The sequence below is a fragment of the Myotis nattereri genome (assembly GCF_964212035.1).
Source record: "Myotis nattereri genome assembly, chromosome: 1".
In the NCBI taxonomy this organism is placed as follows: domain Eukaryota; kingdom Metazoa; phylum Chordata; class Mammalia; order Chiroptera; family Vespertilionidae; genus Myotis; species Myotis nattereri.
The window spans coordinates 215,986,685-216,275,042 of NC_138075.1; the positions used below are offsets into that span (position 1 = coordinate 215,986,685).

General features: G+C 46.3%; 3 protein-coding genes across 5 annotated transcripts; 1 reads left to right on the plus strand and 2 right to left on the minus strand.

Annotated features, from left to right (window-relative positions):
• Positions 1 to 5,742: 5,742 nt before the first annotated feature.
• Positions 5,743 to 19,187, minus strand: SMIM20 (small integral membrane protein 20; the record flags this gene model as incomplete). Of its 3 annotated transcripts, none has more annotated exons than XM_081100002.1 (3): positions 5,743 to 6,418; positions 7,179 to 7,235; positions 18,966 to 19,187. In XM_081100002.1, 3 exons carry the CDS (start codon positions 19,072 to 19,074, stop codon positions 6,381 to 6,383), a joined length of 204 nt encoding a protein of 67 aa, XP_080956128.1. In that variant the 3' UTR covers positions 5,743 to 6,380. The 3 variants fall into 3 exon arrangements, with proteins under 3 accessions (XP_080956128.1, XP_080956127.1, XP_080956129.1); XM_081100001.1 differs by having other exon boundaries at positions 5,743 to 6,387; positions 18,966 to 19,183; XM_081100003.1 differs by lacking the exon at positions 7,179 to 7,235 and having other exon boundaries at positions 5,743 to 6,387; positions 18,966 to 19,074.
• A 48,143-nt stretch (positions 19,188 to 67,330) lies between these two features.
• On the plus strand, positions 67,331 to 174,971 carry SEL1L3 (SEL1L family member 3). The gene is made up of 24 exons (XM_081083121.1): positions 67,331 to 67,625; positions 81,034 to 81,604; positions 92,955 to 93,099; positions 95,259 to 95,380; positions 96,113 to 96,228; positions 99,867 to 99,925; positions 107,079 to 107,211; positions 109,464 to 109,596; positions 111,366 to 111,506; positions 124,163 to 124,374; positions 125,814 to 125,993; positions 132,523 to 132,642; positions 134,396 to 134,536; positions 138,135 to 138,197; positions 141,519 to 141,695; positions 144,703 to 144,830; positions 149,454 to 149,537; positions 156,971 to 157,061; positions 157,192 to 157,276; positions 158,270 to 158,379; positions 161,600 to 161,727; positions 162,351 to 162,453; positions 162,535 to 162,607; positions 173,800 to 174,971. The coding sequence occupies exons 1-24, from the start codon at positions 67,461 to 67,463 to the stop codon at positions 173,937 to 173,939; spliced, it is 3,420 nt and encodes a 1,139-aa protein (XP_080939247.1). The 5' UTR covers positions 67,331 to 67,460; the 3' UTR covers positions 173,940 to 174,971.
• Positions 174,972 to 193,005: 18,034 nt separating this feature from the next.
• Positions 193,006 to 207,810, minus strand: SLC34A2 (solute carrier family 34 member 2; the record flags this gene model as incomplete). The annotated part of the gene is made up of 13 exons (XM_081082539.1): positions 193,006 to 194,850; positions 196,114 to 196,238; positions 196,330 to 196,446; positions 196,791 to 196,958; positions 197,132 to 197,252; positions 197,598 to 197,693; positions 198,418 to 198,613; positions 199,701 to 199,812; positions 200,729 to 200,872; positions 202,125 to 202,253; positions 203,253 to 203,387; positions 203,490 to 203,604; positions 207,685 to 207,810. The coding sequence occupies 13 exons, from the start codon at positions 207,808 to 207,810 to the stop codon at positions 194,227 to 194,229; spliced, it is 2,208 nt and encodes a 735-aa protein (XP_080938665.1). The 3' UTR covers positions 193,006 to 194,226.
• Between the last annotated feature and the right edge of the window lie 80,548 nt (positions 207,811 to 288,358).

The window sequence follows — 288,358 nt, forward strand, 5'->3', positions numbered from 1 at the left end:
CTTGCAGTGAATGTATCCATTCCAGAGCCTCCAACTCCACACGAAGGGGGTTACTTTCATTTGATGCCAGATTCCAGATTTTTGGCTGATTTCCCATCTCACTGTGGACTAGAAGCAGCAAACCTGAGATGAAGCCAGAGCCTGCGCCTTACAGCTGTGAGGCAGGGCAGAGATAAGGAAAACAGAAAAGTCAGAAATCTCACAAGCACAGCAGGTAAACGTCTGACCCAACCCAACAGCCCTGAGACACAACCGCACAGTAACAATAAACCGAACCCATAAAGAAAGGCTGGGTTATGTTTAACCTCTTTTATCAAGGGGGAAATGACATGCGGAATACATTTTAGGAAAATGATTAAAATGTGAAATTGAGATGCGTGGTCAAGACCCTTTGGGTTGCATGTGACAAAAACTCAACCCAAAATGGTGCAAAAAGGGAATTTATTCACATTATGTGTTGATTCAGAGATAGCCTTGCTTCAGACACAGGGAATCTAGGTGTGAGCGGTGCCTTCAGGACCTGCCTTCCATTTCCTGTTGTTTCCTTCTATGACGGTATTAGTCTCTGGCCAGCTCCACCCTCTTGGTGGCAAGACAGCCACCCATAGCTCCAAATCTGGTGAAAAGGAGACCCTTCCCTAGTCTGACCACACAGGCCAACAGGCAATGTTAACGCTAGCATAGACATGATTAGCTTGGTTTGGGCACATCATCCCAGATCCAATCCCTGTGGCCAGGAGTTTGCACAACAATCGGATTGGTCAAAATCAGACCACATGACTACTCCTGGAGCAGAGGGTATGTCTGCTCCACCCAAAGCAGGGAGAGAGTGGGAGAGGGATGAGCAAAATTGGGGGTGGGAGGTTGAAGTAAATGTTCCCATGAGAGAGGGAGTAAGAAGTGGACAGAGAGAGCAGCTACTGTCTACCAGGAGAGGCAACGCCTGTAACCATAGGCCAAGCATGTCAAACTCGAGGCTGCTGGGCCGCATGCCTCATTTCTTTGGCCCATAGTTAGCCTTTGAGTTTGACATGCTTGATATAGGCTATCCAGCAGGGCTCTTTCTTGAGGACTCTGGGTATAATTACTTTATATATTCACAAACGATTGTGACCTATAGCTTGTATTTTTAAAAAACTGATCGTGCTAATATAAAATGATGGTGTTGCTGGAGTTTTCAATTGTGTAACTGACTTTTCGTATTGCACCATTTTGGGTTTTTAAATCCTCAACTGTGGAAATGTTGAGAGAGAGAAAGAGAAAGAGAGAGAGAGAGAGAGAGAGAGAGAGAGAGAGAGATCAGTTACTTTCCATATTTCCATATGCTCCCCAACCAGGGACCAAACCTTCAAACCAGCAACCTGACTGGGAATCAAACCAGCAACCCCTCGGTGCACAGGCTAAAGCTCCACCAACTGAGCCACTTGGGAAAGGCACCATTTGGGGTTTGGTTTTCTGTCGCTGGCAACCAAGAGTCTGGACAAAGCATCCCGTTTTTATTTTTTGCACTTTCTTTTAATCAGGTATGGCCACGGAAAGGGAACACCAGGAAGAGGAGCCTGCTGTGGACCGTTTCCCAACTCCTGCAAAGAGCAAAATTCTCATCTCCCCCAGCGTGTTCAGATGACCCGTTTGGGAAACACCAGTTAGCAGAATGGAAGTAGAGGAATGATGGGCACCCTGCTGCTTCCAATTAGGGGGCAGAACCTGGGGAGGGGACCTGGCTGACACTGCCTGGCTCAGCACCCCGCTCCAGGGAAGAGAGCAGCAGAGTCACTCCCTCAGGCACTGCTGCCTTCCCGCACACAGGGGTTGCCAATGAGCTGTGTATTTTGTTACCAACAGGCAGAATCAACTGCAGAAGGCCTCCGGCACTCAGCAGGTGTGGGTGAATCGGGGAGAGTGAAATCACCTGTCCATGGAGTCCCATCCGGGCTGCGGACGCAACAGAGCCCGGGAGGCACAGGCGGGCAGGGAGGCAGGCAGCTTGCTGACCACACAGGACCGTTGAGCCCCGTCTGGCGTGGACCCGTGAACATCCTCCCAGGTTCACCCTCCAGGTCAGTGCCCAGTTGTTTCTCATGACCAGTCCATCGTCACACTTCCCCTTCCGAAGTGAGAGTAGCCACTACCTGGACTTGTAACCGCATGGCCTAGTTTACAGTTTTTGTTCTTTATCTAAATGGAATCTCAAAAGTAATACTCTGGCAACTGGCTCCATTCATTCAGCATTGTTCCGGAGATTGTGTTGTTGGTTCTCATAGCTATGCCGTATTCCGTCCGTGTGACCACCACCATTCATTTATTCATTGTTCCGTTGCTGGGCATTGGAGTAGCTTCCACGGCTGCTGTGGGCATTCTAGCGTGTCTTCTGGCAAACCGGTGAATGCGTTTCTGCTGCCTGAATAACTAGAAATGCGGGACACAGGGTTTGCAGGTGTCCAGAGTCAGGACATACACTAAACCTTTTTAAAGGCACTTTTCATATTCCATATTATTTTAATCTTTGTTGTGAATTTACTTCATTTCCCCTTATTAGATTAGAAGTGGTTTTCAATGGAATAAATCCTGTTTAAGCCCTGCCTCACTTTCAAACGAAGGGTCTCCCATACAATATGAGATAGAAAACTGGAGTGAGAAAGCAGAAAGGAAAACAAGCTCAGGGGAAAAAGGCTGAAGTGAATGTAATGACCCACAGGTCTCGAGAGGTGCTTTTTAAGAAGCTGACTGCAAGTGTGGGTGAGCTTCTTATCAGCCAATACAAAGAGGAAAACAAGTGACACAAATCAATGCTCACTGGACAGATGTACCAACTGTTCAGCAGCATGGCTACTTTTGGTTCTGAGATTTAAGAAAGGTCACCCCACCTGGCCAGTGTGGCTCAGTTGGCTGAGTATTATGCTGTGCACCAAGGGTCAAAGGTTTGACTCCTGATCGGGGGCACTTGCCCAGTTGCAGCCTCTATTCCCAGTGTGGGGCATACATGAGGCAGTCAATCAGTTTCTCTCCCTCTCTTTCTCCCTTTTCTCCTCTCTCTAAAAATCAATAAAAACATTAGTAATAAAAACAAAATGTCACCCCAAGGCTTTCTAAAGAGGATATTGTTGGCCCGGCTGGTATGGCTCAGTGGTTGAGCTTTGACCCATGAACCAGGAGGTCAGGGTTCAATTCCCAGTCAGGGCACATCGCCTGGGTTTCAGGCTACATCTCCAGTAGGGGGTGTGCAGGAGGCAGCTGATGAATGATTCTCTCACCATTGATGTTTCTAGCCCTCTCTCCCTGTCTCTTCCTCTCTGAAATCAATAAAAACATAAAAAAAGAGGATATTGTTGGATCAAAAATATAGGACCAACTTCCTTTCAGTAATAACAGTAAAATATTGTCAGTGTCTCCCCTTCCTTTATACTCTCCCTCAACATGGGCATGCCAAAGCACAGTTCACCATCAGCAACAATTGGGGAACTAATGCAACCAGATACACAATTCTCAAAAGCTCTGACTATATCCACAGGGGACCAGAGTAGGGGTAGAATCGAAGAGTGGTCCAGGGACCTCTGAGGGTCTCCGAGAGCTTTGTAGAGGCTCTGTATGTCCAACACTATTGGTATAAGGCTACGAAAGTGTTCACCCTCTTTTACGCTCATCTTATGAGTGTGCACAGTGGGGTTTCCGGAGGCCACAAGACATGTGATATAGCAACAAATCGAATGCAGAAGACAATTTGAGAATCTAGCTGTCTTCTATTAAGCTGGACATTAATTAAGCAAATTATTGTCTTGGGATATACATTTTTTACACAAATGTATGTCATACTAACCTAATGAGTTTGTTGTTGATATTTTCAAATGAATTAATATTTAAAATTTGTTTTACTTTCTAATACGGTATCTATTGACATAACCCATATAAAGAGAAACACTTGGGAGTTCTCAAAAATTTTTAAGAGTGTTAAAGGGTCCTGAGACCAAAAAGTTGGAGAAGCACCAGTCTAGAGGAAGACTTCCCTAAAAGGATGTTGATGGTCACTAATCCCAGAAGATGTTCTGTGATCAAATACATCTGGGAAATGTTATGCCTCTCTTGGAAACCATCAAATTAGAAGTAGTTAATTAACTTTAACTGTCTCCTAGTGTATTTGACTAAGATCCCCTCTTTCCAGTGCTTTCCTCAGCAGCCAGGAGGCACACCTGGGATGAATGAGCTGCAAATCCCTCGGTCAGTCCTCCTGAGTAGCGTCTCTTACAACCAGCCTTTTGTCAAGTGTGGGCAGCAAAGTGTTATATTACGTTACCCCTCTGACAACAGGAAGAGTGATCCTTTTATAAACATCAAGGCAGCTGAGGAGAACAAGAGAGCCCCCTTTATCTCGGGGAAGAGGTGAACCAAGGGCAGGGTCAAGGCCAGGACAAAGATCCCACTCAGGAGACTAAACTGAGTCTGTTTCATCTGACAAACTGGCAGCGCAGGCCCCAAAGTTCTCCGAGACAGGCATCTCAGCCTGGAGAGCATCCAAAGCAGGTGCTACACGCGCTTGCCTCGGTCATGAAGAAATGTCAATTAAGCACCCACAGAACATGGGACTTTAAGTTACACAACTTCCTGGTGGCCCCTCCAAGGAAGAGTGGTCAAATTGTACCCGGAATGAGCCAACTTCTTTTATTGTGTTGTTAACGATAAGTCAATTAAATGTTAGGAGAATCCTATCAAAAATGATGACTGGTTTTGGAATAATCCTATTTCTTTTTCCCCCCCTAATCTTTATTGTTTAAAGTGTTACATATGTCCCCCTTTGACCTCTTCTAGCCCAATCCCCACCCCCACCCCAGGCCTTCACCACCCTGTCTGTGTCCATGGGTTATGTATGCAAGTCCTTTGGTTGATCTCCTCCCACCTTCCCTCTGAGGCTCAACAGTCTGTTCCATGCTTCCATGTCTCTGGATCTATTTTGTTCATCAGTTTATTTTGTTCATCAGATTCCACATGAGTGAGATCATGGGATACTTTCTCTGATTGTCTTATTTCGCTTAGCATAATTCTCTCCAGGTCCATCCATGCAATCCTATTTCTTTTTGACAGTAATTACAGAATCCAGCCAGTTGTCTGTTAAGCAAACTCCCAGTTCACAATAATAAAATTATGTCATCAGGCAGCTCATTTAAAGAGAGACTACAGAGCCCTGACAGGTTTGGCTCAGTGGATAGAGCATCGGCCTGCGGACTGAAAGGTCCCAGGTTCAATTCCAGTCAAGGGCATGTACCTTGGTTGCGGGCACATCCCAGTGGGCGTTGTGCAGGAGGCAGCTGATCGATGTTTCTCTCTCAGCAATGTTTCTAACTCTCTATCCCTCTCCCTTCCTCTCTGTAAAAAATCAATAAAATTTTTAAAAAATATAAAAGAGAGACTACAGTAATATGCAAGGCACTCTGGGAAATCTACAGCTGGAAAAGATGTGTCTTTTCAAAAGCACATATAATCTAGTAGGGGCCAGAATGAGCACCAGAGAGAGAAGTGAGTATTCTCACGCTCCTTTAGCAGCACCTGGTGAGACACCTGTCAGAGAATCGCATTCAGTGAGTATTTGTCTCAACAAATTTGCTATTTGCCTTTAAAATGTTTACTTGTATACAAACTGACAAACACCACCCACTCAAATATCTAGTCAAATATAATTTTGTCAAATAGCACTTCACTGTTGTAATTTAGTGCATTTATAAGAAAGGATTTACAAAGGAACCTAGACCGTTGTCAAGTAAAAAGAAATTATTTTAATATGCCCAGTTTCACTTCTATTAATTCAACACTGATGCCGACTATGCATGCATTCCCATTGAGTCTGACTTGATTCCTATGCATTTATTTCCCAACACGCAGCCACCTTTGGCGAGTTAGTTCATCTGAACTGTTTGTTCTTAAAGAGGACAATGAAGGTTGTCCTTAAAGAGTTTTATCAACTTTAACGCTCTCAGCGAGACCTCTGAGGCTCCTCGGCATGGTGGGTTTTCACTGAAATCTTCTACGTGGAAGATGGCAAAACAGACTCGGATCCTCCCCGTCTCCTGGTTGCTTGTATTCATATCACAGCCCACGGTTGGGTAAGAAGTAGAGACTGAATAATAAGTAGCTCTCCAAACACAGCTGGGCGAGGCAGCTTCATTTGTAGAAAGTAAAGCGAATCACGAAAACCTTCCTAATGGTGTGATTTGTTCCAGGGTTCTCTGGGTATTAAGAAGGGAAGTATTAGTCCTTGTGCACGGTAATGTTTACGGCATTACAGTTTTCTTCTCCAGCCGTCGTCCTATATGAAGTGATTTATCGCACTTGCTGCAGAATGGAGAGCATGAAGATGTCTAATTTCATAATCAGAGCTGGTGACAGCCTTCTCATTTCCTGCCAAATGGATCAGACCACACTTTTAACCCTATAGGAGGAAACGTGAATAAAAAGAGGGTTCGTTTTTAAACTTCCTATCACTTCCCTCAACCCCCAACAAACAAAATGACATCAGAATTGGGTTGTGCAATTGACATGCAGTCTGAGAAGGCGGCAAGCTGCCGGAGCCCTGGAATGAACGGCTGGGAAGCCATGGCAGCCGCGAGAGCCTTTTAAATGGCTCAGAAAAGGCCCCAAACAGGAAGGTATGCCTCTGGCCTACTTAAAAACGAAATAAAAAAGAATGTTGCCGCAGATTATAAGAGTTTGGGTTAATAGGCTGGAAACCTCTCATTCTCAGCCAACTTGGATCATCTTAAAGTAACTAACCATCCAGCCATAAAGGGAACTTTTGAGCTTTTGTACAAAGCAGAATCCCGCCTCAATTAAAACAGCTCACGAGTAAACAGTGAGGGTAGTGTTTAAATAGGTGCTTGGTAAATAAGTCTGCGAAACAGCTATTCTCCCTCCGTATTTAATTGTACATGTTACACTTTTACGCCTACTTATCAAAGGCTAAAGAGGAGAGTGCAAACTTGCAAAGAATATTCTGGAGGGAAATATTAAAATGAAATCTCAAAGAGGCACCTATGAGGTGGCAACTGTTGTGAAATATGCAGCAAATCACAATCCAGCCTCTAACTGGAATTTCTCCCGCTGCAAAGCAAACACACACACACACACACACACACACACACACACACAACACAACAGTACAACTAAGACTTTGTTTTGATTTTTAAGTTTACCTGGTGGCTGCACGTCTTCTTGAACAATGCCAGCCCGGTTTATAGCTTGTTCCTTCTCTGAGAAACACAACAGAAAAATTACTTTTTAGCAAGAAGGGGAGACCGTGGTGGTGGAAAGACTTGTATTTCCATGGGACGACAGGACAACTAGAAACCACTTTATATGAGTGCTTTTAATTCAGAGATGCCATTACTAAAAGTTTTCATGTTATGGCAGACAGATCCTATAGCAAAAAGCCTGTTTTTTTTTTGTTTTTTTTTGTTTTTTTTTTCAGGAAAAGCAAGCAAGCCATATTTCAAGAGAAAAGCTCCCAACTAACATCTCTTCTCTGTGTGCTCAGCATTTTTGGAAAGGCAACAAAACAACCGAAAAAACAATTTTGAAAGAACTGGTGGGCGTGATATTATGAGGGGAAGGCTGCTGAATTGAAGGAACAAGTACAATTAACAGAAAACGATGTAGTTTATATGTCTAAAATGTACTCCACTGAAGGAGTAGGCCCAGCGCTAAATATGCTATGTTTTTGATAGGAAATAGAGCAGAAAATTAATCTTTGGGTGGGTGGCTTTGGTTTGGGTAATTGAAGCTTCCCTAATTGATTGCAGGTGCTGTGCCAATTAGACAGTGCGTGTTAGCTACAGCGGCTTGGCGGATCTCTTTGGCGATGTCCGACAGGCAAGGGCCATGAGAAATTGGGCGTTTTATAACTGTGGGCTTCAAGCACCCCGACACGTCTTTCTGAGTGGTTTAGAATAAACCCAAGGCCTGTGAAGACAAAGACTTATTATTCTAAGTATCGTGAAAAACAAATGGTGGCTTTTCAGGGGAAAGGCTTGGAGCCAAAGGATGTTTACTACTAAATTACAGTAATTAAGTGCTGTAATCAGACCTTCGCTGTAATCAGGCTGACAGTGTTTCTTTAAATCCACATTTAGCTCTTATTTAATATTAGGCATTTTCTTTATTCTGGCCTCTGAATTCTCCTGAAGTTACACAAGCATAAAGGTATAGGAAACAGGGTTTTGCCCAAGCCAATAGTCATTGAATTTGCTTCTCCGGCGATGTGGCAGAAAGTCAATCCTAAGTGACCTGCCTGATAGTTTTATCAATGCTAAGTTTTGCTTTGGCCAATATACAACTGGGAGCTAGGGATGACGTGAATCTTGATATCCGATTCTAAGAGGGACACAGAGAAGACAGAGCATAATGAGGCCCATTACAGACAATGGCCGGCCGTGGTCTCACTGGGCCTCCGTGAAAAGAACGGCAACCAAGACCCTCTGCACCAAGATGTGCCAAAGACTTCTTCTACCGGGAGGGGATGACGATGGGGCCTCTAAGGCAGGGGTGGGGAATGTCTGGCCTGAGGGCCCTATAAGGCCTCCGAAATCATTGGGTCTGGCCCTGCCAAGGCATTAAGGGTGAGTTAGACGTTTGACCAAATATAGCAGGATAATTTTTAAGCTGATAATTTTGTATGGCCCGAGAATGATGTTATAAATACCCAAATGGCCCTTGACAGAAAAAAGGTTCCCCACCCCTGCTCTAAGGCATAAGTCTTTCTAATATAACTCAACAGGTGATCTCATTTCCTAGGAGGTTAAAGTCCTAAAAGACTGGGCCCTACCCTAGTGTCAACATAGAAGTCTCGAAGTATGGATGTGTCTCAAACATGCTCTTAGGAAATGCTAGTGAGTTAAAGACTATACTGTCCTTGATTGTGCCAGAAACTAAAATATGTAATTTTCACCCTAGCCAGCTTGGCTCAGTGGCCTGGGGACCAAAGGGTCCTGGGTTTGATTCCGGTCAAGGGCACATACCTTGGTTGCAGGCTCCTCCCCAGCCTGGGCCCTGGTTGGGGCTCTTGCAGGAGGCAGCCAATTGATGTGTTTCTCTCACATCAATGTTTCTCTCTGTCTTTCCCTCTCTATTCCACTCTCCCTAAAATCAATGGAAAATATCTTTGGGTGAGGATTAATGAAAACAAACAAACAAAAAAGATACATTTTTCCACACCTAAAAGGTCTATTCTCTAGTATTAGGGAAGAGGGAAGTGAGTTTTTTAAAAAACTGATTGCCAGATCAATTGATTGCTAGACCTACGGCTGTAAGGATATCAGACATCCTGGTGTACCGAACACATTCTCTGAGAGAGAGGTACTGCAAAGCCAAAGCAGCGGCCGGACTGCCAAGCATCACAGGAAGTTGACTTTTGAGGCAAGGACAGAATGCCTAACTGTGTCTAAGCTCTTATAATGCGATGGAGAACCGAGTAAAGAGAAAGGAATCCCTGTCCTCATACATTCTTGCTAATTGCTAATGAGGTTGGAGAGGCTGAGGATTTAATTTAAATAGACCATAATCACTTTATAATCCTTGTCCTTATGCAACCACTTCTTCTTCTTCTTCTTTTTTTTTTTTTAATGGCTTGGACAGGCAATTTAAACCGATTTGCTGAACCAGTTCCTAACAACTGATAACCGGAATTAGCAACCCATCTACATGCTTGGTTCTTCAATCCATTAATGTTTTATAAATACTCTTAAGGCCAGAGCAGTCTTATATAAATTCATGATAGGACACAAAGACACTGTTTGTGAATGCAGAATGCGCTAAAGGAAAACAAACTGGTCCCTCAGGATTTAGCAAGTACCTCTTGATGAGGCTGACAGTTAGGTTTCTATTGTGTTATCATTAGAGAAATAGCAGATGTCTATAAACCGCAGGAAAAGGGCAACGCAGAAGTCAGGGGGTTTAACTGTGGGAACAGATCAGGATAAGCTAATGACTGACTTTTCAGCAATGAGTGTGTGCTTCTACCTTGAGTGAAATGATTAAAACGCAAATATGTGATCCTGGGCCTGGGGCTCTGCAATGCCAGTTGGAAAAGGCCCCGTTCAGAGTCTCAGCAAGCCCGACTCTGCCCCCTGGTGTTAAGGCAGTGGTTTGATTTGTAGTTTTAATTGAGGATCCTTACCTCGTAGTCGCAGGGCCAAGGTGCATTATTAAGCTGGTAATGCATGCAGACCAGGAGGTTTTTGTATGGTAGTAAAAGATATCACCTAATAATTTTTAAGTCTTTGAAAATGAAAACATATCCTTATATTTAATGGCCATATTGTCCAGGTGTAGACTATGACCTCAGGACCTTCCAACCCCATCTCCTCCTGCCAATAAGCAGCTAAAATAAAAGCAACGCACAACCTAAGTAATGGGACAAATGGCAACATTTGGTTGTCGGCTAAATATTAGATAATAGCATTGTATTGATATTAAATTACCTGGATTGGGTAACTGTACTGTGATTATGTAAGAGAACGTCCTTGTTCGTAGGAAATACATGCTGGTGTTTAGGAATGAGAACTCGTGTACTTAACTTATTCTCAAATGGTTCAGCAAAACAACAGTAATAATTCTACTAATCATAGATATAATTATATATGTATATGTGTCTCTATGTATATGTAGGTATAGATTTGTTATATTTTACATATGGGGGAGAAAGCAAATGTAGCTAAATGTTAACTGATGCCCTGGCCAGGGGGCTAGGTCGGTTAGAAGTGTCGACCTGTATACCAAAAGGCTGCGTGTTTGATTCCCAGTCAGGTCACATACCTAGGTTGTGGGTTTAATCCCTGGTCAGGGATGTTCTCTCTCACATCGATGTTTCTCTCACACACTCTCCCTTCCTTTCCCTTTAAAAATCAATTTTAAAAAAATCCATGAGTGAGGATTTTTTAAAAAAAAGGTAACTGGTAAATCTAGGTGAAAGACAGACAGGAATTTATTGCACAATTCCTGGGTCTTTTCTGTTGTTTTTTTTCTCTTCTTTTTTTAATAACAAAAATACACAACTGCAAAACAAGTGTAAGGAAGTCAACAACACTGTGACTGTTCCATGATGATTACTTCAAAGTAGCTTTTTTCAAATAGCAAATATAAATTTTAAAAACTACTTTCCCAGGCTCCCATCTGCTGCTGTTGCCTGGACACGCTCATCATCCAGATGTACACGGGGTGATCCAGAACTAGACGGGCTCTGGCGGCGAGTGTGAGTGTGAGCCAGCAGCCAACGGGACCAAATGGCCACTGGAGGCACTGGCTCCTCCCAACCCCGTAAACACTTTTGTGTCCTCACCAGAGTCTAGCGAATCCAGAGAGCTCTGTAATGCTGGTTAGAAAGTGAGACTTGTCTGTCTGTGCATCTCACTGGACTCCACGGTGGAAGGAATAAAAAGCATATTCTAAGCATCTCGCATGTGACAGGGAAAAAGCCCTTCCGGTATGATTTGCGCACCATGTGATTTCGTGTAACCGTATCCGGACTCTGTACAATATACTGCTGGTTGGGAGCAGCGAGGTGCAGCAAACACAACCGAGAGGTAGGAGAACTGAGAACCGTGGCTCTTACATGTAATCCGCGCTCTGCTGTTAAACACTCCTCACTGTCAGGTGAGAAGCGCAGCAGTAAGCAGCAGACAAGGTTGGGGAGTTAGGGGCGTGTCCACCCAGCAATATGCCACGTGACCTTGGACAAGTCCCCTACGTAAATGAGAGGACAAGGAGCACAGGGTCTCTGCAAAACTATGATTTTATGCTTCTGCAGATCTAATAAATTTCAAAATGAGCAGGACCGCAGAAAAGGATCTGACTCTGTCTCATTTCACAGGCTGGCCTAAAATGCCACAGACAGGTTGCTTGAAAGGCCTTATTCAGAATCACTGTCTAGTTCTGCTATATGAAGACAGATTAGGCTTCAAGCTGCAGCATCTGTTCTCGGCCCTGAACATGGGCAATTCAGACAAGCCACGCTTTGCCAACAGGACGAAAGCTAAAGGCACGTCTGGGATTCCCTCAGAAGCACAATGGTCTCCATACTTCTTGTCTGGGATCACTGACCATGAAGGCCAACTGCATCGTCCCAGTGCTCACTTCCGAACCGATGTAGCACGTGCAGAACTGACCTGCCCTTCACATCACGCTGAGTCAAGTCTGGCCGAGTCAGTGAAAGAGCTGAAGATCACAGTGAATGTGGACGTGAAATCCCATGAGGCAGTCTTGTGACAGACTTGCCTGATTGTATGGAAGATCTCCTGGGCTTGACTTTACCTCAGCAGCCTTCTCCTCTTTTCTGCTACGCTGTGTCTTATTGCAGCAGAGGCCCTGGAACCTCCCTGACCCCGCACTCCCCGGACCCGAGCTGGCCAGCATCAGTCAGGCTAGCCCAGCTGAATGGCCCACGCCGACTTCACACCTGAGCCCTACATGGCCTCGGCCCCTCCCTTTCCACCGTTGGCAATTCTCAAGGACTGGATGTCTGCCCTGCCCTTCCAAGAACTGTGGGTTTCTCCTAGGTCTGCCCGGAATCGCGAGGAATGTAAACGTCTGAGGGGCAGTCAGAGAGGAAGACCTAAGAGGAGAGGCTAAGAGGAGTGGCTGAAAGGCAGGAGCAAAAGAGCAAAACCAAGAGGACTGGCGGGGCGGGCAGGCACAGAAGCCCCGAGACAGGAGGGTTCCAAGGAAGGAGTGAATGGCTGGTGTCTGTGCCTCCCACGGACAGACGACCCGACCTCCTGTATTACAAAGCGGACAGAAGTCATCACCTGAAGTGCCCGCGGCTTCCCAACACCAAACCTAATATAGCTGCGTCCACACCTGCCCCTCCTCTTGAGCTCACAGAAGGGTCCTGCCTCCTGTCCAAGGCTCTCTCCTCCATCTGGTCTCACGACCCCGTGCCCCCTCCCACGCTATGGCTTGTCTTCTCTCTCCAGCACCTTTCTTTGTCCAGAGATTCTTTTGGCTCTCCCTTCCCTCCCAGACCCCTGGACCTGCTGCAGATACACTTTGTCATGCTCTTCCCCGTGCAGCCAAACACCTTTAGTCAACTCAATACACTATTTACTCTTCAATCCACTGCACTCTGCTTTCTGCCCACCACCGAACCGCTAAAGCATTCTCAACAAAATGATCCATGACCTTTACCTTTTTTAAAAAATAAAAATAGCCAAAACCGGTTTGGCTCAGTGGATAGAGCGTCGGCCTGCGGACTGAAAGGTCCCAGGTTCGATTCCGGTCAAGGGCATGTACCTGGGTTGCGGGCACATCCCCAGTGGGAGATGTGCAGGAGGCAGCTGATCGATGTTTCTCTCTCATCGATGTTTCTAACTCTCTATCTCTCTCCCTTCCTCTCTGTAAAAAATCAATAAAATATATTTAAAAAAAATAAAAAAATAAAAAATTAAATAAATAAATAAATAAAAATAATGGCTATTTTCACTTATCTTCCTGTCTCCAAAAAGCCTGACCCTGCTGACCACACCCCTTTTCATGAGGAGCTGTCTTCATGGGGCTTGTGACTACAGCCTCTCCTGGTTTAAATGCTCTCGTTCTGGGGCACCCCTTTTTGGTGCCCTCTGAGGGCCCCCTTCTCCTGACAGCTTGCTCTTCAGTGTCCACCAGCACTCTGGTCCTCGCCAGCTTGTCCCTCTCAATCTCTGGATGCTGCCTGGGAGCTCTTACCTCAGTGACTCTGACCCCATCCGCTGCTGCCGACACTGCATGTCTAGCTCTTGCTGGGACCCAGGACCTCAGCTCCAGACTGGCACTTCCCGCTTCCTCTGGGAAATCTCCAAGAGCACATCCTGGCACCTAAATCTCAACACACCCCAAATGCAACTGGCTCGTCCTCACCCCCAAAACTGATTCCTTCTTGGGTTTCTGACTAAATGACCTGCACCACCATCTTCTCAGAGGCTGGAGCCAGAAAGCTGGGTGCCATTCTCCTTCCTCTCCCTCCCTTTCCCTGTGGCTACTCAGTCACAAATCCATGTAGCGTGTACTTCTTAACTACAGTTCCTAAAATCAATACTTCCTCCCAGTCCCAGAGCCACCACCCTGGTTCAGGCTCCAGTCACCTCTCCCTGCTCTCCTGTGCCCACAGGATGTACAGCCTTCCTATGCCTGGCCTTCCTACCTCCAGCCCTGACCCTTCCAGCCCTCCTTCCCATTACAGAGCAACACCTGTAAAGAGTGAATCTCATCACCTCGTTCTGAGGATTCAAATGCTTCAGTGATCCTCCCCTGGCTGGACCCTGAAGACGGCAGAGGGTTACTGAAGTATTGGAATCAAGCGAGAAGATCAAATTCAAAGAACAAATGGCATGACAACAACCACAGCAGAAGACCTGGTTCTCTATACTCTCTGACAAACAGGAACGAATTTTTCCAGGTACAAAGTCTCACCGAAGGAATATTAAGATGTATTTCAGAATGAAGAAAGCTGAAACTCAAAAGGAGTGAGATGCATGAAGGACTGATGCCTAAAGAATGTGGGTGAAGAGAAACGATCAGCGACTGTAGACACACCATGATTTAGGGAGCATCAAGCACATGGTAGGACTGAGGCTATACATAAGACTAGGATGGGGCTCAGGCGTGCTAAGGTCTTTGTATATTTCACAGGCTGGTAAAGATACTGACTTCTATAATAATAAAAGCATATTATGCTAATTAGGCCGGACAGCTTAACGACCTTCCGGATGAAGCTGGGTCTGCGAGGGCCGAGCCACTTATATGAATTTCGTGCATCAGGCCTCTAGTTAAACAATAATCATAAAATAATAGAAATAAAATGTAAAACTTTCAAACTACATAGTACAGGAGAGAAAAAATAAAGCCTTAAAAGGCAGAAAAGGAGAAAAAAGGAAGTATAGAGATAGAATAGAAAACACAAAATAAGATGGAGAAAATAAAAGTAAACATAGCGAAAATGAATTTAATGCAACAGTTAAAGATATAATCAGATTGGATTACAAATCCAGTTTAGCCCTGGCCAGTGTGGCTCAGTGGTTGAGCTTCAGTCCACACACCAAAGGGTCTCAGGTTCAATTTCTGGGACAAGGGCACCTGGGTTACAGGTTGGATCCCTGGCCCAGGTCAAGGCACATGCGGGAAACAACTTTTCGATGTATCTCTCTCACACTGACGTTTCTCTCTCTCTGTCTCTGTCTCTCCCTTTCTCTCTCCCTCCCTATCTCCCTTCCACTGTCTCTAAAAATCAATGGAAAAAATATCCTCGGATGAGTATTAACAACAACAAAAAAATAAAGGCTGACTATAAGAAGATAGATATACCATGAAAATATTAACCTAAAGAAAGTTGATTATAATATCAGATAAACTAGAGTGGGGGAGGAATATCTTGGGATAAAGAAGACCCTTATATAATGACAACTGAAAACAATTCTCCAGAATATTCTAGATTATGTGCACCCAATAACATGGCCTCAAGATATCTAAGAGTTAAGAAGCTTGATCTGTAACCAACATATGTAGAACCTGTATCCGACAATCAGAGACTAGACAGCATTCCAAGCACACAGAGAACATCAGTAAAAATTGATCTGTGCTAAGCCACAAGGCAAATCTTCACCAATATCAAAGAATCAAAGTCACAGTCCACATTTCTTGACTACAGGTGAAAATAAGGCAGAAATCAGCAATAAAAAGTAAGCAGACAGACCACGTGGCTACTGGTAGAGAATGGGTAGTTGGGGCCTGGTGGAAGCAGGGAGACCAGCTCAGAGCCCAAGCAGTGGGTAGAGGAGGTGGATGGGACGAAGGTGAAGTGAGACAGAGAAGTGCTCTGGCTGTCTTGTTCCATCAGGTACACCCAGCACCTATCAGTGACAGGTGCACAGGAAATATGAAAATCCAGGGTTTGGGGTTTGGGTTTTTTTCATCCTCACCTAAGCGTATGTTTTTATTTCATTTCATTTTATTTTATTGATTTTAGAGAGGAAGGGAGAGAGAGATATCGATATAAGAGATAAAAACATTGATCAGTTGCTTCCTGTGGGCCCCCCCACCAGGGATGGAACCCGAAACCTAGTGTATGTGCCCTGACTAGGAATGGAATCCCAAACCTTTTGGTGTACGGAATGATGCTCCAACCAATTGAGCCTCCCAGCCAGAGCTAAAATCCAGGTTTAAAAAAAGCTATTTTTAAAAGCTAAATAAATGCTAGTTGAATGTGCTGAAATTAACATAAACTCTGTCCTCCCGATGGTTTCCCAACCATCACCAATGCCTCACCTGCCTGGATCCTAGTTTCCTGCCAGTCCAGCCAGCGCTGGGTGTGTCGACCTGCCGAAATCTCCTTGTCTCACATCTCTGCCCTCTGTCATCCCTTATTTTTCAAACATTTGTATGGGGTGGGTAATATAAGACTGTACTAAGTGTTTCCACACCTGTTATCTCATTAAAAACACCCCAAAACCTGTAAAGTCAGTCTGGAAGCTCCACTGCTACAGATGAGGAAACAGGCTGAGCTCAGAGAGGTTAAGGACTTACCTTAAGGGCCCTCATCCTATAGACGCTCATCTGCCTTACACCCTTTCCTCACTCCCTTAGAGGCAGTATTGTGCCCTGGTGCACCGATCTATGACTCATCAACTGTGGGTCCTTGTACAAATACTTAACTGTTCCCAGACCTCAGTTTGCCCACATATAAAATGGGGATGATGCTCCCATAGCAGCTACCCAAAGGGCTGCTATGAGATCTAATTGAGTTACTATACAGGAAGGGCGTGGAAGGTTGCCACACATAGTATGTAAAAGGAACTTTCAGTAAATACTAGTTGTTTAGTATTATTTACCTGTTTTAAAAAAAATCAGTTGTGACTCTCAAGAGTTGGGCGAATGAATTAAAACTGAGCCATAAAAGTGGGCAGGCGTAGACTGCCTTCCAATTAAAATGCAGATACTGGGGCCACTCACAAAATGGGCACCTAAAAGGCCTGATTTGCCTGTTTCAAGTGACTCAGACAGCCACGGATTCTAGAGTATCCCTTTAAGACTGCTGTTGGGACACAGGGCACAAACCCACACCCTGATCATCAGATCTGGACAGGATTTCTCAGCCTTGCCACCACTCACATTTGAGGCTGGGTGATCGTGAGCATCTGTCCCAGGGACTGCAGAAAGATCAGCAGCATCCCTGGCCTCTATCCACTAGAGCAGCGGTTCTCAACCTGTGGCATGTGACCCCTTTGGGGGTCGAACAACCCTTTCACAGGGGTCGCCTAAGACCATCGGAAAACACATATATAATTACATATTGTTTTTGTGATTAATCACTATGCTTTAATTATGTTCAATTTGTAACAATGAAAATACATCCTGCATATCAGATAATTACATTACGATTCATAACAGTAGCAAAATTACAGTTATGAAGTAGCAACAAAAATAATTTTATGGTTGGGGGTCACCACAACATGAGGAACTGTATTAAAGGGTCACGGCATTAGGAAGGTTGAGAACCACTGCACTAGAGCCAGTAGCACACTCACCCCACCCCACCCCCCACCCCAGTTCTGACAAGCAAAATGTCTCTAGATAAAACCAAACGTCCCCTGGGGGACAATGTCATCCCCAGTTCAAGTGCAATGCTCTAGTCTTCAAAACTGAAACTTTTCTAGTGGGACCCAAAGCAGACACCCTTGTCCCATGTTCAATTCTAGAGGCTGCATCGAGCAGCCAGTGACTCGAATCCAATAAGGAAGGATGATGGAAATAGACTATGCTGGGCTTCACACAGTCCTACATTCCCCCACCCCCACCCCTCCAGGCACGGTACCTAGCTGGAAGGCAGAAAGCAGAGGCCATTTTAATCTTGGCTGATGAATAGAAGCTACAAGGGAATTTAAATGTGTATTTAAAATGCTCTGCCTCCATAAACCAAAGGTTGTAGCATTTGTAATGGGCAGAGCATTTATACGGAGCTTTTGCCTTCAAATCGCCAAGCTATCAGCTTCTGCTAATATTCTCCAGGGGCACGGTTGGCCCTCTTCCATCTTCAAGATGATTCAGGTTTCCTGGAGAACAAAATGAGCCTCTAATGCCTAATATTTTTTCTCTGACAGATGGTTTCAGATGTATCAAAGTGCTAATCCTTGCTGAGGTATAGGTCTCAAGGAAGGAGAGTTTGGCTTTTAGTATGATAGGACTTGAATGATTAAGGAGGAAAATTACTCCCAGGATATATTCACCATTGTCATGTGAGCAACCAGCTTAAAATGAAGACAGCAGAATCTGAGAAAAGATCTGAGGAAAGAGAGGAAAAACTAAAAAACCCAGGTTAGCAGTTTAGGTCTGGAACATTTCCGCCCAAAGACATCTCTGGGAGTGGAAATGAAGTTGCCAATAAAATCATCTTCAAGCTCAGGAAGATTAGGGTTCAATCTGTCACCCCCCAAAATCATCATTTCAGCTGCAGTGTGTGCAAGCTCTGGAGACAGAGGCCTGGGTCTGAATATCTGCCTTGCCACTTAGGAGCTGTGTGACCTTGGGCATGTTAGACAACCTCTCTGAGCCTCAGTTTCCCCACCTGTATGACGGGTAACAATACCTACCTTAAAATGAGGTTACAATTTAATGATCCAGCGTATGCCTAACCGGACACATGATAAGCATTCAGTTAATGTTAACTGTCAGTATGAACTAGTATTTAGTATCGACCTACTAGGTGCAGGCTGCTTTCATGACCACCTCTGAGTCTCAGGGGAGGTGAGGGTTTGATTTTAGGTATCATAGAAATAGTTATTTGCTCAGGATCCGAAAGACTGAGTCATGCATCTACGGTCACAAAGCTGCACACAGCAGAATTCAGACCCAGGTCAGCCTGACTCGGGAGCCGAGATCCGCCCGCGGCGCCACGTGGAGAAGACGGGACAGGGAGTTACTGGGAGTTACTAGGTCACCACACGCGGTCAGAGGTCACTCACTGTATTCCTCCGGCCGCATTAGGGGCCGGAAGTAGATGGGGTAGAAGGCGGCGCCGATCAAGGAGATGAAGCCGCCGAAAATGAGCGCGGTCCGAAGGTTCTGGGACATGGCGCCCGCGGGAACTGGCCCGGCCGGCTCTGAACCCCGCAACGCGGAATCCCGCTCGCGCTGCCGGGTCCTGACCCGGCTCGGAAGAGGCAGAGCCGCTTTCGCTTCCGGGCCTGGGGGCGTGGCCAGGAGACGGGGCGGGGCGGGGCGAGGCCCGGGTGGGTGGGGCCAGAGGCGGGCTCTGGGGGCGGGGCTTGATTGGGCGGGGCCTCGGACCAGCGCTCCGCCTCCTGCGCTCCCTGGCGGTGTAAGGCACCTGTGGTCACTAGAGGAGGTTTGGGAGTGGAGGCTCATTGCTCTCCAAGACGCGGACCCTGTTCTGCTCCCTGCCTTGCCCCTCCCCCAGCCTGGCTCCCACTCAGCCGCCCCACCCACCACTCTTCTGACCTCTTTTGCCCCACCCTCCTTCACCAAGCACCTCTCCTGTCCTTCCCTTGTTGATTCGATTTTAGCAACTATCTACCGTGAGCCGTGTGCTCTCTGTGGCTCGCTGGCTCAGTCCTCATTTTACCGGTGAGGGAACCACGGTTTGCCTGCCTGGCGTTGGACAAGTCCCTTGGCCTCCCTGAGGGTGATTTGAGGAGATTAGAGACAAAGGGGAAAATCGCCTGCCCCAGCATGACCTGCAGGTGGATTCTGAAACCCGAGCCATAGGACCTTCTGGACCAAGACCATCCTGGGAGGAATGTTTTTTCTAACATCCATGCCCCAAGAAGACTTTTTTTTTTTTAAATATATTTTATTGATTTTTTACAGAGAGGAAGGGAGAGAGATAGAAAGTCAGAAACATCGATGAGAGAGAAACATCGATCAGCCGCCTCTTGCACATTCCCCGCTGGGGATATGCCCGCAACCCAGGTACATGCCCTTGACCGGAATCGAACCCGGGACACTTCAGTCCGCAGGCTGACGCTCTATCCACTGAGCCAAACCGGTTTCGGCAAGAAGACTTTTAATGATTCTGTTTTCCATCCCTCCCGTCTCTCTGTTCCCTTACCAGTGAGGATGGGAAGTAAATGGGACTCAGCACAGGGCAGTGAGCCAGCAGCCAGCCCCACAGATGGGACCTTGGGACTCTGACTTATTGCTGGGGTGGGAGGCGACTGAGGACAGACATCTGCTTTCTCTTTCTGTGATGGCCACCCTCTATCCTTCTGGGTGGGCTATGCCTGCATGTGACCTGCCCAGGAGTACACTGGGCGGATGAGACTAAGATTCCTCGGACCGGACCGTCACTCAGTCTTTTACAACTAAGAATGATACCTGCAGCTGGGAGCTGGGGAGCAAAGAGGATATTTATCTTGACCCCAGCAGCATTATTTAGTCCAGAGAAGATCTATGATCTTTCAAAAATGGTGTGCTGTCAGAGCACAGGTTCCTCTTTCTTTGTAGTTTTGTCATTGAATCAAGCTACTGTCTACCTCTGTGGTTCCAGAAGAATATAAATCAGATGTTTGATCTGTCAGCAGATTTATGAACTATCAGCCATGCCCCAAACACCAGGCAAAGTGCTACAGGAGACACGAAGATGAGTAAGAGGTGACCCTTGCTCTCCAGGATCTCGCCATGTGCATGGAGAGACAGGACATATACATAAAAAGAAAACAAATGGCCCGATGTTGCTGGTGAGTGATATGGTCCTGCGGGCTACAGAGGTTCAGAGGAGGAAGATGGATGACTGTGCGGTCAGGCAGTCGCTCCTCAGGCCCTTGCAGGAGCTTGTTAGGGTGAGGACAGAAGACTTCAGAGCAAAGAGGGAATGAAGTGATGCATGCTTCACATCACGTGATATGAAAATCCCCAGGTATAGTGCATATTTGTCATTTTAGCAGCATCCACTTCGCTCCCAGTTAATAGTACCTTGAATATCTTTTGGCAAATCACTCCTCTCCCATTCTCAGTCCATGAAGCAAGCTGGGGCTTCTTGCCCCCACTCAAACCCAGCTCCAAGAGTTAAGCATATAACCAAGCCTGACCAAGCTCCCTCACCAGAGCGGTTGATCCTCTAATAGTACTGCATGACCCATGTTGAGCCAACCATAGCCTGTCCCAGCTGCTGGAAAGCTGACTTTGAACTTGAGAGGATGAGATCGGAGCTGCTGGGGACCACCATTTAGCGACTGAGAATGAGGACAATACAGCAGAGGGAGGCCTGAGAGATAGAAGGAAATCAGATGCCGACGTTACATTTGAACGCCTGAAGCCAGCTGTGCCTAAAGTGGGATCTGTCCCTGACCTTCTCAGTAACACAAAGTCCCTCCTTCACTGGAGCCAGTTTGAATTTCTGTCTTTGAAAACAGAAGGAGCCCCAGATGAAATCACCATGGGTGTGATTTCATTTGCTTAACATCTCCCTGAGCGGGGAGGCAAGAATTGCCCTGTTTTATAGACCATCCATGCCATTTGTATAAGCTTATTAGCATCATCACACCAAAAACAGCACTTGCTTGCCACTGAGTCCTACCAAATATAAGCCCATCTCTTGGATCCCAGTGTTCTCCCTGTTTCTGAGAATCCCACTGACCTATAAATTAAATCAGCAAAGTCTTACAGTGTGCCTACTCAGGGCCAAGCACTGAACTAGTTGGCAGGGAACACAGAAAGGAAGCAGACAGCATTTGTGTATTCAACAAAGTTCACTGAGCCAGGAGCACTGTGCCGGGCACTTTGCAGGTGCTGGTGGAGGCAGTAGTGATTTAACAGGAGAGTCCGCTGTCCTCATGGTGTCCACAGTCTGGTGGAGGAATGAGATGTGGCAACACATAGTAATTGCTGCTTGGCCTCCGAGCCTTCCCTAGTAATAGCTCCTGATGCCTCTCATCTTGGCATTCTTGGTTGGACTGTGAATCTAGGCGCCCTGTACATCCCTATCAATTCCAATATCAAGGTGTAGAACACTTCCCCTGCACCAGTCACGACCACAGGTTTATCCATGCGGTACTCCCCAACCCCCGTGACTAGGTGTCTCCATTGGCAGACCGGGGAGCTGGGGCATAGCAAGAATGGCTAGCTCAAGGTAACGCAGCTAGTAAGAGGCAGATCTGGGATTCAAGTTCAGGCTGTTTGTCTCCAGAGACCTGCTCTTGCCATTACACTGCTCTGCTCTGTCAGTGAGCTCATGTCCGAGTGTGGGTTCAATGCTAACCTGGTCCCATTGTCCTTTCTCAGAGAAATCAGATTTGTAGGGATGGGAACACAAAGACAGATGGCACAGATGCAGTGGATTTTTTTCCTTTGGTAACATTATTATGAGCTTTTTGCATATCTTCCACTTGCCCGAAACCCTGGAGCTTCTGTCGTCCGTCCTTGCAGTCTGATGCTCTACTGTTCATTGTATTTTGCGGGTTGCTCAATGTGCTTCTAGTAACTCCCCCTGACCAACAACTTACTTAGGCCCTCTTTCAATGTTGTTGTTGTTGTTTTAATGTTAATCTTCACCTGAAGATATTTTTCCATTGATTTTTAGAGAGAGTGCAAGGGAGGGGGAGAGACAGAGAGAGAAACATCGATGTGAAAGAGACATATGGATTGGTTGCCTCCGATACATGGCCTAGGGCATCCAGACCTGGGCCTGGAACTGAGCCTGCAACTGAGGTACATGCCCTTGACCAGAATCAAATCTGGGACCTTTCAGTCCAAAGGCCAACACTCTATCCACTGAGCCAAACTGACTAGGGCCAGTAGCTCCTTTTGGACGTTAGTTAGAGTCAGTTTTGGTTGCATGGCACCAAGAGCCCTTACAGAAACAGACATTTCCGCATGGCATGGACAGAGGGCTTGGGCTTCCTCTGGACCCGTGCTTCTGAGACAATGCAGGGGAAATCCTCCCTGTGTTCAGCGAGCACTCTGGTTTTCTGAGTGCCTACTCAGCTGAATAAATATTTCCGATTTCGATCGTTTGTCAACTTTTTCTTCTTTGATCTGCTCTTTACACCTGAGAGTTCCCCATATCTCTTGCCATACTATGTGCGCCCACAGTTATAACTATTATCTTTATGACTTCCAGAGCGAGGTGTCCAGAACCAGCATTTGAGGGTCTGAGGAGCCTAGCTTAAGAAGCTAAGATCTTCTCATCTCAGGACTCCATAGACTTCATAAATGTCTGTGAAAGCCAGAGGGAGTGTGGGCCTGGAGGAAGGTGTTTGTGCAAAGAGAGAGAGAGAGCTCAGGGATGTAGGGAGACAGGATGATGCAAGTCAAATATGTCAGGAGTCCTAGGGTGCGTATTTTCATCTCAATCAGTGAGAAAAAAAATTGGTTTGGGCTGCTACCAAGCGCTTTCTGCTTCTTTCCTTGGATGTGAAGATTGAATGCTTGCAGGGAGCAGACCACCAGTGGTGTCTTGCACGGGTTTCAGACAGACATCAAAGTTAATCCACTCTCTGATCTAAGCAAAATGGTGATGAGGGTTTCATGGGACAGCAGCTACACTAATTGTGGCACTGCAGCGCAGCTGATGTATTTTTAGAATGTTGTGGGTTCCCAAGAAGTATCAGTACTTTCTGTAGGAAAACAGTCAGGCTGGAAGGTTGGGGTTTGGAACAGAGCAGGATCTAATGCAGGGCCCTCTGGACCTGTGCTTTTGAGACAATGCAGGGGAAATCCTCCCTGTGTTCAGCGAGCACTCTGGTTTTCTGAGTGCCTACTCAGCTGAATAAATATTTCCAATTTCGATCGTTTGTCAACATTTTCTTCTTTGGTCTGCTCTTTACACCTGAGAGTTCCCCATATCTCTTGCCATACTATGTGCACCCACAGTTATAACTAGTATCTTTATGACTTCCAGAGCGAGGTGTCCAGAACCAGCCTTCCTGCTGAACTCTAGCCTCATGTACCTGGTGGACATCTTTGGGTTCGAGATGCACTTGCTCCTACTCCCTCTGCTGGGGTTCTTGTTCCAGCATTAAGAAGGGTTTAGCAATCTGGAAAAGGGGCTGGTGTAACTTAAGTAAGAGTCCAGAGATGAAGCATAATTTTGAAAGACATTTGGGTGTCAGAGGAGCCTAGCTTAAGAAACTAAGATCTCCTCATCTCAGGACCCCATGCTTTTTATTAACACAAATTGTCCTGAGGTGAGGCAGAGATATACACTTCAAAGGGTCAGGTTTCCTATACAGAGTCCATTGTCAGATTGGAAGAATTAGCCTATGGCTGTTTAGGTGTTTGGCCAGTAGGAGGCAATAATATGTAGATTAAGATGCCCTGAGCTGTCTGGCAACCAAGCAGTCATCCCTTTTCAAGTTTGGGGAAATGCCTTCAGCCATTCCCAACAGGTGACAACATATGTGACTCAGCCCTTATTGAGTCCCCAAGTTCCATCAACCTTTTGATGAAACTCTTGCAATTATGACATGCTGGAATTGGCTTCCAGCACCCTCCTCTTCACTCTCCTTGGCACTGGCTTGGTTTGAGGCTACATCAACTCTCCCTGGTCATGGCTTCCTAACTCATCTTACATATGCCATCTTCTTCGTCATACACTGTCTCATTCATGGGGTAACCAAAGCTGTCTTCTGAAAACATAGATCTGGTCAATCACTGCCCTTCATAAAAGCTGCAGTATCTCCCTAAATTATGAATTACTCAGCCTTATTTACTCAGGCTTTGGCCAACAGATCATTAAAGGCCACTGCTGCCATCTAGGTGCCTCTGCCAAGTGAAGTAATAGGTTGTCATGCTCTGTGCCTATGCCATAGCTGACTGCATCAGCATGGACATATGATCCCGAACAAAGTCAAAGGTCCAAAATCTCTGCCTAATGGGGGATGGGTTGACCCAGTGAGATTCTCTGCCTCTGGAATTCTAGCTGTAAAGCCAGGGAGCATTGGGAGGTTAGCAGAGAAAGCACAAGTTGGGCAGACGCACAGGGAGAGGCAGTGAGTAAGCAGGGAGCTGTGAGTAAGCCACGGTGATGAGTCAGTGAAGCTGTGAGAGAAAAACTCGGGCGAGTAGATGGGGAGAGGATTGCCTGGGAATAGCAGGAAGAGAGAAGGATGGAGGAGAATTAAAATGAAGATCCAGAAAGCCCTGCTGCTGAGATGTAATAAGATACCTTAAGCCCTAGGACTGTCAGGGATTTATTTATTCATTCATTTGTTTTCTACCATTTTTATTGAGCAGCCACTACATGCCAGAAACTATTGTAAACATTGGCCAAAGTCCTCACCCACATGGAGCTTACATTCTAGTTGGGGAGGGAGAGAATAAATAGATTTCAAAAATAAACCAAGCTCACAGAGACAGTGCAAAAGTGCTAAGCCCACAATGTGCTTGCTCTTCAAAAAACAGCAAGGAGGCCAGTGTTGCCTGAGAGGAGTGAGTGAAGAAGACAGTGAGTGGAAACAAGATGAGCGAGGTCGCCGGGGCAAGAGCACCTCATAAGCCATGAAGGACTTAGGATGTTACTGTGTTTGTGATGGAGAGACAGTGGGGGATCCCAAGCAACCTTCTAATTCTAATTTCTTCTGGGAAGTCCAGCTACTCTATGGTTTTCATTCTTCCTACAGATTCCTGTCTTTCTTACGCATAGAGCCCCATTGTTTCTCATAAAGCCATTCACTCGGAAGAGCAGACATGAGTTTCCTGCCTAGCAACAAAGTAAGCTTGTCCTCCAAGCCACCATGATTTGACCCTGAACATCCCTCTCAGCGTTGCTCTCTTCCTCTCACTCCTCTTCTCCCAGCAGCCCTGATCCATTTGCCAGGTGCTAAATGCAGCCTGCCCCTGGGTCTTTGTTCTAACGTGTCCCTCTCTCCAGAATGGCTTTTTCCCAAGAGCCTCCTGTCACCATCCTTCCCTCCAAGGGCATTCTCAAATGCTACGTCTTCTACAGAACCTTCCCTGGTGACTTGAATTGGACTCTTCTAAAGTCCTGTTTGGATTATTTGCAGCTGCATAACTAACTACCCAAAACTTAGTGCTTATAAAACTTAAAACAACAATTTCCTATCCCTTGAAACACTATGAGTTCACTAGGTGTTCTTCTGCACCACAGGTGTGCTGGGCACTGGTACAGCTGAAGTCACCTGGGGGGGCCTCGCTGGACCTGACCAGGTGGGACAGCTCACTCCCATGACTGACAGGTGATGCTCATCTGGGGCTATTGGTAGGTACACCCAGAGGTGACACCTCCCAGCATGGTGGCTCAGTTCCAAGAGAGGACATCCCAGGAAAGTCAGGAGGAAGCCACAGGCTTCTGATGGTTTAGCCTTGGTAGGCACCCTGAGTCACTTCAGCTACTCTGTTGGTCAAAGACCAGGTCACGGGCCAGACCAGCTTCCAGGGCAGGGGTGGGAGTGGAACTAGACCCTGGCTCTCAGTGGAGGCAGTGTGGAGGCATTTGCCGTTATCTTTAATCCTCCACAGCTTTTTCCACATATCGATTAGAGTGTTTGTCATCTTTTGCCTATACTACAATTATTTCAGTGTATTTTACCTCACATACTAGATTTCAAGCCCTGATGAGGCAATACCTCTTATGTAACCCAATTCTTTCAATGTAATAACCACAATAACACCAAAACACATGCACTAAATGCCTGATCTGTGCCTGACCTCATCTAATGAAACACATGATCTCATCTAGTCTCTATCCCGACAAGATAGACATTATCCCCATTTTACAGATTGTGAAACGGAGGCCGATGGAGATTCAGCCTTGCCCCAAGCCACATAACTGGCAAATGGGAGGGCCGGGATTGTAACCCATTAAAGAGCCTGTGTTCTCATTCTCTCTTCTATTGCATCTCACAATCTTGGCACCAAGAAAATGCATTCAAGTTAGTCTGTATTGGTGTCGCTGAAGAGTCTCTGGGCAGATGAACATAAGGGAAAGAAGAAAGAATGTAGTACAGAGAGTGAGTGCTGGCATGGGGTCACCTCAGAGCTCCATGTGGCTCCAGTGGGCCATGGGCCGGAGGTTCAGTGCTGAGCATCCTTTACAGCCTGCTAGACGGAGTGCAGCGTCCGGGATCTCCACAAGGAGTCGGAGTCTTTATTGGGACTGAGTGCCTGATGGGAAAGTTTCCTCCAAAATTCCAATTTTCTCTCTGCCAAGATAAGTGATAGAACTTTATGGTTCACGTTCTAGCCCATCTGCCCGGGCCGGAGACCTACAACACTGACTTTCTGGTCTGCTTCCTCCCAGCTAGAAATGAATCCAGATTTACTTCTCATCAGTAACGAGCGCCATCTCCCTGATCAGAGAGATCCTAGTTTTAGAAGACTCTGCTTTTATCCTGGAAATATCAATTTATGTGCACAAGGTCCCACTCTGTGGAGGAGGAGACACAAATCTAAAATAAGTGGAAACTTCATATCCAGATTTCAATATTTTTTTACATTAAACAACCTCTTATACCTCTGTTGTTTTTTTTTTTTTTTTTTCATGAAGATAAAGGCATCAATGGGTCAAAAGTCTGAAAAACAGCCTCAGCTCCTGTCTTGGTCCATTCAGGGTGTTCCAACAAAACACCACAGACTGAATAATTTATAAACAACACACATTTCTTTCTCACAGTTCTGGAGGCTGGAAATAAGATCAGGGTGCCGGCAGAGCTGGGTAGGGGCCCTCTTGCTGGCTCACAGCCAGTGCCTTCTCACTGTGTCCTCCCAAGGTGGAAGGGGTGAGGGATCTCTCTAGAACCCCCTTTTAAGGCACTAATTACATTCCTGAAGGCCCCACCCGCATGATGTAAGCACCTCCCAAAGATCCAAACTCTTTATACCCTCACTTTGAGGGTTAGGATTTCAACATATGAATTTCAGGGGGACACACATTCAGACCATGGCAGTTCCTCAATGAGAATGTGAAGAGTTGATGCAAGAAATGGAGCCAGATTTTTTTTAGCCTTTCTCCCCTGTAGCACCTACATTCCTAGGGCCGACGGTCCATGGCCTACATGCTCACCATTCCCTGAAGGACATCACCTTGGAATGAATGGTGGCTACATTCTTGGACGTTACAGAGCAGGGGTGTCTTCAGTACTTCAAAGACACAATTACACCGCCTCTATGCACTTTGAGAATGACAAAACTATCCAACTGGTCATCCTGGTCAACGTATGTTCTTAACGCTTTATAGTCAACTCTCCTTGTTCCTGGTCCACTCCTGAGTTCCTAGAAAGATAAAAGGTAGATAAGCCTATAAAAATACTGCCTTAAGCACACCATATGTCTTCCTTGGCTAGGTGTCTGTTGAGATTTTATCCGGTTTTTATTGGGGTTGTTTGTTTTATAGTCCTTGGTGTATTTTGAGCAGAAATCTTGTTTCAGAGATATATTTTGCAAAGATCTTCTCCCAGGGTGTGACTTGTCTTATTATTCTTTGAACGAGTTCTTTTACGGAATATTTTTTTAAGTTTATAAAGTCCACACGATTAGGTTATTTCTTCATTAAACTTCATGCCCACAACTAAAAATAAAATAAAATAATAAAATAAAAAATACTGCCTTAAGACCCCAGAAAGTCTGAAATGACAGAACTCTGCAAACAATGGAGAAATCTATTTTGAAAATACTAATTACTAGTGTAGTAAAGTCAGTAAAAAATGTCATTGGGCTGCATCAGAGAAGTAGTATCTAATGTGGACTGTTAGTCCTGCTGAATATATGTGTCCCTTCTACTCCCTGCCACCCACCCCCATAACCATTCTACACATAGCAGCCAGGGCTAACTTTCAGAAACTGAAATCGGATTGTATGACACCTTGCCTAAGTATCCCAAAGTCTTCCCAATCATTTCAAACAAGATCCAAACATCTTCCCATGTCCTGAGAAGGTTCTAGAGCATTTGTCCCTTTCTATCTCCTTCACCTCATCTCCCTCCTTCCTCTCACAGTAATGGGTCCCATTATTGCACAAGTTTCCTGTCTGTTCTAGAACACATCAAGTCTGACCCGGCCTCTGGGCCTTTGCACCTGCAGTGCCCTCTGTCGGAAATGCCCTGGTCCCAGCTCTTGGCCTGGCTTTGTTATTTTAAGTATCTGTTCAAGTGGCATGGCCTCAGAGTGCTGCCCCTGACCACACAGTCTAAGGTAGTCCTCGCCCCCTCCACTCTCCATCCATCCCCTGGCTTTCTCTCCTATAGCACCCTCAACCCACCTGTTCACATGTTACTCATTGTCCCTCACTCTAATCCAGGGGTGGGCAAACTTTTTGACTCGAGGGCCACAGTGGGTTCTTAAACTGGACCGGAGGGCTGGAACAAAAGCATGGATGGAGTGTTTGTGGGAACTAATATAAATTCAAAGTAAACATCATTACATAAAAGGGTACGGTCTTTTTTTTTTTTTTTTTTTTTTAGTTTTATTCATTTCAAACGGGCCGGATCCGGCCCGCGGGCCGTAGTTTGCCCACAGCTGCTCTAGACTGTAAGCACCACGAGTGTACAGACTTACCTACCTCCCCATTGTGTCTCCAGCAACTTCCAAAATATTTGGTGCATAGTAGATGCTCAATAAATATCCATCGCATGGCTGAAGATATTCTTTGTTTATGTTCTCCAGGCGCTTTAGAGGCACTATTGCATGGAAAAGACTCTTGGAAATTTAACCTGTCTTGGAAAGGCAGGGAAAGCCTTGCTTCTCATTAATTATTTCATTTCCTTCAAAGCTAAGGATTTCAGGAGGATTAAAAAAAATCTTCCTTATTCTGCTTGTCACAGTTACATGCTCTCAGGCCTAATCATAGCACCTGTGACTCTTGCACTGATGGCTGGTGTCTGGTCTCCTGATAGGATTAGCAGAGCTAGAAAGCATCTGCAGGCTGTTACCATTGGCACCTTTTGAGATTTTAATTAATGGAGTATATTTTTTTCTTTCTCATCCAGGGTCAGGATTTTGATTAACTTGTAAAAGTGGGAGCTTTGTCATTTAGAGGAGGTTGGTGAGAGATGCCAGGACTGCCCTTAGCTGCCGGGGAAGGAACTGGCCGTGGACCAGCTGCCTCCCCGCATATCCACATCAGTCCACACCCCATGTCGGCTGCAGTGGGGAGTCGGACCTGCTGGGACCGCTCTGCTGACCAGACATTTCTTTCTGTCTATAGCATCCTTATGGACGTAGGGGATCCCAAGTTTTCAGTGGGTGAGGCCGGCAGGCAGCTGTTCACTCTGGTATTCTGTCATTTGGGCACCTTCTTTTCTGCATTCGGGCTCCTGTCCAGGTTGCCTCAGAACTTCTGAATGCCCAAGGTCTAAAATAGCTCGTCCACAGAGCCAGCTTGGCAGGCGGAGGCTTTTCAGCCCAGTGGTGGGTGGACCTGACCTCAGCCCATGCAGTGACCTGAGGGGAAGCCCTATTTCCCACCTCCCCCACCTGGTGAGGCATGTTCCCAGCCAGGTGAGGCCTGCATTTGGACGCAGATTTGCAGTGAGATAGATCTGGGTTTGAATCTTTGCCAATGCATTGAACCCTCTGAGCCTCAATTTCTTTATCTGTAGATGGACGTATGAGAGCCGTAACCCACCTCATAAGTTTTTAAAGAGGATTAAATGAGACCCTGCATGCCAAGTGTTTAGAACAGTAAAGTTCAGCTGTTATTATGTGGGTTCAAGTCTATGTGTGGCAACTTAGCAAGCTAATTCACCTCTCTGAGACTCAGTTTTCTCCTCTATAAAATGGGGATAATGCCTCTTGTGGCTATGTGATGATAAAATGAGAGTGCAAGATTAATTGTCAAACACTTTCCAAATGTCAGCTAATTTCATTACTGAGTCATTTCATTTGCACCTACCCCTGGTCATCAAGTTACACTGAATTTTCACAAAACCCTAAACATGGACATGTCATCTGTCTTACTCACTTTTTAAAAATGTGGAGCCCTGGCTCATGTGGCTTGGCTGCTTGGGAGTCGTCTTGTGCACAGAAGGGTTGCCAGTTTGATTCTCGGTCAGGGCACATGCCCAGTAAGGGGCGTGCAGAACATAGCCAATCAATGTTTCCCTCTCTCCCTCTCCCTTACTCTCTATTTAAAAATCAATACAATCTTTTTTTTTTTTAAGTAGAAATATAGAATGGGGAGGGCTACATGCAAACACTGTTAGGAAATTTTAAAAGAAAAGAAGCAAATAGCATTAAAATGATTATTGTATGAGTGACCGAACTGTCGTCCCTCAGGGGAAAATATTTCCCAGTTTGCTTAGAGTAGCAAAAAGAGGGGAAAAAAGATTTGATGGTTGTTTCACATCTGTCTTCCCTTGGGAAATTAAACCTGAGTTATGGGGTATTTTCATAAAGCCAGAGTCTAGTATAAAACTAACATTAGAAAAAAAAAACCAAGAAACAACACACACACACACACACACACACACACACACACAGACACTGTGAGGCAAACCCACATGGGTTCAGACAGGGTTGTCCTTAGCACAGAAACGGGTGGGCACACTGTTTTTCCTGCCACAAAACTTCCTCTGTGCCCTACCCTACTCCACTTCCTTACCTGGTGGGACCAGTTAAAGCCATAAGGAGTCACCTCATCAGGCCATGTTCCAGTCTCCCTTGCTGGCAGGGACATCCCAGTAACAACAGCTGATACACTGATAGGCCCCTCAGCCTGTCACTTCCATCAGCCCTCCTCATCCCTAGCAATAATCAATGCCACTCCATTGAAGCAACAAGTTATCCTACGTAAGCTATGGTGTTCATTCTTATTTTTTCAAAAATTACACTGAGTACCTTTGCAGAAACCTGATGGTTTTTAGCCTCATCTTCGGTCTTTCTGTCCTCTGGGCAGTGTCCAGGGCCAGGGGCATTTCTTACTTAAATCTCTCCAGCACCCCTTTCTAAAACAGAACCTTCTTGCCCAGCCAGTGTGGTTCAGTGGTTGAGCATTAACTCATGAACCAGGAGGTCACGGTTCGATTCCTGGTCAGGGTACGTGCCTGGGTTGTGAGCTCAATCCCCAGTTGGGGGCCTGCAGGAGGCAGCCCAGCCAATTGATGATTCTCATCACTGATGTTTCTATCTTTCTCTCCCTCTCCCTTCCTCTCTCTGAAATCAATAAAAACATTTTAAAAAATACAACAGAACCTTCTTTTCTGAAGGGCACCCATTCCAAAGGAGGTTCACTCTGCTCTTCCCCATTCACATGACCCAGAACTGGCCAATCCACAGCCCCTACGCTCTTGGCCATGGTGACAGGTTCTGACAGGCACACCATCCAAGTAAATCAAATTAGGATCTTCCTTAGCTCTTTTCTGATATTGCAGAGAAAGGCCATGTCTTTCTCGGGGGTTGTTAGGCTGGAAGATTTCAGTCTGAGGCTGCTGGCAGCCACTGGAGGAGGGCCTGCTTGAGTGACAGGAGGTCCCTGATAGTGGTTTGCACTCTAGATCAAGCCCCACCTAAAGCCATGACAGTAGGGCATTATAGCTAACTAGAGGCCTGGTGCACGGATTCGTGCACATTGAAAGAAAATTAATTAGAAGAAATATTTTAGAGGCAAGGGAGGGACCATGGGAGATTGGCTCTAGGGCGTGTCCAGCCCATCTTACCCAGTCCTGATCGGCCTGACCCCAGCAGCAAACTAATCTTCCAGTCAGAGCATCTGCACCCTGGTAGTCAGTGCACATCATAGTGACTGGTCAAACGGTCGAACGAACAGTCAGCTACTTAGCATATTAGGCTTTTATTATATAGGATACCCTCCACCCACTTGCTTTTTACAACTGTGGTTTGAATGAAGAATCTGTCACTGTCAACTGAAAGCATCGTGATCAATACACTTATATTAGCTTGTGTGTTAGGTTTTTGAAAATCTTGAAGAATTGATATGGAATGAGCATGAAGTAAGGAAATGTGAAATAGAGGCAAGAATGTAGGGTTAAGTTTGGATTTGCCTTTAAAAACAATGCCACCCATTTACTGGGCACCTACTACCATAGACTCTGTCTTCTTGGCTTCTTACTGCCATCCTGCATGTTCTGTGATATTCATTTTAGAGAGGAGAAAGTTGAGGCCCAGAGGAACTAGGAGACTTGCCAAAGACCACTCAGGAGAGAAGTAATAGAGCCAGGCTTTTGCACTCAGATTTTTTTGCCAAATAATTCTGATCATACTGATCTGGCTAAAGCTATCACTTATTCATTCACTCAGCACTTACCGGACATTGGCTTTTTGCCAGCCTTGGTGCTTGGCACTGGGGATGTGGAATGAATCAGATGGTGCCCATCCCTCAACTGCTCACAGTCCAGAGAGGGAGAGCCCGTTAGGGTCATTATTATGGGGAGAATTGTATCCCTTCAAAAGGTATCTTGAAGCCCTAACCCCTGGCATTTGTGGATGTGACCTTCTTTAGGAATAGGCTTTATGCAGATGTAATCAGGTCAAGATGAGATCATTAGGGCAGATCCTAATCCAATACAATTGACGTCCTCATAAGAAGGAAATTTAGACACAGATGCTCAGGGAAGGCACTGCATACAGATGGAGGCAGAGATTGGTGTGATGCATCTACAAACCAAAAACAACAAGCGTTGCCCACTGTCCCCGGGAGCTGGGAGGGAGGCATGGAGCAGATTTTCCCTATGAGCTCTAGGAAGGAGCCAACCGTGCTAACACCTTGATTTAGGACTTCGTGCCTCCGGACCTGCCAGGCGAGAAATTTCTGTGGTTTTGAGCCACTCAGTTTTTTATTTTTGGTACTTTGTTATGGCAGCCAAAGGAAATTGATGCAGTCATCTGGGGTTCCACTTCTGGGAACCAATGTTTTTCTGAATCTTGCCTAAGATTGCTTGTGGCCCAACCAGCTAGGACAAACCTCAGCAGCCCGACAGCCCTACCCTCCCCGTCCATCACACCTCACAGGTGGGCTCCCCTGTGCTTCCGCGCACCTGACACCGGGACCCACCCTGTATGACAACTTTACCTGCCCTCTGAACACATCCTGGCCACAATATCTGCCTGGGGCCCCACTGTTTGCTTTGGACAGGCAAGTGCCTGAAGGCAGCGGACAGCTAATACCTGGGCGTTGGCCTTCCTTTATGTTCTAAGGCTGTTCTGTTTCCAGGATACGGGTCTCATGATTTCTCCTTTGTGATTAATGTTGGAGCCACTGTCTTAATAACACAGTGAAGGCACACAGCCCATGGTTGCCGGCTGGGATAGCACTGTTATTTGACCAGCCTTCAACCCTGCCCATTCCTGTGAGTCAGGTAGGCAGCACAGATGTGGGAGAAGACTCAAGATGAGAGGAAATAAAGTCGGAATTAATCAGCGCTTTGCCTAGGGTAGTGATTAGCAACCATTTGGACCTGCTGCCTAGCATTTTAAGCATTGGCTCAACTTCTTTATGTTTTCAGCACTGACAGAATTCTTCTAATAAAATGCATTCACCTGCTGATGTGTTTGGAGAGCAAAATGCCAATGCATTAGAGATGGCAAAGCCCCCTAATAGCTAAAGTGTCCCCTGTGGATGAACTTAAACTTTCCATACTCCCAGAGAAAGAAAGAAAAGGGAGATGTCAGTCATAATTATCTCCCAAATGGGTGCCTTCCTGTCAATTAGACCATCAACACCTCAAGGCCAAGGCCTCAATCTTACCTTTTTTTGTTGACTTTAAAACATCTAACAGAGTGGGTATTTCTGGCCCAAGATACCTAGTTGGCCTGATTGAGTACAGAGCTTAATTTGGGCTTTGGTGTCCCTAGGTTTTTTGTGTGTTTGTTTGTTTGTTTGTGGGGGTTTTTTCAGAGTATGGTGGTGAAGAATTTGGGCTTTGGGTTTAGGGAGTCAGACTTCCTAGATTAGAATGCTAGTTAGCTGTATGATTTGGGGAAGGTTGGTTAACTCTCTGAACTTCAGTCTCTCATCTGTAAAATGGTTGTTAGAATGAGTAAATGAGATATTGTACCTGAAGTGCTCAGTATTCTATAAAAAGAAAGCCATTATTATTAAACTAGAGGCCCAGTGCACATGCACCGGTAGGGTCCCTCCACCTGGCCTATGCCCTCTCGCAATCTAGGACCCCTCGGGGGATGTTGGAGAGCCAGTTTTAGCCTGATCCCTGCAGGCCTCTAGTATGCATATAATATCTTTGGCTAATCTCTTCCCACCCTCTCCCCTCTCCCCTCCCCTCTGAGATTCATCAGTCTGTTCCATGTTTCCGTGCCTGTGGTTTCCACGCCTGTGGTTTCCACTCCTGCATTGAGCATCTGCCCCCTAGTGGTCAGTGCACGTCATAGCTACTGGCCAGTCAGCTAGTTGCTTAGGCTTTTATATATATAGATAGATGGTTACGGACCTCCCTAGAAAAGGAGGGTATTCTACCTGAAAACTACCTTTGGATAAGTCCTGAAATCCTTTCCTTGATTTTCCAGCCTATTATGGAAGATTTTGGACTGGTCAAGTCTCTATAATCATGCGAGGCAATTGCCTAAAATAAATTTTCTTTCTTTTCCCCCTCTTCTCTAAATAGATAGATATCTCTTTATATATGTATATATAGATGTATATGCATCTACATATGTGTATATAGACAGATGTAGGTATTCTATACCTATATTCTATTTCCATATATCAGTATCTGTATTCTACGTTATATACATGTCTATATACATGTATATGGACATACATGTAATTATATGCATACATATAAAAAGAGATCTGTATGTATACAGATGGATACATATTTATCTATATAAAGAGAGTTGGTTCTGTTTTTCCTCTAGCTCTATTTCCCTGGAGAACCCTGACTGATGCACCATCCAGGGCACCCTGTCCCAGCGGCCTTGCCCTTGGCCCCCGGGTCTTAGCAATGGTGCTGCTGTTGTGGCAGGGTTGGCGAGGCCTCACCCTGGAGCTGGCCTGGAGCTGACTTTCAACCCACCTCTCTGTAAACGAACTACCAGTCAACCATTAAATAAGCATTTCTGAGCCTTCAATTTTCATTATTTCCTTGGCAAAGGAAAGTTGAACAGTTCAGTCTCAGTGTGCATTTCTGTAAGAGATGATGGGAAAGAAGTGAGAAGAAATTCCTTAGCTTCACAAATCAACAAGGTTCTGGGAGCTGCTGCTCTGTATGAGGAGTTGTAGAAGAATCCCTCTTTTAAAATAATGCACAAAATATTAAAGCCTGTCACATTGTCATTGTCTGGTCACCTGGTGCCATGTAACAAACTGCTTTAAAATTTAGCTGCTTAAAATAGTAACTATTTTATTTGTTCATGCTTTCGAGGGTCGGCAGTGTGCTGGGTTCAACAGGATGGCCCTCCTGCCAAATCTCTCCTGGAGTCCCCCGATAGCCTGGCTCAGTGTCTTACTCAGTTCAGGCTCAAACCTTGTGGCTCAAACAACAGAAATGGATTCCTCGCAGGTCTAAGGGCTGGGAAGTCCAAGATTAAGGTTCCAGCTGATTTAGTGAGGAACTCTTCTTCCCAATGTGTGGATGGATGGATCCCTTCTCCCTGTGTCTTCTCATAGCAGTGACAGATCACCTCTCTTGTATGTCTCCTTGTAAGAGCACTAATCTCATTCATGAGGGCTCCATATTCATGACCGTATTCATTACTTCCCAAAGGTCCTACCCCCAAATACCATCACAACAGGCTGGTATGACTCAGTGGTTGAGCATCAACTTATGAACCAGGAGGTCACAGTTCAATTCTGGCCAGGGCATATGCTGGGTTGAGGGCTCAATCCCCAGTAGGGGGTGTGCAGGAGGCAGCCGATCAATGATTCTCTCTCAATCATTGATGTTTCTATCTCTCTCTCTCCCTCTCCCTTCCTCTCTGAAATCAATAAAAATATTTAAACAAACAAACTAAAAAACCAAATACCATCACATGGGGATTAGGGATTCAACATGTAGATTTTAGGAGAACACAGAATTCAGTCTATAGCATTGGGACTAGATAGTCTAAGATGGCCACACACACACACACACACACACACACACACACACACACACACATACATCTGGCAGTTGGTACTAGCTGTTGGCTGGGCTTTTCTCTCCATTTGAGTTCTCATCTTCAAGATGGCTAGCCCAGGCTTCCTTACCTGGTAGCCCTGTGTTCTAAAAATAGAAACTGCAAGGTCCCTTAAGACCTAAGTTCAGAAATCGCCAAAACATCTTTTCCATTGCATTCCTTTGGTCAAGGCACATTGCAAAGCCTTCCCGTGTTCAAAGCCGGGAGGAATAGGCTCTACCCCTTGACAGGAGGCAGTGCAAAGTGACATTGCAGAGAGATGTGCATGCACGGATGTGAGGATTTATGATGGCCAACTTTGCAAACAATCTACTCGGTTCACTAAGCAAACTTAACTAGTGAATGCAAAGGGTGAGTTATGTCTGGATACATCAGCGGAGGTGACAACATGATACTGATCAGAGCCAAAATCAGAGGGACATCTGGGACGTGTGAAGACATTGTCATTTATTGTGCTGTTTGATTGAGAACCCAGCAGGGAAGGTTTTTGGACTCTGCCTGGCTCAGTCTAGTCTATAAATTTTTTCCCTGTGAAATTAGATATTTGCCTCATCTCTGTTACAGCACAGCCAGAGGCATCTGGCTGGGCCTGCGAACGTATGTTCTTAGATTTTCCTTGGCAGAAATTAATTGTTTTTTTCTTAGGAATTTTTCTCTCTCTCTCTCCAAGGCTGAGTCTTTGGGTTAATACTGAGGATCCACAATTCATAAATTTGTTCCTCTTAGTTCATTGTTTCAAAATGAGACTTTTAATAGATTCCAAAGACTTAATAAGAGTACCTACTGCTTAGTCTCATAATGAAGTTACTGTGCCTGTGGCTGACAGGTAGTAATTTGTTTTTATCCTTGCCCCTGATAAGAGTCATGCCATGCACAGTGGGTGCCTAATAAATATTAGCTATAATAACATAAGCAATGGAAGAAAGTTTGTCTCTTTGTGTCTCAACCAACCACTCATAATGCATTCTTCTATTACGACTGTGTCTATTTTCTGTCAGTTTTATCAATTATATGTAGAGGGGAACTATAGCTGTGCCTTTATTATCGTTAGTGCAAATGCCCTAATTTATCCTACCTCGGTGTTTCGCTTAGCTTAGCAAGTCAAAACATTTTTCTGTCCCTGCAGTGAAAGTAGGTTGATCTTGCTAACAAGAGATAATTATTAGCTTCCTTAAGAATGTTACCACATGTGCTAATGTTATGACATAGTCCATTGCTAAACATTCCAGGAGGATTAATATTTCTATGAATTTTGGACAAGACAAGGTAGCGGCAAAGAGAGATAGGGCTGTTTTAATATTTGTTCTTATTCCATTTGCATATCCATCACTGGTAATTTGCTAATGCGTCGGTGTTTCAGTCTGTGTTGATGTCGGGAATTAATGCACCTCTCCTGACTGATACACCCAGTTCCAAAGTGAGAGGCAGGCAAGTCGGGGCATGGGGGATTCTGACAGACACTGGGTTTGCACTGAAGAGCGACTTCTTCGCAGGGTGATGCTTTTCTGAAAAGCCGGCTGTGAAGTGGCAGGTTTTAAAGCATGGTTCACTGCTGCTCACGGGTTTCTTCCTCAAGATGAGCAGAGCAGCTCTGGCACTTGGGATTGCACAGTTGGTTTGGTTGTTTTGTTTTGTTTCTTATTTGTTTGTTTTATTGTTGTTGGGAGCAGGCAAGGGGATTTAAAATTCAGCAAGGGATTGGTGAGAGAGTCAGAGGTTGGTGGGGCTGGAAAGTCTTTGATTGCCAACCAAAGGGACCAAAGGAAATAGAAACCTCCTGAGACACCGGGCCCATTCACACATTGATTATACTAGACACCCTGGCCAGATTGCATATAGGCATGTATTGAACACATTGAATTCTTTTAATACATTTCAGGTGAGGTCTTCTATTTGGAAATCTTTAGATAAACCACAAGTAGGCAAATGTTGACCTGTTACGTTAACTTGAAGTTAGAGTTTGGATGTCATTACTAAACATTTATGAAATATCTAGTTCAATCGTTCATTGGTTCATGTCATCAATCACCAAATAATTATTGACAGTCTCATATGGGCCAGATGCCTGGTGGGCTTTGGGAATACCAGAGGACTTTGCAATCTAGAGGGGGAGAAAGACAAGCAGGCAGGCAGTTCCAATATGATGGAAGCTACAGTAGGGTCAGTACAGAGGGTTATGGGCACACACACAGATGCCCCAGGCCCAACAAAGGGGTGGAGGTGGGGGGCCTGGGTGAGCCTCTGGAAAAAGTGCCCTCTCAGGTGAGGCAGAAGGTGTAATGAGAGGTGAGGCAGCAGGGGTAAGCAGTGCCAGGCCTGTGGAGTTTGGCCAGTGGGAGGAATAGAAGGCCCTAAGAAAGAAAGGGACATGATCAGGGCGAGGTTTTAAAGACGATTCTGCCTGCAGTGGGAAGGGTGGTATAGAGGTGTCTTAGGTTGGGTTGCTAAGAAGCTGAGCCTGAGACTGACTTCTTGGGCAAGCAGTTTTTTCAGGGAGTGCTCTCAGGTACAACCTGGAAAGGTGTGAAGGAGGCATGAAAAGGGCAGGTGGAGACGTGGTCTGGCCTCAGCCTCATCCCCTCGGGAGCTCTTGGGCATTGGGGGCCAGACTTGTGCCTCATTACCAGGCAGTCCCCAGAGGGAAGGCAGAGCCTCCCAGGCACCTCCAGGTGAAAATGCCCGGTGCTTTCCTCCCAGGGCAAGTCTCAGAAAGGGAGCAGCTCTGAGCTGTTAGCGGCCCCCAGTCAGGGGGACTTGGGCAAGGGGTACCAGGAACATCTGCTTACAGAGGAAGGAAGAGCAGTGTAGGGGGGGCTCACAACTTCCTCCATGTGGGGGAGATTGGGCATGCCACTTCTGGAAAGGAAAGGAAAATGCATTAGGCTTTTGAGAAAGAGCTGCTAAGCAAGGGGTGAGAACAAGAGGACATTTCGAGGCCGTTTGGCTGAGGGCAAGCCCTAAGAGATGCAGCGATCACCATCAGCCACGAAGAAAAGAGGTCCTCAATTCACAATTAATCAGAGGTAAAGGGGGTGGAATTGGAGGAACATTGAGGTATATGCCAGGCAAGGCAGAGACGGGCTATGCCAGCATTCTAAAAATAAATAATTCTCTCCGGTTTCCATCAGAGGCACTCAAGGTAATTTGCAAACATTTGCAGGCAAGTTTTCACGGGGCTGAACTGCAGGCAAAGCTCCCACTGACTTCACAGGGAGCTCCCAGGGGACAGGCAGCAAGGTGAGGCTTTGGTTCTGGCTAATTAAGACTTACAGCACCCTTGTTAGCAAAGAAATGCCTGCACACATCATTGGGATGCAGCGAGCTCTGCAGCTCGGCAGCCCCGCAGCCCCTCGGCTGTCTGTGGCCATTAGGAGCCCACTTGAGCCATCATTAATTTTGCTATCCTTCACTTTCCGAAATCAGAGGATGACATCACTTTGATTAAGAGGGGCAGTGATGTTACAGACAATCAGTGGAATCAGCCTGTATTGATCAGTGTCCTCCAAGCTGCTCACTGATGGTGGGGTTGGTGCCCCCAGCAGGCAATAGGACTTCTCCAAGATAGACTCAAATTCCACTGTGGCTATAGGAGCAGATGAAATTCTCCCCAGACACCCCACCTGCACTCCTCTCTTACATTACTCTCGTTTCTGCTTCCCTTCCTTCCCCCTTCTCTAACACACACAAAGGTGCTCATTGGTGGTCAGGCCTAGACAGGAGGAAATCTCTCTAGAAGATTCTTTGGACCCCTCCTATGGACCAGGGTAGGGAAGCGATGAGCAAATGAGTTAGCAAATATGCACTGAGCCTTGCCAAGGCAGTGTTGTGCTGGTAGCTAGGGAGCGGACAAAGAATTCTGTAGCACATTCCTGACCCTCAACGAGCCTAAAATCTTGCAGAAGAGGCACATCTCTACCCAGAGTGAGTTGTCTACTAACTGGAGTTAGCATCACAGCTTTGAATCTGGGCTCTTCCACATGGGCTGTGTGACCTTAGACAAGTTATACAACCTTGTTGTGCCTTAATTTTCTCGTCTGTAAGATGAGGATAACAATAGTATCTACCTGGTAGGGCCATTGTGAAGATTAAACATATGAATGAAGGGGCTTCAATCATGGTCATTACTCAATAAATGTGAGCAAAGCAATAGAGCAGTCATTGTGCTGGGTGCTTCATAGGCGTTATCTCATCTAATATGCAAGCAACATATGAGGTGGGTATCGTTATTATCCTCTTTTTACCAACAAGGAAGTGGGGCTCAGAGAAGTTAAGTAACTTGTATAAACCCACAAGGCTAGGCAGTAATGAAGCTGGGATTTGTACCCAGAGCCAAGGCACTAAGCCATTATTCTAGAATGTATCTCTTTCAGGAAAATCGATGAGGGCCAAATGCTTTAGGTACTCAGAGAATGAAGAGCTCCCTAGGAACGGGGACAATCAAGGAAGGGATCTGCTGAGTCTTTGGTCCGCATGTAGGAAGTTCATTTATTTATTCAGCTAATATTTACTGAGCACATAGTATGATCCGGCACAGCACTGCGACATCATGAGTAATGAATGCATAGTTTCCAGTCATAATTTAAAGAGAAGGAAACTAATGATCAAATGTTACAGCAGAAAGATGGGCCTCTGTAAAGGGTCATGTTGAGCAGGACCACAGGGGGGTACGGACAAATCCCTCAGGAACGGGAAGAGATGGAAGGAGAGATAAGGGCAGGAAAGGGTGCTTAAGGAGATAAAGGCACAGCCTTTGCTCAGAGGGATGAAACGCTTCAAGAAAACCCTAAGCATTCACATGACGGAAGCCAAGGGTGACAGTAGGTAGGACGGTAAGAAGTCGTTACAATAACCAACATCCTTTGTACATTCATGGCGTGTTAAGTACTTTGTACCGTCTTGTACTCTTTCCCCGGAGTGGGCAAACTATGGCCTGTGGGCCAAATCCAGCTCACCCCCTATTTTTATGTTTAGCCCAGGAGCTAAGAATGGTTTTCACAGATGAACATTTGCGATAGATTTTGATGATGGGGAACACTAGCTTTGAACCTTAATTAAGCAAAATGTTATCCTTCCCCCAAAGAAAATTCCATTGTTCTCATTAGCAGACATGTGTTAAAGATAAAATTGGCCTCCATTATTGTTATAATACTAGAGGCCCGGTGCACGAAATTCATGCACTTGTCAGGGGAGGTCCCCTCAGCTCAGCCTGCATCTCTCACAGTCCGGGAGCCCAGCAATCGATCGCCCCACAGAGGGAGGCCCCGCCCACCTGCCACAGCTACACCAGCCAAGTAGCCTGGGCCTCCCTCTTTGGAGCGATTGATCATGGAGCCTCCTCCCCCTCCAGATTGACCCCCCTGCAGAGGGTGGCCTGGGCCTCCCTCTTTGGGGAGATCATGGAGCCCCCAATTGATTGCGCTGCCGGCCAGTGGGGCAATCATGGGGCAATTGCGGGCCCCACCGACCAATTGCATTGCACCTGCCTTGGCTGGCCTGGCACCAGTGCGTGTCATAGCATGGTCACCTGGATGGTCGTTCTGCTGTTCAGCTATTCGGTCAATTTGCGTATTATGTTTTTATTATTATAGATTTTGAACTTTGTCGATAAAATATGTTGTGAATATGTGTTCTCTCTCTAGTTATATAAGCGCCTATAGAATAGCCTTAATGTTGTATCTTGACTTACAAAACCTGGAACATTTACTACCTGTTTTTTTTTTGTTTGTTTTTAAAGAAAAGCCTGTCAACCCCTGTCCTTTCTAAATGCCCCGAGAGCATCATTCTTATTTAGGGGGAGGGGGACTGTGGCGCGGGGCATTAACTGGTGCGACTCAGATTGCAGAGCTGAAAGGATGGGGTGGAGGTAGACTCTGACCCAGTGGTCTGGTCCTGGGCTCTGCTCTGAACCACACTTCCACCCACATTTGGGGAGGTCTAGGAAAGAAGCTGGGAGCCTGAACTAGGGCAAGGGGAGAGGGAATGGAGGGGGGAAAACTACCTGGATGTGGAGACAAGCAAGGTGATGGCTTCTCAGCAGAGCAAGGCTCCCCTGGCTGATGTGTGTGGACCTGTGCTCGGCCATGGACACAGCGGGAATGAGTCTTGCTTCCCAGGAAAGACTTGCTGACCAGGGGCATTGGATTCCTGGCTCAGGAGACTGGGTATAACCATGGTGCTGTTAGAAGAGCAGGTCTGAGGGTGGGACAGGGGATGCTTGGCTTGGACAAGTGGAGCTGCTGATGCCTGAGGGATCAATATGTGGAGACATCCAGGAGGAGGGCAGATGGAAGTTTGGGCTCAGAAGTCAAGAGCAGAGTTGGGAGTCATGAGCAATGGGGAGCTGAAGCCTCGGAGGTCAGAAGTCATATGCTAAGGGAAGAACGATTCCCTCTGCGAAGAGAAGCTAAAAGGTTTACCTTCTTACAATGGGGGTGGGACAGAGCCCTTTCGCATCTTTTTAAAAAATATATATTTTTATTGATTTCAGATAGGAAGGGAGAGGGAGAGAGAGAAGCATCAATGATGAGAAAGAATCATTAATTGGCTTTGACCTGCACGCCCCACACTGGGGATCGAGAATCCTGACCAGAATCAAACCTTGACCTGGTTCATAGGTCAATGCTCTACCACTGAGCAACACCAGCCAGGCCCATTTGTGTCTTTGAAGCTCTAGGGTGAAGGGGTATTGAGGCCATGTTCCTGGGCTCAGTGGGTCCAGGAGAGGGAAACAAGGCTATTTTTGAAGGGGTTATCCATGTTATCCTATATCTCTTCAACACACACACACACACACACACACACACACACACTTCAAAGCATCATAAAGGATATATATTTCTAACACTCCAGTGTGTATTAGTTTACACAGAATGATCTGATTAGCTTCAGCGGCTGTTGACTTGAGCGTGAAGACTTCCACGTCAAAGCAGAGGGGAGACGCTCCATGTAATTGAGATGCAAGGAGAATTTTCTTCCAGTGAAGTTTCCAAATAACAAAGGAAGTAGCAGCCTCTGATAACATAATTCTTACCTGGGGAAGTAAAGATCTTTGATTATCTATTTATGCCCTGCCGTCCTCAGGCCCCAAGGAAATCAGAGGAGCCTAAAAGAAACGAATTCCCACCACTTCTCCTCCACTCTCTTGTTTTGTGGCCTCCGTAGCCTTGAGGCGCTGGCCTGCACATCGGGCTGCCTGGATCCTATTAGGTTCTCCCTGCAGAGCCGCACTGCCAGCCCCAGGGGATGGGATACAGGGAGAGAGGTGACGTCAGGCCTAAGCGGGGGCTGGACTGAGTCAGCCTTACCAGCTGCGGGAATTCATATACATCTAATGCTTTCCCAAGAATTCTTGAGGCAAATAAGGAGAAAAATATGAGGCTGTCTGAAGCTTTAGAGGAAGTAAGGCTTTTACTGAGGCTTTGCATGTGTCCAGTCTTTGGAATTTTTGCCTTGTGTTTCCTGGGGACCAGTCGTGTCTATAAGGTGCCTATGTGTAGAGTTATAAAAAGGTGACCCTTCTCACTGGCCCCCCATTCCAGACAAGCCCGAGGCAAGGACTAGTGGGGGAGCATGGGAGCAGAGAACAACTGTAATCTGCCCCCCTCCCCCACCCCAGTCAGTCCAACTCACTAATTTGCAGAAAGAGCAGCATCTGGAAAGTGGGTGCTACGGAAGCCCTGATGATGGGGCAGAGTTCAATTACCAATTAATGCGTGTCCGTCCCAAACACCGATTTGTTCTTCTCCTTGGACATCTGTCATTTCATGAGTCCCTTCTCCCCCCCTGGATTTAACCCCATGATGGATCCTCCAGGAGTCCCTTTAAGAAATTGCAGCCACCTTTTGAGCTTGCTAGAGTTCCACTGAACCAATGATCATGCCGGTGTTCAAAATGGAACCGGAGATCAAATCAACAAGATCTAAGCAAAGAAAGGATGCAACACGGTCCCAAATCTAATATGAGGAAGAAATTTTCATGAGATGCCTTTCGAAGAGAAAATGCATGTTCATAAATACACAGCGGCTGGAGAAACTAAAACGATCATTTCTTTCTGGTTTGCAGGGAGCATGTAGTGCAGGTGGAGGAGAGATTTGTATATTTACCTCTGAACCTGATTTGATTTTAATATCATTCCGTCCTTTATGAACAGTTCCCCAGAGCCTTGTCAGGAAGAGTCGCTTACTAAGCCACTGCAACTGTCTTGTAAAAATAGCAGACAATCTAAACTGTGAATCATTCCCAGAACCCCAGTGGCCCAGCACAACGAGATTCTGCACCGAGGTAAACAGTTGTGCAAACATGTGCTCAGCATTCTTACCATGGCAGATGCAGTGCTAACCTCAGGCCAAAGGCAGATTCATAAGGTATAGCCTGGTCTGTAAGGAGTTCACAACCCAGTAGGGAAAAAGCCAACAGATCTTTTTTTTATTTTTTTAAATATATTTTATTGATTTTTTACAGAGAGAAAGGGAGAGGGATAGAGAGTTAGAAACATTGATGAGAGAGAAACATCGATCAGCTGCTTCCTGCACACTCCCTACTGTGTATGTGCCCGCAACCAAGGTACATGCCTTGACCGGAATCGAACCTGCGACCCTTGAGTCCACAGGCCGACGCTCTATCCACAGAGCCAAACCGGTTAGGGCACCAACAGATTTTTAAAAATATATATATATCTTTTATTGATTTCAGAGAGGAAGAGAAAGGGAAAGAGAGATAAAAAAAAAAATCAATGATGAGAGAGAATCACTGATTGGCTGCCTCCTGCATACACCACACTGGGGATCGAGCCCACAACCCTGAACGGGAATCCAACTGTGACTTCCTAGTTCACAGGTTGATGCTCAACCACTGAGCCACACCAGCCAGGTATGCCAATAGATTTAAAAAAATTCTGTATAAGGTAAGGTTTAACTTAACTACTAATTAGAAGGGATTGCTCTGAAGTTGTATCGATGAAGTATAAGCCTGTATAGAGTGTGGTGGGAACAGAAAAGAGGGGAATTTAACCCAACTTACGGATTCAGGGGAAACATCAAGACAGAGGCGTTTGAACAATGTCTCAGACAATAAATAAGAGTTTGAAAGTGGCAAGGGGAGTCTTCTCAGCAGAGGAGCAGCACCAGCAAAGGTGTGGGGACATGACTCTGCAAAGCTAATAAGGAAACAGTTGAGAGCTCTGCATGGCTGGACAGCACAGGGTATGTGACAGTGACAAAGGATGAGGCTGGGAAAGAAGATGGGGTGACTGGGCCAGATCCATGCGAATGTGAGCCCTGAAGGGCTTCCGGCTGAGAAAGGCATGAGCAGATCAGTGTTGTAGGTAGATTCTTCTGGTGGCCTCTGATCTACAGACCACATGAGTTTGACCGGAAGTAGGATACATGGTTTTGCCGTCATTTTTCTCACCGACTCAGAAAGTTAACGTAATTCCTGAACTTATTTGCTTCATCTCAGGGAGAATTTATACACTAGAACAGGAACTATGGCCCAGGAGCCATATCCGGCCCACCACTTATTTTTGTAAATAAAGTTTCATTGGGACACACCCACCACATTCCACTCAGTGTTGCCTATAGCTGCTTTCCCACTTTGGTTGATCTCAAAGCAGAGTTAAGTAGTAAAGACTGAATAACCCTCAAAGTCTACAATATTTATGATTTAGTGCTTTCCAGAAAAAGTTTACTGACCCTTGCACTTTGGTTCTCCAAAGTCACTGCCACCTTTCCCATTAAAACTAGAAGCTTCAGCGATAGCCTCAAGGTTGGCCTTGTTACCTTTAATACTGCTCACCCCTGCCTTTATTAAGTAGCCAAATTCAATTGCACTTTTCAAACCAGTAGTGGAATCAGAGTGGAGATTCATCAGAAGAGGCAGTAAGACAGTGAGTGCCAAGAACAAGGCCAATCCCAGTGTGTGACCAGACTTGACACTCCATTTCTTCTCTGCAGGAGTTCCCAACTATTAGAGCAGCAGCCTACCACGAACACCACATACACTGATTACAAGAGTTCAAGAACCATTCACCATGTCCCTATGTGTAGATCAGAACTGTCTAGGTGGTTGAGTTGATGGTCAAACAATAGGCCCCAAAATGTGTAGATTCATGGGCTGACATCCATCTTGGGGAGATCTTTAATCTTTTTGCAAAACTCTGCACATGCTTCTGTCCTGCTCAGCATTTTTAGTGGCACGAATAATTCAGATGCCATGTTTATCAATGTGGCATTTGTCCATAGCTGGGGGATGGGAAACAGCTAATCACTGGCATTGGTATGTCAGAATCAGAGTTCCAAAAAAAATCTTCATAAGCTAGAGCAGTGACTAAAATGTGCTCTGGCCAGAGAGGCAGTTCCTCCTAATTGAGGAATCTGAGGCTCTAGCAGTTTCCCTCCTACCATTCATGGGCCCTGGGGCAAGAGTACAAATGGAGGCCAGCTCATATGTTCAAATATTTAAAAGTTGATCAATCAAGCTAGCAAAGTGCTAGGCAAAAAGTGTTCTCTCCTCCTACCTTGACAAATATACCTTCGTCACCACCTAGAAGCCCCGATTTGAACTCAGAATTTTCTGAGTCCTTGGAATCTTTTTTTCTTAAATATATTTTTCATTTATTTCAGAGAGAAAGGGAGAGGGAGAGAGAGAGAGAGAGAAATATCAATGATGAGAGAGAATCATTGATCGGCTGCCTCCTGCACACCCACACTGGTGATTGAACCTGCAACCCGGGCATGTGCCCTGACAGGGAATCAAACCGTGACCTCCTCGTTCATAGGTTGCTGCTCAACCACTGAGCCACACTGGCCAGGCTGAGTCCTTGGGATCTTAATGATGGAATGTGGCAGCAGATGAGAGTCAGCCCTAGTCCCCAGCTCTGGACTCATCTTTCTACTTTCTGACTTGCTCTTGGACGCCAAGGCAACTGCTCTCAAGTTGCTTCCCCTTTACTGCCTCACCCGTTAGTTATATCTGTCATTTGGTGCCATTTATCTGGCTCTGCCCTCTGGCTGCTGTAGTTAAACCCAATTTCTGCTTCTACTGCTGATTAATCTGTTTCCAGTTGCTTCAGATAATCTGGGTCTAATGCTTATATTTGGCACAGTCCCCAGGCCATGGCAACCCCATTGGATTCCCCCGAGGGCTAGGAATCAGCACCTGGCCAGCTCCCACCTACCTTCTAGCTCCCAGGTCTTATATGATAACCCCTCTCCCCCACCCCACCCACACCACTGCCTCAAATTGAATCACAAACGATGAGCACATACTTAAACAAATTTGGGGTAGACAGAGGTGGGAAGTAGCCCCACCCACAAGCGGTATATTTTTTTGAACGCCGATATTTTTATTTTTAAAGGGTCGCACACTTTAAGAAAAAGTTTTAATCATGTGATTCACGTATAACATGGATTCCAAAAAGTATACAAAATACGAACAACTTAATAAATTGTAAGGCATATGACTACCAGGTGAACAAATGTCCCAGAAGCTCCCCTGCCGTTGTGTCTCACTATCTTCTCCCAAAAGATACTATCATCTGGTTTTCTTCTTTTTGGATTTTATGCAAATGGAATCAAGCACTATTAATTCCTTTATGAATGGCTTCTTTCACTCAACATGTTGGTGAGATTCACCTCTGATGCATGTGTAGCTCTAGTCCACCCGTTTTCATTGCCATATATCTATTATTTGAGTGCACCATAATTTATTCATACATTTTATTATTGGTAGGCACTGAGGTTGTATCCAGTGTTGGCTATTATGACTGATTCTGTGGTGAACATTCTTGTAAATATATGTTGGTATACCTGAGCAAGAATTTGGGACTGTATGTGTCTGGGAGTGAATTGGTGAATCGTGGGTTTTGCATGTTTTAACTTAGTCAATACTCCTAAACCATTTTCCAGAGTGGTTGAACCAATCTTTACTCCAGTTTTCAGGCTATGAGAGTTCTGGTGTTTCCACATTTTCATATGGTTTTCATTGTAAATTCTTCTCCATGATCTAGCCATGTTTGTGGGTTATTTTTAATTTTTTTGTTGTTAATCCTCACCCGAGGATTTTTCCATTGATTTTTAGAGAGAGTGGAAGGGAGGGGGAGAGACAGACAGAGACAAACATTGATGTAAGAAAGACACAGTGATTGGTTGCCTCCTGCATATGCTCAACTAGGGCCGGGGATCGAGCCTGCAACCCAGGTACATGCCCTTGACCGGAATCGAAACCAGGGCCCTTTAGTCCACGGGCCAAGACTCTATCCACTGAACCAAACTGGTAAGGGCCAATATAACCATGTTTGTTTCCGTGTTGAAAACTATTACAGCATTTACTTGGGAGAAAAAAAAAACAAACTATTACACTTTTTTTTTTTTTTCAAAAAGGAGGAAATGATGTTTCTGGAAGATGCAGTGAGTTTATCCTGACTTTACCTGTCCCACATATGAGGAGCTCAGGTGCATATTAACTGAGCTGACCTCTCAGTGGTTCTTCACTCAGAATCATGATCACCTAACCTTCCACCAAACTGTTTCTTATTCATGGGACAGCTTCCCTCCTCTGCCCAACACAACATCTGCATCATATTGACAGAATGTAAGGAGAATCCACTGCTGAACTTCGATCCATTTTGTCAGGACAGTATTTATCTGAATAATCTTATTGTGATTACAGGTTCACCTATTTGTCACTTAGATTATTCTCTAAGTCCTTTCAAGGAAATGGACCATATACTTCTTTAATATATACCTCCATCACCTGCAAGAATTCTTGGGACCCCATGGGGAGCAATCAGTATTTGCAAACTGACTGACTGGCTCAGTGTAGCTTAAAATCCATCTTTATTTTTATATGATCGTTTAAGTGATTTAATGAGTGGCTGTCACTGACAAGGCGGTGGGGGACTGTGCATAAAATGACACAATAATATAAAAATAAAGCTTTGCTCAGACACTAACACACAGAACTGCCTCCGTGTACACATTGCTCTTTAGACTCGAGAAAACAATTCTTCCTTTGGTCAAGGGAAGTTGTTTTCATTGATAAAAATAAGTAAATCTACATCCTCTTCTACTGCCTGATTTGAATGCTTACCAAACCAAGAATCATATATAATATTCATTTCAGCAATGAATATGCAGAGAGTGCTGCATCTCTTTATTTAGCGATTTTAAACATTGCAGTCATGTTCATCATGGTGACTGTAGGCTTTTATATCTAAGACAGACTCATTTCTCAAAGTCATATTTAAATATCTCAAACGGTAGTGTTGGCCTCTTGGGTATTGCACAACATACAACAGAAGAAGGAAGGTTAACCTTGCCAAAAAAAGTAAAGAAACGGAGCAGCTGTAGTTATTTTACGTTAGGAAGTGGTGGGACCAGGAAAAAGAAGAACAGAGAATTCTAGCGGAGCCAAGTTTGCAACAAGGATCTGAATGTTGGCTTCGTCTTGCAGCAGAGTGTGGGAGTTGTTCTAACGCACTGATGCACTAAGTGAGGTATACAATTTTTTTCTCAGTTGCATGCTTTGTAGGCAAGTTTCTCTTCTGTTCCCTTCCAAAATCTAAATACCGAATTCTGACAACCCAGATGGTTACCTGGTCTTAAACACACACACAGTCTCATACCTACGGTTTTGCTCCTGATTTTAGATTTAGGATAGTTTCATTCATTTATCCATTCATTCATTTGCTTAATTAAATGATCAGGCAACCAATACCCAGCCCCTACTACATGCCAAGTGTTGTGGTTGGTGCTCAGAATACACGGATGCATCCTAGCCAGATATTATTCAAATAATCACACAAATAATCAGCGTGAGTTCTCTGAAGGAAGAACATGTTTCGATGGAAGTGTGTATTAGAAGGATCTGACTTCGGGAGGCCTGGGAATGTCCTTGAAGAAGTGAGAATGGGTTGATGTCTGTTAAATGAGCAGGTGAGTTAACTAGGTGACATGGGGGGAGGGAAGGGGAGTTCCAGGAAATGGGAACCGCTCATGCAAGGGCCCTGTGGTGGGAGAGAATATCATTTACATGAGGACTCAATGAAGGTCAGAGTGGCAGGAATGGAGAGAGCAAAGATGTGGGCAGGATCTTGGGGACCCTCAAGGGCTTTGTCCTTATCTTAAGAGCAAAGATGACACACAGGGAAGAACAGGTGGAGGACAGGAAGGAATCCGGTTTCACAGCATGGGTTGTGAAGGAAGAAGGCTTTAGAACAGTGGTTGGCAAACTCATTAGTCAACAGAGCCAAATATCAACAGTACAACGATTGAAATTTCTTTTGAGAGCCAAATTTTTTAAACTTAAACTATATAGGTAGGTACATTGTTATTAACTTAATTAGGGTACTCCTAAGCTGGCCTTTGCTAAAAACATCCTCAATCTGATTGAGGTACATTCACTGAGGTCGACCCCTTCCAACTCTCCCATCCACACTCGTCTTGTATACTTGTTTCGGCTATCTCCTTTCCGAAAACCGACGTCTGCGCATGGGCCACGAAGTTTCAATCATACTGTACGTGCACCCCTGCACGTGGTATTTTGTGGAAGAGCCACACTCAAGGGGCCAAAGAGCCGCATGTGGCTAGTGAGCCGTGTTTTGCTGATCACTGCTTTAGAACTTCTTATTCTTGAGAAACACAGCCCCTGGTCCACAGCTTGACTCAGTCATGGGTGTCCCCCGACAGCTGTTAGCAGCTGGGCAGGCTGGTCTCCCAGGCCTGAGTGGATAATAGGGAGGATGCTCAGGGGCAGCAGAGGGACACGCTCCAGCGGTCCAGATCTGCTGTCTCCTCTGTGCACAACGAGCCATTTGGGCAGGAAGCCGGTGCTCGCTGCTCGCAGATCCAAATGTGTTGTGCTATAACGGCCTGACAGGGAGGCCCGGTTTCAACGTTAATAGAACACAAAGCGCCCAACCAACTGGCATAATCTCTCCCTTGAAAGGTGATGTGGGGCCTTGTTGTGCCTGGCCTTCAATTTACAGCTGAGATTAAATGGAGACAAGTTCAAAACATGGACATTCTGGACTCTATTTATAATGCTAATATCAAAATACACCATAATAGTGCTTCTCATACTCCAAGTATTCAACATTCAGAGATTCAAAAGATCTGAACAAGTATTTTCAGTTCAAGCTGTTATAGGGCTTAGCATGCTAAGTCCACAATAAACAGCAGAGGGGCAGGATTCTCGGTGGGGGTGGGGGGGGGGAGGTGGAGGAAGAGAAAAGGCAGCTAATTCCTGGATTGGCTGAGATTGCATAGAGCAGGGTTCCTCAGCCTTGGCGCTATGGCCTTTTGGGGCTGGGTCATTCTTTGATCTGGGAGACTGTCCTGTGTGCCCTATCATGTCTATCAGCATCACTCTGCTCGACCCATTAGATGCCCCCAGCTGTGACAACCAAGCATTTCTCCAAGCATTGCCAAGTGTCCTCTGGGGCACCCCCCTCCCCCCCACACACACACCTTTGGAACCACTGTAATTGATCCATAATTAATAAACCCAGTGTGCTTGTTTTGTGAAATAAAAACAAGGATTGTCAGTCATTTGCAGAATGTTTTATATCAATTTTTTTTTAATCCGTGGAATGTGGCTAGAGGTTTTTCAAACGAAAATCAGTTTTACTTCTCAAACTATTTAGACACATAGCCTTCCTTGAAACTTCCAAGCCTGGGGCAGGCCCCTGTCTATTCGCGGAGGAAAATTGAGCTTATGGTTTTGCAAGTCAGCTTTGGAACTTTGAGGTTTGAAATGCAAAAGCGGCTTGGCCATATTTTTTCCTTTGCAGAGGAACAAAAAAAGGAACTGGCTGTTGGCTTTTTCTGTGCTCTGGAGTCTTTAAATATTTCTCCCCATCTCAGCCTCAGTGGGCAATAGGATGGTAAAATGGAAAAGTTCTGTAAAATTTCCCCAGGGAGCGGAGGGCTCTGACAGGGTCCCATGTCCCCTCGCCTCCTCTCCCGGGACAGACAGTGCCGTCCTGCTGCGGCTGCAGCAGCGGGCAGACCAGCAGTGTTAGACTTTCGGCCTCTTTACCATGCTGTACGCGAGCGACCTTGAAAACTGGCAAAACCTCCTTGCATCTCCACTCTCCTTTTTCTGAAACGTAAACGAAAAGCAGCGACTGCAGTCTTGTCTGAGTGTTGTGGAGTTTAATGAAATCACTTTTCAGAGTCTGGCATTGTCATTTGAGGGGTGTTGCTTGTCACCTCCACGAGCCCAGGGCTTTCCCACTATTTTGCCTAATTCTTATTGTTAAATTGGTTAGGTAAGCAGATGTTTCTTTCATTCTTTTTTCTCTTTTTTTAAAAAATCCTCACTGGAGGATATGTTCACTGATTTTAAAGACAGAGGAAGGGGGGAGAGAGAGAGAAACAGAAACATCGATCGGTTGCCTCCTGTACATACCCCAACCAGGGACCGAACCTACAACCTAGGTATGTGCCCTGACTGGGAATTGAATGCACAACCTTTTGGTGTGCAGGAGGATGCTCCAACCAGCTGAGCCACAGGGCTGGGGCCAAATGTTTCTTTTTTGTAGTCGGAGATTCAGGATTTAGAATGTCATGGAAGCACCTGTTAAGCACCTTAAATTGAAATCTGGTGAGTTGAGGTTAGATATAGATAAGTTTAAACTTATGTGTATATAAAATATATAAATTGTATAAACTTATGTGTACATAAAATATATAATTATATAAACGTATTTTGTATATGCAAAATAAGTTTAAGCTCATCTCTAATATATAGTTGTTTGATCTCTAGATGTAATATATAAAATAGATTCAAATTATATATGTATATATTCCAGCAAAAGCAAATAGCCTATGATAGATTCATAATGTGACTAATAATAAAATACCAGCTAAGAATAGTAATATACCATGGCTTACATGATTTGAAAAAGGTTTTGATCTTTTAGATTTAGAAGGTATAAGCCACATCTACTAAACATGTGAATGGAGTTAGAAAACTTAGTTGGTGTAAATATCAGAAAGCCCTAGAACAGCGGTTCTCAACCTGTGGGTCGCGACCCCTTTGGGTGTCAAACGACCCTTTCACAGGGGTCACCTAAGACCATCGGAAAATACATATATAATTACATATTGTTTTTGTGATGAATCACTATGCTTTAATTATGTTCTATTTCTAACAATGAAATTGGGGGTCACTACAACATGAGGAACTGTATTAAAGGGTCCCGGCATTAGGAAGGTTGAGAACCACTGCCCTAGAAGGAAGTCACTCCGGGCAGCCTGCATGTTTACTTGGGGGGAAAAGAATTTATCTACAGCCCCTGAAGGAACATGAAGAGAGGAGGGCTTGCTTTGTTTTGTGGTCTGTGCTGCTGCTGGAAGCAGGATTGGGCAGGAACATATTGGTGAGTTTATATTAAGGCTAAAAGACTAATCCCTGGTTAATGTTGAAATTTGCCAGCTACACTTGAGTTAGTCCAGGGGAGAAGGAAGTAAGAACATGAGACCAACATCTTTGAAAAAGGAGCATGATTTCGGAACATTCAGTGGCAGGAGGACGAGATGTTTGCCTTACGAAAGAGGGTGGGTGGAAGAGATCTGTGAGTTTTCAGATCCTGACACTCTGAAGTATGTGCCATGAACAGTAAAGGCTCCCAATCCTGTTAGAAATGACACTAATAACCCCACATTCAGGTAGTTTGCAAAGCACTTCCCCCGCCACCATTTCGTGTAATCCTCAGAACAATCCTGAAAGTGACTATCATTATGTTCACGGAGAAAGCAGCTCAGAAGGGTCAAACAACTTTCTCAAAGGCCTTGATTGAGAATCAGTGGAGAACCAAATTCTATCCCACACACCAAGGTGCTTTTTCTTAAAAAAAAAAAAAAAAAGTAAGTAAATAAATAACTGAAAAACTGAAAGCAGTCAGGATTCCAGGTGGAGTTGGAAATCAATTAGAGTGGTTTTATTTGCTTTGTAAAAAAGTTTCTTCCCTTTCAACTCATCACCCTTCCCTTTTTAATTTAATTTCCTGCTAGTGGTTTGAGTAAGGTCGTTTTTCATTTTAAAAAGGTAAGAAAACCTGTCTTCTTGTTAATCGTCCTCTCTCTCCCACACTGAAACTCTCTGTAGGCTCGCTGGCCACGTCTCAACATTAGCTGCTGCTGATGTGTGGCTGGGTGATATGTACACGAACAAATACATGTTGTGGTTTTAATTACCGGGATCTCTCCAAGGACCGTCCTGTCCTACGTGTGTGGATTCCAATTTGCCAGGTTTGAGATGCACCAAACAGGAGTCTGTTCCTGTCACCGACAAGAGGTCTTAGCCCAGGAGGCCAGAATCTTCTGATGACAATGTGGCCGCCCTACTCACTCTGCATCTAAACAGCTGCCACTTTCACTTCTGCTTTTTAATAACTTCTTAAGTTTTTTATGTGTTTGTTTTTGTACTCCACTGACTTGGACACGTTTATACTTTCCGGAGAGAAGTTTAAACCACTTGTGTTACAGGTTTGTTTGTTTGTTTCTCATGGTGTCCTGTCAACAGGACAGTGAGGATAACATTTTAGAAACTCAGAACATGTTTATACACAACCTAGTACACACTATTGCTCATCATTTGGCGTTCGACCTTTGCAGTTTCATTGTATTTAATGCCACATTCGACACCCTTGCTTTGAAATACTTCCTAAGTTTTGTTTTTGTCTTGAAGGTGGTATTTTTTTAAAATATATTTTATTGATATTTTACAGAGAGGAAGGGAGAGAGATAGAGAGTTAGAAACATCGATGAGAGAGAAACATCGATCAGCTGCCTCCTGCACATCCCCCACTGGGGATGTGCCTGAAACCAAAGTACATGCCCTTGACCAGAATCGAACCTGGGACTCTTGAGTCCACAGGCTGACGCTCTATCCACTGAGCCAAACTGGTTAGGGCGAAGGTGGTATTTTTTTTAAATGTACCCCATTCAACTGCCTTCTAATAACACCCTCCCTCAAAATGTGGTGGGTTCCTATAATAATTCATATCTATTTATTTCTGTCTATCTATCTATCTATCTACCATTATATATATATATATATATACTAAAACTGCTTGCTCGGGAAGGTGGTCTTTTGCCATATGGCCCCTAGTAGGTATCACATGGGATTACCTCGCCAAAGTGACATCCAATCGTCACACGCTAACACGACTGGCCTTTTATGGAGTTATTTTGCTGCCTTTCCACTTCACTCAGACTTGCGAGAGTTAATTATTTAATATGTTTGCAAAGAACATTGAGTTCCCTAGGGAAAGTGTGCCACATAAACATATATAAATGAATCATGAAAGTCGAGGCAGATTAGTTGGTGAGTTCCTCCTTTTTGCTAATGAGGCCACAGGCTAGTTTTGTGAACTGCCCCCTCCTCCTTTCTGGCGCCTTCTCCTACTTCCTCTTCTTAATTTCCTCCTGTGTAATTCTTTTTTCCCTGCTGTCAATTGTATCAGTGCCTGCCACACTGCGGGCACTGGGTCAATCACAATGATTTAGCGCCAGATCTATAGGTAAAAGTCTTCATTAACTTCGACGGGCATCATAAGCTCCTCGGAACTCTGGGGTGAGATTAATAATTGGATAATGATTCTCACGAGCGGTGAGAAGGAGACGCCAGGCTCGTGAAATGCTGAGCACGGCATGGTGATCAGTAGTCGGGAAAGCCCTTGTTAACTGACCCCTTTTCCCTGATCTGTTTCAAGTAAAACACGAGCTCCCGATGCTCTAAAAATTAATATAAATGAAATCAGACTCCTCCTACAGCCTCCCCCCCCCCCCCCCTCGAGGGCTAGAACAAAACAAGGAGATTGCCGCTGTCTTTCAGGGAACAGCAGACGGATTTAGATCGCGTTGGAAGGAGCAACATACAGTAATTGTTTATTGAATGTTGACATCCCAATCCCAGTTATTCCTTTACTAGAGATTAGGAGGAATTAGGGAGCAGTTCACGTCCATCCTGCTGAACCTGACCCAGTTTATTTACCCTGTAATCTTACTTCCAAGCGCGAGGGGTAAAACGAGCTGCTCTTATCAATTAATAGCTGAAGAAAAATGTAGATTTCAAGTTCAATGGAAGAGCTGTTTATTCCAGGGCACTACAGAAATGAAGAGCCGCTCCCTGCTATGCTGGGGAATGGGGCTGAGGGTTCGGGGGTGGGGGAGGAGAAGAGGGGTGTTGAAGATAGTTTTTTTTTCTTTTTCTTAAGAGTTTGAATTACTGTGCAATCTTGGATTTTCTAGCGACCTGTGTTAAAGCCCCGAGGCTACAACAGACCTATAATGGATCTATTTCTGTATTGTGTGGAAGTATCGGAGTTTAAAACGGCAGCCGTGGTAGATGCATATAATGAGACCAGTGCTTCCTTCTCAATCCCGAGGTCACAACCCCGCTCGGCCTCTCAAAGCTCTTCCTCAGCTCCCTTCTAGAATCCTCCAAGGTTTCTGTCCTGTCCTGAGCAGACACAGAAGTTGCTTTAGGGATATGAGATGAGGTGAGGAAAACACTCTGCCCTCACCCCCCAAACCTCCCTGCCCTGCTTTGCCCACCCCCACCCCCATCCCACTTCCCACTTCCCACTATCAGAAACCGAGCTCTCTGGGTTAAGGTATTGTTCCGTGTTCAAACACCTGGGGGAGGTATAACACATTCTCTTCACCAGTCATTAATAATGTAGTGTTCATTCCACAAACATTTGATATTTGTTGAATTTATTCATAACATGAATGAATGAGAGTCAGGGGGCGAGAAGACATGTTGGAGTCCAGTGCTGCCTTGCCGCTGGGAGCGTCCCTCCTCAGGAGATCTCCCAAGTCGCTGCCAGTCCCAGCACTGTCTGCCTCTAAGGCAGCTGCAGGCATGGGCACAGCCAGGCGGTGATGATGGGTGGGCGATGCCTGGGAGAGCCGGAGACACAACGGAATGAGCGTGGAAATTCATCCAAAGGCTCAGGGTCTTTGATCTGTTTTGTATCAACCTGAAGCCTTGGGTCCAGTTTCCAGCATTCAGCACAGAGCCTGGCACACAGTAGGTGCCCTGTAACATTGGAGTTAAAAAGTAGAGGGGAAATGACAACACCTGTCTCGTGTTCCAGGGCTGCTGGAACAGAGTCCTCCAAACTGGGTGGCTGGAAACAACAGGAATGTATTGTCCTGCAGCTCTGGAAGGCGGAAGTCCCAAAACAGGGTGCTGGCCAAGCCGTGCTCCCCCAAAAGCCTCTAGACAAGGATCTCTCCTCATCTCTTCCAGCTGCTGATAGCCCAGGCGTCCCTTGGCTTGTGGCAGCAAACCTCCAATCTCTGCCTCCGTCTTCACATGGCCGTCTTCCCTGTGTTCACAGGCTGTCCTTCTGTGCATGTCCATGTCCACATTTACATCCTCCCATAAGGCCGTCAGTCCTATTGGATTACGGCCCATCCTAGGATCTCAACCAAACTTGGTTACATCTGCAAAGGCCCTATTTCCAAATAAGCTCATATTCACAAGTACCAGGAGTTAGAATACAATTCAACCCCCAATTTACAATGAACTGAAACATGGGTGTGGAAGCTCTTAGTGATTAAGAAGTGTTTATGCAAATGTAGGCCAAGGAACTCAGCCTTGCCTTTCCTCCCAACCATTAGGCTACCCACAAAGATTTTTAGAACAAGGACTGTGAAGTCCAATTTAGGGTTGTGAAGACAAATGAAGGGGAAGATGATAGACAATGAGGTCAAGGGCACAAAAAGACAAAAGTTTACTACCTTCATGGGGTTGCCTGGGCCTTGTTCAGGTCTCGAGTGAGTGAGGTGACCTCAAATACTCATGTGCAAATACGCAGACCTCCCAGAATGAGACTGGCAGGCAGGTGACACCATTCACCAAGGCCACACTGGAGAGAATGGAAATCACTGGTTCACAGTCGTCTGTATGTCTCTTCTTATCATGGATTCAGAAGGTCATTTATTGAAGAAAGGCTTTAGTAAGCACCAGGAAGGTGTAAAGCATCACATTACTCAGAGGACAGACATGGTCCCTGACCTCCCGGGCCTGGGTTCTAAGGAGCACAGGACAGCCATGTATATATTTTATGTCTTTTCTTTCCCTTTCCTTTTTTGGGGGTTAGCACCAGGGAAGTATTGCATTCCAGTTGATTAGGAACCACGAATCTAAATTTTAGTTCCAGGCTGAATAGTAATTTTTTTTCCTGAAGGTTTGAATAAATCATCGAATCTGCTTAAGTTTCAACTATTTTCAGCATTTCTATGCAAGGGGCATTTTCTTGTTTGTGATGACTGCAATTCCTGGGTTTGCAAAACTGTAATTTTGATAAAGATAGGAGAGGTTTTCATGGAAGAAAGATGGTTTAATTTTCACACTGATTTGACTGCAAAGGAGATAAGTCAGATGAACTATCCATTCAGGTAAACCAGTGGTCGGCAAACTGTGGCTCGTGAGCCACATGCGGCTCTTTGGCCCCTTGAATGTGGCTCTTCCACAAAATACCGACTTCTGCACATGGGCCACGAAGTTTCAACCGCACTGTATGTGCACGCCCACACGTGGTATTTTGTGGAAGAGCCACACTCAAGGGGCCAAAGAGCCGCATGTGGCTTGCGAGCCGCGGTTTGCCGACCACTGAGGTAAACCATTGAACCGCAAGATAATAAGTGCATATAATCCATCCTGTTCCCCTTTTTGCTTTAAATGCCAGGAAGCTCAAAGCTAACTATACCATTCAGTTAAAATACTAATATTAGTCTAGGGCCCTGTTTCCGTTCTCTATTGCTGTGAACAAACTTACACCCAAACTCAGTGGCTCAAAACAACCTTTTATTTTTATCTTTCATGGTCCTGTGAGTTAACAGGACTCGGCTGAGCAGTTCTTGCCTGGGGAGTCACGTGCAGCTTCTGCTGGATGGTGGCTGGGGTTGGAATCCTTTAAAGGTCCAACGATGCTTCATGTTCAGCATGGTTTGCTCATTCACATGTCTGGTACCTGGGCTGAGGTGGCTGGCTGAGCACCTCTCTCTCTCCCTCCACATGGCTAGCTTGAGCTTTCTCAGAGTTCACACATGGCAGCTGGCTTCCCCCGGGAGAAATACCACCCTACGTGTTATAATGGGAGCTGTGGTTCATGGCGGGTCCACTTTGGAGACATGCTACCGCAGATATTTGTAACCTTCTATTCTTTATAGTCTTATCAGAGATGTATCTTTCATTGTGAGCCTTTGTTGGAAGCAGGCAAGTGTGAATAATACACAAACAATGCTTCACTCTTGTCTAGGGCTTGATCATTTACCACGCACCCACCTATGCTACCTTACCTAGTTTTCACGACACCATGGAAAAGGGCTGATCAGCAACTTTATCCCCATTTTTATAGACTTGGAAACTGGGCTTAGAAAAGTATTAGTGACCTGCCTGTGGTAATACAGCTAGGAAGTGATGGGCTAGGCCCTGACTGTCGTGTCTCTGACATGACAATCTATGTTCTCAAGCACCTGGCAAAGCACTGATGGAGACCTAAGTCTAAAACCCAGGTGTGACTCCTCCACATGCTGCACAACACCTGCTTGCCTCTCCATCACCCCCTTCCACAGCAGGGGTTTAAGGGCTGTGATGTGCGCTTGAGTCCTTGAGCCAAATGCCTAATCTAAACCTGCTCTGCCATTTCCTGGATTGGGTCTTTCCAATGACTCAGTTTCTTCATCTGTAAAATGGGGCTGCTGCTGATGTCATAAGGATTAAATGAATTAATTCATTAAAGTAATACTTGATAAGAACTTTAAAAAGAAATCTCTTCCCAGCTGGTATGGCTCAGTGGTCAAGTGTCGACCTATGAACCAAGAGATCATGGTTCGATTCCCAGTCAGGGCGCATGCCCGGGTTTCAGGCCTGATCCCCAGTGTGGGGCATGCAGGAGGCAGCCGACCAATGATTCTCTCTCATCATTGGTGTTTCTATCTCTCTCTCCCTATCCCTTCCTCTTTGAAATCTATCTATATGTACATATATATATACACACACACATATATATACATACACACACACACACATATATACTAATATATATATGAAGAAATCTCTCAGGACAAGCTGTAGAGAAAAGTAGCTTCTAAGAGCTACTTCTGTGTGCTTTTCTTGATTTTACCTGGACCTTGCTAAGCACCCATACAGGTACAGATGATCTTGACGTTTCGTTCGACTTGACATTGTATATTACCGATAGCCTGAAAGCTGAGTCGCTGTGAACGTTTGCCTGCGCATCGTGATTCCGGCAGCAGGATGCGGTTATAAAACACTGTCAGGACTTGTAGACACAGCCCGCGTTCCCACGCCGTCATGTGCACGCACTCTCTCTCCTCCATTATTGACAGTGACAGTCCCTCCCTCGGCGCCCAGGCGCTCTCTCCTCTCACTTCTCCGTCCCAGGTGGATCTGCACATTCACACTCAGCTTCTCTCCACTCCACTCCTTTTCACACGCAGGTTCTTCTCAACATGCTCACCCCAAGATCGCGCCCTTGACCTTCTGCCTTCCAGTGTACCAGTAACTTCCTTCCTCAGATCCTCAGTATACAGATATTTCTGTGCTCATTGAGCCTGAAATGTCCTCTTCCCATCCCAGGTCCCCCAGGGATGGCAGGAGAAGTGTCTGCAGCCATGCCCAGCTGGGCAGGTTGCAGACCTAGGTTTGAGTGAGGCGGCTACGGACACCTGGCCGCACCTGCCCAGCAGGGTTCAGCTCACAAAGCTCTTTATTAATGACCAGAGAATGGATTGCCCCCCACCCCGCCCAGCCTGCCCACCTGGACACAGCAAAACAGCCCGTGTGCAGCCCAGAGAACATCTGGCAGCAGCTGCTTAAGAGGCGAGTGCTCCTGACAGGAGACAAGGCTTGGCTAAGGGAAGCTGCCTGGTTTTTCCCAGCTCAGGGTGGGGAGGAATCCAGCTGAATATGCACCTCTTCAAAAGGGCAAAGACCCAAAAATAACCAAGAGCAACAGCATTTCATCTGACAGGTCCAGAAATACAGCTCGGAGCACACCGGGGCTACAGCGTGCGTGATTCGCAGACCTTCAGCATTCCCATAGAAATACCGGGAAAACTCTTAGGTTACCCACCGAAGAGCTCCCATCCCCTCTTCACTACAGCATCTCAATCAAGGGCTCTGTGGCCCATAGGGAGAGAGGGGGCGGAGTCACGGACTTGAGGCTCAGAAGAAGGGGTGTGGGGACCAGGATGTGAGGATGGTTTCTGGTAGACTCTTCTAAGGAAGAAAGAAATGGGAAGTACTTGGTTAATATGGAGGCTGCAAAGCAGACAGGAAATGGACTTAGGGAAGGTAAAGCCTAAGTGTCACAGGAAACCTGGGAGCACCAACGCTCCACGTGGCACGCAGGAGTGAGCTAGACGCTGACCGTCACCCTCGGCAGGAAAAAGGGCCCGGCTTTCCCATCGAGGGGGGAAGTGTGCTGTCTGACAGCAGTCTTCTATTTTTGTTTTATTCTCTCCTATTTTGATGTAAAAGCAAATGTCACAGTTCATTCATCTTTATTCTGAATATCTGCAATTGCAGAAAGAGAGAAGGGGGCGGGGGTGAGGAGAAGGCTCCAGGATTCCTGAGAACCTGACTGCAGGAAGAGCACAGAGGAGCCAACCACAAGTCAAAAAGGAAAAGAAGGAGGGTGGTAAGGAGGGAGGCAGACAGGAAGGGAGGATGGAAGAAAAAAATGAGAAAGGAAGAGGATGGGTTCAGTTTTATTTAGTGAACTAGAGGCCCAGTGCATGAAAATTCGTGCACTAGGAGCCCCCTCAGCCCAGCCTGTGCTCTCTCACAGTCCGGGAGTCCTCAGGGGATATTCTACTGATGGCTCTGCAGGAGGCGACCAGGCCAGCTGATCAGGGGACGGCACCGCCCCCATCACCCCGCCATTGCCGCCTGGACTCCCTCTGTGGGAGGCGACCGGACACAGGCTGATCAGGGGACAGTGCCAGCCCCCCCCCCCATTGCCCCTCCACCACTGCTGGTCGCCACGCCCTCCCCCCATCGTTGTTCCCTCCCTCTGCCTGCTGGCACATGCCTTGGCTGGCCTGGTGCCCCTTGCTCACTGGCCCCACCCGCTGCCAACTGGTCTTTCTGCCATTAGGTCGATTTGCATATTATGCTTTTATTATATAGGATAAGAACTTTCTAGGCATGAAAGGAATACCCGAAGCTGGTTAAGAAACAACCTCTGCTTTGAAGTCTACTTGGAGGAGGAGACGAGGCCAACAAAGTGATAGAGATAAGAAACAGGATTGGGCAGTTGCCACATGGGGCTACAGGCAATGCTCAGTGGGGCAGAGACATGGCCAACTGAGTTTGAACCTGAGGTCATGAGGGAAGGCTCCCTAGAGCCAGTGGCATTTGGGCCCAGGGGTTTACGTAGGAGGGAAGTGGGGAAAATGAGCGTTCCTTACTCACAAGTAGTGCCCTCTGCTCCCCTCCTGTAACCCACAGGTCAGGTGTCTCTGTAGGGGCCGATCTCTGTACCCTACGCGCCCTCAGTCGCTAGAAATGTGGTTTCCAAGTATCAGCATGGACAGTGACGGTCCAAAGGGACGTTCCCACTGGTGCAGAGCAAAATGAGACAAAGACCAGTTAGGAGTTTCTCACAAACAAATTAGATTCCATTCCAAGGACTGCCTTCTATTATGTTCTAGGGCAGTGGTTCTCAACCTTCGTAATGCCACGACCCTTTAATACAGTTCCTCATGTTGTGGTGACCCCCAATTTCATTGTTGCAAATTGAACATAATTAAAGCATAGTGATTCATCACAAAAACAATATGTAATTATATATGTGTTTTCTGATGGTCTTAGGTGACCCCTGTGAAAGGGTCGTTCGACCCCCAAAGGGGTCGCGACCCACAGGTTGAGAACCGCTGTTCTAGGGCCTTCCTCATTTAGGATGGTAAAAATGCCCCAGCTTTCCAATGAAATAATGTTGATAGAAGATATTGTAAGTGTATCTGGGGGCTGTTTTTGCTTGTTTGAGATATTTTTACTTGGCAAGTTGACAGTTGGCCAAGGGTATTGGTCCTGGAGATTTTACTGATCTCAAACCATTTCAGCACCTGAGAACTACGGGCCTAGGATGTCATTCCGTGCCCACAGAGGCAAGCAGATTCAGTGAAGGTTCTGCCTGGTTTTAACGCCCCTGATGCTTCTCCCCTGAGCTTCCGTAAGGGACCCTGTTGCCTTCATCCTCGTCCATGCTGAGTTCGAGGGGGTGTGATAACGGACTCACGTAGGCAGCAATGAGAGATACCAGATTAATACAGTCTCCGGGGCCTGCACATTGTGGTGGAGTATTAAAACTTAATTCAAACCGATGAATTATAATGGTGGGGTTTTAAACCCAGTGGGAAAGCATGGTATCTTTAAAATAAAGGGCATTCTCCTGAAATCAGACCACACCCTTCAGATTACTGACACAAAGGGCTAGAGAGGCAAGGGCAGTCACGATCTGTCTTCTGGATCAAAATGTCACACTGCTCTGTGAACAGAAATCCTGCCCTTCTCTTCTCTGCCCCCTCCAGTACAGAACTCATCAGTCATCACTGCCACCCCCGCTCCGGGCCCTTTTAGGGAACCCCATTGTGTCTTGGTCAGTTCTCTTCATTCTTGCCGCTCCTCAATCCCTTGGAAAGGGATTGTCCTGCCACCTCTGGATTTCTGGGGCCTCGGGTGGTGCCTGATGCACAATAGGAGGACAGTGGAAGATGAGAAAGTGAGAGACTGGATATGCCTGATTAAAAATAGCCCAGTCTCTCCCCCCCCCCCCCCGCCGCCCCCCGACTGGTGTTGCAAAGTGGTTAGAGCGTCCACCCATACACTGAAAAGTCTCAGGTTCAATTCCCAGTCAAGGGCACGTACCTGGGTTGCAGGTTAGATCCCTGGCCCTGGTCAGGGTTGTGCGGGAGGCAACCTATCAATGTGTCTCACCTTGACGGTTCTCTCTCTCCATCCCCAGCCCCCTCTCCCTGCCTCACTCCCTCCTGGTCTCTAAAAAGCAATGGAAAAAAAATATTCCGGGGTGAGGATTTAAAAGAAATAGCCCAGTCCCCTACAGGGGGGCTTCCACATTGATGACAATTAGGTAAATTCAAACCCTTAAGGCTCACAGGCTTTGAAAGCTCTAATTCCATGAATCCTGATAACAAACAACCTGAGGGAACCATTCGGTTCCCCCCAAGACCAACCAAGTCCTCGTGCAATGAAGGAGAGAAACTCTGCAGAGGCCCAGGAAGACAGGCGGAAACCCCGCGATACTGAGAAGCCCCCGTTCTTCCGAAATGGCCAATTTCCTTCCACAGACATTAAAAAGTAGACCGTATAGTTCAGCCCGACAGGATCTGGGTTGGAGTCACCAAATCCTTTATCCTCGTGGGCACCTGTGGCATGAGTGGTTCTCCAATCACGCAGGACCATGCGAATCTCTGTGGGACTGTGGAGGTGGGACAGGGCGGTGGTGACATCTGTCAGACACAGAAACCCTTCAGTGCTCTCCTGTGGTGACTGCTGGATGTGAGAGGAGCGGCGCGAACCTTCCTGCAAGCCAGCCAGCCGTTCTGGACACGGGGTCTCTGGACCAGCGGCGTCAGCAGTAGCAGGGAGCTTGCTAGGCAGACAGCTCCTCAGGCCCACCCAGGACGCACTGGCTCGGAAAATCCAGCGCATTTGTCCAGCCACATGTTGTGTTCACAAGCCCTGGGGGTGATTCGGATGCAGGCTTATATCTGAGAACCACTGATATAAGGCATTGTCTTTCAGCCAGTGAGTGACTCTGGGCCAAGAGCCTGCCCCAGGGCCACAGCCCTCAGGTGACCTATAAAAGGTAAGGGATGACTCCCTGAGGAGCTGAGGGTGGCAGGCCTGGAGTAAGATGGCTGAGGGCATATCCAGGTCCAAGGGATTCCAAACCCCGGGCATCCCCTAGGTACCACCAGCCTCTTCTGAGGCCTTCTGTGACTTGACCTACCTTCTGTGACTTGACCCTACCATGGGAGCCGCCCCACAGGGAAGGGCTGTGACCTTCCACACTCCCAATCTATTATCAGTTCCAACCCGCACAAATCCACCAGGGCCCACGGGAAGCTTTTGCTAACTTTGAAGATGGGCTGTTTCCGAGCAGCAGCCCAGGGGCCCAACCAATTGTCTGCACCGCTCCACATAGCCAGTGCCCTGCCCAGAGCGCCAGGGCGGGGGGGGGGGGGGCCTGGAGACAGGGGTCCCGCTTTGGGCCCCGCGGCCTGGCGACCCAACCTGCGTCCCCAAGGCCAAGATATGCCTGGATTTTTTTTTTTTTTAAAGCTGTTTGTTCACGTCAAGAGCCTCACGCCTCTCATTTGGGGCTTGAGTACAATTGCCTTGGCCTAATTAATTCATTTTCTTTTCCCTCCAAAGTGGAAGCCGGGGCACGTGGATACAAATTAAATACAAACCCCCTTTGGGCGCGGATACTCTGGGCAATTAAAACAAAGAGCGCGGCGGCGGGAGCGGCGGCGGCGGCACCGCACAAAACCCTCGGGGACCGCGCGGAGCCGGCCGCGAGCCAGCCGGCAGGGCGGGGCGCAACCCGGGCTCGTACCGTACCCGCAGGGAGCTGCCCCACCCCTGCAGGTGGACAGGTGGAGGTTGGCCAGGGTCAAAATCCACCCCGAAGGGCTGGAAGCTGGGCCGCTGCGTGGCGCAACTCCAGGGGGCAGGCGCGCCCGGCGCCCAGCGGGAATGGCGCCCTCGCCAAAAAAGCAGCCGAACAAAACCCATTGCACCGGCGGGAACGGGGCGGCGCGCCCCGCAAAAGGAGTGGGGAGGGGGGTAGGGAAAATGCGCGAGGGAGGAAGAGAATGAGAAGGAGAGAGAGAAAAGGAGAAAGTGAAAAAAAAGAGAGATGGGATTACGAAGATAGAGGAGAGAGAGAAGAGGGAAGAGGGGAGAGGGAAACGGAGGGAGGGGAGAGGATCTCGAAAAGGAAGAGCGGGTAAGGGGGGCGGGGGAGGACGGGAAAGAAAGGGGAAGGGGGGCGGGCGGGAGCGGAGCCACCGGGCGGGGGTCGGCGGCCGAGGGGGCGGGACCGGGGTCTGTCCCCACCTGCGTGGGCGCCGGCTGCCGGGAGGGGTGGGAGCCCGGCGGTCGGAGGGAGCGGCCGGGAGGCGGGCTGGCCGGGAGCAGGGGGGAGGGAGGGAGGGGACGGGGACTAGGAGGCTGGGAGGAGCCGGCGCTCGGCTGGGGCTGCGGGGGAGGCGACGGCGGGAGCAGCATTGGCGGCGGCGGGTCCGGCAGTGGCGGCGGCGGCAGGTGGCCCCGCGCGCGGCGGCCGGCCTGGCCGGGGGCGGGCGCGAAGGTGGCGCCTCGGGCGGGGGCCGGTCCCTGCACCAGGTGACCTGTTCCGGCCGGGATCCGGGCGCCCTCGCCATGCAGCGGCGCTGCGCGGGGCTCGGGCGGCCACGGCAGCAGCAGCAACACCCCCCGCCGCCCGCGATCGGTCCCCGGGCCGCAGCCATGGTCCCCCCGAGCGGCGGCGGCCCCCCAGACCTCGGCGGCCGTCCAGCCTGCGCGCTGCTCCTGCTCTGCTACCTGGTGAGCGCCGGACCCTGCCCGGGTCCTCCCCTCCGCGCGGAGCCCGGGGGACGCGGGTGGAAGGGCCGGGGACCTCGCCACGCGGAGTGGGTGCGGTGTTGCTAGTTTTCTCTTTTCCTGGCCGCTGCGCCCCGGGCACTCCCGGCACCTGGGATGGGCACCCGGTTGCGGAGAGCGGTGCGTGGACCAGACTTGCTCTGTGCTCTCGCTCCTGTCCTTCTCCCTGCCAGACTCGCGCCAGACCCGGGTCAGGTTCCCCCGGAGACCCGGCCTGCCCCCCACTCCACCTGGGATCTTCGGTCACCCTCGTTCCGTCCCCACTCCGCTGCGCACGGCTCTCCAGCCCCTTCCCTATCCGTCCTGAGCTTCCCTTACAATCTTCTCGCAGCTCCTTTTCTTCTCGCGCCTAACTTCGCCTCTTTCTCTCCGCGAATGCCACCCGGCTCGACCCTTCTTTTAGTTCCCACCCTGTCCTCAGGGCCCCGACCGCCTTCTGCCAATGCGCCGGGCAAGGCACCTCGGGTTTCCAGCTATCTTCAACTCCTCCATGGTCATTCCGGCCAAGTTGCGGATGCCAGAAAGAAATCTAGTTCTTTGTAACACGCTCACTGCCAGAGTGGTGACTTTAGCTGCGTCTCGAACATTGGCATTTCTGAGAACACGTCTGGCTTATGCATGTCAGTTACGTTGTGCACACTTCTTGGCTCCTGTCTTCGTCATCAACTAAATGGCAGGAGCCTGTTTTTCAAAACCAACGCCTTTACAATACCAGAGTAACTTAGACCCTCATTAAAAGGTGGGAGAAACACCCTCACTTCCCTTGCTGGCTTCTCTTTCTTCTGCTTTGAGTTCTAAACAATAGTAAATATACCGAAGGTGACACCCTTCCTGGCCGACCTACCTTATGTCCCAGGATCCTGCAGAGTCCTTGGGTTATCTCGCCGTATATTACTCTAAATAAATGAAATGGAAAATGCTGAATCATGAAACTGATGTAATAGGAAATTCACAGAATGTGAAAAAAAAATTTTTGAGCAGTGTCATTGTCCAGAATTTTTTTCATTTATGTGATGATCATTATTCAGAGTCTCTCTTCTCAGAAGCTAAAAACTGCTTAGGAGACACTTGCGGGAATTAGAATTTGATTCCGAGGAAATTTGCCACCCAGCCCAAGTTTCTTTCAGCATTCTTTACTTCTTGGATGTTTCATTTCTTGAAGCAAGGGGGTGTAAAAATGCAGATCGTGCTTCTGCACTTGCATCTACCTGTTGAGCAATCCATGCTTTTCTTCATATTTTAAAATTAGCCGGTACCAAACTTTGTGGTTGGATTTACTTCGTATTTTCCTAAGAAGTTGTCAGTTAACATGATTTTTCTTTCACCCAGGAGATATTATTATTTAATATTTATGCCACAGGGTTACAGCACACAGGCTCATAAATAAAAATGCCTTAACAAATGACAGGGTTTCGGGTTTAAACAGATGGTCCCCGTCCACAAGTCACTGGTTACCCACAGAGGCAGAAATGATGTAGTGGAGTATTGGGTGAAACATTAATGTACAGATGGTCTGGAAGTGTTAACACCCTGCGAAGAGAGACCACTTCTTGACAATTCCAAGAAATCAGAGTGACTATTGGAAAGCCTAGAGGCCTCTTGGTCTGTGGGAACACAGACAGACGGAAGACCAGATAAGAAAGTTCTGTACGGACCGAGGTGGTTTAAGAGAACATCACAGACGAGGGAAGATGACGCTGTAGGTAGACTAGAGTAAGGTAGTGAAGTGGTGAGGTGGGGCTCTGAAAAGGGAGGTTAGACAATGCTGTCATGTGAGAAGTAACTAGAGCATGGCTGAATGTCTTGGCAGGCAGGGACCGAATGGGTTTGGAACTATGGGGTGGGAAATGTCAGTGCCTCCTGACTCTGCCTTTTCCCGTCAGATGGGCCTCAGGGATGTGCTACTGTAAAAGCAAGGCTTTTTGCAAAAGCCAAGGAAGCAAGAGTGTGAGTTGGAAGATGGCTTTCCCTTTTGTTCAGAAGGTCTATAGCCACTTGCAAGGGATTTTGCTCTAGAGCAGTGGTTCTCAACCTTCCTAATGCCGCGACCCTTTAATACAGTTCTTCATGTTGTGGTGACCCCCAGCCATAAAATTATTTTCGTTGCTACTTCATCACTGCAATATTGCTACTGTTATGAATCATAATGGAAATATCTGATGTGCAGGATGTATTTTCATTGTGACAAATTGAACATAATTAAAGCATAGTGATGAATCACAAAAACAACATGTACTTATATATGTGTTTTCCGATGGTCTTAGGTGACCCCTGTGAAAGGGTCGTTCGACCCCCAAAGGGGTCGCGACCCACAGGTTGAGAACCGCTGCTCTAGAGGTATGTGCTGAGATATCGACAACAGGTGAGGCTTCTTGACCTTGGAGAGGGTTAGCCTGCAAATTGGGGGAAATGTAAACATCTGCATGAAAAACATGAAGCAATCAAGAAAAAAATTCTTGAGTTACATGCATTCTGCTCATCAAGGAAGACTTCCTAGAAGTGATCCGTCTGGGGAGGGAGGGTAGGCAGGTGGAGGGTAGAGGATGAGCAGAATAGCTAGGTAGGATCTCAGGAATATGTAGACACCAGAGGGAGAAAGCTATCTCATAATTTTGAAGCCTAACTAGTAATAATAGCAATAACAATAATGCGTAGTTGTTTATATGCCTTATCTAATATTAACCTTAGCAATGACCCGCCAAGGGAAGAGTTATGATCCCCATTCAGATGAGGTAACTGAGGTTCAGAAAGGGTAAGTTGCCCTGGGCCACACAGGCAGTCCATGATTGAAACCCAAATCTACTTCCAGAGCCCCAGTTCTTAGCCATGTTAACTGATTGCCTTTTGGATTTTGCTGCTTATAACCCATTCCCCTCATGTATAGAGATGTATGGGCCATTAGCAAAGCATTTGCAATTAGCAGCTACCGTACAATTGGCCAGGATGTGAGGTCATGTCTAAAGTAGCCTAAAATATACAAGGATGTGCAGGAAGCACAGGCCACAGAATAGAAGCAGGATGTTAAATAGGAAAAAATAAAAAATTAAAAGAGGTAAAAGCAGAAGATATTTGCCATCCGTGATGGAGAGGTAAGAGAGTGGGTCTTTATACAGTCCAGAGGCAGCTGGTTGTCGAAGTTTAGCATTTGAGTTGGTATAAATGTGTGTCCAAGTATAGAGCCGAGTGTGCCTAGGAATCCATTCCAAAGCAATTTTCTGTGATGTGGGGACCAATTCCCAATTTGTGTTTTCCCTACCAATTTTCTTGTTCACAAGAGCTGGAGGTTGAGCGTGGCTTTCTGAACAGGTGCCTTCAAGGCCCTGCCCTCCTGGGAAGCATGCTTCCTGCAACCAGGGTCCAGAGGCGATGCCCGCCCCCCCCCCCCCCCGCCCCCTCCCGTCTCCATTGCCTGGGACAGAGTAACCTTCAGTAGCAGCCTAAGAATGGAACTGTGACTGTAGCTAGGATACTGCCGAAGCATGAATAATTGTGACGAGGCCTGAAAGATAAGTTACGGAATGATGCCAAACAGATTTCTGAAAAGATGATCCCTGGTCCTAGCAGCTGCCAGAAAGTGCTGAGGTCACTAAAGGTCAAGATGCAGAGAGCCTCCCCAGAGAGGGTGAGAGCCTCAAAAGCAAAAGGTAATGAGATCAAGTCCCCTGAGGGCGCCGGTGCTGAGTGGTGTCGTCCACACATGACTTGCTCTGCCCAACAGACCCCTTGCCATTCTCTCTCATCATTAACTCTTACCTTTCTCCAGACTTGGCTAGGACATCCCGAGGCTGCCCCAGCCCCATCTGTGACAGTGGCACTTGTAGAAGACAATCTTGTCCATTCTGAACTTTGGTCTCAAAGTTGTAATTTCTTTCTTAAATGAGAAAACAAATCTCACAATGGCTAGTATTATTGACGGTCAGCGGTAGATATTTGCACTTGTTAGACAACCGGAGGACAAGGAAATAAGAGGACATCAACAATGCAGGCATATGGGAGGGTCATTAGCCGATGGTGGCTGTGTCAGTTTTGTACAGGATTTTCTGTGAGTGACCACTCGTTATCCCTCTAGCAGTAATGTGTGTGATGCAGAACCTGGAAAAGCAAAACAGTGAAGAAGCTTCAATTGTCCAGCTTGTGTGAGGGTGATTATGAATATTTGAAGTCTAGAGATCTCCCTCAAGCTTCACATCAGCCAGTCGCTTCCCCATTCATCCTGACCAGAGCTGCTCAAATCTCCCAAGTGATGGTATTTGCCTCTTGCTTTCTAGCCCTTCTGTTCTTGTTGGTAAATGGGTAGGAGCCATGACTTGGCTGACCCGAAGCAGCTAGGAGAAAGCTAGAAGAGAAGACATAAAGAACCCCGGTATTTCACAGAGAAGACGGACTGACGCACATACCCCATAAATAGCCTAGAGTGGATTCAGTTACCTTGTTTTTTGGCTCATCCCAGTCCCCTGAGAAAGGAACTAAAGGGACAGAAGAGCTGTGCAGCGTGCAAGCAATGGAGGAGATGCTGACTTGGCAGCTCTTGTCTCCCATCCTCACCCTAAAAAGGGCCGGCGAGGTGGCTCAGTGCAGTGTGTGTGTTAGTGGATAAGATAACATCTACCCTCTCCAGATACAAGGGGTAATAACCCCATAGATGGGAGTGAGGAAAGTCCTGAGACTCCCTCACCTATAGCCAGAAAGCGGTGAAGGTGTAGAGGTAAGTGGGTCAGTTGAGGGTGTCATTGGGGTGTTTCTGGAGGGCAAGAGGCACACCCTCCCTGACTTTGGAGTTAGCAGCTATGGATTTGAATTTTTTATTCTGCTGGTTGACCTTGGGAAAGTTACTTATCCTCTCTGAATCCATTTCATTTCCTCAGCTGGAATTCTCTGTCCCTCACAGGGCTCTTGTGAGGATTAGGTTTGAAGGGAGAAATTCTATGAAGTTCTGTGTGAAAGGACGAGATTAAATCCGAGTGGGAAAGTCTTACTGCACCTGCCTGGCACACAGGAGCTGCTCAAAGAAACCAACCCAAACCATGGTTCCCCTCGTATGATTTGAATTACTATGACTAGCCAATCAAGTCATATCAGAGAGGAGAGCACTCCTTCTCCAGCACAGTAGGAGTATTGATCGTCATTGCGATGGCATGTCCCTAGCCAGCTCTCAGGTTTGGGAAGGCGCACTGAGCAACTGGGAAATGTTTCCCAAGGCATATCTTGATTTTGAAGTCCATATTGACATCACCGCCCATTCTGCTTAATTGCATGCTTCGTTGACATAAACAGAATTTTTGCTTATTTCTAGTCAGCAGAAATTGGAAAAGTAGGCCTTTTAAGCCAATACAATTACCCTTTGACCTGTGGAAAGTTTGATCCAGCTAGTTTGTAGAGAAAGCCCTCATGAGCCAAGATTTTCCTAGATGACTGATGGGGCAGAATGGACAGGAATGAGAGAAACAGACAATCCATTGTAGTTTGCATATCGGACATACCCACATACACCTGTAAGTGTAAATGAACTTCCCCTGGTGAGATGTGAATGATTTAAGATTTTCCGATCTCTGTCCCTTCCTTAAATAACAAGTGGATCATGTAGAGAAAAGAGCCACGCTTTCTCAGTGCTTTAGAATAAGGGAGGGTCATTTGAATAGAGTTTCTTCTTATTGATTTTTTTAAAGGAATCAGATGCAGTCATCCTGAAAGAAGTTTAGGTGGTATTGATAGATTTTCCCCCCCTCTCCATCTAGAAGATGCATAAATTCATCTGTTTCTCGATTCCCAGGCTGAACTGAATGCATTTAGATCTTCAATTTGGGGTCTTTTATCAAGAACACACATTAGCTGATCCCTTTCTTTCTTTTACAAAAAAATTTCAATACCTATACAATTACACAAAGACAAAGGAGTCTGTGCTTTGTGACTGTGTGTGATACTGTCAAGCTTGACTTTGATTAGGGCTTACTTCTGGTCGAAACAGATGTTTGAGGGCTCAGACACCTCTCAGAGCTCAGTTCCATTGTGTGCAGAGCAGATCAGTAGCTTCTGAGGTGGAACATCCATGTGGCGGCCTAGATGGCATCATGGGAGAGGCACAGAAATGTCCCCCTGGCCCCCAGATATCTTGCTTACAGCTGCAGTGCCTTTGGCCTTTGCTGTTCAGGCATTATTTCCACCAGGCTGGCACAGAAATGCAGATATGTGACATTACTGCAGTATTTTGTCATTATCACATTAACATGGATAAACTTGCCAGATGAACAGGAGCCTGATGAGGGTGGAGGGATATGCATCTTAAAATTTTACTTTGTGCTTTTGGCATGGATACATAAAAAAGTTCTAGAATATAGGGTGGTTGCCTGAGGGTCTGGAGGGACTGGACAGCTGGGAGTAAGACCACTCCACGTGGGGATGGTGGGTGCCAGCGTGCCACCTTCCCTGACCTCACTCACAGTCCTCAGCTCTGACCCCCAGGGACCACTGAGATGCCAGAGGGAAAGGGCTCTTCGGAAGGAGGTTGATGAGGCTGGATGGAAAATAGAGAATAGTTGAGAACTTGTGAATGTCAGGAAAGGGTGGTGCGGGACTCAAGGTTGGATCAAGTCCTTTGGTTTATTTTATTGTTTTACAAATATATTTTATTATTTTTTTACAGAGAGGAAGGGAGAGGGATAGAATTAGAAACATCGGTGAGAGAGAAACATCGATCAGCTGCCTCCTGCACACTCCCTACTGGGGATGTGCCTGCTACCAAGGTACATGCCCTTGACCAGATTCGAACCTGGGACCCTTGAGTCCGCAGGCCGACGTTCTGTCCACTGAGCCAAACTGGTTAGGGCAATTCCTTTGGTTTATATGCAGGTGCCCTCAGAGCTGTGGAGCAGTGACGTGGGACGGACCACCAGGGCACCTGGTAGAAATGCCCACGCCCAGGACTTTATTTCAGCAAGAAGCACTTACCAAAATCCTATGTGCCAAGCCAGAGAAGTAACAATGAATATGACATGGACTCTGACCTCGTAATTTCTAAACAAAGGAATGTTTGGGTAATTTTTAGCTCGTGCTAATGCAACCTGGCATGTGAAAATACCTATGAAGGTTGTACACGTGTCATGCCTGTAGCTGAAACTCTTCAAGTTAATTGCCTTGTTTTCCTGGCAGGAAACAGCTCATAACCACACACATGACTTGAGCCAGGAAATCAGCTTCAGCTTAATCAATATTTAGAGTGTGATGTGTTGATAATCAGTGTTGGTTTAGTACATAGCAGAGGTAGCCACAGCTCATGGTGTAGCAGCTGCCCGCTGGGTCGGCTCCAACCCACGAGATGCCAACTTCCTGCATTGCATAGGTGCCCAAAGGACTGAAGATGATAACACCCTCTTGAGGGGTTTAGACCATGTTCCTACAGCTACGATATGGTGACTTTATGGTCCTGCCTGCCTGGGGCCAGCACACCTGTGTCAGAGTCAGAAAACATTGCCCAGTCCCTGAAGTTGTTTTTCTCTTGTATCCCAGCTGTCAGTCAGGCTTTTCCCACTTCTCGAATGATCTTTCTCAGTCCAGGCAATTTTACCTCTTTGCCCAGTCTAGCTCCAACGTCTCATCCTGCTTAGATCTTTCTTGAGAGAAACAATAGCAAGATGTCAACACCACCACCAGGGAACCTTAGCGAAATAACAAATCAAGCCCCAGCAACTACACATGTAGGAAATTATGCCTAATTGGGTTATTCATCTCATTTCTCCTATACGCTCATAATTCCTTTAAAAAAGTATGTCTTCTGTCACTTTGTGTTCTTCCGAACGCTATCTGAATAAAAGTTTGATAATCTAGAAGAGTGGTGGTCAAACTATGGCCCACGGGCCTGTCCAACCAGACGCCTGTTTTCATAAATAAACAGAGCTGCACTGGATGACAGCCAAGCTTATTGGCTCCTGAGTTGATGTGGCTGCTCTCTCGATACCACGGCAGAGGGGAGTAGCTGCGATGGACCCGAGTGGCCCAAAAACCTAAAATATTTACCGCGTGGTCCTTTGTTACAGGAAAAGCCTGCTGATCTCAAATCTAGAATAGTGCCATCCAGTAAAAGTATGATGTGAGCCGCCAACGCAAGCCACCTGTGTAATCTCAAAATTTCTAGTAGCAACATAAAACAAGTAAACTGAAAAAGGTGGAATTAATGCTGGTAATATAGTTTATTTCACTTACGGTATTCTAATATCATTTCAGCATTATTAATGAGCTCCTCTGCACCCTTCTTTGTATTGGTTTTGAAGTCCAGGGTATATTTTACGCTGATGACACCCCTCAACGTGGACCAGCCACATTCCGAGTGCTTAACATGACTTGTGGCCTCGGTATTGGCTCGCATACAGCCAGAACCCATAAGCCTTGGATTTACTTTTACTGCACTTGGAAGCAGGTGGAAATACAATAATCTTCCTAGAAGTATGTGGAGGTTCCCTTTAAAACAGAATTTTGCGTGAAGTCCCTGGGGAGGGTCTGTAGTCAGGTGTCCTGTACCTTCTTCATTCTCATCTGTCACCACCAATCTGCAGTGATGAGCCGAGGTCTGGAAAGTCATGGGCCATCAAGCAGAACTGAAACCATGCTCAGCACATTGCACTTACTAACGCAGAAAAGTGGCTGGTGCATTTTTAGGAATAAGATGTAAAATAATGGCCCTAGCTCAGAGGTTGGCAAACTGTGGCTTGCGAGCCACATGTGGCTCTTTGGCCCCTTGAATGTGGCTCTTCCACAAAATACCACGTGCGGGCGCGCACGTACAGTGCAATTGAAACTTCGTGGCCCATGTGCAGAAGTCGGTTTTCGGCCTGGGCGAGTCTATTTTGAAGAAGTGGCGTTAGAAGAAGTGGAGGGTGTCTGTCGGGCGGGCGACGGGAGACGTGGCGCAGGCGGGCCGCGGGATTCAAGTTGAGTGAGACTGGCTACAAGACGAGTGTGGATGGGAGAGTTGGAAGGGGTTGACCTCAGCGAACGTACCTCAATCAGATTGAGGACATTTTTAGCACAGGCCAGCTTAGGAGTACCCTACTTAAGTAAATAACTATGCACCTACCTATATAGTTTAAGTTTAAAAGATTTGGCTCTCAAAAGAAATTTCAATCGTTGTACTGTTGATATTTGGCTCTGTTGACTAATGAGTTTGCCGACCACTGCCCTAGCTGGTTTGGCCCAGTGGATAGAGTGTCAGCCTGCAGACTGAAGGGTCCTGGGTTCAAGTCCAGTCAAGGGCACATACCCAGGTTGCGAGCTCGATCCTCAGTAGGGGGCATGCAGGAGGTAGCTGATCAATGATTCTCACCATTGATGTTTCTCTCTCTCTCTCCCTCTTCCTTCCTCTCTGAAATCAATAAAAAATATATTCTAAAAAGGAAAGGAGCCGGGCTTCTGGGCTTGCCTCTGCTCAGCCACCAGCTTGGTGATGTTGGAGACTGTCACCTCTCGGTTGCATTTTGTTGTCCAAAACTTGGGGTGGGCTGGCTCGTCACCAAGGGCTCACCCGCTCTAACATTCTCTACTTCTAATTATAAGACTATTTTTATATCTGTTCTCCCTCCACCCCTGTAATTTGGAAGTATAAATGAGAACCTAAAACAATTCCACCTCTTCCTGAGGGGTGGACAGTTGGACTTTGTACATTTCTTCCCATAGGCTTCCCATCACGAATCAAAGAGAATGGCCAGCCTTTCTAGTCTCCCTCCTCAATTTGCAGAAGCCATATTTTCCATTTTTATTTTTTAGGACTGATGATGCTTCCCTCTCCGCCCTCATTTTGGGGAATGCTCATGTAGTACAAAATTAAATAGATATGTAGGGATGGCCAGTGCTGGTCTCTCTCTTACCCTGTCTCCTGGTCGCCTCGTCCTTCTCCGTATGGGCATCGAGTGCTGTGTACCCAAGCAAGTATGTCTATATTTCTTCTTCTTCTTTTGAACCCAAATGGTACTTATGAACTTTGAAGTTCAAAAATAAATAAATAAAATAAATAAAGCTTGAAGATCATCCTGTTTTCTGTGCAAGAAGATCTTTGTCCTGTCACTAGCTGTATTGTACTCCAGAAGGCGATGCACTGTAATTTGCCTAACCAGCCCTGTCTTGATGGGCATTTAGCTTTTCCATCTTTTGCTGTTATAACCAGTGCTGCAGTGAAAGCTGTATGTACGTGATTTCCACAGATTTGGTTATCTTTGTAGGATAAAGTCCTAGAAGAGGAATTACTGGGCCAGGGGGCGGTGCAGTTATACCTTTGGTAGGCATGGCCTGATTGCAGTCCATGGGGGTCAACCCACCAGCAGGATGTGAGGGCCATGCTGCCCTCCACTCCAGCCGCTACCATGCGTTATCGGGCTTTCTGATGTCTGTGACTCTACCAGGTTCCAAATGGCATCTCAGTTCGCTTCCGATGTGCATTTATTTCTCTTACTAGGAGTGAGAATTTACTTGCCAATGAACTCAGTCGTTTGCTCATTTTTCTTGCTCGGCAGCTTTGCTTCTGATTGTTGACTGTCAGTGCTTGAAAATAGAAACACCATCCCCTTTTACAGAAACTTTCTTTGGTTCTTTGCCATCAGTCGAATAAAAGTCAACATTCTTTGGGTGGGGATTCAACGTCCTCCAGAACCAGGATCCTGTCTTATTTTTTCAACCTCATAGCCTCACGTCCTTTCTATTCTCTGGCCAAACCCAGCTGCTTGCTTGCCCCCCCCCCCCCCCCCCAATGCATCTGCATTTCCCTGCCTTCTTGCCCCTACTCAAGCTGGTCATAGTACTTTCAGTGTCTTCCCTTTGCCTCTCTACTTAAAGAACTTCTCTTTCCCTAACCGGTTTGGATCAGTGAATAGAGCATCGGCCTGCGGACTCAAGGGTCCCAGGTTCGATTCTGGCCAAGGGCAAGTACCTTGGTTTCGGGCACATACCCAGTGGGGAGTGTGCAGTAGGCAGCTGATTAATGTTTCTTTCGCTCATCGATGTTTCTAACTCTCTATCCCTCTCCCTTCTTCTCTGTAAAAAATCAATAAAATATATTTTTTTAAAAAGAGAACTTCTCTTCATCCCTCAAAGCCCAAATGAAATACCATTCCTTCCATAACACTTGTCCTGGACACCCCGGTCAGAGTTACTTTCACCTGGGGCTGTGTTCCTTTCGGGCTGGTATATCAGTTTAGACTGAGGACAGGCCAGGTTCTGCTTTGTGTTACAACTTTTTGTAAACACGATTCCTTGATACCATCTTTCTGTCTTAGCCACCTTGGCCTCTCCCACACTCCTAAACCAGAAGTGAAGAAAGGGCTCCCTAGTTCAACATTCTTTGGAGAAGACTACAGTGACCTTTTAAAAAAAATTGTGGTAAAAATATTCATAGTATAAAATGTTGCCATTTTAACCATTTTAAGTGTAGAACTCAGTGACCTTAGAGTACATTCACAGTGTTGTGCAACCATCACCCCACCCATCTCCAGAATCTTCATCTCGCAAAACTGAAAATGTGCCTGTTAAACAGTCATTCCTCTTTCTCCTCTTTCCCCAGCCCCTGGCAACCGCCATTCTACTTTCCGTGTCTATGAATTTAGACTACTCTAGGGACCTCATATAAGTGGAATCATACAGTGTTTATTCTCTTGTGACTAACTTATTACACTTAGTAAAATGCCCTTAAAGTTCATCCAATTGTAGCATGTGTCGGAATTTCCTTCCGTTTTGAGGCTGAATAATGTCCCATTGTGTGTAGATACTGCTTTTGTTTATCCATTCATCTGTTGATAGGCTCTGGGTTGTTTCCACCTTTTAGCTATTACGAATGATGCTGCTGTGTGGGTATATGTCTATGGAAATATCTCTTCGAGCCCCTGCTTTCAACTCTTTGGGGTCTAATACACGCAGAAGTAGAATTGCTGGATCATATGGTAATTCTTGTGTAACTTTTTGAGGAATCACTGTACTGTTTTCCACAGCAGTTGCCCCATTTTACATTCCCACCAGCAATACACAGGTTCCTGTTTCTCTACACCCTTTCCAACACTTGTGTCAGTTTATTTGATAATATATTTTTATTGATTTCAGAGATGAAGGGAGAAGAAGAGAGAAATAGAAATATCAATGATGAGAGAATCATTAATCGGCTGCCTCCTGCATGCCCCACACTGGGGGTTAAGCCCACAACCTGGGCATGTGCCCTTGACTGGAATGGAACCTGGGACCCTACTGAGCCAAACCAGCTAGGGCTGTTTGTTTTTATAGTAGCCACACTGACGGGTGTGCCGTGGTCCCAAGTAACCTTTTTGTGATTGTGTTTGGGGTACCTGAATCACAAAGTCAGATTTAGGAGCTCTCTCTTAGCACCTATACATCACACCCAAAACATTGCCTTGACTTCATGACCAAACTCTCCAGATTTCTTCTGGAACAAATGTCCACATGGAGAGGGCTGGGTCATTCAGATAATTAGATAAATAACCAGGCAAACAAAACCTCTCCTGGCACATGTTGCACCAGCCACGGTGAAAGGATCAGACAACACAGTCTGTGGTCCCTGCATGCCCGTGTGTGATTTGGAGCAGCAGCAACCTCCTGCTGGTCCATCCATCATGCGTGCTTGTCCTGGCTCAGAACTTACGGAGAAAATGAGGCCGGGTTGGAGTCCCCACCATGTTCTCTCTCGGGTGCACTTTGAGCTCTTCTCCAGCCTTCTGCTTTGGCTGCCGCTCTCCAGCATTTGCAGTCAGGACAATAGTTTGGAAATGTCTGAAGCCCGATTGTTCTCTTTTTCACTCAAAGGCAGACTCATTGTGCCTGGATGTGCTATGAACTGGCTCCTCCGTTTGGAAACCAGCTCTGGAGTGACTGCCACGCAGTTTGAAAGGCACGTTCTGATCAGCAGATGCTACTGAGTCTGGGGAGAGAGTTAATGTGGCCTAATCTTCATGTGTATTTGTGTGTGTGCGTGTGTTGGTTTTTCTCCAATTGCTCAGTAGTGATTTCGACATCTTTTATCTTCCTCATTCGTCGCTTTATGGACATGGATTTTTTTATCCCAGGAAAATCATGATCCACATATCTCTCTATATAAAAGCCTAAGCGACCTTTACAAACGGAGGACTGGCTGGTAGCTATGATATGCACTGACCACAGGGGGCAGATGCTCAACGCAGGAGCTTCCCCCTGGTGTCAGTGTGCTCCCACAGCTAACCTCCCGCGGTCCCTCCCCCCGCCGGCTGGCCCTAATTGGCCCTGATCACCGGCCAGGCCAAGGGACCCCACCCATGCACAAATTCGTGCACCGGGCCTCTAGTCTGTTAATATGATCATTTTTAAACTTTCTCTATATCATTTTTCTTTTCAGAATTTTGTGCCGTCTTGGGGCCGGCAGACCTCCCTAACGACGTCAGTGATATCCAACGCTGAGCAGAGCGTGGCTTACAAAGACTTCATTTATTTCACTGTCGTTGAAGGAAATGTTCGCAACATTTCTGAAGTCTCAGTTGAGTATTTGTGCTCCCGGCCTTGCGTTGTCAGTTTGGAAGCAGTTGTCTCATCCGAGTTCAGGAGTAGCATTCCTGTGTACAAAAAACGGTGGAAGAATGAGAAGCATCTTCACACCAGCAGGACACACTTGGTGCAGGTGAAATTTCCAAGCATCATGGTTTACAGAGATGACTATTTCATCAGACACTCCATTTCCGTGTCGGTGGTGATACTCCGCGCCTGGATTACTCACAGATACACTGGTGGAGACGTGAATGTTAAATGGGACGAAAACTTGCTACACGCTGTCGCGAAGAATTATACTCTGCTGAAGACGGTCCCGCCTTTTGAGCGCCCTTTCAAAGACCATCAAGTGTGCCTTGAGTGGAACATGGGTTATATTTGGAACCTTCAGGCAAACAAGATTCCCCAGTGTCCTCTTGAAAATGGTAGGTCACTTGCCTTGCCAGGAACCTAATTCATTTGTTCAGATAGCCTGTACCATAAGAGGGGCAGGGGAAAATTCTTATATTAGCAGTTGGGGGAGACTGAGGGAAATGGAGCCTGTAATTTTAGACTCTGGGGATGAAAGGGGAAAAGTGGAAAGGTGAGGTGAGGAGAGGAGAAAGAGCTGGAGAGAATAGGACTGGAGGTGAAAGAGAGAGAGGGACAGAGGGGCCATGGAAGAGGGACCTTGAGAGGTTTGGAGGTTTGAAGTTGGAAAGGAGCATTAATGCTCCTGGAACAAGCATTGGGAAGACCTTCCTCCCGTCTCCCCTCAAACACCCTCCAGCGTCAGTGAGCTTTAGTGAGCATTGCTTCCCAGCCAAGCAGACCCGGCTTCCGCTCCTGGCTCTTCCACTCTCCTTCTGCCTGTGTAATTTGGAACTCCTGGAGCCACAGTTTTCCTCTCTGTAAAGTGGGAGTAATAAGTAACAGTTTCCTCAGAGCAATGTTGTGAGAATTAAATGAGTTGTAATTTGCTTAGCACATAATGAGCACTCAGTGAAAAGTAGCCGTGATGATGGATGATAGAGTCCAAACTCTGCATTTTATCCTAAATGCCACATTGGCACAGCCTCTGAAGGATCCGTACAGGAGCTCCTGTGCCCTTCTTCAGTCTCCCTTAAGCACTGGCGTTGGACCTCTCTGACTATACACAGTTAGAAGAAGGGGTCTGAAAATCGCTCTGTTGGTGACAGGGGTACCTTGCTCTGCTGAGTGTCTGCCAGCTCTTCTCTGTACCCTGCAATGGGGAGCCATCCTGGGCATGCTCCCAGGAACCACCCAGGTCTAGTAGCGTTTCCCAAAGTGTGGCTCTAGGACACACTGCAATAGAATAAACCAGTCAGGACTCTAGCTGCAAATGCAAATTCCCAGCACCCATCCATACAGACTCAGTCAGACTCTGTGGGAGTAGGGCCCTGGAATCAGCATTTACACATTCTCATGACTGTTCTGATAGGACTCCAAGGTGTGAGAACCTCTGGACCAGGGCTGGAGCTGAGGGAACTTTGATCTAGAATTACTGTGGCCAGACCCAGGCAGGGTTGGTGGGTGGAGGAAATCCATGAGCCTGTGACTGCAGACCCTTCCACAGGAAGGGCCTGACACCTCCTAATCTTCTAGAGGACTGGTGCGGGGCAAGGTGGCTTAAGGACACGGGGAAACAGCATTTCCTGGGGCTACCCTCACACAGCCCCACATATAATGAAAACTTCAAGGCCTGCGTAACTATATAGAATAGCCTGTCAGAGGCCACTTTCCATAGAACCAACACATTTGGCATTAAGAAAATACTATTTTGAGATAATTACAGATTCATAGGAAGTTGCAAAAATGGTAACAATTCTATGTATCCCTCTCCCACCCTCCAGCTGCCCCTAATGGTGATGTCATCCATAGTGAGAGCATGGTATGGAAACCAGGGAAGGGGAAACTGACATGGAGCTAAAACTCTTTTTTTTTTAAAAAAAAAAATATATTTTATTGATTTTTTACAGAGAGAAAGGGAGAGAGATAGAGAGTTAGAAACATCGATGAGAGAAACATCGATCAGCTGCCTCCTGCACATCTCCCACTGGGGATATGCCTGCAACCCAGGTACATGCCCTTGACCGGAATCGAACCTGGGACCCTTCAGTCTGCAGGCCGACACTCTATCCACTGAGCCAAACCGGTTTTGGCTGGAGCTAAAAACTCTTAACTCAACTACAGGACTTTATTCAGTCTATCTATCTATCTATCTATCTATCTATCTATCTATCTATCTTTGATTTATTTCAGAGAGGAAGGGAGAGGGAGAGAGAGATAGTAACATCAATGACGAGAGAGAATTATTGATCGGCTGCCTCCTGCACTCCCCCCACTGGGGATCGAGCCTGAAACCTGGGAATGTGTCCTGACCAGGAATCAAACTGTGACCTCCTGGTTCATAGGTCAATGCTCAACCACTGAGCCATGTTGGCTGGGCCAGACTCCACCTCTTTCTTTGAGCACTTTTGTGTGTGTGCAGAGTTCTGTACAATTTTATCCTACGTTTTGTTTTAATCTCCGTGTTCTGTGTCTGGCTTATCCCGTGTGTGTGGTGCTTTAAGTCTGAGATGCCTGGAAGCAGAAGGTGAATCCCTTTCTGCATGTGTGCGCGTCGGGCGTGGGGTGGGTAATTACTGTTGAGATCGCGGAACGGCATGCATTTTGTGATCGGTGCACATCCCTCTCCCAGTCAGAAGCCCGTCCCAGAGTTCGTCTGGGTGGCCTTCTCCAGGGGGACCTGGTTTGTTAAGGAGAAGGAGGCAGGGGGCACACACAGCCACAGTTTTGCTTTGCCTTCTATTTTGTCAAGATTTAATGATTCCATTTTGTGTTTGGCCAGATCACATATTTCTCATTAAAGAATGACTGGATTGCAAGCTGGAAGTTTTCAAATGAAGTCATTCACGGCCTGGCTGAGTTCTTGGGGCACCTGATCATAGCCTTACAATGTCTTTTCTTGGCCCTTCCCACATTCACAAGGCTCAGGTTTTTCTCCCTATTTCTTCGAACCGTGACTTGTGGGGGCGAGAACCGATCTAATGTAAGCATAACACAGAGCAAAACCGTTTCTAAGAGTCAGAGCCACTGAAAACAGGGGGGAGCTCGTGCAAACCAGCTCTGCTTGCACAGCTGTGATTTGTCCACCATGAATGGGGAACGTTTCCTCTCCCTCCCCACCTTTAAGAGAATCAAAAGAGCAGCCCTGTGGAAAGTGCCCATGACCTCTGTTCTCAACCTCAGCTGTGTGGGGGCCAGGGGTCAGGCCTCTGGCTTGGCTGTGCAGGGGCCAGGTGCCAGGCCTCTGGCTTGTTCTTTGCAGGGACTCCTGAGGAACGTGAGTCACGTCAGAACAACAAGATGGCATTAGGGAGCCGCGTGGCACCTTTCACGTCGGGTCCCTGCCTGTAGCCGGCACTGGTGGCAGGTGTGGGGAATGGTTTCTGTGTCAAGTGCCTGGTATCCTATGTGAGAGCACTGCCTCTGGACTGAAGTATCTCCTTTCTGCTTTCATTTTCTTTTTCCTTTATAAAGAGAGTGAGCCACAGTCCCCGTGCGTGGTGGTGCCGTGGGTAAGGCTGGAGTGACCGTGCACCAACGGCCGAGGCGAGGCTGTGCCCACGCACACTCCTCTGCAGCTGATCTCCATTGCCAGGACCCGTCCCAGGCCAGGCCGGGGGTCTGATTTTCGGTAGAGATGCAGCAGACCTTTGTCCAGCCCTGCTGCGAAAACTTACCCTGGGTCAGAAGTGGGCAGCCTCTCAGGACACCTGTGTGCCCGGGCTCGGCCTCCTGCATGCTGGTGCACCTGTTCCTGCTACATTCCAGGCGCATGGGCCATAGGTGGTGAGGTACACCACGCCTGTGGCTCTATGTACTACTGTCCATTTCCTTAAGGGAGGGGACCAGGCCTTAGCTGTGGTCCCCCACCCATCACATGTGTGCCTGATTCATGTGTGAACTCTCCCAGAGAGAGAAATCCACCACCCAGGCGGGTAGCTGTAGGCCCATCAGACATCTCTTCCTAGCCCGTCCTACTGTGAGAGGCCAGCCAGGCCTGTTCCCTCCGTCTTCAGACTTTATGGCATATTCAATTTCCTCTCACCACCTGCATTGCTGTCATGTGGTCTAAACCGCCTCGGTCTCTGTCTGGACTGTGGCCACGGCCTGCAGGTGGCCTCCCAGCTTTGCCTCCTCCCCCACATAGCAGCCAGTGCTAGCAGGTTCCACCACCTCCCGCGGGCAGTTGCTCCTATGCCAGTCACCAAAGGTCAGCCCGTGTCGCTTACCGTGGCCGGTGGAATCTGTTCCTGTCCCCTTCCCGCCCCATCTCCTGCCATGCTTCTCGTGCCCACCTGTTCTAGCCCCGGGAGCCTGTTTGCTTCTCCACGAATGTACCAAGTTCTTTCCCACTTTGGGGCATTTGCATTACTGTTCCCTCCTCCTAAGATGCTCCTGCCCCACCTCTCTTACCTCATCATACCTCTGCACAGATGGCATCTCATCAGACATGACTTCCCCTGCCCACCTTATCTAAGACAGCGGCCCCACCCCTGCCACCCCACCCTGCTGTTATCACCTTTCTTTTCCTTCATCGCCTTATTGCCACTGAACATTGTATGGCTACCTGCTATTGCTTTTTGCTGGTTGCGTGTCTTCATCCCAGAAACGCAAGCTCCGCGAGGCCGGGGCCCTGGGATGTTTTGTTCCAGTGGCACAGCGCCTGTGGGTGTCAGGTGCACAGTGACTATTTGTCGCTTGAGTGATGAGACGGAGTAATGAATGCTCTTCGCCAAGGGGCAAGGACCTTTCTCTTATGCTTATGTGTGACCGTCACACTGACAGCACCCTCACTCTGCCGTGTTGCCACATTAGGGAGCGTGCGGGGGTCGGCGGTGGCTGCGCGCCTTCCCTGGGGCTCCATGCACACACTCACACTGCAGTTTCCCAGGTGGGGCCCCTGTGGGCTGTGCTGGTTGAGGCTGCAGCCTTCAGGTCAGCGATCCTCCTTTGCAGCCGCACGTGAGCTCGCCTGCACCCTGTGCGCCTGCCCTTGTACTATGAGTCTGATTAGTTTGATTCTGCACCCCTATGCCTTGGCTAAAGCAGGTCCTTTTACCTGGATAGCTGCCACCCCTGACTCCCACTCCCCACCAACATCTCCCCCCATTGCCACCTGCCATGTCTTCCTGGCAAAATAATGCCCACATTTCAGTAGGCAGCTTGAATTCCAACCCTCCCCCCCCCCACCTCGAAGCATTTTTCTTTTCTTTCTTTTTTTTCTTTTGGATCCCCACAATCAGAAATGAACTCTCCACCCTTTGGCCTCCCCCAGCCCTCTGTTGTTCCACCTCCCCATATGATGTGTGTCATGTTCAATTTAGACAAAGGTTGATTGAGTACCTGCTATGTACCAATTTCTTTACTAAATCTGGGCACTCAAAAATGCAGACACCATCTTTCCCTCTTTTTAGGTGATTATGCAGGAGGTACATACAGCTACCAATAGAATAGCTACTTCCCATTACTGCCAGGCACTGTGTGAAAGGCTTTCAGTGGGTATCTAATTTAGATCTGCCCAGTGCTCTGAGAGGTCATATTTACAGAGCAGGAAACTGACTCAAAGAGATAGAGTAATTTGTCTAAGGTCACACAGCTATTCACGATGGAGCTGGGATTTGAACCCAAGTAGTTGGGTTCCCAAATGCTACACTTAACCATTAGTCACTACTGGGTGATGCTATGGAGCTCTTCATTAAAGTCATCCATTCATTGAAAAATGTTACCAAGCAGTCTTTAGTGTTAGGTGCTTTGCTAGACTTCTTCACAGAGGAGATGACATTTGAACAGAGACTGGAAGGTTGAGTTGAGTTTTCATAATCAGAAAAGGAACGGAGGGAAGGGCATCCAAGCAGAAGGGACAGGCACAGAGGAGGGAGTGCAGGCTGATGGGGGTGTGTCGGTGAGTCTGCATCCCTTGATCTGAGGGATAGCAAATAGGTTTCGTCTTGCATGCTGACCCAGAGTGGTTGGGTGTGGCTACCTCTATTGCTGTGTTGCGAAGGATTCTGAGACTGAGTCTGTGCCTAGTGAGAGAGAGTGCCATGTGGATGGAGCACCAAAGTCCACCACAAGGTGAAAATGCGGAGGAGCAGCACTCCAGCTGTGTGTTTGTTCAGCTAGAATCTCAGGTGGAGATGAGCAGTTCAGGAAATAAGACTAGAAAGGCAGGTTGGAGCCATGCCAAGGTGTGCTAAACATTCTGCCCTGCCCTAGCCGGTTTGGCTCAGTGGATAGAGCATCAGCCTGTGGACTCAAGGGTCCCGGGTTTGATTCTGGTCAAAGGCATGTAACTCAGTTGCAGGCTCCTGGCCATGGTTGGGGGCATGCAGGAGGCAACCAATCGATGTGTCTCACATTAGCGTTTCTCTCTGCCTCTCCCTCTCCCTTCCACTCTCTCTAAAAATAAGCAGAAAAAAAATATCCTCGGGTGAAGATTAAAAAACAAAAAAAAGAAAGAAAGAAAGAAATTTCTGTCCTCATGTTTGCCTGTATGAACATTTTTCTAATCTTTCCTCTTAGCTCAAAAACTGGGGAGCATGGCAGTTTCCTTCTTTCCCACTCTTCTTTCCTTCCACTTAAAATGTATTCTCATCTTCAGATCTGTTGGATTGGAAGAATGGTTTCTTAGAACAAAATTCCATTATAACAAACCAATAGAAGATTAAGTCAAATATTGGAGCCAGACTCTGCCTGTCTCTGTGAAATATCAGTTTATGCAGCAGGATTATTCAAGTCAATGCCATGATGATACTGTCTGTAATTACAAGAACTATGTATTGGGCACTTTTAGAAGAAGAAAAAGAAAGCCTTAGTTCCTTTGTTTTTTCCCCCCAGTTAATCACAGTCGTCTGAATTTCCCCGCAAGAACACTAATTAATGCCTTGTATCTGCATGGCCCTTTATGGTTCTCCAAACACCTTTTCCATGCACATTGCCTCATTTAATCCTCAAAATATTCCCGTGGGAACGAGTATTATTCTCGTCCTCTCTTTATGGGGGGGGAAGCCCAGGCTCAGGTGTGTGTTTAACTAGAGCCCTACGTCCCGATGCGCCTGCTTTGCTATTTCAGTCTTTTACGGAAGTACGCCCATGCAGTCCTAGCCCAGGTTCCAAACCAGAAGGAGTACCTTTTGTTTTAAGTTGAATTTTCACCGATGTGTATCATCCTGTTTTCCTCCCCCCGCCCCCTGGACTTTGTCTTTTTGAAGTGGACAGAACGTCCGTGAAGGCCCAGGGCGGGGAGGCCTCTGAATATGGCCAGTCCCTTCTCCCTGCCAAACAGAAATGCTCAGAGAATATGGCCCTCTTCTCTTTTAGCCAAAACAGTAACGCATGCACCCGGTTTAAAAAAGTTCAGATGGTGTAAAAGGGTTTGGGGGAAGGGCAAGCTCCCACTCCCCGCCCCACACCACACTCTTCTGGCCCCGGGCCTAGAGGCAAACTCAGCAGCACTCATTTCTTGTGTCTCCTCCCAGAAATGTTCTCTGCACCTGTGAACAGAAGGGATGGCCCCTTCTCTTCGTACACAGGAGGGAGGACACGATAAACGCTGCCCCGCACTCACTCACAGTGCAGCTGAGATTTCTCTGTATCAGCACGTGCTGCCCAGCCTCATTCTCTTCAATAACTGCTTAGCATTGCATTGCCGGAAGGTCCTTATTTTAACTTGTCTCCTGCTGATGGTCATGCAGGTCATTTATACTCTTTTACTATTAACAGCAAAGTTTTGCCAAACATCCTTGTACATGTATCTTTTTGCACACATGTGTATGTTTGGAGGAAAAATGACTAGGAGTGGAATTTATTTTATTCTTCAGACTCCTTGCATTCAACATTTCACAGACGTCCTTAGTCACTCACTTCCCTGCCTCGCATCTTTTGGGGGAAAGTTCTGACCGAAATCGCACTTGCTGGAGAGTAGAGTGTTTGTTCTCAGTCTTCGGCTTTAAGGAAAATAAAACCCCCGCTCACCACTGTCTTTTTAATGCCCTGTGTCTGGAAAGCATTATTGAGCTACCTGCGCTTTAGCTTTCCTTCTCCAGGTTGAAAAATCTTAGCTTGTTGTCTTCCAGGTTCTGTTTACAGATTTATAGTAATAGTTATTCCTTGAAACAAGACTGTTTCTTAACTTCTGCACAAAGGATCTCAGCCGCATTATTGTGACATGTTTGATGCACACCCAGAGTAGGGCTTTGTTTCATGGAAACGGACCTTCCCCGGAGCAGGTGCCTTTGTTAGGGCTCTGGTCACTCAGCTGAACTGGACAATGGGCTACTTGATGTCCCAGCCACCCCACCTAAGGGTGATATTCAAAATACTTAATGACCAGGAAGAGGTGGGGGACGGGGCTCAGTCAGCCCCCAGGCGCTGGCCCTAGTGCTGAAACAGGACGTTGCTGGGGCCCTGCTGAGCCAGGCTCCACCCTGAAGGAGAGGCCAGGGTGGGTGGCTGGTGGTGGGGCCTTGGACATATATCTGTATTTAACAGCTAGTGTGGCCTCACAGGGGCATGCCTGCTGGACATCAGCCCTAGTTCTCGGGGAGGCCTTGTGACATGTGATGTGGTTTAAGAACGAGCCCATTGGTCTGTAGTGGCAGACCAGGTTTGTGTCATACCTGGGTCCCTTATTAGCTATACAGCTTTCAACAAGACCTCACACTTTCCTTGTCTTCAAGTGAAGGAGTTTGCACCACATGATACCTAATGCCTCTTCTTGCTCTAAAATTAGAGGAAATAAAACAAAACAGCCAGGCAGGTGTGGTTCAGTGGTTGAACGTTAACCTCTAAAGTAGGAGGTGACAGTTCTATTCTTGGTCAGGACACATGCCCAACTTGCGGGCTCAATCCCCAGTAGGGGACAGACATATAGGAGGCAGCTGATCAATGATTCTCATCATTGATGTTTCTATCTCTCTCTCCCTCTCCCTTCCTCTCTGAAATCAATAAAAATATTAAAAACAAAATAAAACAAAACAGTCAAGGAGGCGGGTTCCAAACCTGAACTTTTTTCCTGGCATTTTGTGTTTATGTCGTAATGATGTCCTTTTCCTACCCAACTTCCTCATTCCAGAAAAGCCAGCGAAATGGATTTGGGGGAAGGACCTGAAAGAAGAGAGACTATTATTTGGCTTAGGCAGCATGGGCCACATTCTAGCATTGTGGAAAGTGTTAGGCCAAAGAGAGGTTCAAATCCTGACTTGGCCACAGCGATAGTCATTTGTTAGTTTATTCATTCGCTTAACTCACTAAATATTTCCAGAGCTTCTCTAAAGTGTTGGGCACTGTTCTGGGCTTTGGGGACGGAACAATGAATGACGCAGTATCCCTGCCCTCTTGGAGCGTACATTCTAGAGGAGGTTGGACAAGCCACTTCACCTCTTGGGAGCTCAGTTTTCCCAGCTGTGAATTCTTTCTTGGTGATTGACATGGGTTGTTACTCCCCATTCTGGTGCCTAGGAGAGCCACCACTAACCAGTTGCAGCACTCCAAGCAGCCACAGGCAACAACTAGAAAAGAATCCTGTGTGTTCTCCTAGGCTTGATGAATTTGGAAATCCTTTCCTGCCACAAAACTTCATTCTCATTCATTATTTCTGATTGAATGTAAAAACATAATACTACTGAGGGGAAATTGCAATAGAAACTCCAAATCATAGAACGATTATAGAAGCTATAGATTTTATAAGAAAACCACCCTCACGTTGGCCTTGTTGGCTACAGAAGGTGTGTGTTCTTGTAAAATGATTTTAGATCTTTGGGTCTTAGGTTTTCCTTCCACCCTGTCTTTGCTGCAAGTTCCCCTGCTCAACCTGCTTTACTTTGATCCTGAGCTAAGGGCAGGCTCGTCAACATTCACTTCTCATTCCTTTCCCTTTGGAGGCCTCCTTTATAAAACCGCCCTTTACTGGAGTCAGGTCGGGCAGAATCAAATCCTGCTCATTTTGATAACTGCTGCTAATACCCACTGGATAACTCAGCAACAATCGCTAGCAGAGGGCCTGGGGGAGGGGGGCCTGACATGGCCATCTGGTCTCTTCTGTTCTAATCAACACCGTGGAAGCCAAACCAGGGTTGAGCTGATATCAGCCTCTTGGTGATTTTTCCCCCTCCCAGATTCCAAAGACACACTTGGAGTATTTTTATTTCTAATTCCCCCTCCCCATCCCCATTACTGACCAGCAAGACCAATGTGCCCAACTTGAGCTCAAATTGTAAAGAAAAAAAGTTTGAAGTGTTTCTGTTGGAAGTGATAACGCCACCCTTTTGGGTTTCCAAATGCATCTCTACATAACAAAACAGGTAGATTTGTGGGCACTGGGGGAATTTGGCTTACTTAATTCTATTAGATATGTACACAGAAGTCCAAGATTATGAAAACTTTACTCCTATGATTTCCAAGTATTAATGATCCAGAGGTACCTCTTTCTATGATAAAATGCATTTCTTTTTTCCATAGAGAAATGAGAGCTGAGGTGTTCATCATCCCAGATTGAGGCTCCCATAATTTGTGCCATATTGGCTTTTGGTAACTTGTACAGAAATCAAACCTTCCCTCTCCAAGAAACCCAAGGAAACAGAATATTTCCACCATTTTAATCATGGACATTTAAACCGAGGAGTACTTTAAAGCAAGAGAAAAGTGATCTTTATTAATAGGTTGAGTTTAGTGAATTCATTCTTCTTTCCGGGGAGAGAGGTATAGGAAATAAGAAATTGACATTGGCCTTGTTTAAAGCAATAGGTGTTAAATATAGATGAAGTAACTCAGTTCTCCCCTTATGATTTGTTATGGACACCCTCTTTTCTAGAGCCACAGACTTCTCCCACATTTTCAAAATGAAGTGGACGGCTCTCTATTTGGTTTTGAGGGGTATGGTTAGTAATTTTTGCATAGGGTATTGTGTTGAGTATATTAGGAAAGTCTGCACAGAAGAAAAAAAAATAACTCTGCAATTTTAAGAGCATGGATTCTGAACCCAAACTGCTTGAGTTTGAATTCCAGCTCCACCTCTTATTATATAACCTTCTCTAAGACTCAGCATCTATTAAATGGGAATAATAATAGACCCCATCTCATAGATTGCTGTGAAATTAAATGAGATTTTCCCCTGAAATGTGCTTCGCATATTGCCTGGGCACAGTCTACGTGTTAAATAAAAGTCATTATTTTGGCAGCTGTTCCTCCATATCTTCACCTGTAAACTGGGGACAATAATGAGGATTAAATGAATTTATATATTTTGTACATTAAGTTATTATTATTTTATAGCCTTGTGGACCATAGTGTATGCTGCTGAAGTGTGAGCTTACTATGATGACACAAATTCAAAATGCTTATCTTAACATTAGAAGAAAAGCATGTAAAATGGTTAAGCACGTAGGAGCTGAGCTCGCAACGTGAATTGTGGATCCACCAGTTATTAGCTGTGTGACCTTAGGCAAGTAACTTTACCTCTCCACGCCTCGGGCTTCTCTGTAGAATGGGGGAAATAATACAATCTACTCTATGGGGTTGCTATGAAAACTAACGGGGATAGCTCTGTAAGTGCTGGGCAGGTGTGCCTGGTATACAGTCTGAGTTCGGGAAATGTTTGCTAAGATTTGCAGACTGTTTCATTTCAGTGTTTGACTGGAGCTAGGCAGAGGGGTCCAGGAAGAAGGTGATTTGGGAAGCAATGCTTTTCTGGAGATAATTGAAAGGCAGCGGTCTTGTCTTTTGCAGATGTGGTCACCCTCCTGGGCTTTCTCTATGCCTCCAGTGGAGAGAACACAGGCATCGTGAAGACGTTGCCGAGATTTCGGAACCGTGAGCTGGAGGCCACCCGGCACCAGCGGATAGATTACCCAGTGTAAGAACGGGCAGAGGGTGGGGGCTGGGCGGTCCGTGCCCTTTTTGTTATTGTTAATCCTCACCGAAGGAAATCTTTCCATTGATCTTTTAAAGTACATTCTTATTGATTTCAGAGAAGAAGGGAGAGGGAGAGAGAGAAAGAAACATCAATGATGAGAGAGTCTCACTGATCAACTGCCTCCTGCACGCTCCCTACTGGGGATGGAGCTGCAACCCAGGCATGTGCCCTGACTGGGAATCAAACTGTGACTTCCTAGTTCATAAGTCCACACTCAATCTCTGAGCCACACTGGTTGGGTTCCATTGATTTTTTTTTTTTAGAGAGTGGGAGGGAGGGAGGGAGAGAGAGAGAGAGAGAGAGAGAGAGAGAGAGAGAGAGAGAGAGACACTGATGCGAGAGAGAGACATCAATTGGTTGCCTCCCACCTGAGCCTTAACCTAGGCTGGAGATTGAAACTGCAACCCAAGCACCTACCCTCGACCTGGAATCAAACCCGTGACCCTTTGGTGTGTGGGCCGGTGCTCTAACCACTGAGCTAGCATACCAGTTAGGGTTGGCCATGCTCCTTTTACCTGAGGACCGGAATCCCTTAAGAAGACAAGAAAATCCTTTTGTCATATGCTTTGAAAAAATGTTGAGATCTACATGGCTTAGGCAGGGTTTGTGGACCGGAAAACTTCAAAGTATTCTTGAGTTATTCTTGCACTTACCAACCCTCAATTTGCCTTAGACCTTCCATGTCACGGTCCCAGAAAACACAAGTGGTGGGGGGCAAAGTGTGGGGGCCTGAGGCATTTGCAGGGTTTCGAGGGCAGCCAGCCACAGCCAGCACAGATTGCAGCCTTTGTCCTGCCTTTTCTTGTCTTGGAAGATTGGATGAACTGCTGGAAATCGCACCATTTCTGATCATCGTTGATTTCAGCAAAACCTCAGATATATTTTTTTCCCTTCTGCTGAATTAAAGATGCTGCAAATGGTTCCTGGTTCACCTCAGACTGGATGGATTTAGCAGAGTGATTTAATTCTTCCCTGGCTGCTGGCTGTAGAAAGATCTTGAGTCACTTTACTGAGCGTATGTTCTTGCTAAGCTTCCTTGTAATAACTTATCTTCATGAGCTTGCTCAGCTGGGTGGGTCAGGAGGGAGCTGTGTGGCACCATCTGTCTGCATATCTTACCACTGATTTGGAGGCCGGATTATAAAGCCCAGAATAATCTAAAGGACTTGTTTGGCTATATCCCCAAAGAGCCTGAGGCTGCTGCCACTTTACCCCCAAACTGTGACTCGGTTACTGGGTGATGGAGAGAACTCTGTGCCTTTGTTTTGACCTTGATTCCTGTTTTATGTGCAAAATGCAGTTGCTCCCCTGCCTCGTCTCTGAGCTGCTGGTCACTCACTCAGGGTGTGACATCAAGCAAGTGCTCAGCAAATATTTGCTGAGTGATGGATGGGTCCTCTATCTTGGCTAAAATCTATCCTAGTTAAGTTGATGGCTGTTATTTTATTCTCACTCCACAAATCACAGATGTACAGTTTTTCTGTTCAACTAAAACAGCCCCAATTCAGAAATGAAATAATTAGATTAATTGTCCCATATTGGTCAGCCAGAACTATGATACTCAACCTAATGTATGCCTTAAAATAGTATATATGTGTCCCAATTAGCATATAGTGATGCCATTTGCAGATTATGGTGCTCTTTCTACCTTACACTTTTATCTTTGAAAGAGACAAAATTGCTCAGAAAGCCCTAATTATGTTTTTCTTTTAATCATCGAAATTAGAATAGCTTCTTATCAAATCACCTCTTATTAAAATCCAGATTCTCATTCTATGTCTGGCTTTAGAAACCTTAATCAAGAATTTAAGTGGCAGGCATGTGAGGTTCTCATAGAGGCACAGAAACAGAGGTTTAGGTGCAGGTAGAATGTCTGCTAGTTGAGTACCATGATGCTTAACTCCTGTCTTTTACAGTTTCTATAACTATCCCTCCTTTGTCTCCAAAACCAAGCTTCGCAAGCTGATCTCCCCGATGAGCACGAAGGCAGATCTATCCCTTCATTAAAAAGAAAGCAATTTACTTGGTCATTGTTAACTATAATTACCTGTGTGTGGATGATACCAATCTGCATAATTTCCTCCCCCTCACTCTTATAGGTTTACTGTTTCATTGTGGCTTTATTTACTCCATTATTGCAAGGCCAGTCTCTGCGGGATTCTGTACTTTGTTGATTCCAACGAGATGTACGGCACGCCTTCTGTATTTCTTACCGAAGAGGGTAAGTATGAAACAGAACCTTAAAACGATATCGTCATTTTCTCATGCTCTGTCTATTGGCATATATGTCTGTCTAGAATAAGAAAGATACTGTCAACGTGGCAATTTAGTGAGAGTGATGGTTTTCAAATGCAGGCTTCAAATTAAACTTTTTTTTTTCCTGGAAGCTTAAAATAGCTGTCTCTTTACAAAGGAATGCACGCATGTAATTTTTTCTTTTCTTTTTTTTTCTTTTTGGCTTTGTTTTTGTTTAAAGGGAGAAGGAATGTGAGCTAGTCTGGTAGCTTCTTAGGATAATTGTTGAAAAGGGGTAGCCACTTCATTCACTCATATATATATATACTAGAGGCCCGATGCATGAAATTCATGCACTCAAGTGGGGGGTCCCTCAGCCCAGCCTGAGCCCTCTCACAGTCTGGGAGCCCTTGGAGAATGTCAGACTGATGGCTTAGGCCCACTCCCACCACTGCCGCTGCGCTTGCCAGCCATAAGTCCAGCTTCTGAGTGAGCGGCACTATCCCTGTGGGAGCTCACTGACCACCAGGGAGCAGCTCTTGCGCTGAGCTTCTGCTCCCTGGTGGTCAGTGTGCATCATAGTGACCGGCCGTTCCGCCATTCAGTCAATTTGCATATTAGCCTTTTATTATATAGGATACACACACACACACACACACATATATATATATATATAATTTTTTTTGGTCATTTTCATGAGGCTTAATTTTCCTTTTAGGCCTCTTGCATATTCAAATGCATCTTGTCAAAGGAGATGACCTTGCGGTAAAGACGAAATTCACCCTGCCTTTGAAGGAGTGGTTTCGCTTGGATATTTCGTTCAACGGAGGCCAGGTACCTACGCACGCTGCACCACGACTCCTATCGGCATCATCACTTAATGTGAAGCATGGCTGTAAAGTCAGGAAGCAAGACAATCTCTAATAGCAGATTTGTGGCAAATGATAAACTCCTTACAACTATACACTTTTTCAATCAAACTTTTATGGATGGAAGTTTAAATCATAAGAATCCTATCCCATTTAATTGGCTCTTTAAAGTGCTTCTTTCAACCATACCATGAACGAGTAAATAACATAGCCGGCTATATAGCCACAATTATCCGAGGAATCCAGCGCTTTTCCCCTGGCGAGGTAGGCTTTGTGGAGATAAATGTTAACACAGCACTAGCCATGTTTATATAGTGTCATTGGATCTACAGCTTTTTTTTTTTTTTACAGGAAATTTATTAGTTAGTGGAGTCAAGAAATGGTTTGACTGTTTTTGGCAATTGAAACAATTGCTTATGTTTGGCATAAACAGACAAATAATAATTAACAACCTAAGTGATAATCCCAGTGGGACGAAGGGTGTTTATCTACTTCATACTATAAAACACTGTTCATAACTGTTTCAAACTCTCATAAGGCAGATATTATGGATTATGGCAAATCCGCTGTTATAATTGAAGACAATTCCCTTTTTCAATCTACACAATGTCAGTATGCTACCTTTTTTTCCTGGTGACTTTATTTTCTCAGCGGCTTTTCTTATTGATTTGTGATTTTCCGGCAACAAAACTGGAAGAGACTTCTTGTTTGTCTCGTGTATTATTAGATGGTACGCAGACCTCCCTCGGTGGCTAGGTTTATCTCATTTCCTTTTTCTGAAGAGAAAAGAAATCAGGTCAGTCCTTGTTGCATTACTGAGAAGAGCCTGTGAGATGTTGGTTGTTTTTATGTTAGTTTATTTCTTTAACGATGTTAGGTGACATCGCTGTGGTCCGTATTTTAGCTTCTCATTTACATGATGATGTTGATGGCATAGCTTGGTTGCTGCTTTTCTCCTAAGGAGGTCAGCTTAGTACTGTGTGTCACTTAGGTATCAAATCATGATAGAGCAAATCACAGATCTTATTTTGCACCTGCTGTATGCAAGACACTGTGCTCAAGGAGCTTATAGACTATTTTGGGGATTAACATTAAGCGGGTGAAGGGATGTCATAAGGTGAACTTAATTGCCAAATGACTCACATTGATTCAGAGACGAGAGACAGCGCTTCAAGCTGGGATGCTCAGGGCAGCTTCCACAGAGAAGGTTCCTATGGATGAGCAGAATGAGAGGCAGAGGAGAGCCGGGAGCATCTTGGCACATCGCTGGGGGGGAGCGGAGAAGCCAGTTTGACCGGAGTAGAAATTTGTAGACCGCGGGACACTGATAGTAGAAAAAACTGTCTTCAGGGCTAGCAAGTGGAGAATCTTGATTATCATGGAATTTGGGTTTCTGCTTGCAAAGCAGCAGGGTGTCATGGAAGCTTTGAGAGCAGAAGAAGAGTAAATCAAAGTAGTTCTTTAATTAAAGAGAAGGATTCAATGGCAGAGCACATGCTTGGATAAAGCAGGAGAGAAGAATTAGGCAGGCCAGATGGGATGGAAAGAAAAAAGATTTTTTTTTTTAGTAGACTTTTTATCTGTTTCCTTCCCATTCCATCAGTTCTGCCTAAAAAATGTAGGTCCCGAAACAATACTTAATTGTTTTCCTACACAAAATCCATCTCTGTGGTGGGATGGCCATATTCATCACTTTGACTAAAGGGACAAATTGAACGAAAGTGAATGGTTGGTTTAGAGAAACCACTGGTTTGAGTCATTTTCTTCATTTTGTAGATGGCTGAATTGGGTTGGCTTTTATCGGCTCATTTGTCTTTCAGAGACACCATGTTGTAGGCACATCTTTGAGAACCTAGTTAGGCCAGCACATGTTTGGTAAACACTGGCTCTGGGCTAGTGCCAGGAGGATGAAAGACCTTCTTAACTGCAGGGGTTTGTGTTGGAATCCAAGACACCGAGAAGAATATATGACAGTTAATGACAGCAAATAACATCCGGGACACAAACACTATCACCATTGAAATGACTTGGGAAAAGAAGGTGGGAAACAGCAGTGCGTGAAGCCAGGCAGCATCCATTTTGTCCCCCACTCCCACCCCCACCCCGCAAGGCTTTCATGGAATTCGATAAAAATTTCAAAAACTCCTTGTAGTATTTTACGCATTTTCTTGTCGTCTTGCCTGTCTTCCTTCCTTTCTTCCTTCTTCCCTTCCTTCCTTCCTTTTTTACGACTTTTAAAATTGATTTTTGGAGAGAGGAAGGGAGAGGGAGAGAGAGAAACATCAGTGTGAGCACAAAACATTCATCGGCTATCTCTTTGGCTTGTAGTTTGGAAATCTCTGAAACCCATCAGGAAAAACTGCTTTACATGTCTTTTTACTACATCAAGTCATTTAGAGAAGTTAAATTTCTTAAGTCTTAAAATATACACAGGGTGGGAAAACATATTTGCCAAAGTCATATCTGATAAGGGCCTAATCTCCAAAATTTATAGGGAACTCATACAACTTAACAAAAGGAAGATAAACAATCCAATCAAAAAATGGGCAAAGGACCTAAATAGACACCTTTCAAAAGAGGACATTCAGAAAGCCAAGAGACATATGAAAACATGCTCAAAGTCACTAATCATCTGAGAGATACAAATCAAAACAACAATGAGGTACCATCTCACACCTGTCAGAATGGCTATCATCAACAAATCAACAAACGACAAGTGCTGGAGAGGATGTGGAGAAAAAGGAACACTTGTGCACTGCTGGTGGGAATGCAGACTAGTGCAGCCACTGTGGAGAACAGTATGGAGTGTCCTCAAAAAACTAAAAATGGAACTCCTATTTGACCCTGTGATCCCACTTCTAGGAATATATCCCAAGAAACCAGAAACACCAATCAGAAAGGATATATGCACCCATATGTTCATAGCAGCACAATTCACCATAGCTAAGATCTGGAAACAGCCTAAGTGCCCATCAATAGATGAATGGGTTAGAAAACTGTGGTACATCTACACGATGGAATACTATGCTGCTGTAAAAAAGAAGGAAATCTTACCATTTGCAACGGCATGGATGGAACTGGAGAGCATTATGCTAAGTGAAATAAGCCAGTCAATGAAGGAAAAATACCACATGATCTCACTCATTTATGGATAATAGAGACCACTATAAACTTATGAACAATAATAGATACAGAGGCAGAGCTGCCTCAAACAGATTGTCAAACTGCAGCGGGAAGACTGGGGAGGGTTAGGGGGCAGGAGGGAGGGGGGTAAGAGATCAACCGAAGGACTTATATGCATGCATATAAGCATAACCAATGGACATAAGACACTGGGGGGTAGGGGAGGGCAGGGGATTGGCAAGGGCGGGGGGAAAAAAATAGGACACATATGTAATACCCTTTGTAATACATTAAGCAATAAAAAAAAATTAAAAAAATAAATAAAATATACACAGGGCTAGTAAACTGTTAATTTTATTTTTGCAGAAACTGATCAGGCAAAAGGCTATGCATCCCATTTTGAGTAATTTCTATCCAGGATATATTTATGATGTGGGGTGTTGAGGCAGAACTGATTCTTGTGTATCTCTCCCACCACAGATAGTTGTCACCACCAGCATTGGACAGGATCTGAAAAGCTACCACAATCAGACCATTAGGTAAGTGTGATCTTTCTTGTGATTCAAATGTTGCTGAATGAGCGTTAAGGAATCTTCATGCCTTAGCCTTCAACCCTAATGTAGTCCCTTATTCTCACGCCTCCTTATTCAGCTTTCCAAGCGTGGACTAGTCTGCCCTGTGGCTAGTCTTTGTACTTTCTTTTCTTTCTCCTTTTTACTGTCCACAAACTCTCCCTTTTGCCCCACAACCTTTTTTCCTAAGCAGGAGAAACTACTTCTCTCTCCAGATCTCATTGTAAATTCTTTCTTTCTTGGCACTTCGCATTATTCATTTTCTTTGAAATTATCTTCTACGAAGGATTCTGAAAAATAAATCAAAATATTAATGTTGCTTATTGAGAATGGTTGGTAACGTTGGCCTAGTATAAGACATAAAAGCAGACAGTCTTCATATTTATGTTTATAATCTAAATTTGAAATGTATGCAACTATTGATATTGGTGTAACTTTTCATCTTTATAGAACTGTTCTCTATAAGAGTTATAGAAACTGAGAATTGGGTCCCTTGCCTTGTATTTCATAATTTTTTTGAATTTGCTTCTTTATCCCTGCATAATAGCATGTGTTAGTGGCAGAACCATGGGGCAACCTTCTTTAGGAACTCAGGATACCTCATCATTGTTTGATAATCCTATGTAATAAATGCCTAATATGCTAAGTGTCTGGTTGTCTGTTCAACCAATCAAAGCATAATATAATATGCTAATGACATGCTAAGGCCGCTCAACCACTTGCTATAATATGCACTGACTACCAGGGGTCAGACGCTCTGACCGGTAGGTTAGCTTGCTACCGGGATCTGGCCGATCGGGACTGAGCGAAACGGGCCAGACATGACCTGGAGCCCTCCTGTGGTCTCTCCCCAACTGGCCAACCTCCCTCATCCCAATCCCACAGGCCAGTTCGAGGGACTTCATTGGTGCATGAATTCATGCACCGGGCCTCTAGTATGTGTGTGTGTGTGTGTGTGTGTGTGTGTGTGTGTGTGTGTGTATGTGTGTATTTTTTTTTCAAATGCTTAAGAATGAGTCTAAAGAACAGAAACAAAAATTACCAGCTTAGAACATTTACTATTTTTTAAAATGTATCAGGACAGTTGGACACCTTGCCTGGGCTGGGGTTGGGGGTCATTCCTCCCTCCTGTAGTCATTGACTGCACCAAGCACAAAGCTGCCTTCCAAACACCTCCATTCACTCAAAGGCCCCTCATAGCCCATATTTTCTTGAAAACCAATTGTTACAGAAAGGAAAGCAAACAGGAGGGGACAGGGGAATAAAGGGACATACTCTCTACTCCCTACCTGCTGCCTCCCCCCACCCCGCCATTTCTGTTTGCATTTAAGCCAAGCTGATTCCTTTTAGGCCCTAGGTACATAGAACAATTCTTAGAGTCATGGCTGGATTAGAGGATTAGAGTTATATGAAAGGCTAAAGAAGTGTTATTCCTTAACCTGCACAGATAGGTCAGTGGTGACTTGATAGCTCTATTGTATGTAGACCGAAGCCCAAGACTGGAGCAGAAGTCTGCAAGTGCACTGATTGGATTTAGACCAGCCCAAAGGCAGTTGGCAGATGTGAGTTTTGCTGTATATAACAGGTGGCTGTGAGTTCTTTTCTGAAGAGGAGAATAGGAAGGCCCGAGAGGTTTTTGCTTTGGTGAAACGGATGATAGTGGCTCTTTGGAAATCCCTCGAGTGCCCTGTAAAGGGGGCTCCAGAAATTCAGGGTTTGTGTTTCAGGATATGAAGTCTAAAATAATCCCTCCCTCAGCCCAGCCCAGCCAGCGTGGCTCAGTGGTTGAGCATCCACCTATGAACCAGGAGGTCATGGTTCAATTCCTGATCAGGGCACATGCCTGGTTGTGGGCTCAATCCCCAGTGGGGGTTGGGCAAGAGGCAGCCGATCGATGATTCTCTTTCATCATTGATGTTTCTATCTCTCTCCCCCTCTCTCTTCCTCTCTGAAATCAACAGAAATATATTTAAAATAAAATAAAATAATCCCTTCCCTTTTCTCCCTTGACACCCACCTCCAACCCCAGAACATTTATGACAACCAATCGAATTTCATAGTCTCTTTTTCATTTTTTATGTAAAGGTTTCCTTTCCTTCTAAATTCCAGAAATTTAGAGGCTGACATGACTGAATCATAGACACAGAGGTCACAGTCTGTCCCAGAGCTGGGAACAGGGTGAGGTGAGAAAGGAAAAAAACAAAGCCAACCACCCTCAGTATTGTATTAGTTTGCTGGGGCTGCTGGAACAAAGTCCCACAAACTGAGTAGCTTCAACCACAGAAATGTATTGTCTCCCAGTCTGGAGGCTAGAAGTCCAAGATCTCGGTGTCAGCAGAGTCATGCTCCCTCTGGAGGCTCCAGAGAAGGGTCTGGTCCAGACTTCTTTCCCAGCCCTGGCAGTTCTTTGATGTGTGGCAGCATAACCCCAATCTTCACATGGTGTTCACATGGTGTGCGTGTCTGTCTTTGCCCAAAGTTCCTCTGATTCTGAGGACCCCAGTCACATGGGATTAAGGGCTCCCAGCATGCCCTTCTCTTAACTTACTACATCTGCAATGACCCTATTTCCAATAGAGCCACATTATGAGGCCCTTGGGAGTTCAGACTTCAACATATGAATGTTGAGGGGGGGGTACAATTCAACTCATAACAATAATCATGGTAACTAACATTTACTACACTATTTTCTACAATCAATATTAATGTCAAGAATCCATAATGAACAGAATATCACAATATTAAGAAAAGACAAAATCAGTGTGGTCATAGAAGATTGTAGAGATGAGGGCTGGTTTCCCGGTATATACATACCAATCCAACATCCCAGGTAAAACACCAAAGTGACTCCTTACTTGGCAATATTGGCAGCGCCCACACCAGGAGTGCCCTCCCCACCACCTCAGCCGCTCTTCCCTGATCCCTGGAACCTCTCCCATCAAACTAAAGAGTTAACACCAGGCCCATTGGGATCCTTGTGATTAGATATTTGGAATTGCACTTTCACAGTGGGCCAAGCCAGTGGACTGAGTAGTCCAGATGTTTCTAGAGGTTCCAAGGAAAGCTTCTTCACCTTTTTTTTCTATTTGTTCTTGATGTACGAACATAATGGTAGCTGCTCTCCCACAACATTGGTTTGGGAAGGTCAGTAACTAAGTGCTCAAAAGTGCAGTGCTACCCATGCATGAAAGACTGCTAGTAACACTTGGTGGCAGGTAACAACTGCAGACCCATATAGTGTCGAATTCACTCACCTTCCATCCATCCATTCATCCATCCACTCATCCATCCATCCGTCTGTCCATCCATGCATCCATCCATCCATCCATCCATCCATCCATCCATCCATTCACTCATACATCTATCCATCTATCCATCCATCCATCCATCCATCCATCCATCCATCCATCCATCCACTCATCCATCTATCCATCTATCCATCCATTCATCCATTCACTCATCCATCCATCCGTCTGTCCATCCATCCATCCATCCATCCATCCATCCATCCATCCATCCATCCATCCACTCATACATCTATCCATCTATCCATCCATTCATCCATTCACTCATCCATCCATCCGTCTGTCCATCCATCCATCCATCCATCCATCCATCCATCCATCCATCCACTCATCCATCCATCCATCTATCCATCCATCCATCCATCCATCCATCCATCCATCCATCCATCCACCCTCTAGTTTATATTCACTCATTCAACACAGCGGCCATGTGGCAGACACAGTGCTGGACTCGGACTAAATACAGTCAGTCCCTGCCTTCCTGGAGCTAAGAAGTCTAGTGGGGGAGACAGATCTTCGACAGATAAAGTCACAAATAAATTTAAAATGACAAATTGTGGCGAATGCTGGGAAGAAAAGGAGTAAGGCAGCCTACGAAGATGACAAGGGTCAGCATTTAGAGCAGGTCCTGAGGGAATGACATTAAAGATGAGAATTACTCTAAGGAGTGAGGGGGCAGCTAACTGGCAGCTCTAAGTTCCCCTCTGAAAGCCCCCTTGGGCTGGGGCTGTTTCCTGATCCTGAGTGAGGTCTGTTTAACAGCACTGGCTGCCCATGCTCTGCAGTCATAACCCAGGAAGCTCTCCCACGTCCAGATGAGAGTAGACGTCTGCTGGTGTGTCTGAGGTTTTCAAAAGGGACCGGCCTGGGCTCTAGAAGATCCAGTTCAGCTCTTATGTCATAGAAACGGATGACCATCATGCAGTGCACCCTTCAAGGAACCACTTGCAATGTTGGTGCAGCCTCTGAGGATTTTAGAGGAGAAAAATGTTGGAGACCAGGCTGGAAAGATCTCCTGTTTGGTTATATTATAATCATGATGGAAAAACTAAAAAACATAACCCAGTACCATAGGCACCAAGTAATTTATTGGTCAACTTCAGTTAAAGCAAAGTTTTATTTTAAAAAGATACCTTCACCATTTGATTTTAATTAAAAGATAGAAATGTACAACCATTGCCAGTCTTTCCAGGTAGGGCCTTTCCTTTGAATATGAATCTCCCGATCAGAGTTCTCTCTGATATTTTGAGTAAATGGCATGCAGTATCTGTTTCTCCCAATGAAAAGAAAACAAAGACACTTGTAAAATGATCAGAGCCTAAAATCCATCTAGATGTCTTCGATTTCTTTTTCCAACCTTTTACAATTGTTCTACTTCCACAACAATTTTTAGTAACTTTTTTTTTTTCAGAGAGGAAGGGAGAGGGAGTTATAGATAGAAACATCCGTGATGAGAGAGAATCATTGATCGGCTGCCTCCTGCATGCCCCACACTGGGGATCAAACCCACAACCCTGGCATGTGCCCTGACGGGGAATTGAACTATGACCTCCTGGTTCATAGGTCAATGCTCAATCACTGAGCCACACTGTCTGGGCAGTGACCATTTTTTAACTGAGTCTCCTCGAAGTATTCAACTCAGAATGAACAACTTCTTTTTTTACAGAATGAACAACTTCTGCCCCACCCATATTTTATTGGGGAACATAATATTTAATTATATTGTACAATTAAGTGACCATACAATTGGCATTAACATGTTTGGAAACAAACACATCTGACTTGTACTAAGCATGTCACTCAAGCGGTGGTAGAAAAAGTCCAACAGTGGACTAGGTTAATAATAATAATCATGAAGTTATGGTGCCCACTATGTGCCAGGCACTGTTCTAAATGCTTTGTTTAAATCCTAGTTCATTGAATCCTCTCAACAACCCTGTAGACAGGTGTTATTATTATATTTATCCCATTGATAAAATGAGAAACAAGGCTCCAGCAAGCAGAAATGGGCCATCAGGGGAGCGGGCGGGCTGGTTAAGCAGAGTTCCTGAGAGCTTTTACTCCAGAAGCGTTGCTTGGTATCCACGGAGTGCTGGGGATTGTCTCAGGAGGGCAGTTCAAGTCTTTCCTTGAAAAACAGAGTCAGTGTACGCTCTTAGATGATAACTTTGTGGTCCCACCTAAAAAAAGTCGGGAGAGGAGACCGTCATCTTCTCCTGGCCCCTCAATTCTGAGATTCTGCAAAGAGAACTAACGGGAGAGGAAGCACTTCTTTTCCATGTGATTTGCCTTTGTCTACAGAGCATTCCGGAGCGCTCATTCCAACTGCCCTCAGTTGGTGCTGTCTGCACGGGCCCATCTTGGGCCCATCTCGTCACTCTTTTGTCTCCCTCTCCAGCCAGGTGTGCCTGCTAAGGGTCAGGTTCCTTGCTAACCGTCAGTCCATCTCCCCCCTCTCCCCCTCCCTTCACCTTGCTTGGCTTTTTTTTGATCCAGCCACTGGTAGCTTTCTCTGTCCCCATGAGCATCACCCTGGCCTGTTGCCCCTGTGGCTCGCTGGGCTCCTGGCGGCCTGCCTGACATTTTATGCTCTTTCTTTCGGCTTCCATCTGCCCTCTATGCTTCCTGGCTCTTTGCTCTTTGCCTGGCTTGATGTCCACCCCCACCCACTTGCTGTTCACATATGCTCTCATTGCACCTTTCCTATTTTAATTTTTAAAGAAATAGGCAATTAATGCACATGGTTTTAAAAAAAATAAAATTATATGAACAGATATACAGTTAGATGTCGTGCTTCTCTCTCTGTCCCCATCCATTCTACCCTAACATCCCCAAGGACACCCTGTGCCATGAGGAAATATTGTATTTGTTTCCTGTATACTTACAAAGTTTTTATGCAAATCAATAAAATATATATTCATTTTCCTCTTTCCTAGGTTAAAAATATACCCTTTGTTCTGCACTTTTGTTTTCATATTCTCACTTAGCAGTGAATTTTGGAGCTCTCTCCAGGTCAATCCACTGAGCCCTCATCCCTCATTTAAGCTGTGTAGGGAGAGAGCGCACGGCCAGGCCCCCGCACGGCCATGGTCAGTCCTCACTGACAGACGTCCGGAGTTCGCCAGTCTCTGGCGAATATAATCAAGGTCGCAAGGAACAGCTTTGAGCATTTTATTTGTGCTAACCCTGTTCTCCTTCCATTTTCCTTCCTGATCCTTTGAGTCTTTGAGGACAAAGTGGACTTTCATTGTGTCACTTGTGCTGACCTTTTGTCTTTGGCCAAGACCTTTAACCTTGCTGTGGCCTCCTCCTCCTAACTGAATTTACATACATTCTTATTTAATAGGATATGTTTTTAATTTTCCTCCACAGATGCCTTCTATCCATTCAACAAGTTTTTTTTTTCTTTTAGAGTGAAATAGTTCCTCTTGTGGCCAGCAATTCCAAATAATTTTAATGATTCCAAACAGTTTCACCCATCTCAATAGCCATTCCTTTTTTGATAGTAAGCCAGGCACTCGGCTAGATGTTTTATGTCTTTCTATTCACTTAATTCTTTTAACGGTCCTATAAGTGAGGAGCTAATTTACTAATGAGAAAACTCAGTCCCAGAGAGGTTAAGCGACTGGTCCAAGATCACACAGCTGGTAAAGGGCAGAATCATAGCCCAAGCCTGCCTAACTCCACCATCATCTCATCTGCTAGAACTCAGAGTGAAGGGCCTATGGGACTTTGGAGTAAGTTAATGAGGGTCAATGCAAGAGTTTCTTTTTCAAAATCTGGTTCAAACACAGAGCCTTTGTGTTTTTCTGTAGATTCCTGGAGGACTTCCATTATAATGACACTGCTGGGTACTTCATTATCGGAGGGAGCAGGTATGTGGCCGGCATTGCAGGGTTTTTCGGACCTCTGAAATACTACCGTCTCCGCACTCTGCACCCTGCACAGGTGAGCCCTCGGGATCGAGGCAAAGTTTGTGGGTGCTCACGGGCATGTGGCTCAGGCCTGGAACCCTGTGTAAACAAAAGATTTATTTAAGGGGGATCTCTCATCGACTCTGCCACCAAACATTATTAATATTGAGTCGTTTCCCCTAGCTAACACGATAATAGATTTCTGTTAACATTTGGTTCATTTAGTACTCATAAAATGGAAACCATTTACTTCCTCTGTTTTAATAACCACTGGATTAATTATAGAGTAGGTTTTTATCAGGCTGTTGCCCATCCAGTGATTAAACTAATGAAAGGAAAGAGTCTTAGTTATTTGGTAAAGCTTCCTTTAGATGCCATTTTTTAAAGGAGCAACAGAGCAGCCTCACTAGCAGATGAGGCTCTGTTCACCACGCCCTTCAGAAACTCTGGCCTCTGGCTCACACTCAGGTGGCCGGCCCAGAGGGCTTCATAGCTGCTGTTGAATGGCTCTCACCTCCAAACCCACCCCCAGATGCACCTGTCCAGTGTCCAGGCCTGCCCACAGCGCTGCTGCCCAGGGAGGAGGCTGCCCCACAACGGCCTTCACAGCCATTGTTTTCTCTGCCTTTGTAAAGAGATCACTGAATGCCTGAAAAAGGAACTTTCTTTCATTCCTGTGACCCTGTGGGGTTTGTTCTGGAAAAAGCAAGAGGCACTAGACAAAGTCATTGAGGAAAATTTAGATCCTTCCCACCCATGGGTGCATCTTAGAACCCCAAGTGAGAGACCTCTATGAAGAGGAAAAAATGAGATTTATTCATTTGTGTGGAAAATACTTATTGAACACCTACTCTGTGCCAGGCTCTGTGCCAGGTGCTGAGGAGTCCAAGGTTAATTAAGATAGTAGCTTTCAGCTTTGCTCAGTGGCAGTATTGTAGCCAATGAGGTTTATCCAAGGTGCGATTATTGCTAATTGGAAAAAAAAATAAAGATAGTAGCTTTCAAACTTGTTTTTTGAAGGTGGTCCACAATAAGAAGTTTAATATCATGAGCAGTACATATGTATGCCCATATATACACACACATATACATATATACACATACATATACACACCCTTGCTACGTTCAGTGTACTCAGATATTTTGTGTTTTATTTTTCTAAAAATCACTGCTTGTGACAGCCACTAAAGTGATTTCATAACCCTCTAATGCAGCGGTTCTCAACCTGTGGGTCGCGACCATCAGAAAAACACATAAAGCATATCAGATATTTACATTATGCTTCATAACAGTAGAAAAATTACAGTTATGAAGTAGCAATGAAAATAATTTTATGGTTGGGGGTCACCACAACATGAGGAACTGTATTAAAGGGTCGTGGTACTAGGAAGGTTGAGAACCACTGCCACAACCTATATTTTGAAAACCACTGAGTTGGAACAGGCCTTTATATATATATATATATATTGATTTCAGAGAGGAAGGGAGAGGGAGAGAGAGATAGACACATCAATGATGTAAGATAATCATTGATCAACTGCCTCATGCACACCCCCTTCCTCCCCAGGGGATTGTGCCCGCAACCTTGGCATGTGACCTGACTGGGAATTGAATCGTGACCTCCTGGTTCACAGGTCAATGCTCAACCACTGAGCCACACTGGCCAGGCCATGAGACAGGCCTTTTTTCTTAAGGAGCTTCCTTATCTCTCTTAAGCAAATATGTCATGAAAGAATGTGGTCTGTGCATTCATTCAGATGTGAGCACAGTGTTTGGGAGCACCGACGTGGGAACATGGCTATAGGCAACCAGGTGAGGGTGGGGTAGGCTGTTAGGGAAGCTTCCCGGAAGTGATGACCTTGAATCTGCCCCTTGGAAGTTGAGTAAGAGCCTGCCAAGCAGAAGAAAACAGGAGAAGGGCTCCCAGTCAGCTGCACAGCACAGGTAGACTTCCTGTCCCTTGAGAACTGAAGGGGAGAGGAATATGATTTTCTGGGGACAGCATGTGGTGGGGAGCAAGGAGAGCATGGAGGCCTGGCCTCTGGGAAAGCCTGGCATTTAAGAAGCTCTGCGGGGGAGAAGATGCCGCAAAAAGAAGCCAGGAGGAAGTGACCAGAGCCAGAGTGTCCTTGAATTACATCCTCCCTTTGCAAACCCAGATTGAATGATCTGAGTACAAACAAACCAGCTGGTAATGTCAGAGGGAGAAGGACATCAACCCGGACACAGCCTCATAGGTATTTGTTTGATGACAATTGATCACTCGATTTTCTTGCCTTCTTATAGATTTTTAATCCCCTCCTTGAGAAGCAACTTGCTGAACAAATCAAGTTATATTACGAAAGGTGTGCAGAAGTTCAAGAAATAGTGTCTGTGTACACATCCACGGTACAACAAGGCAGCAGGAGCCAAGAAGCATGTAAGTATTGAGCTTCAGGAGAGCTATCTTTTTTTTTTTAAATATATTTTTATTGATTTCAGAGAGAGGAAGGGAGAGGGAGAGAGAGATAGAAACATCAATGATGAGAGAGAGTCATTGATCGGCTGCCCCTTGAACTCCCCATACTGGAGATTGAGCCCGAAACCGGGGCATGTGCCCTGGCCGGGAATCGAACTGTGACCTCCTGGTTGGTCGATGCCCAACCATTGAGCCATGCCAGCCGGGCCAGGAGAGCAATCTTTAGCTCTGTGCATCTGTGTCAACACATTTGGCTTCTTTCTGATGGGGTTGGAATAGAACATATATGACTTGATCGATAGGGAGAAGTATGACCTCTGCAGACAGATGCAAGGGAAAGTGTCCATTCCACCTGGATTCCAACCAGACCAATGGCTGACAACAGCCCAACTGTACGTGGGCTTAGCTTAAGCCCATAGCTTTAACCGTATGTGGTTTAACTTAAGTGCACAAAGGGAAGTGTTTTGAGCCTCACATTTCATTATTCCCATTCAGAAAGGGATCTGAGGCCGGTCTAAGAAAATAAAAATGAATTGGAAAATAAATTAATCATTAGAAACGTTTCCCCATCGGTGCACTTCTGTCTTGGACCATTAATATCTGAATATTAGCTTTCAGAAGTGTTGAACAATGACTTTGTTGTTCGGGGCTCGGTTTTATTTTTTCAATCCTTGAAATCGACTCATGCTGGAAGACATCGGTAATTTGTAACAGAAGGAATGAGTTTCAAATAGAAGGCTTTCGTGCCTGCTCAGAGTTGCGCGGACATCCTTTCACTCATATGGGGTGTGTTTCTGTTATAAAACGGGTCTCGTCTTGTCTTCCAACGTTCCAGCTCGGATCTGGCACTTAGCAATTTCTCTGTGCTAGGGATCTTCCTGCTTGATGTGGTGGCAATAGAGTTAGTCACATATGTTCCTTCTGGAAGAGAAGTTCCTCTGGGGCCTTTGCCATCAGCAAAAGCAAATTGAGTATTTCAGTGCTGCCCCATATCTCATCATCTCCAGAACTGAACTTCCCGTTTCAGGCCAGGGAGGAATGGATGTGTCATGAACATACCCCAGTCCCATAGGGTTCGCATAGCACGGTCCCGGGGAGTGATTGGAGGTGGCAATAGGTAAATGTGGAAGGACGGCTCTTCTGCAATTCGATTTAAGAGTAGGCTATACTGGTCCCCAGCTACTGCTCTCATTGCTGAATCATCCAGAAAATACGATGCTGTCAGAAGAGGGGGGAGATATATAGGAATAGGAATGTCTTGAGCAGGAAAGAAACTGGTATTGATAGCTGATGACATTGTAGGAGAGGTAGCCTGCGTGGGCAGGCCAGCCTTGCATGCTGATCTGTTTGGGGCATTGGGATGATTTTTCTGCCATCTACCGCCTTGTGTCCCTGGGGATCGTTGGACTTTGCTCCTCAGCTCACACTGCCAACAAAATGGCCTAGATATTGGCCTCCTGGGGACCAGTCCGAGGCCAGCTGCTCATTCTGTAGAATTATTCAACAGCCATCAGCAACTTTGGCACATTTCCCTCGGACTTGGCTTTGAATTTGTGACCTCAAGGCAAAGGCATCGTACCAATTTCAAATCCCTAATGCAGCCCAACCCATGCCCAGTAATGGTACATCTGACCTCTTATTTCTAGTTCCCCTTAGGGGGAAAGGGTGCAGAGAGGTGAGACTTACCCCGTCCTAAGGGGAGTGGTATCTTATGCTTCCCTCTCCTGCAGGTGACCTGCGGAACTTCTACTTGGACCTGAGGCGCAGGTACGGGAGACCCTCCATGTGCAGAGCCTTCCCCTGGGATAAGGAGCTGAGAGCCCAGCACCCCAGCTTGTTCCAGTCCTTGATGGAAATGGGTCTGCTGACGGGTAAGTGTGTCTCTGCCTTGCCTTTGAACGCCGGTTAGGAAGGCTCCCTGTTTTCCCACCCTCTTTGGTGATTTATGCCTCCAAGCTATTTTTAACCCTAGTCTTATAGCTTAACTTTAAATTTAAATTCTGCCTTATCCACAACCCTCAATATATCTATGCACACTTCCAACACTAAATACAAAAACTTATATTTAGGAATCGCTTGAGCAACTCTTTTTTTTTTTATTGATTTCAGAGAGGAAGGGAGAGGGAGAGAGATAGAAACATCAATGATGAGAGAGAATCATTGATCAACAGCCTCCTGCACTCCCCCTGCTAGGGATCAAGCCCAAAGCCCAGGCATGTGCCCTGACTGGGAATGAAACTGTGACCTCCTGGTTCATAGGTCGATGCCAAACCACTGAACCACACTGGCTGGGTGCTCAAGCAATCTTTAGTTAAAGCCAAAGCCTCAAGTGGACAGCCTGCAGCCAGAGCTGGTCCCCAAATGCAGTTGGTTTGGCTCAAATGTTGTTGATTAAAAAATAAAAAAGTTACCAGTATCAAAAAATCTTGTGTAAAAATGCAAATTTTTAGCTTTTCTCAAAACATTCAAAGACCTGGCAACCTGGCCTACGTCGCAGCAACCCTGGAGGTGAGAGAACACTCGGGCCATTGATAGCCTCTTCTCTCTATTTCAGCAGCACCTGCCGACCTCTTTCATGGGCCTCACCTGCCTGACCCATAGACACTTGAACTTGAGACCCCCTGATTTAAAGTGCACTTTAAATAGCATCTCAAGAATCTTTCCAAGTGTGGCCAGCTTCTCCCCTTGCGATTTGGTTTGCTCAGGAATTCAGTACACCCTTGTAAGGCCATGAGTTCTCTTAAAACCATGTCATTTAGGAAGCGGAGAGAAGCTGAGATGTGCAGTCTGGGGAAGGGGACTCAAAGGGGAAGGGTGATGATAATTATCTTAGTGGTCAGAGGCAACCCCTGGTGTTCCGGGCACATGGCTAGATCTTGTGTCAAGGCATTTCCGAAACTGACTTCTGCTTCATGTAAGAAGGAATTCAAGCCCTGTGGGATATTTCATCTTTCATTCATTGATACTTGCTGAGTGACGGCTTAGTGACTTGGCTAGATTTCAGAGGTAAGACAACGCAAAGCCCCTGCCCCTGGGGCACAGACTGGAAAGCAAGGAAAAGGGCAATAATATTGAATAAAGGCCGTGGAAGTAAATGGTAAAAGAAGGGAGGGGTCCGTTGTACCTGAGGGGCTGGGATGTTCAGAGACGGTTTCCTGGGGGAGGTGACCTGGGGGAGGTGACGCTGGGACTGATAGTTGAAAGGTCAGTAGGAATTTCCCAGGTAAGTAAATGGGGGTGGGCACTGTAGGCAGAGTAGCTGCAAGGAGATGGAAACAGCACAGCAGTGTTAATGATGGGCAGGGGGTTGGGAGGCAGGAGAAGGCTGGAGAGGAATGATTCCCACCAGAACTCAGACACCATTGGAAGAGTTTGGGCTTTACCTTGTAGGTTACAAGGACCTGTTGAAGGGCTTCAGGCGGCGGGTAGAGGTGGGATCAGATTTGGGTTTTTGACGTCCCTCTGGGGCTGGGAGGAAGCAGGGCTGTGGAGCTGGAAGCAGGGAGTCCATTGCTACGGCCCAGGGGGAGAAGACGCAGGCCTGAACGGGACAGAGTGATGGAGTGAATGAGGGCTGGAAAGAGGTTGGCTCAGAGTGAGGCAAGGGAGGCCATGCGGAGTCGTGTGACAGCATAGCCTCTGGACCAGGTGGCCTGGGCCCCATTTGAACGTAGCACACCTACTAGCTGTGTGACCTTGATCCAGTTACTTCATTTCTCTGAGCCTCGGCTTCCTCATCTGCATAATGGGGGTGATGGTACCTCTCTCCTAGTGTTGGGTTAAATGAGTTGATAGAAATATAAAATACTCAGAACAGTGTAGCACACAGTAAGCTCTTTGTAAGCAGTGTTTCTGAACCTCGGTGCTGTTGACATTTTGGACTGGATTCTCTGTAGTGTGGGATCTGTCCTGTGCTTTGTGGGATGCTAAGCTGTGTTTCTGGCCTCTGTCCGCTAAGTATCAGTAGCACTCCCTCCCTCCCCATGACTCCCTTCTGGGGTCGACAACCAACAATGTCCTCAGGTGTTGCCAAATGTCCCCAAAGAGCCATATCGCCTCTGGTTGAGTGTTAGGGCTCTTATCACCCGGCAGAGACAATTCCCAGGTTTTTGTTGGTCATCTGGGAGGCGGTGGAGCCACCCTGCAAGACAGGCGACCAGGAGAGGGAGGCCCATGCCGGACAGTGTAGGCGAAATTGGTTTATGAGATTTCCAATCATATTTAAATGTCGTTTTGCCGATTGGGAACACGAGTGAATCAATTTCACAATCCTTTTTAAAGTAAATACTCTCAATAGAATCTTTTCATGTTGTTTTTACAGCTCAGAAGTTTTGTTTATAAGAATTTAGAACGATTTCTTCTCTGTGGAGTTCTGGAAGTGGAATTTAATTAAAAACCCAAATCATGTGCTCCCCAAACCCGAAGACTTCCCGGGCTGTGGTGCTGCCGACTGTCACATTGCAGCCAGCTGTGAACACCACTGACCCCAAGGGCCACCCCAACCCCCGTTCTGCCTTCAGCCCCTATTCTTCCAGGTGACGTTGGAGGCTTCTGCAGAGGAGGCGCACAGGGTCCTCATTTAAATTCATCCCCACCTGGCACACTGCCCTCGCTTGGGCTGTCACAGCTCTCCCGCTCACCCTGGAGAGCCTGGTGCCAGACACTGTGCCCATTTTCTAACAAGGCTGCGAGAAACACAGAACACTTGATTTCATAAATTGAGGGTAAAAAAAATAAGTGTACAGTTTTTAACGTATCTTTCCTCTGGTCTATAAACAGAAGAGTAGTAAAGCTGGTGTGACTGTGTCTCCGTTCCTGGTCTCTCACACACCTTTCCTCCCAAGCTCATCTTGCTGGGAGTGAGTGTCTGGCTGGCTGGAGGGCTCTGAGCCACTCGAGTTAATAGGGACTGTGTTCGCAGTGCTTTCTGCTGCCGCCCCGAGCTGTCCAGTCTGCTGACTGGTGGACTTGAATAAAGTCCGTCCTCATCGTAGTACAGTTCTCATTTCTTTTTTTTAAATTATATTTATATATTTTATTGATTTTTTACAGAGAGGAGGGGAGAGGGATAGAGTTAGAAACATCGATGAGAGAGAAACATTGATCAGCTGCCTCCCGCACACTCCCCACTGGGGATATGCTCACAACCAAGGTACATGCCCTTGACCGGAATCAAACCTGGGACCCTTGAGTCCGCAGGCCGATGCTCTATCCACTGAGCCAAACCGGCTAGTGCAGTTCTCATTTCTGAGATACACTCGGAGGATGGACTCAAGGATCGGGTGTTTGATGCTTGGAATTCTTGCTGTGGCAACTGACTAGGTGCAGACACAAAGGAGTTTAACTGTCTCTGGAACTTCTTTTCTTTTTTAAAAATTTATCTTTTTTTTTTTTTAAAGATAATCAGTCATTTTTTTTTAAATATATTTTATTGATTTTTTACAGAGAGGAAGGGAGAGAGATAGAGAGTTAGAAACATCGATGAGAGAGAAACATCGATCAGCTGCCTCCAGCACATCTCCCACTGGAGATGTGCCCGCAACCCAGGTACATGCCCTTGACCGGAATCGAACCTGGGACCTTTCAGTCCGTAGGCTGACGCTCTATCCACTGAGCCAAACCGGTTTCGGCAAAATTTATCTTTATTGTTGTAAATATTACAGATGTCCCTCCTTTTCCCCCCACTCTCACAAGCCCCCCACCCAGACTTCACCGCACTATTGTCTGTGTCCATGCATTATGCATAGACGCATATGAGTTCTTTGGTTAACCTCTCCCCAACCCCAATTCCTCTGAACTCTGAGATTCATCCGTCTGTTGCATGCTTCCATGTCTCTGTATCTATTTTGTTTGTCAGTTTATTTTGTTCATTAGGTTCCACATATGAGTGAGGTCACCTGGAGAGTATGATGCTGAGCGAAATAAGCCAGTCAGAGAAGGATAAGTGTCACATGTGTCAGGACTTCTGAAGTCACTCCTGTCACAACTTTCCATTCCTCCCCTCTCCTCTCCTCCCTCTCTTCCTCCCTCCCTCCCTTCCCTTCCCCTCCCTCTCTCCCTCCTTCCCTCCTCCCCTCCCTCCCTCCCTCCCTTCCTCCCTTCCTCCCTCCTTCCCTTCCCTTCCCCTCTTTCCCTCCCTCCCTCCCTCCCTTCCTCCCTTCTTCCCTCCTTCCCTTCCCTTCCCTTCCCCTCCTTCCCTCCCTCCCTCCTCTCTTCCCTCCCTTCCTCCCTTCGTTTCTTCCCTTCCCTTCCCTTCCCTTTCCTTCCTTCCTTCCTTCCTTCCTTCCTTCCTTCCTTCCTTCCTTCCTTCCTTCCTTCCTTCTTTCCTTCCCTAAACAAGTGTTGACTGAGTGCCCTCTGTGAGCCAGGACAGGACAGCAGTGGGGTCATGTTTCTTTATATTTAGTGAAATATAAAGAAAATACCAACACCCCTAATTTCTACCAAGGGAATTACTTCATGGAATTTTCTTTTCCTGGCATTTTGAAAAGAAAAAAAAAAATAAGACAGCGTGAGACACTGGCCTGCAATTTCCGGTTCTTGGCGACGGCGTCCCTCTTCTTGGCAGCCTCTCCTCAGCGAGACGGCCGACTACGCTTCCCGGCGGCCATGCGTGTGCGCCTCAGACTGGAGAGTGTTCTCTCCCCGCGCTGTGTGATTTCAGGCGGATCATCAGCCCTCACTGTGAGCTAACAACACACTTCAAAGGAGCCGTGAGAACCTTGCAGAGGGTGGGGAGGGGTCAGCAGCTCGGGCTTCACTAGCAACCGGCAGAGAGAGTGTCCCCTGCATTGTGGCCAAGTGTGGTCAGGAGCGGTCACCACTGTCCAGGGTGCCCGAAGGTGGGGCTGTGTGTCCTCCTGCAGAGAATCACCAAGTATTCCCATGGCACTCCTTCAGGACTGGAATGAAAAGTATAGCCCGGCCCGCATGGCTCAGTGGTTGATCTGTGAGCCAGGAGGTCACAGTTCAGTTCCCGGTTGGGGCACATGCCCGAGTTGTGGGCTTGATCCCCAGTATGGGATGTGCAGGGGGCAGCTGATCAGTGATTCTCTCTCATCATTGATGTTTCTATCTCTCCCGCCCTCTCCCTTCCTCTCTGAAATCAGTAAAAACATTTTTTTAAAGTATATACAAGTATACATATTTGTGTGGTAAAACACAAATGACAGCATTCCCCATTTTGAAGTGTAAAGTAGTGTTAGGGACCTTCACATTGTTGCTCAGCAGATCTCTAGAACTTCTCATCTTGTAAAACTGAAACTGTACCTACTGAACAACAACTCCCCAGCCCCCCCCAGGCCCTAGTCACAACTGTCCTACTTTCAGTCCCTATGAACTTGGCTATTCTGGATACTTCATATTAAGGGAATCCTACAGTATTTGTCTATTGGTGACTGGCTTATTTCACTTAGCACAAAGTCCTCAAGGTTCTTCAGCATTGTAGCATGTCAGAATCTTCTTCCTTTTTAAGGCTGAATGCTATTCCATTGTTACGTAGACCACACTTTGTTTGTCCATTCATCCATTGATGGACGTTTGGGTTGCTTTCCCCTCGTGGCTATTATGAATAGTGCTGCTCTGAGCATGGGTGTGCAAATATCTCTTCAAACTTGGCTTTCAGTTCTTCTGAATATATACTCAGAGGTGGGATTGCTGAATCATTTGATAATTCTGTTTAATTTTTTGAGGAACAACCATACTGTTTTTCTTAGTGGCTGCATCATTTTAGATTCCCACCAACAGTGCATAAGGATTATAATTTCTCCACATCCTTGCTGATACTTGTTATTTTCTGTGTTTTAAAAATATATTTTTATTTAATTCAGAGAGAGAGAGAGAGATAGTAACAATAATGATGAGAGAGAATCATTGATTGGCTTTCTCCTACAGGCCCCATTGGGGATCCAGCTCACAACCTGGGCATGTGCCCTGACTGGGAATTGAACCCTGACCTCCTGGTTCAGGAGTTGACACTCAACCACTGAGCTACCGGGCTCTGTCTTTTTGTGTGTGTGTGTGTGTGTTTATAGTAGCCATCCTCGTGTTTATAATTTATATACTGGGGAAAGTCTGGTTTAACAGCAATTAAGAATAATGGTGTCATAAAAAAAGAATAATGCTGTCATAAAATGACATAACATCTATGAAAGAGCTTTGAGGATGGAAAGGTACCATATGGATATGAGGGATGGAAAGGTAGCATATGGATGTGAGGGATGGGGTTGTCTGAATAGAACTCATCCACTCTGCCCTGAGTGACAGCCATGTGGTCCCGTATGTGCCTCTATCACTCGCTCAGTTGCAAGCTTGTTGAGGGCAGTGCAAGCACTGTAGTAAGTATCCCACTTACACTCCTAATTCTCCACAGTGCTGGGCATACATTAGCTGCTTAGCTGCCATTCTTGCCTATGACCCTACCCAGCGTGTTTCTGCACCATTCCCCTCAAAGAACATACCTCACCCACCCACGCTTCTCAGCTCACCTGCCCTGCAAACAGTCTTCAAGTCCCACCTCAGGTCCTGCCTCCTCGCGTCATCTTTCCTGCCCCCCAGGCAGACGGCTCCATCTCCCAGGCTGTCCCTGCCAACAGGTAGGTTTCCCCTTTACAGTCCCTGTCCTACTGCATTACAGTGGATTTGCCCGTCCGATTCCACAGTGGAGCGTACATGACAGGGGCAGGAGTAGGATTTCTTTGAAGCCCCTCAGGAAGTATTTGATGAGTAACTGAATGCGCTCTCGGTGAATAGGGGATCCCATTGGAAGGACTAACACAGTCTTCGTTGGGTCAGTGAGTCACTCCAGGAGCGAGGAGTTAGACTTCTGGGAGACACAGGTTCAAGGTCTGCCCTAGCCAAGCTGTGACACCACTCTAGCCTGAGAGTTCTGTGGGCTTATTTGCATTCTCTCTGTATTGTTCTCATTTCTTGCGCACTCCTTAGCCTGTGACCTCTCAGGAGCTGCTGTCCTGGCTCCGAAAACAGCTCTACAAATGTAGCTCTGTTTCCAGGTCTCCCAGGACACTGTTCCCCAACTCTCCCCGGCAACAAGAGACCGGAATCCCTCTTAGTCTATGCACGCCCATTACAAAAGGACTCTCGCCATGGGGCCCTTACTGTTCTTGCCTTCGTATAGTTGCTGAAGTATATGGGTGCCCGGATGTAAAACAGCCCCTAGGTCCAGAGCACCCACGTGTTGGGTACCTCCGAATACTATGCTGGGCCCTGGGGCGACTGTGGTGAATGAACAGCATGGACCAGCCCCCACACGGATCTCTGCCAAGTGCCAGGGAACGTGGAGGCGGGAGGCTTCTTCATGCTGACAGCTGATGCGCTGCTAACCTGGTGTAAAATGCAGCTGTCCCCTCTGGTGGTTCCCACTCTGAAGTATCGTAGGACGAATGCCTCACCTCCCAGAGTTGGCATGCCTTTGAATTAAAGGTGGCAGCCCTGCTCGGGGCCCCAGCTATATGCAGTGCATAGAGATGTGGCAGAAACACTCATCCTGCCTCCCAGCATGCCCGGCTGCTGCCCTACATCCCAAAGTCCTTGCTTGGCTCCGGAATTCTCCTGGACCGCTCTGTCCCGAAGCTCGCCACTGTCCAGCTGCTGGCTGGCATCCAGCGCTGGACCCCATGCTCAGGTCTTCGGGGGGGCCATGCTGATTGGCCAGCCTCTGCGTGGTTTCCTGGGGAACCTCCAGTTCTCCAGGAAAATGGCTCCTGGCAGAGCATGGAAATTGCCCTATTAGCATTCGGGCTTTTCCTGATGCTAGGGCAGTAGTATTTCAGGACGCACGCTTTTTCACTATTTCAGAGGTGTGTGGCTATTTCTTTTGCTCTCCTTCACTTTTCCTTGTTGAAACGGAATGCTTTGAACCCCAAGCCCCTTTGAACAGGGCTCTGGCATCCAGGGAGAAGGGGTGGTGGGGACTGGGCTGGTCAGAGGCTGGGATGACAATGGCAGGGGGGCTGGAGGCCAGAGAGAGCTGGTTGTGGAAGAAGTGAGAAAGGGCACAGAGACTCCGCTGCAGGTGGGATCTGAAGAAAGGGAGAGACAAGTGAGGGAAACAGGTGAGCTGGCTGGCCCCTCCGGACATCTGCCTGAGGCCAGAACTGCTTGCTCCCTTTTATCCTGCCCTGGGCACCTCTGAGCCTGTGGCTCCGGGAAATCTGAGCTCTGCCAGCAAATGGTTCTCCGGAGAAGGCCAGGTCTGAGGATGGGCTCGGCCCCCAGGGCGGACACCATCTGTGTTTCCCTGCAGGGCCAGGGCCGGACTCCCGCCCCAGGCTTTGCCGTGCTGAGCTGCTGAGCAGGGGAAGAGGTGCCTCCGCACAATATGCCGAGGTTGCTGGCTGCACTGGCTTCACTCTAATTTGTTATTAACTCTTCTCATTTTGGCCCACAATCGCAGTGTTTATGTGGAGACTCTGAAATGCAGAGCATGGAAATGATGTTACTTAATAACTCCGGGATACTGTGTCCTTTAAGGGCTATTTCATTGTTGTTCGTTGCAGAGCCATCATCTTTATTTTTTTTTTATTATTTAAGAAAGCATACATTATAATTTTTTTAACTCACAGAAGCACAAAGAAAGGGCCATATTTTTCCTGCCCAGATAATCCCTGATGACAGTACGGAAAGCTGGGAAGGAAGGGACAGAGGGAGGGAAGGGAGGAGGGAGAGAAATTCCATGTATAAAACCAGAAAATTTGCACAATACAGTAAAGTACAAATACTTTCCTTTTGAGATCGAAATAAGCTACCCCCTTAGGTCTCGGGAACCCAGTGGGGCTCACCTGATCAGAATGCAAATGAGGAACACCCTGGGTTTTTTAAACCAGTAAACTTGTCTTTTTCTGGTTAAATGACATTTTCTCCTTTCACTTTTTTCCCACTTTCTAACTTCTACTTTGGATGCATTACACCTTTTGGAAGCTTGGAACTAAAAATGACTTTCCTATTGATGTCCCATTCCTCTCCCAAGAAATGAGTCTGTCTGTCGCCTTCTGAATTCTCAATCACTCCAGCCAGTGGCTACCTTCTCATTTTCCGCTTTTTTGCCTCTTTTAACGATAAGTGCACACATAGTGACCTTCTGACGTTGCTATAAAAAAGAAAAAAGAGGGAAATAAACAGTGCTGTGCTACCTGGAAAATAGTAAGGATTAATTAACTGGTGTCCTTTGCTTCTGATGCAAGAAGAAGAAAATGGGAAAATGTCTCTTTTTTCCTATTTTGTTTGTTTTTCTTTACACCATTAATCTCCATAAACAAGGCATGTTTTTTTTTAGTTACAGATCGACTAGAAAAAATGCATATGCGAAACCAGATGGGGGAAATTAACAGTTTCATTAAACTGGTTTTCAAATTGCCAGTTCAACAATTATCACCAGTGACATCATGGCTTGGATTTTGTGCTACAGTTAGAATTTGAACTTTAAAGAATGCGCAAAAAGGAGCAGTTTTACTCTAGACTTATTTTTTTTTATTATATTCACTAGTGCAGAAAATTGTTTAGATGCTTTTGCAGAGAAAATACTGATTGGGACTGTTTGGGGGGAATTTATTTTAATGTGTGAAAGCACTAACGAAGCCTTCTCAACCTGCCTACGTGTCCGTGCACAGAGTGTGTTTGCGCTACGGCTTAGAGCTTCGTGAATGATCTCCCTTTTGCTCCGCATTCTCCAGCAATCCCAGCTACCTGCACACTCCGCTAATGATTTCTGGGGTTCTGTGCCAGGGGTCGGCGGGGCGAGTGTTTCATTTGGAGCTCCATTTGGTTTGGAGTCTCTTCTCTCCTCTGAGCCCACAAAGCCCGTGCCCGTGGGCACTCAGGCAGAACTCATCATCTCGGTTGGGGGTTTGGCAGAACAGGTGCGGCAGGGATGAGTTGTTAACAAAATGCTAATGTTGCCCTGCTCTAAGTGTGGACAGTAGGGCATCGGAGATGGTACATATTTGAAAGTAAACATATGGCCCGGCTGGAGTGGCTCAGTTGGTTGAGCATCATTGTCCTGTGCACCGAAAGGTTGCTGGTTCAGTTCCCGGGCAGAGCACATACCTGGGTTGCAGGTTTGATACCCAGTCGGAGAGCGTCCGGAAAGTAACTGATTGATGTTTCTCTCTCAGATTGATGTTTTCTCTCTCTCTCTCTCTCTCTCTCTCTCTCTCTCTCTCTCTCTCCCTCCCTCCCTCCCTCCCTCCCTTCCTCCCTCCTTCCCTCTTTCCCTCCCTTCCCCTCTCTAAGTGTTCCTCAGGTGAGGGTTAAAAAAAGGAAGTTTAAAAGTAAACATATAAGTAAACATATGCACAAGCAGAAGTAGGATTTACTTCGCAGCTCCATCGAGTGCTGTAGGCACTGCACCCAGTGAAGGTTCGCATCCTACCTAAGGGTGGAGCAGGATGGAATTCTTCTCTCAACTAGGCAAAGGGAACATCCAAAATGAGATCACCAGACTCCTGGTGGAAAAGGGTGTTGTTACTCAGATATATCCCTACAGATGAGCAGAGGGAACTATTCAAGGATGTTCACTGCCATCTTGTTGTTTATAGCAAAACCAAGGGAAGCAACCCAGGAGTCTAAAAATAGAAAACTGGTTGGACAACAGCACTTCTTTAGAATGCAATCCTATTGAAGCTTTAGAATGAATGAGCTTCTGACAGCCACAGGCAGATACTCAAGAGATATGATTAATTTAAAAAATACATGTTTTATTGATTTTGAGAGAGAGAGAGAGAGAGAGAGAGAGAGAGAGAGAGAGAGAAACATTGATTGGTTACTTCCCCTATGCACCCCAACTGGGGATCGAACCTAAAACCTGAGTATATGCCTTTACTGGGAATCGAACCAGCAACCTTTTGGATCATAGGATGACACTCAACCAACTGAGTCAGACCGCCAGGGCTGAGATATGGTTAATTTCTAAAAGTTGAGGGTCAGAATCTATAGGAACTTTTTGGAAGAAATATGTGTATGTATATATGCAAAGAGATGTGTATATGAATTATTGTCTGTGCAAAGGAAAAGCCTGGAAGCATGTATACCAAGCTTTTAACAGTGTTTCCCTTTGCTATTAAAGAAGGCTTGGGAGAATATTTATTTAAATTATGAGTATCATTTTGCTACCCCTGACACGAAAACATTGAATTACTTGATTGTTTTTTCAATTCTTATTTTATAATGATTCTTTGTATTAAAATATCCGAAAGCAGCAGCACTTTCTCAAAATCTTCATTAGAATCATATATGCTGCCTGTTTGCAGCCCATTTTTAATTAGTGAAGAAAACTTTAATGGAGTTTATTGTACTTTTGAAGCCAAATCCCTGAAACAATAACTACTTCTAATGATAAAGAGGGCACTATTTTTAAATCTCCTGAGAATAAATGGGTTTTAATTTGGGGGGCGGGGGAAGAAGGATAGGGACAGAGGGAACTTCTGTTTTTATTTTATATAAATCTGCACTGTTTGATTTTTTTTTGATTTTTTTTTTACAAAAAGCCGCTATTTCTTTAGGGATTAAAGAAATACAGAAAGAGGAGCAAATTCCACTTGTTCAGTAATGTGATTTTTTCTCAGCACCTACCGCTTGGGATGGCGAGCGTAAAGGCAGGCCCAGCTGCTGGCTCTGACCCTGTGAGGGCTGGAGTGGGCGTGCCAGGAGCCAGGACATGTGACTTCTTAGCTCTGGGTGTAGGTGGTGGGTGGCCTCCTTCCCCAGAGCTTAGCCGAAAAGACACATGCCACCGCTCAGGTGGATCCAGAGCTGGGCTCGGCCACTCGCCGGCTATTGTAACCTGAGACAGGTTTAATCGACCTCTCCAGACTCCAGTCTCCTCTTCCGAAAAAAATGAGGCATGCAGGAGGCAGCCAATCAATGATTCTCTCTCCTCATTGATGTTTCTATCTCTCTCTCCCTCTCCCTTCCTCTCTGAAATAAATAAAATATTATAGTACCACCTCATAAAATTGTTGGGATTACATGACATCATTTGCATAAGCCACTTAACGCAGCATTTGGCATTTTGTAAGCCTTCAATAAACGCTGACTAGTTATTGTATTTAGAAACCCATGAGAAAAATTGGAGAGAAAACATAGAAAAGCATCTCAAAATAAGTTTCTACTGCTCAACATTTTAGAACAGCACCTAGGAACTAATCCTGAAATAAAGCACATTCTTCTTCAGAGAGTCTTAGAGGGGGGAAAAGTCTCTGGAAGATTCGGTGATCCTGATTTGGTGATGACTTATCTGGTTGAGTAAATTACTCCCAAGACGCTATCTCAGCTATATAAGGCACATCCTTTTTCCCAGGATACTAGGCTGTCATTTGGTGCCAAAGGAAAAGCTATTTACAGAATGACATCGTGGCATCCCCGAAGGGCTTGATGTATCTCCCCCATAAGGTGGTATATTTCAAGGCTCTGCAGAACTAACCATATTAATAACTTAGCGGGGTGAATTGGCTTTTCCCTCTTCGATCCCATGCTAATTAATTGTGTGGGCTGTGAATTGTGTGCCTTACAGTGCCAACGCACCAACATGAGTCCGTGTTGGAGATCGGCGGGATGATATTTGAGAAGGCTGCAAAGAGACTCTCCAGTGTTGATGGTCTTCACCGAATTAGTTCTGTGGTCCCCCTCCTGATGGATTCCAGCTGCTGCGGGTATCATAAAGCATCCTACTACCTCTCGGTCTTTTATGAAACTGGATTAAATATACCTCGGGATCGGCTGCAGGTAGAGTATTTCATGGGCTCCAGGGGTATCCATCACCGACGTTATATTTGCAAAGTAATGCTCTCATGCCCCCAGGGGACCTGGACAGGTGCATGCTCCCAGGAATCCTTTAGAATCTTTACATCAAGATCAACGTCCTAGCCCGGCCGGTGTGGCTCAGTGGTTGAGTGTCAACCTATGAACCAGTAGGTCACAGTTTGATTCCTGGTCAGGGCACATGCCCGGGTTGCAGGCTTGATCCCCAGTGGGGGTCATGCAGGAGGCAGCCAATCAATGATTCTCTCTCGTCATTGATGTTTCTATCTCTCTCTCCCTTTCCCTTCCTCTCTAAAATCAATAAAAATATATTTTTTTAAAAAAGAAAAGATTAATATCCTAGGGCTGTGCTCAACACAGGCTCTGGCTTTCAGTGTCCCTTCCTAGGCTCTGGGATGTGACTGGTATATGCTAAGGAACAGTTTGGGCAGGACTTACCAGAATCTCAGCCCTTCAAGAACAGGCGCCTCTTACCCAATTCTTATAACTGCTCTGGCTGTGGGACCATTACCCCGTGACTTCTTAGCTAAGTGAAGTCATTTGGACCTAGAAACAAAATGTTGACACATCCAGCCTTTAAAATAGAAGCTATCCCAGGCAGTTTCGTTTTTGGTTCTGGATCCAGATGTATTATGCCACTTGCGTAACATTTGGAATCACATTTGTGTTAAGTACTGCTGAACGGTCCCCGGCCCCCTTTTTTCTGGATTTGTTCATCTTGGGTTTGGAGAGTCAAACTGCTTAGACATGCCCAGGTGGCTCCGTGTTTTGTTTTGTTTTTCTATGACTTCTTTGTGCCTGTCTCTGACTTGTAGAAGCTCGTGAGGGATGGCATGCTTTCCTGAGTCCCTGAGGCAATCCCCACAAAGGTGGAATAGTCCAGAAGATTCTAGCCCTGTCTCTGTCACAAAGTGGCTGGCTGGTTGGCCATAGACAAATGACTTCACCTCTCTGGGCCTCTATTTCCTCAACTATGAAATGAGATTGTTCCATCAGTTGATCTCAAAAGACCCTTCCTAACACTGACATTCTGAGAGCATGAGGCTGGGACATGACCCAGTCTTCAGATCACCTGGCCATAGATGATGTAGCTGAAGCAGACGTAGAGCAGTCGACAGATACACAGAGATACTGTGAGAGAAGGCAGGGAAAGCCCTGGTTTTCACTGAAGAAGGGCAAAAATCAAGGAATTTTAAGCTATTAGACATTTAGAAGGACAGATATCTGGGAATCTGTAAGCCATGAGAACGAGGCTGTGCCTTCTCTAAAGAGATTTTTAAGGCCTGTTAATGTGCTTTGGAATGACTAGGATCATATAAGGACAGGGCCCATGACCTTTCAGTGGTTGGATTTTAAGACCCTTATCTCTAACCTTCCGAACACTGTCCATTTCTTCCTAACAGGGCATGTTGTATAGTTTGGTTGGAGGCCAGGGCAGTGAGAGGCTGTCTTCAATGAATCTTGGATACAAACACTTCCAAGGTATTGACAACTACCCCCTGGACTGGGAGCTGTCCTACGCCTACTACAGCAATATTGCCACAAAGACACCCCTGGACCAGCAGACGCTACAAGGAGATCAGGTACAAAAGACAAATGGGAGGAAGTGGTCGTAGCCCCGCCTACCAGGGCTTCCTGAATTTTCATGAGGTGCCTGAACCTGTGGCTGTTGACCTCCACTGGCCTCCTGAGGATGAGCATCACTGCATGGAGAGAGAAGCATTCTTGCATTCTCCACTTCCTGTTTCCTGTCTGTCCTCTCAGGCTGAGTGTAGGAACAATCCTCCATGTATCCATGAAAAGCTTTTCACGAATGGGAGGACTTGTACACAAAGGGTAGATCTGGCCCTGGATGAATTTTGATTTTGCAAGAAAATGTGTACCACAAATATAGGTGTCTTGACTTTGTTCCAAGACCATGTGACATGGTAGGTCTGAAGATGTTAGGGGACATTGTGTGAAATGGAGGCGGGGAGATAGTAAACCAAGGGCTCCTATCAATATATAACGAGCAAGAAGGGTCTATGACATTAGGAAGCAAGCTCCGTCCCTAGCTATGCTCCCACGGTTGGGGGCCTTGAGAAGCGTCTATCCCCATTGTGTAGCCTTACTGGCCCAGTGCTCCCACATTACTGACAGCATGTGCCGTTTGCACTCACTCCAGCCCCTGACTTTGCAGGCTCCCAAATACTTTTGACTCTTTGGTCAAAGCTATCAATGGCTCATATCAACTCACAGAGCATAATGTGTTATGTTAGACCAACCGATGGTTGTTTCCAGACTTGTATGGATGGCAGCAAATGAAAGGGTACAAGGAAAGGAGACAGTGTAAGAATAAAAGGGAGGCTGTCTCTAGATGACAGAGATTTGTATCCAGCGGGAGCAGACCCTGACACGGTTAGCTTCTTGGAATGTGTTTTATATATATCCTCTTTCTCCAGAAAGGATTTAAGATGTTTTGATGGTCTAGCACTTGAGATGGTCGAGAGGAAGCCTGAGTAGTCTTACCAGGAGTAGGCATTGTTTATCCGTAAAGGGACAGATAGTAAATATTTTAGCTTTTGTCTATATAGTCTCTGTTGCAACTACTCAACTCTGCCAAAGACAATCCTATGTAATAAAAGCAAATATGCTAATTAGACCAGAAGGCAGAATGACCTTCCAGAACGACCTTCCAGAACAACCAACCAGTGGGCGGGGCCGTGAGGCAGCCAGGGCTGCAATGGGCCAAGCCCCTTGCATGAATTTCATGCATTGGGCCTCTGCTTTGCTGGGTTTGGCCTTGATCTAGGCCAGAAGCTCCTGATTTTCCCTGCTAATGCTCTGTGAGCCAAGGGGATGGGCCTAGCTAGGTCAGAGTTGTGGAATCAGGCTGAGCAGCTAATTGGGAACCAGACCCCTCACTGTGCCCTCAGAAACCCACAGTGCAGAAACCATGTGCTTTGATGATTGGGAATGGATGGTTTCCGGAAAAGAAATCTACAGTGACCACTACACAGTTATGAAATAAATGACTCGAAGATACATGCCGTCAGTGCACATTAAACATGAGTCAAGCTATAAAACACCAAAAGGCTGTCGGTGTAGACATGGAATCCCTTTAGAAAGTGATTTCTTTGCAATAAACTTACGTACACATTCTTATCATCATCATATATATTCTCTCAGTGCATATGAGCCAAGGGCAAAGTTTGACCGCCATTTGACAGGGATTAATTTAATTGATAGTTTTGTTTTTAATTCTTCTGAAAAAACATTTCATACAAAATCAAGCCACGAAATAATATTGCCATTGTTCTACTAAGCCTGGATATGGTAATGATGCCCTATATGTATAATATACTTTTAAGAATTCTAATTCAGCATAAATTAACAACGGGAAATGGTATGTTGCTAACAAGATCCTCTCCTTTTGAAGATTTGACACATGAAACGTTATGATTATGAAAGAAAATGTTTAATTGGTCAGAACCAGCGAAGATGAATAGAAATGATCCATCTTGCAGCTGAAAAGTCGTCTGATTAAGAATGCCAGATACGAATTACACAGTTAGAAGAGTTGCATCATAGCTCATTTTCTTAAGAATGTGTAATTAATGGCTGCTTGAGAATCTAAGCAGGTGTCATACGTTGATGTAAATGTCCTTTTGTCGAGAAATCTATTAGCTTGGCAGCAGCACGTAACAGAGGAGGAGATCTGGGAGGCCAGACCTCTAATTAACAAGCCGAGGATCCGTCAGAAATTCTTTTCTTGATTCTTGTCTCATTGTCTCTTTTATGTACCTCTCGGTTCCCATCACTTCATCTCCTTTATGAGGACTCTCACTTCACGTCACCTCGTTACGGTTTCAGGGGGCTCCGCTTCTGATTGCAGAGAAAGAAGATGCGCTGGGGTTTTGTTTGTTTTTGTGGCTTAATCACAGATGAGTTCCTCAGTCTCTCAGTACTAGCTTTTCCGCCACATTTGGTCCACAGCCTCCTCTCTGTGCCTGCTAGCGGGCAGGGGTCTCAGCTCACCCACACCCCTGATTTCAAGTCCTCCGCACGCTGATGATGCTCACACATTCCTCTCCATCTGAGCTATTTCTTACGCCCCGCATCTGCGATCCTCATATACCACAAAGGCAGCCCAGCATCTCCTGCCCTCGTTTCCCCACAAACACCGTAACCGGTGGCACCATTTCCCATGCTAGCGACTGGGGTGTCATCTTTGATCCCCCCATCATCCGATCAACCACAATCCACAACAGCTTTCATGCCAGGCTGTCTCTTCCCATTTCCATCCCTGCTGCCACAGCCTCCATTTGTCTTTCATTGTCTCTCTCTGAGCTGCTGTGACAGCCTCCTGTAACGGGCTGAGTTATGTCCCCCCCCCCCCAAATTCATGCATTGAAGCCCTTGCCCCCAGTACCTCAGACTGTAACTGTACTTGGAAACAGGACCTTTAAAGAGGCAACTGAGTCACAATGGAGTCGTTAGGTGGGCCCTAATCCAGTAGGATGGTGTCCTTACAAGAAAAGGCGATGAGGACGCAGACAAAACAGACAGAGGCATGACCATGTGAGGACCTGGTGAGAAGGTGGCCATCTGCACGCTAAGGAGAGAAGCCCCAGAAGAAAGCGAATCTGCTAACATCTCGGACTTCTGGCCTCCAGAACTGAGGAAATAAATTGAAGCACGCAGCCTGGGGTATTTTGTCACGGCAGCCCTAGCAAACTAATATACCTCCCAACTGTCATCAGTCTTGTCCCTTCCCATGCTCTTCTCATTCTTACGGAGGCCAAAGTGGGGTGTCGACAGTGGAGGTTCGAAACCTGGCTATGCATCACAATTACTTGGTGGCTTAAAGAACACATCTACACAGGCTCCACCCCATAATCTTATAGAAGTGAGGGGGGCCCAGACGTATAACATGCATATATATATATATGGATATGGATGTGTAAAAGCTCCTCAGATGACCCTAATGTGCGGCCAGTGTTGAGAAGTACTGACCCAGAGCACAAGGTCCAGCTCGTCACGTGGCATAGGAGACACTCCTTGCCCTGATTTCTCTGTTGCCCCAGCCTCAGCTCTCAGTCATCCCCACCTGACCTGTCCACTCAGGAGAAATGAAGCTTTTGGCCACACTTTCTGGCCTTCCTGGGTCTCCTCTGCTTGGGGTCCTTTCTCCATGCTCACCAGCCTTTTCCCGCCTGCTGACTCCCCTCCTACTTGAACACAAGGATCAAACTTCACCTCCTCCTCCTGACCTTCCTTTTGCTATGGGGCTTTGGAACAGGGCACCTCCCTGCCATTGCTCTTATGGTGAGTGTTGGGTACGTGGTCATAGACCTGGCTTCCCCAGTAGACTGTGAGCTCCAAGACAGGCACCTGGTCTACTCACATCAGTGGCCCCAGTGCCCAGCACTGTGCTTGACATGTAGTTGGCGCTCAGTGTCTACTGATCGGATGATGGACAGGCTGGGGGTGCAGAGTGTCCAGTCCAGTGATGAACACAAAGGGACTGTAATTTCTTGTTGACTTTGGTGCTTTGTGATGCCACCAGTGTTTGTTGACAGGCAGTACCCAGAGCAGTGGCTGTCAACTCTGCCTCTCTTGCATTCAACACCACTTCGTATGCGGCACCCCCTGTTTGGGGAATCTTGGGTACTTGCTTTCTTGTCTCTCCATAGTTACTGACAATATTCCCTTGTTCTTACTTTAAAATCCCAAAAATGTTACATTTCAACAAAGAACACCCCCCCCCCCCCCGCATTGGGAGCCAGCCAACCATGATAGCTGATTTTAACACACACACACACACACACACACACAGAGATACACACACATTCGCAGGCAGGTGCACAATGGGGGCTCCCACAGGCCCCAGAGGAGGTTAGTGGAGGTCGCTGGTTTAAGTAGAAGCCCTGAAACGGCCCTGCACTGAGTTCCCCAGAGTCCTGACTGCACCCTCACATTTCACACCCCCGAGAACGCAGGTGATGGGAAGGAGCGACGCTGAGGGCCTTCGCACCCAGCTGCAAAGTTGGCGGGTTTTCCTTCCATCCTCTTTTCTCTGTCTCTTTCTCCCTCCCTCTCCCCTGTCCCCCACTGTTTCCCTCCCTCTCTTTTCCTCTCTTCTTTTTTTCTTCCCTTCCTTTCCTTCTCTCCCTTCTTTATATTCCTGCCTCATTTTCTCCTTTCTCTCTCCCTTCCCCCCCTCCTCTCCTTTCTCTTTCTCTCTCTCTTTGAACAAATTAAGGATGAGAAGAAGAAAAATAACTCAAAATCCAAATTCTCTCGTCGGCCAAAACACTTCTAGGTGAGAATTCCATTATTTGAGCTGCCCACGTTTCAGGAGGTTATAGGCTTGTTGCAGGTGATTGTGTCCCTGGAGTTTGAGCTGAAGCACCCGCTCATTGGCCAGACAGTTGGAAGAGAGTTAACACGAGAAAGTGGCTCGTGCCCAGGCAGGATTCCAGGACCTTCTCACTAGAGGACTTTGTGAGGGAGCTGATCAGAGCCCTGCCTTCAGACTCAAGCCAACATGGCTTCCAGGGCCAGCTCTACAATGTGACCTTGGGTTCACCTTCTGCACCTTGGTTTTTTGCTTTGTGTATAAATTAAGGACAGTGTTATTTGGGTCACAGCTCTGTTGTGAGGGCAAAATGAAAAACACACACAAACCAGTTGTTAAACATCCAGCACACAGTTGGTTGCAATAAGAGGTCATGAGCATCATTATTCTCACTGTTGCTCTTTGCTTGGTGGCCTCCCGAGTAGACATTTGGCAGGAATTAATACCTGCTGGGTTCTGAGTCCTCGCACTGTCCCCGAGTCTCAGTGCCCCAGTGCCTGAGGGACCTCTGACTCCACATGGTGACAGTGGAGAAGGCAGCTGAAAGACCTTCTCAGGAATAGGGTTGTAGGCAAGTTTGTGAATCTAAGTACTTTTTATTTGTTTTTGCTTTTTTGTTAATCGTCACTCGAGGATATTTTTCCATTGATTTTTAGAGAGAGTGGAAAGGAGGGGGGGAGACAGAGGAGAGAAACATCAATGTGAATCAGACATATTGATCGGCTGCCTCCCACACATACCCCGGCAAGGGCCAGGGATGGAGCCTGCAACCGAGGCACGTGCCCTGTACCGGAATCAAACCTGGGACTCTTCAGTCCTTGGGCCCACGCTCTATCTACTGAGCCAAACCAGCTAGGGCATAAGTACTTTTTAAAACTAACCAACACAGAGGCCAGAAGGGAAATCATCTCCTTGTTCTCTGAGGCTTCCTTCCCAAGCTCGCCCAGATCCAATTTTCCCACCCTTTGCCCGTGGCTGTGCTGGCCTGGGAAGCCCTCCTCAGGACTCCTCGCAGCACTGCTGATAGATTCATTATGCCTAAGGGGAAGCCGTGAAACAACGGGACCGGTTTTTTTGATAAACAGCCAAAATTTAGACTTAAAAATGAATCTTATTTTCTTCAGAGGAATCAGAGACCTGGGAGGCTGTTCACAAATTCAAACCTTTTGTGAACTTCCCTGCGGGTTGGTCTCCAGCGCCTCCAGCACATTCCTGCGCATCCCTGAGCTAACCTGCCCTCTTCTTTGCGAGGTGGATTGAATTTTTGGAAATAGCCCAAAGATATCTGAAGCTGAGCCTGCTAAATAAAAAGGATTAGTCATGCAGGATAATAACACTTTGGGATAAAAAAAAATAAGGTTATTCTTAGAAAATATTGATTTACCTTTTTTGATGCTACGTTAATCTGGCTCTGAAATCGGAGGCACAAGAGCAGACTTCGGAACACGCTTAAGCGCTAGAAGTGGAAGTGGAATAAACGGTGGCCTCCCAAGGCAAAAGCTTCCACAGGAACAAAACTCCTCGTTTAGATACATTGGCTGTGATGCATTTGTTTAGAAAGAACTTGATCTGATGACATAGAAGGGTGGACAACCCTCACATATCAATTATTCATAGAGTTTTCCTTGAGCAATGCCTGGTTTAAGAATAACGTCCCATCTTTTGCATGCCCATATCATTTAGTTTCGTGTCTCCCTTTCTTCCTTTCCTTCTTCTCTCCCTCCCTCCCGGCCTCCCATCCTTCCTTGCTTCCTTCCTTTCTCCCTTTTTAGGCATACGTTGAAACAATTAGACTAAAAGATGATGAAATACTCAAGGTACAAACCAAAGAAGATGGGGACGTCTTTATGTGGTTGAAGCACGAAGCTATCCGAGGCAACGCGGCGGCTCAGGTAAGGATGTGGCCCACTGTCCTGAAATTCTCCATGGTGACAGACCAGGCTATGCCATGGTAACAAAATACCCCAAACCACAGTGGCTTAAAACAATGCTGGTTTATTCCATGCTCACACTACCTGTCCAATGGGCGTTGGTATGGGCTGTGCTCTCACAGCTCCAAGGAACTCAAGCTAACAGCACAGGCTGGCTCTTGACGCCTCTTTCTCAGAAAGTGGCACAAGTCACTCCTCACATTTCATTGGCCAAAGCAAGTCACTTGGTCACTCTTGACTCCAGGAGGCCTGTTGTGTAGTCCTGCCCTAAACACAGAAAGTGACAGCGCCACCGTATTTATGGCCAGTCCTAAGACCACCAGTGGACACTTCAGTGCATGAGACAGAAACAACGAGAAGCACCTTGGGCTGCAGGAGAGATTAGATGGGCATCAGGAAGGCCATGAACTCAGCTAGAATAATAGAAAACCATGTGCCAAGAAGATCGACCCTGTCTCTTGAACATGTCTTGTCTCTGGATGGACTTTTAAGAGGTACTAGGGTGGGCAGGGGCGCTGGAGAACGTCCCCTACCTGGCTTTTTGCCTTGATTTCACTATGAAGCTGAGTCCCGGATGGGAGCCAGCTAAGGCTGATTGCCCCGAGAGGACGGGCCTCCTTCCTGAAAGATTTAGCTTTGGCTTCATGCTCCTGGTGAGCACAGCGTCGAGAACAGCCTCTGGGCCTGCTGGGCCAGAAGACCAGAAATGGAAAGAGAAAGGAAACAGCACAGAATAAACACATCGACAGGCACACATTTCAGACACTCTAGTAACGGGTCTCCCACCCTCTGTAGAAGTCCTCCTAGCCTTTCAGGAGAAACTTCACTGGAAGTTGTATTTGGCAGAGAGTGGGTGGGGGAGGGGAAGGGAAAAGAAGGAGATGAGAAAAGAAGCAGAAAAAAGGCAAGACAGTCAGGGGCCCACATGGGGCCAGAATGTTAACAGACGTTGCCACTGGCTCCATTCGCGGGCGTCTGTCCCTAGCCTGCACGCTTTCTAGTGCAGGAAGGAGTTCCAGTGCATAGTTCTGGAAGGCCCATGCTAGGGCCACTTCTGGGTGCTTTAGAGCCGGCGTGAACTTTCCCAGCAATGGACACTTCTTCCTTCCTTCGTTCACTTTGTTGAGTGGTTCATATGAGCTCTGCAGGGTGGAAGCTGAGGGGACAAGGGCAGACAAATCACATCTTGGGATTTCTACCCCCCCCCCCCCCCAGAGAGCTCCCAGTCTTGAGTATAATTGTGAAGCCAGCCTTGGGGACAAATGCTGGACTAGGAAGAGATAAATGCCATAGAAAGACACCCTAACTGATAGGGATGTACAGAGGCCTCTGCGCTGTTCACTGGGCCAAGAGGGTGGGCAGTACTTCTAGAAGGGGGCTCTGGAGGAGAGGAGACAATGTGCTTGTCTTCAGCCAGCTTTGGCCCTGGGTGCCGTTGATTCCTTTATGCACATGGATGTACACACAAGCACACACGCACACTCAGATGCAGCATTTCCAACTTGTGTCAAGGACTTGCATTGACACAAGTCCACCTTTAGGGCTCTCCTACCCCCCACACCCTCAGCCCTGTTGGAAGATAGCAGGTGTCTACCTCATTCTTGGTTCTCAGTAGGAAAACATTCCAAGGCAGCTTTGACCTCCCACCTTTCAAAACCTTACGTTGAGCATCACATTAGAAAAGTCATTATTCTAAATTGCTCTTGTCTTGCAGCAACGCTTGGCCCAGATGTTGTTCTGGGGGCAGCAAGGCGTGGCCAAGAATCCTGAAGCGGCGATCGAGTGGTACGCCAGGGGTGCCCTGGAGACCGAAGACCCCGCGTTAATATACGACTATGCCATTGTGTTATTCAAGGTAAGCATCACTCATTTTGTGCTGAAGTTGTGACATTCTCATCAGACGTCCGGAGCCATTGCCTGTAGGCATGCGTCAGATGGAGTCCAGAACTGAAGACACTTAGTGTACGCGTCTGCCACTCCTAATGGAGAGGGGTATTTGCTGGAAGGGCCGTACCCTGGTCTCGTTTTTAGTCATTAGTCTTATGTTTGGCACCTGGATTCTCTTTGCTTTTGCCAGAGCTGTGGCATTCTGGAGGAGACACCCCATGTTTTATGGATTGGAATGTGGCCGCCAGCCCCCAAGGAGCTGCAATTTTGCCAGCAGGCAGCATCATCACTAAATTACAGCATAAAGTGTGTGTTTGGGCGGCCTCCCAGCAGCCCTGTTGATCAAACGAAGATCTTGGTTTTAAGCCATAGGAGAAGAGGGGGACAAGTGGGCCGAGCGTTAGCCCAGGACACAGGATGGAGTTCAAGTCCCTCTTCTCCTGTGTCCTTAGAGTTACCTGATCTCATGGGACAACAGTGAATTAAATATCATGATGAATGGGCCTTGAGAACCATAAAGCACGGTGTGTTTTATACAAAACAATAATAGTGCACAGTGATGGAGCATTTATTACCGGATTTACATGTATGAACGCGTTTAATCCCCACAGCAACCTTGCAAGGTAGACACTGTGGTGTATTATTCTTGCTGCTTATGTATATGGTAACAGGGGCACAGAAAGGCTTTGTAACTCACCCACCCAAGGTCACACAACTGCTACATTTCAAACCTGGGACTGGGACCCAGGCAATCTCCCCCCAAACACAGAGACATCAGTTCACCAATCTGGGAAACGTGAAAAGCTGTTGGTCCCGGTAAGGAAAACCTTAGACCCTGTGTCCATGCCCAAAGGAAGCGGCTGCCCCCCCAGATAGCAAGTGTCTTCACACAAAGGCGTGGATTCATGCGGCCAGGCCCACCTCCAGAACCACAGCTGTGTCCACCCGCTGATTAACAACCAGGACTTTTCTACGTGTCTAACCTTCCAAAGCTTTAAAACCTATTGGTTGTTATGGTTTCCAAATTTATAGCCTGGACTTTCTCTTTCCAGTTGTCAGATCAACATAGAAATGGTTTGACTCTTAGCCATATGCCAATACATTCATGTATTTGTTCAATAAACACTCATTCAGGGCTGACAAAATGCCAGGCTCTGGGCTGGATGGAGGGACATATGGATGCATGAGCCACGTTCCTGACCTCCGGGGGCTCATGCACGGATGGGGAAGGCAGGAGAGACCGGCACAGAGGAGAGGCACTTGTCCAGCAGAGTTGGGGCTGGCCACTGCCCGGAGTGCACGATTCAGACCTTACTTCTGCCCACCAGGAACTCGCAATCTATAGAGAGAGGCAGACACATAAATAAATTACTCTGCAGGTGACAATGTTTCTCCGGGGTTTAATTTCCCAACCCTTAAAGCTTTTTTGATTTTCCTGCATTTTAACTGAGTTATTCCTAAGTGGGACGAGGGAAGCCCTTGATCAGCAATTAAAGGAAGATTTTTAACCCTGGCCAGAAGGTCTCTTTAAGTGTATTACGTACGAAAATCCCCGTACAGAAAATGGGCTTTCCAAATGGGAAGTGCAGTAAGGTGCTCTTGGCTCATTGTATTGTGTGGGTGTCTGGCTGACTGTAGTCAAGGACGGCGCCACGCCGGTGGCTGTGGTTTGCCCACGACAGCCAAGTCCATCCCACTTTGCATCCACAGGAAGATGGCGCTTTGACGTTCACTGCATAACTGTCCTCAATGAATTCATTCGGTGAATATTACTGGGCACTTACTACGTACCAGGACTTTACAGTTCTCTCACTTAGCTTCTCCCAATACTACTCAGATTCCAGTATAATAAGTAGTTGTTGTGCACGACATTATCCCAGTTCTGATTAAGTAACAAATATACTGGGAAATCCAGGACCTAGAAGTCAGAGTACCTGGGTTCTAGTTGCAGATCTAACCATGGGTTTTCGAATAAGTCAGCCTCTCTGAGCCCCAGTTTTATTTCTTCAAAATAAAGAAGATGGAAAAGATCAACTTTGGCTTCCACATTCTGGAATTCTGGTGCTTTCCCAGAAGCCAAAAAAGGTTGTGCCATTGGCATCTCCAGTTATTCCAAGTAGCCTCATGTCCCCTTCCCCCTCCTCTCCCTCCTGAATTAAATGAAGCAATGGTGCACTTCTGAAAAATATTTTCATCCTCCACTTTGCTTCAGCTCATCGGTTTTACTAAATAGGTAAGTTAAGGTCTAATAGAAACGTGGTATGTATAATTTAACCTGCAGCTGGAGTCACAGTTTTATTTTGGGTCCTGAGAAATAGAGAGACAAGCATAGTCTGCGTGTTTTCTGTGTCCTGCGAGGAGGTTACGAATCATTATACTTTCTCAGCAGAGCTGAAACATACAGGGGGAAATGCGGTGTAGGGTTCTAAGCTAGGGCTCTGGAGCCCTCTGGCCTGGGTTCGAATCCTGCCTCTACGTCTCATTCGCTGTGTGACTCTGGGCAGGTCTCTCAGATGAGAATGACAGCCGCACCTTGGCGGGGTTGCTGTGAGGGTTAAAGATGATGGGACAGTGCTTGACCCTCGTTAATTAACACAGGAATGTTTACTAGTGCTGTCCCCTTTACTATAGAGAGCTAAGTGTTTAATTAGAGTTAAAAGTGAGATTCATTGCAAAGCCTGCTCACCTCATATTATCTGTGACCCCATCTACCACTCTGAGGGGCATGTGCTGGGGGGAGGGGTGTCCATACAGACTCGGAGTGAGTTTGCTCTCTTTGCCTGCCATCCTCCTTGTCAGAGCCATGTCAAGAGAGACCTAAGGGAACCCCCTGCCCCCCTGTCTCATTCTCAGACCCACCATTTCCCCACGTGGTCCTGCAGACAGCTCAGCACAGTCCCATTGAGGTCCTCTCTTGTAACAAGAACTTCAAAGCTGTTTCTCTCTATGGTGTACAAAACACCTCTGCTGGGAAAACTTGATTTTACTGGAGGAACCTTGTTTGTTTCTGTCAGTGTCTGACACAGCCAATTCCAAGGGTCCTTACTCCTTCAGAGAAGTTCTCAAGCTGGTTCTGAAGCCACATGTCCCACCCTGGGGACTCCGGTGAGGACCTCGGGGGTTGCAGATGGCAGCCTAATAACTCTTTCCTGTTGGACACACATCAAGTGCTTTGTCTGGCTGCAAATTAGGTGATCCCCAGAGAAACACATCCAGGATGACCACACTCATTCAACCTCATTCCCGGCCTCTCCCAACAGCAACTGTGGGTTGATGGGCATGCCTGTCACTCGATGATAAATGGGGGCTTTTGTATGGATGCTGAGCTGGGAGGCTGAGGTTTGTTGCCTCTGCTCCACAGATATGAGCAAAATGATGATGATGAAGATGAAGATGATGATGATGTACAGCACTGCTTATAGAAACCTTTAAGATGGGATTTATAATTAAGAAGGCTTGGGTTTTTTTTAAGTATTTTGTATCAAACACCAACGTATCTGTGTGATATTTTTGAGTGCACGCTGAGTTTCTTTTCTTAGTAATCTTTGCTGTTTATCATTGTTTAGGGTCAAGGAGTGAAAAAGAACAGACGGCTCGCCTTGGAGCTGATGAAGAAAGCAGCTTCCAAGGTAACACTTTAGCATATTGTCAGAGGAAAACATTCGCCCCACACACACCCATTGGGGAGAGGAAATGGCCAGCGTCTCCTGACAAAGCCCCAAGGTAGAAATGGGGTGGGGAGGGAGGGCTCGTGAGCATTGCAACATTAGTCATTTTTGAGCTACACACATACAGAAACCCGCTATAATGGGGACAGCCGCATTCAAAAGCGGAATTCACCTGCAGTCAATAGAATTCAGGCCGATTTTGTTTGAAGACTAAAATTATAATCAAGGCTGCCCATAACAAGCAGCAGGGGCTCCTTGAAAGTGAATGGATATAAATGCCATTGAATTAGGAAAACCAAAAGCCTAATTCCCTGAAGGTTAACTCTGTCATGGCCAGTGCCCACTTGCTTGAATAACGGGGCTGTTTATCAAGGTTAGTGCTGGGTTTAGGAATTATTTTGCTTTTGTCACTATTTACTCTTCAATGTTGTCACCAAGCCAGCTACTTGCAATATAGAACTACAGAATGGGGGTTAGGATGTCCCTTGTTGAGGGGACACACACACACACACACACACACACACACACACACACGTGCATGCATATCCCTGCATGGAAACATATGCCCGATGCATGCCCACCCACACATGTATACTCATGCACATGCATATAGATTTGCAAATAAATGGACTTGTAGAAACCACAACCTTACCAGGCCCTTGATAGCCCTTCTGGCTCTTGACTGTTTCTCTATCCCCGAGGCCGCTCATGTTGGCCTCTCACAAAGACCCCTGCAGGAACCAGGCTGCTCTTCCTCACTTCCTTTCTATAGGGAACTCCGAGTTCCTGTGTTTCTGTAGCCCTGGAAGTTAGGGCATGGAGTAAGCGAGCCATGAGGCTCTCCTCCACCTGTGTGGTGGCAAGAGGGTATAGGACCCAGGAGCAGGGAACCCCCCAGAGTGCACAGCAGCTCCTGACCCCAGCACTGGAGCAGGGAATCCCCCAGAGTGCACAGCAGCTCCTGACCCCAGCACAGGAGCAGGGAACCCCCCAGAGTGCACAGCAGCTCCTGACCCCAGCACAGGAGCAGGAAATCCCCCAGAGTGCACAGCAGCAGGGAACCCCCCGGAGTGCACAGCAGCTCCTGCCCCCAGTGCTGGTCATGGGAGGCACCAGTTTCAGAGCACCCTAAAGTGGGGCAGTGGGGGCTTTCCTGGCAGGTGTGAAATTTGCATCTCTGTGGCCACTCTGGCGGAGCACTGGTATCTGATGTGCTCTATTTTGGGTGTATTTTAGCCGGACTGAGATGAGCATTGAGGGAATTGCCGTTTTATGGCCTGGAGTAGTCACATCCTTTAAAAATGTTGAGTGAGTCTCACTCATTCCCTCTGCGGGGAGTTACTCAGCCCCTACTCTGCATCAGACACTGTAGTGCAGGTTTCACCTAGTTTGGTGTTTTGGAATTAGCCAAAAGTCACTTGGAGGCAGACCTGTTGACCGAGCAGTAAATGTCCAGAACAAGGGATGAGTAAGAAATCAAACAAGCCCTACCTGGATAGAGCGAGCGTTGGCCTTTGCACTGATGGGTCCCAGGTTCGATTCTGATCAAGGGGACACGCCCAGGTTGAGGGCTTGATCCCCAGTAGGGGGCGTTCAGAAGGCAACTGATCAATGATTCTCTCTCATCAGTGATGTTTCTAGTTCTCTCTCCCTCTCCTTTCTTATCTGAAATCAATAAGAATATTTTAAAAAATAAAATAAAATAAGATTTCTTGCGGGGCTCCTGCATTGGGTCCAAATACAATGCCTAAAGGAGTCCTGCGGGCATTGGGGTGATGGCAGGTACCTGTGAATGAGCCTGTGGCCTCTGGAGGAAAGCACTGCAAAGCCATGTGGGTGTGCCCGTCTGTGGGTCTGTCCAGAGCTGGCGCCTGCCTCTTTATACTACGGCCTGGTCTATGACGTCATTGAAATGCACGAGTTCTGCAAGGCCCATCGGGAGCCTGCCTTGCCCCTGGGACTGTGCGAGGCTCAAGAAGAAATGAGTGGATCCATGGCACGGACTCTTTCCCGAGCGTCAGCTGTCCAGGGACCTGCCAACCTGAACCACCCCTGCATCCTCAGGGTGTCAGGTCTGGGTTCCATTTTGTTGAGCATCTACATCCGAGGGTGGCTTTGGTTCATCGGTCAGAGACTTTGTTGAGCACTGACTCTGTGCCAAGCACTAATATAAGTGCCTGGAATATAGCACACAGGTCCTTGCCCTCATGGAGCTTCCATTTGATGGGCTTTTTCACTTCTTTCTCTTGGTCTTCTTGGCCCCCGGATTCCACATGAGGACCAGGAGGGGTAGCCTTTGGGAGCTATGACGACAGAAAAGGCTGCAGGCTAGGATCTTGGCATCTACTGTTAAGGGACACCTGGTCTTTGCTTGTGAAAAGGGAGGTGAAAGAGATTTGGTTCCACACTTGCTCTCACTTAACAAGTCTTGCAGATGCGAGGGCACTGTTTGCCCCCTCTCCTTTCCCCCCTGCTTGTTCACGTTCTCATGGGTCTGGCAGGAAGGGAGGAGTGAGCGCCGTATGCCCAGGTTTGCACACACACCGCTGCAGGCACCTGAGCCTTCAACGAGCAGGCTGGAGGCTGCCAGTGGAAAGAGGCAGGAGCCCTGGGGAGAGCAGAGGCCACCTGAGAGTATAACTCAGCAAGAACAAGGAGGCTCGAGGCTAGAGTCACAAACCAGCCCGTCCCTGGTACCAGCCCCAGTTCAGACTCAGTTCTGAAACCCTCCTCCCTCTTTCCCACCCTTCCCTCGGCCTCAGCCCCAAACTGGGACGCTAAGCAGTCACAAAGCACCTGTGCTTAGCAAGTAAGCTGCCACAGCTGCTTCCTTCAGAGGGTTTGTTGGTGTTCAGGACAGTCACCAACAGATGGGCAGACCGGTCACCTGGAAACCGTCCCCGCCAGGGCAGGTTGCAGCCGCCTGGTGCAGTCGAGCGCTCATGGATGTCAAGGGCAGCGTTGCTACTGCAGGACAATAAGAGGCTTTTGCAGACAAGGGCGTCGTGTCAAAGCCCAGAGGAGCCAATTGATGATTCGGGGCTAGCGTCACTGCTGAGCTGGAAGGCAGGAATTCCAGTGGCAGCCGCCACCTGGGAAGACTCTGAATCGGGCTCATGTGTTCTAAGCACTCAGCTTTTCTTTCATGCCATCTGCCCAAAAAAGAGACTGGAGAGGTTTCGTTTAGACTCGTGCAGAATGCTCTCACAACAATTGATTCTCTTTAGGTTTCATTAAAAAAATAAATAAATAACAATTCTTTCTTGTTTTTCTAAAATCCAGGGATTGCATCAGGCAGTCAATGGTCTGGGATGGTATTACCACAAATTCAAGAAAAATTATGTCAAAGCAGCAAAGTACTGGTTAAAAGCAGAAGAAATGGGGAACCCAGACGCATCATACAATCTTGGGGTCCTGTACTTGGATGGCGTTTTCCCAGGAGTTCCTGGGAAGAATCAGGTGAGTAAGACTTGAGACAAACTGGGCAGCTGGGCAGTTCCTCGTTCATGACACCCCCAGTCCAGACAAGGCCCCATGACACAATCCAACACACAGATCACGTTCTCGAGAGGCGAAAAGGTCCAGTTAGAAAGGTAGATAGTGAAGAGCAAAGGATGGCATTTAGCCAGGTACCAAGAGTGTGCTAATTTATCCGACCCGAACAGTTTTGGAAAGGGGAAACGTTGAAGACCAAAGCAGTCAGGAAGGCTTCCTGGAGGAGGAAGGCTTGAACTGATGAGAGAGGGGGAGATGACACAAGGTGAGAATGTGCAAGAAACCCAGAGACAGTGTAGAGATTGAAGAGAGCTGGAAGAGAGTTGGCTTCTGGTAGGGTGGCCTGATCTAACTGGTTTGGCTCAGTGGATAGAGCGTTGGCCTGTGGACTGAAAGGTCCCAGGTTCAAGGGCATGTACCTTGGTTGTGGGCACATCCCCAGTGGGGGGTGTGCAGGAGGCAGCTGATCGATGTTTCTCTCTCATCGATGTTTCTAACTCTCTATCTCTCTCCCTTCCTCTCTGTAAAGAATCAATAAAATATATTTTTTTAAAAATAAATAAATAAAAATAATGAAAATGACAGTTATCATCTTTAGTGTTTGTTGAGCACTTCTTTGTGCCAGACACTCACAAAGGGTTTAAATGCGCAGTCCCATATCATCCTAACTACCTCTGAAATAGTTACTATTAAGTCCATTTTACAGAATAATCAACTAAGGCTCTGAAATGTATGTAACAGCATCATACACTTCTTGGATTCAGGACCTGGGATTCCTATGTAACATGGAAGCCCCTTGTTATCCTATATAATAAAAGGCTAATATGCAAATTGACCAAACAACGGAACGACCAGTTGCTATGATGCACACTGACCATCAGGGGGCAGATGCTCAATGCAGGAGTTGCCCCCTGGTGGTCAGTGTGCTCCCACAGGGGGAATGCTGCTCAGCCACAACCCTGGCTGACGGCTGGCAAGCGCAGTGGCGGTGGCAGAGCCTCTCCTGCCTCTGCAGCAGTGCTAAGGATGTCCGACTGTGGGACATCCCCCAAGGGCTCCTGGACTGCTAAGGGTGCAGACCGGACTGAGGGACCCTTCCCCCCCCCCCCCCCACCCCAGTGCACAAATGTCATGCACTGGGCCTCTAATTAATAATAATATTGATGATGATAATAATCATCTGAGTACCATTATATTTAACAAGGTTCATTAAACACCCACCCTGTGCCAGGTGCTCTTTCAGGCACGGGCACACAGCAGCAGACAGAACAGTCTCTGCTCTTAGGAAGTTTACACTGCATTGGGGGAGAAAGGCAATAGACTATTAAATATATAATATGAGGTTGTTATGGGGAGAAAAAAAGCAGGAGAAGGAGAACAGGGAGGGTGGAGGTTGGGGGATGTTATTTTATAGAGGAGATCAGAGAAGGTTTCTCTAATAATGTGACATTGGACAGGCTCCAAAAGGAATCTTGTGGATATCTGGGAGAACATTCCAGAAAGAGGGAACAGCCAGGGTAAAAGCTCTGAGAAGTTCCAGGAACAGCAGGGAGGCCAGAGTTGTAGAAGCAGAAGGCAGAGGAGATGGGGAGGTGGGAGATAGGTCCCGAAGGCAGACGCCCAGGTCATTGTAATGACTCAGCTCCTCTGAGCAAGATGGGAAAGCACGGGACAGCTTTGACTTGGGCAGGATGTGCTGTTTTTAAAAGGCTCGATCCTAGCAGAGACTAAGCTTACAGGAGACAAGAGAGGGATCGGGGTTAAGCGTTGACTCCAAATGAGAAAGGATGGGCAATATCTCAAGAGGGGCTGCGATGTGACTGGATTCTGGATATATTTTGAAGGTCAAGGTATGGGATTCACTGATGATTGCATATGAGGTGTGAGAGGGAGAGGAGTCAGGACAACCCTGGAGCACTTGGCCTTTATTGAGCTGGAAAGAATGGAGGGGCCATTTATGGGATGGGCAGCAGCAGATCTGGGGGTGGGGAATCAGATGATTTTTCATGAAGCTCCATGCTAATTCTGGAGAATTTGTTTTCTCGTTTAATCCTCACAACAACCTATCAGACACCACATTTTTTAAAATATGTGTATTTTTATTGATTTCAGAGGGGAAGGGAGAGGGAGAGAGAGAAACATCAATGATGAGAGAGAATCATTGATCAGCTGCCTCCTGGATGCCCCACACTGGGGATGGAGCCCACAACCTGGGCACATGCTGGAATCAGAAATCGAACCGTGACTTCCTGGTTCCTAGGTCGACGCTCAACCATTGAGCCATGCCGGCATGGCAACACATTTTTTAGTTGAATAAAATCTCTGAGGTGGAGAGATTAATATGCCCAAGGTCACTCGCTAGTAAGGAGCAGAACTGGGATTTGAACCCAAGCCTGTCTGACTCCAAAGCCCATGCTTAAAAATGTCAGCTCACTGCCTCAGGAAAATAATAGTAATTAGCGGAGCATATATCTAAGTGTTTTATTTTTTTCCTCTACCTCTCTCTGACTACATGTGAGGCTGTATATTTTTATGCATTGCAAGAATCCTCCCACACATCTGAGAGTGTGGGGTTTTTTATTGTCATTTTCTAATTCTCACTTTCCTCCTGGAAATGCAGTTTTTGTGCATGAGTTTGAAGAAAGGTCTTAAGCAAGGTTAGGAACGCAAATGCCTGAATTTTCGCCTGGTGTGACTTCTGATACCGTCTTCTATCTTGTTGGCAGGGGTTATGTGAGGATCAAATGAGGTGACAATGACATTCCTAGTTACATGTTGTCGTCTTACTTCCTTGGCCAACCTCATCAACAGAATATCACTGTCTTCTGTGACTGGCTGTCTTACTTGACTTGGTTTCCTTAAAGATGTCAGAAGAGATAAGCCTGTGATAATACCTTGGCTCCGGTGAAATCAGCCCAGCCAGGGAGACTCCGCACCAAGGAGACTAACGTTTGCTCATCTCTCTTCACAGACTTTAGCTGGAGAATATTTCCATAAGGCTGCGCAAGGCGGACACATCGAAGGAACCTTGTGGTGTTCTCTCTACTATATAACAGGCAACCTGGAGACGTTCCCCAGAGACCCCGAGAAGGCTGTTGTGTAAGAATCTAGCAGATGTTGGCTGTGAAGGGAAGGCTAGCTACAGGAGTCCCCCCTTCTCCTTCAGAGATATGTCCACAACCCCCAGGTGGATGCCTGAAACTACAGATAGTACCGAGCCCTATAGATACTGTGTGTGTTTTCCTACACTTACAGACATTTTCACTTAAAGGAAGCACATTACAGCTTCTCTTTGGCATATCTGATTTGCCAGCATCAAGACTCTTGTGCTTTGGAGCCATTATTAAGGAAAATAAGGGTGACCTGAGCACAAGCACTGTGATCCTGCAATAGTCGATCTGATAACCGGACAGCTACTCAGTGACTGACAGGTGGGGAAGTGTCTAGAGACGCTGCACAAAGGGATGAGTCACATCCCGGGCAGGACAGAGTGGGATGGCTCGAGATTTCATCGTGATACTCAGAATGGCACACAATTCAAAACTATGAGTTGTTATTTCGGGAATTTTTATTTAATATTTTTGGACCATAGTTGGCCATAGGCAACTAAAACCTTGGAAAGTGAAACTGCAAATAGAGGGGACTGCAGTACTATATTCACTGTGCCTGGGACAAGAGGTCCTCTTTTTTTTTTTTTTTCTTTAAAAATTTTATTTTATTTTATTTTATTTAAATTTTATTGATTTTTTACAGAGAGAAAGGGAGAGAGATAGAGAGTTAGAAACATCGATGAGAGAGAAACATCTGTCAGCTGCCTCCTGCACACCCCCTACTGGTGCTGTGCCCACAACCAAGCTACATGCCCTTGACCCTAATCGAACCTGGGACCCTTCAGTCCGCAGGTCGATGCTCTATCCACTGAGCCAAACCGGTCAGGGCAAAATTTTATTTTTATATTGGGTTCCAGTCAAGATGGCAGAGTAGAAGGAAAAAATAAGACTTCTTAATAATAAAAAAGGAAAAAACAATTTAATTTTTATCGGTTTAAAAACTGATAGAGTTCACATAGTTTAAAGTTCCAAATAATTTGACAAGACAAAAATAAAAAGAATTTAATAAAAAATAGAAAATAATTTGATAAGAAAAAACAACAACACAGGAAATCTCTGCCTATACCACACCAGACTTTTTTCTGCTCCCCAAAATAAATCACTTTTCATTTTCACATTTTTAACCATATTTTTTTTTGCCTCTACTGCTAAATAGCATGCATATCCCACTATTTCTTGTCATCTTCATTATAGACATTGTTTAATGATGTCTCACTGTGAAAGATGAAGATATAGTCCTCTCTCACTCTGCCACCTCGCTACCCCACACATTCCCACTTTTTATTTCTCTCCCATCTTCCCAATAAGTATGTCATTATTTTGGTTAGCTTAGTATCGGGGTTTACATTATTATGACTGTAAATGCTATTCACAGCTGAGCCATGTAGTATTCTATGACTACCTTTTCTTTCTTGCACAACTTTGTGTTTTCGAGGAATAATTATATGTTATTGTTCTTTAGCTGCTTGACTTTCTGTATACTTGTCATTTTCCATGTACTTGATCTCCCAATTCATCTACAGTTGTCTAAATCTCTTAGTCTAGCCACACCCACGAGGTAATAATTTAATCTTGGTGATGTCTCTCCTGGAGTCTTTGTTCAGGCCACAGCTGCCCTCCTGAACTTGACTTTGTCATCCTTGTGGGGGATCCCTTTCTTCATCTCTGGCTTTCCAGTCCTCTTTGTTGGACCCTATTTCTTCCTCTTTCTTGGTTAACACTTGCATTTTGGTAGAACACATCCTACAGAGGCTTCCTGAAGAACAGAGAACAGGAGGCCCATTTTTGATGTCATGCATATCTGATCATGTTTTACAGGGACTGGCAAACGATGGCCCACACATAACATGTGGCCTGCCAAAGAGCTAAGAGCACTTCCTACATTTTTAAAGGGTTGTAAAACACACATGGAAAAATATGCAGCAGAGACCATAGGTGGCCCACAAAGCTTAAAATATTTACTGTCTTACCCTTTGTAGAAAAAGTGTGCAGACCTCTGCTGTAGATCACCCTCACTCTATAGTCCGGCTCTCCAGGAGGTGTCTTAAGGCATTTGAGAGCAAATCTACCTGAACGCAGTGATGATACTCACCTGAGACAGACTTGAAGCTTTTGTTATTGTTTGTTGGTTAGGATACTTATTGTGAGCATTTATATATTTCACAGACTTTTGTCATCCTTTTATTATTGATTTCTAGCTTAATCACCTTGTGATTTGAGAGTATATTCTGAATGACTTTAATCCTTTGAAGAGTGTTGGGGCTTGCTTTATGACCAGCATATGGTCAATTTTGATGTATGTTTATCATCTCTTGAAAAGAGTGTGTTTTCTGAACTTGTCGAGTACAATGTTCTACATATATTATCAATTACGTCAGGTTGGCCCAATCTTCTATATGATTCCTGATGTGTGTGTTTTTCTGCTTGTTACAACAGTTACTGAAAGAAGTGTGTTAAAATCTCCCACTATGATTGTACACTTGTCTGTTTCTCCTTTTAGTTTTGTCAATTTTGCACTAGATATTTTGAATAATATTATTGGGTCAAATAGAATGAGAATTGTTTTTCCTTTCTCGTTGACCCTTTTATCATTTTACAGTGTCCTCTTTATCTCTGTTGGTGGTCCTTGTCTGTAAAGTCTACTGTTTTTATGTTAATATAGTGATATGTGCTTTTTTGGGGTTAAAATTTGCATACTCTATTTTTTTCTACCCCTTTACTTTCAGTATTTCTTTGTTCTTATTTTATCTATGTCTCTTGAAAGTGGCATGTAATTGTTTTTTTTGTGTATTTTTTAGTCAGTTTGACAATTTTAGTATTCAATTAGTGTATTTAGACCACTTACATTTAATTGGGATATATTTGATTTTAACTCTGCCAGTTTACCATCTATTCCTTATTGTTACATCTGTTTTTGTGCCTTTTTTCTCTTTTCTTGCCCTTCCTTTATGTTAATCAATTGTTTGTTTGTTTGTTTGTTTGTTTGTTTATTTTGGTTAATCCTCACCTGAGGATATCTTTCCATTGATTTTTTAGAGAGAGTAGAAGGGCGGGGGAGAGACAGAAAGAAACATCGATATGAGAGAGACACATCTATTGGTTGCCTTCTGCACACAACCTGACCAGGGCCAGGGAACCTGCAACCAAGGTACGTGCCTTTGACCGGAATTGAACCCGGGACCCTTTAGTCTGCGGGCCAACGTTCTATCTACTGAGCCAAACTGGGTAGGGCTAAATCAAATATTTTTTTAAAAGCATTCCATATCCCTATTTCATTAACTTGTTAGTTATGTATTCTTTGAATATTCTTTTAGTGGTTGTAAATCTAAAGATTGCAATATGCTAGTTCATTAATGATAAACCCCCTTGAGGATAAATTAGGGAGCAGAAACAAAATAGGGAAACCTTATAATAAATCAGTAAAAATGTTTTAATGAAGTACTAGAACTTTCAGTAAAGATGATCTTTTCGAAGGTGAAGGGATATTAAGAAGTACAAATTGGTAGCCATGGGAATGTAAAGTACAGCATAGGGAATATAATCAATAATGTTGTAATAATTATGTGCAATGCTAGGTAGGTACTTGAAATATCAGGGGACTACTTTGTAAAGTTTATGATTGTCTAACCCTTATGCTGTACACCTGAAACTATGACAAAATATTGAATGTCAACTGTAATTTAAAAATAAAATTAGCCCTAACTGGTTTGGCTGAGTGGATAGAGCATCAGCCTGCGGACTGAAGGGTCCCAGGTTCGATTCCGGTCAAGGGCATATACCTTGGTTGTGGGAACATCCCCGGTAGGGGGTGTGTAGGAGGCAGCTGATTGAGGTTTCTCTCTCTTTGATGTTTCTAATTCTCTATCCCTCTTCCTTCCACTCTGTAAAAAAATCAATAAAATATATTTTAAAAAATAAAAATAAAAAAATAGATAAATAAAATTAGCTCTGCTGGTGTGGCTCAGAGGTTGAGTGACAACCTATGAACGAGGAGGTTATGGTTCAATTCTGGTCAGGACACATGCCCAGATATTGGGCTCAATCCCCAATATCTATGCCTTGGGGTAGGTGGCGTGCAGGAGGCAGCCAATTAGTGATTCTCATCATTGATGTTTCTCTCTCCCTTCCTCTCTGAAATCAATAAAAATATTTTAAAAATGAAAATAAATAAAAAAATTTAAAATACCCAAAGAGTGTTATAAATTCCCATTCTAAAATAAAGGTAAAAAAATTTAAAATACCCAAAGAGTGTTATAAATCCCCATTCTAAAATAAAGGTAGAAGAAAAGTATTATTGATTAATTACCATACAGATGCCAAAACAAAGATTCTCTTTCCCTATAGTGGTGGATATTGTTTATTAGGAACCTTTCCTGTCTTTATTTCCATAAACCACAACGCCTCAGCATTGCTAAGAAAGGGCCCTGGTTGCAAAGCTCTCAAAAATGTTTCTCTCTTTACCTGCTTAACATTCAGTTCTGGTTTGTTGCTCTGTAAAAATTCTAAAAAACAAAATATTCCCCAAGTGGGATTTATTGTGATCATATGAAGAAAGAAGCAATTATTTAATTTGCCACAGTTTGGATATTTTTCTCTTCCCTTTCCTTTTCAGGTGGGCAAAGCACATCGCTGAGAAAAATGGCTACCTGGGCCACGTGATTCGGAAAGGCCTCAACGCCTACCTGGAGGGCTCATGGTAAGCTTGGGACCCACGTGACCGTGAACTTCCTGGGCCCTTACCTTTCAATCTATGAGATGGAGCTTAAAATGCAACCAAGAAAAGCAATTTGCAGGGAAATCACGGCCTCTCAGTAATCCTATTCGGAGTATCACAGACTGATTGGCTGTTGATTGGAAAACATAGCATTTCCATGTTTAATTATACACAAAAATTAGTTCTCTAGGGGGAGCATGCACATTCATCAAGTTGAAAGACACATGAATGTGTTGACTTCTTCCCCTCGAGCTTGTTTCTCTTGGTTTTAGAATCTAAACACAGTGCGGGGCATCTTGGCTGACCCTCTGCTTCTCGCTGGCAGGTCACAGGAGGTCCGGGATTCCCACCTCGTTTGTGGGAAGCCGAGAATTGGGGCTCAGGCTACATCCTTCCATAGCTTGTAGTGCATCTTCCGTGGCCAGGAGCCTGGGGTTGCAGGAAGTCACTCACAAGACCTCTAATGTCACAGCCAAATAGGCTCCCCTTTTGGCTGTGACATTAGAGGTAGCAGATGAAGAACTCCCATGACACCGCACAGGAGGACTGCGAATTCCCCCCATTTGCTGTTACTTGATTTCACAAAGAAGGGCACACCTCTCCAAATGCTACCTGACTTCATCTTTTTCCCTCTGTCAGTTCTAGCGCTCCGTCTTACTTTTCCCTCGGGCTGCATTTTCTTGGCTGGTTTATTGCCTAAATGATCTGGGTATTTCAGTAATAACTGAAAAGGCTATGCAAATCAGCACATATCCCTTCGGAACACTGCCTCAGAGACATTAGACCAGACTTACCATCGATCATTCTCTGATCCGAACCTTAATTAAAAATTTAAATATGAGTCCAAAAGAACACTATTTTCTCCTTTGGTCCATGGGTGCCCACGTAATCAAAAGATAGCATCTCGGTAATGGAGAATCTTAAATTAGATAATGCAGGGGAAATGAACCCAATGGAAAAAAGCACCAAATAGCAATGTTTATTATGAACTCCCGTGAAAGTTTATTATATGTGGCCTCACTTTGCACAGTAGGAAAGAAGTTTTTATGAAGTTATTATTTTCTAATTGATATGTCTTACAGTTTCCATCTTGCAAAACTCCCAAATTTGACTTTAGCTCCTTCTCTACAATCACCCTCTAAACTTCCCACCCTTGCTCCTCACAAACTTCTTAGGGGGAACTAAGCACTGAAATATCAAAGTGTTTATATGTGGGGCATTCCCAAAGGAAAAGCACGTCTATCCCCCACAACACACACACACACACACACACACACACACACACCAAAATGTCTGCCACCTTTCCCATCTTTCCCATAAAGAGAGGATAGGTCAGTAGCTAGGCTTTTTTTTTTTTTTTTTTTTTTTTTGCCTATTTTTGAATTTAGCATCCCTTTAACATCTAAAAATTTTCAGTGAAAGTCAAGAAGAATTAAGATTTGTGTGGCCTGCTGTCTTTCCTAGACTATTCAGCCACAGAGATTGATTTTTTTTTTCCTGATGAAGGGGATGGGGGGAATCAAGTGTGCTCTACACTATCTGTGTGTTTGCATTCAGTTCATCAAACTTGACTGAGTCCACTCGCCTGCGGGGCACCTTACCATGAGCTTCAGGGGTGTCACCAAGAAGGGCTTGGGGGAGTTTGCTGCCTCAGCCCTTCCTCATGCTGAACTAACTACCTGCAGTTTCTCGCATGGCCGTTGTTCTGTCTGGCATCTGGGCCTTTGCACGGGCCCCAGAGTCTTACCAACTTCTTACTCGCTTGGGTCCTCCCAGGGATCATGATTGCCCTTTACTTTGATTGCCCTCTGACTTGTACCCCAGCACCTAGTGCCCAGCACCTAGTGCCCAGCACCTAGTGGCACCTGTGAAGTGCTCAGAAACTACTGAGTGAGTGAACTAAGGCAAGTAGAACAAATATAACTTAAGCACCATGAACCGTAGCTGAAGAACATTGGGGATTCTGAGGAGGAAGAGATGCTACCTGGTTTGGGGGACTTAGGCCAACCTTTATAATGGAGGCCTTGAGGGATGGTCACATGTCCACGGAGCCCTGCAGGGAACAGCATTTCTTGTGAAGGGAATCACAGGAACAAAAGCAAAGAGATAGGAAAATTCTGGGAGTCTCTAGAAAATTTTAAGCCACCCAGTTTGCCCTGAGGGTAAGATTTGTACAGGGAGTGATATACAATGAGACCAAAGAGGTGCTACTTTGTGGAAGTTTGAATGGAAGGTTATGTACTTTCTACTTAATTTGTGGAGCAGCAGGGAGTGTTGATGGTTTGGAGAGAAGGTCGTGATGTGACAGCTGGAGTGTGAGATGCTTCACCAAACAGCTGTAAATAATGGTGAAGCGAAGGAAGATTCAGAAAGAGTTCTGGTGGAAGGCACTGATCATTGGAGTTGGAGAAGTGGCATGAGCCAGTTGAGATGTTTTTCTCTTCTTTTGTGATCTGAGTTGATACAAACAAAATAATGTGTGATGTATATGTAAGTTCCAACAATAAAACGAGCACCTGTAAACCTCCCACCTACTTAAGGAAATGAACTGTTTAAGCTCCTGCATTGCATGTCCCTCTCAGATTAAACCCACCCCCAGCCCCAGTACCCAGAAGGAACCATCATCCTGAATCTTGCTCTCTTTATAGTTTTTTTTTTTGCTCAACATGGGTATATTCCTAAGCAATAGATTTAGTTTGACTTGATTCTGAGCTTTCTGTCATTAGAATATTATTATACATGAATCTTTAACTGTTCCTTGTCACTTAACATTGTTTCTGAAATTCATATATTTGGATGCATGTCCCTGTAGGTCATTCCTTTTCGCTATCATATACCACAATTTACTCACCAATTCTCCTATTAACACGTATTTGGGTTGTTTCCATTTTTTTGTTTTAAGAACAATGCAGCCATGAACATGTTTTATATATCTCCTGGCCCATATAGGAAGAGTTTTTCTAGAATATAAACTTAGGAGTAGGGTCACAAAATAATGCTATTTGTTTTCTAAAATAATTTTATCAATAGACTCTCCTGCCGATCGTCAATATCCTTGCCAATCTTGATGCTGGTACTAAAATATTACAAAAGATAAATCTCCATCTGAATTTGAGGCCTTTTCCTAGCTACAGGAAGAAACATCTACTACCCATGACAGTGGGAAATTTTTGTCAAAATCTATTTGACAAAGAGTGCTTTCATCTCTCTGAGTCCCCAAACTTGCCCTGTGAGCTAAATAGGAAATATAAGAGCATGACCTCCCCACAGCATGGCCTTTTCTGGTATCATCTATTTTGCCATCACAGAACTAAACCATCCATCAATGTCCTGAGTCCATCCCCTTCTTACGTTTTCTGTGAGTGAATTTATTCTGGAGTTATTTCAGATTACTATGTAGGTTTGATGAGCTTGTGCTTTTCTGTGTTGGTCCAAGATTTCTATGGGATAGCTTAAAAGAGGAGGGGGTTGGAGAAAAGGGCTTTTTGCTGTATATGCATAATACAGAAGATAATGTTGTCGTGCCTGAGGCTGTCCTTGGACACCAGGAGGAATCGGCAAAGGAGAGGCCGGCTGTCATGTTTCGTTTCTCTCTGCCTTACCTCTGCGTGTGTTTTATCTGTGGACTATGTATCTTATTGTCCTTTGTCTTAAGTACACCCCCAATACTTAACCCGATTATGGTGGGCTTGAGGCAAGACAAGTAGGCATGCTAGGTTCCAGTCCAGAGACTCACCTGTTGCCCTGGCTGGTTTGGCTCAATGGATAAAGTATAAGCCTGACTGAGGGGTCCCTGATTTGATTCTGGTCAAGGGCACATGCCCGGGTTGTGGTCTCGATCCCCAGTGGAGAGTGTGCAGGAGGCAGCCGATCAATGATTCTCTCTCATCATTGATGTTTCTATCTGTCTCTCCCTCTCCCTTTCTCCCTGAAATCAATAAAAATATGTTATTTTTTAAAAGAGAGACTCACCTTTCGGCAATAGAGCAGGGGCCCTGCAATCCACTGAGACCCCAGGATTGTTTTTCATCCTTCCAGTTGGAGCTGCTTCAGGCATCATTAGCAAGGAGCACAGGGAAAATAATGTAATCGTTTGAGAAGCTGCTCAGAGGTCGTCCGATTCGCTGTTCACAGCCAGCAGCCCAAGGAGTGGTTACGAAGCATCATTAGGAAAGTTCTATAAATGTAGACGCTGGCTTTGAAGCGGGAGGGTAGCAGATGTGCCCCAGCCTCGTTCTTTACTCTAAACGTCCTCCTCTCTGCATCCACCCCACCTCCCCATTACAATGACTGTCTGGGAGACAGTTTCACTTGAGTGCGTTGGAAATCAAACTCGGATCTCTGGCTGGCTTCCTAAACCCTGAGGAAATTTCTGGAAGGGCAGTATGGTCTTGTGGCTTGTTTGGGGGCTTCCTGCACGTAGCAAATGCCGAGGGCATGCTTATTCCAACAGTATGAGTATAGAAGTATCTGTAATCAATGCTTTCAGGCAGTTTCTGTTGAAACACAAGCAAGAGCCCAATGCCGGGAGGGAGAGTGAACGTGGACAGGGTTTCTGCAGAGCTGGCGTGTCTCGGAAGTCTGAGTAAGCTGAGGACATCTGGTCTCCCGTGTGCTAACCCTCGCCTACAGCTCACTCCTCGGTATATGAGAATAGATGGCGGTGGAGTCAGGGTGAGCTGGCCTCTGCTGATTGCTTCTGCAAGATGGAAGACAGAGGTGGATTTCTGCCCAGCACTTCTATTGACCTCGCTGTTTCCTGACGCCTCTTTTTGATGGATCACAGCGCTTCTTCAAAGGAAATGCACGAGGGTTCTATGAAATTTCCTCCCGGCTCATACAATAATTGGACAGTGAACGTCTCTCTCTAAAACTTGTTTGTCCCATCCCTCCACCACCCCACGAGAGACTGTCTTTGTAAAGTGTATCATGGTGACTCTGTCTTACGGGAGTGTTGGCCTCGTGCCCCCCACCCTCACTGCAAATTCTAATAGTCTATACCCGACTGCTGTCTAAGAAAAACTCATTCTGTTACAGGTTAATAACATGAGTCACATTCCGTGCGGCCACAGCAGCAGAGGGAGCCGGCTCAGTATTAGCGTGTGGGCTGGCAAGGGTACACCATCTCGTTCCCTCGCTCATCCCTGGGGAAACCGAGGCACGGGTGCAAGCCCGAGTGTCTCGGGAGACACTTGGGGTCGTCAGACCTTTGGAACAGGACGTTACTGCAGAATGACGGGGACTTGATGCTGGGTCTGACTTGAGGATTCTGGTCACCAAACATGATTTTTGTAATCCGTGTAAGAAAACGCCTGTGCAGCCCAAGCTGGTTTGGCTCAGTGGATAAAGGGTCAGCCTGGGGACTGAAGGGTCCCGGGTTCGATTCCGGTGGGCTCAGTCCCCAGGAGGGGGCGTGCAGGAGGCATCTGATCCATGATTCTCTCTCATCGTTGATGTCTCTATCTCTCTCCCCCTCCCTTCCTCTCTGAAATCAATAAAAAAGAAAAAGAAAACACCTGTGCATTTTTCGAGGTGTTGTTTCGGCTCCAGTCGTGGGCTTGTTAGCTGACCTGCCTATGCGGGGGACACCGCTTAGCCAGCTTCATGTCTCTTTAGAATGAGTCATGGCTAATTGGTCGGCTGCCTTGGGTGTCTTGGAGATGGAGAATCAGCTCACTCAGCAGCCACGTGGCCCATGACCTACAGCATGTCTGATTGAAGATCCGCTGTGCTAACTTGACTCCCAGTCACCTCTCTCTGCCCCCGAGGGATGGTCTGCCAAAGCTGCTCTAACGATGTAGAAAAGGTGATCTCAGAATCTGCCTCCCTTAGTCCCCCTAACCCAACCGTCCCCTACCCTTCCTTAACCCACTTCCTAGGAGGAGTGACAGTCGAGGGAGAGTTCTCCGTGTCAGCTACTTAATATGAAAAAGATGCTTTCGAAATAAATTTTATGGTTAAAGTAAATTTTTATTCATAAACTGGGTGACACTAAGAAAATGGAGGATATCAGAGAAGTCAAAAGTAAAGAATGAAAATGACTTGCATTCTCACCACCTAGAGAGAAGCACTATTAGCTTTTTGGTAGATAATTTTTATGGTTTAGTTTTCTGGGCGTATATGTATCTCCGTGTGTGTGTGTGTGTGTGTGTGTGTGTGTGTGTGTGTGTATTCGGTTTTATTCCAAAAATGGAATTGCATTGGTTTTTATCCTGGCTCTTTTTTTCACTGAACAGATAATTTTGCATAGACATCTTTCCACATTTTTGGATATGTATTCTTTCACATCATTTTTCATGGCCTCATCCGAAAGTGGCTGTACCAAGGGTTAATTTTTAAAAAATATATATTTTTATTGATTTCAGAGAGGAAGGGAGAAGGAGAGAGAGATAGAAACATTAATGATGAGAGAGAATCACTGATGGACTGCCTCCTGCACAGCCCATACCGGGGATTGAGCCTGCAATCTGCACATGTGCCCTGACCTGGAATCAAACCATGACCTCCTGGTTCATAGGTCAATGCTCAACCACTGAGCCGTGCTGGCCAGGCCATGGGTTAATTTAAATAGTCACTGATTTTCAGATATTTAAGTTCTTACTATTTTTTTTTACAATTTTCTAACATAGCAAAAGCTCTGCCATAAACTCTCTTGCCCCAGAATCTTTGCATGTCTCTGATTTGTTTTTTTTTAGAATGAACCCCGACAGGGAGAACTGTTGGGCAAGTGGCCTGTGCATTCTTAGGGCTTCCCACCATCAGCACATTGATTGGCCCTCCCACTAGCATTGGTTGTGGGAATATGTCCGTTTCCCCGACCCCTTGCCCTTAACTGGTATTACGAATTGTATGGCAACCTTTCCACAGACAAGGAGTGGTCTCATTGTTTTACAATTATTCAGTTCCTAGTGGTGTCGAACTGTCATTTATTTATATGTGTTTCTGGCCATTGCTATCAACACTCTTGTAAGCTGCATCTCCTTTGCCAGACATCTAACGCTCCACAAAAGCCCAGCTTTAATTAAGCTTGTTCAGAATCCTAAGCCCCATAAAGCCTTTCACAAAACAGAGGGCTCACAGGACTTTGTTTTAATACCACCCTCTCCTCAAAGCAAGGAAGGATTCAGGGACCTGAGGCCTGTTCAACATGCCATTCGGCCAGTAGAGGTAGCTGTTGCATTAACTAGCTCCCAACCTTATCTGCCAGTTCAGCCTTTAAGACAGAAAATAAATCAGTGCATGCAGTATTTTTGACAACAGTATTTATTTTTTTTTAAAAAAAACCAACAAACTCATGGTTTTGTGCTTTAAAAAGAAAACTGCTTATTTTGTGCCCTTATGTTTGAATATCGGGCTCTCTGTGAATATTAGTAAGAGCCACTATATGAAATTTATTATTAATCGTCTATTTTTAGGCACGAAGCTTTGCTGTATTATGTTTTAGCAGCAGAAACTGGTATTGAAGTGTCACAGACAAATTTAGCACACATCTGTGAGGAGAGGCCGGTGAGTAAATGTGTTCTCTGAGTAGAAGCTCTAAGGTTAAGGATGATGGATGGGAGTTTTAGGGAGGCAAAATTAGTCATTCGGCCAAAATATTAATGAATTAACTTTTTCTCCCCCTTCACTCCCTTAGGACCTGGCCAAGAGATATTTGGGTGTTAACTGTGTTTGGAGATACTATAATTTCTCTGTTTTTCAAATCGATGCTCCTTCATTTGGTATGTATAGAAAAATGGGTACTAAATTGAAGCCGTGGAGGCTTTTAAACCTTAGTAACAGGAAACATCTAAGGGATTTGTGTGCAGTGTGTTATTTCTAAACAATTAGGAGAGAGTGCAAAGTCTCTGCTATTAAGATCATGACTGAAATCTGCTCTCAGCCTCATGCAACGTTTGTCTCCCGGCCCGCTGTCCAAAAGAGAAAGCTCTTATGGACAGGGTCTGAGCCAGTGATGGGTTCCCTGCCTTCTTCTGCTCTGTATGGTAGGGGGCTACCCCCAGGAACTGCAGTTCCCAGACTCCTTTGCTGTGGGGCTTCTGACTCGTGTCAGCCAATGGGAGGCTGTGGCGGAGCCCAAGTATTTCTCTCCTCTCTCCACTTTGGGCTGTTCTCTGGCCGTGGCTGCATTCCCATGGTCCCAGCAGACCCTTAGCACAGGGATGGGAGTAGCTTCCTGCATTGCTGACGTTTGGGTTGCCATTTGCCTTTTCAGCTCTCCCAACACCCTGGTGAGCAGCCCTTCCCAGTGTTGAAATCCCTCTTTTGAATGACCTGACGTTGATTCTGTTTTCCTGAGTGAGACATGCATTCTTAAACAAAACTTTTTCCTTGGAGGAAAAATAAAGCATACGGCTTGAATAAAGAAATACCCTTTAGTCATCAAACCCAGGCAGCAAAATTTCAGAGGGGAAATAAAGCGCTCCCCCACCCCTAGTCCTTGGCTGACTGGGCTGCGATTCTCACAAATAGATCTATTCGGGAGGGCTACCAAGCAAAGCAAGGTAATGTGGAAATGTGGGTGCTCAGCAGAAAAACGGTATGTGTGTCTTTTCTACTGACACATGAAAAACACACACACACACACCCTGACCACATTCTGTGGTAAGAGTCCGATAGGAAAAACTCTCCATCGTGGGAGTGGGCCGATCATTTAAGATGTCCGTCTGAAATAAAACCCCTCGACCAACACATCGGTGCTTTTCGCCCCGCAGCCTATTTGAAAATGGGAGACCTTTACTACTATGGCCACCAAAACCAGTCACAAGACCTGGAGCTGTCGGTGCAGATGTACGCCCAAGCGGCACTGGATGGGGACTCGCAGGTAAACAGCAGCAACGGAAATGAGTTCTTGGTGGTGCCCATTCGTGAGGTCGCAGAGCCTGGAGTTCTCACCAGCCCTCTGTCAATAGAAGCTTCGCAGATGGCAAAGTCATTTCCCCCCATTTTCACAAGTCGCTCCCAAAGGCCCTGTGAGGACACTAACCATGTGGCGAACCTTTACTGAGCGCCTGCTGCATCCCACCCCGTCCTCACAGCCACCTCGGGGGGTGCGGATTACTAGACCCATTCTATCGTAGAGGACACCAAGGCTCTGACAAGGGGGTATATTGCTGAAGGCCAAGCCGTCAGGTCGCCAGTGAGGCAGCCAGAGCTTCAACCCAGGTCTTCTGGCTCCAAAGCCGGGGGTCTGTCTACCAGATTCCATCAAACTAACTCGCCAGGTAGAACCTCGAGAAACTGGAAGTGTGGTCCAGGTGGAAGTGGTTTGCTTGTGTCGCTGGGCCAACACTCCAGCAATAGGACTTAGCTCTCAGTGACTTGTTTTAAACTTATTTTGGAATTTTTTAGATGTACAGACTCTAGATGTATAGAAAGAGGACAAGGGACTTGCTGTGTGCCCTTCGTCCAGCTTCTGTTAATGGATATATCTTTCATGACCACAACACTGTTATCAAACCAAGAACTCCACCTTGGTCTTGCTCCATAAAGTACACTTCAGACTTTCTTTTCATCTCGCTAGTTTTTGCACGAATGTCCTTTTTCCATTCCAGGATGCCACCTAGCATTTAGTTGTCATATTTCTCTAGTGTTCTTCAAATCTGTAGCAGTTCCTCACTCTTCCTTTGTTTTTCATGACCTTGGTACTTTTGAAGAATATTCATCAGTCAAGTATTTGGTAGAATGTCCCTCGATTTGGGTCTGGCTTCTGTTTTCTCATGAAGAGATTCAGATTATGCATTTGGGGCAAGGACAGCACAGAAGTGATGTGTCCTTCTCACTGTATCCTATGAGGCGTACATGATGTCTTATTGCTGGTGAGGTTGATCTGAGTGACTTGGTTAAGGTGGTTTCTGCTGTGTTTCTCCCCTGTAAAGCTACTGTTTTTCTCTTTCTAATGTATAGATATCTTAGGGAGAGAGTTTGCGACTATGCACATATCCTATTTTTCCTCAAATTGGTACTTACTAATTTTAGTATCCTTCCATACATCTTGCAACAATGATTACTGTGTGTGCTAATGAAGAGTCTATTCTCTCATTCCTCCTACATTTGCTAATCAGGGTCATTTGCACAATGAAAGTTGGAATAGTTGTTGCCCTCTCAGGCAACAGGTTTCTGGTGTTGTGCTTTGGAATTTGATCTTTTATTTTCATTAGAATAATTTCTTTGAGGGATAGGATTGCTAAGTTAAACAATCTAAATGGTTTTACAGCTACCTAATAATAGCCTATTGCCGATTTACTTTCTGAAAGGGTTTTCCAATTAATATATCACCAAGCAGTGGTGAAGGGTAGAAGGGTAACTGAAATCTTGTCTGCACTGGATGTTTTCATGACTTAATTTTGCTAACTGAATAGTTTCCAGTTGATACTTCTTTATTGTTTTAAATTGCATTTATTTGGTTACTAGTGGGGAGGGACACTTTTATATATACTTGTGTATGATAATTTACTCTTCATATTTTAATGTGAATTCTCTATGCTTGTTCTTTGCCTGTGTTTACTGAAGTTTTGACACCTTTGAAAATTTAAATTATAGTTTTTTATACATTTGCCTCATAGATAATGAATCTTAAGTTATTACATTGCATATAAATATTCCTCTAGCCTATTTTCCCATTTATTCCAATCTTGTTATGTTTCCATTCTTCAGGGACTTTAAATTTTTATAGGTAATTTTTTTCTTTTCTTTTAATGCGTTGTTTTAAGAGCACCTTCCTTTCAAAGTGCAACGAACTATTGTATTTTCTGTGTGTGTGTGTGTGTGTGCATCTTAAAGATACTTAACACTTCCATCTATTTAGAGGTTATTTGGCAACATGGAGCTTAAGATTGGAGACTCTGGACCCTGTCTGTTCCTGTTTGAATCCCAGCTCTGCCCCTTTCTAGCTGTGTGACCCTGGGAAAATTCCTTAACCTCTCTGTGCCTTCGTTGCTTCATCTATGACATGAGGAGGATAATAGTACCTATCTCAATTTGTTGCTATGAGATTAAGTGAATAGATATAAAACAGAACAATGCCTCGCATAGAGCAAGCACTCAGAAAATGCTAGCTGCTGGTATTTTTATCGTGGTTATTGCATAGGATGCTTGTGGGAGTCCTGGTCATACACCCAGGCGGGTGATGATTTTCATTGAGATTGTTGTCAGTGGCAACTGAAAGGAAAGGCCAAAAGGAGACTATGTCATTGAAACATGACCACGAATTCTTTGAAGGGCAGCAAGGCGGTGAAGTTTGTAAAGCCCTAATGCTAAGTAAGGCCGTCTTTTGTTTATTTCTTGGTCTGGCCGCATGCCCGGCTCATGATGGACAGTGTGTCGCCTCCAGGTAGTATAACAGCTCCCATCCTTGATGAAGGACCTCTACCATCAGGTTCTTAACTATGTTATTTCCTTGGACCTGCACAGCCAATGAGGCAGATCCTGCCTCTGAGGGTCAAGAACAAGGTGTATAATAAGGAAGGCGTGGGGAAATGTACCACAGTGGAGGCCTGTGCCAAGAGGAGTCATGAGAGGAGGTTTTCCACACTGGAAAAGCCAGGGAAGCTGAAACAAACACCGTCCGTTATTCTGTGCATCGGAGCGCCTCCCTACATGAGACTGTCAGTCATCAGTAGCACCCCCAGCCACAACAACGTTTTGTTAGGTCTCTGACATGCCGATGGGGACCCCGGGCATACTTGTAAGTGAGGGACATGGCCTTTGCCTCAGCGTTCCGGTTCTGCCGGTGACACAAGAGCGCGTTTTCCCAGGAGCTCCGATTTGAGAGAATGAGCAGGAAAGGGCAGGTCCCCGGTTGGCTGGCTTCTGAGCAGATGGGACCCAGCATCCTCTGAAAGCCTCCTGATTCTCCTGCAAATAAATTTCTCAGATGCATGTATTTGGGGAAACCATTCATCAATGAAGATGACAAAGCCATCTGGCTCTGGGGACTGGGGAAAAAAAATCTAGAGGTTGTAAAAGTTTACATTCCGATGAAGGGTGTGTGTCTGGGTTTTATTATGAGAAGCTGATGAGGTTGGTTTGTGGCTTGTTTTCAGGGGTTTTTTAACCTGGCCCTGCTCATTGAGGAAGGTGCTATAATTCCACATCACATTTTGGATTTCTTGGAAATTGACCCAACTCTCCATGCGAATAACATCTCCATCCTCCAGGAACTATACGAAAGGTGAGTTCAGAGCCTCTTTAATTCTGTGGAATCTGGAGGGACCCAGTGGATGCTGCTGGCTTCTTGGTTCAAGTTAGCCTGACTCTTACTTTGTAGCGTTTCTTGCTCTGAAAGGGCTCAGGATTTGTTTTGATTTGAGAACCTTCAGCTGGACCCAAACTTACTTCCGTCTTCTAGTTTCTGAGGCTTGAGATACAGAATGAGCATGATCTGAAGTTAAGGTGCTACCAAGGTTTTCCACGAGAGTGGAAAAAATAACGTGTCCGATTAGACCATTTCTGCACGACAGGGCGGCATTCTGGTGTCTGGATGCAGAGAGACCTGGTGTCTGGACAGAAGTGTTGTCCCAGCAGCCCCTCCTGTTTTCAGGGACCTCTTTGACCCGTTAGCTTTTTATTAAGGACAGAAGTGACCTTCTCCTGAGATTTCTGGCAGGATCCTAGAATTTTAGGGCAGGCCTCGACCCCTCAGAACTGCCTTTCTTCCTTTGCCTCTCACCTCAAGTGTGCCTGCTTGTCCCCAAGCAGAAGGAGGTGGGTTTGAGGGTCTGAAAATACCCATCGTGAGTAATGCCACCAAAGTTTGGCTGACACTTCAGGGTGCCCTCTGCTTTGTGTCTGCAGGTGCTGGAGCCACAGTAGTGAGGAGTCCCTGAGCCCCTGCTCCCTGGCCTGGCTCTACCTTCACTTCCGGCTCATCTGGGGTGCTGTCCTGCACTCTGCCCTGGTAGGTACCCTCTCCCGCTGGCCCTGCCCTCATGGTCCCTGCCCCTGTCAGTCATCTGACGCCTATTTCTGGTGTTTGTAGATCTATTTCCTGGGAACCTTCCTGCTGTCTGTGTTGATCGCCTGGACCCTGCAGTATTTCCAGTCTGTCTCAGGTAAGGCTTTCTCAAAGGCCAGGGCAATATGAAAACACTAGAGGCCCGGTGTACAAATTTGTGCATGGGTGGGGTCTGGCCGCCCCGCCCTGATGGGGGCCGATCGGGTTAGGCAGGCAGGGGGAGAGGCCGCAGGAGGTTGGCTTGCTGGCCCTGCCCCCAATCCAGCTGGGGCCAGCAGGGGTAGGGGCCGCACCCCAATCAGGCCGGTTGGTTGGCCATAGTGCGCATCATAGCGACTTGTCGTACTGGTCATTCTGGTCATTCCGGCATTCCGGTCGCTTGGCTTTTATATGTATAGATAGCAATTCTTTTCCTTACTAGAAAAGTCACCCTCTCCCTCCTCCTGCCCTTGGCCATGCTATTTCCTTTTGTTAGGATGGTGATTCAGGGGTTGGGGGTCCTCCAAGGGGTATAGCATAATGCCTGGCTGATGGAAAACCCCAATTACTATTACATTTTTCAAAGTAAGCAGAACTCTTTTAATAAGAAGCTTAAGAAATTAAACTGAAATGTCTTCCCCCATTGAAAATATCTGCTAGCAAAATTCTACCTCTGTGTGCCTTAAAACCCAGGCCGGAGGCCCCTCCAGCATAAACGCTTAGCCTGTTTATCCCAGTCCAAGGAGAGCGAGTCAGATAGGATGACAAACAAGCATCCGTGATGAATAAAAATACCCAGCCACTGCCCAGCAGGTGTGGCTCAGTGGTTGAGTCAGGGCACATGCCTAGGTTTCAAGCTCGATCTCCAGGTGGGGGCGTGCAGAAAGCAGCCAATCAGTGATTCTCTCTCATCATTATGTTTCTCTCTCTCCCTCTCCCTTCCTCTATGAAATCAATAAAAATATATTATTTTTTAAAAAAATACTCAGCCACGTGGATTTGGAGGGAGGGTCTGACGAGGAATGCAAAGTGCACATTTATTTTTGTGTGGTTTCCACAAGTTGCTATTATTTTTCTGTGCTAGTGTAGGGCAGTAGTTAAGGAAATGGACGCCTCTGTCTTTCTCTGTGAGCTTAGAGTCCAGACTTGGCTACTTATTAGCCGTGTGACTTACGGCGAGTTATTTCACCTTCTTGATCCTCCAATGCCTTGTCAATAAAATGAGGTTATAATAGTAGCTATGTCCCAGGGATGTTAAAAGGGTTCAGTGAAAAAATATATATATGACACTTACCAAAAGACAACTGTAGTTAAATCTTAGCTGTTATACTTATCTGGCATATAAAACCCTCTCCGTAAATATTAGCTGTTACGTGTATCTCCCCTGTTGGGTCATAAACCGAGCTGGAGGAAGGTCTGTCATTGTGGTCTCACACTCAGTAGATGCTCAAGTTTGCTAACGTCCCTCGTGGAGGATTATAGTTCCATCTCGGATGGTTTCAAAGGACATGATCGCTCATGAAGACTAACGGGAATGTTTACAAATGGACACGTTAGGACTGGACGTGGCATTTGAGCCTTTGCGTAGCCATTATTTATGTCACAGATAATGAAAAGCAAAAAAAGCACATTTCCCCTCCGACTCGATGGGGAGACAAAAGTCACCGTTACAAAAGGCTTCTTGTAAAATACGGAATCATCTCCCTCTGACTTACCTGAGGAGGTTAACAGAGAACCAGCAAGAGCCCTCCCAGCTTTGATGCCTTGTGGTGTTCCGGCTTATAAATTTTCCCCGTGCAAATCCTGTCCCGTCCCCAAATTTGTTGCCATTTATTTTGCATCTTGTCACTGTTTTCCATTTCAAATTATCTTTGTCATTTTTACTCTGTAGAAATATTGTTATGATTATTACAAATGCAATTCCATTGGAGGAGCTAAAAATTGTCTTTATGATTTTATGCCAGCTGGTAGCCATGAAAATTCATGGGCTGGTGGAATTGCTTGGATCAGAAGTCTTCATTGTCAGTCCCTCCACATTCTCATCTCCCTGTCTGTCCTGCCCTTTTGTGGATTTTCCTTTCCTGTGTATCCTTTACTCCTTCACACATTTTCTTCATTTTTTTCAAACTCTTTTTATTTGCTTCTTCCTTAACATCCCCTCCCTCCCTGTTGACCAGCCTTAGAGAAGTCTGCATGGAATCTTTAAAAAATTTTAATTCTAGCCCTGGCTGGTGTTACTCGGTAGTTAGAGCGTAAGCCCATGCACCAAAGGGTCATGGGTTCAATTCCCAGTCAAGAACACATACCTGGGTTGCAGGTTCAATCCCAGGCCCAGTTGGGGTATATGCAGGAGGCAACCAATCTCTCTCTCTCTCTCTCTCTCTCTCTCTCTCTCTCTCTCTCTTTCTCTCTCTCCCCCTTCCCCCACCCCCACTTCTCATCCCCTTCCTCCCTCCCTTCCACTGTCTCTAAAAATCAATGGAAAAAATATCCTCGGGTGAGGATTAACCAAAAAAAAAAATTTAATTATCTGCTCTTCATGTTCCAGATGAAGAATTGAGGCCAAAGGGATGAAGTGGCCTGCCCCATAATCGCAAATTAAAGTCCCAGAGAGCATGTAGGGCAGCAGAATTCCCAGACTCACCATACTTTAAAACAGCCATTATCATCTACCTCCGACCTATTGTCCCCTGACATAAGAAATATGTTGCAGCACATTTTTGGTACCCTGAAATGAATGATAATTACCCTGCTTACACACTTGTGTGGGTTTTTTTTTTTTTTAAGAATGCCCTCACACCAATATAAAGGAGAAGTAAAAAGAACTAATTATCATAAAGTAATATCTTTTTCAATATTTAAATTCTAGCCCAGTGCTTCTTCATTACAATGTGCACACGAATCACCCAGGGAGCTTGTTAAATGCAGATCCTGACTCAGTAGGTCCCGGTGGGCCTGGGATTCACCGTCTCTAACAAGCTTTCGGGTGATGTCCAATCCACACTACCATTCCTTGGACAACACTTTGAGTCATAAGGGCCTAGAAGTAAAAACAAAACATCTCCATGTATTTCCAAAATATGCCCCACAGTGTTGCCTACCAGCCCTGGTAGAACTAGGGTTGAGTTAAAATATATAGCAGATTATTTTCGTGTGTTTCAGGTTGTCAGCATAAGTGACAACTCTGAAATAAGAGGGTACTATTCCATCAGCATTGGGGTGATGGGGTCAGGGCGATAGAGGCGCAGAGAGCGGAGAAGCCACGGGTGCGAGGTCCCATGACCTGCCCCATGGGAAGGGAAAAGACGTCCTAGATACCGGTGGCAGCCATGGCGTAGAGAAGCAAATGCAGTAATGGAGGGGGGCCGGTTTGAGAATTAGGGGCTACCTTCAGCAGCCTTGTACAGGGATTGTGCTGTCAGGTCGGGATCTTTGTCATTTTGTAATTTGCATATTTCCAGTCAGTTGTTTTTAAAAATTAGTGATTTATGGTCAAGCCTTTAAATTGAGCTGTCCATCCATTTTGCGTTCAGCTCCAGCTACCTTCATTTCCCCCCTGAGTTTACATGCTCGGTGATTTATACTCAACACTTTGCTGCGCTTGCCACATTAAATTGTCCCGTGTTTGGAAGGCTGGCAGCGCATGCCAGTAGCTGAGGGCACAGGCTCAGAGTCAGGATGCTGCCGGGACTCTGGCCCTGCCACTCTCCATGTGTCCTTGGGCAGGGATCCTATCTGTGCCTCAGTTTCCTCTGCGGAAATAGTACAGCTCCCTCCTATTGTAATTGAGACAACAGGATGTAAAGTGCTTGGAACTCCGCAAATGTTAGCTCCCAAGGAGCAATGTCCCAGGGCATGTTCCCTGCAAGGAAAGCATGCTGACACCAGGTAGCGCCTGCACTTAGGTAGCTTGGTTTATCTCCGAAACAGACACAATTGCCAGAGCCTAGCATGGTCTTCTATGTTGTGAGACTCTTTCTAAAACATAGAATGCTTAAAAAGCATATAAACAAAGGTGTTGAGTAGTCTATCAAAAGCACCAAAACAAGTACACAAAAGGTGCTACACACCTATTTTATTTCATTTAAGGGAACTTACTTTAATACACACACACACACACACACACACACACATGCACTAGAGGCCCGGCGCATGGATTCGTGCACATTGAAAGTAAATTAATTAGCATGTGGCCAGCAGGGCAGGACTGGGCCAGACAGGCCGGACATACCCTGAGTCAACCTCCCATGGTCCCTCCCTGGCTGGCCGCACCTGGGGTAGCGCCAGGGCTCAAAGGGCATCTGTGGAGTGAGCAGGGTACCTCCAGCAATTGGTGTCCCTCAGCCTGGCCTCTGGAGATTGGGCCAATACCAGCTCTCCAACATCCCTGGAGGGGTCCTGGAGTGTGAGAGGACACTCTGCAAAGTTGCTGTCACTTGGCAGCTCCTGCATTGAGCATCTGCCCCCTGGTGGTCATTGCACATCATAGCTACGGGCCAGTTGGCTGGTCAGCCAGTCAGCCGGTTGCTTAGGCTTTTATATATATAGGTATATATATAAAAGCATAATATGCTAATTAGACTAGACGTTCTTCCGGACTAAGCCAGGGCTGCAGCCATGGGATTGAGGCAGAGGCAGCCGCAGCTGCAGCGGCTGTGAGGGAGGGATCCAGGTAGCCGCCTGCGGCTGCGAAGGCCCACTCTTCATGAATTTCGTGCATCGTGCCTCTAATATATATATATATATATATATATATATATATATATATATATATGAGAGAGAGAGAGAGAGAGAAAGATTTCAGAGAGGAAGGGAAAGAGAGAGAGAAATAGAAACATAAATGATGAGAGAGAATCATCGTGTGGCTACTTCCTGCATGCCCCACACTGGGGATTGAGCCCGCATCCCGGGCATGTGCTTGGACATGTGGCCTGACTAGGAATCGAACCATGACCTCCTGGTTCATAGGTTGACACTCAGCTGCTGAGCCACGCCAGCTGGACTAAGGGAACTTACTTTTGGCTCTTAGCTTGCATTCCACCAGGCAGCTCTGTCTTTCTTGGGACTGACATCTCCCCGGGTAGTGCACAGGTCCCTGGGTCTTTGGTGACACTTGCAACACTCATATGGCCACAAGTCTGAAAACAGAACACACACTGTGCCCCAGGGCCCACCTATCCCTCCAGGTCCACTGGCTTGGCAGCTCCTGGGTCATTGGGGAGTCCCATCATCTTTGCCAAAGCTGGGCTCCGTTGGCCCTTTTTCCTTCCAAGTCTTCCTCCGAGGGTTGAAGGGGAGGGCTTCCCTGATGGTGCAGCCCTCAGCTGGGCTCAGTCACTTCCCCAGGCTCCACAAGCTCCTTTTCCTGCTTCATCGCATCTCTGAGGCACTCTTCCTCTCCCCTCCCTGTCAGGGACACCAAGCATAATTGCCTTAATGGACTCAGGCTTTCGAAAAAAAACAAAAAAATCCCAAAGCAAAATATGTCTAAAACCAACTCCATTTCTATCCTGCCACAAATTTCCCCTGAGACAAAAAGAAAAAAAAAAAAAAAGCATGGAGCCTGGTTACCGGAAGGAAAGGGAAGGGAAGAAGAGGGGAGAAAATGTAAATGATCATTTCAAAGAAAGAGTCCGGCCTTACTAGTATCGGCGTAAACTTTATGTCTAAACTAGAGGCCTGGTGCATGGAATTCGTGCACTTGGAGGGAGGGGCGTCCCTCAGCCTGGCCTGTGCCCTCTTGCAGTCTAGGAGCCGTCAGTCGGATCACCTTAGCGCTGCCATGGAGGCGGGAGAGGCTCCCACCACCACCACTGCGCTCACCAACCATGAGCCCGGCTTCTGGCTGAGCAGCGCTCCCCCTATGGGAGCACACTAACCACCAGGGGGCAGCTCCTGCACAGAGCATCTGCCCCTGGTGGTCAGTGCGTGTCTTAGCAACCGATCGTTCCACCATTCGGTCGATTTGCATATTAGCCTTTTATTATATAGGATAGAATACACAGTACAGAGCGAGGTTTGCAGAACTACCTGCTCCTCGGCGTGACTGGGTAGCCTTTTAAACCAAGGTCAGCCTACTCAAAACATTCCTAATTTAAGCCAACTCATCCTTTCTGCTTGAGTGGTTAGCCAGTGTAGGAGGAAGATGATACAAACAAGATTAATTACACCTTTTCCCACTCTTTTCCTGTCCTCCACATTTCTAATTAATGAGGTTGCTACTAAAATTACAGTGAAATGACACAAAATGTGGTGCCCATGAAAGAAGCAGTGGCCTGCAAGTCAGAGCGACGTACTGATGAGGTTTCACCTTTCTCCTGCCTCATTACCCTCACGCCCTCCCAGTATCTCCACTCGCAAGAAAGGTTTCAATGACACGGGTCCCGTTTGTGCTGGGCCCTGCTCGACTGAGAGGCCCGAAGGAAGTAGGCTAGATCTTATTCATAGCTGAGATTTCCAGGGCTTCCTCCTCAGGAACCCTTCTACCCCATCTTGGCAAACATTCTGCAGTCTCAGGATACACCCAGTATACTCCATGTTCTCCGTTCCCGCACGCTCCCGTCTGGTCAGCTGGCAAGCAGATGTTTTTCCTACAATGGTCCACAACAGGGTTTGGCAAGCTTTTTCTGTAAAGGGCCAGATAATAAACATTTGGGGCTTTGAGAGCCATCTCTGTCATGACTCAATTTTCCTTATTTTATTTTTTTGTTAAAACTCACCCAAGGATTTTTTTATTTTATTTTTTTTAATATATGTTTTTATTGATTTCAGAGAGGAAGGGAGAAGGAGAGAGAAACATCAATGATGAGAGAAAATCATTGATTGGCTGCCTCCTGCACACCCCCTACTGGGGACCAAGCCTACAACCAGGCGTGTGCCCTGATCAGGTATTGAACTGTGACCTCCTGGTTCCCTGGTTCATAAGTCAACGCTCAACCTGAGCCAGGCCGAGGATATTTTCTCCATTGATTTTTAGAGAGGGAGGGAGGATGGGAGGGAGGGAAGGGGAGAGAGAGGAGAGAGAAAAACCTCAATGTGCCTCTTGATTGGTTGCCTCCCTGCACCTGCAACCCAGATATGTGCCCTTAACCTGGAATTGAGCCCACAATCCTTTGGTGCACAGGCCAACACTCTAATCACTGCACACACTAGCCAGGGCATGACTCAACTTTCCTTATTGTGTGAAAGCAGCCATTGACAATCCATGAAAATGAATGGTGTGGCTGATTGCCAATCATACTTTACTACGGACATGAAAATTTTAATCTTGCCCTGGCTGGTTTGGCTCAGTGGATAGAGCATTGGCCTGCAGACTAAAGGGTCCTGGGTTCGGTCCCGGTCACGTGCCGGGCTGCAGGCTAGATCCCCAGTAGGGGGCATGCAGGAGGCAGTTGATCAATGATTCTCATGATTGATGTTTTTATTTCTCCCTCTCCCTTCCTCTCTGAAATCAATAAAAATATATATTTTTTAAAAATTTGAATCTCATGTGGTTTTCATATGTCATGAAATATAACTTTTTTAATTTTTGTTCAATCATTTAAAAAGGTAGGAGCCATTCTTAGGTGGTGAGCTATACAAACACAGGCAGTGAGCCTCACCGTCTGCCCATGGGGCTCGGGGCCAGCTCTTGATTTTTCTCACTAATGTACGGAAAATGGTCCCCTGAGTGGCAAGTAACCCAAAAATCACTTCTATTTGGCTCTGGAATATGATGTGTAATTTTTAAAACAACACATGTATATTCCTGGTTACCTTGATTCTAGTCCAGTAATCAAATTAGCACGCATTCCAGGTGAGCACAGAAAAGAGGCCACTTGGAAATGATGAGGGGCTCTGGGGGGCTTGTCCGGTGATTGCAGACCCGCAGTGGGAGGGGAGAAGTCCTTCTCCCGTGGGCAATAACAAGCTTCCTGTAGAAGCATTGAGCATTTTTATTGCGCTCTGACTAGAAGGTTTAAAAGGTGGCCATGCTGATTATGCATTCCTTCCACGTTCCCGCAGTGGCACTTTTTTGTTTTAATCAGAAAACTGATTGCTGGGTTATCTTGTTACCATGGTGATTTAAACAGTTCCCTCTGCTTGAAAAGGGAAAATGCATGCCTTCATTAACTTCTGCAGAGATCATCAGAAAGATCCATGTGAGGGCCTAAGGGGGTCTTGGGCCATCTGATCCAAGCCTCTCTGTTCACAGATGAGGAAACCAAGGCCTACGAGACTCATTTAGAAATTCACAGTATCTACCCCAAAGCCATGTATGAGTGGTGGTTAAATGAGACTCGACCAGACCAGGCCTCTGGGGTCCAGCCAGTGGTCTTTGTGCACATCCCTGTGCCTCCTGCTCCCTGCCACGGTTAGATCACCGGCCAGAGTGATGGCTTTAACGGAGAAATGTCACATCATTATACAACCCCCTAGCTCCCCCCACCCCACCACTGTCCTGTTCTCGCAGAGTAGTCTCTGGGTTCACAAGAGCTCCTGTAGGCACTGAAAGAGATTCCTGGAGGCTTTGGAGCCCATTGCTGAATTTCTTAGACTGGCCTCCTGGAGATGCCTCTAGGTCAGGGGTGGGCAAACTTTTTGACTCGAGGGCCACAATGGGTTCTTAAACTGGACCAGAGGGCCGGAACAAGAGCATGAATGGAGTGTTTGTGTGAACTAATATAAATTCAAAGTAAACATCATTACATAAAAGGGTACGGGCTTTTTTTTTTTTTTTTAGTTTTATTCATTTCAAACGGGCCGGGTGTAGTTTGCCCACGGCTGCTCTAGGTACTTGGAGGCGCAACTCTTGAAGGGTTTTTCTAGAAGTCAGATTGCCAATATGTGCATCTTCTTCAAGTCAATATGTTTCAGGATGGAACCTTTAAAAATGGTCCCACTGACTGGAAACTGTAAGAGACTTTAGGGTTCCTGAGTTTAATTAAGATCACTACTTAAAAGCAAACTACCAGTAGCAATTGTTGCACAAACTAGGGTCATTGTGTTAGCCGTATGTCACGCATCCCTGCATACCGCTACCCTCATTTTACAGATAAGAAACCAGCTCAGAGTGGTTAAGTAACTTGCTCAAGATCACTCTGCTGGTAAACTTCAGAGCCATTTGACTTCTGGTCTTTCTGGCTCCACAGTTTTCTGCTGTTTTCTTAGGCTACTGAGGCCTGAAGGAAAACTGTAGGCATCTCAGAAACAAATGCACCAGCTCTGTCGTCAATCCTGCAAGCCGTGCGCCTGACATTAATAAATCCTAACACACATCTACAGTAAACCAGATTTCTAGTAGAAATAACTGACGTTTGTTGAGTACCTTCGCCTGCCAGGCACTGTTCTAAGCACTTTGTGTACATTAGTTCATTTAATCCTAACAGCTCAACAGGGTCTAGATCAGTGGTTCTCAACCTTCCTAATGCCGCGACCCTTTAATACAGTTCATGTTGTGGTGACCCCCAATTTCATTGTTACAAATTGAACATAATTAAAGCATAGTGATTAATCACAAAAACAATATGTAATTATATATGTGTTTCCCGATGGTCTTAGGCAACCCCTGTGAAAGGGTCGTTAGACCCCCAAAGGGGTCGCGACCCACAGGTTGAGAACTGCTGGTCTAGATACTTTTATTTTCCCCATATTTTAGGAGAGTGAGAAACTTGTCCAAGGCCACATAACTGATAAAGGGCAGAGCAGCCCAGATCCAGAGCCCACAGTCTATAACCAGGACACCTCTTGGCCTCAATACACGAAGCCAGGTCACTGTTGTAGGGGACCTGTTCCACGCATTGTAGAATGCTTAGCAGCACCACTAGCCTCTACCTACTACATGCCAGTAGTACTCCGCCCTCCATTGTGACAACCGAAAATATCTAACATGGCTAGCTGTCCCCTAGAAGGCAAAGTTGCTCCCATTTGAAAACCATTGACATCTATATATATAAAAGGCTAATATGCTAAGTGTCTGTCTGACCGGTAGCTGTGATGCACACTGACCACCAGGGGGCAGACGCTCAACACAGGAGCTGCCAAGCTGCAGTGACTTGGAAGCAGCGGTTCTCGGGTGACGCACCCCGGAACCAGAGAGGAGGGAGCCTGATTCCTCATGGGCCACGCTATTCCACCTTTGGCCATGGGTTATGTTGTTGCTGGGGCACTGTCGGCCCCGAATCTGGTTTACTGCACACTTGCATTTGTGTTCCACACCCTGTACAATAGCAACTTTGCAGAGTGGCCTCTCGGACTCCTCAGGGGATGTTGGAGAGCCAGTTTTGACCTGATCCCTGCAAGCCAGGCCAAGAGACCCCACCTGCAGGAGGGACTGTGCTTACTTCGTAGACGCCCTTAGAGCCACAGTGCCACCCCAGGTGCAGCTTACCAGGGAAGGACTGTGGGAAGTTGGCTCCAGGGTGTGTCTGGCCCAGTCCCACCATGCCGACCACCTAATTAATTTCCTCCCAATGTGCACGAATCCATGCACCAGGTCACTAATAAAATATAAAACTTTCTAAGCCTCCCTAACATGTTGGTGGTCCAACCGCCTACCTAATGGTAGATTGGTAAATAATTAGAATTAGTAATTATGTTTTTCAAAACTTAAATACATTTATTTAAATAAAATATTTTAAACCAAATTTGGTACATCCAAATGGTATCCTATATAATAAAAGGCTAATATGCAAATTGACCAAACGGAGGAATGACCGGTCGCTATGACGTGCACTGACCGCCAGGGGGCAGACACTCAGCACAGAAGCTGCCCCCTGGTGGTCAGTGCACTCCCACAGGAGGAGCACCGCTCAGCCAGAACCGAGGCTCACGGCGGTGGTGGGAGCCTCTCCTGCCTCCGCAGCAGTGCAAAGGATGTCCGACGGATGGCTTAGGCCTGCTCCCAGGCCTTTAGTAAGAACATAAATAAAACCAACAGCTCTTCCTAATTGATTGGTATAATTTATAGCTTGCATTGCATCAATGCCATGAAGGGAGGAGAAGAGGTGGCCACAAGAAACATCAACCAGAGAGTTGTTTTGTTTTGTTTTGTTTGATTAAAATATTAACCTGGGAGTCACAGCATAAGTGCAGCATCCCAGGATGTCAGGACCATTAGAAATCTTCATATATCTATTTCCACCTGCCATTTTAGAGAAGGCGACACCAAAGTCTAAAGAACGTAGAAAATGGGTCCAAAATTGCTTACCTAGTCAGTTTCAGGGCCACTGAATTAAAAGCATCTCTCCTGGCTTGCTGGGCTCTGGGTATGGTTGTGGGTCCTGCATGTACTGTTGTGAATACTCACCATCTGTTTGTGTGTCTCTGCAGCCAACGGTTTCAACGTGACACCAGCCAGGGCCGCCCCAGACGACACCGCTCCCACTGCAAGTCCAGCTGTGACTCCAGCTGCAGATATCTCTGCTCAGGACCAGCCCACAGTCACTAATAACCCAGAGCCACGTGGGTGAACTGTGCACTCCAGGTCTCTCTCGATGAGAGAGAGTCCTTTGGACGGGTGACATTGTAAAGCTGGGGCCAGGGCATTGTACTGATAAACACCTTAAAAGTCTTGTCAACTGGATGTAAATTTTGCACTTGGTGTCCTTTTTTTTTTTTTTTTTAATCAAATGACAAAGGAGTGCCCAGAGCATTCAAGCAAATACAAGAACCATCCTGATCTAAGGAGTGTGTTGGAGGTTAGCTGGATCATCGCAGACGTCCATTCCCGGTGACTCTGTGTATTGGTAGTCACAGTTTGCCCAGCCACATATCGCAATCCTTATATCCTGGGATGTCATTTACGAATCTTAGCCCCTTGTTCATCCCCTTTTATTCAATAACAGAAAATTGTGACTTTTCTACAAGTAGGTAATATTCTGGTACATGTGTTTGCCACAGCCCTGCTCCTCGGAGTCCAACCAACAGATTGCAATTTGGCTTCTAACACCCAGCAGTTCTGAGGCGCTTTGACATAAATCGGTTGTGGCTGGAAGTGCAGGGAAGGCGATGGCTTTGTAAATTGGTTTACATTTTGCTCCTTGAATTTTTCTAGGGTTGTAGTGCTTCCGAATCATTCAATGACATTGTTGGGCATCGGTTACCTTTCAATTGCAATCCATAAAATAACATTTAGAAAATGCTTAGTATTTAAGTGTAGCCTTCTCCATGAATTACCCATTAGAATAGACTGGCAGCAGTGGGATGTGCAGGAAAAATGACTTTAATTCACAGTCATCCCCACCCCTTATGCCTACCTGAGTCCATGTAGGGGTGTGTGTGTGTGTGTGTGTGTGTGTGTGTGTGTGAGAGAGAGAGAGAGAGAGAGAGAGAGACAGAGACAGAGACAGAGACAGAGACAGAGGGAGAGGAAAGGCAGACTGTGCACTGTATGCTGCTAAGGTGGTAAATAAATCAGTAATGCAATATTGTGGGTCCAAACTACTCTTTGCACTACTTTATTTACAGTAGTAAATAAAAATTATTTTTATACATTAACTTCCAGGAAGTGTTTTTTCTCTCCTTTTTCATAGTTACTGTTGTCATTGTACAAAGTCCTCAGGTTTGTGCATTCCCCTCAAGAGACAAAAAAAAAAAAGAAAGTCCTCCTTAAGAAGGGATCCTTCTGATAACCCTTGAACGCTGGCGGGAGGTGGCAGGCGGCTGCTCTCCAGGAATCCGAGCCCAGGATATGACTCCATGATGTTTGCACAGGATCCGACATTGTTCCAAGGTTTCCGGTTGCTCTGAGGCTGGGTTCACACCACTTCTGGGTTAAGTTTGCAGTCTACCCTCTTTCTCCTCTGTGTGCTCTTGTCTGATACCAGAGCTTATCCTTCCTGCTTTCGAATGAGCCAGACTTTGGAGCCCTGGGTTCAGATCCTGTTTTGGTAACTTTCTAGCTCGGTTAAGCTTACAAGAGTGATTAACCCTTTGAGTTTCAGATTATCCTATATAATAAAAGGCTAATATACAAATTGTCTCTTCAACCGGGAGTTTGATCAGGGGGCAGGGCTGGCCGGCCAACCGACCGCAGCCCTTCCCCCTGGCCAGCCCTGCCCCCGATCGGCCCCCATTAGGGCAGGCTGGCTGGACCCCACCTGTGCATGAATTTGTACACCGGGCCTCTAGTTGTCATATAAAATAGGGGTAATAAAAGTCACCTCTTGGCTTTTCGTGAGGCTTAAATGAGATAATGCATGTAAAATTTCCAGGTCAGTACCCTGAATGTGGTTGGTATTATTCTTGTGAGAAAGACAAGTCTGAGGGACCAGGCAAGGGTTCTGCTCTGCCTAGGTCCTCTCTTCATGGCGAACACACCCGACCCTGAGTTGCTGGGAACATAGGCTGCTGGCAGCTCCCAGCACCAGCCCTCAATGGGAATTGCCATCAGCTGCAGGGACCTGCACAAGGTTCCATCCTTGCAAGAGCAGCTTGTGGCCAATGGCTTGTTGATTAGGGCAGGCTTTCTCAGTCTCCACACTATTGACTTTTGGGACTGCATGGCCCCTTGTGGGGGGTTGTCTTGGGCATTGTAGGATATTTAGCAGCAGCAGCCCTGGTTTCTACCCACTAGATGTCAGTAGTGCATACCACCTCCCCCCCACCCCCCAGTTGTGGCAGCCAAAAAATATCTCCAAACATTGCCAAATGCTCCCTAGGGGGCAAAATCATCTCCCCTCTTCATCTTGAGAAAGATCCAAATACAAAAACAAAGGCCCCTTTCCTCACTTTGGAATAGCCCTGAAGGGCCATCCCAGCTCTAGAATTCCCCCTGGTGGCAGCCTCATTGTAGTGCAAGTTCTCCCTCTGTCCAGTTCTGCCTGCCTTATTTCCATACTAGAGGCCCAGTACACAAAATGCATGCACTCGTGGGGGGGGGGGGCAGTTCCTCAGCCTGGCCTGCACCCTCTCGCAATCCGGGAGCCCTTGGGGGATATCCGACTGATGGCTTAGTCGGACATCCTTAGCACTGCTGAGGAGGTGGGAGAGGCTCCCGCCATCACCACTGCGCTTGCCAGCTGTGAGCCAGGCTTCTGGCTTAGCGGCACACCCTGTGGAAGCACACTGACCACCAGGGGGCAGTTCCTGCATTGAGCATCTGCCCCATGGTAGTCAGTAGGTGTCATAGTGACCGGTCATTCCACCGTTTGGTCGATTTGCATATTAGCCATTTATTATACAGGATATGTGTATTTTTAAAATTGATTTCAGAGAGGAAGGGAGAGGGAGAGAGAGAAAAACTTCAATGATGAGAGAGAATCATCAATTGGCTGCCTCCTGTATGGCCCCCACTGGGGATTGATCCCACAACCAGGCATGTGCCCTGACCAGGAATCGAACTGTGACCTCCTGGTTCATAGGTCAACTCTCAACTACTGCGCCATGCCAGCCAGGCTCTAATGCTGTTTTTAATTAATTGCCACTTTTAGGTACCCTTATTCCTCAGCTCCCTGTAGCATGAATCCCTGAAATGCACTGCTCAGTGCAAGGTAGATATGTGTTAAGTCAATGAGTTTAGCTGTCCTGCCTCATGAAGCTCAAGTTCTCTGCTGTTTATGCTGAGTTTCCCTGCAGGCCCACAAATGACCAGCTTGAGCCTGTGGGTAGACACGGAACCCTACCTGAGAGCGGCACCCTGGCAGAGTTGTGCGGACCTGGGGCTGGCAGAGGTAGGGGTACACCCCAACACTGAGGAACATCAAGACTATTTCAAGACAGTCTTCCAGACGGGGTTTCCTCATGAGCCGAGGAACCATTTTAATCATTAACCATTTTAATATGAACGTGACCTCGGTTGCATCTCAGGATGTTGAAATCTGAGACATTACATTTATATTTCACTTAGTTTTCACAATACCACTGCAAGTCAGGTATACTTTTTTTTTCATTTTACAGATAAACAAACTATTCTTACAAGCACACCGAGGAACAAGCAATCATTAAGTCTCAGTGGCACACTGCCATAAGCATTTATTTCTTGCTCAGGCACCTGTGGGTTGGCTGTGGTTCAGCTGATCTAGGCTGGGCCCAGCGGGGCTCGGGTCCAGGCTGTGGGGTGGGTCCAGGCAAGCTGAACATGCCTTTTATTCTTCTGGAGTCAGCAGGCAACTGGAGCATGTTTATACTGAATGGGATCAGAATATGCAACCCCAAAATACGCCATTTTGGCATAAGGGTTATTGAGAATCAGATGCAGGAAGAGTTCTCTGCCCTCTACCTTTCCTGCCGAAAAGCAGGGCATGAATTTCCCTTTGTGAAGGTGTCCTCTCCTCTCCCCTACAGGAAGAGGAGAGCTACTCTTATCACTAGGGATGGAGAGTAGGCACCAAGATGATGTGCATAAACCTACTTTACAAATTAACCCTATTCTTCCATTAATCCCCCCATGTAGTTCTTAGTTGCTGTCCCACAATTCATCATTCTTCAAATCCCAAACCCCCTGACCTTCGTAAAAATGGTAGGTAAACCCCTGAGTCTAATTACTACTTTGACTTTCTCTTTTTCTGTAAACTCCTGTACATATAAAATACTAATTAAAACTAGAGGCCCTGCCAAAGCCGGTTTGGCTCAGCGGATAGAGCGTCGGCCTGCGGACTGAAGGGTCCCAGGTTCGATTCCGGTCAAGGGCATGTGCCTGGGTTGCGGGCACTTCCCCGGTGGGGGATGTGCAGGAGGCAGCTGATCGATATTTCTCTCTCATCGATGTTTCTGGCTCTCTGTCTCTCTCCCTTCCTCTCTGTGAAAAATCAATAAAATATATTTTAAAAAAATAAAAAAATAAAAAAAAATAAAAGTAGAGGCCCAGTGCATGAAATTCATGCATGGGGGACAGGTCCCCTCAGCCCAGCCTGCACCCTCTCCAATCTGGGACCCCTCAGGGGATGTCCAACTGCCGGTTTAGGCCGGGGATCGGTTCTAAACCGGCAGTCAGACATCCATCTCACAATCAGGGACTGCTGGCTCCTAACTGCTCACCTGCCTGCCTGCCTGATCACCCCTAACTGCCCCCCCCCTCCCCGTCAGCCTGATCACCGCTAACTGCCCCTGCCTGCCAGCCTGATTGCCCCTAACTGCCCCCCCCCCCGCCGGCCTGGTCACCCCCAACTGTGCCCCCACCAGCATGGTCACCCCCTAGTGGCCCCCCCACTGGCCTGGTCACCCCCAACTGCCCCCCTGCCTTCCTGGTCACCCCCAACTGCCTCCCTCCCCCCCCACCCCCCCGCCGACCTGGTCACCCCACACAGCCTGCTGTTCAGTCATTTGATCATCCCTCACTAACCCCCCTGCCAGCCTGGTCACACCATGCAGCCTGCTGTTCAGTCGTTTAGTTGTCTGTCCCTCACTAACCCCCTGCCAGCCTTGTCACCCCATGCAGCCTGCTGTTCGGTCATTACTGTTACTGGGCGGTGTCCAGGACAACTTGCATATTCCTCTATTATTAGTATAGATGGTATGCCTTTCTCCTTTTACTCTGGATCCTGTTAGTTTAATTCACAGGCCCCCATTTACTGAACACAAGAGGGTAGAGGAAGTTTATCTTTCCCAACAATCTCTTGACAAAAGGCTCAAAAACCCAACTGCACAAGCATATTTGCAACCTTCATTCACATCACCTCTGCTAATGTCCCATCGGCTAAAGCAGGTCACATGGATAAGCCACATGGGCAGGAAAGCTATGCCTCCTGTGGAGGAGGAAGGGGGGTTGCTTTCAACTTCCATTTGTCTGACATCAAAGCTATAGCTGCTGCTTGCAGCCTTAGTTGACCGGCCTCCTGTGAATTCCCTGGCATGCTGTCTTTACCACTCAATGAAGTCATTAATTAAAATTAATTACTTTTGTCCTGTTCAGGACTTTATTCTTCGGTATTTATTTTGTGTCCCCAGTGGGATTGTTTAGTTCTTCAAGTGGTGGTGGTGGGGGGCAGGGGGGCACTTCGAGTCACCCAGGGCCCCTGCACAACGCTGGCACAGAGGAGCACAGCAAGTAATTGGACAAGGACTGGCCAAGAATGTTTTTCCTACCAAGAGGCCCGCGAGAAGTGCCACTGTGGCTATTCCGGCAGATTCCCTGAAACAAGCCCAAAATTGCTGAGCCGGTAACTACAGCCCACAGTGCTGGAAGAACATGACAGTTCTTCATTAATTCGGCGGGTCTTCCACCAGCAGGTACAGCTGGATTAATCAGCACGGCACCCTCCTCGCAGACTTAATTAGCAGTTCTTGTTAAAACTCCGCTTCCTGTTAAAACCAGGCTGAAAAAAACTACCGTTCCAAGCTGATATCTTATTTGTAGCTACGTTTCATCCAGACAGATGTGAGACCAAAATCTCACTTTCTTCTTTTTATTGAGCTATAATTGACATACAATATTGTGCAGTTTTAGGGTGTGTCTTGATACACTTATAGTGTATGATCACTTCCATAGCGTTAGCTAACACTTCCATCACATCACATAATCACCATTTCGTTTTTGTGGTGAGAACATTTCTTTGTCTCTCAGTAACTTTCAAGTATACAATACAGGAGTGTTAAAAATTAAAAATAGAACTACCATGAGATCCAGCAATCTCACTTCTGGGTAGATAGCCAAAGGAAGTGTCCATCAATGAATGAATGGGTAATGAAGTGATGGAATAGAATGGAATATAATTCAGCCAAGAGAAAGAAGGAAATCCTGCCATTTGCATCCATATGGATGAGTCTTGCTTTGGAGAATGACTTTTTTTTTTTTTAATCCTACTGAGCAAGGTCAGGAGGGAAGGAAAGAGTTAAAGAACACACGCTCTGAGAGGCAAATTGGACCACGTGTTTTCCATCTCACAGTAGTCCTGTGCCATGACAACTATTATTCCCATCTGTAAAAGGCAGAAACCCAGAACCTGATGGATATGTGATTCGCCCAAGGTTACGTTTCAGGCTGGACACAGAGCGGGAGGTGAACGTGCGCCTGCCCACCTCCAAGCTGTGTTGGTGGCTGCTGTTCTCACATGCGCGAGAACCAACTGTCACTCTCTTGCATGAGTTCAGCACTAGGAGGCTTGGTAACCCCTAACCAGTGCCAGAGCTCTAATGCCAAGTATAAATACAAATGAAACATTAAAAAAGCCAGCTCTTTTGAATGTTTTTAAAGTATTGTCAGACCTACATTATCTGAAGAACTTAATGGAGAGTGGATAGACCTCCCTCCAGGCTTTGGCAGGGACCTCTGAAGGGAGTCGAGGGGCTTTGTCAATCAATTAACAACATGCACTGAATGGGAATTCTGAGCAAGCGCTGCGTCCCTCCATGCTTGTTGAGCTGGCGGGTACCTGCTCTGTAGCTACTCGGGACATACGGACCCCAGGGGCCTGATCCCACAGGAGAGAGTGGCACTAGGTAAGAGAGAAAGCGGCCCCCGGGATACCACAACCACGATGCAATCTGCTCTCGGCGATCCAGGTTGATCACTGACATGGACCAAATACATGTTTAGAATCACGTCTCGTCCTCTGGAAGGCAAATACTATTGAAGCGCTGAGCTCTTATGTTCCTCTCCAAACCAAGCTGTGAGGTTCTGGCTCTAGTTTAATTTTTGTTTAAGTAATATTTTTTACTAATTCCAAAAGTAATATGGAAATCACAGAAAATCTGGAGAATATGAAAAACTACAAAAATCTCCTTAATTATCATAGCTGAGGACTCCCATTGCTAATAGGGTTTACACTTTCAGGCTTTGGAGATAGATTTGATGGATGGATAGAAAATACAGCTTTGTAATCTTTTTTACTTAACTCTCGTGTTTACCTAACAGAACAACTTTCTCTGTCAAAAAAATTGTTTTTCTTTGCCCTCACTGGGTGCTTCAGTTGGTTGGAACCTCATCCTGTATACCAAAAGGTTGTGGGTTCAATTCCCAGTCATGGCGTGTACAGGAGGCAACCGATTGATGTTTCTCTCTCACACTGATGTTTCTCTCTCTCTCCCTTCCTCTCTCCCAACACATCTTCAAGTAAGGATTGAAAAAAAACCATTTTTTTTTTGTTTGTCATACTTTTTATGGCTAAATTATATTTTAATATATGGATGTATTGTATTTGGCTTATCCAGTCCCCCATCTGCTATATTTATGTTATCTGTAATATTTATTATAATAAATTCTGAGAAAAATATTCTAGCCAGATCTGTAGATTCCACATTCATTCCCTTGGGGTAAATTCCCAGAAGTAGGGTTACTAGGTCAATGAGAAAGTGCCATTTAAGACTTGCTGCTCTTTGCTGACTCTGTTCATTCCCTCAGGCTGGGGTTGGGGTGACCACTCTGCTTCAAATGTGAGGTTTCCAATAGGCCTCCCAGCAACTCTGGCCTCAAGGATGAAGCTGACAATCCAGTACCTGGCCTGGTGACCAGACATTCCTCCACCTGTTGGATTAAAAGTAGAAGAATTAAAAGTACAAGCAGTCCTGAGGGGAAGGGTAGATTTTTCTGGAGTCCTCAAGAAGTTCTGAACCTAGAACTTGATAGACTCTAGAACTTCTAGAACCTGGAATGAAAACCCAACAGCTCCAGGTTAGAATCACCTCTGAAAATCTCTTGGGACTCTGTTCAGGGGAAGAAGAAAAATAAAATTGAGTCTTAAAATCATCAATTTCAAATAAGCGTGTCAAATGATTCTAAAACAGGCACTGACATTCTATACAGTACGAGTTCTATCTAGTTTATTGAAGGCCCATGGGATATTCCACTGACTTGGCCTAAATATATATAGACAAGAGAAGCTCCAGTTTGAATTAATTGGGTCATTTGGGGCTTATTTCCATTTTTTATTACAATTTAACTAAATTTTGTTTCCACTCTTTAAAAAAGAGTGTGTGGCCTGGCTGGTGTGGCTCGGTAGTTGAGTGTTGATCTATGAACCAGGAGATCATGGTCCCATTTCTGGCCAGGGCACATGTCTGAGTTGCAGGCTCGATTCCCAGTGGAGAGTGTGCAGTAGGCAGCTGACAATGATCCTCTCTCATCATTGATGTTTCTATCTCTCTCTCCTTCTCCCTTGCTCTCTGAAATCAATATACATATGTGTGTATGTTTGTGTGCGTGTGTATTTAAAAGAGAGTGCATAGATTTTACACTTTTTAGATTTTACTCTGCCATGAGCAAGAGACTTAACTTTTTTTGTGTCTCCGTTTTCACTTCTGTAAAATGGGAATCAGAGTACCTACTTCACAGGCTGCTGCAAGGATTAATGAGAAAGCAAAGGTTGTGCACCTGAGTGCCCTGCAGATAGTAAATACTTAGAAAACATTAATCCTCTTCTCCTAGTTCAGCGGCAATTCTGGTGTGATATATATACTATAAACATTGAGTCCTTCCCAAGTATTTTATTTACAATCTCAAGTTCATTGAATTCGAGTGAGGTCTTATTTCAGTTAAGCACTTGCTGCAACAGAATGTGAATAGGTTTTTAAAACTGTAAGATATTATACTATAATCACCAACTTGGACAAAGTTTCCACAGTCAGGAATATTAGAAAAGCAAACAAAGAAAGTAAGTAACTCAAAGGATGGCAATTACATCCCCTCCTCTGCAAAGGCTCGTTTTGCCTGTCTGTGTGACACACGCACTGGGCTCATATTTGGGATTTGCATGTTACCACAGTGGTTTACATTATTTATTCTTCTCATGGCATTCCGTAAATCAAATAAATTTGAAAGGATTCCTGAGCTCATGTTTGATAAATCATAGAGAGGGAGCAGCACCCCCCGCACATACCCACACACACACCACATACATGCAAGTCTGTAGCTCTAGAAATTTTCTTCCCCATTTTCCGTTTGACATGCTGAACAATCTGTCCTGATTGGCCCCTTTGTTCCCAGGCCAGGGCTTGGGGTAGCTGGCTCTTCTTTCACTGTCTTCATGTCTATTCCACATAGATCAAATTCACAAAGGAAAGACCATTCAATAAGAAAGAACAGTCTCATTGGAGGTGGGACAATTGAATTTCCACATGCAAAAGAATTGTTAGATGCCTACCTCATATTATATGCAAAAATTAACTCAAAAGTGCCAAAACCGGTTTGGCTCAGTGGATAGAGCGTCGGCTTGCGGACTGAAAGGTCCCAGGTTCGATTCCGGTCAAGGGCATGTACCTGGGTTGCGGGCACATCCCCAGTAGGAGATCGATGTTTCTCTCTTATCGATGTTTCTAACTCTCTATCCCTCTACCTTCCTCTCTGTAAAAAATCAATAAAATATATATAAAAAAAATTAACTCAAAAGAGGTTAACAACCTAAATATAACAGCTAAAACCATAAAGCTCTGAGCAGAGAACTAGGGGTAAATCTTCATGACTTTGGATCTGGCAAGGCATTTTTAGATGTGACACCAAAGCATAAGCAACAAGAGAAGAAATAGATTAACTGGACTTCATCAAAATTAAAACCTTTTGGGCATCCCAGGACATTATCAGGAAAGTGAAAAGACTACCTATGGGTAGGATGAAATATTTGCAAATCACATATCTGATAAAAGTCTAGTATTCTGAATATATAAAGAACTCTTACAACTCAATGAAAAGACAAGCGACCCAACTAAAAAATGGGGCAAAGAACTTAAGTAGACAGTTTTCCAAAGAAGATATGCAAATAGCAAACAAGCACATGAAAAAATGTCAACATCCTTAGTCATTAGTCATTAGGTATAAGTATTCTCTCTTTACCATGACCAGCATGGCTAGAGAGCGACACGAGTCCTGAGTAGGGGAGATGGGGGATTGAGAAAATGAAAGAGACCGACACAGAGACAGTAGGGAGAGCTGAGACCCGGGGGAACAGCTAACCCTCTGATGGAAAGACAGTGACCCAGAGCCGGTACAGCGAGTTTATTTTATACAGTATGATTCCGGGAAGTTTTACTAGAGTTTAAGACAAAGGAAATTATGTGAAATCATGGTTAAAGATCAAGCTACAATTCTTCATTCTTGCAGCTTCTTTGTAATTGTCACTCCTGGCTGAGCCCGGATAATTGCGTCCGTTCTGCTCCCGGCTGAACTTAAATAATGAAATTCACCCCCTGGACCTGAGCTAAGAGTCAGGTTGACAACATACCTGCCTCTGGCACAGTATGTTTCCAGGATGTGGCTCTGCCAACGCCACTGGACTCAGCTGACAATAATCAAAGAAATGCTCATGTGCCTTCCCAGGCGCTCTCTACAATTAGGGAAGTGAGTTGCCACTTCACAGCCAGTAGAATGATTACAATTTTTTTAAAAAGGGGAAATAAATGTTGATGAGACTGTGGGGAACTTGGAATCCTCATACATTGTTTATGGAATGTAGACTGGTTCAGCCACTGTGGGAAACAGTTTGGTAGTTCCTCCAAAAGTTAAACATAGAATTACCAAATGACTCCACAATTCTACTGCTTGGTAGAAGTATATACCCAAAATAATTGAACACAAGGACTCAGACAAGGAAACGTACATGTATGTTCACATCATCAGGACTTAAAATATCCAAGCAGTGGAAGGAGCCTAAATTTTCATCAATAGATGAATGGATAAGCAAATTCTGGAACATACATACAATGGAGTGCTGTTTGGCCATAAAAAGGTACTAGTTGAACCTTGAAAACATTATGCTAAGTGGAAAAAATTCAGAAACAAAAAGACACATATTGTTCCATTTGTAAAAAAGATCCAGAATAGATAAATCCATAAAAAGAGGATACAAATAGAGGGTTGGACAATAGGGAGAAAACTGCTGAATGGGTAAGGGGTTTGACTTTGAAGTAATGGAAATGTTCTGAAACTAGATAGACATGATGGAAACACAACATTGTGAATGTACTAAATGACACTGAATTGTTCACTGCCACATAGTTTATGTTATGCTGTAGGAATTTTGCCCCAGTAAATTATTTGTTAAATCATGAGAGCGCCAAAGCCAGTCTTTAATAAGCAAACAGTCTAGTGGGAATAAAGAGGTGAGCATGCTCCCCAGGAGACAAGGGTATCTCTTCTCACCTGAAAATGAAGAATCATAGTAGTTCCTGCCTCACAGAGTTCCTGGGGGAACAGATGCATCAGCCCATATATAGTGGGGCCTTGACTTACGAGTGTCCCGACTAACGAGTTTTTTGAGATAGGAGCCATCTCTTGGCTGATTTTTTGCTTTGAGTTGCGAGCTAAAACTCGGGTTACGAGCCAGCTTCAGATTCCCCACCGCTAGTTGGCGCAGCAAACGTCACAGTGAACGCCACAACATCAGCCCAGCATCACGTGTCTCACTCGTTCACTTTTTGACTTGACATACGAGTAATTTGAGTTATGAGCTCTGTCACAGAACGAATTAAACTCGTAAGTCAAGGCCCCACTGTAATGTACTTAGAAAAAAGCACATGGTAAGTGCCCTCTACATGTTATCTATCCACATTATTAATTCTTGCCCAAGGAACCCACTAGAGAGCGTCCTCAAAAAATTCTAATGCAAATCAGCTTCTCTTTTATTTCTACTAATATTGTTAAAGCCAGCAGCCTGTCATTTGAAAAATAGAGGTGGGACAGAAACAACCAGAATCTACTTTCCAGTCCTTTGCAAATACAACCACCCACATGCTTCCATCTTGCTTCCATACAGTCCCCATTTTGCAGCTGGAGAAACTGAGGCTCAACGAGGTCAAATACATTGACCAGTACCTCACAGAGTGTTAGTGGTGGATCCAGATTTCAAACCTAGCCTGGCCTTTACCAAATCTCATAAGCGTCCTAGTTCACTGCACTGCTTCTTCTCTCAAAGCTACTCTCTGGCCACAGCTGGTTTGGCTCAGTGGCTAGAGCATCAGCTCGGGACTGAAGGGTCTCTGGGTTCGATTCTGGTCAAGGGCACATGCCTGGGTTGCAGGCTCTATCCTCAGTAGGGGACGTGCAGGAGGCAGCCAATCAGTGATTCTCTCTCATCATTGATGTTTCTATCTCTCTCTCCCTCTCCCTTCCTCTCTAAAATAAATTTTAAAAGTATTTAAAAAAAAAAGCTACTTTCTGGGCCAAGCCCATGGAGAAAGGGAAGAGCTCTGCAGGGGTGTGCAAACCCTGCTGGCTGGGATTCCCAGCAACGCTGACTGTCTGATTAGCCTCAGCCACTTCCTTGATTCCTTTCATGATATGTTAATCCTGAACACCAGACTGGGGCCTGCCTGATGTGGCCTCACCTCGCTACATCAACCTGCTATTTGAAAGTTCTGAGACCTGTCTCTGTCCACTGTACCACCCGGCACTGGAAGAGAAGCTTCCACTCATGCTGGTGTGAGGGGTTCAAGACAGATATGTCTGCCCAGATCACCCCTGATAGGATGGTGCCTTGCCTCTGCCCTCTACCACCTCAATTCCAATACCCTTTGCACTGGATCCAGAGTTGCCTGTGTTATCAGCAGAAGAAGGTGGTCAGAGCATGGGAAAAAGAGCTCCGCTAATCAGCACATGCTGTAGTAGCTCAGGGCCGGGGCCAGCCAGCAGCTGAGGGAAGGGGCTGGGGGCTCTCCCTTGCTAGAAGGTTAAGCTGGGGATGGGAAAAGTATAGACACTTAAATAAGGAATAGTATATTAACAGTGAAAGGTACAGCCTACTAGCCAACCTGTGTCTACTCAGGGTTGATAGCAGATCTCTACCCCTGGGCAGCCTGGGTGCCCAGGACACTGATAGTCATCTCTTCCTCATACTCCCTTCCCATGGTGTCCCTGTAACCCTAAACCTCCCCTGGTCTCAGACCTCTTCCTCCTACCTCCTCGGGCCTTAGGGAACCTGGTAGGCTGCGTTGGAGCTCTCCTGCTTTTTACTAAAAGCCAGAGAACCCGGTTCTCAGGGTAAAGGGCCAGTCAACCAGAGGAAAACAAAGCAGACTGCAAGCCCACCTTTGGGACGGGACACCCCGTTTAAGGAAGCACTTGCATGACCCTGAGCGCGAGAGCCTCAGGGCGTTGTGTCTCAGGGGGCTCCTCACCTCACCCTGGTCTCACCTCTGCTGACCCTCAGCCTCAATGCTCAGCGATCTGCATGCAGAGGGCACCTTTGACTCTCTGGACAGGCTCTGTGCCTAACACCAGAAGGCCAACGCATTCACTTAAACAGTTGGGACATTTTAGGCAGCTGTAGATTGCAGCATAAGGGGAGGCCTATAAATAATACCAGCAAATCCTTACTGAACTTCTATGTGCCATGCAGCACAGTAAGTGCTTTACACACAGTATTTCATGCAATCCCCCTAATAGCCCTTGGACATGGATACGTGAACACGCTATCCCCATTTGACAGATGAGGGAACTGAGATTTAGTGAGATTAAGGGATTCGCTTAAGATCCTGTTGCTACTACAGGTAGGAGTCCAGATGTAACGAGTGGCCAGACCAGTTTGGAGACAAAGCCCTGAGGCAAGAGGTGGAAAGGATTCGAACCACAGGGGCAGTGGAAAGCAGAAGGGGCAGGACTTGATTAGAATAGAAGAGGAAATTGATTGGCTGCTGAGCCTGGGTGAAGAGGGTGGGACAGAGAAAGGAATCTATGACCACTGTAGCAGCCTCAGTTCTTTGGGACTACAGAAGCTGATATGGGAAACCAAGTGCTCATTTCTGCAGAGATGAATTAATAGTTCCATAGGGGTTGTTGTGTGTGGCAGCCCCAGCGATGGAAGGAAGGGGTGGGGAATGTGAGAGCTGTTTTTACAGAGTCATCAGACTGTGGACCTTCTGTTTGAGCCACTTCTAAATAATTCTGAGAACATGTGACTTCTCAGTATTTCACCATATCCATCAGGATCCAGTCGAAACTCCCCAGAGAGCATGGCGACCTTTTTATCGTTATCTGAACTAGTTGATCTCTGGGTTCTGGGTTCATGCTCCAAAGCCCAGCCCGGCTGCCCTGCAGGCAATTCTTTAAATGTTCTAAGGTCCGTTGCCCTCTTCCTGTCTCCCTCTTCCCCTCCTCCCTCCCACAAGCTTTCCACCTGTCTGATGAGAGTGCAGGCAGCAGTGCTGTGTTCAAAGAGCCTTTCTTCCTTCCACACCTCCCCTTTCCAAGGCACTGGGTCCTCTCACCTTCTCTGTGCTTCTCGGAATCAACAAAATTTGTACTTAAGCCTTGCCTCAACCAAGCAAGTTGCTAGGTGCTTTAATTATGAATCTCAGCATCTCCCTCAGTGTAGTATTTATACCCCTGGACCACATGAAATGTGTCTCTAAGTAGATCTGAATGAACTTTTAAATTTTTAATAGCTATGCCTTTGCTTTAATGTTCATTAAGGGGGCAAAAAAATAGCAGGACTCAAGCATCAAACCCACGATTTCACAAGCATTGCAGCTTAAGATTAAGCGAAAGTGGGTGGCACAGTTAATGAACTACAGTTGACCCTGAACATCACAGGGGTTAGGGGTGCTGACATCCCCTGACAAGTGGATCTGAGCAGTTCAACCCCGTGCTGTTAAGGGGTCCACTGTGTTTTGAATGGGTGGTTGGAAATTGTATGCCAAGGGCCAATTTAAGTTATAGACAAATTTTCCATTGCCTGAAGGTCAGCACCCCTAACCCACCGTCTTGTTCAAGGGTCAACTGGGATTGTAGAGGTCGCAGGGAGATATAGCCGACATTTTAAAGGAAAGATGCTAACACCTGTGGTTTGAGGAAATCTCACTTAATCCCTACAAACAACCCTGTAAAATAGGTATCTTTAGTTTCTGAGATTGGAAGCCTGCAGGCCACAGGGGTTAAAAACTTGACTCAGGTTGCAGACTCTTTTTTTTTCTATTTAAATATATTTTTATTGATTTCAGAGAAGAAGAGAGAGGGAGAGCTGGAAACACCAGTGATGAGAGAGAGTCCTTGATTGGCTGCCTCCTGCATACCCCACACTGGGGATCAAGCCCACAATCCAAGAATCGCAACCGTGACCTCCTGGTTCATAGGTCGATGCTCAACCACTGAGCCAGCCAGCCGGGCAGGTCCAGGCTCTTCAGCAGGGGGGACAGGATGGCTCTCAGTTGGGTTGACTCCTCCTCCCCTATGAAACTCACACTGGCTTTGTGTGTTTGTATCTCACTGTCTCTGGGCAGTGGGAGATCCTTGAAAGCAGGACCCGGCCTTCATTGTCTGCATGCCCAGGCCCAGCGCCCTTCCCAGTGCTCAGTAGGGTTTCCTGAGGTTCAGTGGAAAGAATGAAGGCCTGGAGTGATTCCCAGGGCCAAGCGCCTTCACCAGCATTTGCATTGAATTCTCCCAACACTCCTAGGGAGAAAGGATTATCACTACCATTTCTGCTTCCCTGTGCAAACACTGATGGTCAGTCTTGCCTTTGAGGAAGGGTAGAAGCTAGGAACATTCCTTGGAAACGGAATGGGAAGGCTGAGACAGATTTCTGAACAACCTGGCTGAGTAATTTACAGGCAGGTACAGAAGACGAAGGGGTGGAAAGCCCGCAGGGCCTAGCAAAGGACAGTCAGTTGTAGGGTGGAACCTCCTGGTTATGTATGTATAGATAAGACAGGAGGAGAAGCCTCCCTCTTGAGCAAGGAAAGACTCAAGGCAAATCCAGTCCCCCAGCTGACATACTTCCTGGGGGAAGGGGTCATTCCAGTTTGTTAGTGTTTTCTTTCATTACATTTTTTTACTAGTGACAAAATAATACAAGTCATGGTCAAAATATTGGGAGGAGAGCAGATTCATATACCTGTAAAACATAATATAAATGGAGCCACTTCCAAATGGAGTCAGAGCTGCCATCCCAGAGGAATAGAATAGCCTTGCACAGCTAACTCCTCAAACCTTTAGCCAAAAGGACCTTTGGACTGGGCTAAAACAGCACTGTGTTCCAAACAACTGCTGTTATAAATACGGGCTGACTGAGATGTCCTTGAGAATGCGCATCACTGTGTTATCTTATCTGCCCCTATAGAAAGCCCTTCCTTAGGTTCTTAGCCATGGAAATTCCTTCCTTCTGTCCCTGTAATTGTCGTTCCCCCCCCCCCCCTTTCTTATAGACACTGCATGCCTTCACCTCTGGATCAGAACACTATTTGGGGTTCTGCCTGAATCACAGCTTCCCCAACAGCACCTGCTCATCTCAATAAATGCTTGTTGCCTTTCACTTTGCACCCAGAAATGTTAACATTTGTGTGTGTGTGTGTGTGTGTGTGTGTGTGTGTGTGTGTGTGTGGAAAATGGAGGATAAGTAGGGTGGGGGGCTAGGGAGGAGGAGGAGGAGGAAGAGGAGGAGAATAGTAAAGAGGAAGGAAGAGAGGCTTTATTTTTGCTCTTTTCTGGAACAGAATTCTTATAAACATGATTCAGGGATCACCTGCATCAGAATCGCAGTTTCTATGCATTTTTAGAAAAATGCAGAGTCCTGCCTGGCTGGTATTGCTCAGTGGTTGAGCATAGACCCATGAACCAGGAGGTCACCATTCGATTCCCCATCAGGGCACATGTCCAGGTTGTGCGCTTAATCCCCAGGGGGGGTGGGGGGGGGGCGTGGAGGCAACTGATTAATGATTCTCTCTCATCGTTGAGGTTTCTATCCCTCTCTCCCTCTCCCTTTGTCTCTCTGAAATAAAAAAATATATATATACATTTTTAAAATGCATATTCCTGGCCCTCAAGCTACTGAAATACAGTCTCTGGGAGGAGACCTGGGGTTCCACAGTTGAGAATATTCTGGAACAAGTGCCTCACAGAAGTCATCCTGGGGAGAGGGAGGTGGAGGGGACTTTCCATGGTGAAAATCCTCCTCAATGCTTATTCCCAGGCCTGCCTGGACATCTGCAGTTTTGAAGAAAGAGTTCCATTGTTCTTTGCAGGAAAGGGTAAGTGTGCTGCCTTGGCCAGCTAGGATGTTCACAGATTGGGGGCTTCCTCCCTGGACATCAGGGATAGAGTGTTTGAAGATACCTGGGGCTGAGGAGAGGGGGAATTGAAAGGAGGCTGAGATCTGAGAGGGGGCTGACTGAGCACCAGGGAGGTGAGCCCAGGAAAAAGCCGGACATTTGCAATGCCCTAGAGTACAGAATTCCTGGAGACTCACATTAGTGGGAGCACAGCAGGACTCAAGTACAAGGTGAGCGTGTCATGTCTATAACAGAGTAAGCTGACAGCCCCGAGGCCATGCTTTCCATTCAAGCCAGAACTTTCTTTGCAGGAAACAAAAGAACATGAGAAGCCTTACCACATCTTTTCTCACTCTTACTTCCTTACTTCTGTGCATTAGTCACCTGCCTAGGCTGAAAATGAGGATGCTGAAGCAAGGGCAGCCGTAGTTCCTTCTCCTCTTTCTTCCTTACTCCTCAGTGAGGTCAAGAATTGGTACAATGTGCACACACCAGGGAATGAAATCAAACAACTGAGTGAGTTCTGTGCAATGTTCCTGCTGTTCTGGTAGGAATGAAATACATGTATGAGCAATGCAATTTTAGCAATTCTGCATTTAAAACTGGCATCACACAATGAAAACAGAAAAATCCTTGCTAATATTTAAATTATATAAAGAACTAGAGGCCCGGTGCATAAAATTTGTGCACTGGTAGGGTCCCTAGGCCTGGCCAGCAATCAGGGCCAATCAGGTTCCCTGCATCCCCACTTCCTCCTTCCCTTGCTCACTCAGTGCCCCACCACCATTGCTGGTCGCCTGCCATGTTCCGCGCCACCCCCTGGTGGTCAGCGCATGTCATAGCGAGTGATTGAACTCCTGAGGGGACATTTTGCATATTAGCCTTTTATACAGTCTTACAGATGTTCGAGGATTTACAATGGTTTGGCTTATGATTTTCTGACTTATGGTTGTGCGGAAGCAGTGTGCCTTCAGTAGAAACCAGACGTGGAACTCTGAGTTTGGATCTTATGTAGGAGCCATCAAGATGCAGGTCCCTGAGCAGTGGTAGCGAGCCACAGCTGTCAGCCACGACCACGAGGGGGAATAACCAACCCTCTACAGTCTACTTACTGTGTTGCCAGTGTTTTCTGGAAATTGTGTTGAGCATGTTTAAGGTAGGCGAGGCTCAGCTAGGCTGTTCAGGAGGTTAGGTGCATTAAATGCATTTTCAACTCATAACAAACTTTAAAAAGTCAGAAAACTAGAAAAAGAGGAGGGAAAAAAAAAATAAAAGGACAAGACCAGAGAGACCATGGAGGAACCTGTGGACCATTATGGTAAGTGAAATAAGCCAGTCAGAGAAAGACAAGTACCACATGATTTCACACATATGTGGAATTTAATGAGCAAACTGAACAAACAAAATAGAGAGAGCAGGCAGACAGTTCTGGTGGGGGAGCTGCTTGGGGAATTGACAAAAAAAAAAAAAAGAACTAAAAAGCCCATGGAGAGGCTGGAGAAAAGGAAAGCTTTCTACCTGCCATGCCTATAATGGCACTTTACTCCTGCCTTTTGACCAAGGGGACCAACAAATTATGTAGCTGGCCCTGGTGGTGAGTAGTAACATTTCAGGGGGAAGTAGCCCCAAATTTTTAGTTAACAGTTCCAGGAGGCCCTTATTTCCCTGTAATTGAAAGCAACACACTCTTTTTGGGTTTGATCATCTTTATTTTTTCTTTCCCACAACCAGTTAAAAAAATACAATCAATACAGGTACAAGGATCCAATTTGTAGAGTGCAAAGAGGGCGGCAGCCCCGTCCAGGCTTAACTTTTGTATTTACAGTGAGGCACGGGCAGGGCTTACAGAGGAGTGTTGAAAAGCCAGCATTACAAAATACAGATAGTCTTGTTTCCCTTGACATTTCCAATGAGAGCCCCAAACAAGTCACACTACTATTACTATATAACTTATAAAACCGCTGTACAGGTGCACGGCTATAAATACGGCGTATAAATGGCTATTAGGGAATTGGTATCTACACGGGGGAAGGCCAGGGGAGGGCTTGGTTTGGTGTCCCGGCCTGTCATGACGGATGTGCTGTGGCATAGTCCCCCCTCCCCGGACCTGGTTGAAGTTTCCTCTCCAGGGAGAACTAGAGGTGAGGAGTGTGGAGGGCAAAGGGGTAAATATAGCTGGGGCTCTAGAAGGCACAAGAGGGCATGTGGGGCAAGAAGGAGCACATCCCTTGGACCCACAGACACACACGGACCCTGCTGTCACCTGATCTCCCCTTAGGAAGATGAGGCAACAGGTGGGTCAGTGTGCATCCTGGCTCCCATCCTGGAAACTCAAAGACTCAGCAGGTAAAATGCTTGGACTGGCCATACCTGCCCAGGTGAGGGAGCCTTGGGGAGCACTAGGAAGAGAGCAAAGGCCCATGCCTGTGTTCTCCAAGGCTTCTTGCCCTGAAACTGTCCTGCTCTGGGGAGAGGACACCTGGGAGGCAGCTGCTCTGGGTTGAAGCCAGGCTATGGTAAAGGAGAGTTTTATCACAATAAGAAAAGCATATGTGTGTGTGCATCTTTGAGAACCTTCCATAAATTCCTCCCTTGGGACTTCAGAAGATGGTTATGTCTGAGAATAAGTCCCATTGGCTAACCCATCTGTGTGCGGGAGTGGGTGGGTGGAGGGGATCATTATGGAGCCAGGCTTCATTGTCTAATTCTCTTTCTGCACCTTCCAGGGAGTGGGAGACCAGGGAGCAGGGGTGGAGACAGAGCGACCATGCAGGCTGACACATGCGCAAAGGGGAATGAGAGTCAGAGCTGATGTTGATGCCATTTCTCAGCAAAGCGGAGAACGGCGTTGCAGAACCAGGAGGGAGCGAGGGAGACTTGGGGCCCCTCCTCCCACCTCGGGGGCAGCCCCTACAAGGCTGTGAGGCTGGAGGTGGTGTTTGTGTTCAGGGCGTCCACTTTGGACTTGGGGACCCCTTCCGGGGCCTCCACGACCATGGAGAGGCTACGAAAGGACTCGGGGACCTTGATGTGGATGTCCTCCTCCTCCGCGGGGTCCTGGCAGCACTTGCTGCAGCGGCAGCACGTGGGGCAGCAGAGCCTGCAGCAGAAGCGGCAGCAGATGCGGCAGCAGCAGCAGCAGTTCCTCATGCAGCAGCCGGTGGCCAGAGAGACCGCGATGTCCCAGGGCTTCAGCGAGCGCATGCACAGGGGCAGGAAGTTCCAGGTCTGGAACACCTTGGGCAGGATGCGGGGGCAGCGGGCCTGCAGGAGCTTGAGCAGCACCACCAGAAGGATCACGAGGATGATGGGCACCCCCACGCCCACCAGCACTGGCCACCCAGCCAGCGAGAGGCCAAACACGGACAGTGGGACCAGGAAGAATAAGATGACCAGGTAGAAGACGGCAAACCAGCGGTACTTAGCTGAGATGTTGCCCAGCCCCTTGGCCAGGCGGATGGGCAGGCGGGTGAACGGGATTGGGTACCACAGAAGGATACCTGTGATGTTGAAGAAAAAGTGGCACAGGGCGATCTGAAACACAAGAAGTTGAACAGGTGAATGGTCTGTTGCGTGGTGGTGGTAGTGGGCAGGGGTGGGGGGTGGGGAGTAGGGGGGTGGTAAGGGGGTGTCACCTAGCTGGCTGAATGGCTGAGGTAGTAGTACAGTCAAGGGGCCTGTATTGCCTGAGGGCCCTCCATGTGTCAGGTTGAGGGGAGGAGTGTGTGTGGCTGGGAGGGGGTTGACCAGTTGAATTACAGCACAGTTTTCAGAGCCTGAAGTCATTTAGGCAAACTAACAATGAACTTCATGCATGTGCCCACTGCTGGCCTGTGTGTTGGCCCTGCGGTTTCCAGCTGAGCAGTTAAGAGCTGGAGAGGCAGAAGGGAAGGCTCGCAGGACAGCTGGGTCCCTTGGCTCAATGCCCCATTCTAGGGAGGGGAGAGAAGGAGGAATGGGGACAGTTAACAGCATCAGCAGCTGACGTTTATAATGTTTACTATGAGCGAAACAACTGTTCTAAGCACGTTATGTGGATTCCTTCAATCCTCAAACAATATCCTATGAGGTGGCTATGAATATTATCCCCATGTGATATTAGATAACTGAGGCACCATGGGGTTAAAGTATTTTCCCAAAGTCAAACAGATGAGAGAAGGTAGAGGTGGGTTTCAAACCCAGGAAGCCTGACTTCAGAGGCCCCTCACTGTCCTTTGTCCTCCCACAAGGTACCAGGCCTCCGGTTGGGGACCTGAACCAGCCCTGGCTAACACAGTAGACACGTGTGGCGACTGAGCACTTGAAATGTGGCTACTTCAAAGACTTAGTCCAAAAGAGAATGTAAATTATCACATTTTAAAAATATTGATTTCATGTTGAAATGGTAATGGGTTAAATAAACACATCATTAAAATTGATCTTTCTGTTTCTTTTCACTCTTTAAATGTAGCTACTAAAAATTGCAAAGTACCTGGGTGACTCAAATTTGTATTCTACACTCATGTTATATTTCTATTGGTCATCATGGCTTTAGCCAGAACCTCAGATCTTCACAATGTCTATGATTCCAAAATACTCTTCCTACCTCTATCAAGTGGTGATCCCACTTTTGTTTAATCAACTGCCAGTGATGGGAGTCTCGCTGCCTCTCTAAGGAGTAGATGGCTTCTCCTCCACATTACCATTTTAGACTTAACAAGAGAAGCAGGGTTGTTGTTAGAAACCATCTGCTTGCAAGACCACTGATATTGTCGCATCCCACCCAGAGAGCCCCTGCCCCATGCAGCATTTCCTGACCTGGAGTGAGCTCCTCAAGGTTTTGCCTGGACTGGCCAAGGCGGCCATGATGGCGGTGGTGGTGGTGCCGATGTTGGCCCCCAGCGTGAGTGGATACGCCCTCTCAATGCTAATCACACCGACACCTGGGGGAAAATACAAAGTCCATAACATCAGTCCCAGAGGATGACAGGAGATGGTAACAGTGCCAGAGGGAGAAGCCAGGGAGAAACTCACCGATCAGTGGGGTCAAAGTAGACGTGAACACTGAGCTGCTCTGCACGATGAAGGTCATGCCTGCCCCGACTAAGATAGCCAGGTAGCCAGTCAGCCAGGAGAAGGGGAAAGGGAAATCTGGAAGACAAGGAAAAGTGACCTGTCACAAGCCTTCTAGGAAGGCATGGGATGGAGGCCTGGGGGGCACCTCCACAGGACAAGAGTGGGTGCACGAGCTAGGGTAGGAAACCCGTGGGAAGGATGGTTCAACAGTTCTGGATTTGAGCTGGCTCTTTCTCAGGACCTTGCAAACATGCAATCCAAGTTTGTTTCTGTTCCCCAGGTCCCACCCAAGACGCCAAGAAAGATTTCAAGGGCCAAGAGTGTCTTAGCTTCTGCAGCTTCTCAAATCCAAAGATAAAATCCATACAGAGGCCGCTGCTAGATAAGAATCTAAAGGGGGGGGGGGGCAGTTCACCTACCAGTGTTGATGGTCTTCTTGATGACAACAGCTACTCGCCCCTCGAGCACAGAGCCCAGGACCTTGACGATCATGATCAGACAGCCACAGAGCACCAGCAGAGAGGTGACCAACAGGATGATGCCAACAACAAGATCCAGGAGGTTGGCATTCACAAAGAGGTGCTGGCCTGAAGAAACCATGGTAAGTCCTTATTAGAAGGGCATGGAGTCCCCCCCAAGCCACAGATTGTTATTTAAGCCCCAGCTTATTCCTTCTGTCCCATAGTGACAGAATCTTGGTTGTTCACCACCAGCACCCCAGATAGCCGTCCCAGTGGCTAATGCGCTGAGTTCTACTCACACTTGGCAATATTCTCCCGGTGGGTCACGTTCTTGATGGTCCAGGTGTGGGAACCATTTGTCCAACAGAGGTCGGGGGAGGTGCAGTTCTGAATCGAGGGGACGGTGACATTCATCTGAGTCTAGATGGCAAAAATAACACTCAATTTTAGTGGGGAGAAGGGGAGACCATGGTCTCTCCATAAATGGGAACAGAAGCAGCCAGAAGTTAAGAGACATGAAAATAATGCCAAGTGAGAATAATGTATCTGTGGTGTGGGATGGGGCAAAAGGTTCTCTCCATTCTACTGCATTCTGTCTGTCCATCCAGCATTCAAGGACTTATTTCCTTATGGGCCAGTTTTGATTTTTTAGGAGTCTCCAATTTTCTTTTGCCTGACCTTTTATTTGCCCACTTCGAATGAAAGAATTTGCTTCAAGTACAGATGAAAGAGTCCACTCACCCACCAATATTCTTAGAAACTTACCACATTGGTCACAGTTTTGCACCAAATCTTGATCAGACTCTTGTTCTGAGCTGCTGGGTCATTCATTGCAATCTGGTTGATAACCTTTTTATCCAGCTGAGGAAGGCAATAGACAGAAGAGAGTCAGCACATACTCAGAACGAACATGGGAGGGACTTGCAGGGGCTGCTACAGACAGGGCCTCAGAGGAGGTGAACAGATGGCAAGTCCCTGCAAAGGTGAGCTAGGGCTCACCCTGTCAGCACCTAGACATAAGCAAGTGCTTGATAAATAAAAGAGTGAAAGATGTGAATAGTGAACTGGTGCCTAGAAAGCATGTAGGTATTCACTAGGTGACCAAATGGCAGAGAAAACCAGAAATGAGAGTGAGAGGGCAAGGTCTAAGCTGGCCCCTTCTCCTAAGGCAACACTCACAAAGCCTTCTTTCATTTTAATAATATGGACAGACTCTGGTGACCAGAGGGAAGATGGATGGGAAGGGCAGTAGCCTTTCTTTTTGGCTGGAAGTAGGATAATACTTGGCCAGTGACCCCACTGGTGCTGAGGTCAGTAGTGAGACCAAAGTGGCCCCAGGTGTCCAATGAGCAGTGCTTGAGCCTTGAGAAGCACTCACCATCTCCCTCCACCTTCCAACACGACACGCATGTTGAGGTCAAGGAAACAAGAAAGGTCCGTTACTCTACCTAGTGCTTCCCCAGTTTCATTTTCCTTGGCTTTTTCCAGAGGCAGCCAAATAGCAGCGTTCAGAGATTCCTTCCTGTCCATCCCCGACTGAGCGGGGTGAAGGGCAAGGGGGAGGGAGTTAACACTTGAATCTTACCTGGATAATTTGCTTTGTAAGAGGATTCGTGATAACTTTCAGAAGTTCCGGGGCATTTTCTCCGCTTTTGAAATGGAAGGACTCCACTATCAAGTTGGTCAGGACCTCCAGGTAGTGGGTGGAGACCTCCACGGGCAGGAGCACCAGCACGGAGAGCCAGTTGAAGAAGTCGTGGACGGTAGCCCCTGCAAAAGCCCTACGGAAGGGAACCCCAAGCCAGCAGCCAGGTTAGTCAATGAGCAAGTGGGCACCAGTCTAGGAAGGTCAATCTATTGAAATATCTCCAACAGCAGTGAGCAAGGTCAACCACATTCCTATGAGCAGGCACCGCCGTAGATCACATGCTTATGTTTGTGTCATGGGTTATCCAGAGGCAAAAATTCATCTAACAGTAGAAAGAGCCCAAAATCTGGATAAGAAAACCTTGAATTCCAGCCATTCCTCTCGGCAAAGTTGCTTAGCCTCTTTGTCTCTCTACATTAATAAAATGGGGCGTAGGAAAGCCATCTTGGCTTCTGGAGATCAGATGAGCAAACACCCTGGATAATGTGCAGTAGTGTTTCATCTACGACTACTGCCCCCCAACCAGCCTGTCCAAGGCCCATGCCTGACCCACTGCACGAACATCACACAGACAAGCTGAAAACTGCCTCTCCATCTTAGTAAAAAAGAAAGAAAGCTGTCGCCTGTTAGAAAAGAGGCCAGGAAATGTGCTTACTTTTTACATTAACCTTTTGGAAGCAAAGGGTTCCCTTTGCCTGGTTCCAGCCCGCCCCATTTCGTATCTCATACATCCACATCCACAAAAGCTACATTTTGCCTTTCAGTAGCAGGCAAGTGAAGAACAAAGAAACAGTGGCATGGGTTGAGCTGGCCAAGAATGAAAGCTTCAGGTTATAATTATTTCTAACTAAGCAGGACAGGAAACCACAACCTAGCTGGCCTTGTCTTAACTGCACCATGTTGCAAGTGGTAAGCTTCTAGCTAGGGCTTGCATTTAGAGAACCCTGACTCTGTGCCAGGCACCTTGCTAAGTGTTTACCTGTATGATTGTGTTTACTCCTTTAGACAACACAGTGATGGTGCCATTTCTACCCCTGCTGTGCAGATCAGGGGGCTGTTTCCAGTCATGACCCCTACCCTCAGCTGCACTCCGCTATGGCCAGGAATAGGCGGGCCAGGGCTGACAAGCACATTCTCAGTGGCGATCTAAAGGTAGTTATGACAAGCTGGCCAACACCGATGGGCCTGTTGGTGTCAAGGGCTAGTTCTGAGCCTCCTACCTTCTGAATACATTCCGGTCTCCTGCCTGCATGAGCGCCACAAGGGTGTTGGTGATTGAGGTTCCAATGTTGGCTCCCATGACAAAGGGAATGGCAGTCCTCACCGTCAGCACTGGGTAGAAAACAGGAAGTCAGCAAGCCAGCGAGTATAGGTAGGCAGCCTGGCCAGGTTCTGAGGTGCCCCAGGCAGGCTGACTACATCAGACTAGTCACTGCCTAGAGCAGCTGCTCTTCACCTGTATGCACCTTGCAGTGAATCGGACAAAAGCTAGGGCGACTCATGTAGAAATATAAACATGGACCAAAAAGACCTTTGAGAACATAATTCCAGGGAATCCACAGACCCCAAGAAACCCTTTGTGAGCTCTACTTTGAAGTGTCTTTCTCAATTCCTCACAGGCAAGGCCACCTTGAGGGAGACCAGAAAACAAATAACAAACATGGCAAATTCCTGGCAGTATAATTCCTTTTTCTAAACAAGATTAATATAGTGCCACAATGTTCAAGCACATAAGTTATTTTAAAGAAGTAATATCTTTTTCTAATTGGGCCCAGAAAAGGCTCTAGTTAATTTTGGCTAAAATGCTGCTTTGGGTTGAAAATTCATGTGTTCACACTTGTCCCACTCAGGGAATCTGTCTCCACTCTCAGTCAGGTTCAAGTTTGGAATGGCAGCTGCTCGCCACATATGACTACTGACCCCTTAAAATATAGCTAGTGCAACTGAGCGACCGGGCTATATATTTTCAATTAAAATCAATTAAGGTTAAATAAAATTAAATAGCCACATATGGTGAGTGTCTGTTGGACTGGACAGCACAGCTCCAGATAATTCAGGGTCTATTCTCAGACTGGGCTATGGAAATAGAAACAGGAAGCTGCCTGAGGTTCAGAGTGGAACACACCATAGTAGGACAAGATGGGGAGATCAGGGTGACAGGCCTGGACACATGCAGAATAAATCAGGGGCTCCCAGCTGCAAGGGGAACACCTGGAATAGATCTGGGTTCATGGGTGCCTGAACTCACATGAGGAGGCCACCATGCTGACGATGATGGATGTGGAGGTGCTCGAGCTTTGCACCATGGCTGTCACCAGCACCCCAATCATCAGTCCCGCCAGGGGGTTGGACATGATAGAGTTGCTGCTGAAGAACTTCCCGGCCATTTTTCCTGGAAAAATAAAACAAATCATGGCCACATGTTAGGGGGTTAGGTGGGTACCAAGTGGTCAACATTTGGTTGTGGATCTCAGCCTCCAGCCCTGCTGGCACCTGTGGCAGCTTGCTCCCTTGTGCATTTCCCCTGCACTGCCTTGATGCCAGGATACATACCCCACCCACCCCTAGACCCTGTTCCTCTTGTGGCTTCATCCTGTGCCCTTCCTTTCTTCAACCACTAGCCTTCTGGTCATGAACCTGGCCTCAACTCTACTTGGCCCTATGGGTGCCAGTGAATTTCCTGTCTCAACTCCTATCTCTGGGGTGTATTCCCAATTCATAAGATTTGTCCTCCAAGAGTGGATCTTCTCATCTATCCATTCTCCCTCCCTCAAGCCCTAGCCCTACCCCTAGCCCCAGCCTGTAATTGAATGCTGGAGCTGTCATTTCTGCGTGTGCCTCTGAGACCCTCGCTGCTATTGCTTCAGACCAGGGGGACCAGAAGTGGCAACCAGAAAGTAAGCCCCTTACCCCAATTCTCCCAAGTCACAAAGATGAGTTCTCAAGAGAGGCACCAAGGGGTGCAAAAAGCCATGTGCCAGGTGTCCCCCAGACCTGAATTTGAATGTCATTATGCCAATTACAGGCTGTGAGCCTTAGGATCTCTTTGAGCCTCGGCCCTCTCCTCTCTAAGTGGGAAGGAATGTTGAAGACAGTGCCCCTGAAAACACCCGGACCGAGGAGGCATTCAAAGTGCTAGCTGTCAGTGTCGTTGCCCATTTGGGGTACAAAGGTGACCAAGCCTGTGGTGAATTCACACTTCACGGCCACGCTGGGCCATGCTCAGCGCTGGATGAAGGCTCTCCCAGTCTGGGGACCCCTGTCCTTCTCCGGCAAAGGTCCAGCTTTGATTCTCTTAGTAACTTTGGCCTAAGGTTATTCTTATCCAATACTCCCCTCACATGGGGGCCGCCAAGAAGGAAGGGATCCCTTAGATAAATCTATGTCAAACAGCTTCCTGTCTAAGGTTCGTGGACAAACACAAGGCCCTGGATGCCTGGAACTGGCTCCAGCCCTGGCTCCTAGCCTAAGCCACCTAAGCCAGTCAGACTTCTGTAGGCCTCGGTTTACTCCTCTGTAAAATGGGAGATGAGCCGAGGTGGCTCCCAGCCCTAAAATGCAGCGGGAGAGGGCTTAATGCCTGGCGAGGATCTGAACCAAATGAGAACACCCCTACCGCAGCCCTTCAGCCCTTCCTTCCATACCTCCAACCAGCTGGAAGGCACTGCTGAGGACATCCAAGGAGCACACGAACAGGTAGAGGAAGCCCAGGAGCAGAAGGAACTTCCCGATCCCTTGCAAGATACACAGAATCTTCCCTTCGGTGTCTCTCTCTGGGGAAAAAGCACAAAGACTTTTAGTGTCTGAAACCCTGAGAAGTTTGGCAGTGAACTCTGAACCCCCCAACCCCCTCCACCCCCAGCCAGGGGCCTGTGAGCACTTACGGACAGCAAGGCCCAGAGATGGTGGGCAGCTGTGGCTGCAGTTTCAGGGAAATTACCACTATCGCCCACTTATTGAAACCCCTGCAGTGTCTCCACAGGATGTGCACTGGGGAGGAGGGGTTCGGTGTAGTCTGGGACAAGCAAGCCAGGCTCCATGCTCAGCTGAGCCCGTGCCACTGAGCGAGGCGGAGAAGAGCACTTACCACCCGCTAAGTGTGGGGTCAGAGATAATGGCTCTCCTAAGCTCCTCTGAACAGCGCAGACTATTTTCTAAGAGGTGGCTGCAAGGTAGCAATCACCGCCTCCATTTGGGGAGGGCTTGGGCAATGCTGCATCCTTGATGGCTATTTTCTCTGCTTTTAAAGTGGTTCTCACCCCTCCCACCTCAAAAGCTCCCTTCCCCTCCCTGTCCTGCAATGCACAGATCACCTTACACCCTGAACCAGGAAAATAGTGCAGCATTTGCTCGCCCGGCTATTCTGGCTATACTACCTCTGTCTTCCGGAAGACTTCTCTGATGCTTGCATTTAGGGAAGGGGACACCCCCCACCCCCACCCCATCCAGCTTTCAGAGCAGGGACCCTAACTGCTCACTGCTGCAGCCACAGCACCTTGACAGAACCCAGGAGCTGGTCAGCACGCAATGGGTAATTGAGGAGCAGCACCATGTCCAGCCTGGTTATAACCCCAGCAATGGCACATTTGCCGAATGAACGAAAGGAAGTACCAAGGATTCCCCCATCATCACTCCGTGCTTTCACTCCAAGCCTCCTAGACTGTCGGGTGACAACCCTGGCCGGGCCCTTTGTTCAAAGGGCGTCAGGACAGTGGGAAGGGAGGCGATACTGTAATGGTGGTGAGCTCGCTCCCTTGCCGATCTCACTTTACCTGTCCACTTGATCCCCTTGTGCTGAAGCGCGGGCAGGTCCCAGGGGTCTTCTGTGTCGGTGGGCTCCTCGATCAGGGTGGCGGTGGAGTGGGATGGCAGAAGTTCAATCTTGGTTTCAGAGGTCCCGGCGACATCTGGCCAAACAAACAACAAAGGCCAGGAGAAATGAGGAATCAGCCCCGTGTCTCTTGGGGTCCCCACAGGAGGCCCCTGGGGGCTGGATGAGCAGCACTTACTTTTGTTGGTCTCCTTTCCTTTCCCATCCGTGGGGGGCTGTTGGCCCGTGATGCCTTCGATGTATTTACCTGGGTTGGGCTGGGCATTTTCCACCTCAGGCCAAGGAGCCATGGTCTGTGGGTGGGAAAACAGAGCTTAAAGAAGCAGCCACTGAAAGGAGGTCACTCAGATGTCATGGCAGGGAGGGCCGGCAGCTGCAAGCGTTGGGGGAGTGGATAAGTGTTGTGCTTACACCTCCTCAGTGTGGGCTCTTCAGCGCCGTATTACACTCCTCTGTAGGCCTCCCTCAACCACTTCTTAACGTGTGTTTCCATGCCAGCCTGACCTCTATTTCACTCTAACCACCTTCGATTTCCCTACTCCCTGTCTCGTCTGCTGTCTTGACTGTCCCCTTCAGTCAGAAAGAGGATGCAAACGCATCCACCTTCATTGATTCTCGGTCTGCCAAGTCCTCATGATCCTCCAAGGTGCCCCCAGTGGACTTAGCCTATATGCTCATATACAGTTCACCTGCTTTAACCAACCATCAGGTCTTCTGCCATAAGCAAGACACATTAGACCTGGCTCAAATCCTAGAGGTGCCCCTGATCAGGGGCCGTGTGCTTACTCAAGTCCCTTTATGCCTCTGGACATCAAGTGTCTGTGTCCCCATGTATAGAGTGGGGACAATTCTATTTTGCAGGGTTATGAGGTTAATGGTGATGCCTAGTAAAGTGCCTGGCACCAAGCAGGCATTCAAGAAATAGTAGCAATTATTACTGTGCCACGCTGCCTGGATTAATTTGTCAGACCCTGTTCCTTCCAGGCTTCCTTCCTCAGAACCCATTTCCCTGGCAAAGGCTTTCTCAGGGACATGGAGTGGAGGCGTGGCTCCTGACACAATGCAACCCAAAGGGCTAGAACAAACAAGTCACAGAAGAGGAAGTACAAGTGGCTACAAATAAGAGTTCAGCAACCCAATATGTGCAAATTAAATAAAATGAGTAAAAAAAAGTTTTTGTAAAAAATATGTCATACTGGAGAGGATGCAGTAAGATGAGCACTACAGGCTATGCCGGGGAACATTTGGCAAAAAGGCTAAAGAGCCACCCATTTTACATAAATCTTGACCCAGTCATTTTACTACTAGGAATTAGGGATTGAGGATTTTCCCCAAGACAGTTAAAAAGACCTGCCTGGCGCTGATCGCCTCTTTGAAGGGGCTTTGTCTAGCTCACTGCATCCTTGGGGTCTGCAGCTCTGCCTGGCACACGGCAGTGCTCAGAAATGTTTGCTGATGGAATGAACTTGATGGAGACCAGAGACCTTGCTGCACTGTCAGAGAGGAGAATGTAAATAGGGAGTTTACTAGGGTGCCTCCATTCAGTGTAGTGGCATGCCATTAAAGAGGTTGTAAAGAATCAGAACAACAACAACAAAATACAACAACAATAAAAAGCCAGGAAAATTGTGAATAAAGGGCAATTGTTGTCCCATTCATAGCACTTCAATAAGGACCCAGAAATGTTCCATGGGGTTCAGAGTGGATGGTGGGATGGGGTGATTGTTATTTTCTTCCATCTGAAATTTCTAAATTTTAAGATACAGCCCAACCCCCGAATCCACAAAGGTAAGAAGGTTCAGGGATGTACTGTTACTCATATTGATAAAGCTAGGAGTTAAAAGGCTCCAAAGGCTTTCTCCTAACACCACACTCCTGGCCCAGCTGCTCCTCCCCGGCCTCCCCAAGGCCACACCCCAGCATGCTCTCGCTACCTGCCACAGGAGCCGAGAAGAGCAGAGGCACCTATGTTGGCAGTTCTGATGCCCAGAAAGGGGCTTCTGTTGTCTGAGCATGAGGCTGGGGTTACGATCACACACCTACTCCTTCACTTCCCACCGCTGGTCCCTACAGTCCATCTGGCTGTGTTGATAGTCCTTTTGGCTCAAATGCCTGCATCCACCTGCGCACCCCATGCCAAGAGGAAGTCTTGCAGGCTAAGGAGAGGAAATGTCTTGGCTCTTCTCAGACCTGTGTAACAGGGAAATGTAGGGCACCTGGCAGTCACCCAACCCCTACACTCTGCTTTGTTTGGGTCTTTCCAACCCGGACCTGTTCTGGGGCTGCCGGAGCTCAGCCCAAGGACATCTGAAAAAGTGGGAAAGGAGGCATGAGGCAGCATCCTGCAGACAGACCAAGCCACCCTCACTTTCTCCCCCTGGGGCCGCCCCAGGCACAGGGAGGATCCCTCTGCAGCCCAGCATGCAGGACACTTAGCAGCCAGACTGCTTGCTGAGTGCACTGTGCCAGGCACTGCTGCAAGCCTCATCTGAAAGTTACCCCCGAGCATCACACCGCACTTCGAGGGAATATTTTCTTACACGTTGAAAAAAAAATGATCAAGACCAAAAATTCCCAAGAGGGTGGTGACTACTTTTCTTTAGCTGCCTTTAGGCAACATAGCCCCCAAGGGCCTGGTAGTGGTGGGAGGGAGGGGTGTGGGACAGGAGACAGGGAAGCAGTTGGCCTGGATTTATGTTGCTACATGGCTTTAATTTAGACTTTTGATAAGCACTAATAGGATTTTTAAAGACATTTGCCCTCTCTTTGAAGTAGGGCCCCATTACCATACCACCCTCCCAGTGTACCTTAAATTTGGGTTTAGAACATGTTAAGGAAACCCTATATAATTATAAAACTATATCAATTATTTTGCATTGCATTGGGGGGGTTAAAGGGCTAATTTATAATAATAAACATTTAAAACACATTTCCATCATTTTGCAGCCCCCTTTTTGGACTCTTCTGCATGATTAAAATCCATTGGGATGACTTAACTCCCTGAGACATCCTGCTTGCTCCCTGCTGATACAGCCATTCTGTCCCCAGGGTAGGGTTGGGATGGGATGGGAGGAGAGGGGTGAGGAAGGTGGGGTGGAAGGTGGCTGCCTTCTTTCTTAAGTTGAACTCAGGCTATTTTTGTCAACTCTGTGTCTAACAGTAATAACCCAGAGGTCCTCCCACCACTGGGGACTTCCTTTAATGAGTGGTTGAGCGATTTGGGGTAGATTTTGGAAGCATGCCCTTCTTGCCAGCAGATCATTATCAGCTGGTTGGTTGGCACAAACCAAGAGATTCAAACACGTTTAACACTCTGAAACAATGGCCTCCTAGGAGGCACAACTTTGCAAACATTCCCAACAAAGTGTAGGTGAATGAACTCCAACACAGGAGGGCTAACCCAGAAATCGCTTGGTGAACCCAACACACAGGGAGGGAGGATTGCACCCGATGAAACCAACAAGCTGCCTCCATGAAATGCTGGAGGAAGCTGCCTCCTTGGGAAGGAGCAGGAGGGTTTCTACTCCATTCACCTCAATACCAGTGACCTAGGGCAGGCATCTCCCAGGGGATCTGAAGACTGAATTAACACCATTCCACCGGCTGCCCTCTTTCTGGCCTGGAGAGCCTGGGTCCCCCCAAAGCTGCACCTGTGCCCATCTCTCTCCTGGTTAGCCACTTCCCTGGTTATCTGGCCTGATACCCTCAGAACATTGAAAAACTGTGGGCTCTGTCCTCCCAAGACAAGATGAGGGACAGGCCAGCCCTCTCCTGATTCTGGCCATCTGCCCCGGTGAACAAGTTTGCACTGTACCTTGCAGTCACTTTAGAGAAAGAACTTAGCAGTGGACGTCGTGCTGGGTGGGGGTGGGGTGGGGGTGTGCAGCAGGGGACAGCCACACAGACCTAGAATTTCAGCTCAAATCTCAAATGCCTGTTCTTGTAAAGAGGGGAAGCAGCAGCCCAGAGACTGAGGGACCTGCCTTGGGGACACAGAGAGAATCACTGACTGAACAGAGCGACTAGCCCTCCTGATGCCGCATAATACTTCCATTCCCCACCCCCTTTCCCTCCCCAAACCACGAGCCCTAACATATCTGTAATTTGAGAATTCCCCAAGTGTGGCTCATTCATAACTGCCAGTAGCAGGAGTGTACTCATAGGAGCAGTAGTAATAGCTATAGCAGTAATGCTAAGAAAGAAATCTGATAATTTGGAGGTTTGTGATTTTTTTCCTCTTCCTCAGCCCAAAGCCAGCCAAGTTTCCTTGAGGTCAGCATGGAGGGATATCTAAAAGAATTAAGGAGTTTAAGGTTCTCAAGAGAGCGTGAGATGGGAGCGGGAAGCGCCCTGGCCGGGGCGAAGGTACTCACCAGCGCTCCCTGCGCAGGTAGTGGACCCAAGCAGTCACTCAGGTGCAGCGCAGCGGCCCGGTTATATAGCCAAGGTGTTGCGCAAAGAGGCCGGCGGCAGAGGCTGTCACCACGCCTCTCGCACATTCCAGGACCGCCTGTCGCGCCAGGGCACTGCCTACCTGCTGGCTTAATGAGCCCAACGTGACCTCGCCCGGCTGCGGGAAGGAAAGAGAGGCGGCCGGGCTGCGGGGAGAAACCTCAGCCTTTCCCGGGAGACGGAGGGCAGCGAACGTGCCCGCGCCCCGTGCGCCCCTGTCCCGGGCTGGCGCGCTCTGCTCTGTCCCAACGCAGGACAAAAAGGATCCCAGCACATGGGCGCTAGTGGGGCTCCGGGTGCCCACCTTTCCCCTCCCCAAGAACCTAAATCTGCTAGTTTAGCTCCTCAGGAGCCGGAGCCGAGGAAGTTAGATAAACACCAGCTAGAAAACTCAGGGACAAAACCTTTCCAAACAAAGCCAGGATTGTTCGGCCTCGCCCGTCTTTGGGATGCTTTCTGCTTTAGTAGCCGGGACTGAGCAATGGACACGAGGAGCCCTGGGTCTGAGACGGGACATGGCTGGATGGGCCAGGTTGGGGAATCAAACCATGGCACTATTTCACTGTTTGAGCTGCCTGTGTGTACCCTGTGTCGTCCCCCAATTTTTTCCATTCAAACCCGTGCCAGGGAGAGCCCAACACCACCACGCTTATCTTAACAGCAACCCGGCCAGGCTGACAGGTTTCCAATGCGTACACAAACGCCTTCCCTGGGCTCAGAGCAGCTCCCTTTCTAGAGTTGAGGCCTTCGAGCGCTGGGAGGCATGACATGGGATTACTCAGGATTTGCTGAGCCAGGATCAAACCTGGGTCTCACTGCAAAACCCAGGTCTTATTCTCTCTGCCACAGGGCCCTGGTTTTACAGCTGAAGAAAGTGAAGCTGAGCAGCTAAGCAGCTAACTAGCGGACCAGCTGCCCACAGCTAATATGTAGTGGGCGTGCCCTATGGGAGGTAGGCTGTTTTCATTCCGCAGCCAACAGCTCTCTCCGCTGCGGCCCTCGCCCTCCGCCCTCAGGGAGAAGTCAGGAGTGCTGCTTCCAGGAACCTGCAGAGCCAACCAGGATCTCCCGGTGGCTGACTGGCGTCACACTGCCTGAGATCAGTCCCGGGCCCTGCCCCTTGCTCCCCCTGCCTTCATTTGCTCCTGTGTAAAATGGGAATGCTTATCCCTATCTGAATTAGATGAGCTAATGTATGTTAGCACATAGAACAGTCCCTGGCACAGGATGAGTGCTCAGGGTTAACCATTTCATTTGACATTCATTCAGGCAAGCCTCCTGCAGTGGTTCTGATGTGGGACCCGGACCTTACCGTCTTCACATCTCCTTTATCACTCCCAACAAGGAGCCAATAGACAGATCAAAATTTCAAAAAACTTGGAAAAAGAAAGGTTTCCCTCTTATGTTCCAACTGAAAAGGCAAAATGCTGGTTCAATCAGGAGACCTTTTTAAAAATATGTATGGATCTTGGTAATAGATCAGGGCTGATGTCTGGCTCTCATTTTGGATTGTAGTTTTTCTATTACTTTTTGTACAAAGTGTGGAGGAAAGGCAGACTGTGGGTGTGTGTGGACTCTCTCCCTTTAGTTTGATGCAGAATATTTTTGTCTTTATTCCATCTCAGACACAGAACCCATCACCTTAGTGCTGTAAGCATATAGCTTATGCTCAAGTACTTTCATCATTCATACTGGTTTGTGCCTACGCCATACAATAAGGCAGAATTGATTGAATTAAATGGTATCATTAATTTGATCTTTGGGCCGGATGAGGTCAACCAGCATCTTCCCTCCAGGCTACAAAACTGTGAGCTGATTAGTACAGGCCACATCCCCTACTAAGCCCCCGGGGCCAGGTATGCTTCACCATTGAGAACTTCCCATCTCTAGAAAGTAAGATGCTGTGAGGCACTTTCTAAGTTATCACGATAACTGTATGTAGCAGTACCACCCTGCTTATCACCCATTGGTATTTCTAACCTGTTGTGGATTAAGAAAATAGCTCACCTTTTTCAATTAAGTTATCATAGCTGTAAAGCAAGACTAAGTAAAACCAAAAGGTCCGATGGGTCTATTTCTGTGCATCTTTGACAACCTAGACTAAATACAGGGGGTCCCCAAAAGATGTATACACATTTTAACAGCTGGTAGCTCAACTGATGTTTCTTTCTTTTCAGATTAGCCCATTGGAATGAAAAATGACAGACAAAGTGTGCATACACTTTTGGTGGGGGGACACCCTGTATTTACTATTAAGTTAATATTTACTACCTAGTACTGGGCTAGGTTCTAAATAATTGAGGCCACTGGCACTAAACTCCCACTTTCCAAGGACACACATATTAGAAATAAGACTAACAAGTTGGGCCATACAGAGGGCCTGTGGTAACCAGGACGGGTCAGGTCAGATTGTCACTCGGTCTCACAACTTGGGTGACGACCAGGAGTCGAGAAAGGTGACTTCTATGCCAGTTGGACCTTCTGCTTCTGTCACTCAACCCACCTTTGCTCTTGCCATCCCTTGTACCTGGGACATGCTCCCATTTTCACATGGACACTCTTTGTCCTTCAGGTCTCAGAGAGCTTCACTGAGCATTTCTCCTGCCCACAGCCATTGTCATCCTATTTGTGTTTCCTTCATAGATTATTGTATGACCTTTTCACAATAGACTTCCAAATAAATTGTGTCTTCATGGGTTGGGGGATTGAAATGTAAAGGTCCCAATTGTTCCCTCAATATTTCACTTTCTACTTCAACATTTTTAACCAAGGGAACTTTTAAGTTATTAGAATATATAACTTTTTATCACAAGTAATTCCTAATCACGTAATTAAAGCCAGAAGATAAAATAATGTGAAATTAAGCAGGGACTCACAGCTCTGAACATCTTTCAAGAGGCTGAAATCCTCTCCCTTCTGTTCTCAGTGGAGTCTGGGTCCAGCAGGCCTGTTGGAGATGTTAAAGGAAGACATGTTGAGTGACTCCCAAACACCTCACCTCACAGCCCTTTAGCTTCTTTGGGGCCCTGTGACAGCGCTGATAATTCTAGGGATGCTTAGTCAGGCCTACTGGCAAGCTATCAATCCCCTTGAATGCAGCCAGAACTTGGGAAATGTCAAATAATGCTACCTTGCTGTGAGAACTCGGGCTGACATAATTATAGGCTGTTTTCAACCTGACTTAAATATGCACACAAACATGCAGGGAAAAGCAGTACACAAAAATGTTTACAGTGGTTATCTCTGGCAATGGGAGCAGGTGGCTTTATTTCCTATCTGTATGATGCTCCAAAAAGAATTCAAGACAGTTTACAGATTGACAAGGAAAATTGATTCAAAAATAAGTGCAGAGGTGAGGGGAGAAGGACTGGATGAAAGAAGGTGAAGGGATTAGCCAAAGAACATATATGGATAGCCCAAAGGCACAGGCAATAGCGTGATGCTGGCCAGAGGAAAGCGGGGAGGGGAGGCTGGGTGGAGGTGGGCAAAGCCGGGGAGGGATGAGGACATCAGTAATAATGTCAACAATTTTTTTAAATAACAGAAGAAAACAAAATAGAAGAAGAAGAGGTGAAAAGAGGCAAAGTAAAAAGTAGGGAAGTGAGAGGCAGGTCCCACAGGGTGGCCAGGCAGAGCTTGAGAGGAAAGGCCAGGCGTAACCGAAGGCCTCAGAACAGCGGACTGACCCACTTACTCCCCCTCAAAGGGCAGCCCTCCCTCGGTTCAGCCGATGTTGCTGTTGGAAAAGAGGGCCAGGTTGCTGTTTCACATTTCAGAAGCCAGAAAGTAAGACCTTTAGGTAAGATTTCAGAATGTTTGATGTTGGCTGAAAACTTATTTTAAAACCAGCTGGTATTGCTCAGTGGTTGAGTGTCGACCTATGAACCAGGAGGTCACGGTTGGATTCCTGGTCAGGGCATATGCCCGGGTTGTGGGCTCGATCCCCCAGTGTGGGGCGTGCAAGAGGTATCCGATCAATGATTCTCTTTCATCACTGATGTTTCTATCTCTCTCTCTCCTACTCCCTTCCTCTCCGAAATCAACAAACATATATTTAAAACTCCAAGCAGCCAAATGAAATTTCGTCTCTGGCCAAATGCAGCAAGCGCACAGGCTGCTCGCTAGCTCTCTCTCCACCAGCATCGCTGTTTAAATCTTCCTAGAACCTCGGTTCTCGAGAACAATAGTGGATGAGCTTCATGAAACCAGGGGTGTTTGTCTCCCACCGCTGTGTTCCCCAAACCTGGAGGGGTGCCCAACTCAGAGCACAATTGCCATTGTGGAATGAATGACAGAGGACATCTTGCGCCATCATCATCATCATGACCTGCACTTTGTGCCGGTTCCTTCTTTATCAGAACCTGGCTCTCCGCAGAAGGAAGGCCCCCAAGAGCCACCTGATCGCAGGCATCACACTCCCACCCTCCCTCAAAGCGCCTGATGCCTTCCCACGATTAATGACCATTAACCTCAGCATGCCAAGAGCGAGGAGGGGCTCCGTGCCCCTGTGTTCATGTTTACACTGGGCAGGTGTCCAGAGGACTGTAAGCTGGGAGCAGCCGCTAGTTACCAGAACAATGCAAGCTTCTGTCCTTAAAGGAACTCAATAAAACAGATCTTATAACCTCTGAGAAAGGGCAAGCAGGTCTGCCATTTTTAACTGCTACCTTAGCTGTTATTTCTATTCTTCCTGATCTGTGGGAATGAGGAGCAGCACCATTGAATGTGACTCAGAAAAATGCAGCGGTAGCAAAAGTGGGCCTCTCCCAATCTGGGGTCAATTCACATGATCCCTCCCCTTTCTGGTAAATCTGGCCAAATTTCACTTCTTTCCAGAAGCTTCTGAAGCAACCCCTTTTGAGATGGCCTATGGAGATGTTACTAGAACTGCTAGCATTCGATACATTTGCTTTGATTTCCCTATTCCTCCCATTATGAATGTTGTGGGCATTTGTCTTTGTCCTTAAAATTTCTTTGAAGTTATTGACTCCAAAACTTGCAAATGCCTCTTGCCAATCCCCTGCTGACAGCTCCTGCCCTGAGAACTGGGTAGGACCCCTCACCCTGGTCTTTGGGAAGAGTTGTTTATGGGGATCCCTGAACCTGGTGGTTCCCTAGGGGTGAGGTGGCCCCATCTACTCTCATCCTAAATCTGCAGAAGAGTAAAAAAATAAGACCACATAATTTAGCCTGGAGGCAATGCTAAGAGCACCCTCGAGGCCCCAGCTCCCCTCCACCAAGTGCCTGGTGGGAGGTGGATGGAACATGTCAGTAAATGGAATATCCTCAGGGCTCTGGAAATCACTAGTTGCCAGGAGTGGAGTTAGTGCGATAGCCAGGTTAAGCCTTTATCGGTTTGGGCTAATGTCTTTTTTCCCCATCACTATGTATCCCCTCTATGCCCTCTTTCATCTCCACCCATCCCACTCCACCCCCACAATCACCACCCCGTTCTCCATGTCCATGAGTTCTTTTTTCTCTTTTGCTCACTCCCTCCACCCTGCCCCAAATCAGAGGATGTATGATTTGAAACAGAGAGGAGGGGGAGAGAGAGGGAGGGAGGGAAGGAGGGCAGGAAAGAGGAGAGAGAGAGAGAGAGAGAGAGAGAGAGAGAGAGAGAGAGAGAGAAAGAGAGAGAGAGAAAGAGAGATCAGTGGGAGAGAGAAACATCAATTTATTGCCTCCTATAAACACCCTGACCAGGAATTGAACCCAAAACTTTTTGGTGTATGGGGCGACGTTCCAACCAACTGAGTCACCTGGCAATAAATCTCATTGAGGTTATCTCATTTAGCCTTCTCAGTGACCTTAAAACTTGATCCCATCAGTAGCCACCTTTTTTTCAGATTACCTAAATCACACAGCTAGTAAGTGGCAAAGCACACAGGATACCAAATCCTGTTTTTTCCTCTCTAAATTTTGCAGCAAGCCCCAAGGCTCATTGCTTAATTCTCACAACAATCCTAAGAAATCTGCTCATTTAATCTCCATTTTACAGATAAGGAGTTTAGCCAGGCTTCTGATATTTTGCTCAAAGTTACAAATGTCGTTTCAGGTCTCTTCAGGATTTAAACCCAGATTAAACATAACCACTGTTCCACAGCACCTCTCACAGCCTAATCTGCACCCATCTGTCGATGGGACCCAAGGTCTCCAACAGGCAGCCCTACTGGGGGGCTCAGTGACACACAACAACACCCATTCCACTGAGCACAGGGACCCACCTTCTTGCTCTACTCCCAACACACAAAACCTGCTAGGACTGGAAATCGGAATCACTGACTTTTTTTTTTGATCCTCACACGAGAATATTTTTCCATTGATTTTGAGAGAGGGTGGGAGGTGGTGAGACAGAGAGAAATATCGATGTGAGAGGGAAACATCGATTGGTTGCCTCCTGCATGGGCCCCAACCAGGGCCTGGGCTGGGGAGAAGCCTGCAACCAAGATACATGCCCTTGACCAGAATTGAACCTGGGACACTTTGGTTCCATGCCCGACACTCTATCCAGTGAGCCAAACCGCTAGGAACTTTCTTTTGTTGTTAAACCTCATTTTTCCATGACTTTTAGAGAGAGTAGAAGTGCGGGGGAAAGACAGAGGGACACATCGATTGGTTGCCTCACACACCTGCCCCAACCAGGGCCGAGGATTGAACCTGCAACTGAGGTACTTGCCCTTGACCAGAATCAAACCTGGGACCCTTCAGTCCGATGCTCTATCCACTGAGTCAAACTGACTAGGGCTCCCTGACTTTCTTCCCTGCCAAGCAGGAGCATGGATACCCCACCACCACCCTCCCAGAGACCAGCTCTGTCGCCAGGGACTGGAGGATTCCAAGTAAACTCTGGTGAAGGCTCTAGATCCCTCGGACCCCACTGCAGTCTCCTTACCTTGGGAAGGTGCAATCTGGAAGAGCTGCTCTCTGAGGAAGGAGACGCCAGAGTGAGCCAGGAGATAGCTTTGACTGCAGTGCCTGAGCCTCTTTATATCTACTCCACCCAGCTCCTTCCTTAGGGCGGGACAGCCCCACCCATGCACTCCCTCCCTAAACCTATCATCGCAGCCCCCTCCCAGGGTGAATTTTATCCTCTCCTCAGGCTTAGAAACCTGGCTTTGGGGCTTATTTGGGGGCCTGCCCATGGGTTCTGCTCATACCCTCCGCCCTTGCTCTGATGACCCTGTCTGAGCAGGCTAGCTGGGCTCATACACATGTGCTATGGGGGCATTAGAGACCTGGCCACTTGGTCACCTGGACATCCCCCACCAGGGGAGAAGCATGGCCCTTGGCAAGACAATTCTAAAACTCATGGGGAGGAATAGAAAAAGCCAGAATATGGAAAAAAAAGTTCAGAAGAAAGCAAAGATCTGTGATGGAACAGGCCCTAAAAGATATCAAAACATACTAAAAGACCATAGTTATCAAAATGGTATGGTAAAAGAGACCAGAAAGAGAAAGAAGAAAAAGAGGGGAAAGGCAAACAAATAAAACCCAGTATAACAGCCTAAAAGCAACAAGATGGATTGATTGAATAAAATAGCCCAGAAACAGTCCCTGCTAAAATGTCATGAAAAAGACATGTCAGTCCTAGCTGGTTTGGCTCAGTAGATAGAGCGTTGGCCTTCAGACTAAAGAGTCCTAGGTTAAAAAAAAAAGAGTCTTAGGTTCAATTCTGATCAAGGGCACACGCCCAGGTTGCAGGCTTCAGCCCCAGGAAGGGGGCTTGCAGATGTGGGAGGCAGCTGATCAATGGTTCTTTCTCATCATTGATGTTTCTGTCTCTCTCTCCCTCTCCCTTCCTCTCTGAAATCAATAAAATGATATTTAAAAAAAAAAAAAGAAAGAAACACAACACTATTTTTCCCCTTTGGCCTAGTCATTATACTTACAGAGAGACCCACATCAGAAAAAGATCTAAAATGTCTGTATAAAATATTCATCATATCTTCAGGCTTTTAAAGCATATGATAATAACCTGAAAACTTATTGTTTCTTAGAAGAGCAAATACCTTCCAATGGGAATTCAAGCACCTTTTTCTCTCTTCATATCAAAGAGCATTACTTTCAAGGAAGAAAAAAATAGAGCAGGATTGTATTCTGAGATAACTATTTGGAATTTTTACCTTCAGGCTTTTCTAGGTCTAATCTTGTTTAGGCTGTGAGGTTATTTGATGTTGATCCATGAGCCCTGCTTTCTGGTGAGAGATGTGGTGAGGTGGGTGAATCTGTGGGCAAGAAGCTAAATAGTCTAGGCCACAGAGGTTCTCAACCTTCTGGCCCTTTAAATACAGCTCCTCATGTTGTGACCCAAACATAAAATTATTTTCGTTGCTACTTCATAACTGTAATGTTGCTACTGTGATGAATCGTCATGTAAATATCTGATACGCAGGATGGTCTTAGGCGACCCCTGTGAAAGGGTCGTTCGACCACCAAAAGGGTCGCGACCCACAGGTTGAGAACCACTGGATTCTAGGGTGTATCACTGACATTGTCTTTGATTCTCAATGAGTCATTGAATCTTTCTGGGCTTCAGTTTCTTAATTGTAAAACAAAGATGCTAATACTGAAAAAAGGTATTCATCAGAGTGAAAAGAATAAAAAGGGGACCATACTATCAGTCCAAAATGGGAGCATGACAAGTAAGTTATGACACTTTCATAGATAAATGAGACTATTTGCGACCACTCTAAAAGCTAGCAATGTGGAAAACGATATAGCAAGATCAGTGTTTGATACAATACAACAAAGAAATGCTGAATTCAAAACAGAAATAGGTGGTAAGAGAAAACAGGGTAAAAACAGCTAAGCCAAAAGGGCGAACCGCATTCAGATTTATAAGACTGGTTGTGGGGGAAGGGAGGGAGGACTATATGTGAAAAATGGAGTGGAGAAATAAAATGGAGTCAATCTAGTCATGCTGCTTGCTTCAGCTGAATGAGGTAAGAGGAAACGTTTCTATTCTTGCTTTAACTAATCTGGGAATTTAAACTGTTGAATTTTCCAGTCCTGCAACAATGCCTGGATATACATCAAACGTCCAGCCAACCATCTGATTACCCCCCTGAAGGACTAAGGAAGGGAGCACGTCCACCTACAGATGATCCCCATAGGTCCAGCATTGAGACCGCCTGCCTCTCGGCACGCAGACCACCGGTCATCTAGAGGAGCATCACCCCACAGGCTAGGAATGTAGGACAGACTCTTCTCAAGAATGTCTTTTACTATGAGAACCTGTTATTACACACAGACCCAGCGTCAAGCCCAGAGACTGGAAACCTGCCTCCATAAGGGTAAGGCAGGGAAAAACAGAAGAAAGAAGCAGGCCACTCCAGTCTAGTAACGAACAGAGTTTATTAAGGGAAACACATAGGAGGTGCATCTTGGGGGCTGCAAGACAAGGTGAATATTCTCTGTGCTGCTTGACAGGGCCCAGAGAGTGAACCAGGGTGAAGGGGAGGGGGGATGGTCACGGGTACTAGTGCATGAATGTTGCCCTGCATGGAAATTACATGCTTGACCAGGACAGCACAATCTGTTCCAGAAACCAGCACATGGCAGGAGGTAGGAAAGGGGTGCTGATTTATGTCAGAATGAACATCGATTACAGAGTCTCTCTAAGGGGCCTTGGGAGTAAGCAATCACCATTCTGGCCTGGTCCAGCTTGCAGGTCTGACCATAATCAAGTCATATAACAGTGTCTGCCTCCGGCCCTCAGCTTTTCTTCCTTCCATGGAAGGGGCTAGAACACTCCAGGTATCGCCTATTGTGATTCCTATTTGCAAGCCCTAAGAGTCTTAAATAAATCTTTTTTTTAAATCCTCACCAGAGGATATTCTTCTATTAGAAGCCCGGTGCACATATTCGTGCACCGGAGGGTCCCTCAGCCTGGCCTGCGCCCTCTCACAATCCGGGACCCCTCAGGGGATGTTGGACTGCCAGTTTCGGCCAGATCCCAGCAGGCCTGGCCTATAGTAGTGCATGAAGCAGCAGGCAGCTGGGGAGGAGCCTGAGCCCTGGCTGGGTGCCATACCGCTCCCACTCATCCTGGCCCTGCGGGGCCTGCTGCAGCTGCCACTCTGTAGCGCTGCAGCAGAGGCAGGACAGGCTCCCACCACTGCTGTTGCACTTGCCAGCCATGAGCCCGGCTTCTGGCTGAACGGTATCCCCCCATCCCACACCCGTGGGAGCACACTGACCACCAGGGGCAGCTCCTGCATTGAGCGTCTGCCCCCTGATGGTCAGTGTGCGTCATAGCAACGAGTAGTTCTGCAATTTGGTCAATTTGCATATTAGGGTTTTATTATGTAAGATAGATTGATGTTTTGAGAGAGTAGAAAGGGGAAGGAGAAGGAGAGAGAGAGAGAGAGAGAGAGAGAGAGAGAGAGAGAGAGAGAGAAAGAAACATCAATGTGAGAGACATATTGATTGGCTGCCTCCCACATAAGCCCCGAGCAGGGCCAGGGACCAAGCCTGCAACCAAGGTATGTGCTCTTGATGGAGAATCGAACCCTCAACCCTTTAGTCTGAGAGCCAATGCTCTAGCCACTGAGAAACCAGCTAGGGTTGCATAAATCTTTATCATTCATTTCTAGCAAAGCCTCTAGACCAGCGGTTCTCAACCTGTGGGTCATGACCCCTTTGGCAGTCGAACGAACCTTTCACAGGGGTCGCCTAAGACCATCCTGCATATCAGATATTTATATCACGATTCATAACAGCACCAAAATTACAGTTATGAAGTAGCAATAAAAATAATTTTATGGTTGGGGTCACAACATGACGAACTATATTTAAAGGGCCAGAAGGTTGAGAACCACTGCTCTAGACATTGTTTATTTGTTGGTTTGTTTGTTTGTTTGTTTGTTTTAATCCTCACCAGAGGACATGCTTAGAGAGAGGAAGGGAGAGAGAGAAAACATCAATGGGAGAGAGAGAAACATCAACTTGTTGCCTCCTATACAAGCCCGACCAAGGATTGAACCCACAACCCAGGTAGGTGCCCTGACCAGGAATTGAGCTGGAAACCTTTTAGTGCACCGGACAATGCTCAATCAACTGAGCCACTCACTCTGGCCCAGGCATCTCCAGACTCTTTTTGAGTTTGTTCAACAAATGGAACTTTTAAAGCATCCCTTATTTTTCCAAATTTTCTTTGATAGAATTTTTGTTTTGCGATTTAATAGTTTTAAAAGAATGTACCATAAATCTTTTATTTGATAAATGTACTTTAGCCAATAAATATAAAAGATGAGCCCTAGCCAGCTTGGCTCAGTGGATGGAGTGTCAGCCTGTGGACTGAAGGGTCCCAGGTTTGATTCTGGCCAAGGGCACATGCCTGGGTTTCGGGCTTGATCCCCAGTAGGGGGTGTGCAGGAGGCAGCTGATCAATGATTCTCTCTCATTATTAATGTTTCTATCTCTCTCTTCTTCTCCCTTCCTCTCTGAAATCAATAAAGAAATATATTAAAATAAATAAATACAAAAGATGGCAAGGAAAACAAAGGATGAAGGGCAAAAGAAAAAGGGATTGAGATGCCAAGAGACAAAAGCAGGCAGAGAGGAGATGCAAGCAGAGAAGGATGCCCAGACTTCCCGGGGAGTGAGACCAACTTGCACAGTAGGGGAGGTGCAGGCAGATCGGACAGATACTGTGATGGTGCCACTGAGATTCGGGGAAATGAGTGCGATCCAAGGACGGAGGTTGAAAGAAAGTGAAGCAGAGGAGCAAAGAGTCAATTCGGCTATCTTATCTGTAAGTAGGACTTTTTCAAAAAACATAGCCCTTCAGATTCAAAAACTGAGAGTGGGTACTTGCTATCGAGTTTTAGACATAGTAAATATATTCATTCCTATTTAAAGTCTGGAAACACTGGGGGGTTTTTTTTATGACTTCTCTTTTCTTCATTTTCCAGGGAGATAATGCTAAGTTTCTAGTCTGAGGAGTAAATGGCATTACATTTCATTTTGCAGAGAGAAAAGGAGAAAAACTTCAAGAATCAGCACTACCTTAATTCCGTATCTTGGTCTCTGAGTTATAAGCACACCTTCTCAGACCTGCCCTGCAATCTGGCTAAAACTAAGAGGAGGACCGGTGTGGCCCATGGCTGGACAGTGTCTTTAAAATTCGTTTCCTAAGAAGACAGCCCTTGCTACTGCAGACGAGATGTGATGCCACTACTACTCATAGCTGCCCTCCTTGTCCACCTACAATGTGCCTGGCTGCACTCTGTCTTTGCAATCTTGACAATAATGAAAATAGTTAATACGGGTTAAGCCCCTGCAGGGTGAGGCCCAGCTGCCAGCACTTTAAGAATATTTCCCTACGAAAGAGGTACTATTTTGCCCAACCAGTGGCTCAGTGGTTGAGCATGGATCTATGGACCAGGAGGTCATGGTTTGATGCCGGGAGCCGGTCCATCCTTGCTGCTTGACACAGTCGCTGCAGGGAAGAAACATCTGCACAGCATATGTTTCAAGGGACCTGGCATATATGGCATACTGATCTTTTTTTTTTTTTTATTGCTTAAAGTATTACAAAGGGTATTACATATGTGTCCTTCCCCCCCCCATCCCACCCCCCCCCCCCCACCCCGCCACCCTTGACAATCCCCTGGCCTCCCCTACCCCGCAATGTCTTGTGTCCATTGGTTATGCTTATATGCATGCATACAAGTCCTTCGGTTGATCTCTTACCCCCCTCCCTCCTGCCCCACAACCCTCCCTGGCTTTCCTGCTGCAGTTTGACAATCACATACTGTTCTTAATATGTTTGCTCACCTTCTTGGCGCTATGTGTTTTAACCAAGGTCACCTCTCTGAGAAAGGTTGTTTCCCCAGGTAGGGATTTTCCCCTGAAGTTAGGGAGGGAATAAAACCCTGTAACTAAGTGCCAGGTGGGTAGTTAATCACTTTAACTATGAACAATCACGCTTAAGCTACATAATCTTTACTCTCTGGAATGGAGATAAGAAACGCCCTAACCTTTGGAATAGAGATTGATAGGATTGGAATCAACTGGTATAAATACAGATGTAACAAGACAACAGGACACAGAACCTAGAGACAGAACCTATCGAGAGAACGTGGCAAAAGATCCTGGACAGAACCTGGCTACAGAACTTGGCTGGAGAACCTAGTGAGAGAACCGAACCAGAACTTGGCTGGAGATCCTGGCTAGGCTGCTGATCAACTGAACGCTGTCTCCGTGTCATTCCTTCTTCGCCGACTCCATCCACACCTTTGGGGACCCCTGGACCTGCTAGGGTTGGACCTCAGCAGTTTGATTCTAGTCAGGGCACATGCCTGGGTTGTAGGCTCAATCCCCATTGGGGGCCCTACAGGTGCAGGAGGCAGCTGATCAATGATTCTCATCATTGATGTTTTTGTCTCTCTCCCTCTCCTTTCCTCATTGAAATCAATAAAAAATATTTTTTTAAAAAACAAAGATTCTATTTTGTTTCCCCATTTTGGGGGGATAGAGAGTTAAGTTACTGGTCCAGCTATCATTCACCATTTCTGAAATGGGGAAACCAGAGTTCAAAGAAATTAAATAATTTGTCTGTAGCACCCAGCTGGAAAGGGGCAGGACCAAGGGTTTGCAAACAGGTCCATCTGACACTGACAAAATCACTTCTGGGCCCAGCCGGCATAGCTCAGTGGTTGAGCATCGACCTATGAACCAGAAGGGCATGGTTCGATTCCTGGTCAGGGCACATGCCTAGGTTGTGGGCTCGATCCCTGTTGTGGGGGGTGAAGGAGGCAGCCAATCAATGGTTCTCTCTCATCATTGATGTTTCTATCTCTCTCTCTGCCTCTCTGAAATCAATAAAAATATATTTTAAAAAAATCTTCCAGTGGGTGTGCTTTGGGAAGCTCCTCCTTCCTTGAGTGAAACTCCTCTCTACTGGCCTCCAGCGGGCGGGGGCTGGGACGCTGCTGCCCTGCACTGCAGGGGTGTCCCGTTTTCTTGAAACCCCATAGGCCTGCTGCTTTCCCACTTGTGCCCTAAATCTGTGATCTGTCTACTTTGTGTCGCTGCCCTTGCCACTGCTTAGGAAGCTGACAGTGTGGAGGTTAATTCACCCCTCTCTGCAAGAGACACGGATGTGACCTGAAGGAGAGTCATGATCCATTTCCTCTTCCGGTCCCTCAAATAACAGATGGAGGGAGTTTGAAATTTGAACTACCTGGTACGATAATATGGAGCCTGTCTCTTTCACTCTAATGATTGCTCGGGGGACTTAGAAATTCTAACAGCTTTCGGGAAAAGGAGCTCCGTGGCCCAAAGGACATTGGCCTTTGTGCCTGGTATCCAAGAAGCCTCAGCTGACGATCAAGTTCAGGCACCAGGCCCTTGTAATCCAAGAGATTTCTGGTCTTTCTGACACTCATCCATCTCAACCTTCCTGTGGTTTAACGTTTTTTATAAATGCTCCCTTCTTAAGACTCTGTAATCTTGGCTTCTGTGACCTTCATTGTTCTGGTTTGCTGACTCCTGCCTCTGGGCTCTGGGCTGCCACTGTGGTTTTGTGAGAATTGTGAGAATAAACAAGTAATCTTTTCTGTCAAAGAAGGGAGTTTAGGAAACCGCCATTTTGAAACTGCAAAGTCCAACTCTCCCTTTTTTCTTTAAATTAGCCAATCCTACAAGAATGTGAGCCTAAACTTAGACCAAGCAAGAGTGAAGGACAGACTGTGTGTGTCAGGGATAAAAACCCGAGCAGACTGTCCGCTCAGTGTGCAGCTGCCAGACCCTGTGTTGGTGCGCACCCTCCTGCAGGAGTGAAGATATTTGCCTGCTGTCTGGCTCCCGAGTATCCTTTGTGTTCTACCAGGACCCTGGTTTGGGGGCTTGCCTTCTTCTTTTTTTTTTTAATGTATTTTTATTGATTTCAGAGAGGAAGAGAGGGAGAGAGAGAAACAACAATGATGAGAGAGAATCATTGACTGCCTCCTGCATGCCCCCCATTGGGGATGGAACCTGAAACCTGGGAATGTGCCCTTGACTGGAACAGAACCCGAGACCCTTCAGTCCTTAGGCTGATGTTCTATCCACTGAGCCAAACCAGCTAGGGTGGGGCTTGCCTTCTTTCTAACAGTTTGACCCTTCCCCTGACCTCCCTCACCCGCTTTGAACAAGTTGCCTTCTCTGCTTTCTCTACAGTCAGCTGTTAACACCCCTCATGGGCCATAACTGGGGGTCCGTGGGCCTCATATAGCCCCATTGCTCTCAGGTGTGGCTTCATATGCATGTGCCCCTGGGCTCAGCGAAGCCTTGAGAGAGCCCAGGGGACATGTCTGGACTTTCTGTGAGCTGTGGGTGCCGCCAGATGTGAGCAACACAAAGGAAGAAAGAATTCCATCAAATTCAAGGTCTTCGGGGTTAGACAGGAAAGACATTTAAATATCCTAAGAACAAAAACACAAAAGCCCACAAAAATCAAATCTACTTTAAAAATGTAATAGGATAATGTAGAGCCTTGGGTGGAGATGCAGACTTCTGGGACTAGATTAGGGGGTATTTCCTTAAGAGTTTTAGAGTCCTGGGCACAATGAAAAAAGAATTAGTACTGAAGGGATTTCCCCCCTTAGATGAGTAAGCAAAATTAACCCCAGGGAGACTCAGGATTAAGAAGAGCTGCAAAGCCAATCAAGCCTAGAATATCAATATTTTTGTGATACATTTAGAAGTAATCTGTACATGTCTGTTATTCTAATTTCTTGAAATGTTAAGGAAAATTTAGCATGTTAGTACTTATAATAGGTCCACTTAGTCATTTTGCCTTAAAATAGGTAATTGCATGATTGATTTAGACGAGAAATTAAACTGAAATTGTATTAAGTTTGTAAACCACATTGAAACACTTGAGAGAACTGAAATCCATCACTTTGAGGTTTAATTTGTTAGATTTATACAAACTATTTAGGTATCTTGGACGGTTCGATGTTATATTCAGCAATTGCAATAATTCAAAGAAACCAAATATATTGAAAGCATAAATGAAGGTTAAAATGTAAACAAAGTACTTTTAAAATTGGTTGTTTAAACTTTGGTAGATTTATAAATAGTGCAAAGATACTTGTAAAAGGAATTTAAGAAGATGATGAGAGAAGAAGAGCTTTTAAAAATTGGAACTTGAACAAATTTAAAATAATTTTTAAAACTGAAATGTGTTGGAATAACCCTTTCCATGCAGAAAAAGCCAATCTCAATGGCACACACACACATAAAGAAAAACAAAATACACCCACTTGACAACTGGGTTGATCTTGAATGTAAGTTTTTCTGAGTATGTGACCCAAAGAAGTTTAAGAGCTTCCTGCTAAGGCAAGAGTCCCACAGGTCTAGTGGCTGACATAAAGCATCCAGCACCCGACTCACAACAGTCTGCAAAACCACCGTATTGGAGTGACCCTCCCAAACAGGTCCCTCCCACAGAGATCCCCCTCCACCCAGCAGACTGTCAGCATTCCTATGCCTTCTCCTTTGCCAAAAACATCTGGCCAATTACTTTCTTCTGTTGCTCTTTCTATTGAATTTCCAAATTCTATTGATTTCTGCATTGGCCTACTTCATTGCTCAGATCGAATGGATTCTATTAGAAATCAGTCTGAATTAGGTGATAGGTTATACAGTTCCTTCCGCTCTGCCACAAAGATCCAAACCACCACAAAACCCTAGAATTTCTTCCCTCTGAACGGTCCTTGCATTTGGTTCCTTTCTCCCAGTCTGACCTTCTTCCCTTTGCCTCTCACACTAGCGTGAGCCCTTCAGGGAAGGCACTGGGACACCACAACAGCCCATCTGATAACCAAGTCAACTGCTAAGTGACAAATGACAGGGGAGCGTCTACAGTGTGCAGACGCTGGACAAAGGGATGCGTCACCTGCCAGGCAGGACGGAGCGGATGGCACAAGATCACACTACTCAGAATGGCACACAATTTAAAACACACACATTGCTTATTTCTGGACGTTTCCATTTAATATTTTCAGACCATGGTCGACCCCAGGTAACCGACACCAGGGCAGCTGAAACCACGGATGGGGGGGGGGGGGACCGCTGTCGTGCACGTTGGACTGGTGTGGTCATAGCAGGTTAGGGTGATCACCCACCCCCGTTTGCCTGAAATGAGGGGGCTTCCTGGGATGTGGGACCATTAATGCTGAAATGGGACAATCCCTGGTAAGCCGGGGCCACTGTGAGTGGAAGCCGAGTCCATCTGACTCACTGATGGACCACATGGAAGGAAAAGAAAGAAATCTCTGGTGACTGCCAGGAGTTTAGCTTGAACAACTGGCTGGACGATGGTACTATTTACTGGGATGAGGAAAATGAGAGAGAAACAAATTAAGGGGGGAAAATCAAAAGAGTGGCTTTCTGAAAGCCCCAAAATGCTCCCCATAACCCTCTCCAAGCCGCAAAGCCACTACATAGCACTTGGGAGAGACCTAAGCTACCCCAGGTCTGCAGAGATCTACAGTGAATACAAATACTAGTAGGCATCAAGCCAATAGCAAAAGCCCTCTGGAATCTCATGCTTGCTAGGGTTTTGTGGTGGTTTGGAGCTTTGTGGCACAGGCCTCTGGGTCCCACCTGGAAGGGCAGGGGGAGGAAGGGCCTAGCTTCTCCCACCCAGACAAATGAGCCATCCTTCCCAGAGAGAGTGAATGCATCCATTTGCTGCAGATGTGACATTAGCGAAACCCAGAGTGGACGGGCCCAGACCGACCTGGGCCTCTACGATCTTGTGACAGTAGTTTGTGCTGGGGGAAAATTCAATTCAAGATGAAGATAAAGACAGGAAATCAGCCCTGGATGATTTGGCTTAGTGGATAGAACATTGTCCTGCAGACTGAAGGGTCTTAGGTTCAATTCTGGTCAAGGGCAAATGCCCAGGTTGTAGGCTCAATCCCCAGTAGGCAGTGTGCAGGAGGCAGCTGATCAATGATTCTCTCTCATCCTTGATGTTTCTCTCTCTCCCTCTCCCTTCCTCTCTGAAATCAATAGAGATATATTAAAAACTAATAATACTTTTAAAAAGTTAAAAAAAGATAGGAAGTCAGAGGGAGGGGTCACATCAAGTGCCATCCTTCTCTGTCCACTTTCCCCTTCTGGAACCTTCCTTCACCCCCGCTCCAATTCAGTTCTTTCACCTTTGATACACAAGCTCTCTCCTTCCTCGGAGACTGGCTGCCAGTGAAGCCTTGGGTCTGCAGCCTCCACAGCACATGGGCTTCCCGAAGCATTTCCCGACACACTTGGTCCCCTCTCCTGTCAGTAGGAGGAAGGGCTTTCTTGTCCCTGTGACACATTCCCCCCACAGCTGTTCCCTTGTCAGCCGTGCACTTCTCATGTTCCCGCCAACAAACCCAGCCCACACTTTCTGCTCTGCAGCAGCTCCTCCCATGGCTCCCAGACGCCCACTGCCCATCTGCCCAAGGCTAAGGACCAGCAGGAGGCACAGGCCTCTGGGTCCCACCTGGAAGGGCAGGGGGAGGAGGGGCCTGGCTTCTCCCACCCAGACAGGCTCTCAGAGCAGGGGCAGGGGAGTGGCCCTCTCACTGCCCTGATCCTTTCTTTAGTTAAATTTTGTTGTTTTGTTCAGCACGGATTTATTTATTTATTTATTTTGCATTCATTCTGATTATTTTTCAAGGCTTGCATGAAAATCTTATTTTTCTTGTTTTCTTGTTTTTCAAAAATATATTTTTATTGATTTCAGAGAGGAAGGGAGAAGGAGAGAGAGAGAGATAGAAACATCAATGATGAGAGAGAATCATTGATTGGTTGCCTCCTGCATGCCCTACATGAGGGATCGAGCCCAAATCCTGGGCATGTGCCCTGACCGGGAATTGAACCGTGGCCTCCTGGATCATAGGTCGATGCTCAACCACTGAGCAAATGCCGGCCGGGCTAAAATATTACTTTTCTTGATTCCTGAGTTTGTGGGCAGCTTCTTACATTGCATGCTGGGGCAAGGCTTCAGTTACCCTTCCCTCGCCTGGGGTCTTCTAGTTTGGCCTTGCTGGAGAGGGAGTCCTTCAATTTTAAAACCAGGATAGTCCTGGAGAAATCGGGAAGAGTTGGTCGCCCTGCGAGTGCCCTGAGCACTAAAGCCTGGCTGCCAGAAATCAAATTCTGGCTTCCTGCTCTGTGGTGAGCACAGCCTCTCTGAGAAGGATGGGAGGAGCAGCTCCCTGGGGGGCAGCTACTGTAAGTTCCTCGGTAGTGAGCTCGGGGCAATGCCTGGCACACCAGGAGTGCTTCAGAACATTAGCCGGGAGTATCTGCCACGTGCCCACCATGCACACAGCCTTGCCCTGAGGAGTCTGTTCTAGTGGGGGAGTCAGACTGAGAACGAGTGATACCAAGGATTACTGTGCAGCACCTGTGCCTGAGAGGGTACCAGGAACGCATGTGGTCTCTTGGAAAGGAGGTTCTTTCGCTGCTCTCCCATTTGGCAGATGGGCCACTCTACCAGAGGTCAAAACTTGCCCAGGATCCCAGAAGAAGAGAGAGGCAGACCAGGGATCCCACACCAGCCCTCAGAGCTGATCTTCTGCCCACTGGAGGAATAAACTCCAGCTGTTTACCTTACAGAAACATCCTTGCATTAGCAACCACTTGTGCTCATCACAGTTCTCCCCAAGAGGAAGCTTGGAAAAGCCTGAGCAGGTACCACAGGCTGTTTTCATGATGGAACTGGCTGCCAGGGACCAGGCTGTGACAGAGGGTTTGGTTACTGCACACTCTTTTGCACTTTTGATTATTACCTACTAGAGTCCAGTGCATGAAATTCATGCACAGGTAGGGTCCCTAACTGCTGCCGGCTGCCACACGTCATAGCAAGCGATCAAACTCCCAGTTGGTCGAACTCCCAGTTGGTCGAACTCCCGGTTGGTCAAATTTCCAAGGGGACACTTTGCATACTAGGTTTTTATATCTATAGATTCATAAAGGCTAACAAAGTTAAAAAAGAATAGAAAGACAAATTATCTTCAGGAGAACCTGAAGTCGGTTGGTCCTTAAATGCATTCAGTTTCAGCAAAATCTGGTTGGGTCTCCCAGAAAGGTCTTCCCTGGCCGACAAGGTGAGCCACCTCCCCAGGGTTAATTCACCCCGGGGGTCTGAATTCCAAATTCCACTGACAAGTGGCTTTCTGATCATCTCAGATAGGTCTGGAGACACTAGGCCTAGGAGTTTTTCCCTCTGGGCCCCACGTGGTCCAGGTTCAAGAATAAGCATCACAGGACAGCTCCTGGGGAAGGCAAAGGAGTTATAACCAGCCTGACTGCTCTCTCTTCTCTCGGTTCATTTGAGGGACAGAAGGAATATCAAAGCCAGTCACTCACATCTGGGATTAACTATGGAATCCAAGGTGACATCAAACCTGAGGCCATTCTGAGGGAAGCTCATTTCTTTCCTTCTGGTCAGGTGACAAAACTCACAATAAAGGACTGTTTTATTTGTTTTTAATTGATTGTATTTTTAAAATTTAAAAAAACCTCTATATTGATTTTTTAAAATATATTTTTATTGATTTCAGAGAGAAAGGGAGAGGGAGAGAGAGAAAGAGATAGGAACATCAGTGATGAGAATCATTGATCGGCTGCCTCCTGCATGCCCCCTACTGGTGACTGAGCCCACAACTGGGGCATGTGCCCTTGACTGGAAGTAAACCTGGGACCCTTCAGTACACAGGCCGATGCTCTATCCACTGAGCCAAACTGGCTAAGGCCTTTATATTGATTCAAGAGAGAGAGAGAGAGAAACATTGATTTGTTGCTTCACTTATTTGTTATGCATTCATTGGTTGATTTTTGTATGTGCCCTAGGGACCAGGCTGTTTGAACCTACAGCCTTGAGGATCAGAATGATGCTCTGACCAAGAGAGATACCTAGCCAGGGCATTTGTTTTGAAAATGAAACATGGAGATGGTACCCTGGAGTAGGGAGTGCCCCAGGCAAAGAATTCAGAGACCAAGGTGCAGGTCTCGGCTTTGTCACCCACCTCAGGCATTGGATAAGGTCCCACGTCTCTGAACTTCTGAATCTGGGACATGGAGGTGAACTGATGTCCCCTCAGTCCCCTCCTGAGCTCTGACATCTCTATTCTGGGCTTGTCCTCTAACATTCTCCTCCCCCATGAATCTATAGTCTCAGACCCCAAGAACTGGAGTACCCACTAATTGGCAGTGTTTGGGGGCACTGCTCCCCGAGGCAGGGAACAGGGCCTTCATTCCCTTTGTACATCTCCTCACGGAACACATAGTCCCCAGTTTTGCACAGACTGCCTCTCCCTCACTCTAACTCCTCCTTCAAAATCTCCAGGATGTTCACTTCTTCCTCTAGCCTCACAGTACCTACTGGGGATGGAGCCCACAACCCGGGCATGTGCCCTGCCTGGGAATCGAACCACGACCTCCTGGTTCATAGGCTGATGCTCAACCACTGAGCCATGCTGGCCGGGAGGTGACAAGTGTCTTGGGATCATCTCTTTTATGCTGAGCTGGGAGAGTCTGAAAACTGTTGATACTGGAGATGACCCCAGGGTGGAGACTGGTCTGGAGACCCAGCGGGTTGAGATGCCATTGAAAAGCAGTAAAGTGCTCCCCTCCCTCAATCCATATTCCTAGAGCGCTCAGATGGTCTCCACCTGCCTGGCCTCAACAGATTGGGCCAGAAGTGGACACATGATCTGAGTTGGACTAATCAGTTCCTTGCCTTGAAAAGTATTTTTGTTTTTGTTTTCTTGCCTGGAAATACTGTGCTGAGATGCAGTCCTGCTGTGGTTGACCCGGTCAGCTAATCCTGAGGCTGCGCACAGCCATTTTCTACCCAGGATGCAGAGAAAGTCCATTTTCCAGGAAAGAGAGAGATGGACAAAGCAGGGTTCAAAATGACATTTGGGTCACCATGGCTCAGGGGTTGAGCATGGGCCCATGAACTAGGAGGTCATGGTTAGATTCCGGTCAGGGCACATACCAGAGTTGTGGACCGATCCCCAGTAGGAGGCATGCGGGAGGCAGCCAATCAATGATTCTCTCTCATCATTGATGTTCTATCCCTCTCACCCTCTCCCTTCCTCTCTAAAATAGATAAAAGCATTTTTTAAAAATGACATTTGGAGGCAGTCTTGTGGGCATTCCTGTCCCTGGTCAGTTCATGGTCAAGAGCTGGTGAAGTGCAGACTTGTGCGTTTTCGGATGTCCAGAACTCATCACCTTCCAAAATATGTTTCCTTATTCTCTTGGGGAGTGACCTCTCTTCACTGTGAGTTACCTTGCAGGGACCAGTCATTCCGGGGACCTGCCTCACTATGTTAGATACTCCACCCACCCCAGGATCCGCCGTGTACTGGAGCATGTCCTGAGCCAGGTGAGCAGAGGCCTCTCCCAGGACATGGATCTGGGCAAGTGGCTGACAGGTCCATTCACTCCAGTGACTGAGATGGTGGTCCCTGCCGGGCCCCCTGACTTTGTCCTTCCAGGCTGCCTTGGGGCCTGTACCATCTACAGTTGGACACAAGCTCCCTGTGCCACATCGGGCTTCCTTACATTCCCTTTGTGTTAGCAAAACCAGAGTTGGTTTCTCTTATTTGAAACTAAGAGGTCCTGACTGATACAGGTATAGCACCTGTGTGGGTTTCATGAGACAGCCCGTATACACCCCCTTAAATGAGCCCAAGTGAATTTCCGTTTCTTATGACCAAGAGTCCTTACGGGTTAGGGGTGGGCCCTGGACAAATCACTTTCCCTCTCTGCGTCTGTTTCCTCATGCTGAAAACGATGCTGCTGATTCCTGGTGTGCAGAGAAGCTGGAAGGATGAAACGCAGCAGCAACAATAAAGGTAATAAAGGACAAATGTTAGGTAGTTCGCGGCATGTCCCGGGAGCTACTCCAGGCATTGCACGTAGTGACTCATCCAGCCCTCACAGCCACCCTGAAAAGGAAATGCTTTCAGCCGCATTTTACAGGTTAGGAAACTGAGGAACAAAGAGACTCAGTCATCTTCCCCAAGCACACAGCTAACAAGGGCCAGGCGCCTCAGTAAATGTGCTTTGTTCTTCGGTAAATGGTAGTTCTTATGTGTTCTTGTTAAAAGATTTCATGAGTCCAAAAAGTCAGTTTATGATTTGGGTAACGTCCCACGTGAGAAGGAGGGGCTGGCTGTTCAGGCTCCCACGGGAACAATGGCCCATTGACTGTGGAAGGTGGTTGCAAATCGTAAAATCACTCAGTCTCTCTCCCTCTCCCTTTACACAATCCTGCCAGAGCCCTCCCACTTCCAGGGCTTCCCCTGTCCCCCCTCTGCACAGTCCCCTCTCTGCACTGTCCCCTCTCTGCACAGTCCCCTCCCTGCACAGTCCCCTCCCTGCACAGTCCCCTCTCTGCACAGTCCCCTCTCTGCACAGTCCCCTCTCTGCACAGTCCCCCCTCTGCACAGTCCCCCCTCTGCACTGTCCCCTCTCTGCACAGTCCCCTCCCTGCACAGTCCCCTCTCTGCACAGTCCCCTCCCTGCACAGTCCCCTCTCTGCACAGTCCCCTCTCTGCACTGTCCCCCCTCTGCACAGTCCCCTCTCTGCACAGTCCTCCCTCTGCACAATCCCCTCTCTGCACAGTCCCCTCTCTGCACAGTCCCCTCTCTGCACTGTCCCCTCTCTGCACAGTCCCCCCTCTGCACAGTCCCCTCTCTGCACAGTCCCCCCTCTGCACTGTCCCCTCTCTGCACAGTCCCCTCTCTGCACAGTCCCCCCTCTGCACAGTCCCCTCTCTGCACTGTCCCCTCTCTGCACTGTCCCCTCTCTGCACAGTCCCCTCTCTGCACAGTCCCCCCTCTGCACAGTCCCCTCTCTGCACTGTCCCCCCTCTGCACTGTCCCCTCTCTGCACAGTCCCCTCTCTGCACAGTCCCCCCTCTGCACTGTCCCCTCTCTGCACAGTCCCCTCTCTGCACAGTCCCCTCTCTGCACTGTCCCCTCTCTGCACTGTCCCCTCTCTGCACAGTCCCCTCTCTGCACAGTCCCCCCTCTGCACAGTCCCCTCTCTGCACTGTCCCCTCTCTGCACAGTCCCCTCTCTGCACAGTCCCCTCTCTGCACAGTCCCCTCTCTGCACTGTCCCCTCTCTGCACTGTCCCCTCTCTGCCCAGTCCTCCCTCAACGCTGCTTCCGGCTCAGGCCTCTCTCCTAAGAATCAGCACGTCCACCCACTGCCTGTTGGGTATTTCTATGTCAGTGGCTCATGGGCACCCCAAACTCAGCATGGCCCAAGAGAAACACTGCATCTCTACCCCAAGCCTGCTCTTCCTCTAGAGCAGTGGTTCTCAACCTTCTGGCCCTTTAAATACAGTTCCTCATGTTGTGACCAAACCATAAAATTATTTTCATTGCTACTTCATAACTGTAATGTTGCTACTGTTATGAATCGTAATGTAAATATCTGATATGCAGGATGGTCTTAGGTGACCCCTGTGAAAGGGTCGTTCGACCGCCAAAGGGGTCGCGACCCACAGGTTGAGAACCACTGCTCTAGAGTCTCCTATTTCTGTGAATAATGTCAATGTCATCATCCTCTAAGCTTCCTAAACCAGCTGCCCAGAGGTCCCTCACTTCCTCCTTCACCCCAAATCCAATCAATCCACCACTAACCCCAGTCTACCCTGCCTGGACCGTCCTCATCTCTCCACTCCCTAGAGCAGACCCTCATTCTTGCCCCTTCACAAACCACTGATCTCCAGTCTCTCAAGCCACCCCCACCCCCTACTCCAAACCACATCACAACCGAAGTAATGCTTCTGAAATACAAATCTGGCCAGTCGAGGCTCTGCCTCATTTTCAGTGACTTCCTCTTGACCCCAAGATAAAGTCCAAATTCCTTTCTATGGCCTGTGAGACTCCCTGATGTGGGCCCTGCCTACCCTCCCACGGTAAACCTTGATGTTTTCCCTCTGGCGCTCCCTGCTTCAGACAGAGAATGCTAAACATTCCCCTGGGTTTTTCACTATTCATTCACTTATTTATTCAGTCAACAGAAATTTACAGGGCCCTGCTGGGAGCCAGCTACTGGGAGACAAACATGACTTTTGCTTTTATGAGGCCTGCACTGCCTGGTGGATTTGTTTCATCGTCAAGATCTCAGCTTAAATGTCAGTTCCTGAAGGAAATGTTCCCCACCCCTGAACCAAGCTAAGTCCCTTGGTGTGTGCTCTTAGCCTGTTTTTCTCTGCTGTGACATATACTACACCTTACCATTGTTTACCTCTCTCTTTCCTGCCAGGCTGTCAACCCACAGGTACAGGCACTGGCTATCTTGCTCATCTCTGTATCCCTAAGCCTGGTACAAAATAGACACTCAGTTCGTCATTAATGAATGAATACATGAATGAAAAGCCTTATACTCAGCAAATACTCATACTCCTGGTTTTCCTACATGACTGTAAGTTTTGTTTTCTTAAACAAGAAAGGTTATGTCATGTTTATATTTTTCTCCAAATAGCCTCCACATTCGCACTTAGTGAGTCTTGGTTGAATGGATGGACAAGTGTGTCTCTGTGGAGGAAAACGGGAGTCAGCGAGGATGGCTAAGGCAGGAAGACAGCATCTTTAGAAGATTGAGGCTTGTGGGGAACCCCAGGAATGTGCAGTTACATGATCTGATTGTTCTACAGAGGGGCATGCAGTTCCTCGGGCCGCAGTGCTTGCGGTACAATGGTGTCATGCGGGGAGGTTGACAAAGGACTGACAGCCAGGCCTTTTCCCAAGACCACAGTCCAATCAGGCTGGGTTGAGGCTTGGGCAATGGAAGCTTTTTTAAAGCTTCTCAGATGGTTTTAAGTGCAGGCAGGCCTGGGAAGGTGTGGAGCCTCCTGGAATTTATAAGGCCTAGGCCAGATCTAGGGCCTCAGGTGTGTAGATAATCTGATAGGGATTCCTGGGTATTAGATATAGACCAAGACTTATAATCAGAGGTGAAACCAAGGGAATGAAGACAGAAAAAGAAGCCAGGACTGTCTGTCTGGCATGGCTCAGTGGTTGAGCATTGACCTATGAAACAGGATGTCATGGTTCAATTCCCAGTCAGGGCACATGCCCAGGTTACGGGTTCAATCCCCAGTAGGGGGTGTGAAGGAGGCAGCCAATCAATGATTCTCTCTTATCATTGGTGTTTCTATCTCTCTCTCCCCTTCCCTTCCTCTCTGAAATCAATAAGAATATATTTTAAAAAAGAAAAAGAGGCCAGGACCAATTAACCATCCCTCCTAACTGTACACTTATTCTATGAGCCTTATACTGTGAGTTCACTGGGAATAACTTTATGGATAATTGAGCTAGTACATAGTCAAAGGCAACCATGAAAAAGTTCCTGAAAAGATTAAACAAATTTAAACCAGTAGAATCTTCCGATAGCATAGAACCCCCTCAGGGGCTGCAGGGTCATCCACTCATTCAACAAACATTAATCAAGCACCTATTATGTGCTAATCACTATTCTAGATACTAGGAAGGATGCAGCTTACTTGAGGCCAAATTGTGTTCACTGAAAACTCATACGTTGAAATTCTAACCACCAGTATCTCAGAATGTGATTGTATTTAGAGACAGGGATTTTAAAAATGTGATTAAATTAAAATGAGCTGATTAGGGTTGACCCTCCCCCAATGTAACTGGTGTCCTTATATGAAGAGGAGCTTAGGACATAGCCAGACACAGAGAAAGACCATGCGAAGACACAGGAAGAAGATGTCTATCCACAAGTCAAGGAGAGAGGCCTCAGAAGAAACCAACCTGCTGACACCTTGGTTTCAGACTTCCAGCCCCCAGAATTGTGATTTCTGCTATTTAAGCCACCCAGTCTGTGGTCCTTCATTTGGCAGCCCTAGAAGTCTGATAGACAGCTAGCTGCAAACAAGAGCATGTCCCTGTTTCCTAAAGCATGTTTTCTGGGGGCTCAAATGCCTTGGGTCTCAGTGCTTGCTGTACAGTGGAATCATGTGGGGAGGCTGACAAAATACTGATGCCCGGGGCCTCTCCTCCAGAGACTTCCATCCAATCAGGCTGGGTTGAGTTTACCTACTGCTATTTTTCAAAGCTCTGTAGCCCCTGTTGAATTTAATAAAATCCACATTCATTGAAAGAGTTCCTTAATTCTAAGTGGCACATACTTTGTACTCGATAAACTCCCAGGTTATGTCGTGTAAACTAGCCTGTCTTTAACAATTCTCTAAGACTTGCTAAGCTCCTTTCATGAACAATAGAAAAGAGGCCTCAGGCTCAGAAACTTCCCCCAGCAGAAATATCTGGCTAGAACTGAGTAACATTGCTGCTTTATTTTCCCCATTATATGTACTTTCAGGGTTACTTGTATTTAATAGCAAGTTTAATGAGTTTCCATTTGTAACAGTAACAGGATGTTTTCATTTCAGAAAAAAATTTAGGCAAAAAATAAGTGATTAGACTTTGAGAATAAATATTCAGTAAATCATAGCAATGTAATTTGTGCATAAGGCAACAATCATGATGCTGGTTTGTAAATGATAAAAGCTTGAAAACCACCCAATGAAGTGATTTCATAAAAATTGCTAGTTTTACCATTTTCATTAATTCACTCACTTTTTAATTCCACCAACACTGAGCACATACCAGCTTCCAGGCATTATGCTAAGCATTTTCTCATAAAATATTTTACTTAATTGCAGAAATATATGAGAAGACAGGAACCACATCAGCTCCATGCATTGCTGTAGCCCTAGTACTTAGCACAGCTCAAAGGCACTGAAAATGTTGCCTTTGAATGATACATGCATATTTTTGAGTCAAGATCTAACATATTAGAGGATGAATATTCCAACCCAAAGTGCAGGTCACTAAGAATTGGTTGAAATGAAGGGTCAGTTATTGATTATATAACTAGTATATAATTAGTTCCCTAATTATAGTCTCTTTAAAAATATATATGTTGTTATGTGTGTGTGTGGTGGGGGGGGGGGTGGTGTTTGTTATTCAACGAGAGTTTGGTGCTTTCTTGAAATGTTAGATGAACTGCCCTATAACATACAATGGGTTTCTTTCCATCCATCAGTCATCTGTCATCCATCATCCATCATCCATCCATCCATCTCTCCATGCATCCATGCATGCATCCATCCATCCACCCAATAAAAAAAATTGGGGGGGGGGGCAGGAAACACAGGAAACCTACATTTTTCTCCTGAGAAAACTTGGTTGGCATCTGCAAAGCAATTGATAAAATTCTGCCAATTGCCAGGTGGGGAGAAGTGAAGCTGGTTACCACTACCCCCTTTTTTCACCCCCAAGGAACTGGTCCAGTTCCCCCACAATCTTCAAACACTGTGGGGCCTCAGCCCTGGTAATTAAGAGTTTGGAATTTGTAACAGAGATAATGGTTGGACTTCCAAGTCTACCAAAGACTAGCTGTGGCCTCCCTGTCCCTAAGTTTTCTCACCTATAAAACTGGAAATATGATAACATAAAAGATTAAGTAAAGATGCATAAGCTATTAGAAGTGTACCTGGCATATGGTCAGTGTTCAACAAATTTCAGTCATCATTATTGCTAGTATGTAATAACAATAATATTGTTAGGGAATGACTGGCCTGCAAGCTCATTTCATCTGGGATTTAGGATTTAGGCACATTTCTAATTGGATAATAGGTTTCAAAACAAGATTATGGAATTTTCACAAAGAAATAACAGCAGACCTGCCTGTGGTCACTTTCTATTTGGAAGGTAAAGGAGGTAAGTCACACCTTCAAGGCCAGGTCTGTCTGCACTACTTATAGTAAGTATTGATTAAACATTGCTGATTGGTTTCTGCTCTGCCCTACTAGGTCAACTGTTCAGATGTGGATGTCACTCTAAGTCCTTCGGTTGGCTCATGCAAGGCTCAATCTAATTTGGCCTGACCTGCTCGAGGCATCAGCTTTACCTCCCACTACTCCCTTTCTGGAAACTTCCATTCCACACAGGCCGGTTTACTTACTTGCCCCTAAAAATGTCACACAGGATCCTGCTTCCATTCTTTTGCTCATGCCGTTCCCTGAGGCTTGATCACCTTCCCACACACACTGCTCTCTTCTTAGATAAATTATGAGCATCCCTTTGGGCTCCAAATCCAATCACACCTTTCCTAAAGCCTCATGTGGCATCCCCAGAGGACAGGGATCTCTCCTGCTTCAGAATTCCTCATTTGTAGTCTATTTGATGAATTTGGAGACTCAGAAGAAAGAACATTATGAGGCCACTTGTATTATTGCCTGTGATGGTTAATTTTTTGTGTCAACTTGACTAGGCTCTGAAATGCCCAGATAGCTGGTCAGACATTATTTCTGGGTATGTCTGTGAGGGTGCCTCCCAGAGAGATTAACATTTGAATTGGTAGACTGGATGGAGGAGGTCACCTTCACTAATATGGGTGGGCACCACCCAGTCTGCTGAGGGCTTGAGCAAAACAAAAAGACAGAAGGGACAATTTGCTCTTACCACTTGAGCTGAGACATCCATTTTCTTCCTTCAGAGATCAGCACTCCTGGCTCTCAGGCCTTCAGACTTGCACTACATTAAACCAATGACTTTCTTTTTTTTTTAATGTATTTTTTATTTTTGTTGTTGTTGTTAATATTCATCCCAGGGTATTTTTTCCATTGATTTTTTTTCCCCATTGATTTTTTAGAGAGAGTGGAAGGGAATGAGGGAGGGAAGGAGGGAAAGAGAACGAGAGAGAGAGAGAGAGAGAGAGAGAGAGATATCAATGTGAGTGAGACACATCTATTGGTTGCCTCGCAAATACAAAAGGGATCAAACATGTAACCCTTCGGTGTGTAGGGCCAATGCTCCAATCATTGAGCCACACTGGCCAGGGCCAACGACTTTCTTGGTTCTTCAGCAAGCAAAGGGCAGATCCTGTGTCTCCTCTGCCTCCATAATCACATGAACCAACTTCTATAGTAAATCTTTCTTATCTATCCATCTATCTATCTATCTATCCACCCTATTGGTTCTGATTCTCTAGAGAACCTCAACTAATAATTACCTCAAACTAGTTTTATCTAATTTCTTTATGTTGACAGTAAGCTGCTCGATGACATAGAATTCTTTCAATTCTATGAGCTCTCCCACAGGGTTCCCAAAAAGTCACCTTTTTCTTTTCTTTCTTTTTTTATTTTTTCAAATACTATTTATTTATTTAGAAAGTCACAGACAGAGGTAGAAAAGGTGAGCCAGCTGGGTTTCATGGGCTGAGGAAATGAGTTACAGAGGCAAAAGAAGAACCCTTGGAGCTTAGGGGAGAGAGCAAAGGTGTGCTCCTTGAAGGAAGAAGACAGTCCCCTTTTTTCTTGAGATAACCATATTTTTGTTGTCACTTGCAATCAAAATACACTTGACTTATCATCCATTAACTAACAATGGGAAAAAAATTTGGATTAAGTTAAATAAATGCCACCAAGGATATTTAAAATATATATACATATTTAATTTTTTATTGATTAAGTTATTACATATGTGTCCTTATCTCCACGTTACCTCCTAAAAATATATTTTTATTGATTTCAGAGAGGAAGGGTGAGGGAGAGAGGACTAGAAACATCAATGATGAGGGAATCATTGATTGGCTGCCTCCTGCATGCCCCTTACTGGGGATCAAGCCCACAGCCCAGGTATGTGCCCTAACTGGGAATCGAATTGTGACCTCCTGGTTCATAGGTTGATGCTCAACCACAGAGCCACACCAGCCAGGCCCAGGACATCTTAACACTTGTATGTAGCCAAGAGATTCTCTTACTTCTAGGCAGGACCTATTTATTTGTGTCTGTATGTGTGTGATTTTTAATTGATAAAGGAGAGGGAGAGAGAGAGAGAGAGAGAGAGAGAGAGAGAGAGAGAGAGAGAGAGAGAGATGGACTTGTTGTTCCACTTATTTATGCATTAAATGGTTGATTCTTGTATGTGACCTGACCAGGAATCAAAACCACAACCTTGGGGTATCGGGATGATGCTCTAACCAACTGAGCTACCAGGCCAGGGCATTGTATTTTATATTCATCTCTCCTAAGTTCAACTATACAGTTCCATCACAGTTACAAATGAATATTAGGGGAATGGTTGTTGTAGGCCTCGATGATAGAAAGAGCTGATAGCCAGGCCAAAATGAAGTGAGAAAAGCCAAGAGCCAAAGCTTCAACAATCACAATGGATTGTCTAAATGCAAATTCAACAACTCCTACACCCTGTAGGATGGGATGGGAGCCCAGGATGAACAGGCAGCATGCATGACGATGCCCTCCTTTATTCAGAGTAGGCTTCGTTTTCTGATATCATCTATCTATAGAAGGCACGAAACCAAATAATTCCTTTTCATAAAATTTCTAACCCAAATGTCTACATTTTTAAAAAATGAGGCTCTGTAGAATATTTACACCCTGTAAATTCATACCTTCACTCAAGAAATATTTATTGAGCAACTGCCATAGACCAGGCACTGTCTAGCTGGTGAGGAAAGAGGGGTGAACAAGACATATGGGATCCTTGTTCCGTTGGAATTCACATTCTAGGTGAGGAAGAGACCTTAAGAAAGGAAATATTTATTTATTTATTTAAAATAATTCTTTACTGTTGAAAGTATTACATATGTCCCCTTTTTCCTCCCACTGACCCCCTCCAGCTGCCCCCACCTTTTACTCCCAAGCAAGGAAATATTTAAACAAACAAGGTAATTTCAAGTAATAAAAAGTGCTATAATATGTATGGAAATGTATCAGAATGACTTGGTAAACATTGCATGGGGTGGGGGATGATTACATTGGGTGGCCCTGAAAGGCCTCATCCAGGAAGGGATATGTGAGGTCCTTCCCATCCTCCATTCCTGCATTTGCATCCCACCCTCCAGGCTCCCTCACTGTTCCTTTCAGCTGGGAGACCCCTTGCCTCAGAGCCACTGACCAGCTTCCCTGAAGTGGGGAGAAGAAAATGAGACATTCCTTCCCTGAAGGGGCATTTCAGTAACCCTACAAGTTCTGGTTTCAGAAGGAAGTTTTTGCAAAACCTGATGACTCCCTGGCACCAACCAGTTAGTAGAGATCACGAGGGGGCATCCTGGAAAGCTGATGAATGTTCTATTGGGATTCTCCCCTAAGGTCACCAGATGAAGGCCCTTGGTACAGGGACTCTGCGTGTGCACTCTCTCTTTTTTCTGGAGCACACCAAGAAGGTACCCAGAAAAGGCCAGCAATGGGTCAATGGCTCTCAATGGAGAAGGTCATTTTATTCCCCTGGGGTTTAGCCACCAAAGCTCTGCGCCCCCCCCCCCCCCCCACCACCATCACCACACACACCCAGGAGTTGGTAATCAAACAATGACTGCCACTAATTCAGTCAGAGGTTTGCAGCTAGTTTAGCCTTGATGCACTCTACACCAGTCATCCAGACATTACCTGGGCCAAGGCTTTCATGGCCTGACACTTTGATACCTAGACACAGCCTCTCCTCCAGAACTAGCCACCATCTCACTCTTCTCCAAAGTACAATCTGCGACTCCATTCATGCTTTTCGACTGCTAGCCTGCCTGGGAAGCTTACTTTTCTGTCCATCTGGACATCTGGCATCTTCCCCAAAGGGCTGGTTACAAAACTGCCACCTGCTTCCAGTGAAAATGTTGGAGCCGATTTCAGTTTTGCTTCACATGCCTCAGGAATGTGAGTAATCCCGTTTAAGAAGATGCTTGATTAAGTGTTTAGAACCCAAATCCATTTGGTCATGCCTCAATCCCTAGAGCATAGCCCGTCTGAAATGGAAACGTCCCTGATCAAACATTGTCCTAGAGAGAAGTGTGGTTTAGCTGGTTCAGAGCACACAGGGATGGCTTCTTGTAAAGAATAATAACAGCAATTCCAACATATGAAGTCTCCCTGGCCAGCTCGGACCCTTTGGCCAAAGGGGACTCATATGCCACTAGACACCTGGCCTGTGAGAGAAACACCATGTACAAGTCAGAGAGAAAGGAAGAGCCATATCATCAGGCCTCATTATGTAACTCACCCTCCCTTCCCCTTCTGCTGCCCAGACCCGCAGGTGGAAGTACTTAGAGACCAAGTTCACTGAGCAATTACTTATATAAAAGTTATTTCACAGGCCAGTAGAAAAATCTCTTTCTTGATGTGCTCCTGACAACTGCAGACAGAAGCAGCACTGTGGGAACCACACCAGAGATGCCTGATAGTCAAGGCCAATGACAGTGCAGAGGCCGTGTTGTCAATACACTGGATGTCCAAGGCCACTCTGTGCCTAGGCTGAGATACCATAAGCAGGTGCAAGGACACAAGCACAACGACCCCACAGTATACTGCACATGCATGCCCTTCTGGAGCCACAATATGAATGAGATAACTATTGGCATGAAGCCTTCTTTGTCTCTGGAATAATATACAAGTTACTGACCAGCTGGTGTGCTGCAGAGACGAAGCTGAGAGAGAAGCTCAGAGGGAGTTACCCTGTGAGGCTACAGAGACCAGCCGGTGTGCTCGGCAGAGGAGTGTGCTAGAGAAGCCGAGGCAGGCTCAGAGGATGTAGATCCTATGTGTGCAGGGGTGACAGGAGAAACTGCTGAGCCAGAGAGGCTGGAGAAGCTAGCTGCTGAAGCAGAGAGCTCAGGGGCCGCTACTACGCGAGGTGGTGAATCTACGGGGGAGCGTGCGGCTGCTCAGATAATAACTGTAGGTTCAGAGACTGATGCTGTTTTTATGGGAAAGATATGTATTTGCCAGCTGGTGTCTGGCAGCCTGCCTGTTAGGACTGCTGTGAAGGACTGTATTGTCTAATGGCTCTATGGCCACTGGCTTCTATATACCCGGCGTCCAAGGAAATCCAGCCCTAGGCAGAGGGGCTCAGACCCCTCAGTTAGTGTAGCGGGTAGGGTTTGCAAAGGAACCTACTCTGGCGTCGACAAGGAGAATTTAGAAGAATATATGGACTCAGAGCACCTGTGCTTGGGCTATGCCCCCTGGCTGTGCTCGGACAAGCACCCACCCACAGAAGCTAGCAGAGAGCTGAGAGCAGGAGCTCTGAGAATGAGTCTCTCAGCCTTTGTGGTTCCCACGCCCGTCGCCCAAAGCCACACTAAGAAAAGCACATGGCTTGGGAGGAGGCAGACCAAGGTGTCCTCATGACACCAAGGAAGGAAAGAAAAGAACTGGCTTCTGTGTAACTTGAAAACTGGTGTGTATTTTAACAGACAAGAACTCACTGGCTCAGTTCTGCCAGGGGAATATTTTTCCCCTCAGAGCGCCAGGTGTGACCTGGCATATATAAATACCTGAGTAGTTTCCTTCCATCACGGCTGAGGTGGAACCAAAGGGTCTATAAAGTGTGAAATGAGAAATGGACATGGTGGGGCTTAATGCTCAGATGATGTGGTAGTAGGAACAATAGGCCAGGTGCAGAGGGTTACCACGGCAGAGAGCCCCGGGTGCCTAGCAACGGGCAAAACAATAAGCCCTTGCAGGACCACTCTCTTAAGCATTAACCCCTGGACGATGACTTCTAGGCTTCAGCTTCAGGCCCAGAAAAGCAGCAAAATCAGATGGAGTGACACCATGACCAACATCAAGACCAGCTGCATTGACTGATGAAACCCCTGGCGCCCACCAATCAGTGAAGATCACAAAGGGGCACACCTGGAAAGCTGATGAATGTTCTATTGGGATTCTCCCCTAAGGCCTCCAGATAAAAGCCTTAGGTACAGGGACTCTGCGTGCGCCCTCTCTTCTGGAGCACACCATGCCTCTCTCCCCTCTTTTATCCCTCAAGGCACGTGTCTCTCTCCCTCTTTCTCCTAAGCTCCAAGGGCCCTTCTTCTACCTCTGTAACTTTCTAAATATATTTCCCCTTGTAATTTGAGTTCCTTGACTCTGAATTCTTTCAAGCCAAACTTGAGTACCGAGGTTACTGAATGCATTTCCTTTCTTGCATCCTCCACACTTGGTTGCTGCTGCCGGCTCTGGACAAGCCCTTCTCCCCACCAGGCATACAGCACATCTCTCTCTGAGTCCTGCTCTGCTTTTGTTCTTTACTCTAAACCAGCAGTTCTCAACCTGTGGGTCGCGACCCTTTCACAGGGGTCGCCTAAGACCATCGGAAAACACATATATAATTACATATTGTTTTTGTGATTAATCACTATGCTTTAATTATGTTCAATTTGTAACAATGAAATTGGGGGTCACCACAACATGAGGAACTGTATTAAAGGGTCGCGGCATTAGGAAGGTTGAGAACCTTCCTCCCACGACCAGACTTATCTCAAAATACTGTTTCATTATATTGGAATTCAGCTTCAAATGCCATGGCTTATTGGTCCGGTTTCCTGAGTTCCTGCTCTCTCACTGTGTCAGTTAACACCACCCCCACCCTAGTGTGGGCCCCAGAATACCTGTGTGCAGGCTTCTTCCCCGAGGCTGAGCCCTTCGAGGTGGAGACAGTTCAGAATCAGAAGAGTTGGCCCTCTGTTTCCACCTCGGTGGAGACAGTTTGGAATCAGAGCTCTGGTGTCTCGTATTCCGTGGAGGTGACAGATCTGAATCAGAGTCTTTCCGACCACCACTTGCGTAGGAAGAGGAGTCCAACGCGTGACTCTGATGTCCTCTAGGTGAAGAGTTTGTATGAAATTTCCTATAACTGGTAAAGAGCCTTATTTCCTAAATGGGATCTTGCCTGTTTTCTTTCATGGCAGAGAGAGGGCTGAGTCATACTCACCTTTGCCGTTCTTCAGGATGGAGGGGTGAGAGGGTCCTGGCCCCTTCTGATGTGGAGAAGTTTGGCTAGAGGCTCTTGCTGGGGCTTTACTGGTTTGGGTTCTGGTCAGTGAGTGAGGAACACTAGGATCCAAATCGGGGGAGTCATGTCGGGCCCTCCTGAGTTTCCATGTGTTAAAGAAGTTGAGTCCTTCTCAGTTGAGATGTGTCAAGGGAGCTGTTCCGAGCCCTTCAGTGGGGAGAGACGTCTGAGGACCTGTGCTGGGCCCTCCTCAGAGGAAATGAATCTGGGGAGTCATGACTGAAATGTCTGTGTGAAGGTAGATCCTCACTGTGGCCTCCCAGAAGCTTCCATTTGGTACTGGAATGAAAGGTTTCCATCTGCTTTACATAGTCTGATTGCTCATCCACACATTCAGCCAGTATCTTGAATCCACCTTGTCCTCTCTGGGAGGAGTATCAGGCACTGCTGCTCTCTCTCTCTCTCTGGGCCCAGTTATGTCTCACCAGGGCAGTGAGCACTCCCACAACTGGGCGCCCCACAAATCCAGCCTCTGCCCTGGCCCCCAGGTCTGCAAAGTCCTTTGGAAGGGTCTATCGGGGTCCTTTCCTGCCTCCCCAGGATGACCAATGGCCCTTTAAAAATACATATTTTTATTGATTTCAGAGGAAGGGAGAGGGAGAGAGAAAGAAACATCACTGACGAGAGAGCATCATTGATTGGCCATCTCTTGCATGCCCCCTACTCAGAACTGAGCCCACAACCCAGGCATGTGCCCTGAGGAGGAATTAAACTGTGACTTCCTGGTTCATAGGTCACCCTCAATCACTGAGCCACACCATCCTGGCTAAAACTACATTCCTCAGTAGACTGTGAGCATCCTGAAGGTTGGAACCGTGTCTTTCTCAGTGCCCCAGGCACCAAGAAAGTGCTCAATAAATGTTTGTAGAAAGCAGAAAGGAAAGAGGGCTGATGGGGAGCTCTTTGAGCTTCCTGTGTTTCATACTCCACTGAAACCACATGTCACCCTGCTCAGCTGCTTAGACCAGTAATGGCGAACCTATGACACGCGTGTCAGAGGTGACATACGAACTCATTTTTTTGGTTGATTTTTCTTTGTTAAATGGCATTTACATATCCTATCTAATAATAGACAAACATAGTAATTGACCGTACCTGAGCTTCTAGTATAAAATAAATATCAAAAATATAAATCTTTGTTTTACTATGGTTGCAAATATCAAAAAATTTATATATGTGACACGGCACCAGAGTTAAGTTAGGCTTTTTCAAAATGCTGAAACGCCGAGCTCAAAAGGTTCACCATCACTGGTTTAGACTGTAAAAAGGTCACCCCAGTTGATAGGTCATGGTTTAGCGTCTACTCTAGTCCTCCATTTGGGGGGAATCCCTTAGTGGTAAGACCAGCTTCATATCATGTGACCTGTGCAGTCTCACAGGACCCACAGTGAGAGGGTCCCCACATTTGCATTAATGTCCTATCGCTGTGTTAAAACTCTTAATACATTTTTAATGAGGGATCCACCCCACACTTTTCTTTTTGCACTTAGCCTTACAAATTATGTAGCTGCTCCTGACTGGTGGGTGTGGAAATCATGAAGGCTGGGGCTACTTTTCACCCCCTGGGAACAAGACAAAGATCAAGTCCTTGTCCTCTGAAGTCTATATTTACCAAGCATTCATTATCTGAAGGCTGACTGAATACTTTTTGTATATCTCTCTGCTGCTATTTTTGCTTTTTGCATATCTGATGCTATTTTTCAAAGCTATGCAGTCATTGATGAATTTAAGAAAATACACACTTATTTGAAAGAGTGTCCTGAATGCCACTGAAGTGGCATTTCAACATTATGTATAGTTTGTACCAGAGAAAGTCTCAGTTGGATTCTAGTACAACTTTTTTTGTTTTAATCCTTACCCAAGGACATGGAGAGAGACAGAGAAAGGGAGAGAGAGAAAGAGAGAGAGAGAGAGAGAGAGAGAGAGAGAGAGAGAGAGAATGAAACAACTGGGGATTTAACTCAAAATTCTGACCAGGAATCAAATCAGCACAATGGCTTTTGCTGTAGACTCTTCTCCCTTCCACTCACCCTGAGGTGAGATTTACATTAACACTAGAGGCCCAGTGCACAAAATTCATGCACTGGTATTGTCCCTAGCGGCTGCTGTGCGGGGCCTGCCTTCATTCCTCATCACCCCCCTAGTGGTCAGTGCATGTCATAGCAAGTGGTCGAGCTCCCAGGCCCTTGAACTCCTGCCCCAAGAGGACAATTTGCATATTAGGCTTCTATATATATAGACTAGTGACCTGGCGCACAAAATCACACAAGACCCGGGACCTCAGGGCTCCTCAATGGATTGCCCCAAAGAGGTAGGCCAGAGCCAGGGGTCCCACCTCCATGGTGCACTCAGCCACAGGACCCCCTGGCCTTCCCACGCTGAGCAGTCACCAGGCCCCGCCTCCACAGTGCATGCAGCCGTGGGACTCCCAGGCCCCACCCACCCACTCATGCCTGCTGCACAAGCAGCCTCCTTGTAATGACGTGAGGGCATCATGGTGTGAGGGCATGACGACCACCTAGGCTATTATTAGTATAGATGTGACACACCTGCCTCAGGGCACTCTGCCTAGCTGTGCCCTACCCTGGGTCTGCAGGTAGCACATTTTTCCATTTGACCTAATTCAGTACTGTGGTTGGTTGGTTATATGCTCACCTCTCTCTCTAGCTGCTCTCCTGATAATAATGGCTAAGGACTATTTCAGACTCACCCAGTATTCAGTCTGTCCTGAGCCCTGCATGTATCCTGAGAGGAGCATTGTGGAGCCATCATGAGCACAGAGCCAAACTGTTGGGTTTGAACCCAGTTTCCACCTTTGTGAGCCATAACAACAAAAGTACCCATATCTGCAGCCTTCTTGTGAAGTTAAATGCGTTAAAGTAAGTGTTATGCTTACTTTACTGGTAAACACTATATTTGCTATTATTGTTATTTCTGTATTATGACAGATATTTTATCATCATCATCATCACTATCCACCTTTTTGTTGATGAGAAAACTGAAGGGAATTTGTCCAATGGCACCCTTTAGTAAGTGATGGGGCCATCAAAAATGGCCTGAGATGTTTGGATCCAAGTCAGGACACCAAAAAATATGGCTTGAGATGGTTGGTCTGAATCCAGAGCTGGACTGTTTCACCACTAAGTACTACCACTTTTCCTCTGGGACCACCTACCTGACTGTGGTACACCACCAGACCCCAGTTTTGTTTTGTTTTTCCAGGTCTAATGCGTTCTTTGCAATCCTGTGCCTGGTCTTACATGCATAAAGCTGCCATATTATAACAGTGCCTACTGAACTGCATCCTGTTTTTTCATTGAGTCTTCTGACTACCAATCTCCAATCTATTATGGAGGCTGGGGTAGGAGATCAGAGAGGGGCTGAAGGTAGGAGTAAAGGCTGGGCCCAGGTGGTGTAGGGCAGGAAGAGATTGTGTGATGGTACAATACAGCTCCCATAATATGGTGGATTAACATTTCCTTCTTTCTCCTCACGTGTCCTCCTGCACTGCAGAGGCTGGGAAGTTACAAACTACAATTCCCAGATGCCCACGAGGATCCACCAACTGGGGGAAGTGGGGATGGGGAGGCACACTTCTGCTGTTTCCTCTGGCAAGCCCCATTGCTGTGGAGTCTGGTCTTTCCAAGTAGCATCTTTTTTTTTTCTAATTGATTTTCGAAAGAGAGGAAGTCGGGGTGAGGAAAGAGAGAGAAACATCAATTGGTTGCCTCCCATACCGGGAATTAGACCCAAAAACTAGATATGTGCCCTGACTGGGAATCAAACCCGAGACCTTTCAGTGCACGGGATGATACTCCAACTACTGAGCCACACTGTCCAGGGCACAGTTGGTAGCATCTTTGATTGTAGAAGACAATCATGCCCTTGGTGCCCCCTCATTCTGTGGTGTGGCTCTCAAAGCTATCACTGAAATCTCAGTGGGTACCTTCAGCCTCCGGAGTAATTCTATTCTTTTTCTTTCCTTTTTCTTTCTTTCTTTCTTTCTCTCTCTCTTTCTTTCTTTCTTTTTTTTTTTTTTTTGAGAAATTCTACTAACAGTATTAAGTCTTTTGTCAGCCTATGTCAGGAGCTAGAGTGGATTATGTCTCTGCCTTTGAATCCTGACCAAATACAGCACCTGAGAGGTGGAAACTGGACTATGACTGAGGGGAACTTGTCTCATTATCAAATATCTTTTTTAAGTATAGAAAATGCTGTGATAACATCTCTGTATCTGCCACCCAGCTTAAGAAATAAAGTATTACCAATAAGATTGATGATGCTGCCCTAGCCGGTTTGGCTCAGTGGATAGAGCATCAGCCTGCCGACAGAAGGGTCCCAGGTTCAATTCCAGTCAAGAGCACATGCCCAGGTTTTGGGCATGGTCCCCAGTAAGGGGCATGCAGGAGGCAGCCAATCAATGATTCTCTCTCATCATTGATGTTTCTGTCTCTCTCTCCCTTTCCCTTTCTCTCTGAAATCAATATATATATTTTAAAGATTGATGATGCCTGTTTCCCCTTTCCATTTGAAGCCCCTTTCCAGTAAACCACCACCATGAGATGCCTTTGCATGTGTTTATACCTTTACTTCTCGTGCAGCCTCCACCACATACAGCATGATTTCACGTGTGTCCTTCTACAATGCTTCTTGTTGCTCCACATTAGCTTTATGGTGGGTGGTATCTCATGTGTGAATATATTTCATGCATGATCCCATCACAGTTTATTCTGCTATTGAGAAGGGACATAGTTTATCTTTCTAAAGTCTATCTGGGGTGGCATTTCAAATGTCACAAGTTAGAGAAATATGTGAAATGCTCTACTGATAATGGGGACTAGGCCCCACTATGACCAAGGCATCACATCTACATCTTGAAACAGTGCAAAGGCTGACCAAGTCTCATCTCTGGGGCAGGATGCCCATAGGGTCCCACCCTGGGGTCCCCAAGGTGCACCATTGAGGCTGTCCTTGATGGGTAACACCAGACTTGCTACCGGGAAATGAAAATCAGGATGCAGTGGGTGACTGGCTTCTAAAGTCCCCCCAGCTGTGACCCCCCCCACCCCCCCACCCCTGTTCTGGGAAGATGCTGATGAACTCACTGACCAATCATGGAGAATTCCAACACCTTTGCCAGGAATCCTAGATGAAACTGTAGCTTAACTCAAACAATTCAGGAAAGTCCCTGAATCACCAGGGCTAAAAATTAGTTACTTTGTCACCCAAAGCACTGAATCATAAGAAGTAGAAATGCTAGGTTCCAGTCCAGCTAGCAGAACTCCCCTGGACACTGCTGTGGGGAGCGGGTATGGCTTTGTAGGTCAGCACATAAAAATCCCCGCCCCTCCTGCCACTTTTCAGGTGTGTGACCTTGGACAAACCGCTTCTGGTCTCTGAGCTTTGGTTCCCTTGTCTCTAAATGGGAGACTAAAATAATAATAAATGAAAAAGTCTCAGTGTTTCATTCCCACCTCTTTGGGTATGTTGGGGTCCAGGGCAGGCCATCTCAGGGTATTTCAAATGAAAATCACTTGAGAAGCAGGGGGTGAGGGAGAAGCATTCTCTGACTCTCCTCTGTCTCTAAAAGCAGGAAATAACTCTCCCTGCTCTCTCAGGTATCCTGCTTCCACTGAGACAACCTTATCACAAGAGTTAAAAAAATCCAGGGGAGAAACCAAGATGGCGGCATAGGTAAACACCAAAATTGCTGCCTCCTACAACAACTTAACAAATACAACAAAAAGACAAAATGGACATCATCCAGAACTACAGGAAGGCTGGCTGAGTGGATATTCTACAACTAGAAGGAAAGAGAAAAGCACACTGAGAGTCAGGAGCTGCGGAAGTAAAGTGCAAAGGTACGGAGGCTCGAGCACCCGCGGAAAGGGGCTGGTACCTGAGGACGCGGCTGTGTTTTTGAATCGGGAGGGAGTCACAAGCTCCCGACTGCTCTGAACTTCAGTTCCGGGAAGTCTCTGGGAACCCAGGACTCATACAGGGAGAAACTGGACTGTCTGGCAGCGGGCAGAACTCAGAACTCGAGGGTGGCTTTCCCTCAGAGGTGCTTGCAGCAATTAAATTACCGGGACACTGAGACACGCAGCCCCTTAGGCAGGGCTGAGGATCTGCCATAGCTGCTTGTTCCACCCTGTTGATTCCTTGAGACCCCGCCCCACCCAGGCTGCGGCAGAGGCTTTTGCATATGAATGCCCTGGCCCTTTACAACCTGAAAATTACCTAACAAATTACAGCTAGGCCAGACAGACCCAGAACTTCCAAGAGAAGGCCCAAGGACACACAGCAGCTTGCACTGATTCACAGCTGGGCCTCATCTGGGCACCTCCAAACTCCAAAAAAGGAAGGGGAATCTGCAAATCTTTTCGTACCTCCTGCTGGGTAACCTCAGGCAGAGACTAAATTAGCACCTCCTTAGATCCAAGAGCCAGTGTACCCAGTGGTCAGAGTGGGACCATCCAGATTACAACACCTCAGATCCATAAGGGACACACTAAGGGGCAGACTCAGTGAGCACCAAAACCCCACTGAAGCAAGTCTTGTCCCAGAAGGGTGTCTTCAGCACAGAAGTTCTCCCACTGCAGACACAGCCGATTCTCACTGCCAATTGGCCTGGAGGTCAATTCCTCCCAGTGATACGTACAACAATCAAGGCATAACTACAACAAGACTGTGTACAAAGCCCACAAGGGGGTGCACCAAGAGTGTCCACCTCAGGTAACTGGGGAGGCTGAGCCACTGGGCCCTATAGGACACCTAGCACACAAAACCACTCTACCAACACAGGGAAGCATAAAAAATGCGGAGACAAAGAAACAGGTCACAAATGACAGAAATGGAGGAAAGCAAACAACTGGATATAGAGTTCAAAGCCACGTTTATAAGGTTTTTCAAGAATTTTATGGAAACTGCCGATAAATTTAGTGAGACCCTGGAGGATATGAAAAAAGACCAACTAGCAATTAAGCATACACTGACTGAAATAAAGAATAATATTCAGAGATCCAACAGCAGACAAGAGGATCCCAAGAATCAAGTCAAAGATTTGAAATACGAAGAAACAAAAAATACCCAACCGAAGAAGCAAAAAGAAAAAAGAATCCAAAAATATGAAGATAGTGTAAGGAGCCTCTGGGACAACTTCAAGCGTACCAACATCAGAATTATAGGGGTGCCAGAAGAAGAGAGAGAGCAAGATATTGAAAACCTATTTGAAGAAATAATGACAGAAAACTTCCCCTACCTGGTGAAAGAAATAGACTCACAAGTCCAGGAAGTGCAGAGAACCCCAAGCAAAAGGAATCCAAAGAGGACCACACCAAGACACATCATAATTAAAATGTCAAGAGCAAAAGACAGAGAGAGAATCTTAAAAGCAGCAAGAGAAAGACAGTCAGTTACCTACAAGGGAGTACCCATCCGACTGTCAGCTGATTTCTCAACAGAAACCATGCAGGCCAGAAGAGAGTGGCAAGAAATATTCAAAGTGATGAATAGCAAGAACCTACAACCAAGATTACTTTATCCAGCAAAGCTATCATTCAGAATTGAAGGTCAGATAAAGAGCTTCACAGATAAGGAAAAGCTAAAGGAGTTCATCACCACCAAACCAGCATTATATGAAATGCTGAAAGGTATTCTTTAAGAAGAGGAAGAAGAAAAAGGAACTCTTACCATTTGCCACAGCATGGATGGAACTGGAGAGCATTATGCTAAGTGAAATAAGCCAGTCAGAGAAGGATAAATACCACATGATCTCACTCATTTGTGGAATATAATGAACAACATAAACTGATGAACAAGGACTGATCCAGAGATGGAGAGGCATTGATTGGACTGTCGGGCCTTGGAGGGAAGGTAGGGGAGGGTGGAGGTAAGGGGGAAAGATCAACCAAAGGACTTATATGCAAGCATATAGGCCTAACCAATGGACATGGACAACAGGGGTGTGAGGGCATGAGTGGGGGGGTGGGAGGGGGTTAGGGGGTAACGTGGGGATAAGGACACATATGTAATATCTTAATCAATAAAACATATATTTTTAAAAAATCCAGAAAGAAGAAGGAGGAGGAGGAGGAGGAGGAGGAGGAGGAGGAGGAGGAGGAGGAGGAGAAGGAGAAGAAATCCACAATGGAAAAGCTTATATAAACAAATCTTGTAGCACCTTTATGGATTTTCTACCTCAGCCCAAACCTTGCTTAGATTCCTTTTTCATGAGCATTAACTTTCTTTGTAGTGTCAATTTCTCACAAATGTATTGCTTCTTTGTCGGAAAAGGTGCCTGGTTTGATCACTGAGCCTTGTTTTATGACCTTAGCCTCATATTATGAGCCTCCCTTGCTCTTATATTAAACTAGAGGCTCAGTGCATGAATTCGTGCCGGCTGGAGGGAGGGGCCTTGGGCAGTTGGTGGGCCAGCCCCACCCTGTGGTCGAACTCCCAGTCAAACTCCCCATCGAGGCAATAATTTGCATATTAGCCTTTTATTATATAGGGTTGTTTTTTCTCCTGTTAATCTAGTCTTGTATCTATTTTATTATCAGTCCAGCCATAAGAACTAAAGAAGGGTAGAGGGGGGTGAATCCTCCCTCTTCTGACAGGTAACAGCATCCAAATTACTTTCTGGGGAACCACCCCAATACCACTCATTATTTATACATTTTGGGTGGTGCCTCTACCCTTAACTTCAGAGGTGGGTGGAGGTCTCAGGCCTGGGTAACAAGGTTACCCATGTTCCCGACCCAACCATGGGTTCATAAGCAGGCACATGAGCAGTTAGAACCAATAAAATGCAATGAGACTTTTATTGGAACTTAAGGGGCTCTTTCCTGCTGAACTTGAACTTGGGAGGATGTAAGCCTGAAGTTGCAGGAAGTCACCGTATTTTCAACCAAGAATTAAGGTCATACAAAGACTGATTTTGCTGTTTTTGTTTTTGTGTTGCTGAGAGATGGAAAGAAGCCAAGTCCTAGTGTCATTATTTGAGTTCCCGGACCAAGTTATACTGAAGACCAAGATCTACTCTTGGGATTTTTCAGTTTCTTATTAACCTATTTGTTTTGCCTAAACCAGTGTGAGTTGGGGTTTTTTTTCTTTCTTTCCTTTCTTTCTTTTTGTTTTTTTTTGTTTTTTTATTTTTGTTGTTGTTGTTGTTGTTGTTGTTGTTGTTGTCACTTGCAGGATAGTAAATCTTAACCAACATTGTCTCATTGGGTAACTACCAGGACTAATCAAGATGATATGAAAGATACCAACTGTGGACCAGATTCCCTTTCCCTGTCTTGTTCTTGTTCTAATCTACAGCTATCTTCATTTTACTGATTTTTTATTTTATGTAATCCTAAATTCATTCTGAGTTTCTAGAAATATCTGGAAAGTATATTTGAAAGTTGAAAAAATTAAAGATGCTTACCTTAAGGAAAAAATAATTATTTGGCAAAGCAATCCCTTCCTAGAAATATTTAAAAGGCTGTCATATAAAAATAATCAGATTTCAACTTGAAGAATGGAATTGGGTGGAAGTTATCAGAAGACACTTTGCTTCAATGGGAAGAAAAACTGTTTAGTAACAATAACAAGCTCTGACTGGCTCCTCTGAGGCACTGGGGTTTCCCATCCCACTGACCTTCCTCTTGAGAATGGGCAATCATGGATTGTGACTTGTGGAGGGGACTCCTCCTTCAAGAAGACAGTTACATGGGTGGCCACCAAAGCCCTCTCACTTATAGGATACTAGGATTCTAAATAAAGTGTCAATTACGATTACCATTTATGCCCCCAATGTAAGAGCATCTTCATTGTTTCCAATGAAAAAAGATTTTTGAGCAATTTGAAGACATAAACTTTTAGAAATACAAAAATGAAATAGTCTGTTGACATAAGAATGTCTGAACCTATAAAAAAATGTTATAAACCCTAGCTGGTTTTGCTCAGTGGATAGAGTGTCGTGCCTGTGGACTGAAGGGTCCTGGGTTCGATTCTGATCAAGGGCACATGCCTGAGTTGCAGGCTCGATCCCCAGTAGGAGGCATGCAGGAGGCAACTGATCAATGATTCTCTCTCATCATTGATGTTTCAATCTCTCTCTCCCTCTCCCTTCCTCTTTGAAACCAATAAAAATATATATATATTTTTAAAAATTTAAGATTTCATTTGAGCCAAAATTGCCAGGAAGCAAGATCTCAAATGCTTCGGAGAATGAAAGTTTTGCAGTTTTACACATTTGAAATTAAGGAGGGAAAGGAAGGGAAGGAAAATTACATGATGGTAGGAGGAAACAAAATGGGATTAAATTATAGGGTCCTATATAGTAAAAGGCTAATATGCAATCGACCCAATGGCGGAATGACCAGTCACTATGATGCACACTGACTACCAGGGGGCACACACTCAATGCAGGAGCTGCCCCCTGGTGGTCAGTGTGCTCCCACAGGGGGAGCGCCGCTCAGCCAGAAGCCAAGCTCACAGCTGGCAAGCATAGCGGAGGTAGTGGGAGCCTTTCCCACCTCCGTGGCAGCGCTAAGGCTTAGCCCACTCCCCACTTAAGCCATCAGTCAGACATCCCCCGAGGGCTCCCAGACTGTGAGAGGGCACAGGCCAGGCTGGGTTACCCTCCCCCCAAGTGCATGAATTTCGAGCACCAGACCTCCAGGGGTAAATAAGATTACATGCTCAGTCAGCGGTGGTTTCACTTATTTCAAAGATGTGTTAATTCTAGATGCACAAAAACAATGGATAAGACTTGCTTAAGGCAAAGAGAAACCATTTATTTAAAAAGTTATATGCCTGGGTGTGACTACCCACCATGACCTGCCCAGTTAGTAATTTATGATCAGATTACCTTGTGAAATTACTTTCCTTAGAACTCCTTTTTCATCCATAAGTCAAATATCTATTCATACTTTTAACTTATTATATCAGCTACATAAATCTTTATGTTTATATACTATATAAAATTATCATATGTGAATTTAGAAAAGTTGCTTTTTTCATTCTCATATTTAGTGAAATAACATTCAAGTCCTTTACATGTACTCTGACATTACTTTCTTTTTTATTAGAGTCACTTTTGAACTGCATAATGTTGGATTTTTTTCAATAGTGTTTAACTTTTAGAGTTCTTAGAGTTCTGTCTTATGAGTATAAAAACACCCTTAAGATAGACCTTCTGACAGGAAAGAGACTTTTTCACTGTGAGTCTAAAATTTTTATTCCTTAATCTCTCTGAAACCATTGCAAGGACTTCAAATTCTTTTTAATTGAATTTATTGGGGTGACATTGGTTAATAAAATTATACAGGTTTCAGGTGGACAATTCTATTATATAGTATCTGTATATTGTATGTTCAACCCCCCACAAGTCAAGTCTTTTCTATCACTATTCAACCCCCATACCCTATTCTACATCCCTTATCTCCCCATTGTAAATGATTTTTTAAGAAAATGGGTTTTCTTAGAAATTCAGCTATAATAGTGTAGAATAAACCATATTTAGCAGTTAATAGAATGTCCTGAGTAAGGGAAGATACAAAATCACATACTATGTGGTATGACCCAAAATAAGATGAAAACAGACATTTATATAGATACAAAAAAAATATGAGAAAGGGTACACCAGAAGATTAATAGTAGTTATCTCTGAATTGTGGTTATTATGCATGCCATTGTTCTATTTTTTAATACTTTTCTGTATTTCCAAAGTTTCTATGATCAATATGAGTAATTTTTGCAATGAGAAAAAAAAACTAGTTATAAAAATAGATGTCTGAAAGGTAGTCACAGAGTATAAACTGCTCTTCCAGCTTCTGTGAGGTTTACAAGATGCAGTTAGACCAGGGGTCACAAACTCAAACACTTTCATGTAACTAACATAAATGAGGGAAGTGGGCCAATTATAATATGGTAGGCACTGTGAGGACTGTAGCAAATTGTTTAACTGAAGCAGGGCAGCCAGTTATTATCAGGCAGGGATGTGAGCCCAGTGTTATCAAATGCAACTATCAAATGGATATGTATGTAAAACTAGAAGCCCCATGCACAAAAAATTTGTGCACGGGTGGGGGGTCCCTCAGCCCAACCTGTGCCCTCTCACAGTCTGGGACCCCTCGGGAGATAACCACCTGCTGGCTTAGGCCCACTCCCCTGGTGGCAGATAGCTTGCCTGATCCCGCGGTGCCTGCCCCGTCTCCCCTGGTTGCAGAAGGCAGGCCCGGATCCCGAGCTGGGTCGGGTGGCCGCTCAGATAGTGCTGCCGCCCACCCCGCCCGCTCCACACATGACAGGCCCGGACCCCGAGCTGGGGTGGGCAGAGGCTCGGGATTGCGCTGCCACCCGCCCCGCCCACCCCGCCCCACACACTACAGGCCCGGATCCCGCACTGCCGCCCACCCCACCCCGCACACTACAGGCCCGGATCCCATGCTGGGGCAGGGGGCGACTCCGGATCACACTGCTGCCCGCCCTGGGCCGCAAACGGCAGGCCAGGATCTTATGCTGGGGCAGCCAGCGGCTAGGGATCACCCTGCCGCCAGCCTCAGGAGGGGTGGCACAGCAGGATTTGCCTGCAGTATGCAAATTAGCTGCCATCTTTGTTGGTTAATTTGCATATCACGCTGATTAGCCAATGGGAGGCTAATCTCTCTCACGAGAGAGCTAGGCGGGGTTGCTTTGGCTGTCTAGAAAGGAAGGCACCAAGGCGGGGCTGCTGTTAGCTCATTGAGAAATAAAAGTCAGAGAGAGAGACAGAGAGAGGGAGAGAGAGAGAGAAAGAGAGACAGAGACAGAGAGTAGTGAAGGTATGGTCAATTACCATGTTTGTCTATTATTAGGCAGGATTCCCCTCACTCCTTTATTTATTTATTTTGTAAATAGTGAGAGTCAAATAAAATTGTGTTCCAGTTTGCCCTATCTGTGACCTCTAAGTTAGATAGGATTCCTATTCTTTCTAAACTGGTACTCAAACTTTTTGTTTTTATTGCCAAACTACAGATATATATATATATATCTCCTATATAATAAAGAGTTAATATGCAAAGGTCAACGCCTGAGGGCTCCCAGTATGTGAGAGGGGGCAGGCTGGGCTGAGGGACACTCTCCCCCCACCCCCCACCCCCCGACCCAGTGCACGAATTTCATGCACCGGGCCCCTAGTATATATATATATATTACTGTCTAAAGTTTTACATATGTCTCCTTTTCCCCCGATTGACACCCCCTCCTCCCCAGCCATTCCCTCTCCGGGTAAGCCCCCACCACCCCAGTGTCTGTGTCCATTGGTTATGCTAATATGCCTACATACACATCCTTTGGTTGCTTTCTAAACCCCAACCTTCCCTGCCATTTGTCTCTGGCTCTATTTTTGTTCAACATAATTTGATGCATAAATATATATTTTTTAAAATATATTTTATTGATTTTTTATAGAGAAGAAGGGAGAGGGAGAGAGAGATAGAAACATCAATGATGAGAGAGAATCATTGATCGGTTGCCTCCTGCATGCCCCCTACTGTGGATCGAGCCCACAACCTGGGCATGTGCCCTTGACCGGAATGGAACCTGGGACCCGTCAGTCCTCAGACCGACGCTCTATCCACTGAGCAAAACCAGCTAGGGCTGAGAAGCTTTTCTATTTCCCATCCACATATGTACACTAACAATTTATTTTATTTTTATTTTGAGAGTATGTCTGTTAAAGCTGGGGACAGTGAAACAAGGAAGGCCTTAGGATAGAAGAAGCTACACAAGAGAGCTAGGCAGGGCTGCTTTGGCTGTCTAGAAAGGAAGGCGCCAAGGCGGGGCTGCTGTTAGCTCATTGAGAAATAAAAGTCAGAGAGAGAGACAGAGAGAGGGAGAGAGAGAGAGAGAGAGAGAGAGAGAGAGAGAGGGAGAGAGAGAGAAGAGAAATAAAAGTCACAGTGACAGAAGTGAGTCAATGTGGGGCTGCTGTTAGCTCATTGAGAAATAAAAGTCAGAGAGAGAGACAGAGAGAGGGAGAGAGAAAGAGAGAGAGAGAGAGAGAGAGGGAGAGAGAGAGAGAGAGAGAGAGAGAGAGGAGAAATAAAAGTCACAGTGACAGAAGTGAGTCAATGTGGGGCTGCTATTAGCTCACTGAAAAGTCATAGAGCCCTTACCGGTTTGGCTCAGTGGATAGAGCATCGGCCTGCAGACTGAAAGGTCCCAGGTTCGATTCCGGTCAAGAGCATGTACCTTGGTTGCGGGCACATCCCCAGTAGGGGGTGTGCAGAAGGCAGCTGATCGATGTTTCTCTCTCATCGATGTTTCTAACTCTCTATCCCTCTCCCTTGCTCTCTGTAAAAAAATCAATAAAATATATTTTTTTTTAAAAAAGTCAGAGAAAAGGCGATCTTAGAGACAGGTTCAGATAATTAGCCTAGGACCAGCTGTCACTGCCCATTGCTCCTCTAGGTACCAGTATCCTGGGGACCCTGAGAGTTTAGGAGATGCATACCTGAGAAGACAAAAGGTGTGGGTGTGCTCCTGGGAAGGAGAGTGTGCCTACACTAGCATTTTAATGTTCCTGAGAAGGCCTGCAATTGTCTAAGCAGGTCAACTTTGCTTAGTCTAACATTTCCCAAACTCATTTGGCCATGGAACCCTTAGGGAGCATTAACTGCTGCTAATATGATACTGTTACACATGTAGTGAACCATGGAATACAATTTGAGTAACACAACTGTAGGTTATTTGGAGTTCTTGGTAAAGAAAATAATCTAAGCTAAATAAATGTCAAATTTTTTCCTGGATGAGAAAATTCATGGAGTGTTACAAAAGAATAAGGAGAGAGAAAAATAGAGATACTGAGTGGCCAAATTCTGCTAATTCTAGTAGTGTGACCTTGGGTAAGTTACTTAACTTCTCTGTGCTTCAGCTTCCTCTATATAAAATGGAAATAATTATAGTGACCATCTCAAGGCACTATGCAGAATGAATTGTGTGAAATGTAGAAACATTCCTGGTATATGGTCAGTAATAAGTGTTAGTTATTGAGGGGTGCAGACACACAGCATGTGAGGACACAGGAAGAAGTTGGCCATCTGCAAGCCAAGGAGAAAGGTCTCAGGAGAAACCAACCCTGCCGACACCTTAATCTTGGATTTCCAGCTTCCAGAACCATAAGAAAATCAATTTTAATTTAATTTTAAAAATAATAAATAAATAAATACATACATAAATAAAAAACAATAATAAATACTAATTACCATTATGCTCACTTCCCTGCTCACAGTTGCCATGCATAGATAAGGGGTGGGGAACCTTGTTTCTGCCAAGGGCCTTTTGGATATTTATAACATCATTCACTTAATATAATTCCCTTAATATAAATTTATGCTGCTATGAATAAAGCTCCTAGATTTCTTGAATTTCAAATCCCGCCTGCAGTTGCCTCAGCAGGGCCAGACCAAATGACTTTGTGGGCCATGTACGGCCTGCAGGCTGGACGTTCCCCACCCCTGGCACAGATAATAATAATGGCTATTGTTAATAGATAAGGCCTAACTGCCTTCCTTTTCTTGAGACCCTTGTGTACAAGTAAAACAAGAAATATTTTCAAAATAAATTAATGAATGAGCAGGCAACTGATATTAACTTATACTGTTGCAGGTTAGTTTCCCATCACCATGACTTCACTCAGCAGTTATTTGTATTAGACAGCGCTGGTTGCAGGCCTACAGTGTGAGGCCGGCCACCAACGTAAGTCAAGATCACCCACAGCCAACTTTCTTAGAATGTGCTATCTGTGACATTTCTACCAAATCTTATTGGTTTTTAAATGGCTTTTCATTTTATATTTTTTTAAAGAGAGGGGGAGGGGGGAGGATCATTGATGTGAGATAGAAACATTGATTGGTTACCTTCCAGGAAGCAAACCCACAACTTGGGTATGTGGCCTGACCAGGAATTGAACTCCGTGACCTTTCAGTGTACAGGACGACACTCCAACCAAATGAGCCACATGGGCCAAGGCTTCTACCAAATTTTATACAGAGCTGTTTGGTTCCAGTGGGGTGGGGGAAATCTCTCCATGTTCAAATTCGAGGCTCCAGCTTCCAGTGGGGCTGTGCCACTGGCGTGCACTGCCTGGTGCCAGGGAGAGAAGAAACCAGTTTGCTCGTTCACATGAGACTTATTCATGGAAAGCCGACTCCGTAGCCAAGAGGACAAGGAGGGTGTTGTGTCTGTCCAACTGGGGCAGTTGTAATAAAGAAACCTGAAAACCAATCCTTCTTAGCAGCCTCATTTGACAAAACTGGATGCCCCAAACCAAGCCCAGACACCCTCACCTCAGGTACCCTCATTTTAGAAGGCGTGGCTGCTGAGGAGGAGAATCTGACTGCCAGGTAAAACACAGGGCACCCCGAGAAAGTCAACGTTCAGATAAATAATGAATAAATGTGCAGTGTAAGTAGGCCCCACACATTGCATAGGACATACTTATGCTACAAAAAAATTACTCATCGTTTGCCTGAAAATCAGATTTAATTGGGTATTGTCCATTTTATTCACTAAATCTGGCAACTGGGAATGAGTTTGCAGTTTGCAATTCTGAAAGAGCGTGTGTGCCCAGCAGGCACCCTCCACTGCTGGGCTGCCCAGGGACAACGGACGGGTGCCAGGGCCTGGAGGAGGGATTTGAGCTATCAGATGGCTGCCTTTGTTCAGGGTCCTGTGTCATGTGGTCAGGGAGACAGCAAGGGGTTCCCAATCTCAGCTGCACGTTAGAATCACATTAGAATCACTTTTTAAAAACATTTTTTTATTGATTTCAAAGAGGAAGAGAGAGAGAGAGAGAGAGAGAGAGAGAGAGAGAGAGAGAGAGAGAGAAACATCAATGATGAGAGAGAATCATTGATCAGCTGCCTCCTGCACACCCCCCACTGGGGATTGAGCCCGCAATCCGGGCATGTGTCCTTGACCAGAATCAAACCTGGGGCTCTTCAGTCCACAGACAGACACTCTATCCACTGAGCCAAACCGGCTAGGGCTAGAATCACTTTTAAAACATTTCAGCCCTAGTCGGTAGAATCACTTTAAAAACATTTTAGTCCTAGTTGGTTTGGCTCGGTGGATAGCGCGTTGGCCTATAGACTGAAGGGTCCAGGGTTTGATTCCGGTCAAGGGCACATGCTGGGGTTGCAGGATCGATCCCCAGTGGGGGGCGTGCAGAAGGCAGCCAATCAGTGATTCTCTCTCATTATTGTTGTTTCTATCTCTCCCTTTCCCTTCCTCTCTGAAATCAATAAAAATATATTTTTAAAAATATATAAATAAATAGAACATTTCAAAGCACAGGCCATGTCTAGATCAGTTAAATCAAGTTGCTGAGCTGGGACACAGGCTTGGGTATTTTTCAAAGATCCCCTAGAAGATTCCATTGTGTAGCCAAGGCTGAGAAACCCTGGTCTATGACCCTTTCCGCCCTCGCACTAGTCCCATGCTCATCATGTCCCTTCGCAGGTGGGAGGCTGTTGTTCAACTAGCAAATAGTTTCAGGAGGCTTGCGACCCTAATCAATGTAGTCAGGTATCTGTACTTACAAGTCACAGCTCATTTGCTAGAGGGCCTTGTGCCAGGAAGGGGTGGCTTTACAGCTCTGAGCCTCAGCCCCCCTGAAATAGCACCACTGAAGTGGGGCTCATGGTGCCCGGCCCGCCTGCTTTGCAGGGCGGCAAAAGGATAAAAGTTGGGCCAAGTGTGATAAGTCACTGAAAGTGCCTGATGAGCTCCAAGTCATTGTAGAAAAGTCAGTCATCATCAAGCGGACAACTCACTGGAGCTCAGGAAGGTCTAAATCAGAAGCAGAAACTCCATTTCAACAAGTTCCCGGGGGTGAAAGAAGCACTCAGGATACAAATTTGGATTCAGTGGACTTTGAAAGGCTGGGGGCCCAAGAATCCGCATTTCTAGCAAGTTTCCCCCAAGCTGCCAGCGCTGTGGGGGGTGAACCACAGCTTGAGTGGCGAGGGATTCAGAACAGTGATCCTGAGCTATGGCAGTCCTCAAGGATCACATGGGGAGGCATAATGGGAAGGGGGCTGGTGGGTCCAGGCCTGAACCAAAATCTGGACCCTGAGCAGAAGCATATAAAAAAATCTACCAAGGTGCAATCAGAGGCACCCGTGTTCCAGACCCCTAGAACACCAGGCTCAAGTCCAGGAAGGCAACTAGCAACTTCCAGCTGCCATATTGCTTTATAATAGCTCTACAACCGCCTTCCTTCCCATTGCCAAGTCCTAACAGATCATATCCAAGTCGCCCCAGGCCCAAACCAGCCGGCTGTACCCTGACCCCCGCCCCCACCCCCACCCCTTTCAATCTGTTTTATGTGCAGCATGAAGATCCATCGTCCTGCAGCACCATGCGTCACTGGCTGAGAAATTCCCAGTGTCTTCCAAGCAGAGTGTGCTGGGAAATGCTTCAACATTGCCCTCAGCCCTCGCACACAAAACAAGTCCTGTTGATCTGTAGCATTTGCCAGGGACTATGCTCATTGCATAGGAAGCACCCAGTCAAAGTAGCTCCCATGAATATCCTATTTCAAGTCATATCCCCCAGGCTTCTCCATCCCTAAATCCCTTGCCTAGCTCCCTAGCTCCTGATGGACACACTCAGCCCCCTCGGCCAGCCAGGTCCCTGGAGTGGAAAATGGGCTACACCTTTCTCATATTCTAATCCTGAGTCTCCGCCTACACCTGCTCTTTCTAGGACTGCGGAGTGGCAAGAACAGTGGTGACTCCTCCTCTGGGACTTCTAATTACTGCGGGAGGGAGTCCTTTGTGATCCACAGATGAAAGTCCACTCTCTAGGAGATGTCATTACAGTGATGAGAGTTTGCCCATCTGTAAAATGGGCTTTAATGAAGTTCCTGTTTACAGAACTCCGGAGATGAAAAGGCTTCTGATGGGGCAGGATGCTGACCAGTCTGGCTCAGGGCCAGCCCTGTGTTCACTGGGGTCATGGGCTCCTGGGAGGCCTCCTCCTTCCCCTCGCTCAGCTGGAATCTGATACAAAACAGGAATGGGGTAGCAAGAGGGGGGAAGTCCGTGTGTAAGAGTGTGTGTGAGAGAATGCATTTGTGTGGGGGTGAGGGGAATACATATATGTGTGCATCTGTGTGTGTGTATAACTGTGTGAGCATGCATATGTGCAGAGGTGAATGTATGAGTGTGTGTGCATCAGGTGAGTGTGTGTGCTCATTACCAGCGAGAATAGATAATCCCAGCGTGAGGTCAGGGAGGTCCCAAATTCTAAGAACTTCTTTTTTTTTAAAATATATTTTATTGATTTTTAACAGAGAGGAAGGGAGAGAGATAGAGAGCTAGAAACATCGATGAGAGAGAAACATCAATCAGCTGCCTCCTGCACATCTCCCACCAGGGATGTGCCCGCAACCCAAGTACATGCCCCTGACCGGAACCGAACCCAGGACCCTTCAGTCCGCAGGCCGACGCTCTATCCACTGAGCCAAACCGGTCTCGGCCTAAGAACTTCTTAAGCCCAATTAACTATCACTCAGGTGATATTGCTCTTTGCTTTCCACCAGCACGCTGTGCAGCCCCTCTGGGACCTGGATTCCACTGTCAGGGGGAAGAGGAAACAGAGGAGGCCAGATTGTGGTTCAAAGCCCCCCCTTTTTAACCAAGATTGATCCATATGTACCTCTTTTTGTTAGATTTCCTTACAAGACTTTGAGGGAGTGTATGGGGTAAGTAAAAAGGGCTCTTCCCAATGTCAGAACAGCATGTAACAGAAACTTTAGGGACTGATGACCTGGATCTTAGCTGTGTGATCTTGGGAAAGTTGCTTCACATCTCTGTGCTGTTTCCTGAACAGTAAAATGTGGGTAATAAAAGTAGCTGCCTCATTGGGTTGCTGTGAGGATGAAATGGGCTTGTACATGTGCAGCACCAGGGGCCGGGCCTGGTGCCTGTACATGGTGAGAGCTCTGCAGTGTCTTCCCTTGTTATAGGAGTCATGGCTTCTCCTCATCAAGCTTGCCAGGTGCAGTGCCTGGTACTTCCACATACATTTCTTAAAATATATATGTAATTGATTTCAGAGAGGAACGGAGAGGTAGAGAGAGATAGAAACATCAATGATGAGAGAGAATTATTGATCAGCTGCCTCCCGCATGCCCCACACTGGGGATCAAACCTGCAACCCGGGCATGTGCCCTGCCCTGAATCCAACTGTGACCTCCTGGTTCATAGGTCAACACTCAACCACTGAGCCATGCCAGCCGGGCTCCACATACATTTTTTTATAGAATCTTCTCAGCGACCCTCTAAACTAAAAATACAAGTTGACCCATTTTATAGATCCAGAAGTTAAGGCTTGGGATAATCAGAGCTGGAGCCCCATCTCAAAGCTCCATGCCCAGCGCTTCCTGAGCTGCTCCCTAGACCCGAGGGAGGGGCTGTTTCTCAGGCAGAGGTCCCCCAAGGGCAGGCCCTTCTCCACAACCTGGCATTCTCTATGGTACTCTGTCCATCTGGTCAAATGGCCAGCTCCAGGGATGAGCTCTTCTCACCCCCAGCCCCCAAAGAACACACAAACAGCAGGAACAAAGCTTGGCTGTGACTGCCTGTTTGTCCCAGCCACTGGTTTGTCCCAGCCTGGCCGTGTGAGGACAGGGAGGGCAATGTGCCTTCCCAGGCAGGCGTCCCCGGGGAGGGGGAGGTGAAACCCTGCAAGGGGCCTCCTGAGTGGGGAAGAGGTGAAGGGCAGAAGAGGGTGGTAATGCACCGGAACCACATAGTAAATACTGTTGACTTTGCGGGCCATCTGGTCTCTGTTGCCATCACTCATCAGTGCCACTATCATGAAAGCATAGATAGACAATATGTAAATGAATGGCTATGGCTGTGCTCAATAAAACTTTATTTACAAAAACAGGTAGTGGACTGGATTTTCCCTGCAGGTGGTGGTTGGCGAAACCCTGATTGAGGCAAATGGCAGTGTGGAAAGGAGTCGAGCAGTGTGGAAAGAGAACTGAAGGCATGGTGCTCTGGAAGCCAAGGGGAGGAATTGCTGCAAGGGGGAGTGATGCATTTCACCAAATGCAGGTTGAGTCAGAGGAAGAAAGAGAATTGCCCATTGGCTATGGAAACACAGGGTCATGGATGGTCTGAACAAGAAACAGCAGCTTCACTGGCTTGATGAGGGCGAAAGCCTGACAGCAACAGGCTCAGAGGAGGACAGCAGGAGGCATGGGCATAAGCAACCCTTTTGAACAGTTTCTTTTCTTTTTAAAAGAATATACTTTTATTGATTTCAGAGAGGAAGGGAGAAAGGGAGAAAAAGATAGAAACATCAATGATGAGAGAAAATCCTTGATCAGCTGCCTCTTGCACACCCCTACTGGAGAGTGAGCCTGCAACCCAGGCATGTGCCCTGACCGGGAATGGAACCAGCAACCTTTCGGTGCACAGGATGATGCCCAACCAACCAAGCCACACTGGCCAGGGCAATAAATGCTCATTTCTTATACATGACACAGCAGTTATAATTTATACAGAACTGCAGAGTTTGCAAGGCACCTGCCCAGTGTTCAGACCATTCAGTGATGGTGACTGCGCATTTTCAATGTTTCAAGTAACTCATATTAACATTTATTTGGATTCACAAGAAAAACAGAACCTTGGGATCTAGAGTTGAGTTAGGAGCAACCAAAATATGGCTGAAGTGGATGGCGTGATCCTCGGGCACCATTTACTATTGTATTACAGATCCAAACAGGTGCCTGCGTTCATAGACCCCTTGCTCTTTGATAGGAAAGACTTGAGGCAGGTAGGTATCCGCATCCTGGTTAGACCACACCCACTCTCGGTCAGATGGTGTGTTCTGAACTCTGATAGCAGCCTGCACAGTCTAGAGCCAAGTGGACTGAATTATTGGCATGGGGTCCATCCAGTGAAAAAGCCTAAATTTATGCCCTTCGGTCTCCTGGGGAGCCAAAACGATTTCATATAAATTACCTCATTGATCTCCACAGCCTTTGTGTAAGATTTAGGATTATTATTTGTTTCATCTTGACACCCAGTCTACGGGAGGGCAATCAAAAATACATTCTGATCTTATGCTGTGGGACTGAGGACTGTGTCAGCGAAGCTCAGATTGTGGCTTCGCCTCTGAGAGGAGCCCTGGAGTCGGGACATGGTAGAAGTTTGCTCTAACAGACTGTACCGGGCATGCTTCCTGGGCCAATCCACCTTCAGCTCCTCCCTGCTTCCTTCTGCATCCCCCTTCCCCAACCACAACTCATTGGACCAGGAATGGGTCCTACCCCCAGGACAGTCGATCTGTCAGCTGACCTGGAGCCTATGTCTGTGCCTGGCATGATATGATGAGTGGGGCTCATGCCACCCTCTCTCTTGGGGAGTGTCCCCCCCGACATCAAACACAAGGAGACAGAGAGGAGTGGACACAGGAAGAGCCCCATCACATTGGTGGTGCAACCCTAAAGCGAAGATACATGAATTTCTGGATATAAGAGGTCCCTGGCCCCATCTTAGACACAGGTGACTGACACATTTATTCTCAGGGAGCCCGTACCCCACAGCAGGTCCAGTTCTTACCTTTCCAGGAGATTCTGTTCCCATCATCCATCACTGCACAGGTAACCATGAGACCGGCTCTCTTTCTTTCAGGGGGAAATTCCAGAGGCTCCTTGCTTCTTGTAGTTGAACACAAGCCCTGACAAAGCTGACCCACATTGGCCAAGCCTTGGGAATCCCAAATAAGAGATTATTCAAACACCCCATTGCTTTTAAATTTCTGTCTAAGGTGAGGGGGAAGAAGTAGGGCACCCAGAGAGGCCCTCTACCTTGGTCTTTCTCCACCACCCACCCCCCACCAAGTTCTGCACGGTTCTAGGCCATGTGTGTTGCATCAGGCCCAGAGACTCACTCTGCCCCAACTCATCATTTGTTTGTGCATTTAACAAACATTCACTGGGTACCTACTATGAGCTCACCACCCTAGGCACTAGGGCTACAGGAGGGAGTAAGACAGACCCAACCCCTGCCCTCCAGGGTTACAGTCTGGAAGGAGAAACAGGCCATTAAACAAGTAAGTACATGTGAAGCCTAACAGAGGAAGTTATGGATAGAGGGAACCACAGAGCTGGCAAAGCAACTTCTTGTCTTGAGAAAATCATGGGGGTGGGGGGGGGGGGTGGGGGGGGGGGCTTCCTGGAGAAAGTGGTACCTAAGCAGAGGCCTGAACTTCAATACTGAGGGTGTTGGAGTTACACAAGGAGGTGACAGGAACCCACACATACAAAGGCCAGGCCAAGCCAGGGCCCTTGAGCGATCAGATGAAGGTAAGACACAATCCCAGGGTCCAAAGCTGCCTTAGAGGAAGGCTAGACTAGACACACTTTCGGTTCCTTCTCACCCATAGAATCCTGGGTTCTAGGTGAAGCCCAGAATCCAGTCTGGGTCCACCTCAGAGCTCACCTAAACTTCCTTCCTGGGCATCTTCCTTCCAGAGAATCTTTCAGTCAGAAACCAAGGCAAGCCCCAATAAGATCACTCATGGGGCCCCAACCAGCACCCATAGCAGAGAACAGGGGCATGGCTTCCTCAAGGGGCTGGAGACACCGAGGGTCCCCCAGAAGAAGGATAATGACAATTCCCCTCAAGGTCTTCCTCCCACCAAGGGATGTCTCCCTAAGGTATCTCTGGAAGTTGATCCCATATATCCCACCAACCCAGAATGGGGAGACACGAGATCTAGACTTTCTAGACCCAGGGTGTATATATCAAGAGAATTCAGCTTTCTGCTCTGCTCTAGGGACAGCCAGCAGCACCTCCCCACTTCTTTCTTGTCATGGTGCTAAGAGGGATGTGGGCTGACTCTGTATCAGAAAAGTCTTTAGTTTCTCCTGTGGTTAGTGAGGGGGAGATAGCCCAGGATCCACACTAGGCTATAGGCCACAGAATTCAACTCATGCCCCAAAATAAGTGTTTCCCATGTGCCAGGTGGGTACTATTATTATCACCTTTTTCTAGAAGTGAGGAAACTGAGGACCAGAGATGTAAAGTAACTTACCCAAGGTCACCCAGCTAGGAAGTGGGGAAGCTGAGATATGGATTCTGCTATTCTGCTACTAGAGGCCAAGGGTTAGAGGTCAGGAACCACATCTATTTTACTTCCTCTGTGTAGCCCTTGTCTCAGCCCAGCTGGGGGCCCTGGACACATGCCTTGTAAGTGGGTTGTAATGATGACCTCACATTAGATAGCTCTTTGCTTCTGCTCCACAGCTTGACGTTTGTGTGGCTGAGGCTCTGAGCAAATTTAACAGGTTAAATTGCAAGTGTTTGTCGAATGAAACACTGAGTAAATGGGAGACTTCGCTTTGGCTTCATTTTCCTTCTCTTTCCACCTCTTCTCTAGGCCCCTCTCTCAAAGCATCATATCCCCAGGACACTTCTTATGTCGGCAGAAGTTCTTCCTTTCCACCTCTGCCCACTACAACCATCCCACATTCCTCCCTCTCCCAACCTCTCCACAATTCCCAGCCTCAGTTGGACTCCGGGTTTAAACTGTGGCCCTGCCACTCACTAGTTCTGTGACTTTGTGGGATATTTCTTAACCTCTTGGAGTCTCCTCTTTCTGATCGGCTGAAAAGGAGCTACTAGCCCTAACCTCTTAGAGTGCTATGGGTCAAAGGGACAACATAGAATATCGCCTGACAGTGACGGCCTCATAGTAGGTGCTTAAAGGAAATTTGTTCTCGTTCTCTTTATCCTTCAAGCATAAACCTTTGGACCTTCCCTCTATCACTCTCCATTCAAGGATAACTCCTTTTTTTTTTTTTTTTTCAAAATACCTGGAAGGTACATGATTTCTTGATCTTGGCTTAGAACCAACTGAAGCCACCAAGTGTAGCTGCAAAACCGTAAAAACAATTAGCAACAACTGCTATCCAACAATTCTCAGGAAGTGGGACTGTGTGCTCAGGCTCCAATGTACAGGCTAAGAGGTTTTACAGCGGTTCTCAACCTGTGGGTCGCGGCCCCTTTCACAGGGGTCACCTAAGACCATCCTGCATATCAGATATTTACATTACGATTCATAACAGTAGCAACATTGCAGTTATGAAATAGCAACAAAAATAATTTTATGGTTGGGTCACATGAGGAACTGTATTTAAAGGGCCAGAGGGTTGAGAACCACTGGTTTAGAAACTTGCAGTTCTTTGAAGGCGTGAACCAAATGGTTTCCTGGAAACCCCAGAGGCAGAGAGGCACAGCTGGGGGCCACTTCCACCTGCAGACCATGCTGCCAGCAAGTGGCCAACAGGACCAGCGCCTGAGAAAGGAGAGACTGAATTCCAGTGATTGACATTCGAGGCTGCTGATTTCTTAGCCGGGTTCAACGCTCTCTGGAAAGTTGGAGGGGCACGAAGGCCTTATAAGTGGGTGAGTGGGAATCTGAAGAGATTAAGAGCCCAGTGCAAAATCAGGGTGGCTTTGAGGAATGAAATTTAAGAATTCTGTTTTTCAACCTTTGGCTACATGACCACAATTAGAAGACAACGAGCCTTGTCTGGGTAGCTCAGTTGGTTGGAATGTCATCCCATACACCAAAGAGGTTGTGGGTTCGATTCTGAGTCAGGAGCACGTATGGGAGGCAACCGATTGGTGTTTCTTTCTCTCCCCCGCGTTCTTCTCTCTCTAAAAATCAATGGAAACATATCCTCAGGTGAGGATTAAGAAGAAAGGAAGTCAACAAATCAGTTCTTCAACTGTCTTACTGCTTGGATGGCAAAACCTTCAGTTCTTCCTTCATTTCTCTGCCAACTAAGATTTTTCAGATCAGCACTAGAAATATTGGAAGGACTCTCTCCCCTCTGCTTCCAAGCCCCTTCAGAGTACTTTAGCGAATGCTGTGGTTCAGATGATTTGCCAAGAAGGACTCATTAACTTTGGATTACCCCAGTGCCAAATATTTGACTCAAACCTGAAGAGAAATGGAGATGTTTGGGAAGTTAAGAGAAAACTTAAGATGTTTTGGTTCCGTACAATTTCTCTTGAGGGTCAACTCTTTGAATTATAAAGCAAATACATCTGTATTTTGCAATACATTATTCTTATGTAATCTCTCCAGACTTCCAACCTTGAAGAGAAAAAAGTTGCAGATAAGTTAAATAATTTCTATTTACTATAACTTAATAATACAAAGTTTGACTAGAGAGTAATGAGGGCGACTGACTTTCAGAGTAAACACTCCAAAACTTTCATAATAGAAGAAGTGTTGGCCTCCGAGAATACGTTCCAATCAGCAAAGTGTTGACATGGCTGAAAACACATCCTGCAATTCTTTGAAGGCTGCTGTCAAAGCTCATTTACAAGATACTCATAAAAATCTACTTTTGACCCCAAATAGCATTACATGACTTGTCTACTCTAGATTAGTCTCCAGATTTGACCACAACTGGGTTATGTCTATTTAAAAAATCAAACCCACCTTCTAAAGATTAAGATTTGCCATCCCCAAGGATGGACCGAAATTGCAAATGCACCGCAGGCTCTGAAGATAATTCTCAAGAAAGAGTTTCTAAAATGAGAACAACGGAAGCATTGTTTGAAAGTGAAGCTTTCCAAGGTGGTGGCATTCAGGACCAGGTACCTCATTAGTATGCACCAGATCACAAAATCCCAGACCCAAAGAGGCCAGGAGGACAGGGCTGGGACTGGGGGACAGAATCTCTGAGACAGCATCTCCTTGGAGTTGGTGTCCCAGGTGCCTCACTCTCCTCACCCTGGTCCCAGCCCTGCATCCAGATTTTCTAACATAAATTTAAGCTGCTTCCCCCCACACCAACCCTGTGGCTTTGTTAAAAGCATCGATCACGTTATTTTATACTCACATCTTGGGGATGGGTTCCTAAACAAGATAATAGAAACTGAAAGAGAAAGCCACTGTGCAGGCTTATGTTGGATTTAGTGCCTCCCATAGCCTGGTAGATGCTCAATAATGCTGATAAATGAACTGGACTCAAGATGCAATACCCAGAAATATATTTTATCTAAGAAATATACTATCCCTCTATCATTGCCATTGTGAACCACCGGGCCCACCATCCTGCATTGCAGGTAGTACTAAGAATTACAAATGCAATGCTACTAAACCGCCCAAATTGGGTGCTTTGTGAATTTCTTTTTAAACTTCAGCAGTTCTAGTATTGATCTGTCTGAATACTGGCCTATGATCAAGCACTATAAAGTATTCTGCTCCATAGATTACCATTAAAATCCAATCTCCGCCAAGTTGCAGAGAGAAGAAATGAGAAAATGCACTTTGCCAGATGCTGACGGAAGTCAGGTGAAGGAAGAGTTGGGGACAGACCTTAGAAAGAGCTGACTGATCAAAAGCAAAATTGCCAACCTCATGCGACAGTGAATTGGTGACTTTATACGTATTTGAGGAGAGATGAGATGACCCCTTTGGGGGGATGATCTAGAAGGGCTTCTAGGGTTAGAGAGAGCCCTGATGCCTCACAGCTATTGGGTTTCCAGGATTCTATGATATCAGCTTGTGGGATGAAGATGTTCATAACCCGCCGAAAATATTTATCAGCTCGCTGGGTGTTTTTGCCGTTGCTGCCTGTTGCTTAGCAGCCGACTTGTCCTGGGCCCACAGTGCGCATGTGTGGAATGTGCGGCCGCACTCTCTGACTCCCCTCCTTCTCTCTGTCTCTTGACTCCTCCTCTCAGCCTCGGGTGTGATTGGAGGAGTCACGAGCTTGCCCGTGCAGAGCCTGCTGCTGCCTGAGGACCGAGGTAAGAACAAGTTAGGATTTTTTTTTTTTTAAGTTAGGAGGTCTTTTTTTTTTTTTTTTTTTTTTTTTGCAGTTAGTAGGGCCTCTTTTTTTGAAGTTAGAAGAGCCTTTTTCCAGAATGAAACATCTGAAATCTCCAGCCAGATCTAGACTAACTGATGCATACTTGCATCACTTGTTACGACTAGCAGTGACAAATATGGAACCAGACATTGACCATCTCATTAGCCAAAAGCAGGCCCATAGTTTCCATTGAAATACTGGTAAGTTTGTTGATTTAACTTTACTTGTTCTTCATTTTAAATATTGTATTTGTTCCCGTTTTGTTTTTTTACTTCAAAATAAGATATGTGCAGTGTGCATAGGAATTTGTTCATAGTTTTTTTTTTTCAAACTATAGCCCGGCCCTCCAACGGTCTGAGGGACAGTGAACTGGCCCCCTGTTTAAAAAGTTTGAGGACCCCTGATATAGAGGTTGATACAGTCCTTGTATCCTCTGCCTTTTTATCTGTTTTGATTGGCTTTCTTAAAATTAAAATTCTAAGCCCTCTATCTGCAAGAAGTCTGCCTAATTCGACAAGGGAAGTATTGACCTCATATTCATTTCCTACTTAATCGGGCCAGTCTTTGCTTTCACGTCATGATTTCTAAACAGCAATGGGCATTTATTGGGCAAGGAACTAGCATCTTGGTAAGTCTTCAAAAATATTCTGTAAAAAATATATAGATTCTGTAAAGCAGAACCTGAATGAAGTGAGAGGGCAAGCAATGCTAATGGGGGAAGAGTATTCAGATAGCTGTGCAAAGGCCCTGGGGTTTGTTCAAGCAACAGTATGAGCACTATTTTCTGCTGAGATCAAATCAGAGTCGTAAGGGATCTGAAAGTTCCTATATGGCTCTCCAAACTTTGTCAGGGCAGACCTACTCAAATTTTCTGCCTATGGAAAATAAAGCACACATGTACATGATTAAGAACAGTTTGTGTCTATATAACATTTTGTAGTCTGAAAGTGCTTCTACAGACACAATCTCACCGGTCCTCCCAGCCTGTAAGGTAGCATTGTGCTCCTTTCATACACAAAAGAAACTGAAGTCAAGGTTAAGTGGCTTGCCCAAGGTCACACAGGTATGTGGCTGATCCAAATCCAGTACCCTGACCAATATTATCTCCCCTTCAAAGCCAGAGTCCATCTCTCTACTCACTGTCACCACCCTCTGGCCTGCAGCCTGCCAGAGCTCACTAGATCCACAATAAATACCTTTTGGTGTCGTTGCCAAACACGGTTGCAAAGAGTGCCAAGGGAGACTTCCCAGAAGAGGAAGTGTTGAGAGCAATCAGAATACGTCCTGGACTAAGAAGGATCTGGAGTCTTTTCTCAGCATCCTGTGAACGGAAATGCAAGACCCAAAGAGGAAAATGGCCTGCCCAAGTCCTTCCCAGAGTGAGCAAAGACCTCAACGGTTTATGCCCACTTCCTCTGTTCATCTTCCATGGAATGAATATATATATATATATTTCATTTACTTGAAAAGGCATAAAGCAAAGCAATTAAGAATTTAAGAACTTGGTTCTGGGATCATGCAGCCAGCCCTTGATCTGAAACCTCCCTACTTTTAGAGCTGGACACATTCAGATCTGAGCTCAGCCCCTCAGTTTGCTGGGAGATGCTGTACCTCAGTTCCTTATCGATAAAAGGGGGGCGATGGGCCCCTCATTGCAGGGTCTCTGGTAATAGCCAGAATAGTTTATGTAAAGTCCCTGACATTGGGTAGGCTGCCCTTATAAGCCGTCGTTGGAGACACAGGGAGTGCGGACAGTCAAGGGGCAGCAGTTCTCAGGAAGATTCTGGAAAGGAGTTAAGTGAGGAGGAGTAAAGATCACTGACAAACTTCACCCATATCACAGCTCTGCTTGAGGCTGGTCAAAGAGTAATTAATTGAATGTGTTAAGATGAATCTGCATTAGAAACATGTTCTAAATGATGTTTACAACTAATAGTCTTTGAAAGGCAGAGGGGAGAGGGCAGGTGTTTCTGACAGCGAAAGAGCTAATGCATGAAGCATAGGCTGGGCATTTTTAGGGTCATCTTGAAATCTAAGATGATGGAAAGCTCAAGTCTCAACCACGTGACACAGGCCAGGAGGCACTCTCCAGTCCCTGGAGTCACTAACTGGGCTCCCCTTGTCAGGATGAGACTTTCAGGATTTGCTCTAAGAAAGAGATGGGACTGCCTAGCCAGTGTGGCTCAGTGAACCCATGAGCGTCGACCCATGAACCCAGAGGTTCCCAGTTTGATTCCCTGTCAGGGCACATGCTGTGTTGCGGGCTCGATCCCCAGGGGGAGCATGCAGGAGGCATCCAATCAATGATTCTCTCTCATCACTGATGTTTCTATCTCTCTCCCTCTCCCTTTCTCTCTGAAATCAATAAAAACATATTTTTTTAAAAAAGAGATAGGACTGATTTATTTACCAAACCAACATGTGTATAAGTTAATACAGGCCTCTCAGGTGGCCAAAACCAGATTATTCTCCAAAAAATCAAAACCTTCCTTCACAATTTCCTTCAGACAGATAGGCATTGCACACTTAAGGAGCAGGTTGGATTCGAAAACCCCTCACATCTCCTTCAAGTTTAGGCACATGGAACATGCAGGCAATTAACTCTTTATTTAGGGTCATCTTGAAATCTAAGATGATGGAAAGCTCAAGTCTCAATCACGTGACAAAGCCCGGAGGCACTTTCCCGTCCCTGGAGTCAGTAACTGGGCTCTTTGTTGATGTGTTTGCTCAAAAGCTGGAGAAGTTGGTGCTGAACCTTAGGAAGGCAAAGTGAAATAGGTTCTCCTTACTCTACAGACTGTGTCCCAAGTGGACAAGGACTTCCTCCCCACTCCGCACAGCATCCTCCTTGGCCGTCCCTGGCCAGGCTTAGCGGCCAGCTTAGTGGGTGTGGTCCTGCCATCTCTGAGCAGATATCTGGCTCCTTTATCCCCAGCTCCTCTACAAACACCTGGCCTCAACTGTCCAGGGAAGTTGGCGCCCCTTCCTCCCCTTTGCATCCAGGTGACAGAAACCTCTTCTCGTGGGTTGGGACCTGCTCCCTAGGTAACGTGTCCAAAACCAGGGAAGGTGAGCAGCATCGTGGATCACAGTCTGCTTTGAGTCCTGGCTTAGCCTCCTCCAGCTCGATTTCCTACATGCAAGCTAATGTCCCTAAGACTGTCCCCATTCCCCCATCTGTATAACGGCAAAAATGACCTGTACCACAGAAAGTATGATAATAATATTATAATAAGAGCAAACATGTGCAGGGTCATCTCCCCCTCAGACGCAGTTCTGAGCACTTCACATCCACCAGGCAGCTAATCCTCACACAGCAATCACACAAGTCAGTGTTACTTCCACCCTTCTCCCTACCTCGCCTTGAAGATTAAATAAATTCATACCCACGGAGGGATTGGAACAGTTCCTGACCCACAACCCTCAATAAATCTTAGCTATTATTACACAAGATGACTTTAAAGGTCACTTCGATAAGTGTTTTTAAGTTCATAGAGTGCATTTATTGAAAAATGCTTATTAGAAAGAAAACATATACTTGGCCCATGGTTTCATGGATATTGCTGCCTACATGGAGGATAAAAGTGGTATTTAAGTTAAAATGTAGGGTCGGTTTCTAAAAGATTAAGTAAACCATCGCATAGGTATTAGAGAGATTCAGCAAAAATCACTAAGGTGGAATGTAAATATTCAAACACTCAGAAATTGCGCTCTAGACTGAAAACAGTGCGTGCTTTCAGCAGCTGTCTTCCTGTTCGCCCTCCTTACAGAAGCCCACCTCCACCTGGTCAGTGGTCAGGAAAGAATTCCCGTGGGATGCATCCCCTTCCCTCCCTGAAACCAGAAAGGGAATTTCTTTTCAGCTCACACTGTTTCCTGGTCAAGGCCATGCCTTCAGGAAGAGGTGAAGGGTGTGCTTCCCACACCCTAATCTAGAGGTGAGCGGGAGGGGACGCCTCCCAGACCTCACCTGTCAGGCAGGCGGATGATAACTGTGTGGGTGGGTGAAAACCTGAGGAGACACCACCTGTCCCACTAATGACAGGACCAGCGCCGCCGGAAGCCCTAATTGCTCCTCTGGCCCTTTAAGATCATGCCCCACTTCACCGTTAACAAGCCCCTTGGGGAGGAAATTGGAAGCCACTTGAGCTGTGGCTAGAGCTCTTGGAGACATGAGAGAGGGAAGAGATTGGCTGGGATGGCCACACCTGCCTTAAAAATATTTACAAATAGGTAACTCTTTAGCTTTTCAATAAGGTCCTGAGTCACAGGAGATTTGTTGAGCCTCGGGTAGATCTATAAAAAGCCGTGGTCAAGGGTTTGCTTTTCCCCTAAGGGAAGCACGTGGACGCCCATCAGCGCAGACTTCTACTTGGGCCGATTGCGAAACCAGGGGGCGGCTGGGTCTTCGCAGCCCAGGCTGTTCTCTTCCAAATTCGCATTCAACATCGGCTTCTCGGATTTAATTTCATTCCCAGAGGAAAACACGGGTAGAAAAACAGAAGTAACTTCCCTTTGAAGGGTTGCAGACCTTATGCCACCAAAACCAGACTTGCAGGTCTCAGGTTTGCAGGCTCCTCATGCTGTTATTATTTTCACTTCTTCCAGGGACTCGAAGTGAATCCTGTGAGCCATGACGCTGCCTCCACTAATCCCGGCTGCTGCCTGGAGGTTCAGACTCAACCCTGGGCTGCTCACGTGGTACCGAAGACTACTGCATGCTTGCGCACATCATCTCACGTAAACCTCACAACACCCTTGTGAGTTTGTGTTCATTTTTTTCTGTGTGTGAGGAAATATCCTTTTTCTAATATGTATTTTATTGATATTTTTAGAGAGAGAGAGAGAGAGAGAGAGAGAGAGAGAGACATCAATGATGAGGGAGAATCATTGGTCAGCTGCCTCCTGCATGCCCTCTACTGGGATCAAGCCCACAAACTGGGCATGTACCCTGACGGAGGATCCAACCGGAGATCTCTTGGATCATGGGTCGATGCCCAACCACTGAGCCACACTGGCTGGGCAGAAATGTCTCCATAAGAAGTCTAGAGCTAATGTTCAGGACTGGTTCAGTGACTCCACCTGCCTTCAGTATTCCTGGAGCTGAAGCTGCTTGCACAAACCATGAAGCTGGTTAAAAGAAGGGATGGGAGGGGGCATTTGAGATCTTGCTCAAATAAACTCATAAAAATTCAAAAGAAGGAGGAGGAGGAGGAGGAGTTGGGGTTTAAATAAAGACTACCTGCCTCTAAAATTCTTTCTGCCATGCCAGTTGGACTACGGGGACAGGAATGACAGGGATGTGCCAGCTCAGCCTCAGGGGCACCAGCTGGACCCTCCACCACACCCCCTGCCTGAGTCCCAAATATCAGAAGGGCTTGGACCAGTAACTAGGAGCCAGAGGGCTGCAGGAAGAAAAGGGTCTTAGCCTCTTCTCCAGGGGTCGGCTCAACCTCTGCATAATGCAGCTCCTACAGACCTCCCTGCCCAGAACTTCAAACTCCAGACCCTCCCCAAGCAGGGTTGCCAGATTTAGGAAAAACAAAACAAAATAAAAAACAGACCTCCCAGTTAAATTTGAACTTCAGATACACAAGGAAATAACAGGCAGGTTAGCAAAGATGATTCATTGAAATAACACTATCACAGTGCTTTGATCTTCCAAGAAACAATCTATTTAAGCATAAAATATTATGACTTTGGCATACTATTATTATTTCATGTTGATAGTTGAGATTAATCTAATCTTAATACACTAAAATGATGTGGGTGTGAACCAAAGACGTTGGTGAACCGAGAGTGTGAGATTGCAAAGACTCTAACACGGATAAGTTGCTGTACAGTACAGCATGAAGAATCGATGTCGGCACACATTATTTATTACATCTTTTTCTCCCCTGATTTACTGGAGCGAGGAGGAAAAAAGTCAGTCTTCAAAACTATTTTATAAACCTTATATAAATATCAAAAACTAGATAAATACGTATCAAATGAATACATAAATTAAATCAGGATGTGGCAGGATATTCACATTCACCATATGGGAGTAAAGTCTATCTTCTCAAGAGCAATTTGGCAAAATTCATAAAAAGTCTTAGAAATGGACATTTGCTCTGACTCAAGGATACTTCTAGGAATTTGTCCTAAGAAAATAACTTGGAATAGATGCAAAGATTTCACTACAAAGATGTCCACTGCAGCATTGTTAATCTATACTAATAAAAGGGTAATATGCTAATTAGACCAGGTCAACTGGACATCTTTTGGACTTCCGACTTTCTTCTGGACAAAGCCACGATGGCAGGGGCTGAGGCAGAAGTGGTTAGGGGCAATCAGGCCGGCAGGTGAGGGCAGTTAGGGGGCGACCAGGCTGGCAGGGGACCAGTTAGGAGGCAATCAAGCTAGCAAGCAGAGGCAGTTAGGGGCAATCAGGCAGGCAGGCAGGCGAGAGGTTAGGAGCCAGCAGTCCTGGATTGCAAAAGGGATGTCCGACTGCTGGTTTAGGCCCCATCCCACAGTCAGACATCCCCTGAGGGGTCCTGGATTGGAGAGGGTGCAGGCTGGGCTGAGGGACTTCCCCCCATGCACGGATTTCATGCACTGGGCCTCTACTATATATATAATACTATATATCATTATAGATAAGCACATGCTATTATTAGCAATACTAGAGGCCCGGTACACAAAAATTTGTGCACTCAGGGGGGAGGGAGGGGGCCTTCAGCCCGGCTGGTGCCCTCTCGCAGTCTGGGACCCCTCTCGAGATAACGACCTGCTGGCTTAGGCCTGCTCCCGGGTGGCAGAGGGCAGGCCTAATCCCTAGGTGAAGCCCCTGGTCATGCACAGAGCAGGGCGGATTGGGAGGTTGTGATGCCACCCTCAGTCATGCTCAGGGTAGAGCCGATTGGGGGGTTGGGGCACCGCCCCCTGTCATGCACAGAGCAGGGCCAATCAGGGGGCTGGGGCGCTGCCCCCTGTACGCACAGAGCAGGGCGGATCGGGGGTTGGGGCGCTGCCCTCTATCACCCACAGAGCAGGGCCGATCAGGGGGTTGGGGCACCGCCACTGTCACACTCAGGGCAGGGCCGATGGGGAGGTTATGGCTCTACCCCGTCACACACAGAGCAGGGCCCGTGGGGTGAGGGAGTTGGGGGGCCGCACCCTGTCACACACAGAGCGGCAGGGTGATCAGGGGTTTGTGGAGCTCCCCCCTATCATGCACAGAGCAGGGCCGATCAGGGGGTTGGGGCGCCTTCACCTGTCATGAACAGAGCAGGGCCGATAGGGAGGTTGTGGCCCCGCCCCCTGTCACACACAGAGCCACAGGGCGATCAGGGGGTTTGGGCACTGCCCCCTGTCATGCTGATCCCGGTGCTGGGAGACCTTGTGGCTCCGCTGATCCCGGTGCTGGGAGGCTTATTACCCTTTTACTATATAGAATAGAGGCCTGGTGCATGGGTGGGGGCTGGCTGGTTTGCCCTGAAGGGTGTCCTGGATCAGGGTGGGGGTCCCCACTGGGGTGCCTGGCCAGCCTGGATGAGGGGATGAGGGCTGTTTTCAGGCTGGGACTGAAGCTCCCAACTGCTCCTTTTTTTCTATTTTTTTTTATTCTGGGCCAGCTTTAGCTCTGAGGCTCCAGCTCTTAGGCCTCCGCTCCTGAAAGCAGGTATCTGGTTTATTTCGGTTCTACAATCGAAACTCTGTATCAACTCCAGGTCTGAGATCCCGGCTAGCTGAAAGCTGGTTTCTGGGGTTTTGTTTAGCATCTGTATTTGTTACAATGTTTGAAACTGCAGGCTCAGAGGCCTACAGCGGCAGGCGGGGAATGTTGGAGTCCTCCATAACTGAAGCAAGCAAGCCTCATGTTAGTTTCAAGCTGCCTGGTTGCCGGCTGCCATCATGGCTGACAGTTAATTTGCATATCTCACTGATTAGCCAATGGGAAGGGTAGCGGTCGTATGCCAATTACCATGTTTCTCTTTTATATGTATAGATATACACATGTATAAACATTATACATTACATATGCACCATACAGACAGTCCTCAGGTTACGTTGGACTCGACATATGTCGTTTCGTGGTTATATTGCCATCTCCCATTTATTTATTAAAAAAAAAAGTTCCGTCATTTTGACGTAAGTACATATGTGCTTTATGTTTTTTATTATTTATTTACCACAAGTAAAGGTCAGGAATTGTTATCTTTCTTTTAAATTTTTTTTACTGTTTCATTTCATTACTGCTGTGTATGTGCTCCATGTGAGTGACGTAGGTGCTTATGTAGGTGGGTTCCACCTTAAGGCGATGCATTACATAGCGCCATAGGAACGGATCTCCAACGTAACCTGGGCACCTACTGTATATACATATATATGCATTATACATCATATATATACCAGTGGGGGAAGAGGTAAATAAATTTTAGCACAGCTGCTCAAAGGTAGGCATTTTAACTGATGTTGTAGAAGAATATTTCAAGATGTAAAAATGTTCACAAGTGCCTCCCTTCTTTTTTTTCCAAATATATTTTTATTGATTTCAGAGAGGAAGGGAGAGAGGGAGCGAGAGAGAGAGAGAGAGAGAGAGAGAGAGAGAGAAACATCAATGATAAGAGAGAATCATCTATCAGCTGCCTCCTGCACACCCTCTACTAGGATTGAGCCCACAACCCGGGCATGTACCCTGACCGGGAATCCAACCGGTGATCTCTTGGATCATGGGTTGATATCCAGCCTCTGAGCCACACTGGCTGGGCAGAAATGTCTCGATAAGAAGTCTAGAGCTAATGTTCAGGACTGGTTCAGTGACTCCACCCGCCTTCAGTATTCCTGGAGCTGAAGCTGCTTGCACAAACCATGAAGCTGGTTAAAAGAAGGGATGGGAGGGGGCATTTGAGATCTTGCTCCGCAGCCTATGTTGTTTTGTTCAAATCAACTCTTATAAAAATTCAAAAGAAGAAGGAGAAGGAGGAGGAGCAGAAAGAGGAGAATGAGGAGGAGGAAGAGGCCAGCAGGGGGGCAGTTAGGGGGCAGCCAGGCTGGCAGATGGGCAGTTAGGGGGCGGCCAGGCCAGCAAGCAGAGGCTGTTAGGGGCAATCAGGCAGGCAAGTAGAGTGGTTAGGGGCAATCAGGCAGGCAAGTAGAGTGGTTAGGGGCAATCAGGCAGGCTGGATGAGGAAGAGGAGGAAGAGGAGGAGAAGGAGAAAGAGGAGAAAGGGGGGTAGTTGGGTGTGAACAAAGACTACCTGTCTCCAAAACTCTTTCTGCCATGCCAGTTGGACTACGGGGACAGGAATGACAGGGATGTGCCAGCTCAACCTCAGGGGCACCAGCAGGACCCTCCACCACACCCCCTGCCTGAGTCCCAAATATCAGAAGGGCTTGGACCAGTAACTAGGAGCCAGAGGGCTGCAGGAAGAAAAGGGTCTTAGCCTCTTCTCCAGGGGTCGGCTCAACCTCTGCATAATGCAGCTCCTACAGACCTCCCTGCCCAGAACTTCAAACTCCAGACCCTCCCCAAGCAGGGTTGCCAGATTTAGGAAAAACAAAACAAAATAAAAAACAGACCTCCCAGTTAAATTTGAACTTCAGATACACAAGGAAATAACAGGCAGGTTAGCAAAGATGATTCATTGAAATAACGCTATCACAGTTGCTTTGATCTTCCAAGAAACAATCTATTTAAGCATAAAATATTATGACTTTAGCATACTATTATTATTTCATGTTTATAGTTGAGATTAATCTAATCTTAATACACTAAAATGATGTGGGTGTGAACCAAAGACGTTGGTGAACCGAGGGTGTGAGATTGCAAAGACTCTAACACGAATAAGTTGCTGTACAGTACAGCACGAAGAATCGATGTCGGCACACATTATTTATTACATCTTTTTCTCCCCTGATTTACTGGAGCGAGGAGGAAAAAAGTCAGTCTTCAAAACTATTTTATAAACCTTTTATAAATATCAGAAACTGGATAAAAGGTGTCAAAAGTGATCAATCTTACTAGTAATAAACAAATATAGAATAAAATATTACTTTTCATGTATCAATTGAATATATAAGTTAATTGATTAAGTAATGTTGACAATGGCTAGTGTTGTGATAGAGGTGGCAAAAATGTGGCAGGATATTCACATTCAACATGAAGGAGTAAAATCTATCTCCTCCAGAGCAATTTGGCAAAACACATCAAAAGTTTTAGAAACAGACATATGCTCTGATTCAAAGACACTTCTAGGAATTTGTCCTGAGAAAATAACTTGGAATAGATGCAAAGATTTCACTACAAAGATGTCCACTGCAGCATTGTTAATGTATAAATAATAATATATATCATTATAGATAAGCACATGCTATTATTAGCAATATATGTACATGTATAAGCATTATACATCACATATTCACCATATGTACACATATATGCGTTATACATCATATATACACCAGTGGGGGAAGAGGTAAATAAATTTTGGCACACCTGCTCAAAGGTAGGCATTTTAACTGATGTTGTAGAAGAATATTTCAAGATGTAAAAATGTTCACAAGTTTCTTCCTTCTTTTTTTTCAAATATATTTTTAATGATTTCAGATAGGAGGGGGAGAGAGAGAAAGAGAGAGAGAGAGAGAGAGAGAGAGAGAGAGAGAGAGAGAGAGAGAGAGAGAGAGAAACATCAATGATGAGAGAGAATCATGGATCAGCTGCCTCCTGCTCATTCCATACTGGGGATTGAGCTCGCAATCCTGGTCATGTGCCCTGACCAGGAATCGAACCTCCTGGTTCTTAGGTCAATGCTGAACCACTGGGCTCCCTTCTTCTTTATGTGGACCCGAGACTGGAGGCGAAATAGCTATCTTGCAACCATGAGGTGATAAGCACAGAACAAAAGCCACCTGCTCAGGGTGGTGAGGAGGAAAGACAGGACCAGAGCAGTGAGGGCATTGTGGATCAACTCTGAACTTGATCTGCAGACTTCTTATTAAGTGATCTGCCTTTGCTCAGTGGGAGCTTTTATACTTTCCCTTTCAGCAAAATATACAACACACATAGGATATTCATAACTTTAAAAAATATACAAGACCTATGTAAAGAAAAATAGTAAATTTTGTTGAAGGACACACAGACTTGAACTTGTATTTTCTCCCAGTCTTCACATGAGTATGGTATGATTTCACCTCTTTACACCCAGGAAAATTAATGAGGTTGCTCAAGTTCACAGAGGTGAAGCGCAGAGCTGAAATTCAAACCTGTGCCTGCCAATCTCACTTTTGCGATCTGTGTGGTAACTATGCTGGCCAAAAGGAACTGATAGAAATTAGTGAAGTGACAAAATGTGACTTGGGTAAAGTGCTCCTTTACCCCAAGATTACTCCTTTATGTGTGTTGACAGTGACAAAGTACAGGAGGTTTCTCTTTTCATTGTAAAACTGTGCCTCTTATATTTGTGGTAAGAACCACCTAACAGTACAAGAAAATTTAGAGGTTTTTGAAGTAACTGTTGATAAGATTCTAAAATTATTGATAAGGAAGAGCCCCAGTGCCTTTGTATGTGCTGTTTCCTCTACTTGAAAAGGTCTTTCCCCAGATGCTGCCTCACTTCTTCAAGTCTTTGTTTAAATGTTACCCTCAAAAAGTGTTCTTCCCTGGTCACTCCGTTTAAGACTATAACCTCGCCTGGCTTTATTTCCTTCAGAGCACAGACAGTCCTCGGGTTATGTAGGACTCGACGTACGTCTTTCGTTGTTACGTTGCTATCTTCCATTTATTTATATTAAAAAAAATTTCCATCATTTTGATGTACGTGCATATGTGCTTTTTGTTTTTTATTATTTATTTACCACAAGTAAAGGTCTGGAATTATTATCTTTCTTTTAATTTTTTTTTTACTGTTTCACTTCATTACTGCTGTGTATATGCTCCATGTGAGTGATGTAGGTGCTTATGTAGGTGGGTTCCAACTTATGGAAAAAAATCGCATTACGTCGTGCCGTAGGAACGGATCTCTGACGTAACACGAGGACCTACTGAACTTATTATTCTTTACTATCCTATATAATCTATACTAATAAAAGGGTAATATGCTAATTAGACCGGACGTCTTCCAGACGACCTTCTGGATGTCCTTTCGGACAAAGCCATGGTGGCAGGGCCGAAGCAGAGGCAGTTAAGGGTGATCAGGCCGGCAGGGAGAGCAGTTAGGGGGATCAGGCCAGCAGGGGAGAGCAATTAGGGGCAACCAGGCCAGCAGGGGAGAGCAGTTAGGGGCGACCAGGCCAGCAGGGGAGAGCAGTTAGGGGCGACCAGGTTGGCAGTCAGACATCCCCCAAGGGCACAGGTTGAGCTGAAGGACCCCTCCCTCCTCGCCCCCACACCCCGTGCACAAATTTTGTTCACCGGGCCTCTAGTCCTATATAATATGCTATATAATCCTATATAATCCTATATAATATGCTAAGTGTCCGACCGTTTGTTTGACCGTTTGACCAGTCACTATGATGCAAACTGACCACCAGGGGGCAGACGCTCTGACCAGTAGGTTAGCTTGCTGTTGGGGTCCGGCCTATCGGGACTGGGCAAGATGTGCCAGACACACCCTAGAGCCCTCCCATGGTCCCTCCCTGGCCTAATCCCTTGGCCTGGCCTGCACCCTCTCACAATCCGGGACCCATCAGGGGATGTCCACAGGCCAGGCCGAGGACCGGGCCTCTAGTATTATATAATTTACACTCTCAGTCCTCACCAAAAATGTTAGCTCCCAGATGGAAGGAGTTTTATCTGTTTTCCCATCAGCACCAAGAACAGTACCTGGCACTCAGTGCTTGTTGAATAAATGTATGAACAAATGACACCAGACGCATACAGTGTAAGCACCATCAGAGCAGGGCTTGTGCTAGCAAATTAAGACTCCCAAGTCATCTCAGGATGGCAGGAGAAAGGAACAGAACAAGAGGCACCAGAAGAACTGATTGTCTATGAATATGGTTTAGTTCTATCTGCTTTTGCACTTCCCATAAGTAATTCATTCTTCACGTGTCCTTTGGGGACTGTCACTCATATTCTGACTGCAGGATCCATCCATGTTGCCATGTGCAGCTGTAATTATATTCACTTCTATTGCTGTGTGGGATGCCATTGCAAAGAGGAGTGTAACATATATTTTTCTGAGCTGACTCAAGTTTGAGGGGTTTTGATCCATCTTCGTGTGGGTATTCTTAACAAGTTTCAGGTGTGCATGTGTAAGGATTTCTCTAGAAAGGAAGGCACTTCTATTTTGCCAGATAATTCCAAGTTATGGTCCAGAGTGGCTGTACTAATTAACACTCCGACCAGCAATGCTTGGGGATCACTGTTACTCCACATCCTTACCCATGCTTGGTATGATCAGACTCTTGTCAGAATTTTTGCTGTTCTGGTGAGAGAAAAATGGCATCTCCCTGTGGTTTTATTTTGAATGTCCCTGATTATGAGTGAAGTTGAGAGCCTCTGTGTAAGATACATTTTTTATTTTGTGTTGTTTTTTTTTCTGTATTTGGGATTATCATATGTTACTTGCACTCAGCCATCTCAATTTTCTTCATTCATATGCACGAGCAAAGGAATAGCCAATGCAAGTAATTAAAAAGTAATTTTAATTGAACTTTGGAATTATCAGTGATTTGTCTCCACACTTCCATTTTTAAGTTAATTCTGCTTCGGCAGTCATGAAACCTGATTTAGAATCATAGACTTTAGCATGGAAATAGTGACAGCTAACATTTGTTGAGTGCTTACTATGTGTTAGTCACTGTGCTATGGGCTTTACATATATAAAGGAATGAAAATGTTGCTACTTAAAATAACCACTTCCTTCTAAGGGGAGGGAGTCTTTTGTCCGGAAACCGCTGTTCTGCTGAGCACCTTGGTTCAGTTACACAAAGTGAGTGTGGCGTTGGTGCTCAGAGCTAGAGAGAGCCCACCACACTGCCTCATGAAGTGAGGAGGATGTGGAGTTCTGGGGTAATCACAGAGAGAAGGGATGAGAGGAGAGATGGGGAGCGGGGAGAGCAAGGGGAGGGCCTGTCAGTGTGGAGAATGGATGGATCTCGAGTTTCTGGAATGACCAAGAGAGTCTTCAATGTTTAGTTGAGCAATGCCTTGCATTGTGTCTGTTTCAGAATGCACAGTGCCCTATGAGTGGCTTATGCTGTTTGTTTCTTGTTTGTAAAACTTTTTCTCATCTGGAGTAGCACAGAGTGGGAGAGGCACAGCATGTTCAGGATATGGAGGCAATTCTTAAACAGAACAGATTCGGCAGATGCTGAAACTCGGCAGCAGAAGTGAGGAGAAGAATGTGATCACCACTGCCGCCCATTCACATCATGTGGAATGGGCTTTGAAGACATTGCATCTAAATTTAAGGGGCAGTGTCTGGCCAGTGTGGTTCAGTGATTGAGCTTTGACCTAAGAACCAGGAAATCACGGTTGATTCCCAGTCAGGGCACATGCCTGTGTTGCAGGCTCAATCCCCAGTAGGAGGTGTGCAGGAGGCAGCCGATCAATGATTCTCTCTCATCATTTATGTTTCTCTCTCTCTTGCTCGCTCTCCCTTCCTCTCTGAAATCAATAAAAATATATTTTTAAAAATATAATAAACTTAAGAGGTAGCAAGATCAAATCTTCACAACCATCCTATTAGATAGGTACTAATATTATTTCCATACACAGTTAAGGGTGTCAAGGCTCAAAAAGGGCCAGTAATGTTCTGGGAACAACGTTAGAATCATTTATCACTGTATTTTCTGATAATTTTGCAGACTGGAAGACCCCTCTGCTCCTATCACATTCAAATGCTGTATAAAATGTAGCCTCCAGTTCTTAAATACATGGTCAACTTGAAAATAGGCAAAAAATATCCCCAGGTTCCAGAGCAGAGAGCAGAAGGGTCTTCCAGCTGAAAGGAAACAGCCCATGTGGGTACTGGATCCAGGTCGATATTGCAGAGACTGCTCATGAAACAATTACCCAGGATATCAGCCCGTGAAACGTGGGGAGCTGGGACTGAGCATCTTCACACACAGGCTAGGAGCACGAAGGCTCTCTGTCTCTGAAACAGGCGATAGAAGTCCTTTCATTGGCCATGGATGCAAAAAGGAAGTTGATCACCTTTTAGGGCCAGGGAAGGTATAGAAATCTGCATCATGATCTGAATCCATATAACCAACGAGGCACAAGAAACCCATCCCGAGGAACTTACATAAAACTGGTACATGCATTTCATGGAACACCACTCCCACTGAAGATGAGCTCACAATAAAAAATCACTAATCTCATGAAAGAAAGAACTGCTGTGAGAGAAAATCAGCACAAACACAACAAATGCAACAAAATTCAGAACCAAGAACTACGGATATAAAGCAATCTCAAAGAGACCTTAAAATCATATAATCCAAGCATGCAATAATAGAGAGGGGTAAAATGCATGAAAGTAAGAAAGAAAATAAAAGAACATGACACGAAGAAAAGAACTGTGACATTTAAAAAAAAATTCAACTGAACTAGAAATTTTTAAAAGTCATTATAATTAAAAAATTCAGGGAGCATGCTTCTGAAGAGGGAACTAATGCCCTGAATGGCAGATCTGAGAAAATCAGACTGCAGTTCATAGCAATGACGCGGTGGGAAGTATGAAAGAAGTTAAGAGCTGCATAATATAGAATGAAAAGATTTCGCAAACATTTAACAGGAATCCCAGGGAAGGGAGAGGGATAATAGGAGATATTATTAGGAATCCAGGTCAAATCACCATGTAGTAGTGAGGGAAAGATACTTTAATATATAAAAGTCTAAGATAATTTGCTGTAACATTTTCTTACTAAAAGCAATATCAAAGGTGCTATCTCAGCAAGAAAGAAACTCGACTCAGAAGGAAGAGGTGGGATGCAAAAAGCGATGGTTAGCCAAGAAGTTGATGAGAACGTTGACAAAGCTAAATAATACTGACTGTAAAATGTTAACAATGATGATAACCAAAGTGGGAGGTTTATTTCTATAAAAAGATGGAGCTAAAATGTTACCCAACAATAATATAGAAGATGGGAGAGGGTTTTAGAAATTAAAGCATTCTGAATTCCTAGTGCTGTTTGAAAAAAGAAATGTTAGGAATGATGATTAGATCGAAACCTTTAATCATGTGTGGTAATAATTAACCACCCAATGAATAGAAATTGAATGTTAACTTCTAAACAATGAAGGAGAGAGAGATGGATGGAGACGAAAAACAAAAAGCATGGTAAATAGAAAAAGAATCATAAACTAAATTAGTAAAAACAACGCCAAGTATATGAGTAATTACAAGAACTATAAATGACCATGGAGAAACTCCCCTAAATACATCCAGGAACAAAAATCTAGGAGGTTCATCACACTATTGTTGATAATAGAAAAAAAAATAGGAACAACCCAAATTTACCATCCTTAGAAGACTGGATAAATTCACTGTGTTACATTTATAAATTGGGACTCTCTAGGAGAGTTTAAAATGACTGAAATTGGTTTATATGTGAAATTGATTTTATATATCAATATGGATAGGGCCCCAAAATATATTTATAAATAAAAAAAGCAAGGTTCAGAATGATATATACAGTATAATGGCATTTGTTTAAATTATTTGAACAATGCAATACATCTATAATAATAAAAGTGTAATATGCTAATTAGATCGGACAGCCGAACGACCTTCTGGACATCATTCCAGACGAAGCTGCAGTGGCGGGGGCTAAAGCAGAAGTGGTTAGGGGCAATCAGGCAGGCAGCCAGAGGTGGTTGGGGTGATCAGGCAGGCAGGCAAGCAGTTAGGGGCAATCAGGCAG

Bases quoted from the DNA above. Each gene is read 5' to 3' on its own strand.
- SEL1L3 (XM_081083121.1), top strand. From the start codon at position 67,461: ATGCAGCGGCGCTGCGCGGGGCTCGGGCGGCCACGGCAGCAGCAGCAA. The intron at 111,507-124,162 runs GTAAGTGTGTCT...TGTGCCTTACAG, and splicing joins GGAAATGGGTCTGCTGACGG to TGCCAACGCACCAACATGAG. The intron at 125,994-132,522 runs GTACAAAAGACA...CTCCCTTTTTAG, and splicing joins AGACGCTACAAGGAGATCAG to GCATACGTTGAAACAATTAG.